This window comes from Aythya marila (assembly GCF_965140915.1).
Source record: "Aythya marila genome assembly, chromosome: 5".
Taxonomy (NCBI): domain Eukaryota; kingdom Metazoa; phylum Chordata; class Aves; order Anseriformes; family Anatidae; genus Aythya; species Aythya marila.
The window spans coordinates 21322366-21607835 of NC_139046.1; the positions used below are offsets into that span (position 1 = coordinate 21322366).

The window sequence follows — 285470 nt, forward strand, 5'->3', positions numbered from 1 at the left end:
GATTCCTTATAAGGCTCAGTAATTCTATGCCTTTGTTCCAAAAGAGAAATCATGGATAACCACATGGTCCAATTTTGTAAATTAGAATCTAGCACTAGACTTAAAATTAACAACTTGGGGCCTAACCACGAGGCCAAATTAATGGTCAAATTACTTTTTAAATCTATTCTGAGTTCATTGCCTGGGTGCAGTTACAGATATGTGTGTGCTATCTAGGACAGTGATGAATAGTGACTAAATGTACCCCATGAATTCAGTTCTGAATACTCATTTCTAATTAAATACTTTGTTCTGTCAGCAAGTTCCGGGAAGTGATTTGTGTACTTCAGAATCGCTAAAATGTGTTATTATGACTCTGTATCAAGTATTTTTTTCCCCTAGAGTACTGTTTTCTATGATCTTTGGAGATAAAGCTGCATCTCCAGTGACTTAAACAAAAAGGTGGACGTTGTTGTGACGACCATTACCAATAACCTGAAAGAAGGCCTTCTAGGTAAGACTCTTACCTGGAAAAGTCTGATATCCTGGTTTTCAGAATAAACACTTCCTTCTCTCAAAAAGCAACTAGTGTGCTGGCAGAGAGAAGAATGAGAGCGGTATCTTTGAGGGGTGGGGAGGGGAAGGTGTGGTAAGTAATTGAAAAGGAAAAACTGAAATCACGAGAGGGTCCATAACCATTTTTCAGAGGAAGATCTGAGAAAAGGACAACTCCAAACAACTTTTTCATGGAAAACGTAAAAGAAAAGAATACAGAGACTGTAGTAGTGAGGCAGCCCAGATATAGGCTTCTCAGACTTGTCAGCCCAAGGAAACAGCTGGAGGGCTTGCTCCCTCTGCTGGAGCATCCTAACGGACCCACAAGAAATTTGCTAGTTTGACCCACTTTTAAAGTCCACAGCAAATCTCTCTGACCAGGAAATAAAGATTTTACGAATATGGTCTCATTAATGCAGGGTTGATTACCACTTCTGACTTAACATCACAAGGATTTTTTTTTTTTTTTTTTTTAGCAATGTACTGAATATGCAGGTGAAGGCAGAGGGAGAGAGCTATTTCATTGTTCTGTTTTTGAAAAGAAACAAGGCAGACAGGTTGAAACCCATAATTTTTAAATCATAATATATCAGTCCGGTCAAACTGGACTTTGGGGGGCAAAATAGGGAAAGCAAGAAGACTTCTTCCAGCTTCTGTAATGCAGAAGAACAACTGCTGTCATATGACCTTTGCTCTAGGATGGATTACTTGCTGTCATTCCTGTAGCCACATATAGACAAAGCCACATCCCTTTTTGAACTGTATGTTGTTAAGTACACTCTGATCTTCGATACTTTGGCTTATGAATAAATATCAGGTGAATACATGAATACAATACAATGAATAAATATTCAGGTGAATACAATGCCATCACTTAGTTATTCAGTGTTCATGTTGGATAATATCAGTCTAGTAGCATGATGCATAACAACATCAACAAACTGTGACTCAGACACTCACTGACACAGCTCAACCTTTGCTTGCAATAGTTTGTGGCCGATGCACCTCTCTCTCTTGGAGAATTAGGTCTACTTTTGGACTCAAAAGACATCACACATGACTTCAGACAAATTATGGGATCTTGTACTGGCTTTCTACCTGCTAACTGAGACTCGAGATGTCTTACTCCTTCATGCCTTTTTATAAACTTAAGTTACGAAGCTTTGGTATGGAATCCACTTCCTCCTGTACATGTATCTGACACAAATGCCTCCAATTTAAGCATAATACTAAAATAGTAGAATAGTTAACTACTCAACTAGATATTAATTCGTGGATTTTGTGGCCTCTCCAGTTTAAATCAACTTATTTTCCAGTTCTCCCATCATTTCAGTGAACAACCTGGTGATCAAGTTAGAAGTTCAATGGAGGAAATGGAAACCAAGTTCTGCAGCAGTGACAAAGAGGAAGCTTTCAAAAGAGAACTGCCATACTGCATAGGAGAAATCGACTTCACCGCTTCTGGGAAGAAACGTGGAAAGGTACAGCAATGAATACTTTTAACCTTTTATCACTGTTGCCGTTGTTCAGCTGTTACTTGCTTAGCATTAAAGGTAGAGATTATAATAGTGAGGATCAACATATCACAGGGCTAGGCACCACACTGAAACCAAAGTAGGGACCATACCTTCATGAATACTAGCAAAATTCAAGATGAGACCTATTAACAAAGAGAACTCAAACACTTGATTCACACAGACCTTCTACAGGTACAGTTGCTCACACCTTTTTTCCTTTAAAAAATAAAATAAAACCTCACACCCAGCTTCCTTCATTTTGCATCATTTCCCTGTTTTAAACACTTTCTGCCAAGTAATCAATCACTGTGGATTTCAACTTTTAAAACATATTGTTGAGCGATTTTAAAACTCTCAAAGTTCTTTCCTTCTGTTCTGCTAATATATATAGAACAGGAAGAAGCAATAGATTTGTGTAGCACAATAAGAATGTAAAAGATCACAGCAAGGAATGGGCTGCCTACATGAAATCAGGCAAATATTTCAGCTAGTTCAGAAAAAAGTAGTGCCTAAAGAGATTTCTTGGCTTTGCTAAACTGCTGAGGAACTGAGGCAGTTAAAGAAGAGTAGCAACATTAAAGGAGAGAATGATAATATCAGTCTTTAATGCAGAATGAAGCCATGGAATTGACCTGATTAACGAGATGAAAATTTTGCAGAAACCTGCTAAATTAATCCTGGAACTTAGTTTTCTTATCAGGTCTCACTCAAATAATTTGTTCCCAAGGAGTACTAATAAACATTTAATTGTTATGATACATTTACCTCTGCATTCACCATGAAAAATACTGTATCCTACTGTACTATTATTATTCAGTATTTTTTGTTTTGTTTATTGAAGTTTATTAAGGTCCCATGTACTATTCATCCTGGAATTATATTTGAAGTTATGCTCAACAAATGGAAGCTACCTGCTCCCAATTTGGTCGTCTCTTTAGTAGGGGAAGAAGAAAATTTCCAGATGAAGCCTTGGCTACGAGACACCTTAAAAAAAGGACTCATAAAAGCAGCTCAAAGCACAGGTTAGTGCTTTGGGCATTAAAGGAGAAATTTACATTGCTATATTCTCACACCTAATGATCTTTTAGCATCAATGGTCCCACTCACGTGATTATTTTAGAAGTTTGAGGCTTTGCCGAATGCAGCCTACAACTTGCATTTAAATAGCTTTTATTTATATATGTTGTTATAATAAGTTATTGTATTACAAATAGCAAAAATAAGCTATTTCAAACCAAATTACTCCAGGCAATCATTTCTTAAGTGTAAAATTACCTGAGGTTATTCTCTCAAAGACGACAATAGAAAGATTGCAGAGATAGGACCAAATATGTTGTCCAACTTTTAAATTGTAACAAAACAACTCTTAACATAGCTTAATTTGGTCAAAAGTAACTCTTTTTCTCTCCATTCTTACTTTTTAGTTAACAAAATCCTGTTACAATTGTTTATGGTTTTTGAATATTTGTTTTCTGCAAATGTAAGAAATGTACTTTATTATTGAAACAGAAGACTTAACATTTAGAGTCAAGTTTAAACAAAAGGGCCTTGCTAATGCTTAACATTAATGTCTAACATAGCAGAAAATAAGTCAGCTCACCTTCTCCCTGGCTGTATACATGAATTACAAGAGTAGGGAAATGCATTTAAAAACAAACAAACAAACAAAAATCAGGTCTGGAAATCTGAAAAGAAGTGGCTAATATTTAAGATGATACATCTTCTTTTATCTTTGTGAAAATAGCTGCAAAATAAAGTGAAAATATCAGTTCACCTCTCCCTATCTGGTCCTCATTTCAAGCCAACAACTTCCTCCTCTCCATCCCTTTGCCCCTTCCTCATGCAGACCTGGCTAGTGTAGTGATGTTGCTGATCATATTTAGACAGTAGACATTTACTCCTGTCTGGAAACAGCACTGTAGATAAGCATATTTACATTAGAGTAAAGATGGCTGGCAGGATATGTAAAGCACACCTGCTTGGGCACAATTTCCTCTTTCCCTTGTTAAAGCCTTACATTTTGTGTATGTCTTTCAATTCTAAAAATTACAGTCTATCAAGATCTGTTTGCAGCTTATCCAATTATCTAAACAAAACTTAAATCTAGTACTTCCCATAATGTTACTTGACACACAAACCTGTCCAATTACAAAGAAATTGTCTAACAATTAAAATATTTTCAGATGCCTGGATTTTTACCAGTGCTTTACGTGTTGGAATAACAAGACACTTAGTGCAAGCAGTCCGAGATCACGCACTGGCTAGTGCTTCATCCAAAGTAAGAGTGATTGCCATAGGAATAACTTCCCTCGGAAAAATTCAGCACAGAGAAATTCTGGAGAACGCAAAGGTATTTTTCCTTTTATTCTACTTGTGGGACAGGATCGTTCAGAAGTGAACTTCACATTTACAAAATTTGGAAGTAGTAGGCAGCAAAACATCGTGCTGTCTTAAAAGTGGGATTCAAAGGGTGTTTTAGGGAAAGACCTTAGCAATGAGCAGAAAGAATCGTTAGACCCCACTGCTTCCATGCCCCGTGCATTAAACTTGGCAGCAAATCTGCAAATATCCACCAGGTGGCAGGATTGGCCATTAGCTCAGTAGCTGGTAATAGGGTGAACCTGAGGAACAGCACACATCATAGGATGCCTTAAAGCTTTTTTTCTCCTTGTTCATCTACGGCAGAATTCCAAGCTATTTCAGAAATCCTGTAAAAACTGCATATCCTAGTATGAAACCGAGTCGTAATTATTTCAAGTTCTCCTGAACAGTCACTGAACTGGTGTCTAATACACAAAACCTTCGCTACATGCTGGGCCAAAAGTGCTAGCCATACAAGACTTTGTTTAGTTGGTGAGAGTTCTGGGGACTTCAGAATTCAGATCAAAGCAATTGAAGTTTGTGAGGGGAAAAAAAAAAAAAAAAAGTACATGCAAAACAACAATAAAATACACACTAACAAAAAAAAAAAAAGTAAAAAAAAAAAAAATCAGAAGAGTTGTTGCAAATGCCAAGTTGATACTGAATTGACTTGGAGGTGGAAAAGGGAATTAATGACATTCTTGTCACTGCACTGTCTGTCCTAAGCAGACTATTGTAACAGTAAAATGGGTGTATAGTAGTGACAATAACACTTTCTGTGTTATTTTACTTTCCTACAGAAGCTGAGAAGCAGGTAACAAACACAGCCCTTTGAACTTGCACCTAGTTCTCTCAGATAAGCTGGCAAGTACCAGCTATCAGCAGGGAGGCTGCCAGACTGTATTTGCATTTTATTGTCATTGGTTTTCTCTCTTTTCCATCCCTTTTGCCAAGGACAGGTATCAATGTGCTCTGTCAGATGAGGCTCTCCAGCTGGAAGACTTTAACCTATTTGTGTGGCTCAGAGGAAAGAATCTCATTAGGGAATTTTGTTCCTTTGGCAACAGCAAACTAGTTGCTTCACCTCCCTCCCAATCTAAGTGATCAAAACACACCTGGATCTTTCCCAAACAGTAGCTACAAAATAAGTGCACCATTCTTTTTACTGCGTTAGATTTTCTCCCTATTGACTAAAGCTCAAATTCTTTGTCAAAGAGTAGGTGGAGAGCACTCTTGACCCTCTGACTTCTGGCACTGCTTCTACCCAAGAACACCCTAGATCTTAGAAACTTTAGGACAAAAAAGGGCTATAGACAGGGATATTGACCTAAACCCAGTTCTTCTTATAGTTGACACTAACACAAACAGCTTGTTGTATAAAATAGAGCTAAGAATTCACAGTAGCAAGGAAAAAAACAAGCCCTCATACCAGTTGGTCCCTCCATCATTTCTGTGTTACTGGCACGTATTAAACATCCTTGAACAATTGCTTCCACATTTTCAGTGAATACATAGGAAAATACCTGTGAGATTTTTTTTTAAGTTGATTGTTGTGTATCGGGGTCCCAATCTAAGGCTAAATCTCTCTGGCAAGTAGGCTTAATGTTACACGGCAGCAGAATATAGGCACATCCTCCATCTAAACAAAACATGAAAGCAAGTAACTGCTTCAAGGTAACCTTCAGCAATGAGACAGGAGCAGAAGGGAGGCAAGAGAAATTTGTGGCACTAGCTGTTTGTAAAGGACATGCAAATTTACTACTTCCCCCGCCCCCCCCGAACAGCCTCTGACATTTCTACTCTTCCCAGAGCTGCTGAGAGGGCAAGAATCTCTACCTGTACCTGTGTGCTCTGTCACATTTTTAGAATGCAGCTTCCACGTTAAGAATAACCATGAGACCTCACATAACCATGTTAATTAAACCAAGCTGTGTTTAAATCAATATGGATGTATAGCAGGCTGACTTATCTACTGGTCTAAGCATGGTGAAAACATTACTGAAATGAACAGGTTTGCCCTTGTCTAAAATCTGGCACAAACATCTGAGACATTAAGGCATCACTCACAGTTATCTAGTCTCATGGCCCCAAACATTTGTGCAAGCACTTGCAGCACCTCTGCACGAATGCCTGTGTTCTAGAGATGATTCCTAATGTCAGTATATTTTGCAGAGCCTGAGAGGGAAACTTCAGGGACTTCAGCTTTCAGGCTATCACATCTAGCACCTTTCAGAAGAAACAAATACTCCTTCCTTTTCATAGAGGCTATTCAAGTGTCTGAAAAGTGGTGCTCTATGTCATGGCACAGATAACATGAAAAAGGGAGATGAAGCACATAGAAATGCAGACTGTGCTTGTAGAAAAATGCTCACATCTCTCCTATCTCTAGGATGAAAGCCTTGTACATTACCAATCAGATGATAATGTCCAAGGCCCACTGTATTCACTGGACCACAACCATTCCCATTTTATTTTGGTGGATCACGTAACACCAGAGGATCCAGACAGAACGACTGAACTACGGCTCACCTTGGAAAAGCACATTTCAGAACAGCGCACTGGGTATGGTGGTAAGTAGACTATACAAACATCCTATAGCTTGAATACTAGCGACATTACAGGGATACATGTGGGTCCCTTGCCTTATCAAAGGCAACTCCAGTTCTCAGTTTACCATCTACATAGGCAAGATCAAGTAAACACAGTTGTCATTGTGTAAGAGGCAGAACTAAGCTGACTTAAGTTGAAAAAAATGCTCTTTGAACCAAAAATCCTGACATTTATTGCATCTCCTTAAACATAGCTCAAAGCTGACCTTCAAAGCATCTCTCAAATTGCCTCGAAACACAACAGATGGAAAATAAATCCAGGCTTAAGTGCCCTAACCAGTGGCTCTAAGAGATGGATGTTCATTGTTGTATACTTTTATCCCCTCTCACACTGAGTCTTGAATTGCTCCCACTCTGGAAGAAAAGACTTGCCAAAGCCTTCTGAAAATTTTTAAGCTATATTTGTTTCAGGATAACATTTTATCCTGGGTGAACAGCATAGCATCTAATACCTCTCTAAACCAACGTGAGCTTTGTTTATAATGATAACTGAGCATGGGGTAGGCCTCCTGTTGCGATTTATGGAAATAATTCAGTTGTAGTCCTAATACAATTACTTTCACCTTTCCTTTGTTTCTGTAATACCTGCAGTGCTAGCACAGCTAAAACACAGGAGAAAGAGCTCACTTATTCACATTTTCATGCATCACTGGAGTATTCTATTACATAGCCTATAGTATAGGCACAGATATATCTGAGAGCAGGAATGCACCCAAACAGTGCTTATCTTGTGACTCAGTTGGGAAAGACCACAGGTGGACTCTAATGGTAGGCAGAGGTTGCAGTGCTGACAATTGGAAAATAGCCTCTTTCTGCTTGCAAACCAATCTGATCAAACAAATCTCAGAGGAACAATTTTCTGTCCAAAAATGCAGATTCATCTGACAAATATTTCACTGGAGCATACTGAGTTCAGTGAGATCTTCTATAAAGAAAGCAAGTGTCGTTCATTTAAGTTCAGCAAACCCATTTAACCTTACTGAACTAAAACACTTCAATAAGGTCATGCAGAATTTCCCTATTAAAATATCTACAAATCATACAAAAAAAAAAATTTGGTATTTTGAATATTCTTTGCAAATAAGGACTTCCCACCTTCCCCAATATAACATTAGAATTTCCCACCACCACACACAGAAGTGTAAATTTCATCCAAATCTATGCTAAATGAAGAAGATTCAAAACCACAAATGTTTTCCAAGTATTCTGTAGTCATAGGGGTCAGTTTTCAAACTAGAATAGCACCTTAAAGAGGTATAGCACTACTATGCCATTCACTAAAACAAGTCAAGTTACCTGCCAATCATGGCTAAACTACAGCTCAGTTCTCCTTTATCTCTGTAGTCATCCCACAACAGATGCAAGATGTAGTAGAGACTGGGAGACCTACAAAGGAAAACACTAAAAAACTATTTGAACCAAATACCTTTTTATCTTCCAACTATAAGAGGCATTAATCTCATGACGCTGCTGTTCTGATAGAGCTCTCTTAGGCCAATCTGCAGTCATCTTCAGAATTCAGAGTTCAGTGTTTACAGTATAAACCATTTAGAAATAAGTGGATATCTGTGGGAGAATGGATGAACAGGGATGCCTTCACCATTTCTTCCCCTGCAGCCATAAAAGAAGTTAAATATTGCATAGGCGTTTCTTTTAAATATAGCACTACTCTAAAAATAAAAGATTATAATATTGATAGTGACCACATTAGACTGTACTGAATGATGTTTAGGCTCTTTAATCAGAGTGATAAAGAGTATATAGGGTAAACAAACATCTTAAATCAACAGTGCTGTGATGTACAGAAGTGCCAATATCCACATTTTGCAGCTGAGGCACACAGAGGTGTGAAGAGACCGAACTACTTGCCAGGAATCACATGAACGTTTATGGTAAATGTGCCTCGGTCCTGAATCTTAGACTAAGGCCCTGTCTGTTGGGCCATAGGGTTATTTTCTTCCTTTGCCACTTACTTCTGCAGTTGCCTGCAGTTTCAAGTTTTGCTAGGTACTGAAACAGGACATAATAGAAGTACTTTTAAAGTGAACAGCAGAAAAGCAATAGTTCTTGTGATAGCTGTTAACACTTGTTTGTTTTTGTTTTCTTCTTTAAACCATCTATTTCACAGGAACAGGTAGCATTGAGATTCCTGTGCTTTGCTTACTGGTAAATGGAGGACCAAGCACACTTGAGGTAATAAGCCATTTGTAATTCAAGAAAAAAAAAAAAAAAAAAAAAAAAAGTAATAAATACTAAATAATTACTGGAAAAATGGTTGGATGAGAAATACATGTATTGGCACTTTACATGAAGTCAAGATTTAGATCTATACATCACTTAAGAACTGAATTCCATTAATGTTAAAATTAACCATATTTGTTTGGAAGAAATATTTCATTTTGAAAAGGTGCTGGCAAATCAGTAAGGCTTCTACTGCCAGCTAGTACAGTGCAAAGAAAAAAATTCAAAACCAGAACAAAACCTCAGAAGTCAGCTTCAAATTTAGTAGAGTAGAAATACTGTGCTATTACTTGAGATGACATACGAAAGGATTAATCATTCAGCAAGAGAGAGAACTGTCACAGAGCTCCAAGGAAACGCAAGGCCAGGTTTTCTAGATATTCCACTTTCAAATGATAGTGTCCTACTTCCCCTGAGCAAAAATACCTTGTATAATAGAAGACTGGAGAGTTGCCTGCTAATGTTCCCATATCCTGTTTAGTGAAGAATCAGTTATGAATTTTTTTGAGCACTTCCACAACTTCCAGAACATGTTGACTAGGAGATCTATAATATCTATTTTACTTTTTCTGATATTTTATTTTAGTACTTTGTAGCAGTCAATATCAGCATGGCTTTTTTTTTTTTTTTGATAATACTCTCAGCTGAAGACAAATACCCTACTGTACCTTTCAGGAGATAAAATTTTCAGAATGTATAGCTAGGTTTAGCAGCCAGAAAAGCCTGCTGAGAATTCCTGTATAGCACTCCTCTTGCACTTGACCATGCTGAACTACAAACAGCTACAGGGAAAGAGTGGAGAGAGGGGAGGGGAAAAACAAGAAACAGACAACCAGTCATGAACAAAGATGTTTTATGCATTGCCTGTCCAAATCTGGATGCTTAGCTACTCAGCACGTGCCATGGAAAGCACTATAATCAGGGACTTATAACACGGAAAATCTGCCACAAAGTCAAAAAAATCCCAATAGTCCAGAGGAATCTGGACTGACTCCAGAACGAATAGGTACATATTTATTTCTAGTTTGCAAGGAATCTTTCTTCTTTGAGTAACATTTTCTTTGCATGTATGAATTCTAAAAATGTACTTTTTAAACTACAGAGGATTTGCATCGGTTTGGAAAATTCTGCTCCCTGGCTTATCTTAGCAGGGTCTGGAGGTACAGCTGACATCTTAGCTGCATTCATGAATGAGCCACAGCTTATTGTGCCAGAAGCTGTTGAAAAGCAATTTAAGGAGAAATTCCCTGCAGAAAGCTTCTTGTGGAAGGACATTCTCCAGTGGACAGCAACAGTGAGCTCATGTTTGATAATTGCATGCAGTGTTTGATAATTACATGCATCATGTTCACAAGCTCTCTTCTACCATTCCTAGCTTCAGTACTCCATTCAGTGCAGTTTGAAAATGTACTCCCCCAAAGTTTTGGATACTCCATTGCTCTCTTGCTAATGCCATATACCTCTCTAACACTAAAATCAAGGTGTCAGTTGATCATACAAGCTACTTTGTCCTAGTGATTCAGCTGACGACCAAAGTCTCTGTTCTTTCTCAGTTATTTCCTCAAGTAACAACCAGCACCCAAGAATCCCAGAGTCCTTCTGGAGGACATGAAGCATTATTTATCCTCCACAGCTGTGGAGCTTGTGCAGCTGTGAAAGAAGCAACCTAATTCATGATCTACAGCTGTTAAGTGGAAAACCTAATTGTGGGCATGCATGAATAAATTAACAAGAACAAAGAGTGTTTAGAAGTTACCCTATATATTGTTGGTTATTTGTATTCTTCTTAAAAAAGACAGACAAAACAGATCCATAGATTGTCTTTATTCTTTGTCTTGAGGCACACTCACTAGACTTAAACCACTATGGCTAAATGTTTAAGAAACAAAAAAACACTTTGACATTGTCTTCATGTGAAGATTGAAGAACAATGTATGCCTCTGAGACAAATGGAGGCATTTGCCACACAACCTCACCCACTACTTATTCTTTGCAGTCCTCACTGTAATCCTTAGCTTTGAAGGTCCACATGCTACTTCCATTAGGGAGAACTTTGTCAGATCACTAAGAAAAGGAGATGGAAGGGCATCAATGACTCAAAGAAGCTTTAGAGACCATACTTTGAAATAAACAACTCTGAGAGGAGAATTTGAATGTCAGAGCAGAAAAAGGTAAAGCAGAATTAGTGATCACAGCATGACTATGAATCAAATAGGAATGGGAGTTAAAGATCTTCTAGTTAAAGCAATGCCCTGATTCTCAGGGTCTCCAAGTTCTATTCCTCCTATCGTGCTATGCAATGCTGGGGAAGACAATAACTCCTTCCTTGCCTCAGGACCTATTTATATGGAAAGCTAATAATGTTCATCTTCTTGCCAAACCTCAGTTTTGCATTTAGAATGCATGTTCTTTGGGAAAAGCTGTACATGTGGTCTACACTGGGCTCTTAGACATTAGTGTTTAGACAGTGGTTTAAATGATTTCTGTTTCAACTCCCAATAGATTCAGAACATTATTTCACACCAACATCTTCTAACTCTGCACAACTTTGAGCAAGACGATTCAGAACTAGACACAGTCATTTTAAAAGCTTTAGTAAAAGGTAAGAACAATAATTGTAATACTTTGTTATTTGACCTCACTCTGCCATAAATATATTTTATTCTTGTCCAGAGCAAGTTCAGTTGGCTGTTCCATAAGATTTCATTTCTAATGAAGAGTTGTTCTGCTTGCTTATTGACAAAGTAACTGGCAGCTTTTGAATCTAGCATTAAACTAGTGTTTGCTTTTTAATCTCATGCTATTGTATAGTATTATTTTAATTAGTCCTTTATTTCACAGCTTGCTTCTCTTAGTCGTAGAGGCAGTAGAAGAACTGATATATACTGTAACAGTTATTCCATTTACAAACCATTAACAAAAAAAAAAAAACAACACACACAACAGAAAACACAATCAGACCTGAACTACCTTAGTTCCAGATCAACCAAGTACAACCAAGTTGTTCTATAAAAAACCTTCACTGTCTGTTCTGAAATACATTACTTGCTCTGCCAGCCCTTTTAATTTGTGTTAGACTAGCCTAACTTTAGCATTAGGGAAAAAGAAATTCTATTCCTCATGTGCTAATTAAAACAAGACAAAAACAAGAGCCTCACCCTCCCCACTTTCTGCAGATCAGGGTCTTTCTTAAAATACTAATTTAATTTGATGTTTTAAGAGAATTTAGCCACTAAAATATTCAAAAAATGAGGTTTTAGATTAATATTTCTTAAATGAGGAGAAAAAACACCTGTGAACGGTTCCTGGTTTAGTGACCTACAAATCTGTGATAACTGAATAATAGCTAACTTTGCCAATCAAATTACCAATACTATATTGAATTAAATGTAACTAGTGTAAAGTACTGAATTTCTTTGCCTTTCTTATTTGTTCCAGCCTGTAAAAGCCACAGTCAGGAGGCCCAGGAATATTTGGATGAACTGAAGTTGGCAGTGGCCTGGAACAGAGTGGACATAGCTAAAAGTGAAATATTCAACGGTGATGTGGAATGGAAGGTACAAGGTTTTATTGCATTAGAGGCCCATCGGCGTGTAACCTAAAGGGTGTGGGATACAAACATACTGACAAGAAAGGCCTCAGTTTTCAGCAATACCTGCATTCCTCACTAAGAGATCAGGCAGCCATAGCAGCCTTGTTTAAGATATCTTTCTGGTTCCCGTCCTGCACCCCAGATGATAATGGGGGAAGACAGGTGAATAATTTAGTGGTCACGTTCTTTTTCTTGAGCCTTTGGGGGGCAAGAACCCTTACCCCCACACCTCTTTCTGTACAGACCTTTAAGCACGCAAACCACTGTTTCTAACTGCTACATAAATACCCAGTGCAGTGGGTACCTGAACATCATCACAAGTCCTACAGCTTGCTAGTTGTGCTAGTGTTTTAATATTAATGTTTACATAGACATTTTCTACATAGTTCTATCCCTCTTTCTCATCATACCCACAGATGACCTGTTGTAAGGCAAAATGTACATGTCCTAACAGTAAATTTTACCTCCCTTCCTTATTCATCCGTGAATATCTCTAAAACCACTATTTTTCTTCCTTTTTTACCCCCCATTCCTTGTCCTTCAATCAATCTAGTCCTGTGACCTGGAGGAAGTGATGATGGATGCTCTGATCAATGACAAACCAGAATTCGTCAAGTTATTTATTGACAATGGGGCCAACATATCTGAATTCCTGACATACAGTCGTCTGCAGAGACTCTACTGTTCCATTTCTCAGAAGTGTCTCCTCTACAAACTTCTACTGAAGAAACATGAGGAAAGCAAAGTGACCTTGGCAGGGCTCACAGGTCAGCAGCAGCAGGAGTCCTACCCACTCTTCACTCTCAATGAAGTTTCTAGAGTTCTCAAGGATTTTCTCCATGATGCATGCAAAGGTTTCTATCAAGATCTCAGACATGGAGGCAAGAAGAGATCTGTGAGTTACAACTTTCCTTCATAAATCTGATCCTCTGCAATTTAGAATTTGAAAAGTTTTGGCTATTTCTTGGCTTCAGGGATGGGACAAGGAAGGAAATGGAAGAAAACGTTGGTTTCTCTCTTTTTTTTTTTTTTTTTTTTTTTTAGCTCATTAATCTTACAGCTAAAAATTAGTCACTTTTTTTTCATTTTGAATGAAACTCAGAAATACCAAAGTTCTTGCAAAGCACTGGAAATCATGCATCGAAATTGATTTCCAGAGAAGCACAGGGAAACTCGGTAAAGATCAGAGTTCTAGAGTAATATAGTAATTAAAACTTTCGATATTTGCAAAGTTCTAGTTTAATCTCAGAACTCTTTAAACTCCAAAATAAATTGTCATTTGAGACATAACTTCAATCATTTTTGCTTTATTAAAGCTTACCTGAATTAATCAGTAGTACAAAAAACTATCCAAGTTTGAATCTAGGCAGGTTTTCCCTGTGCACAAGAACAGAATACGGGGTAACATCTTACAGAAATAAAAGTTTGCCACTGCAGTCTCACTTACTTTTGCAGAATTTGACAGTAACTGACCTAAAACCAACTGATGCAAATAAGACCCAAGTCAGATACAAGATCACACTGCCCCCCTTAAAAGCTTCTTTCCATGGTTGTGAGCAGCAGCCCGATCCCAATAACATTGGCAATGCTAAGAGTATCCCTGTAGGGGCATACCAGTGTGTTCCTACTCAGTTGTTCTAGATTTCAAAGCAATTTAGTATACTAAATAACTCCCTACAAACAAACAAAAAAAAAAAGAGGAGGGGGGAACCAAACCATTAATATAAATTTGAACAGAATGCCATAGTTTAAGTGATTTCAAAAATATCCTTGCATAAAGTTGTTTTAGAAAAAACCCACACACCACTCTGGCTGCTTCTAATTAATGCGATTGATATATAGACATTTTTAAAATATACTTTAAATTCAGGACTTGACCTAAGTTGCCATACTTTCTCTGGAGAGTTTTTTTTTTTAATCAAGCATTAAAGGAAAAAGCACCATTCTACTTAAAATACTCCCTGCATGAGGAAGAGGTTTCTCAAAGGAAAGACTAAAAAGAGAGCTCTATTCTTGTCATGTACAGGGCCTTGGTGTGATTTATTCCTGTTCCCTTTTCTCTGAAACCACATCCTCTGTGGCAGTTGAGCAGAATCTGATATAACCATAGGCCAGCTCAGATTAGTTAATCACAGGTCTGTCTTGTATGATATTACACACCAGAGGTGAAACCCTGGCCTTAATAAAGTCAATGAGAGCTTTGCCATCGACTTCAGTGGAGTCATGGTTTCATCCAGAACATTCTCACACATATTGAGTTATATCAGGGACACAAGGGTCCTTTGATTCAGTACAGAATGAACTAATTACCTCAGACCCACAGGAGAAAAAAAAAAAAAAAAAAAAGAAAAATCAAAAGACTATGAAGTGGCTGGCAAGGCCAGGGGCTGCTTAGATCATGCCATTTGCATGGAATGAAATTGCAAAGCAGGTTTTAATTTCTGAAAACCGTATTTCAGGATAAAACAAACACAAGGCAATTACCTGGGCCCTTGGACATGAACCAGAAAAGTAAAAATCCTTGGAGGGATTTGTTTGTATGGGCAGTACTTCAAAACCGGCACAAGATGGCAAACTATTTCTGGGCTATGGTAAGCATCAAGCTATAGCTCCTTCAGGTGAGGTATTGTCATATTTCATGTATATGAGATGGTTTTTTGCTCTGCCTTGCAGCTCAGATGATAGATAGGTTTGCTTCTGAAATACTGGATGCACATTTATAGCACCTTTCATCTCAGTGTGTCTCATGCCAGCAGGGGCCAGGGGGCCTGACAGAGGTAGTACAGAACAGCAGCAGGTGTAAATCAGTGCAGCCTGAAACTGCTGATTAACTTCAGCTGCAGAGCTGACCCTTGTCTTCCTTGCTGCTGATGACTCACCACCCAGTCTCAGATTTTGTTCCTTCTACAACAGGTCAATTGTTTGCGCTTTAGCAGGAGGACAGTGCGATTGAGCATCTTCAGCTTATTTGCTGGATACATAGGGAACAACAGCATCACAGTCCCAGGGACTGAGCTTCAAACCGGCATAATTGGCTCCTGTTTTGCACCCTTCCACAGCTGAGGCCATCTCACACATCTGCAGTACCACAGTTTCTGTTTCTTCCCCCTCCTGCTCCAGAGGCCAGACACAGCTCCATCTGCAAGCATCCAGCTAGCTGCATCTGGCCCAAAGGGGTCATGTGAAGGGAGATAAACTGCAGCACAGCTCTTCAACCAGTGAGTGTGTGCATGCAGACACATCTGCACCTTGAAGGACCTTGTATTTGTGGAGCCCTGTTACCAGAAAGCACATTTCTCTGCTGTGTGTTACTGTTGTGTCTCTACCAGCTGTGCTCCCTCCTTTCCCATATGTCCTTATGCAGGGTCTCAGCACAGCCATGTTCTAGGAAACTGAGCAGCATGAGAGTGTTTTGTTCTATTTCCATAACCCATTCTTCTCTTCTAGGTCCTCAACTGCTACCCCAAATCAGGCCCCCTAAGGTCAAACATACCCAGGTGTCACCAGCCTCATAAGGCACAAAAACTACTAACGCATGGTTATTGACTCTCAAATATCAAAACTGCTATTTCTGTAGACAGTTTAAACTTTCAAGTCTGTCTTTTAGGGAAGGCTCTTCCAAGGGAAGACATGCATGAATTTGCTATTCATTAGTGAAGCATCCCCAATTGAGCATTTCAGACCGGTAATACCTTTCCATTTTACAGGGTCAGGAGGGTGTAGCTTCAGCTCTGGCAGCCTGTAAGATCCTTAGGGAGATGTCCCACCTGGAGACAAAGACAGAAGTAGCACGTATAATGAAAGAAGCAAAGTATGAGCAGCTCGCTGTTGGTAAGTAAAGGCAGCTATTTAACAGCATCAACAGTTTCCAGAGGCCACTCTGGAAGACAAGCAAGTAGGGGGTAAAAAACCAGCAACAAATAACACACACACCAAAACCCTCAAGAAGTTGTAAAAAGCCAACTGTCATGAGTAATTTAACAGACTTGCAACACAGCCAGTCCCAAGCGTTCAAATACCACAGGAGGAGGACTAAAACTCCAAATTCTCATTCTGGAAAAATCAGTGTTCTAAGGCTGACCCCTGGGATGCATGGAAGAAGTTTCTTCCTTGCTGCATATTGGTATTTTAAGTGTTTGACCTTACTACAAGGTGTATTACAATGACAGGCAAGATAGAATAACCAGAACACTTCCAGGCTCATAGCAGTCTCGTTGCCCTGCAACATCAACCTCACTCTGTACGGGCCACGTAATAGAGCACCAACTTTGAAGGGATATCTTCTCTGCTAAAAATAATTTGAGATTACCTCACCCAAAAGTGGGCTAACTGAACTGCCAAAGTCCGAGCAAGGTTCAGGTTGGCTTAAGAGCAGACAAGCCGCCCCACCCTACAGCAGCCAGCATTCAGGCATCCACAACGCTGGAATGCCAAGCCCTCTCTCCTCAGCTTGGTTTAAAAACAGATATTTGCAGATGAGATTCTCTGCTGTTCTGACATCACTCCAATTTGTACCTGAAGGTAATGCTGCTGTGAACAGAGGGCTTTAGAATACAGTTCATGTAAAAATCCAGAAACTCTTTGCCCTTCGAACTAGTACATCACGCTCCCGAAGCCTCATGCAGACACTGATACATTATTTATACACAGACCACATTTCATGCTCCTTTTACAGGGCCATTACTATTTTAAAAACTACAGCACTCATATAATCACAGGAGTCCAACAATTTAGTCATGGAATTAGAGGGCCTAATCCAATACACAGCAGTCTGTTCCTTGGCTTTCGTAAACATGAGATCAGGTCCTCAATTTCCGTTTCTGGCCCAGATAATACTGTCAATATTATGCAGAGCAAACCTTCTTTAAGAATGATAAATACCATACTAACTGCAAAAGAAGTCTGCATATCAGCGTATTTTAAGTGAACTCGATCCTTTCCCCAGCCCTTGCAGTGTAACAACAAGGTGTAGGCTAGCCTAGGAAAGGTGCTGAGATAATCAAGTGAATTAGAATGAGAGACAAAAAGTCAGATTTTGTCTAACGAGAAAACCTTGACTTTCTGTACTATTTATCTGAGTTTCTGAGCTCCAGAACAAGCTTCTCTTGAAATAGATCTATGCCACAACACACTATCAAGTCTAATACTATTTTATGTCAAATATCCATGTCTCAAACAAAGCATTCATTGGCTATGAGTCAAACCTGAGCTACTCCTTTTGTTTAGTCTATTCAGGGGAAAGGGAGTAGTGTAGCAACTCATCCTTCAAAGTGTAGGAGGATCTCCTCTGGGATTTGCTTTGGCTCGGTGCTGCCTAAAGCTCCACACAAGGCAGCTACAGATGAGCGATTATAAGACACATCGATGTTTCTAAGACATGTCTGTGGAACTGAGAAGAAAATACATTTCCATAGGAGATCAAAAAACAAAAACAGAGCACCCCAGAGCTGAGAAGGAAGTATGCAGATGGAAAGAAGCGAGGAAGTTCTGAGATTTACTTCATACCATCCTGGAAACAGTGGGAATTTTAAAATTACAATTCCAGTAGTTTTTTTCCCCACCAAAGCAAATCCATTACATCTGGCCTCTTCAGAGTTATTCTTGTGTCCAGGATTGTTCCTCTCTCCCACCCACCTCACCTTAGCTCTTGGGCTTTTTAACTATTGCAGCCTTGCAGAACTCTTTAGTGCAACAGACACATCTGGCAGATGTTGCACCTTCCATATATCACCCTCTTGCCTCACATTCATTTTTTGTTTTTAAATGACGAGATCTGTTTGTCTACATTTCCTTCATCTGGCAGAACTGTTCAGTGAATGCTACCGCAACAGTGAGGAGAGAGCATTTGCTCTGTTGGTAAGAAAAAATCAGTACTGGAGCAAAACTACCTGCCTTCAACTGGCTACAGAAGCAGATGCAAAGTCTTTCTTTGCACATGATGGTGTCCAGGTAAGTCCTACAGACACTTCCCCTACCACCAGGGCCTTTAAGCATGATGTTGGACACAAAAGAGGATAGTACAACAACCAAATGGCCCCATGAAACATGTTCAGATCAGAGACATTCTTTGGAGAGGGAACTCTTCACTCTCCCTGGCACTGGATGAAGAGGATGTCATGCTGTATATCTGGCAAAGCAATGCTCTTGTCCCTTTTATCCAGTTAGCCTCCAGACCAATGCACTGAAGACGATGTTTAGCCCTCATTCATCTGGTGCTTTTTCCTCCATTGCTCAGAGAAAACCATCAGGAAAGTACTTAAAATCTGCCTGAGGCACAATGAAGCTGCTCAAGGATATGAGGTAGCTCCTTAACAGAACTTGTTCAGATTCAGAGAAGCTCACTGATAAAAGTTAAATCAAATTACTGTTCAGTTTCACCCCCACAACCTGAGTTCTATCCACATACACTAAACTAAATTAAGAGTGATGGTGCTTTTAGCTCCCAGTGGCTGACTTTCACTTCCTCAGCAGTACAGATGTTCTTTTATTCCACTTGAATTACAGTTCTTTCCACTGTTCTCTCATAACTCTTGGCATACTAAAAAACTGCAGAAGGACATGCAAAGTGTCCATATGCTTTGAAGGTGTGCCTGCTCTTAAGGTCTTCAGAGCATTGACTAACCTTTACTTGTCTTAGGAGCCACAGAACGTAGATGCACTTACATTTTTATGATGCCAAAGCCATCTCTTGTTTTCTTGAATTTCAGGCCTTCCTGACAAAAATATGGTGGGGTGACATGTCTACAAGCACACAGATCCTGAAATTAATCTGTGGATTCTGGTGTCCTTTCCTAATCTACACAAATTTAATAGCATTCAGGTAAAAACAAGTATTTGAATGCAAGAGAAAAGTAAAGGAAGTCATGAAAAAAAATCCAAACTGAAAATTTCTTATGAATAAATACAGTAATATCGCCTCAGAAGGTTAACAAAAGGAGTGCACCACTCTTGACCAAATTAGTTTGCTATGGGACTGAGTGATTTGTATGTACTGGGCTAGTGCTTTGTTTATTCTAATACATCAAAAGCCAATATCAATTTCACCTAGATCACTTTTTGTACAGTCCACAGAAAAGCCTGTTGGGATTCTGTCAGCTCCACTTGAATGTTCAGCATATACAGTAACGTGTAGCATATAGAGGATATCTCCAGATATAGCACCATCTATTTCTAGATGTGAGGATGCCTGGTTCAAACCTCAGTATCTTAGCAGTAAAAACAACCATCACAAAGCAGAAATAGCAGCCACAAGCCTTGGGAACCAAAAGTCAAGCTTAAAACCACAGGACTCATATGAAACCAATTAAGACTTTCTAATTTAACATCTTGGGAGATCTTTGTAGTATTCTGCAGGCACAGCTTTGGAGTTCATAGTTTTGAGCTTTTTGTCACAACGAAGAGGCTAGGATCTTAGGCTTTCTTCAAAGAAAAAATAAAATCACCAAAGGAAACCAAGCAAAACAGAAAAGAAGAAAAAAAGCAGCCATGATGTTCAGACACAGTCATAAGAATCTAAGAACTGAAACTGTGGGAAAACCTCCAAGTATTGTGAGAATCAGAGATAGAAATCTATAGAATTCTATAGAATGACCTGCTATTAAGAAATACATATGCTTAACTGTTAAACTACTTATACAGAAAGAGGAAAGCTTGTTTGCCATTCCTGACCTAAGACTTCCATTCTGCTAGTGTCTCTAAAGATTTTTTTTTTTTTTTTCCTATGAATAGTGGTTATCAGCTTCACAAATCCAAGTAATTTAATGTGAAACATTGGCCAAGTTTTCATAGAAGGGCTTAAATTATAGAATGGCTAGGGTTGGAAGGAACCTTGAAAATCACCTAGTTCTAAACCCCCTGCCACAGTTAGGGATGCCACCCACTAGATCAGGCTGCCCAACAATTCTTATTCAAAGGAAGCCTTTCCAAATTTGTTCTGTTGAGGACATTTCTCCTTTCCCTGGAAATGCAAGAGTTGACATGCATACCCCAAAGCTTCCTGGCATTTCCTGTCTTAAGTGCTAGTGAGAGCATCCAGGAATGGAGCATGGGGGTACTGTCTTCTAGGACTGATTGAGGTGTCTATTTCTGCTCAAATTCTTTCCTAATTATTTTGAGGAAACTGAGCATCTCGCTCCATTTGTTTTGGAACACGTGTTGATTATCATTTCTCCTTTGAATCTTGTGGCTGACTTCAGCTTTCAAATACAAAGAAATTGCAGAGCTAAGGTTTATGCATATCTAATAGCTTTTCTGCAGAGCAAGTCCCAAATAAGTATATGCAAACAGTTCTGTAGGAATGCCAGTTTGGTAGCGAAGAATTGCTAACCACTGTCTTTTAACTAATGAGTTTATTTCCTTACAGTGAGGAAAAACAGTCAAAGAAAGAACCAGAGCCACCTAGAGAGCTGGACAGTTCAGATACAGAAAGGCCTTTGTTTCTTTCTAAGGAAGAATATAGGTAAGTTTAAAACCATCGGTTAACACAATTTTTATGACTACAAAGAACAGGACACTTCTTGTGATTAGTGACCAGCTAATGATCCTAAGGAGCAGCTGAACGGCCAGGAAAGTCATTATTCCTCAAAAAGTGCTGCTCCCTCTGATTGCTGTTGTTGTTACTCTGTAAAAGGAATACAGAATATAAACGGGGATATAGCACCATATCCCCGAGACAACTTTACACCTCATGAGCAGGCCATTTTTACAGAACAAAGTATCTGGTCAATACCTGGGGAGTCAGAAGGCATTTCCTGAGATTCCCTTCAGCCAGCAATAGCTGAAGTACATCAGATTTAGGAACTACAATCCCCATTAAGACTACTGAATTCAGCAGAACAAAGGTTCTCAGCTAACTCTTGCGTAACTCTAATGCATCACTGCATACTTTCCTACAAAGGCAGCAACAGAAATACTTGCAAACAGCGGTACCTGGGAATTTACGTAGCCAGCTTCCCGCTATACTAGTCCTCTTCATTTATATTTAAAGAAAAAACAAAACTGGCCCTGAGGAACCTGAACTACAAAAACGGACTTATGTTCTAGAGAAAGCATTACAGAAATGGGGAACTAAGCACAAAGATTTTGGCAGTTGGTCATGGGCTCTCATACAGCCACAATTTAGAACTTCTGATCCCCACCCTATCCTTCAACCGCACACTCCTTAGCAAAACCTGTAAGGCCATAAAGACTTAAGTCAGGACAGGAAAACTTTTGATTAATACACAGTTCACTTAATAGCTAACAGAAGCTAAATATCTGCTTGTATTTAACACATGCTTTTCAATTGTTTGAAGAGAGCTTCAGAAATATGTGGACATTGTTACCAATGAAACACAGTCCACAGTATGTAGTGCTGGACCAAGTCAGAATTAGCCTCTGTTTTTAGCTCTGGCATTTAATTGCTGGTATATTGAAGAAAACCATGACTTTTTGCTCCCTCTCTAACCTGCAAAATAGGTGTAAAAATGTCTGCCTCTTGAGGACTATTTGTAAGTAATGTCATAAAGTCCTTTCATATCCTGAGTGAGGCATGGTTTATGACTCTTGGTCATTATGTTGTGTGTTCCAATTGCTATTATCTTAGAGATTTAATTTAACAAAGGGACTCTCTCCCTCCCAGAGTTGTTTCAGCATCTGAGCATCTTACAGTAAAGCTGCAATTATCTGTTTATGATATTAGCCTGTTACCATGGGAATGTCTCTTACAAGCAAGAGGTAGGTGTCCTGGTTTCAGTTAGCACATCCTTTGTTAGGAATCATTCCTCTCAGAATCAGAAAACTAAAGGATCCAATAATATCATTAACTTACAGAGGTGAGCAATTTATATGGAAACAAAACCTCATGCTAAGATCAGATCAGATTGCTACCAAACACAAGGAACTTGCATTTTCTGCACAGGATAATTTCCATTGCCAGTAGATAACACTTCATATTTGAAAACACTGCAAAAACAACAGTAGATACATAGGTCAAATTTCCCTTTGGTTACCAAAATACACGTGCAACTCCAGAAGAGTCAAAGCCTACCTGTATGAATAATTTATGAGCTCAGCTTTTTTTTTTTTTTTTTTTTTTTTTTTTACTGAAAGGCTTCTTTGGTGATCCTTTTGCAATTTGATTTAATCATTGGGGCAAGATGCCAGTGTGCACAGTTACGTAAACTGCAGTATTCCTTCAGTAGCTCTCGTAGACTCCATCAAGGGTAGTCAAGAAACACATTTAGCGTGATTCAGCACTTTTGAGTCTAGGTCCAAAAGAATAATCATCTCAAGTAGCCACAGCAATGACAACTGCTGCATGTGACCGTTACAAAAAACTTCTAGGACCAAAATAAGATCTAACTTGCAAACTTACACTAGCTATTTGCTTTTCTTACCTATCGTTTTGGATGATGAAGACCAACTAGCAAAATTCTCCTTCTTCCTGAGAATTTGCATGATGTTCATACTACATGTAGTATGAACACATTGAAGTTGCAAATCTCATGCAACAAAACTGAAATAACAAGGATACACATTTAAGCCTGATGCATCTTTGTTTTTCAAAGCCTTCTCTTTGATTTCTGCTATGGTAACATGATTGCTCTGATTTCCACAGCTTTCCTCCTTCCTCTACCAGCATCTGCCTGTTACTGTCTTAAAAGAAGCTTTATATAGAATAATACTGAGCCTATTCCCATGAACTTATTTTAGGAAATTGTCACCAAGCCTATATTCTTTTTGTTTTGCAGAGGAAATGGTAAATTAGAAAAGCAGAACCCTTCTGAAAACACAGCGTGGGCAACATTCTTGTTTACTCGGTGGAAAAAATTCTGGAGTGCCCCTGTAACTGTATTTATGGGAAATGTTATAATGTATTTTGCTTTCCTGTTTCTGTTTACTTATGTCCTTTTACTGGATTTTAAACCACCTCCACCTGAGGGTCCATCTGTTAAAGAAATTATACTTTACTTCTGGGTTTTTACCCTGGTCTTAGAAGAAATCCGACAGGTCAGTAACATTCAACATCACAGCAGCAATGCAATAAACCTTGAGATAATATTTTGAATAGATTTACAAACCGCATGAACTGTGCAAACTTGAAGATTTCAACTCTCATGTGCAGGTTTGCACAGAAAAGAAATACAAATCTTACCTTATTCAAAACACTCCACCTCTCCCTCCCAAAGCACCCTTTCCCTGCACCTTATAAGCCTGTAGCTCCACCTTTGTTTTTCTAGCTTGCTCCAGCTGTAGCCAATAGCCAAGTGGGCTGCTAAGACTCAGGCGTCCTTCACTTTATGAAGTATCTGTCTGGTTTTACTCCCCAGAACTAGGACTTCCCACCACAGTTAACATAAATTGGAAGTTACAGGCTGCACTTGGAAGTGCAGCAGATACATCGACAACGTAATCAAAGATTTCTACCCTGCTGGGGACTGTTTAAAAAAAAAAAAAAAAAAAAAAAAAAAAAAATTTAATGAATTCAGATTACTTCTGTTTGTTTGAAAATATTTATACATTCAAAACATTAGCAGATCTTTTTTTGTTTTGCTTTTCCTGTTTAAGAAAACATAGAGACTTCACTAATCTCCTAATTATTGTTCTTGGAATATCTTCAGTTCAACAACTGAAATAATGCATGCTAGCATGTTGCCAACTGTGGGTGCATAAAACTGTCCTCTTCAGACTAAAACCAGATATAAACACTTATTCTGAAAGAACAAATAGACGCTTGTTGTTTAAGCGATGGGGATGGTGAAGGAGATCCCAGTTTGTTACAAGTTTTTTGAAATTATTCGGAAAGGGCATAAACAGAAAAGCACAGGGAGAATATTTGGATCAAAGAATATTTCATTATAAACCTGTAAGTAGAGTGCTAGGCTGAAAGCCAATTAAGACAGCTCTTTGCCTAGATAATCAAATGTGCACTCACAATTACAGTGTACAAATGCCAGATCTGTACATGCTGTTTAAATAGCTGTATCTAGAAATTGAACATTGACCACAAATCTGTTACATTCTTTAAGTCTGAATGCTCACATCTTGAATCAGACCCTATTAAAATATCACAAGATTAATGTTGTACTTTTCTTTTCTGTGTGTGTTTTAAGACAGTAAACTGAGCTTATGTTTTCAAGCTTTTTTTTTTTTTTTTTTTTTCTTTATCCTATTACGCTAGGAAATTTTTGCTTTTTGCAATGAAAGACAAAAGGGAAACAGGAACAATGTTAAAACTCACAATGAAATAGCGAAACTTTAAACAGATCTGTGCTGATGGTCATTTCTCTTTTTCAGAGTTTCTTTACAGATGAAGACACAAATTTAATGAAGAAATTCAAACTGTATCTAGAGGATAACTGGAATAAATGTGATATGGTGACCATCTTCCTTTTCATAATTGGGGTAACCTGCAGGTATATACATCTGTTTTATGTGATGTGGTCAGCTTCAGGAGCTTGGGCTGCGTGTGCCAGTTGACAGGAGAGTCTCACATGCATGTGAGGTCAGGGTATGATATTTACAAATTTTGAAAAAAGTTTCTGCAATAAAAGCCTCTACATTTCTGTTGACGATGTTGCTGCAGAGACCACAAAAGACATATTGCTATTTTCAAACACTTGTACAGAGAAGCTCTCCTTCCCATTTTTTTGCATTTGCCTTTAGTCACTTTAATCACTTTTTTGCTATGTTTGTTTTGTTTTAATGTCTCATTTCAGCTGAGACAGAGAAGTTGGTGTCTCTGCATCTTTGGGTTACTTCTCACCAATGTACAGATGTTACATTACATTTTTCTTACAGCTGTAATGACTGACATACGCAACCACAACCCTGAAGCACTTGCCTTTTCCTAACTAGACTATGCCTGGAAACCAAGTGTAACATTTGAGAAAAGACTTCTCAGCAGTTCTTGCTAAGATCTGGTATTTTGTTTCATTTGTTCTTCAGGATGCTGAATTCTACTTTTCAAGCTGGCCGCACAATACTTGCCATTGATTTTATGGTGTTTACCCTTAGACTTATACACATTTTTGCAATTCACAAACAGCTTGGACCAAAAATCATAATTGTGGAAAGAATGGTAAGTGTGCAGCCTCTCTCAGATAAATACTTGTACTGTGTAAACATGGAGAACAGGAAATCTCCTTACAGAGGAAATCAGTTTATAATGTGTCTTTATGTTTTTAAGACCTTTCATTTTGCGTATATTGCCTTATTTATCAAGAAAATTAGATGTAGTGAGTTTCAAACAGATCCATCCAAAGAGCTCTGTAGTGTATTAAGTTAGCCTCAATTTACTAATCCTTGTACTTTAGCTAATCACTTACCCTTTGGTCTGGCAAATCAGGGGTAGTGTCTGTGTCTTACACACTGCTATTACTCCTATTTCATAAACTGTGCATTTGGAGCAAAGACCTCAGACAGACAACAGGCCATTTACAGAAGGGCAGGGCATCTACTGAATGGCCCTGCTGTGCTTTGGGAAATAGTTTACATTATTTGCAAGAAGTGTGAAAAGAAATCTGAGAAAATTGATAGTTGCAAGTTTCCCACGGGAGTTGTTCTTACTTGTACTTTGTAACTCTAAGCTACAATGAAAACAGCACCTTGTAAGCATATGTTGGAAGATGCTGATGAAAGATTTTTATTTATTACCACTCTCCTGCAGGAAATGAGACATTAGGACTATATTTACTGTGCTTGGGTATAGGTTGGAACTTTGAAACAGCTTTTTATTTAGGCATGTTAATCCTCTAGGCCAATTAGCGCAAGGTAACTGATTAATAGGAGTTCATCTAATTGTAAATGCTATCATAGATTCTACAAATATTTGACTTGTGACTCAAAGCAGAGCTCAGTAAAAGCTCTACAGTCTAAACAAGCCTATACATTGAATAAACGTAACTACCAAGCTATTTAGATCTGTCTACAAATGCAGTAACTGAAACTCTAACATGACATTTGCTTTGAGTAGCAAAAGGGTAAATGGCAAATAAATATTTGTTCTTGCACATTATCTAGTTTACAGCATTAGCAGACTTCTACTGTAAGAGAACCAGGCAGATCTACAGCTCCCAACCCTTCCTGGCAGCGTACCAAACTAAACCAGGGCCCAGAACAAATATGGTGATATGTCTACTATGTTAGCATCTGAAGTCATATGAGATAATACATGGATTAAGAAGATGCAAATAAGAACATAAACAGTAGCCTAGACAAAACTGTAAAATGGGACCTTTCATCTTCCCCTCATCCAAGCCAACACAATACTTTAGCTTCAGTAGTTCAGTGTTGAGCCTTACATCAAGGGAAAGAACAATGAAACTGACTTCAGTAAACAGCATCTTATTGAAAGGTTCATCAGGTGGGTTTAAGCAAGATCATTTCCCTTAAATAGGGAAGTAAACCAAGACTGTGTCTTACCATCTTCCTTCTTTTTAACCTTGATACAGAATTGCTGAGATAAGTCTCGTCGCTGTTAAAATGGCAGTCCAATGACAGTTTATGAGGACACAGACTGCAGTCAGGAAAAAATATTTCCAGACATACTGTTGCTTTCTGTTAACTGTGACACTACTGCAGTCCTGCAGTACTGACAAACTTGAAATCATCCAGAAAACAAAATAGATGGATGAAAGTCAGAGAGACATGAACTATGTCTTGCCTGCCTTAGATACTATAATTCTTAATGGAACTTGTAGTAACCTCCTGGAGGTCTGAAATGCCTATGCTTTTAGGTAACTGTGCAATCCTATTATCTAATTGAAATGAATCTACAGTCCCTAATGAACTCTGTCAGATTAGATGGGAAGAGGATGAAGTGTTCCTCTTCCACCAGGGAAAAATTACTGCATTTGAAATCCATATTCGATTTTTAAAAGTAAGTGTTTTTGGATTCAATTACTTCTGCTTCTGTAGAGAAATACAATGTTTAAAAGCAGGAAGCCTTGAAAAGAATCTCTCAAATGCATTACTTAACTTGAAAACCCAAGACAGGAGCTACCTGATCCTTGCAGTCTTCAATGTCTGCCCTATCCATGGTTCAGAATTCATTAATGAGTGCTGTCATCCACGATTGACTGCTGCTGCAGACTTCTTGTAATTCACAGCTAAACAGTCAATGGTACTGTGAGATCTCATAGAAAATCTGCATTTAAAACAGATTACTTTAAAAGATAAAATGTTTCATTTTTAAACAGTAATCAATTGAAAAGCAAGGTTTTAATTTAAAATGTGCCCTTATCTAAACTAGCTAACAAAAATGCTGGTTATGGACCAGGAGCAATGTGGTAACAGCAAGGTCAAGAGAGAAATCCTGTGCATGAAACTGTATTCCACCTCCTTTAACCTAAACAAGCTTGTAAAGAAACAATTACTTGAACGGTTTTCATACCAAGCTACTGTTCTTTGATTATGCTATCAGTCATTTGTCCTCCTTTTCTCCCTCCCCTTTTCTCTTTTAGATGAAGGATGTTTTCTTCTTTCTGTTTTTCTTGAGTGTATGGCTCATTGCCTATGGTGTGACAACTCAAGCTCTGCTTCATCCTGATGACAACCGAGTGGAGTGGATATTCAGAAGAGTGCTTTATCGTCCCTACCTTCAGATATTTGGCCAGATTCCACTGGACGAAATAGACAGTGAGAAAACTTCCCCCCTAACTTTACCATTTTTGAGTGCACACTTCCCTAGCCAAAGCTTTTACGTCACTATGATATAAATAGTGCATTTGCAAATGGAGATAATGTACAGTGTGAAATTATATTAGAACATGAGAATTGGCCCTGTTTAGAGAAGCTGTCTACAATATTCGCACAAGGATTTGCAGTTGAAAAAGGTTGGCATACCTTCTTTCACTTCAATCCATTTCTGCTCAGCTTAACCTAGATCCAGATAACCCTTGTGTAAACTGTAATAACAACATCTCCATATATTCTGGCACTTGTTTAATATGACAGTTTTACAGCAGTACTGCTCTGTCCATAAGCAAACACTTGTGTTTTAGAATAAATATTCCTCTGGAGCATTTATTTACTCTGGAGTTAAAGTTGCCCCAATCAAATAAAGCTAGTAATTGTATTTGTGCTACATTTCAAACAAAACAACATAAAAATACTCAGAATACATGGAAATGTTTGGACATAAAGGTTTACAGGCAATATTTCTGATAGAGAAGCAGGTAAAATACAGAATAGGTCATCTTCCAAAGAAGTCTGATGTAGTGTCACAGAATTTAGCCAGAATAACAGTTCTGAATGTTAGTGACAGTACTGAAATGGGAGTTACACTTGAAGTAATATAGATGAAACCAAAAAATCCCATAGGCAGCAAACTAGAAAGTATTCTTTCATATTCATCCTGCTTAATAAGAAAAGGCATATGCCTTAGAAAACTGAAGTCTGAATGAGGCAAGAGAGCAGGGGTATGATTCATCTCACTTAGCTTTAAATGCCTACAGTTTAAGCATCCACAGCACAAGTCACTCTTACTCCCACTAAAGTAACTGGAAAGAAAAAATATTTCTGGAATAGGATTAATCTCATTTGAAAATAGGTCAGATAAAATATCCCCTAGAAGTGTCTGTTTCTCCCCATTGGGAGTCCAAAAGGTGTCTTCATATACATAAATAACAGATGACAGGGAAAAAAATATTACACGGACAAATTCCAGAAAGGAATCACTTGTACTGGGATGTTCTTGACCTTACTCAGTATCTTTATAAAACATACGGAGAAGGAAATGGTTAATGAAGGCAGCAATATTTTCTGATGAAACAAAGTTACTGGGTAGTAAAGACTAAAGCTGACACCTAAGAGTTGCAGAAGACCCTCCTGAGAGATGAAGCATCAATTGAAATTCAGTGTAGATAAATATAAGGTAATGTGCCTGGTGACAGCTGTAGTGACTTTTCAGATAACTCTTTGCATTAACAAATAAGATCACAGCATTACCTGTGACTGTGGGGAAAGGCATTATTGGTGAAAAACTGGAGAACAAACAAGTAAGTATGGCTACTTTAAATCTGTAGATTTAATTCATTACATGGTAGAACTTCCTGAAAAACAAAACCAAACCAAAAAAAAACCAAACACCTATAATTCTTAAGCCCAGTGTAAGAAGACTTAGATGAATGATATGAATATAACCAATATAGAGAAGTTATCTTTTCCTCCGTAAGTTTTAAATGATTTCAAATGAAACAAGCAAACGGAGATTTTTTTTTTTTTTTACATACATAACTGTCAGCCATTTAATTGCTGTATGATGCTTCGAATGCTAAAACTGTGCATAGACTGAGAAGCCAGTTGGAGAAATTAATCAGTTTTTATTTGCCTTGAAATTGCTATAAAATTCAGTGTTTTAAACTTCAGGAATAATTTGTATTCCTGCCCTTTTCTGTTGAACATAAGAAATTTTCCTCACCAAAACGCAAAACTTTTGTCTCCGCTCTAAGAAATACGTGTGGCAGGATTTGTCACAACTATATTTCTCTACCTCTCTTTGCAGCATCACGAGTGTTTCCCCGGAACTGTACACTTAATCCACTGCAGATTCTGCAGGACAACTCACCATCATGTCCTAACAACTACGCCAACTGGCTTGTCATACTTCTGCTGGTCATCTTCCTATTGGTCACAAATGTTCTCCTTATGAACCTCCTGATTGCTATGTTCAGGTAAGAGTGATTTCAGCAGGTTTCAGACAGAGATGGCAAAAGTTCAACCGAATGCCAGAGTTTACTACATTGCTGTTGGCTAGTCATTTTGGAATACACTAACAGTTTTCCTAATATTATTTGGGGGTTGATAGGTAGACTTTTATGATCATATAGTTGTCATTATCTTTACTCTAGCCACATTAAAGACAAGAAGAAGCATCTTTTACTGTAAAAAAATCAATTAAACGTGCATAGAAGGGTCTGGATCCCTGGCTGTGCTGCAGGAGAAGTCCACAGGTGCAAAACAGCTGTAAACTTGGCAGAATTAACAGTGGATAATCTGCACAAAGGGGAAACACTTAATGTCAACATGATTAATGATGATTGATTTGGTTGAAGAACTGACATGGCACGTTTGCCAATCTTGATGGAGTGAATTAGAATTACCTTTCTTTAAAAAAGAAAAAAAAAAACACTAGTATTTCTTTAACATTTGAAGACTGCAACTGCTATTATTTTAATATCTAAAAAACTGCACAATCTTTAGTTTAAATTAAAACTACTTGCTGACCTTCCTGTTCCTTTTATTAAAGAAAACTTGGGGCTGTATTTTGTATTTGTAATGATAAGCTTGTTGAGATAAAAACTGTAATTTTTTCTTTACAGTTACACTTTTCAAGTTGTTCAAGGCAATGCAGACATCTTTTGGAAGCTTCAGCGCTACAATCTGATTGTTGAATATCATGGACGGCCTGCCTTAGCACCACCATTTATCATTATTAACCACATAACTCTGGTTCTCAGAATAATCTTCAACAAAAAGGAACATAAAAAAGAACATCTGGGTAAGTAGCTAACAAATGTCTATCAACTGGAGACCCTGATGCTCTTTCAAAGGTATGCTGCATAAGCCAAACAGAGAAGCAAGTAAGATTTTCATAAGCTGAGAGCCATAATTGATTATCTTTAACAAAAAGTGCCAGGAGAATACACATGACAAATTAATGTTTATAACGTAGCCTGTGCTATAAAGTTTCCCACAATGTCTTTCTCTGTGCAACATAGTTATGATACAGAACTGGTTGAAGGGATTTGATTTCTGAAGAAAAAACAATGTATAGTTTGAATAAATTATAACCATTTATTTTATCTGCTCTTAAATTTTAGTAATTAAAAATGGACAACCCTAAAAGTGCGTATGAAGTCTGAAATCTGCTGGGTTCAGTAGAATTTCCCAATGCACAGATTAGAGAGAAAGAATACATTTAGAGAAATGATCATCCCCTTAAAAGTTGTCATTAAAAAGGAGGATGAAATTTAATTAATAACAGAAGGCATTTAGAAGCTTCCTATAGTGACTGCAAACTTGGTATATCTAGTTTAATGGTGTCTGATAACAAGCCTATTTCCTCCTCATGCAGACTGATAATGGGCTTTGGAGCAGAGCTGCTGATGTTCAGAGCCCGTAGACTAAGCTTCCTGTCACACACACACACCTTCTGGCTATCAAGGCACATGCACTGCTGAAGCTTCTTCCCCTCCAAGAAAGCAAGTACCTGCCTGATCAGGGTCTAACCTTGGTAGTATTTGGAGCAGGCAGCAAGTGTGCTCTTGTGCTCTTTTAACAGACTTTAGGAAGATACATAACTGGTATGTTCAAGTTACCACTGAAACTGAGCTCTTCTGTTGGCTGGGCCAGTTGGTTTGCTTTGTAAGATGACAACAACAGCCAACAGATCTACACTTTAAGGTGGAGGGATTTTTCACAGTTCTTTCCTATTTATAATTGTTCTAATAAAGAAGCTTAGATGATAAAGTGCATCTGAATGTAAAGCTTTGCTCATTAAACAGTTGGGGGCTACAGTATGTGAGAAGTCCAGTAATGTCCTAAAGGAGTTTAAATGGAATCACTGAAATTGGCCTGTGCTGTTCTTCAGAAAACTCAGGACCCTTATCCAGCTGCAAAAGGTCTATCACCTTCCATCACAACAAAAAAAAAAACGTAGAAAATACTTATTTTACAATAAATCTTCATAGCCTGTCACTCCTGCAATGGCAAAGCAATACTTGATTTTTCTTTAATTTAGCAGCCTTTCATTACATAAATTACTATAGGGAAAAAGGGAGCAAAATACAGTTCTTAATATCTTTTTTCCCCCCTATAGAAAGAGATCTTCCAGTTGGCCTAGATCAAAAAATCATAACATGGGAGCTGGTACAAAAAGAAAATTATCTTGTAAACCTTGAACAAGAAAGGAAAGAAAGCAATGAAGAAAGGCTGAAGGCCACATCTAACAAGTATGTTATTATGAACCATATTAAGTGAACCTTTCAGGTCTTCAAATTTGCATGAGATAAATATTCGGGTACTGTAACACTTATATGAGGAGACCAACTGGAATGCAGTTCTTCATTGCATGAAAAACATGACAAGGCAGCATCACTTCAATAATGAGACGAGTCTTTCACATTCTTGAAGTACGTACAATTACAGACCTGTAAACTCCAGGCAAACTTGCAGTCAAGCTCAAATGAAAATCATATTCATAAAGAAATGATGGAAGAACAGTTCCTTTACTGTACTGCAGAGCATGTACTTCCATCCCCTGTAGGAATACAGCAGTACTGGAAACAAAACATTGATCAAAATCCTGTGAAATTGTTGTTTCCAAAACAGAAAGAGGTTTAGACTTTTGAATGAAAGTTTAAAATCTCTGGAATTATCCCCAGCCTGCAAATACAGGAGAAGTACTATTTATGGCTTTATGACATAAGACTAATGTTTTGCACAAGAAATTCCTGGTATGAACTCTGGAATTAGATTTTATTAACTGGATCTCCATTTCAATATTTCTCTAGAATATCTTCCCAATACGAATATCACCTAAATTGGTTTAGTATTCTGATGAATTAAAATACAAAATTACTACTTGGAAGTTTACTCCTTTAAGTGAGACACAAGATAGATACATACAGGGAAAACTAAAACATCTAAGACAACACGAGAAGCCACACAGCAAAGCCTTCTTTGAATAAGCTTTTAACACCTGGTTCAGGTGTTTCCTCTTACAATAAATCTGATTTCAAATAGAGTCACAGTGGGTGTGAAAGTTGTTACAAAGTTCTGCTGTAACCTTCTTGTGCTGTGTTTTCTTTCTGTGCTTTGCCTTTCAAAACATTCATCTAATTCATAATAGCTGGACTCCAGACCAGCCTACTTGAGTATATTATTGGGAAATACTCTTCTCCCTCTACTCTAACAGACTCTAAATTCATAATAATTTAGATTATTTGGTTTTAACTTTATTCTCATACACAAGTCACTGACAAAATACAGGATTTTGGCCCTAAGAATAAGCAAGAGCTTAATTGCCCAGGTCAAACAATAAATAAGCATGTAATTGCTTCTAAACAAAGGACATGATTTCAGATATAGCACAGACTGAAAGAGGTTCAGATGACCACCACTAATCTCATTTCTCAGGTGTCAGCAAACTTACCTGAGTATTTGAAATCTTACAGAACCCTCCAAAAGCTATTCACTGAACTCTGCAGTAAACCAATTCCAAAATACATTAGATACACCCAGCAAAACAGCCTTCTCTCATAGACCTGAGTGCAACATGACTTGTTAAAGGGAAAATTTTAAATAGTAGTTAGGACAAAGCAGAGAGGGATTTAAGGAGTCTTTGGGGAACTGGATGCTAGGAATAAGAAACTGATGGGAGAAGAGGTAAATTATGTAGAAGATGTGTGAATAATTTGATTTGGAGGGACCATATTCAAGTTCTCTACATGGTTCCTTTGGACTGCGTGGAAAAAGGGATTTGAACATCAAATCAGTGTCTGAAAATGAAACCTTAAATACATCAAGTGGCTCATCAGCCCTGTGTTAATGGAATAAATATTATGGCATAAATTTTCATGCTAGAATCAGTTTACATTTGGCGTGGATGGACTAATAAAGGACTAGAAAGACAGAGCTGGACCTATGGCTCTTTACTGCAGTCCTTGATTTCCACATCAGAGGGGACTGAGCGGCTGCTTTAATCTGTATGAGTTTATGAGGAGCCCTTGGGCAGTATGCATGGGAGAGGTATGACTGAAATGCTGCTCTTTTCAGTAAATACTTACAGGAACCCTTGAAAAAGACAAAACTTTTAGGGGGCTCCAGGATATCCCAGCAGCACAGAACTGCAAGCAAGGGGTCAAAGACATAGTAAGTTACTCGTTTTTTGTGGTTTAGGATTTCATCTGAGGCCTCTCCTTTTCACTCAGCACATCATTTTTGTTTCCACAGGGTGGATAATTTATCTAAATACCTTAGTGGGTTGAAAGAACAAGAAAGGCGGCTTAAAGTTATAGAATCCCAGGTAAGTAATAGCTTTGTAGGCATTTACATGTATATCAGATTTAGGATTTCACTGTTTCTTTCATTTTTTGTGTGGCCATTTTTAATCACTGCTGGTAGTATTTGACGGTGGTTTGGTACCATGTTCAGGGATAAAAGGATGAAGAAATGGATCTGTATTATGACTTCATTTTCCTTATTGTTTTATCCATAATGATAACTACATAAAGAAACATTTCTAACCTCTCATAAAAAAGAAAAAGGGGAATACAGCATTTCCTGTTCTATTTTGCTAGTCTACTTGAGAAGTGTTCACTTCTTACCTTGAGGTTGCCCCTGGAGGCAACTGTTTGACTTACCCCCTCCATTCTTCTTTCATCCAACCTTTTCTTACTTTAAAAATGACAACTTAGAAAATTCCCATATGCTTTCTGATTTGACAGAGACTAATCTTCTTGGACATCAGTTTTTCTAATTTTGTTAGATACCACATATCAGCTTCTTAAAAGGAAGTGTCTGGCATAGAAATGTGCAATAAATAAATAATAGAAGGAAACCCTATCTTGAGCTTTTGATGACAGATCTGTGAAACATAAACAAACATTTGTTAAGCAGTATGAAAATGCTCACCATTGCCATGTGCTACACAGTAAAACTCTCATTGTTTTCTTTGTCCCTAGAATTCTTCAGTGTAATTTTGGCCTCACTGAAAGTTGTTTATCTCAATTGCAGTTTCCCTCCTTTTTCTTACCCATTCTATGGCTTCCTAAAAAAAAGTCACGCTATTCCATGAACAATGCTGAAACCAAATACAGGTTCAATGGGAACACACGAGAAATGCTTTAAAAAGGCTGTGCCAGATTGAGATAATGCAATATACTCACAAAAAAAGGAAGATATTTAATACTCATCTTCCTCCAAGTCAGTTCATCTAATTCTAAACAAACTAATAAAAAAGTCACATGTGGTATTTCTGATGTTGCTTCATGCTGCTGCCTACATTGTCTTTCCTGCAAATTTAAGATTGGGTAAGAATGGATAACTATGAAAATTAACTGATGTAGAAATCACTACCTATTTTATAGATATGCTACTGTACAGCTGTTATCTCTTCAATGGCAGATGCTTTAACCAAAAGCAACCTATTGTGCAACCAACCAGCTCCAGATTATACACGTAAGTATTGAAAATCACCATGGAAAAACTAATCAACACAACTAGACAATTTAGTTGTTTTTTTTTTTTTTTTTTTTTTTTTAAATAAAACTATTATTTAAAAATAAAAATGACAACAAAGGTAAGAACCACATAAGGAGTGCAAAGGAGTTGCAATATAAACAACAAACATTCTGAAGTATGAATATTTTGAAGAAATTACCTTTTGCAAAATATATTTAAAAGCTTTGGGGAATGGACCATCATTCACTGCAGGTTACCATGATCTCACCTAACTTTAAGGATGTAGAAAAGTATCTATTTGCCATTTGGTTTCTTGAAAGGACTGTGTCTTAGGGGTTTCTTGAGTCAATGAGATAGTATAACCAAAACATTTACTATGGATAACAATAATCATAAAATAGAAAAACCCCTTCAACTTTGTTTTAATCACTGCAATTCAGCTGCCTTCAGAGCTGCAGCTATTTCTGTCGGTCAAGAATATAGTCGCATGTCCTGGAGCTCCACTGTTTGGAGATTAAAACATTAGAATCAGAAACAGACTGTCTCAGCCACTGCAGGATAATAAATATTTTGGATATTTTTCTTAATTAGTAATAGGTAGATATTGAAATAGCTATCTATTGAACAAAAATAATATCAAAACCCCCTTAAACAGAACATACAGGTACTACGTGGGAAAAAAAGTAGCTGGAAGCCTAGTTAAGTCTTGGCATGACAAGACCTTAAAGCACTCTAGTAAATGGAGGTGTGTAATTTGGATCCCATCAATTTTCCTTGTCCATTTGTATTTACTTCAATGGGGGTTGAGGTGGGGAATGAGATCTGTCTGAGGTTCTTGTAGCAAACCACTGGCATAACAAACACAAATAGTTTGCAATTTACCCAGCTGCAGGAGGAATTATGAACATACTTAACCAGGTATGAAATTCAAGCTGTAAACTTAGACATAGCAAAGCCAGGCTGGAAAGGTATTTTATTTCATAATAACTCAGCATGCATAGCAAACTATTATATTCTGAAAGCAATGAAAGGAGTTACCAATTTTCCCTATACACTAAACAGTGAAGATCACTGATAAATGATCAAGTTTGATCCTAACTGCAGCTTTGTCCTACAACAGCTTGCAGTAACCAGCTTCTCAGACTAGAACTTCAAATTTGACTTGATTTCTCAAGTTTATAAAGCACTTCAATACGCTGCTTCATTATAAACTTTCCACTAAGACAAACTATCCTGTAGCATGTTCCCCAGATATTTTAATACTGTAACTGTATATCAATCTGAAACTTACATAGATGAAAAAAAACACCTGTTTTTATCATTTACTGAGCAAAGTACTACAACCTACAGTATGATCTTCCTGTGGATTATTTTCAACATTTACATTTTTGTAAGTAATCATTGCTATGCAACCCTTGTCCTAAAGCTTTTAACAAATATGTTTTTTCACAATCCTATTAGGTTTGATGAATGCCAACACTGAAGTGCCTTTGCCAGAAAGGGGTGAAGAAGAAGAGCATGCAGATCCGTCTGAGGCTGACATCATGTACATTGATAATTAAATTTTATTTTCAATTCTTTGAGTTAAACTTTTTCCACTACTGAATTGCTACAGAAATAAAATCCTAATTTCATGAAGGCCTAAGACCCAAATCTCAAAGCCTTTGATGGCATCTTCACACCTAATGTCAAACACTGCTAATGGTTAATACTGCTGAGGATTTCTTGGGCATTCTTCAACTTCTTGGCCTTCCTTCCCTCCTGATGTTTCTTGGTCATTTATCCAACACTCCCCTCCACAAATGGCACTACTTCCCCTCCAGGATGACCACCACCTTATTTTCTATATAGCCTGTGTTTTATTCTCTAAGTTGCATACCCTCAATCAAACTTTCATCACCGCCAATGTCTACACTTCTGTGTTCTTTTCAAGGGAGTTTCCCTTTTGAAAGGTAATCATTTCCTCGCTAAAACCCAACCCGCTTCCTGGGCCAAGAAAGCAAACTTGCATTTACAAGTTGCTTTTGAAAAAAGTTTCCACAGGAAAGAAAGGGCCTGGGATACTGAACTATTACAATGAATCCAGTTCCTAGAGTTCTTATCAGCCTCAAATGATTGTACTTACCATCTTCTCTTCCCAGTCTGGCTTCTGTGGGATGTTCCCTTTCCGACTTCTCCTTAAAGTGCTCCTCACTCATCTACAGAAACTCATTGCATGGTCCTCAAGTCTTCAGTGGCTTGCAGTCAGTTTCCAAAGACAAAACAGGTGACCCTCCCACCAGTCCCAAGCAGCCCCTGCTGCTTGATTTTTTTGTTTTAGTGTCAAACTCATCTTCTGTCATCTCACTGTATGAGACACCTTGCCCTTGCATCTACAGCCAAGCATTTTTCTGATTTTATTCTACATTTCTCTCTCAAAGCTTCGAAAAAAAAATAATAAAGCAAGAATTTTCAGAGAAACTAAGAATTTGGGCTGTTGGCCATTTTTTTGCATTACTTTAACTAGCATGTACCTTTTAAGCAGACAAACGTTAGCTGGCTTTATTTTAATTTTGTATGAAAAGCTACACAAATAAAATGGATCTCACTACTGTCCTGTAATGGGAGATTTCTTTGGACTAACATAAACATTGTTGGAAGGGGGAAGTAATAGGCTGTGGTCATAAGCTTCAGCTGCAGTGATAAGCTTCAGCTGAACTTCATTTCCTCATACCTATTGTAACACAGCTCTTATACAACATAAATAAATGCATGGAAACTCTCTCTACTGCCAGGTATCTCAATACAGAGGTGAGAAAAAAAATCTCAAATCTGATCAAAATGCCTTTCTATTTACAAAGACGCATGGTGGAAATTAATTGTTGTCTTCATAAAATAGAAATTTATCCAGCTTATTCAGCTGTGCCCCAGACCTTAGTGGTAACATTAACAGTGATGCAATTTTGGTACTATACTAAACGCTCATCACCCTAGGCAAATGAGAAGTTACAAAACCAGTGGGTGTGTACAGTGCTACATTTTTTGTTAGGAAATAATGCTCATTGTACAACATGCAGCACACCATACTCTTCACAGCAGCTTCCCTGCTACTGTTTTTATTGTGACCGGTACATTCATCATCCACTGGAAACCAGTTTCTGTCTGTTTGGAATTTTTGTTATGTCCCATTCACGTGCACTGGAATATCTGACTTATTTAACAATGAACCATTAATTAACATGCATCGAATTGGAGTCTCATGATCAAATACCATCTTTTAAAATTAAGAAGTGAATTGCAAAAGATGGCACGCTACTCATTTTACATTTTCTACTTCTGCTAATAAATAATGCATCTATTCAAACATAACCCCCAGAGGATTCAGGCCTACCAGTTACTGGCAAGGTGCTGACATCCCACCCAAGGGGAAGAAGTCTCCTCAACCATCCTTTGGAGTCTGAACAAGCGCAGTCTAGCAAGAAAAAAAAAATCACATATTCTGAAGTAGTCATCTTTCACTACAGTTATAAATATTAACATTGGGGCTAGTTAACTTAGAATGCTTGCAAAAGTCAGTCCAAAGTGAACTGAATTAGTTTCAAATAATAAAGCCTTTCAAAGCATTTAATCTTTCAGCCTTATTTACAGGAAAACAAACAAACAAACAAAAAAAACCTATCCACTTATTAACATTATATATGAAAAACTACTACACTTGACATTATGATCTGATTCATTCTATCAGGTGATTCTCTCTATACTCTAAAATCACCAAATTGTTGAAAAACTGAGCTTTAGAATCTAAAATTTAAGAAGATGAGGAAAAGTTTATGGAACGTTAAGTTTAGAGTAACTTTGTAGATTCTAGATTTTCTAAACAATTCTCAGATAAACACAGTATTTGTTAGAACTCCCCCATTTTCACTAGTATCACTATGTTTCAAAGAGATGCAGAAGCCAAGCTACAACCAAAAATTTATTGAATACCAAAGAATAAAAAAGTATCCAGTTCTGATACAAATACCCAATTCTCATCAAATCCACACAAAGAAGTGTGGAACCAGTGCCACCTGGAAAAAATAAACAGATATACAGGCCAAAAATCATCACACCACATCATACCACTAAGAGGAAAAGATGTTGCCTAACTAACAACTGAAGCTGTCCAAAGCGTGTCTTCACTGGGATGTTTCTAAGCTGTACCTGTCTGCAGGAGACATGGCAAGTTTTTTGTTGTTGTTTTCAATGTACCAATGCAATTAAATATTAAGACCACCTTAAAAATATTTTGTTTGCCAATTGTCACCTGGGCCTCCAAACTCACAAGTGGGCACATTGTGCTTTCACTCTCAATAGCAATGATGGGTATATTTTCTAAAAACTTTCCCTCTACAGCATAGACTGGGAGAAATCAAATCTAGTGGAAGACTGGGTTTTATTTTTGTTGTTTAAAGACCTCTACATGACCTTTGTTCCAGGATTCTACAGGATTTGGGAACAGCTTGAAATCTTGGGGGTAACTAAGATGCCTTGCAGCGTTTTAGCTAACAGTTCTTTCATGATAACTTCAGCTCCAGAGCAAACCCCAGGGAGCTGCTCAAGCAAATAAAGCACACTGCTGTTTCTGCTAGGGTGCAATGATCCTGTGCCCACAGACTTCTCACTAAAAAAAAGTCTGTAACACACTTTTGATAGCTTAATTTCTAACAATATAAAATGTCCTGGGTGGCTATAATACAAACTGTTAGACAAAACACCGTAACATGGGTCCCTGACCCAAACAAAAAGATATATCTTATATATACATGGGTAGGGAAGAAAAAACAACAAGCATATCCAAAGATGATACAACTTCTTGGATGTTTCCAATTTGTTCCATCATTCAGGACTCTTCCTCCTCCCCTTCATCATCTACTTTGGGTCGGAAATTTTTCCTATTCCTCTTCTTACTGCAATGGAATCCAACTTTTTCTACCAAAGGTTCTTCAGCTGCACCACTAAACCTTGCACTAAGCTTACCTTCTGTCTTCAGGTTCCCCACCATCAGGCACCCCTCCTCCTCTGCTGCCTTTCTACTTCCACCATCTAAGTGCCCCAGCTCAACCTTATCGTCGTCCCTCAAATCAGTCTTCAGAGACTTTCCTTTCAGATCTGGTTTTGTGTGTTTCTTATCTCCCTCCCCTGCTGCTACTTTCTTTTCTAGTCCATCAACACCCCTTTTTGCTGGTTTGGTGAATACAATCCTCCCAGCTCCACAGCTGGAGGGATCCTGATTGAAGTATGGGGTATAACTATCTTGGGTAGCTGAGCTTTGTTCCTCTCCTCTTTTCTTCAGACCCTTTAGAAATTCCATAGCCACTGTCCTGTTAGTCTTGTCACTAGACTCTGAAACTCCATCTAGACTGTATTTGGTCCAGCGCTCTGGGTGTGCCACGTAGTCAGGCACCGCTGGAGAGATTTTGGGAGCCTGCACTGGTCTAGCTGACTTTCCAGGGTTTTCTGGAACCACATTACTTGACACAGTAGTTGGAGGTAAAGGACGTTTAAACCTCCCGTCAACAACATTATCTTCAGACATTGAGGGCACAGACAATTTGGCCGCCTCTTCCAGGCAATCAAAAATGCTCTGGCTGCGGAGAGAGAACGTAGAACTCATGCCCCTCAGATGGAATGGCTGGACAGGAGATCTGTGACTGCTGTCTGAAGGGTCAGGGGCGTCCTCTGATCCATAATCCCCATCCTCTACAGGTGGCTCTTCTGGAGATACTGTATTGACTTCTGCTTCATCTAGCCCCAAATCATCGGAATCTGAATCGCTGAGCGACACTGTGTCAGAGGGCAGAGCTCCTTCGTAGTCAGTGGCCCCAGCCACTATGCCCAGGAAGGGTTCACCGGCATCTTGATCTCCCATCTTGGGGCTATCGCTCCACTGAGGGCTCTGATGGAATGTCTGCAAATATGGTCTGCCAAATGCCCAGCGACTTTAATGCCTAGAATACAAAGGAGCATGAAAACTCAACTGTGAAATGAGAATCATATGTATGACTATCATTCTAGGCAGTACAAAATAATTGTTTTTACAATATCGCAAGCAACTGTACTTCAGGAATTCCTAAGCAGTTTTGCTTGAAATAAAAACACTATTTATGGAATGAAGTACCTTAATATAAAGTTACACAAGAGTAGGTACAAGAATACAAAGTAAGCAAGAACAGCATTGCACACCATATTTCATTAAAGGTTACAGCAGGACCAGTTACTAAGAGATGTACATAAAGAGCAAATCTGATAACCCCGTAACAGTCTCACACATCCTCCATTGGACGAAAGTGACCTCTCTAAATCATACCCGGCATTTATCATTCTGCATAAATCCACAGAAACACCTCCTAATCTCTTACATTTTCTTTTAGCCACTGCAATCCTTTATTGCCAGTTTACCTCTTGCCCCAGTAATCATCATGTCCTGCTTATTATGAACAGCGCTACTGCTGACTGAGGTCCGTGGCAGAGAAGCCTGCAGAGCGTCACTACAGCTGTCAGTTTAAACCCATTGCTACAGTTTCGCGATGGCTTTCAACAAAGTACAAGCTCTGCTCCCTCTTTGGCTTTAAGCTCTCATGTTATTACTAGATTCCTGCAATCACATGGTAAACTAGTTTGAGAAATGAATCCCACCGGATTAAGAAAACTAATTGCAGATGCCATGCTTGCACTAGCACACTGGAAACAAGGGGACAGTGTAACATAGGGTCAGCAAGAGTTGGCTGTTCAGTCAATAAAAAGACACCAAGATCTGTAGCCTGAGTTCCAGTACAGGCTAAATCACTCTGCCACCTGCTCAAAGGAAACCCTGAAGAACCAGGAAGGCCGAAAATCACACCACCAATTGCTAAGCAATGAGAAACAGAGCTGGCAAACACACACCTCGGTTCAGCTCCAAGAAATGCGAATTATGGAAATAGTTCTCATACATTATTAGATTAAGCTGAGCTGCATAATTAAAGGTTCTTCTCGAACGATGCAGTAAACAGACCTAGGGTCACTCACTTTCTCTTGAGACTGGGCCAGCTTCCCCTCCTGAGGGTCAGTTAAAGCCACCAAAGATCTCAGCACTTCCATCCTAGAAAACAAACATTTCCATCAAGATTCTGGAAATGTAGCTTTAAAATGAGTTTTGAGAATAATTCCTTCTCCCTGAATCATCCAAAGCTGCAGAACCAAGTTCCAAATCCGACACAAACTCAAGCTAGCAGAAAAGCGTGCAAATATTCCTGGATTTTGGCAAAAGAGCAACACAACCTAATAAGGCAGGCAGTGCTCTATTTACTCAGGCTCCACGTGCATGTTGCCAAGCCTTCTTCTATTGAGCAAAAGAGAGGGTTTAAAAAAATAAAACTGGAATTTATGAGTGCAGCAAACAATCAGTAAATGAGCTGTGTTAGATAAAGCTGAGAAAATACCAAACTGCTAGTCACGCATTGCAGGCAATAAATACTGCAGGAAAAGTTACGAGGTACACCACGGGGATGTCTTCAAGGAAAGGCCACATTTGCAGTCAGGGATGGACTGGCACGAAGCGTTAAAACATGGAGAAAGGCCTAAAAAATTTGAGCGCCCGAGTGCTGTGGTCTGTGCGAGGCCTGCCTGTCTCTGCCAGAGGGACTGAAGGGACCAACGGCTGCTTTTGGGCACACGTCCCTCAGCGTAACCCCTACACGCGGAAGAGCCACCTGAAATCCCTTCATCCTCCCATTTGGTTTTGAATCAGGCAGAATAAGCAGCCAGGACCCCAAGGCGGCGTTAAGAAGTGTGAGTGGCGAACACGGCCGGCTCCAGGGGCAGCCCCCTCCCTCGGGCCGGCACCCCGCGAGGCGAGCAGCGCGCACACCCTGCACTCACAGGCTCGCTGCGGCGGTGCCACGGCAGCACGGCTCGGGCAGGACGGCGGCTCCCTGCCCGCCAAGCTCCCGGCCGGGCTCCGCCATCCCGGCCTGGCTGCGGGGGGCTGGAAGCTCGCCGCACCCACAGCGCCACACACCCGCCGCCGCCTCCTCCTCCTCCTCCTCCTCACAGCGCCGAGCCCTCTCCTCCAAGCCGCGGCCCCGGCCCTGGCGCGGGGCGCGCTGGGACATTGAGTCCTTTCGAGCCGCTGCAGCGCGGCAGCCCGCGGAGCCCAGACTACAAATCCCAGCAGGCAAAGCGGCGGGAAGCGGGCGGGAGCTTCCCCTCTCGCTCCTTTTGCCTCCTGGGAGTTGTAGTCTGCCGTGTTGTCCTGGCTGGGGCGACATTTTGTGAGGAAAAACTTCCCCGGCTCGCTCCGCCAGCGCCGCGGCACGGCAGAACTACAGCTCCCAGGGTGCACCGCGCCGGGCGCCGCCCGCCATTTTGTAGTCTGTGAGGAAATGGGGATCCGCTGGCGCCGCACGGGGCTGGCCGTGGGGCATCCCCCTGCCCCGTGGCCGCGGGGGCTGCGAAATGGCGGCTCTGGCCCCGCCGCCCTGCCGCATGGCCCGGGGGCTGCCGCGACAAAGTGTGGAAAAAGCACATCAAACAGAGCCTTTTTTCCTCATCAGAACACTAGGGCTTGGCAACTGTGTGGATTTCAGAGGAAGTGCAGGCTTTATTTTTTTTTTTATTATTATTTGTATTTTCTAACCAGAAAACCCCAAGTCACTAGGGGCGTAGAACCAGTGCTCAGCCAGAAACAAGTTTCCATTTTCTGTCCCAGAAAACATTTTTTTGTGTGTGCGTCGAGAAGTGGAATTCTGTCTGAAAATGTTTTATTGGTGTTGGCCCCAGCACTGCCTGATTTTTTTCCTCTTCGTTCAGCTAGAAGTTTACTTTTACAGTGGAAATATACTTCCCAAGTGGCTTTAATACTTAGCTTGTTTACCCTAAGCTGTGCGGCAGCGGCTTGCCGGCCTCATCCCCACCCGTTCCCTGGGCCCCAGTCTCATTCTAGATTGCATGTCCCTGGGACTTCATCATTAAATGGAATTAAATTAATGCCTGAATTAAATAATGACTGCAGAGGGGATGAGCTTCTGGAGCCTCTCACCCCGCTCTGAGAGACCAACATGCAAAGTTTTGATTTGCAATAAACAAAGCCCCTCATCTGTGCCATCATTTTGCAGAAGAAAAAAAAAAAAAATATATATATATATATATATATATATATGATTGTGCAACTTCACCTCACCTGATGTTGCTGTCCCCCTCCATGTTATCTGTACCTTGTTGCATCTCCAGTTTGTTTGCAGATAGATGTGCTAAAGGTGATGCTGTGTCTGTGTCTGAGACAAGCTCGCCAAATCCCTTTAAGAGGGGCCTCACTGTGAGTCATCCATAATATAAACTGCAGCCACTTCATTTGCATTGTCAAATTTAAAATATGTACTTTTGCCTTCTGGAGTGCTGCTAACTACAGTAATTTATGAAATGTAGGCTGCCTTTTGGAATACATTTGGCAGCAATAGCAAGGTTAGCACAAAATGTCTTGTGTCTGCCTGGAGCTGTACTGTTGTTTTAAAACAGCAGCTCTAGAGGTGTTTCCCCATTTGGTGAGCCTTTCCTTAAATGTATATACATACATAGTATAGGCACAGAGGGACAAATAGGTTCCTGGCTGGAGGGAAGATAAGAGGAAAACAGAGTCCTCTGGCAGGTGAGCAGGAACAGATACGAGGAGGGCACTAAGCAGGCACAGGAAGGCGTTGGACAGGAAAGCCAAGCATAAACCATGGATGAAGGCTACCACTTCTGTGTAATGTAGTCTGGGGTGTCGGGGTGCACCAACAGCAAGACTCTGAGTGTAATGAGGAATAGGCAAGAAAAAGATGTGCAGTAAGTGGTGTCATGCCCTGTTTTTGTAAGGGTGGAGACAAGCAATATATGACATGGATTTTTTATTTTTCTTTTCTCTTTTTTCTTTTTTTTTTTTTTTGGCCAGGATACTGTTGATGGCCAAGGTTACTTCAGAAGCTGTCTGTACCCTTTTTCTCCTTCCTGTCTTTGCAGAAGATGAGTATCAGACACTGCAAAGAGCCAGGGATGAGCTGCTTTTTTCTCTGCTGACTGAGAACAAGACAGTTTGCACCGGTGGTTATGCTGGTGTGGTGGGATTTTCGCTATTGCTTGGCGACAGCTGAAATAAAAATAACGAGTCAGACTCTGAAGATGAACAGATGGTAAAGCGTTTCGCCCTCGCCAGTGTGAACTAAGGTGGCTTGAAGAGGGGTGGGGAGGCTGGGATGGAGATCTGAGCAGCAGCATGGGCCATCATCCAAGCAACCACACCATCCAGTGCGTGGACTCCTCTGCAGAGATGGCCCCATGCCGCTGCAGGAAGCCAGCGCATCCCCCTGTGGGGGAGCTGTGTGTGAAAATGCAAACCATTTTCAGCCCCAGTGCTGGGAGCCTCATGCTCCTGTCTTGCAAATAAATCTGTCATTGGCCTCTATCTGGTAACTGTTTCTGCTGCTCACTGGCAGGCTCTGGCCCCAGCCCCTGCACTAAAGGCTTCTGCTGCTTCTGTGCATAGAGACTGGGGTGGGTGTCTGGCAGAGACTGCCTGCCCCTCTCCTTGGGGCTGTAGGAAACTGGCAGGTGATTCCCCAGCAGGCACCACAGGCCAGACAGAGTAATCAGATGCATTTTCTCCATCACATGCACGCAGAATGAGAGTGGAAGTCTGGTGTGGCCGTGCTCAGCTGATGCTGGAGTTCCTGAGGGGAAGTGGGGAAGGAAAGGAGCATTTTCCTGTAGGCAAAAATCAAAAGCAGGGTAGTGAACACCACTCTGTCAGGAGAATGCAGTTGCACCATGCCAGAATGGGTAAAAGCAGAGGGAAGGGAAGCCTATAAATAGCCTCAAAATGCGGTGGAGTGAGTGCTTGAGACTGCTTCTCTCTTTCATATAACTTTGCTTACCTCTTTTACCTTGCACTTTCCTTTGGTCCTGGCCCACCTGCAGGCAGTTTGGATTTAGTCCAGTGCTCTCTACCCATGTTGATGCTTTATTCCCCCTAAGATTACATAAAACCAATTCCTGTGGAAGGAGTTTTCTTAATGAGGGCAGGTCATGAAGGTCTGTATCAACCTGATTCTTCACAATAACAAAGTTATTGCCTACCTGTAGGGAGATTTGCAACTCTTTTCTGCTAGAGACACTACATGCATGAGCGGGAAGTGAAGTCCTGCAAAGTTAATGCTTTCTGCAATTATTTCAAATAAAAAAAAAAAAATGCAGTTGGGAGCCACTGTTCATTTTGATTTAGCTACAGAATATTTTTACTAAAAAGCCCTTCTCCTAAATCTTGAGTCTTTTTTCTATCATTTGCCACAGCATGCCTGATGCTACCAGCAGAAGAGCTGAAAGAGGTCATTTGTAGCAGCTGAGGGCCTTGAAGTAAACCTTTTGGAAAAAAACTCTTAAAACTCTAAAACTCCTCAGACCTTCTGTTAGAACATGGCCTGTAGGAACTCATTAACTGACACTGCATTGTAGCTGACACAGGGCTTTGCATTTAACCCCACTAAACCTTGCTGGAAGGATTCTTACCAGTTGACTTGCAGCCTGCAGGCAGGGTGTTGTACATGAACAGTCTCACTTGGCCTAACACCAACATCTTTTCAGAGCTTAGCAAAGCTGTGTTTGAACATGAGGGAATGCACTAGTGAAACAGGCCAAGAAACACACACAAAAAAAGGAAAAAAAAAAAAAAGTGTGATTAAACTCTAATTAGAAATGTTACTTGCAACCGCTGGCACTTGAGCTGGTTAATGTAAAGCCAGTGGAGAAACGCCAAGCAATCCACCTTTGCATGCCTGGTTGCAAAGTTACGTGCCCACTTTGTTGTATTTGCAAGTGTGAAAAGTGAAATGCGTTTTTATTAGCTGGATGGTGTTTTCTTTTTGCTTCAGTTCCCTGGACTCTCTGAAAGGAAAGCATCGGGCTGCTTGCGTCAGACAAGCTGCCAGAGGTTGGCTGAAATGTTTGCACCAAGAGTGCATCTTTATACATCCACCATCCTGCTGAGCTCATGCCCTATGCAGGATAGCACAATGATCTCCAGGCTGAAACCGAGGAGCGGTCAGACAAAAAAATACACAAATTAACACTGAACCTTTACTTTGGTTCAGTATATACAGGATTTGGGGATTCTAGCCTGTGCTTATCACTTAATCAAGCACTAGTCACGTAATTAATTATGTTCACCTCTCCCCTTCAGCACCTACAGATACGCAGCAAAGGCAACTGTGGTTCAGAGCAGGAATCTGAGCACAACAACTAGCACATCCTTCATCACTGAGCCAGGCAAGTGGAGCTGGCAGCTGGAGAACAGGGAGGGTGCTTTCCCCTGCAGCAACCTCTGCTGTAAACAGCTCTCCCATGAGAGAGCTGGCTGTTTTTTTTTTTTTTTTTTTTCTCCCCTGTGGGAGTATAGCAAAACATAGTTAGAGCTTAGACAACATCTAAGTACAGAATGGACATCGGCAATTTATACCTTTGCTGTTAGTCCCAGTTGTCTTAGTAGGAAACAATTAGGCACATTGCTACTTATAACACAAACAGCCCAGAATAGGCTTAGGAAATAGAGCTGGCCAAAGCAGAAACACTTCTAAAATCTCCCATGAGAAATACTCTAGATTTTTTTTTTTTTTCTAAACACCTAGGGGAGATGGGTGAAAGAGAAGAATTCCACAGGAAAAAGCCCAAATTGGTATAGCTTAGAAAAATTCACACTTTAATTTTTTTAATTTGCATAAATTCTTGTTTGAAAAAATAAAAATAAAATCCACGGTAGTATTCCTAGGAAGCTGAAGTTCTTGGCCCTTCAGTCAGCCCTTGTCCCTAAGTCCTTCAATCCTCTGGACAAGAAACATTTTTCCAAAAAAAGCCTAAGCCATGGCTGTTGGTGTAATATGAGAACAACTGGGCAGCAGGCTTTCCACCCACCCTTTCCCCTAGCAGTGGTTTATCTGTGCAGCCTCACATGCTCCTACGCAGGACTGCTGTTCTCCACTCACAACCTGTGTCTTCACTTAACAGCACCTTAAAAGGGCCTGGTTTGCCCATTTCCCTCTCAGCATCTCAGCACCACCAGCACATACAACTCATCTGGCTCTGAGCATGAGTGTTAATAGTCAAACCTGAGGTGCAAACAAGGTACAGCATTTAGCTGGGGAAGGTTTAAGATTCTAGCTATGCTTCCAGGCTGATGTCCCAAGGCACACAGCCTGGATGCCAAATATGTGCTGTGCTTTGCCAGTTTGTTTCCACTATTGCTTTTCTTACTGTTGAACACTATCCTGAGTCTGACAGTGACTCACATCAGCTTAATCTTAGCTCTGAAGAGGTAAGAATAATTTCATACCCATCTGGAGCAACAACACAGCTCCACAATCCAAACGTTCTAAGGCATGAAGCACAAAGCATCATATTCATGGGAAACCACCTAGAAGGTCAGCTAAGGACTGCATTCCCTAAAGCAGCCCGAATTCTGCTTTGACACAAGAGCGAGAAAACCCTGCTCCCTTGGAAGACACGTCAGAAATCTGTACGCGATGGAAAGAAACAAGATCTGACAACACATCATTAAAAATCGACTTACAAGGGAAGGTTTTGCTTTGTTTCTTTTTTTATTATTATTGTTTTTAAATCTTTTTTTTTCTTTCTTTCCAGAAGTCATTATGTCCGACTCCATTAACATTCAGGTAAACAAGTGAAAGAACAACAGATGGGGATGATCTCGTAGCACAGGCACAGCCGCCAGGAGCAGGGAGCAGGGCTTGCCTTCCTTCATGGCAGCTGAACATCGCTCTCCCTCCCTCTCTGCACAGGCAATGGCCAGGGGCCATTGGGGACAGCCATGCTTCAAACGCAGCGAGAAGTCCAAGACACAGCAAGAAGGAAAGGCGGGTGTGGGATCACAGCACTCGGCCTACTCCCTCACTCTCAGCAGGGCTCTCCCCTGATGGTGCAGAGGGGCAGGCGGCAGCAGCAGCGGTGGCCTTACCAGACCAGCCACAAAAACAGCCCAGCCCCTGGCTGGATGGCAGTTGAGGGCATTTTGGGCTATTTTCGGTCACTTTAAAAGCCCCATGGGCATGCCCAATACTGCCACCACAGCCCCTCCCCTGAATTTCAACACAGTCACCCCATTTTGCAATACGCATTAGCTCCCCCACAGCTGTGCCCCCTTCCATTGAGGGGGGCACAATTGCAGCAGCCACCGCTGCTGGCAAGCAACCTCTCTGCTGTCCCTCAGCACCATTCTGGATGCATCCCCAGCCTGCCACCCCCCTCGCCGAGGCTGGAAAAACCCATGCTGCTGAAGCCTGGTTCACAAAGCATCCTGGTGTCAAGGTTAACTGGTTGTAAAATTGCAGCGGTTCATCACACTATGCACACGATGAGAAATGTTTATTAAATCGATTTTTGTTTTGTTTCTTAAAAAAAAAAAAAAAAGGCAGAAAGAAGTTCAACACACTGCTTTGTGGCATGCTCCACAGTATGAAAAAATCCCAAGCATTCAGTTAAGCTGTCAGTGGCTCTGTTTGACCTTTCCATGTGGTCTTTGAACTTAGACCTGGATAGCTCACTCTGCTTCTCCCCACCTGCCTCTCTCCTCCCTGCTCAGGCTTGCAGCCATTTTTCTCAGCTGCCACTTGCTCCAGAAATATGCTTCCTCAGAGAGGGAAGGTTTGTATTTACAGCCCTCAATTTCATCTATCATCTGTTTGGGATTGACTATGCAGTCAAACATGGGGACCCTCAGCTGAATTCCACAGCAAGCATTACTGTCCCTGCAGAACTCCTTCAGATCTCCCCAGGACATTCCCAGCCCTGGTCACTTCCCTCCTGTCCAGCTCCAGTTCCTGCATCCACATAGACAGGAGGTGGCACAGGGCGCTCTCCTCTGAAAGGAGCCAAAGAGCAAATGGCAGCCAGCATGGCACATGGTCTGAGCAAACACCCTGTTCTTCTTCCTCCCACAGCCCTGGCTCCCTCTTCAAGCACCACTTTTCTCCCAGTTGATCCTGCACAGGACAACGCAGACCCCCAAAGCTACAACATCCAAGGACGTGCCCAACCTGCACTGAGTTCTCTGCAGGGAGGACCCAGTCCATCTTCAAACAGAGCTTCAGCTACTTACGCAGCATCAACTGAATACTGAACAATATCAAAAATATGGTATAAGGAAAGAAAACAGAATTGAAATGCTTAATGGCATATTTATACACATTTATCAACAGTCAACAAAAAAGGCGGCAAGTTACACATCCATTCTGTATGCTAACAATTCTGATGCACATATATGTAAACACACATGCTTGGTTGATGCATATACATATAGCCACGTAACAGAGTAGATGACCTGAAGGAGCTACGCTGGGGAGCAGGGGAAGGGATTACCTATTGCAAAACCAAGTCTCATTCTCCATGTGCACAAAGTGGACATTCAGGGCAGTGTTGCTTTTAAGGCTGTTTCTAAGGCTGATTTTTTTCTCCAACCCACTCAAACCAAAGATCTGTTGAAGCACTTCCTCCTCTTACCTAGCACAATTTCATATATATACCCCTATATAGACTTTTCAGAAGGCCCTATATACTAAAAGGTAGGGACAGGAAAGGGGTGAGTGGAAGGGGAGAAAAGCCTCTGCACAGATCAGCTCGCCTCAGTGCAGGAATCTCCTGTCCCCGTTTGGCAGGGGCCATGGCACCCACATGCCATGGACAAGGTGCTAGTTCATAATAGTTCCGGGTCTCTCTCCCTGTCTGATTTGGAGCTCTTAATTGCAACTTGAAGGTGAGGGGGAAAGTGAAATGCTTTAAGAAATGGAAATATTCCTGAAGTGAGGAAGGTGATCGTGGGTTTTTAACTCCTCTCCTCCCCTGCTTCAACGTGGCAAAGAGCTGAGAGATGCTAGCATTTCCAGCTCAAATGCCCCTACAGCTAAGGAAAAGGCTTTGCTTAAAAATATATATCTATAGAACTATACACATAGATCATCTTTTTAGAGACACTCTGATTTTTATTACACAGATCCTGGGTCACTCTTCCCCTCTGTGTACACAGTAACAGAGTGGCATACAACAGAGGCCACGCACGCATAATTGGCAATCAAAGCTTACCAGGGCACAAAAAAGTGTTTTAACTGGTGCAATCTTAAATCCTGAATTCCCTTGCTTTGATAAGCTCATCTCCTGCTGTTATTGTAACTGGAAATGGAAAGTCTTAAGAAATAAGTAATTATTTCGTTTTCAAAATCAAGTTACAAAATTTTCCCAGCAATATTACAGTGTGTGACGATATGCTATAAGCAAGGAAAATTTCACTGAATAGGAGAGTGATGTAAAGATGAAATTTAAATATGTACGTATACAGCTGGAAATCCCCCCAAAGTCATCCTGCAATATGTAAATGTAGGACTGTTAAGGTTAAGGACTTTTCTTCATCTTTTTTCTTTTTTTTTTCTTTCCCTAATATCACTTGTATCTAGGCATCAGCTTAACATTGGGAACTTTGTACAACACTAGTCTCTCCCAAAATATTATGTCTATAAAGAAACATTTAACAAAGTTAAAAAAAAAAAAAAAAAAAAAAGTGACTTAGCTTTCAGGTGATTGTGTTTGAAAAATTGTGACTAAAATTCACACCCCCAGCAACTGACCCTTAATGTCATGAATATTTGGAAATGAGCCAATTTATAAAGTTATAACCCCCAGGGGAAAAAAAAAAAAAAAAAAAAAAGCGCAAAACATCCGCACTCTTCAGAGAATGCAAAAAATTGTGACTTCTGTTACGAGTTTATCTAGTGTTGCAAACAGGTCCGATAGGAGCAATCCACCTCTATCTCCCCTGGGAAACATCACACCAAGACGATTAGGGCTGCTTCCTCTTCTCTCTCCCAGGCTTGGAAAAGCCAGGGAATCAGGGTGATGGTGGGAAAAGAGATCTTGCTTCATCAAGAAATCCTGCTTCATCATCAAATTATATATATATATATATAATAATATATATATGTATATTAAAAAAAAACAAAAAACAGTCCGTGCTGAAAAAGAGTAAAAACAAATGCAAAGATTTCTGAGAACAGGCTGCAGCCTTCCCCTCTGTACATCCTCCACCAACAATATTTCTGATTTTTTTGGGGTGGGGAAAGGGGAGGAAGGACTGGATCTCCTGCTACAGCAGCTTTCCCTATCACACAAAACTGATGTGTAACTAACTCAGCCACAAGGATATGGGAAAGTTTTATTTATTAAAAAAAAAAAAAAAAGTACTTCAAAAGAAAAATGATAAGTACTGTATGGTAATATTGGAAGTATTTATATACATAGGTTTCTTTGTCTTTTGTTGAAATGTCTCCTGGTCACTTGGTGGCACTTGGGGTCCCCTCCAGCGCCGTCCGCCCTGCTCCCCCCTTCCCCTCACCGGCTCTCACGTCTCAGTAGACGGAGTTGTTCCTTATGCCACAGCACAGCACCATGCTCAGGATCATTTCGAAGATCTGTCAGGAGACACAAGGCCACTGGTGAGGTGCTGACCTGTAAGACGTGGGAGCTCCCCCCCCTTCAAGCTAGGGATTAGGACAACCTCACAGCCTCCGGTCTTCCCCCAGCCTCCTCTCCACATAAACACTCTCATGCCAGAGATAAAAGCAGAGATGATACATAATTGCTGCTATTTTTTTTTTTTTTTTCAGGGATCAGGCCATTTTGACCTAAGATCACCGATACCAGTAAGTCCTGGATAGCAAATTTCCTTCCTGCTGCAATGCTTACCATGATCACGGCGACCACGATGGCTGCAATACCGATCAGGTACAGCTTCCCGGAGAAGAGCTCGTCAATCTTTTTGTGGCAGCTCGAGTTCTGAAGCAGAGAAACACTGTGGTCACAGACCTGCTTTCCTCCCACACCCCCTTGGGCATACAAAAAGGCAGGTCCAAGGTTCCTGCTTTCCCCCAGGTCCTACTCATGCTTCCAGGCTCATGCCATGCCTTGGCTCTAGGAATTCCCACTGGACATCAGCCCTCTGTAAGCCCCTCAAGCAGGAACAGCAAGGGGAGCATTGACACAAACCTCTGACAGCCCTCTACCTTTATCCCCAGATAAATGAAATCTCTGCCTGGTATCCAAATCCTGAATAAATCCCCAAAGTTCCCTGGCAGCCAAGCTCCCTCACAGAAGATGTGCCAGGGGAAGAGCAGCCAAGCCTACCTGAACCAAGATTTTCTGGAAGCCCTTCGGGCAGAGGTCCTCTCTCCACAGCGCAGAGATTGCTCCTATTGTAGTATCAGGACCACAGCATTCCAGCTACAAAGAGGAAAAAAAAAAACAACAACAACAAACCAAGAGGTTAGCAGACAGCACATGCTCTCTTGCAATGCTCTCCCTGCCATTAAACACTTCCAAAAGCCACCTAAAACTAAAGAGGCACCTTGGATGGGGAAAAAGAAGGGGAGGAGGAAGAAACAATTTTCTAATTTCATTTTTTTTCTTTACATGCAATGCAGCTGCTTCCAGCACTGATCCCAGACACATCAGGCCTGGTATCCTGGAGGAGAATGAACACGACTCCCTCCAGAGATTTGCCTCCTGCTGAGCAGAGATCTCTAATTATTCCTCAGAGCAGCATTTGTCTTCCACTGAGTTTTACTTAATCCGGAGTGCTAAGGTGGATCGAAAACAACTTCATTAGAGCTCAGCCCAGACTTCCTAGCACAGTGCTAAGGACAAAATATTTAAGAGGGTGGAACTCTTTTACCTGACCCCTAAGAAGAGCTACCTCTAGCAGGCTAAGACCTAAATGAAGCATTATATGCTTTAGACCTTGATTTTCCTATTCATTTTCCTGACCCCGCTTCCTTCTCCTTCCTCCCACATTCTCATTTCCTCTGGCTGCACAAAATTCCTATGTCAAGGAGAATTTTGGCACAGTGCTCAGAAGACAAGCAGCAAAAACTCAGCACTCAGTTCACTCCTAAGCATTACGTATTCAGCACTGCCTTCACTTCCCACCCCAGGACAACTTAATTCCTCTTCCTCTCTGGTGAGGAGCATCTGAAACACAGTGGCAGCCGCTCCTCACCGCTCACCCCATACAGAAGTTAACACCCCGACAAACCCCATGCAGAAGTTAACCACGTGCAATTCGAGGCACTGCAGACCCCATTCACCAGCTTGGGCTGAGCATGTGTGGCCCAACCTGAGCATGCAGCAAGACCTCTGACATTCTCACCGTTTCGTGAAAGGTCTTCACTACGGCCTTCGCGTTGCTCGCGTCTGAATCTGCCATGAGCGCCTGCTGGAACGCTTGGTCGTAGAACTGCTTCACATCTTTGGCTATCTAGGAAAGACCGCAAAAAGTCTCTTTCAGCCAGGGGAGCATAAGGAAACCCATCCAGCGGATGTGCCTGAACAGGGACGGTTCCCTCAAACGGCACTTGCAGGTAAACAAGAAGTTTTAAACAGGTTCAGACGCTGCTAATTCACCCAGGTGAGTGGAGAAAGGCTTGTCTTTCACGGGGCTCAAGTCCCTCCAGCCACAGCATCTTTCAAAAAGCAAACATTAAGAACCTCATTCACCAGCCAGCAGGTTCCACCCAAATTTGTTTCAGTGCTCTGCGAGCTCTCTGTAGCATGCAAAGACAGCCAAGCCACAGAGGTTGAACCACAAGCTCTGAGATAGTCTTCAAGCTGTGTGGATTGTTAACACTGCCAGGAACTCAGAAACGGCTTGTTCTTAACTACCAAAGGCATGGAAACCAAACAAGCAAAGGGTGGATATCAGTAGATATGGGCACCTCAACCTGTCTGGCTAAGAGGGGACAGGAATAATCTGGGAGAGACTACACACTAAAGCCTAGTTACGTGGCTCATTTGCAGCTGGAGGTTTTGATGCTCTTGGATGGGTGGCAAAGTCCTGCTGGGTCTCTACATGGAGCAGGACACCTCCATCCTGTAAATGAGAAGTCACATCCATACCCCAGCTCTGCCACCTGGCCTGGTAGACCACAGACACCCACAGGGAGTCGACGCTCCATGGTGAAAAAAAAACAAAAGCAACAACCAATGAAAAAAAAACAAAAACAAAAACAAACAAACAAAAAAACTAATTTTCAGAGAAACTGACCCTGTGGCTTCTCCTCTAACACTTTCCAATAATTTCGGAGGGAGATGAAAGGAGGACATGTGAAAGAAGCAAAGGAAAAATATGAACAAGTATGAAATGGAAAGCGCTTTCCAGAACATCTGCTCTTGGCAGTGCACACTGGATTAGCACACGAAAAACGAGACTGCAGCAAAAAGGAGCATGATTTCAATCAATTATCCCAGCATTTCTCCATGCTCAAAAAAGTTTGCTTTGGAGGGCAATACCCTGTGAACAAACCATTTGATTCTGGTAAAGGGGAAAAAAACCACAAAAACAAAAACAAAAGTACTTCTCGCCTTTCACTCTGTATCTAAAGCAGCTCTGACAAGGCGGGATCACGGAAAGAGTGCCTGCAATTTTGTGAAACAAAATCCTTTGCCTGCTCCATTGGGAGATGACTGTCCCCCCAGACTATTGGCCAGGGCTGTAAACCCAAGGGGGCTTCCCACCTTATCCACTGGGTGTCCCCTGAGAGTGACACAGTGTGGCTGGGAGCACCCAGCACTTCGCTCCCAGCCCCTGGTGCTCATGAGATGCCCTCAACCATGCTGGGGGAGTAGCAAGCCGCTTGCCTTGCTAGCAGTGATGTACAAACAGCCCATTCATCACAGCTGAAAATGCAGACAGAGCCAACTGATTGCTACCATTCATTTCGAAGTGCAAAATTAATTTTAGGTGGCTGAGGTCATTCCTTTCACATTGGCAAATCCTACACTTCTCTGCTTTATGCTCTTTATACCTTTATCCAGGTGCCTTCTCCCTGGCACGGAGAGCAACAGCCACAGGCTCCCTCCTTACCCAGCCTTCGTTTTTCTGTCATTTCAATCGCACATCTTGGGCTCCTCAGGATTCACAAACTAACATCTGCAAAGGTTAATTAGCTCGCCGAAGTTGCTAGGGAACAGCACCCTGCTTGCATAGTAATACAGTTAGCCACGGAAGAGTTTATGCTGGTGAAGTCATGCTCTCCTGTGAATCACTACAAGGGTGTTTCCATTCACAGCCGAGCTGGTCATCTGTGTCCTAAATGCAAGTGAAAGCTGAGCTGGCCACCACCTACTTCCACAGCTGCCTTACATTTCATTGTAAACACATTTGCTGCTTCACCACCAAGCCTAACATAGCTGTGAGCAGAAGTAAATCCCCTTCTCTCCCCAAACTTGCACTGACCAAGTGGTGGACACCCAGCCCACTGCTTGCCGCAGGATGGCCCTGGTTCCCACACACAGACAGCTTGGTGGTTTTTGGACCAAACCTTGCAAATGTGAGAGCGAACGTAGGGAAGGCAGCGGGAAGAGAGGTGCAAAGCTGCCGGTTTCAGCCCGTGTACTCAGTGACACCTCCTTCCCATACGGCCAGGTCTGTGCTTTGCTCCTTGGCACCTCAGGCGTGCAGGTGGCTTTTCCTCCTCGACTTCACACATAAATCCACTCCTGCTGCGGCTGGCAGCAAGGAGGAGACCTGAGCCAGATGGGGTTATTTTTATCCCAGACATCGCACCACATACCGCATGGGGCAGCCATTCCCATCAAGTTCTCACATTTAAAGGTTAGCAGCCGAGCCAAGAGTAGTTAAGTGACCTGCCCAGGTCACGTAGCAAACCCCAGCTCCTGGGACTCAGTCTGGGACTGTAAGAGCAGAAGGATCCCACTGTGCTCCCACCCCAGCCTCCCAGCCCCACACCACAAGTTTTAGGGTCGCCTTACTTGGTCTTTGTTGACAAATCCCCAAATTCCAGCCGCAACTTCACACGCAAACAGGATCACCAGGCAAGTGAAGAACTGTGGAGACAAATTGTGAGAGGGATGCTTAGTACACTTGGCTACAGGAAAAAGAAGTGATAAGGTAGGTAGGGGTGCGGAGCAGCACTTCTGATGGGGGAGATCAGAGCAAGGTCTCTCACACACACACGTTGCTCAAGCACATTTTCCTACAACTCATCACATGCCACCCTGTGCCCAAACTTCCTACTGGTACAGCCAAGAAGGGACAATCAGAGCCCTCTTCCACACAGGGACCTGCAGGCATGAGGATGCGTTGCACACCACCAGACAAATTGCCCCTCCTGATATGGCTGCAGGAATATCCAGCCTAGCTTCCTGCTCTGCCACAGATGCTCCCAGGACAAGGAGTTGCCAGCACAGGGTTAAAAGCACATTTTGGCTGCTGAGGAGCTGCAGGGTATGATTTATGGCCAGTTCTCTTGGCATTCTCCGCCCTGCAAGGCTACTGCAGTTTTTTGCATAAATACTAGCAGTGATGTTTTCCCACAGCCTCACCCTGTTAGCACAACCCCAACACTCCTCCTTCTCCCTGCCACCACTCCAAGCCTTCCTCCATCTTTCTGTTCATATCCCAGTAACGTGATGGGAGGTCCAATAGACTGGACATGGGATGCTGTAGAGACCATACATCATAGCCAAGTAGAAAGACACAGGCAGGTACATTCCACACAGCCCACATTACCTCTGCAACCACATCACACTCAGTGGCTTCTTCCTAAGAAAAGCCCCATGGAAATAAGTAAAAGAGGTGAAAGTAGCCAGGAGATGGCATAAAATCACAGTATGAGGTGGGAAACAGCCCCACATTCTGGGTAGTGCCTTTTTCAGACACATTCAGGACCTTTTCTTCCACAACAGGGCAAACAGGAGTTTCCAGAATGATGCTATAAGCCAGCCTTACTCTCAAGAAAAGCAAAGGGATATCTGCACAACAGGAACAGGACCTCTGACCTACCTGCAGGAAAGGACTTCAAACTTCTTTGCCCTAGAACAACCAACTCCTATTTAAACACTTATCTGTCACTGGTTTCCCAGGAACTCCCATGGTAGACTGGGACCCACATCACCCTAAACCACAAGCACAAGGCCACTGTAATTCTCTGGTTAAGCACTAGGGCTCACTCTTGCAGTGGTTACCCTCTAGTGAGGGTTGGCTTGTTCACCTCAGATTTGGAGATCCAGCTTTCTGCAGGTAAGTGCAGGTAAGCTTCTGCAAGCTAGCTGTAAAACGCTGAAGATGCAGCTTTACACCATGGAAACACGGAGCTGTTCTTGGGCAGGTGCGTGGAGGTGTTCCTGGTCACTCCTGGGGAGCACCCTAAGGATGCTGCCTAGAAATGTCCTTGGAGCCCGGAGGGAGCCTTAGCCAGCAGAAAGCATCATCAGGAGGCACCTCCAGCCTCCCCTTGGCAAGCCAAGGTGTGAGCAAAGACGGGCAGCACGCAGCAGGTAGAGCTGCTAACTGCAGCCAAAGCAGCCGGTTCCCCTGCCGAGCTGCAGGTACCTTGTACCATCACCATCTGCCCTCTTAATCCTCTTTCCAACTTCAAGAGGGAATGAGGGGTAATTCAGGGTCTGTAATAGCTCATGCCAAAAAAAAGAAAAACAACAATCCAAAGCTGTCAGACCTTGCTACAACTACCACTGTCAGATTTGCACACAGACTCCTTTTATTCCCGGCAGCAATGGTAATGCCTGCAAACTCTTGCCACAGCTCTCACCCAACGATGTTCCAAAGTGCTTTACTAAAGCTGACGAGAGCCCCCCTCCTTCTTGCCAATGTAGAAAAAGAAGGAACCAGAGGTGAGGCAATCTGCAGAGCAAGAAGCTTCAGTTCCCTCCGTCCCAATTGAGTCCACACCCACAGGTCACCGGATCACAGTCTTCCAGCTCAATGAAGCCAAGTGTTGGAAAGTCCCTCCAAATTTTATGTATTTTTTTAATCCCTTCAATTTATTATTTTTTTTTTGTGCAATTTCTTGCCTTCTCAAGCACAATGTGCCAAAAGCTCTGACATGCCTCAATAACAGCCCAAGAGCAGGTATGTACGTGCCAGCACTCTCTTCTTCTGCATACAATTCTGCTATGGGAGGGAGGAGAGGAAAAATCAAATTAAAAAAAAAAAAAAAAATATCACAGATATCACAGAAAGCCCTGAAACAGGGTTATCCCAAGGGCTGCAGAACGAGGACACCCACGTGGTGGCTCATGAACGGGGCCACTTACAGCCAGCTTCTCCCTGAGGCTGGCAGAGCCTGGTGATGGTTATGGAGCCTGGCATCTGGTTTAAACCCGAACCACGTGCAAGAACTTGCTACAAATAACTGGGTCTCCCTCACCCCCAAGGCCAAGGCTTTTGGTGTGCCTGCAGCTTGTGCAATTAAGCTCATCCCACGCCAGGAATCCCAAGCTGCTGCCTGCCATCAAGGATGCCTGTAGTGCTTCAGTAATGGTTTTCCCAAGATTTACCTCGACACCCTCACTAAGATATTGTGGGAAATCTTTGCTGTTTCCTAGCCCTAACAGGTAAAAATATTAGATGACTTCATACAAACGTTGAACTCCCCACAGGTGGCCCCAAACCCAAGAACAAAAGGGGAAGCTGTAGGGGATGTTAGGTAAGAAAAAGGTGGTTCAGTGGCCGCATGCCCTCATGGTGCTGAGCCCCTTACCGTTCCCAGAAGGCACTGAGACTCCTGGATAGCGCCGTAGCATCCCAGGAAGCCCACGAACATCATGACAGCACCGACTGCAATCAGGATGTAGATTCCTGCAAGGAAGAGTGAGAGGCAAAGACGTTACTGCAGAGCCTCCTGAAGATGCATCCCACCACTGGACCAGGCATGCTGGCTCCATAGCTAATTACAGGTGTGCATAATTAAGTCCTGAGAGCAACAGAGGTGGCTGACGTGGCAGCAGCAGAAAAAGCCACCGTGTCTCACCCTGCTTTCTGCTCTGCTACTCTTCTGCTGACAATGGGGTCCTCAGGTGTGAACCGAGATGGGCTGGTGGAAGTGGTCCACAGCTACCCGAGTTCAGACCCTATTTCAGGCCACTGTTATTGTTCCTCCCATTAAAATAAACATTATCAGCATCAGTAAGCTCATTTGGGGTGAATTTGCCCACAGGAGTTCCCTCTGTGCTAGCCAAGACCTCATGGCTGGTCCGGCACCAATGCAAATCACACAACTTAGACCAGTTGGGCCTCAAAGCGCTTGAAGGTAGTAATACTGAAACTTGAAAAAGCAGCCACCCCCAAAATCACAGGAAACACACAGAGCGCGATCAATGATAGGAAGAGGGTGTAGCAAGGAAGACAAAGGCATTACAGTGTCCTGAAAGCTGCATTATTGGAGTTCCCATGACACCCTATTTTAAATATTTAAGCAGAGGAGATAAAAAATGATTAGTTAACATATCTTTTTAAACAAACAATAAGGCATATGGCTTGTTTAGATTAAACATCAGACAAATATTTATCCTGCTAATGTTTCAGAGACAGACAAGCCACAAAACTAAGGGAAAAGTGCTGCTTAAGCATCCCAGTTAATATAATCTAGCCTTTGTTTGTCAAAGGTTCTTCCACAGAGATTTTTTTTTATTTCAACTTATTAAATTTGCACAGTCAAGTTGCTTCCCAACTAGCTCAAGGCTTGGAAACCAGGCAGGGAGAGTGAGAAAACAGAGGAACTAAAGTCCATTTTCACTCAGGAACCAAGCACTTAGCTGAGGTACAGAGCCACGCTTTCCTTCCCCAGCCAAGCAATGCTACCAGCTCGGTAACACTGTCTCCTTTTCCAAAAAACACAGCTTTCTCCTCATGTATCTTGTACATTTCGGGTATTTTTAGTTAACTAACATTCTCAAGTATTGTGGGTCTACTATTTTGTAAGTGAATTCCACTTTCTGTAACAAAGTGGCTTGACGTGTGCAAAAAATAATCAAAGAAATACTTCAACATCAGGCAAGACCTCAGTCATTTTTAATCCAAAGTGAGAAAAAAAAACCAATCTGAATAAGAAGGTATTTTATATTTATGCTTATGAATGTATAAGCATCTCAAAGCTAACAGCAATATAGCAAATCTTCCCAGTGCTTGAGAGAGACATCCCTTCAATGAAGTGTTTTATTTTGCTAGGAGTCTAAACATGTTTATAGTTATTAATCAGCCAGTCAGCTCTTAGGATCAGAACTAAAGTACAAACAAGATCAAAACTGCTTTTTATGTGCCCATGGTGCCCAAGGTTTTTCTTATCTTTGTAGCTTTTAAGCAATCATCTGATAATTTATGTGTAAAGTTTAAAGGGCACGCATGACACAACCAAATTCTGTGAGAGCAGAGCTAAACCTTCCTCTAAAAACCCGATACACGATAATAACCCCGACATGTTTAACTCTCCTTAATGGATATTGCAAGCTCAGGAAAGGTCAACTTCATCTCCCAAGCCTTCCCTTTTTAAAACAAAAGCCACCCCACTTGGCAAGGGAAGCACCACCAGCACAACTTGACTGCCAGGACCCTTCTGTCCCAGGCGAGGGGACAGAGCGGGACAGAGCCCAGCGCTTGCACAATGCCCCTGGCTATATTTAGTGGGAGGCAGGAGGGAGGAAGCCAGATGCAAGGGAAGCACAGCACAATGGGGTGAGCTGACCCAGCAGGATGTCCCTCTTCACAAAACCTGACGGCGCTCACTGCCGGTGACACTGACATCCTCACAGCGAGCTGCTGCTTACTGCGAGCAAAAGGGGAAAAAGGCATGAGTGGCACCTCCTGATGCTTATCAAGGGGTCTTTGGTGGCATCTGGCATCAACAAAACCCAGCCAACAGGCGGGGGGCCTTGCCTGAAGCTGACCAAGCAGGGATGGGACAACAGCTCCTTGCTTGAAGGCATGAGGAGAGGGAAAAATGACCAAGACAAACCCCCAGGGAGAGTTTTTTGGAAAGGCCAGGCCAGCAGCTAAAGCTGTGGGGTTCCACCTGCCTGAGGTGGAACAAAGCAGTTTTCTCCCAAGTGGGCAGCAGGCTAGGGTGCACATGGGACAAGTGTGCCCCGCAGGGGCTGGGGGTGATGGGAAGGCATTAATGCATCCTGGGAAGTGAAGGCCGGCTGCTGGACACCTGCCAAGCACGAGAGTGCCTGATGGAGGTTTTCAGAAGCAACGAAAGTGCTGTTTCGAGAAGAACAATGTGTGATCAGTGGTCTCTCAGAAATAAAGAAAAAAAAAAAAGCTGGCTTACTATCACTGCAATATGCTACTGCCTTCACCCCTTCAACTTGTGCAAGTGATGTTGAGGCTTTAGGTTTCCAACCCAAACGGCATCAACCTTTTCCATCTTACAGCCCTGGGTGGCTCCATGGAAGAGTCTTCATCACAAGTCTCTGGCAAAATCAATTTTGCTCATTCCTGAGTGCAGCGGCTTCTGAATTCTCCTCCCATGAGGTCAGCACAGAGCAGACAAAGCTGGGCCGTGGGCAAGGGGACACGTCACCTCAGCCACCACTGGTGCTGCCCACCCTGGCTTCAGACAGATGCAGCACAGCTGGAGCCTGAGATGCTGCAGGGAACCCAACGGCCAGTGCACACCCATGGGCATACGAGACACCAGCTCCTTCCAGTGCTTCATTTAAAGGTCATGATGGACAACTACCGGACCACCAGCCCCATGTCCCACACACTGCTTCCTGACCAGCACCCAGAGGATGTGTCTGGTTTCTGGGATGAAGGCCAGTTTCAGTGTGGGGCACAAATAAATGGCCCTTATGGCGCCCCCTTTTCTCACTGACAAACAGATGCTATGAGGAGGCAATGCAGTGGGACTCTGCTCTGGGGCTTATTCAAAACCAAGCACAAAATACACAAATAACAGTGTTGTACAATGAACATTTTCATGCTGCATGGGAAAAAACAACAACAACAACAAATGCAACCAAAACACCCAAACACATGCTTCGGGCCACGAGTGTTTTCCCACACCCATCCCTCCCCTTGAAGGACAAGGGCCGGTGCCCCGTCTCTCCCTCCAGCCTGGATGGAGGGAGTCACCAGGCAGTGGGACCACTCTCTGACAGAAAGCCCGGTACAACCAGGCCCTTTCCCAGAAAGCAACCTGACACGTCCTTGCTTTCGTTCCTGGCAGCCCGTGGTGATGATGGACAGCGCAGTTTGGGTGTCTGTGAGCAAGACACTTGTCATGCCCACCCTGAATGGGGCGTTGTCCTCTGTAATGCCAGGCCAGACTTTCCCAGCCTGAGCCTCCTCGCTGCTGTGGTGTCAGAGACAGAATTAACTCCTGCGAGTCTGTCCTGGATGGAAACGTTTAACGCCTCGGCCAGAAGCAGCACCCGAGCCTCTGCTGGCACAACTGTGACTGAGCAAAGCTCCATCTGCCTTTCACATCTTGCTTGTGCATTTGTATGGCAGCTTCCACAGGGTTTTTAAAACAAGAAAGGCTGTTTATCATAAACAAAGGATAAAAGCAGAGAGGTATAAAATACAAAACGCCTGCAACAATCCTGTCCCCTCTGAGTGAAGCACGATAGACCCTGGGAACTCCAGAGAACCACTTGGAGGTGTTCATGGTCCCACAGTCCTGAGCATTCCTACAGCATCACTTGAACCCCAAGGCACCACTCTCAGCAGGAAGCTGCCACACACAAACCAGGGCCTCGAGTCCCCCGTTATCTCCCTGTGAGAGGAAAACTGGAAAGCTTCACGAAACGGGGCCACCCAGACTCAGTTTCACCTCGGCACCACCAAGAGATTTAGGGTCCCATCTTAATTCAAAGCAGCAGCACCACAACCACGATATGACCTCTTCACTCCAGAGCATCAGAACATAAAACACCAAAAAAGCTGCAGCAGCAGAGTAAAACTCATCCAGCACATGCTGCTTTGGGTGGTGGGGACTCCTCAAGCTTTAGCACCTGAACCTCAGACACAGGGGACTGAGCCACCGAGCACTTTTCTCTGGATGGCGCTGGGTGGAGAAAAAAGCAATTAAGAGGCCAGCTTAGGTCCTATCTTGTGGAGATGATGCCTCCAGGCCAGGTAGAAAGCAGCATGCTTGGTGCTCGGAGCAGGGATGGGAGAGAAAAAGGCAGTGTTAAACGTCGCTGCTTGCCCCAGCATTAAAGCCACATTGCTGGTGCCCACAGGGTTGTAAAACTCATGTCCTGTCCCTTCTGGGAAGTTAAAAAAAAAATGAATAGAAAAAACAGAGAAGAAATAATAATAAAAACAAATAAAAGGAGGAAGAAGCACAGCAAAATTCCTCTGAAGTGAGGAGGGTCAGCACAAGCCAGCTCTCCCCTTGCGCAAGAAGCTGTGTGGCTCCAGGCAGGGGCATTCCCAAACAACATCCTCTCTCCCACCTACCCCCCCCCCATTTCCCTCCTCTCTCTTGCCAGCTTTAACTCATTAAGCTAATGGAAGCCAGTCTCTTCCCCCACAGGTCACCATGGCAATGTTTCCAAAAGAAAAACAAACAAAAAAGAAAAATCCCCAGCATCACACCACTCTTCCTGGGAAACCCTCACGGTCCCCCAAGCCTTGCAAGCCCCCTCCAGGGATGCACTTTGAGAAGGGGGCAAGAGAGCAGAGGCATTCCTCCTGCATAGAGCTGCAGGGCCAGGGCTCCAAAAGCCTTAGTGGGGAGGGAAAAAGAGATTTTTGTCTTCAGACTCCGACAGATCGGCTTCTGGGAGGGGACTCCGTGAACGCAAGGGCTTTGCGAACCTGCCAGGGAGAAAGGGAGTACTGCAGTGGGGTCTGGTCGGGTCATTCTGAATGTGGCACCGTCATTTGGAGGTGGGAAGGAGACTCCTTCCTACCCTGCAGCACCAATCCTGGAAGAACACCATCTCCAGAGCCAAAAAATCCTGGCTGTAGCCTGCTTCCTTTCAGCCTGAGGGCAGGGAGTGGGAAGTCCCTCCACAACCTGGTGGAAAAGGGATGGCTGCACGGGGCAGCCTGTGAGGGTGGGTCTCCTGCACATTTTTGTCCGACTGCCCATGGAATTGGCCCAGCAGATCCTCCCAGCCCTGGAGGCTCACCCCTATCTCATGGTGCCAGCAGGACCAACAGCGCTTTCCTGAAAACAGGGCGAAAGAACGGAAAAGCAAAGGGTTTGATGGTGACAACTGGGAAGCTCTTTCCTTCCCCTCTGCTCCCTCTCCTAAGAAAAACGCTGCTGCTCCATGGCTGCTAATGCCTTCCAGATGGAGCACCACTGTTGCAAAGCATGGAAAGCTCTCCGGGGGCTGCGTGGCGCGCATGCGGAGACAAAAGGACATACATGCTGCCCTTGTGGGGAAGAGCAACGCGGGACGGAAGCAAAGGTAATGCCTTCATTGTAAAAACAGAGGGAAAGAGCGGAGAAAACCCAAACCAACACCCACATGTGTGCACACCCATACCCTAAGTGATCCCACAGAGGCAGAAGTGCCACAGTCAGATTTCTTCTGCTCTGCCTACATGGGAAATGTTGGATGGAGATTTCAGTTTCCAAACACTGGCACACGTGAGAGCTGGCAGGAGGCTTTTGGCACTACTATGGCCCATGGTAACAGCACCGAAGGCCCAGAGCTATCCTATGCTGCCCCAAACTAGACCACCTCTGGACATCTGCTGGAGGATGTCCTGTGGACATCGTATGCCTAAACATGTGGCAGCTTTTCACAGGAAAACTCATTTAAGCAGCTCTGGAAAGCAAGACAGTATGGCTGACACAGGTCCCCATGGCACAGCCAATGGAAGGGGACAAGGGAGGGGGATCACTACTTGTGGATCTGAAGGACTGAGGGGTTTCTGAGCTTCACCTGTCTTTGGTGCACCCCGGTGATATAACAGGGATCCCTTCTGAGCAGGAACCAAAGCTCTTTCCTTTACAGACTCTGCTCAGGACCAACCATGGAAACAACCGATGGCTGGAGCAACCTTAACTCTCCCACCATCACCACAGGGGACAACGCTGCCAGCCTCAAGGACTCAGTGACATCTAAGTTTGCTCACCTAAATCCTTCTGTGCTTCTGGACAACCCCTCCTGCATTTCTGCTCTTTATTTTGGCGTTCTCAGAAAGCTGAGGAGCACCAATAGGCTGCATATGAGAGAAAACAAGGTTGCCCGTCTGAACCTAACCCAAATAGGTGATGACACAAGTTGTTTTGCAGTTGGGTAGGTCTGAACCCAAAATAACTCACTGTCACCAATTTTAAGTAAAGACTTACAAAGCCAGCAGGGAAGCGGCCTTAAGTCATAATCAACTTTAGCTTGCAGAGTAAATGATCCTCAGGAGCTGGTCCCAATGAAGGGACACAGGGAAATATAAGTGGCTTTTTTAATAGAAACTGAATTCCGTGCTAAAAATACAGAAACAGTGTTATAATTACTGTCAGATAAATGTTATAAGCCATATACTTAACAGGAAGTATTGACAAAGTGTTTTGCACTAAAACTACTACTTTAAAAAGAATTCCTTCGATATTGAAGAAGTTGATTAAAGAAAAATGTGATTAAAGGAAAATCTAGAACCAGCAAACTTCAGTCTTCTTTTCTTTAGGGGATTAAATAATTAAATTGTCCTTAGCCGTAAATAGGCTCATTTCCAAGAGACAAAAAAATGCATGTACTTCTACTGGAGAAAACCAAACAACCACATACATGTTATTTTTGCAACCGCCCATTTTGCTTGCTGTGCTTGGTTTCCACTTCCGAGCACGCACGCCTGGCCACTGCTCACACTTCCATCAGAAAACCACTGACACACTGGGCCTTGAAGAAGAGCACAAGGACCTAAAATAGGACTCTTGGGATCTTATAGCCCTTCCACAAGCAGTTTAGCCAAAGGACTGCTGTTGAGTTTAACCCCCTGCTGTAGTACGTTGGTGCCAACTTTAGTGTTTCTGGAGGGATGGGGATGAAGATGGGAATTCCTCTGCAACAAATACCCATCTCTGAAGCTCTGAAAATGGCTGCTTTTTGCCCAATTACCCCTGAAAAGGGTAATTAAGAAAAAAGCCACTCTTATGGGCAGAAAGACGGCACCCCGCTGATCGCTTTGCCAATGCTGTTTGGATGACATAGCACTGCTCAGCATGTGTCAGGGTGCTCTGCGCTGCTGGCCATATCTGGAATCCATGGTTAGGAGCATCCTTGTATGCCATAGGGACACCAGGGAACACCAGGGAAGCTCAGATATGTGACCTGATCCCTTCCTGCATGCTGCTAAATATGCTTTAATGCGAGCATCAGACCCCCGGAGGCCTGCACAACCCCCTGAAGGTACTTGCAAAAAGCAATGCTGTGGACGAGGTGCCCATTAAAGCTCGCCAGTGGTGGGGATCACACCCTGATGACTTCAAGGGCAGACGTGCAGCTGCTTGGGAGCCAGACCCGGAATTGCCACCTTAATCAGCCTGGCTGCTAGGGGAAAAAAGCCCCAAACATAACAAAATAATTCATCGCCTTTCAACTTTCTACTGAGGCAGTGATACCCAGCAGGATGGTGGAGAAAGGGAGTGATAGCAACAGCCTCCAGATCCAAATTTAATCTGTTATTGTGTGCCTGTCCAAATCCTCACACCCCTCCCAAAGAGTGACGGTGCCGCTGTGCTCTGGGGACGAGACGCAAGCCAGCCAAGGAGTTCCTAACAAAAAGTTAAAAGCTGGGGGAAAAACTACAGCAGAAGCAAAACCGACCCTCTTCCCACCCCCGAAGCTACATGGAAAATCGCACCCCAAATCTGGATGTTTTGGCACTCTTCCTTGCAGCTTGGCCCCACTCCCAGGGATAAGATAATCAAAGCACCGGGTCGTGTTGCTCCATTGCTTGCTATTAGCAGCTGGACGCAGATTTCCTATTTTGGGTCGGCGAGACAATCTGGCGGTGGGGGCTCTCATAGCTCATTGCATCACACTTTTAAAAATAAAAATAATAAAAAATAACAGGACTTCAGGCAGTGGGTGAATAGATACCTAAGAAATAGTTAACCAGTTGTCAGCATCCAACTCATCCATGCTGCTAGCTACCTTGAATGATGGTTTCTGACCTGGTATCAACATGTCTCACAGCCTCCATACGCTTAGAAGCAGCAATATACCATGGCTGAGAGGCAGGATGGGCTTGGTATTTACAACTACAACCAAATTGAAGAGGAGGACGAGCAGGAAGCACCGAAGCAGTTAACGTGCTGTTTGCTGTGGCATGAGCTCCCCTGGCCAAATGGGGAATGCCACGAGCAGAAGCTGCAACAAGTGCTCAGGATCAGATGTCTCGAGAGCAATCCCCGGAAAAAGCCCCGCAAGCTCTGCAGTGGGGGCTGGGGAGCTGGAGGAGAAGAGGTGGCTGTGGTGGAAACCTGGGTTATTTCTGGGCAGAGGTGAAGGTCTGCAGCAGGCTGTAGGCAGATAAACATCGCACTTTGTCCCCCAGCAGCTGCCTCACTCCCCATATCCCCTTCCTCCTACCTCCCCATCGCTGTCCAATCCTGCATGCAATATTTTTTCTCTCCCCCAACACACACATGGGAGAAGCAGTCTTTACAAACCAGCTTTAACTGTTGTTTTTTTTTTTTTTGGGGTGGGGGTGGAAGGGAAACAGAGGAAAAACCAGGAGCCAGCAAAGTGCCACTTCCCCCCTCCCTAAGTACAAAACCCCACTGTGCACGTTTGCCTCCTCCAAGGGTTTTATTGCTTCCCCCGTCCCACAGCACAGCCTGGCTGGTGTTGAAAGCCTCCCGACAGATCCTGGGATGCGCCAGGCACCAAGAAGCAGTTTGCAAGGGGAAAAAAAAACAGCTCCGGAGGCCAGCCCTGGGCTTAAGAGAGAGGTTCCCAAAGCAGGAACATTGTGTGCATGTGGACGTTGGACAGCAGAGAGAAAGAGGAGGGCGTGCACTGCTTTGCAGGGAGTGTCAGTTGTCCGGGGTTGGGGGGGAGAGGAAAAGAAAGGAAAAAAAGGAATCCCAGACTTCAGGCTCAAGAGGGCTGGCTAGAAGAGGCAGCAGCTGAAAGAAATGCTCTGCTATTATTACTGCATGGAAATTACAGCCACCAGAAGGAATCCGGGCAGAGCTGTTGCTGAATGTAACTTAAAGACAGACAGCCTTGGGGCTGGGATGTCCACTGCACCAGGAAGCCAGCGAGGTGGTGGGACTCACCCTGTTCCTGCAGTGTTTTCCTCATTACCATCTAAATATCAATGGCCAAAGGATGAAAACGAAACAAAAAAGGGTTGAAAAGCAAAGGATGCTCCCAGGTTTTGGAAGGAATGTGTTTTGGGACATATCAGTTTGGCCTCAGAAGGAAGGAGATGTTTGGACCAGTTCCTGGAAAGGAAGGAGTTTAACATTTTTTTCTTTCTCTCCCTCTCTCTCTCTCTCTCTCTCTCTTTTTCTTTTTTTTTTTTAAAAAAAAGTTTAATATACACAAAGGGGAAATGCTCTGAATACAGCTCTGGGTATAAGGCAGGAGGGAGCAGGCAACTGCCGTGCAAAACTCACTGCTGCTTACAGCAGGAGCAGCTGCTGGGAAAAAGGGCTCAGGCATGCTGCTTGATGGGCAAGGAGAGCAAACTGCAGAGAAACCCTTCCAGGAAGGTAACTCCAGCTACAGGCAAGACAAGGACATAGGTTAGGTGGGTCCAGCTCTGCATGTTTCCTACACCTATATCCTCCGAGCTAGAAGGGGTTCTGTCCACCTGACTGACCCCACCAGCATGCTTTGGTGCTCCTAAATATGCAAAAAACAAAACAAAACAAAAAAACTTTTTAAAATGGATCTCTCAGCAGATAACTGGTCTTTCAGGCACAAGGGAATATCACTGCGCAGGATGGATGCTTCCCTCAACCCCATGGAAAAGCGCAGCATTGGGACCAATTTTCATTTGTGGAAAGGGGAAGACTCAAACCTCCTCCTTTCCATGGCATACAGGTATGTGCTCTCTGTGCCTCTTATCCAAGGAATTCAGGAGGGACTGGCCCTCACCCCTTCCTGGCTGTTCATACCCTGAGTCCTGCCCCACAGCCTGCAAAAGCTGCTCTCCCTCACCCACCACCGATCACTGCAAAATAGGGCAAAATATGGTTTCTGTCTTCCCGCAAGCCAGCATGCTGTCAAATGAATAAAGATCACGCTCAACCATACCCAGACATTCCACCTTCCCCTCCTGGAGAACATGAGTCATGAGCTCTCCGAGTTTTCCTTTCCGCTGCCAGCCACTCCTTCAGCGATTTCACATCCCGCTGGGAGAGGAAAGGAGACTTGCTTCCAAGAAGCCTCCCTGATCCCCAGTCACGCATCCTTTCCCCAGGAGAGACCAACAAAAGGCGCTACCCAGCAATGAAAGAAAGGTCCCTCTGCACTTTTAGCTGCCGTAACTTTGGGTTACACCGTTCAGGCATGGCTGGCATTTAATCAAGGCCCTTGGCCCACACAGTAGGGGAATATCAGGTAGTTTTAGTTCTGCTTTCTGCTACTCACCGACATAGAAGGTGTTGGGGGCCTGCTTGTCCCCCAGTTGCAGGTAGAGGATGCTGGTGGTCTGCGTGTCATGGCGAAGCCACAGGGCCACTCCCAGGATGATCCCTCCGGCCAGCTGGGGAGAAAGCAGAGGAAGCATGCGTTACCCACAGCCAAACCTCTCACACAGGAGCAGGGCCACTTGCTTTGTGGCTTTCTGCAAATTCTTCTTTGAGATGAAAAGGTTTTACAGTGAGAACAAGCAGTCACTGAACAGCCTCCCTGGGGATGTAGTGGCTTCTCCAGAGTTTGAGACTCCTGAGGTTTGGCTAGACACAGGGACTGTGCCCTGCTTTACAGTGAAAGGTTGTACCAGATGATCTCCGAGGTCCCTTCCCACCTGGGCTTTTCTATGAGAAGAATTTCTACGTTTTTCTATCCTCCTTGTCCCATCTCCACAGCACTTTGAGCCGTACACACCGTGATTCACACACCCTGCACAGCGTTAGGAGCAGCCCTCATCCCCAGCAGGTGCACGGTGCCTCCAGCTCCTGCCCATGGTTTCCTTCCCAGAGCTGTTTTATCTCGGCTACCATAGAAGGCTCAGTCTCACCTCAGAAGGACAAGGTGTGCAACCCAGGGGATTTTCAACAGAAATCAGGATCAGCCCTCATTACCCCTTGCTCCCAACAAGCTGTTACCACCTGATTTCATTTATCTGCGATGAACACACAGGGTTGTGGGTTTCGTTTAAAAGCAAAACCAATACAACCAGCTATACCCGCAGGGATTTATAAACCAGTCCATCAAACTTGATGACAGACAGGGAAATGCCCGTCCTCAGCAGCATTTGGCAAAGGGACTTGTTCCTTTCCCCAGAGAGCTGGGGAAAAAAATAAAATTTGTACATTATGTTCAGGTAATGGAAAATGTTATGAAAGGCTTCCTTAGCATTTTCTCTTCTAGGGGAGGGGGCAGGTAATGGAAATGGGGGACAGGAGCAGGCTTCCAGCAGGACTAACTGTGTTATCCCTGACATCCCTTTTATATAAAACCATCAAAGAGAGGGGGAAAGAATAAAAACACAGGTTAAAAAAAAAGTGACTGAAATTCTTAAGGCTAAGAATTTCTGGAAGTGTCTGCTTAACTGCCCATGTGAGTATCCTAAATCCTTCAAGCCATTTGAAGATAACTACTGAAAAGTACAGAAGCAGTTACAAAAGTTTTTTGTAAAAGAGTCTGAGCAGGGTCAGGTGTGAGCATGAAGGTCAGATTAAAAAAATAAATAAAACAAAAAAATGAATAGATTTTGTTGAGCAAGAGTGCAAAGTCTCCAGCTGTGCAAGCCCAAGCAAACACATGTGGACTGGGATTTCCAAAAAAGGCTCCCTGTGTTTGCCTCGCTCTGCTCCTCCTGAGGTCAGTGTGCGTTTTTCTTCCTTGCTAACTTCTGCAAACCCCAGCCAGGAGTTTTTTTGTTTTGTTTTGTTTTAATCTTTTATTGGGGTGCCATGGGAGCTCAGGCAAGTGCACACCATCAGTGCAAAATGCCCAGGGCAAGCTGACCGTGCAGCTCCCAAAGAAAATAAAAATCCCCATGAACCCTACCTGGCAATTTGGGAGGTTGAGGAGGAGAGGTTCTGCCAGCCCTTCCCTCCTTTTGCCTGCAAAATAATCACCCTTAATGCTCCTGCCCCAGCGACTGAAATAATCACTCTTAATGCTCCTGCCCCAGCGACTGGTGCAACCTCCCTGCTGCTCTCACACTCGGGACAGCCCACGGTTCTCCCAGCCCTTGCAACAGAAAAAAAGCCATGAAAGCCAGCCAGCGCTCCAGCTCAGCTCCAAATAAGGCAGAAAGTTCCCAAAATCCAGCCTGGCACTGCTTGTATATTGTTTAAGAACATAACGGAGCCCATGTCTGCTTCTCCTCTGGGGAGATGCGGAAGGTCCCCAAACTCATCAGTACTCCCCTTAAGGGTCTCGCTGTGGCTCCTAGGGGAAAAGAGATCCCAAAGAAAGATCTGGGATTCTTGTGGGGGCGAGGAGAGGTGAAGAAAAGATCGCAGCCATCTGTGGTGTTTTGGTTTGTTTTCATTCCAAAAAATAAACAAAAAACCCAAACCACCAAAAAGTGATAGGCTCGTGATAAGCCCAGTGCCATGCAGCATCCCTCCGCTCATCTGGGGAAGGGTCTCGCTGTAATGCCGCGGTGTTTTTGGGAATCAGCACCACCAAGTGTGCACACTTGGACAGCAGCACGTCAGCTGTGAAACGGCACCCGGCCCCTCACCGACATGTCCACCCAGTCCCCTGAACGCAGAGAGAAACTTGGCCATGCTGGGAATTTGGCAGGGAAGGAAACAAGATTGGGGGGGAAGGAGCGCAAGGAAAGGAAAAAAAATAAAATCACTGGATTGCCATAGAAACCCTGGCTTCCAGCAGAATAACTTTTTTTTTTTTTTTTCAATTAAAGAGAACAACCCAGAAAGAAAAGCTGTTTTAGCTTTTTTTTTTTTTTTTTTTTTTTTTTTTTAAACAGAGCACCAAGGACCTTCGGCTGGAAGTTTCAATCCAACAGCAGCTGCGTTTCTTAAGAGCAAACGACATTCACTTACTAATGAAAACAGGATTTAGGCTACGCTGAGTAACTTTTTCCATGAAAACCATATATCCTTCCACCACCAGGCAGCACAGAATGTAACGAAGGCATTTTCCAAAGGAAAGAAAACAAGGAGAAAGCCTCGTCCCTTTGTCACAGTAACCCTGCCTTCTGCTTTTGTACCGAATTAGCATCTAGGGGCTACAGTTTCTCTGGGCACTTTTCTGGTCTCCAAGTTGCATATCCTTATTTTCTAAATGTCCTATTTTTCCTCTAGGCACCTAGCACCCTGTGCAGGTTACTGAATTTCTCTTTGCTTGCCCAGCTCTTCAGAGCGTGAGGTCTCAGAGGCTTGTTGCAGACGCATCTCACAGTCCTCAGTTTACATTTTTGGGGACTGCTTCCATGAGAGCAACAGTAAAAGCTGCAATTTCGGCAACATCCATGCTGCATTATTCTCAGACATGCTTCCCACAACACCACCCCTCCAGCCTGCAATTCCCCTAACATGGACAGAGGGTCTGCCTCCTCCCTGTACTTGCCCTTCCCTCCACCTTTATTTAAAAATAATAATAAAAATTAAATTCCCATGGGCATATCCCTAAAATCCCCAAAGAAAACAAGCCCCAAGGGCAAATGACACTTTCTCCACCTCCCCTGCCCCTTTGCAAACCCACAGCAAGCTGACCCTGGGATTCACACCCCAAAGGGCACAGCGTGCCAGAAGAGGTGGTACAGCAGTCTCTGCTGTTTCCTACTTGCTGTTCTTTTCCAGCTTCACGAGATTTATTGCTTCTTCCCCAGACAGCCAGGCTTTTCCAGCTGGATCCTGCCTGCCCAGGGCGTGTGCAAGACTTGCCGGCAGCCAGCACAGGATGGCGGGGAGGAAAGCAGACCCCCGAGAGGTGCAATCCATGGGATGGGGCATCACCGGTAGAGCACCACAATAAGGATGCAACACCACGTGCAGTGATAACCCCTCTTTCACAGCCCGGTCACGCCTCCTCTAGAAATTCCCATGATTTAGGGGTGCAAGGAGTATCCCTTTTCTCCCCTTGAACATGGGGTACTCCGTAGCTGAGATGACCCCGCTTCTGCCCGCTGCCCCCCAGACACTCGCATACACCAGGATGTGCATCACCCCCCAGTCCTTTCCGCTGCCGCCACCGCCCCTTTTCCTTCTGCTCCCTTCCCTCCACCTCCCTCCAAAACAGGCTTCCTGGCAGGGAGGAGGAAGAGGAGGAGGAAGCAGCGCTGGCTGCAGCTATAGTGCGCCTTGACCGAAGCACAGCAGACATCCTGCAGCCAAACCCCGAGGAAGAGAAGGGAAGTCCAGGTGCCGACAGTTTCACAATGCTGTATTTTTAGCAGCACGGCTTCCCGTGGACGCGGTGGTCCTCCCGCTGGGACGCCACTTTCCTCACCCCTCCGTCGCCGCCAGCATCAGGGCAGACTGCAAAAACGCAACCAAAGGAGATGCTGCCTCCGTTCCTCTTGCACAGCCCAGGCAGGCTGCATATTGCTTGTGGACAGACTCAGCACAGTGACCCCAAACCATCACCCAGAGTGAAGAAACAAAGCACTGACATCACCAACACCGACACTGTTTTGGGGTGTTTTAAGACTTGGGTCAAAGATTAGATGTTAAGTTTTCTTGCTCGTAGCAGCTTCCCTGAACTACTGAGCACTGGCACCATGCGGCTCCTCTCCAACACAAGCTGCGAAGTGGCTGAGATGATGCAAAACCAGAGATCCCTCCTCTTTGGGGTGCTGGGAATTGGGGCACAGAAAGATGAAGCAGCTCACCATAGCTGAAGTGTCTCATCACACAAGCAACCAGGAATTAATTGCTAAATTGAGGTTGAATGTTTTGCTCCCAGCTCTTATTGGGCTCTAGATGGAAAAGCAGATATCATATTATCCAGTATGTGCAGCGTAAATAACAAAGAATCATTTTGTAGATGGATCTTCATAAGATCCATCCAGTGTGAGCGGAAGCAAAAAGTAAAGGAGACAGAGGTTCATAAATTAATGCAACTCCATCTCTGGAAGAGGCAATCCACATGCTCACACAGCCTGCCAAGGCGTGCACTAGGACCTTGCAGGTTTTGCAGCAATACCTAGACGGAGCTGCGGCCCAGAGCAGAGCACGCTTGCAGCAGGGCATACGCGTAGACGCAGGCTGCAGACAGGCACTGCCAAGCTGGCATACCTGCCCTGCACCTCGCTCCCTGCAGAGCAGAAGCCAAATTTCTCAGCTAAGGTGAAGAGATTCACCCATGGAAGTGCTTAAGGAGCTCGGGGCTCGATATCCCCTGTGCTAAGAGCTGAATGCCAAAAGCTAAGGGCAGCCTGCAGGAACGTGGGTTTGATGCTGTCATGGTCCTCACACTGAGATAGCAGAACCTCATGCTGAAAGTTCCTTAAAATTTTAAGGAGACGAGCGCTGTGGATGTTCCCCATGTTCATCACGTCGAGTTGCATTGAGCTCTGCTCGGTGACGTGGAGGATGCGGTGACCATGGGATGAGCAGGAGCACCAACCCATCAGACTCATACAAAGATTTGGGGGGGATGAAAGCAGGGTAAGTGACTTAAATCAGACAAATTCGGGTGCAGTTGGACTGAAGATGGTCACAAAACATAAAAACTTGATTGTTGAACTTGACACAGGCACTCACAAGCCACAACAACACTTTTCTTGGAAAGCGCAGACGAGACCTTTCTGCCGTCTTCTGCAACTGTGATGTTTGATGACAGGCAAAGATCAGGCCACACGGTTGAAAACACGTAGGTAAAGCCTGTCCAGAAACGGAGGCAAAAAAGCCCCATTTTCTTCACACAGGGGGAGGAAGGCACTACTGCGCCCATGCTCCACTTTGAGAGTGGCTCAGCCATGGCCACCTTCCAGCAGCAGCTATTAATACAGCCACAGAGCTGGGCTAAATTCTCCACTGGTGCCTATAGTTACCAACCCAACAAAACTGCATGGCTCCTCCAAACAAGCTGGAAGAAACAATCCCGGAGTAGAGGCAGGCAGGGTGCCAAATAAAGACTGAGGAGGAGGAAGAGGAGGAAGAAGAGAGTGGGAACCTGGTGCCCAACACACCAGCAGGGTGCTTAGACCGTGGGATGCTCTTTAACCACCTCAGCCAGAAGCAGCCCTACACATTGGCATCTACCAGCAAGGGTTAATTGCCCCACTGGAAAACAATTTCAGATACTGCTTTAAAATTTATTTGGCCACACGCAAAAGTGTTTAACTACAAGAGTAATACAACTGCTTTCTCTTTTTAATAACAGTGAAAGGTGCTTGCACAGCGCCTTTCATCATAGGATCAAAGTGTTTCTGAAGGCGCTGTGCATGCCTTCATGCTCTTGCACAGGTGAGCGTTAGGTGGCTGGCAGAAGAACCACCCCAGGAAGCCAGAATAACCCCCCTCACTCAGCTGCCAGAGATGCTCCCTCCTGGTGATTTCAGTGCAGCTCATGCAGCAAAGTCAGGTATTTTTGATGATGAAGCATCGGTCTCTTTGAAAGACCCGGTTAAATAAGCTTCATCACGCGGATACTTAAGGTTTTGCAAGTGATGGTAGGGCTGCGTTCACTTGATAGCGAGCCCAGAAACACATTGCAGGGAGTCACCAGGAGGAAAGCCTGGATCCAGGTCCTGAGCCTCTCCACACACTAAGAAAACATTTCCTTGCTCTACAAAGAGAGGCATTAAATAGCCATGTTCCAAGGCACGTGGAGATACGCTGGCTTGGGCTGTGCGTTGCCCAACCCCACCAAACCCAAGTCACTGCAAGGAGATGCTGGAAAAGTGCTGTGGCCTTGGCATTCGCAATGCTGTGTGCAATTCCCTGGGAGACCAAGAATCAAAACAAAAACCCCCGCTCCACACTGGAAAAGCCTGTGACACACTATGACTAATACAACTGAAGCAGTTTCCAGCACAGGCATGCATGTGGGGCTGCAACCTAAACAGAAGTCGAGCTGTTGTTACGAATCCGCCGAGTTACTTCTGAGCAGTGCTTCGGAGCGCTGCACATCACACTAACCACCAGCTCTTCCTCCTCGTTTCCGTCACCTCATTTAAACTCGTGGCAGCAGCACCCACCGCCCTCCTCGGCACACCCAGGTGGCGAGGTCACCCCTGGGGGCAGAACTGTCACACCGGGACCGCAACCGCCACCCAGAGAGGAGGAAGCGTGGGCTCACTGCCTTCCCCTGACGCCAAAGCCAGACACCTTTGTGCACGCCGTGCAGACTCCAGAAGATGAACAACAGATTTTTCCGGAGTTGCACAAGATGAGAAAATATCAGTTCCTCCATCCCTTCTCACAATACGCTCCCCTGAGATCCTCCCTCTCAGGACGGTGGTTTTTCACTTTCGTGTTCCCTCTGCTCTTCTCTTTCACACCCTACCCATACCACAGACAACACAAGCAAGAGCAAATAGTTGTGCATTGCCTGGTAAATGGCATTAGGAGTGAGCTCTTTTAATTAGACACCTCCATGGCAGAGCAGCCAGCACTGCTCCGGACCTGGAAGGCTGCCACTGACTGAGTTAGCTAATGGGATGGGCGAGCCTTCTCGGAGCAAGCCAATTTCTCCTTGGTTATGTTTAATTACATTTTAAAATAGCCATCCGGCTTCCTTCAGCCTCTCTGGGGATGCTTCGCCACAGTGGTCAGTCCAGCCAGATTCTGTGGGCTTCGACTCACTTCGGTGGGCGGCCGAAGCCCAGCCGCCTGTGTGGCTGCTGCCAAGAGTGCGGTGGAGAAAGGGCTCTGCCCCACCGCACGCCCTGCTCCTGCCAGCTCCAGGCTGAAGAACGAGCCAGGACCGCCTGGTCCACCAGCAAAACCCCAAGACCTGTGTTTGGCAGCTTGCTCCCAAGCCACCCCCTGGAAACCGTTGTCCCTCAAAGTATCCCTAACCCAGTGCTTATATCAGCCGTGCAAGGAAAACCAGAAGCACAGTTCAAGGTTTTTGTTTTGTTTTTTTTTCCTGAAACCAAGGTTTCAGGGCAAGTTTGCAGTGCACAAAAGCTTTTCCTTTATCAGCTCTGTGTTTTGCTAACTGGGTGAGGCACCCCAGGTGCTGCCCTTGGCCTCCTCCACAGCTTCAGTCCAAGCAATGTTGCCACGAAGGACGCGGGCACCAAGCTCCACTGGGAACCTGGCCACAGGCCCAAAGTGCTCTACCAAAGAGCTGGAGGTGCAGTGGGGCTTCTGAAAGCTTTACAGAGCTTTGGGCACCCTACCAAGCCTCACATCTTCCAATGGTACACGTGGTCCTTGGGAGTTACCACGGCACAGCCACTCGCCCCTTCCAGCAGACAACCAAGCCCAGCCTGGCTGCTTCTTCCCAACACACACACAAGGGAAAAACAACACAAAAAAAAAAAGAGAAAAATCCCAGGCAGGCAGGCTGCCGAGATGCCCCAAGGATCTGGCGCTGGGGCAGCCTTTTCCTTTTGCTTTTCAACACAGCGGCTTTGTTCAGCCACCCCCCGCCCCTCGCCCCATGCTGCCAGGGGGTGTTGGTTTATTTACACTCCAGCAAGACAACAGGGCCACTTCAGTAAGTTATCGGAGTTTCTTTCTCATTTGTTAACACAGCGATGGTTTAGAATTGCTTCCTTCCTTCCGAAGCCAGCTGCCTTTCGGCGAAGCCCCTGTGTCTGCCAAACTTCTGGCTCTGCCTCGCGCTTGTTTTCGCCAGCAGCGCCCGACCTCGATTCAGCGCTGAGCAAACGATAAGCAAACGAGCGCGAGGAGCCCAGCAGCCCTTGCATACCAAGCAGCTTGCACGAAATCCCATGTCTCACACCTCCCTTCGACTTAGGGCTTACCCCAGGACTGGGATACCCGCACAGCCACCCTGCAGGGAGCCCAAGCACCCTGCACAAAGGGATGTCGATGCCGCTCCCGACCTTACAATGCCAGCTCTTGTAGGGTCTTGGTGCCACGGTGGTGACCAAAGCATCCACCCCCCCAGGTAGGGTGCAAGGTGCTACCCCGTGAATTCTGCTTAAAGAAAACCAGAAGGATCTGCAAGCCATCAGACCTGTTGTTCACCCACTGTTGTGCCTGGCAGCGAGCATCGTTAATGCTAACGAAGCCCAGGCTCACCATCTGCACAGGAGGCAGCCTGAGGGAGCCAGCTGCTGGCAAGTGAGTGCTGGGGCAGCATTTCGGGTAGCCGGCAGGTCAAAGCAGAAGCCATAAGGGGGAAGGAAAACAGGAAGGAAGCAAAATGCTGGTTTAATAAAAGGTAAGTTATTCAGTAAACCACATGCGAAGGCCTCCTGCACCCTTCATGCCCCCCAAAAGACCCTTCCTCCCTCGCATCCACACTTGAGCAGCAAGAATGGCAGGAAATGAGGTGCAGAAGGGATGGAAAAGCCCCCGGATAAGCGCCATAAGGCGGGAGGAACGACATAGGCAGGCATTTCGGGGAGGGGGCCACCAGGCTCCATCGTGCGGGAAGAGGAAGAGGTTAAAAGCAGACAGGTCCCACAGGCATCCTGCAGCTGGCAGAGCATCGGGTACCAATTAACACTGCTGCCGTCACTGCTCCCCTCAGTCAGTGCTACCCTGGGAGAAAGGCGAAGCAGAGCCTGAATTCGGACCGGATTTGAGATGCGGCAGAAAATCCAGAGCCTGCTAACCCAGAATTGGTAAAGACTGTGCAGAAACCCACCGACAGTGACCTTCCTCCCGCGCGGGAGGCCCCGCTGCCACCACTGTGCCCAGGTCCAGCCACCCCTGGGGACGAATTATTCCCCAGGAAACTTTTCCAGGGAAGCAAGGCTCCCCACCATGGGAAACAGCTGCGGACCCAAATAACTTCCCGGGAGGCAGTGCCCAGCTCCAACCCAACGCAGGGCATCGAGGGGCAGCAGCAGCCCCAGCCACCCCTATTTTTAAGCCCCTTCTCCCCTCCAGCACCTCCAGGGCAGGGGGCTCGCCCCATCCACCCCTGGGCGGTGGAAGGGAACCCCACGGCAACAACAGGGGGTCTGGGGGGGGGAATGCCCCCCAGCCTCGTGCTGAGAAGGGTGCATATAAATATATAAACATATACATCCATGAATGCCATATGAGTGCAGAGATGTAGGTATATATATAAAAAAAAAGGCCGTCTAGGTGTATATGTAGATGCATGAAAATAAATAAATATATCTAGATGTGTTTGCACGCATTAAAAAAAAAAAATAAGCAAAGGATAAACGTGCCCCCCCCCCCCCCCCCACTTCTCCCACCCCCCAAAAAAAACCCCAACGCCACGCAGGTCTTCGCACGGGGGGAGGGAGGAATGGAAAAAACCCGGCTAAGAGCAGCCGAGCCGAGCCGCGCCGCGCCGCAGCCCCCTCGGCAGCCGCCCCCTCCTCCCCCGCGGTGGGGCTCACCCAGAAGATGAAGTTGAAGACGAAGAGGAGGTATTTGATGCACTTGGTGCAGCCTTCTACTCCCATGGTGGCTCCTGCGGCGGCGGCTCGCTCTCTGCGGCCGGGCTGGGGCTGGGGCGGCGGCGCGGCGGGGAGAGCCCACCCCCGGACCGCCCCCTGCCTTCCTCCTCCTGCTCCTCCTCCTCATCCTTCTCCCCCCCTTAGCAGGGGGACCGCCTCTCGCTTCCCCCTCCTCATTTTTTTCCCCCCCCTAATGGTTTCAGCTTTTTTTTTTTTTTTTTTTTTTCCCCAACGCTTTTTCTTTTTTCCTTTTTATTTTTTTTTTCATCCCCTCTGCATTAAAACTCATCTTCCCAAGCCTTGCGTGAAAAAATTGCCCCCAGTTCATTACCCAACTGATGCTGCTGATCAGTTGCTGATCTGCTCAGGCACTGACTGTCCGGGGGGGGGGGGGGGGGGGGGGCCAGGGCTCGCCACCCAAGGCATTTGGGGCACACATTGGCATTTCAGTTCTGCCCATGCATCAGCATTGCAGAGAACAGCTTTCGAGCCTAAAACCTGCAGCCTGTCCTGCCTGTTGGTGGGGCCTGAGCACACCTTCTCAGCAGGAGTTTGACCCAATAGCTAAGCACACGTTTCCTACACATGCATGCTGAAAATTAAATCAGTTTGTTCCAAAACTGTCCTATTTCCCCAGTGGATGATTTGCCTAGGACATTCTTCTGAACCCTTCTGAACCCCTCCAGACCAGCTACGGCACTTCGTGGAGGTGGGGACTGGGGGTGAGCAGAAGCTGGCCCAGTTCCCTCATTACTGATGCTGAATATGTCCCTGGTTGTGGGCTTGACATGGACATATAAACCTTTTGTCTCTCAATGTCTCTCAACCCTATTCACTCATGCAGCCTAACCAACGAAGCCAGAGGCTCACAAGGCATGTAGCTGCTAGCCCAAGTTATCAGAATGATCCCTAATCCCGTGCAGCTCCTGCCCGTTGATCCAAAGGATAACATCAGGATCCCAAAGTCTCTCCCTCGCTGCAGCACAGGACCCCAACACACCTTTTTTCTGCCAAAACTGTGAATGTTCCCCTAAACAAATGTGCAGTTTGTGGCAGGGAGAGGAAGGAACCAGCTGCAGACCGATAAGGCCTTTGGTGGCAGCACACTGAGCTCTGGAGGTTATAAGGCCAAAAAGGATGCTCAAATCACATCTGGGTGCTGGAGAGCTGGTGGCCTGAGCTGCAATCACTGCCACAAAGTTGGCATTGAAGCTTCCTTCAGGGAGCTTGGGTTTCCTGGAGGGCATGGGGGTGTCACTGTTGCTTTTTTCTTGCTTTCTTCCTTTTATTTTTTTCATATGGAAAGTGGCAAACGATGAACAAAACTTCTCATGCACTCCAGAAACTGTATTAATGAACAATCCAGATCAGAGCTAAGGCAGTCCTGTTTCTGGGATGTTTGTATGCCTGAGCCATCTGCTTCCCCTGGCTCAGGCTGGAGGCTCACAGCCCCCATCTCCTACATTGCCCAGCTCTGGGCTGACACCCACTGTATCCAAGCCTGGCTGCCCCAGCAAAGTCCCCGCAAAGTCCCCTCCACAACTCCCCAGTGGGAAAGAATTTCAACCTTTGTCCACGTATTCCTTTGCAGAGCGTTTCCCCAGCTTATATGTCGATTCAGATGTTGCATATTCCTCATGCCATACTGCTGTCCCGACAGACCTTAGAGGACCAGAAACGTGTTTCCAAGTTTCCCAGCAGCATTACCAGCTCTTTGTGAAGAGGCTGTTGTGGAAGTAAAACTAACTTGCACAGTAAGAGTGCACGGGTCACGTGCGGGTAAGGAGTGCAGGTGCTGTGGGTCAGGCAGGGGATTTCCCTCTCTTGGAGGAAGGGTTAAAGTCAGGTTTTCTGCAGGGCACTATGCTAACACAGATTTGTTTACCCAAAAGGCAACCCTGTGAAGGAGTTACCTAACTTACAAAGACTGCAGAAAGCTTAAAATCAGGGCCTAAAAAGAGGTGAAGAAGAAGTAAAACAGGCTTGAAAGTCCAAAAAACCCCGCCCCTTCCCCCAAGAGCGGACATTTAAATGTGCTTTCACAATTGTGGTTTGGAGTAGAGTAAAGCAGTAGAGGCCAGAGATGGTCACAGTGTTCATCCTCCATCTGCTGGGCTTTTTTTTTTTTCTCCCCCCTTCTCTTTTTGACACTGTTTCTAAAAGTCAGTGTCAATTTTGTGGATTTTAGCACAGCCAACACCCATGGAGTGACTCACGGGGGCCCATTAAAGCAATGCCATGGCTGAGCTGCCTCCCAGCCCTTACCACAAGGATGCCAGAAGCCCTGTCCCTGTGTATCCCAGCCAGCTTCTCCAGGGGAGATGCCTAGCAGCTCTTTGAGCACCTCTGTGTTAGAAAAAACCCTGGTTGTGCTTTCCAAACAGCAGTGGTAGCCTTTGGCTAAAAGAAGAGTGATGGTGAAGGTGCTCGGGCATCACCTCCCCACTTTGTACACATGGCTAGAAAACCGGTTATGAGGGTGTGAAATAATTAACATCAATGCTGGCTCTACAAACACACACTGAGGACCTGTCCAGGGCTAGCAGGAGATGTGGGGGAGAAGATGGGAGTCCCTCATCCTCCGGGGACCACGGGGCCTCCAGCCACACAGTGTGCTGTGCTGGTGGATGAGCTCTTGATGTAAGTACCTGGCAGTCCCTTTGCCCTCCTCCAGCACAAAGATGATGGAAAAAGGTCTGGCTATACACCATGAAGATAAAATACATGCTTTTTTATGAGGTATCCTGGTTAGCTGTTAATCACTGCCTCTTATTTTCTGTGCCAAGTATGAAAGAAATAGCCCACATTTCAACTTTACCTGCCGCATTGGAAAAACAAACAAACAAAAACAACCACACAGCAGCATCACCAAAAATCTTTAAGTAGAGATGCATGCAAAGGAATTGTACAGCACAAAAATTCACCCTGCAGGAGGCTAATAGTCCCACGTAACATGTGGGACTGATGGTAACATCAGGATGACTTCCTAGGCAGCCAACAGTTCTGTTTTTCCAAGGTGCTGAGAGCAAGTGGCCTTGCCTGCAGTGACAGGGAGCTCTGTCATCTCAGGGAGTTCCCCTCTAGTGACATTTAGCTGCAGGTCATTATCCAGTTTCTAGATAGTGGGAGATCATGTGGGGAAACAGCAGAGCTCGCCCTGGAGGTGAAAGCAAAGAGCAAGGGAGATGACTTGCTTCCTTTTTTTTTTTTTTTTTTTTTTTTATCTGCTTTCCCAGCCAAGGAGCAGAAGGTCAAGTGTGCACAGCACCAGGGATGCAGCCAGCACTTACATTTTCAGCAGAAAAAATAAATAACGTCAAGAATCTCACCCACGCAGCTAAAGAGTCATCTCCAGGAAATCTTTTTGGGGATATCCTGGTGCCTGCTCATCTCAAGGCAAACTGGAAAATTCCTGATCTGCAAATTCAGCTCAAGCCCCACTGCAGCAGGAGGGGGGTTGTGTTTTGGGCAGGGGACGAGGCAAGCAGAAACCTGTAGCTGTGCCTGAAGTTTCTGTTTCTAATAAACTCAACAACCAGTTCCAGTCCATGCAGCCTGTCTCTCTGCCATCTTTAAATATTTACATTAACATGTCTGTGGCAATGGCCAGGTTATACAAAGAGGAGGAGGTGCTGGGGAAGCTCCTGGTGCTGCCAGCTGCCAGGGCTGGTTCTGATGCAAGTGGAGGAGCTGCTTCCAGAAGGCACCAGTGGTGAACAAGAGAAAGCAAACCCAAGCAGGTTTCTCAATCCAGCACAGACATTTCCTCTTCTTTCCCAGCACGTCTGAGAGGGCTGAGCTGGGCTTTGCTGTGAGACACGATGCAGGAAAGCGAGAGCCCAGCCCAGCAGCACAGCTCAGGGAGCTGCTGTTGTGTCATCAATGTATAATTCATTAGCAGGTGACTAAAGGCTGGAATAGCTTGTTGCTGATATAACGCGGCTAAAAAGAAAATTAATGTGTCTGCCAGCAAGCTGGTACGCTTCAGGGTTAAACAACAGCAGCGTTTAGTGATGCTAAGGAGAGCAAGGGGGGGGATTTGCCTTAGAAGGATGCACACAAACTAAGGGAAGGCTACAGCTGGAGCTTGGGCAGAGCCCTCTTGCTAAATAAGTTAGCAGAAATAGAGATGCTTAGAACCACTGTTTTGCCTTGGCAGGAGATGGCTTCCTTACCACACGAACTGCAGAGAAGTCCACCCAGGTTAAGGCTTCAGAAGGATTTGCTCAGTAGTATAGCTTGCTCTGGGTACGAATCAGGGTTGTACAACAAAAGGAAAGTTTCATTTCAGTGCAAACTGATGCTGTCACTAGGGCAGCTCATATATATAGAGGCCAGGCTGTCATTGTCCAGCTGACAATAGTAGAACTAATTGCTGGAGCATAATTGGCAATTAATTGAAGCACAATTCAACAGTTAACTTTGTACCTCTGTTCTTCTGTTAACTTTATTATTTGTTTGTTTATTTATGTATTCATTTTGCATCACCTATGCCTAGATAACCAGGGATTTCTCTCCTATTGCAGTCCGAGCATTGAGGTGTGTACCACAACCAGGTTCCCCTCATGCCAGCCCCGGGAAAGCTCACGGGGCCTCTGCAGGTGTTTTGGTTGCAGGGTTTGTGTCCCTGCTGTTCAGCTCCATGTTTTATCCTGACAAAACCACTCTCTCACTCTGCTCAGCACTGAGTAAATCTCTGCAGCACTTACAAATTGCTTCCTGGGGTTTTGCTTTCATTGTGCAAGAGCTGTAATTTTGCCCATAGCAAGCAGCAAATTCAGGACTTGTAAGTGCAAGCACACTGACTGCAGGGCAGGGAATATTTTTTTTTTTTTTTTTTTTTTCTTCTCTTGCTGTTGGTGCAGCTATTAAAAAGCCCTTGACACCTGCCCTCCTCACAGCTTCCACCGAGGCATTCCTGGATGGTGCCATTTTTCCAGTTATGAACAAAATGATAACGCTGCACTTCCGTGCAGTAAGTTTTGATCACAGTTTCTAAAAACAAAGAGTTGAAGGTTATCTGCCTTCCTGCTCCTTGGTCTCCCTTCCTATCCCTCATCCCATGCTAGGGATGTCCAAGTGAGTACTTCTACCCCTGGGACAAGAAATAGTACACTTGCAGCCTGTGTCTTGTTGGGCAGAACCAACCGCTCTCTGGGCACTTAACTTCCCTTGTGCGATGGCTCGGTGCTTGTCATGTTCTCCTCCCTGCTGCCACCATGGCAGAAGTCATTACAGAGTTGTGGAAGCAGCGGCAATGTTCATTCACACCTCCAGGCAAGTGCTGGCCACTTGCTGCTCCTCCAGATGAAGTTTTGGGGAAGGGGATACTGCAGCCTTTCAGGCTTCTTTATCATGTGCGCGCTCCTTCCGTCCATAACCACCCCTTCACGTTACAAATGGGCCTGGGATGGGCTGTTAGTGGTAACGGTGGTAAAGTTTTAACAGAGATCTTTCCTACTAGGCTTTAGAGTTGATGAGGTAGCCTCTCCTGGTAAAACTGCGTTATTTGCTCACTCTCCTGTGGTGTTTGTTTTTTTTTTTTCGTTTGTTTTGTACTTCATCAGCTGTCCAGCCAGCAGAGAGCAGTGGACAAGGCCTGCCTACATGGAATTAAAAAGAGAAGCAAAGCCCAAAATAAAACCAAGAACCTTTCTGCCAGGTGGCAAGGGAAACCTTAGCAAGTTCTTTTATAGAAATACCTTGCTCTTTCCTTGTTGCTTCAATGTGTCCTTAGGCTTTTTTCCTTACCCATGCTTGCATTACTCCAGAGGTGGCTGAGGGTCAGATGAGGGTGGTGACAAACACCAGAGGATGGGTGGCTCTGCCAGGCAGGTTCCTTGTGGAGGAACACATGGTCATCTCCATCTTCAGTGCTAAGGCAAGTGCCAGCTGCACAGGGAATATCTCCCCCCAGCACTGAATGACTTACTGACGACAGCCTATTATACAACCGAGCGCAACGGCAGGCTTCGTGCCGAAAAACAGAAGGAATGACAGCCTTTTGCAAGAATTTCCTTTTTATTGAAGCAAGCAGGAGTCACGTGAGCTGCCAGCTGGCCTGAGGAATGACAACAGCAGTAACCTGGACAATAAGAGCCAGAGCTCACAATGGAGATTGTCTCTCTCTGGAGAGTGATGCACATCAGAAAACATATTGTATGCACACACGCATGTATCTGAATCGCTTCCCAGTGCTAGCAAGTGGCTATGTTTACATGTGCAGCTAGTAGGCGAAGCATATTACTTCTAAATCCCTGCTAGATGAAGGTGTGTTAGTGACTGTCAGGAGATAGCTGGTGATACTTTGGATCACTTTTAACTTGATCCTGCTTCCAAAGTCAGCAGTGAAGCTCCGCTCACAGAGGATGGGGATTAGGAGTGACAGCTCTCCTCCCTCAATGCCTTTCCTTCCACTGCAAGATATTTGCAACCATGCTAGAAGGCTAACCAGGCAAGGGAAGATGCTGTAGGCTGTACTGCTGTTTTCACGTGTAGCAGTCCTGAATATCAGCATGGGGCTTTCCTCTTTTATCTCACTGAGATTACCTCATTTTATTCAATCAAGACAATCCCAATTGCCACTTACACTTTTTTTTGTGGCTAAAACCCACAATGAAGGAGAGGGCTGAAAGCTGGTGTTGGTTCAAACAGACATTTTCCATAGCCACAGTTTGCAGCAGATTTTCCAGCTAAATCTATTGCAGTGATGGTTTTCATCTCAGAAGCAGCTCTGTCTCCTTGCAATGAGGGCAAAGCACACCGGGGAGCCATCATTTTAGCAAGGCTGAGAAGCTGAGATCTTCAGGTGGTTGAGGCTTTTCAAATTTCTGCTTATTGTTGATAAGGAGATGTAAAGAGGAAGTGGACATTGTCTTGTTTGACCTGGCTGAGGATCAGTCCATTTCTCTCAGATTTAAACACGAGCCCTGTATATATTTAATATCAAAGCCTCTTTGTATTTCACAGCAGCGTGGTAGGTCAGTGAAGCTAGAGAAACACAAAGTTAAGGCAGTGTGGTTGAATGTGCCGGTATGAAATCAGTGCGGTACCTAGGAGGCTGACCAAATCCTAACAATTTTAAAAATGATGCATATCACATCAAAAAGGGGAGTAACAGAGCGATGTGTCCTTATTCTGTCTGGTTGTTTCAAAACACAGGCACTACTTTTTTCTTTTTTTTTTTTCTCCCTGATTTCCACCACAAGCTCCAACAATACTTTATAGGGAAAGAAAGAATTAATGGTGGTTGGATACCTACATACTCCAGGGATAACTCAAAACTTGCCCTAAGTCAATAATTAGCAGTGTTCCAGTTAGGAGAGCACATTTCCCTTCAGCAGTGCCACACTCTGTGTCCATGTATTTGCTGATAGTGAACCAGTCCCAGGCTACGGTCCAAAGCTATCACCCTAGAAATGTCACATCTTTTGGGGTCACCCAGAACAGTGCAAGAAAAGTTTGGTTTAGCACTGTGATTCTGGCTGGGATTTCCTTTCTGGATGTATCCAAAGGGGCTGTGTGTGTCCTGCTTGTGGAGCTATACCCTGCACTGCACCTGGTGAGGCGATCTGCATCTCCAAGCCCAGGTGCACCTTGGTCCTCATCCATTTTCGGTAAAGCTGCCCTTCCACTGAGCATCACCCGGGCTGACCAGCTCAAGAGTGCGCAAGGGTGAGTGATGCAGGAGGGGAAAATGTGCAACATGAGCAGTGGTGACACCCATCCCTCCACCTGTCCCCACACAGTGCCTTCCCAGGTGATTTTGGGGAGGTCTTCAGGTGTCTTCCTGCACCAAGCTCGCTCTACCTCGTAGGGAAGCCCAGGAGAGGAGTTTCTACCTTGCCCGCAGGATGTATTTGCCTTTCCGGTCCAGGTTGTTGCTGAAGTGGATGTAGAACCAGAGGAATGAAGTCAGAACCATCCCGTAAACCTAAAAGGAAATAAATGAAATGGGCAAACAGTTAAATACTGAACTAATGATGATGCTCCCTCTGCATGAATAAGCGATCATAAGAGTTGCCTGCTAGTCTGCTTGGCACTTCTGAACTTGTTATGTATGAAAATATCAAATTTTTCTTGAAGGAGCTGTTTTCCACTAAAATGGTGAACACCAATTCCAACACAAGATAGGGGGAAAAAAAACATGCGGTTAAAGCATCTGATTGGAATTAGCACAGCATGGCTCAAACTCTGTCCTAAAAATATCCAAAAGTGAGAAGAAGCCAGGAAATTCAGACTTCAAACTCCTGCCACAAAACATTCCTCCACGCAAACATACATCTCTCATAATAGCCTTTTGTATAAATAACAGAGAAAAAAAACTTCATGCCTTGGTTGGAGTAAAAAAAAATAATAAAATCAACAAAAAACAAAAGGCCACCACGTGCACACTGCGAGGACAATATGCTTCCTTTGTACTGCAGCTTTCTGATGGGTCCATCACCCTGTGCAGTGGTGGTTGGTCACGTATCAAGATTTACACAGGCAGCTTATCAAAGGTGAGGATGCTGGGGGAAGCATTATGAGGGCTGCAAAGCCCTCTGAAAGCTTGCCTTATTGTGCAAGCTGAGCGCAGCTTGATGGGGCACATCTGTGCACGTCGTGGTGCTGGCCAGAGGGACGGGGACACAAGAGCAGCTGTACCAGCCACCAGGTTTTCCTTTGCATCCTGCCATCACAATAGCCAACCTTGCAGCGAGACTTCCTCTAATGTATGCTTCAAAGACTTTTGCCTTATCTGGCTATAGCATCAAGTTACAGGGAAAAAATATAGAAGTGTTCCTACTTTTGTCTGGGTAGAGCTGAAGTGAAATTTCTTCTACAGCCAATGAAAATTAGGAAATGACACCAAATACCCATATGTGGCTTTGCATTAGACATCAGCTATGTGTCCCAAAGATTTTCTGAGCAAGAGCTCAGCTGCACTAAGATCCAATGAAGCTTTAATGCTACAATTCTGTCTGCAAGTACGTAATTCCATCTAAGTAGAAATATACCTGTGTCATTGCCTGATGGCTTTCTGCATTTACTCTGAGCAGTACAAAAAAATCTTTGTTCCTCTGGCTTTTCTTGAGATAGGGAAAAATCTTCTAACCCATATTGTGCTGAGGTGGACACAAGCACTGAAACAATCCCTAAATACACACTGGTTGGGAAAAATTGCCCTGTCTGGGGAGTAGTGTGGAGATATCAGAGCAGACCAAACCTAATTTCATGGTTAAGAAACAAGGCTTGTAACTCTTTTCTGGCATGTTTCACTACACGTGCAAGGCCTCGTACAGGGGTAATTACAGTGGGTGGACCTAGGAGCAGGCCTGTTTTAATTAGGGGCTCTCTACAGCTCTCAACACACTGTCCCCACACAACCACTGAGCACCCTCACCACCTTCTGCAGTAGGAGCATGTCCTTTTCTGCAGCATTTCAGGTTTTCCTTCACCAGAGAGGCACCGAGCTGCCTGGCAGATGGAGCTTTGTGGGCCTCCTACCCCACCTTCAAGACCTGCGCCAGGTGACAGCTCCTCTAGCTTGCAGGGGAGGACACACCGAAACATCTGCAAGGATAAAATGCAGAAACCTCTCCCCATTCCTTGCTGACATGATGAGTTTGGGGCAGAAAAACTAATAACCAAGACTATTTATTTCCTAATTTCCAAGGCGAAGTCCACTACCACTTGTTTCCCTGCTACTGATCTCCAAAAATCATCCCAAATCCTAGCATCCTGGGGCTAATTCAGAATGTGATTCGCCTGCCTCTTGGGGCCAGACACAAGAAGGAATATGCGCAGTTACCGTGAAGCAGATGGTGGTGCCCAGCAGCATGGAGACAAGGTCCATGTGCTTCTTCAGGAAGCCCTGGATCTCTTGTAGACAGTCCTGGGAAGAGAGAGACACCCCTTGCAGCACAGCAGGAGCTTGGGAGGCGTCTATCCCCCTAATAGCAATTGCTGTGACCCCAGGTAGAAAGAGAGGGATCACAGAATATTTGAGTTGGAAGGGACCCACAAGAATCATCGGGTCCAACTCCCAGGTCCTCAGAGGACCACCAGGGATGCAACACTGCACTGCAAGATAAACACATGCAATATATTTTCCATCACTAAAATGTGCCTATGATTTTCTTACCATGATTTGGAGCGTAGAGGATGTGTGCATGCACAGGTAAGTGTGGTCATACACAAATGTTCCCCACCCCAATGGAAAATGGATGGAGTGAAGTGAAAAGATGGAAAAGCAGAGTTTGCCATAAAGCTGCTTGTGTTCCCCAAAGGTACTAGCAAACAGCTCCATACTGCAAGGTGTCACCAGCATTAATATATTTGAGTGGTAAGCATGCCCGCAACCTCACTGAAATTCAGTGGGTGCTAGCCAAGAGAGCCATTTCAGAAATGCAAAAGCCTGCCCTTGATTAAGCGATTTGCAGAGCGAGGTAGAAGTGCTCACAGCCCCACAATGTCAGTGCCAGAGCAAATGCACTGCAGCTACCAAATGCTGCAGGTCCCCAACTGCAAGTCACATCCTCACATCCTCCTCTCTGCTAAATGCAAACCATTAGCAGAGGCGAACTAATGCCCATGCATGGTGCCCAGGTCTGCTTTCATCTTTCTTCCTCTCCTCCGAGCTGCTGCCCACCCCCACTTTGAGATTGTTTTTTCCAGGAGGTGGCTGGAAACCAGAGGTTGAGGCGTGCTTCTGCATCACAGGGTTGCGTTAGCCTCTTACGTAACACGGATGTTTCTTCATAGCTGTAGCAACGTGGTTTTGTTTTACCTAAGGACAATGTATGGTATGATGCTTGCAGCTTCAGCTACGCCAGCTGATTTGGCTACTCCCATAGAAAAAAGCATACAAGAGAGCTTGGAATATGAAGATTGCATTACACCTTCACAGCATACACAGTCCAATACTGGTGGCTTCTCCGTCACTTCACTGGAATGCTGGACAGGAGAGAAATCCAGTCTACACAGTGCAGCTGCTGCTGGACAACATTATCCTACTTTATGCATTCCTCCTTTTAAGTTTTAATACCTGACTAATGCCCACAGAAGAGGGAAATAGAGTCATCATGTGCACCTTCAGCATTTGCTGTTAGCAGAACACTTTTTAGGTCTCAGAAGCTAGCACCACACAGACAAGCCCAATAGCTTTTTGAGGTCAGACACATGCCTGTGGTATCACATCATCTCCACACAGGTAGAAGATGCAGAGAAGGCTGAAGAGAAGCAACAGGCTGCAAGAACAAGTGTTTTGGAGGCTTTCTTGGGCTGCAAAGCAAACTGCCCCTAGAGACACCTTCCTGTTTCTGGTTAAAACAAAGAAACAAAGAACAACCTAACCTACAGCAACCAAACCACAAAAAGGTCAAAACTCTGGCTTAAGCATTAAAAAACAGTAAGATTTTAAGCAGTCCATGAGTAGTAGCACAGTGGGAGAGTGGAAGAAGCTTTGTGATTACCTGTCCGGCAGCCTGTGCCTGGCTGGGAGGACACGTATTGTGCTCAACAGCAGCCGTGTCCCCGAATGGGGAGTGTTTCCCACAGCACAGGAACTGGAAGAGAGGAACAGGGTTTCATGGAAGGAAAGGAACAAAGCAGGTAGGCATGCAATCGGTAATTTCTGCAATGGAAGTTAAACTCAGGAAAAAATAAATCAATGAGGACTGTTTTTCCATCAATTAAAGTGGCTAAATTAAGCAGGGGATGAAGTTGGGTGGTTCTCCTTGCCAAAGGTGGGTTTGGACATGCTGCTCCACAACCCTGCAGCAAGCACTGATGTTCCTGGTCACAGCTCCAAGGGCCACGACTGTTATGGTACTGAGAAACATTTGCCCTTTTCTGTGTCTTGAGATGCCTGGATGAAAGCAGCTTTGGAAAGTGCTTGTTACAACAAATTACAAAACCAGAAAAACAGAGGGAGCTGCATGGGAGAAGCCTGGAAACAAGTGAGCAGACCTGACCTTCCCACCCAGCCCCGCTGCAGGCCACGATCTCACTGCCCAAGCAGGTCCAGCTGCAGGAGGAGATGCATAGCAAAGGGCCGGCTGAGACAGGCAATATGTACCAGCTATGGCACAAAAACTTTGAAGATTTTGTACCAGAGAGATGCTCAAGTAGGTGGCCCTTGGATAATCCAGGTGGGAAGGGAAAGACTTCACAGCTGACTGGAGCCTCTGCTTCCCAAGATAAAAGTTTTACAGCATTTGTGAAGCATAGCCAGGCACTAGCCACAGCCTGCTGAAACCAATGGGAAGATGCTCCAGGACAAGGCTGTCTGCAGAGGCTGGAAGATAACTTACTGCTTCATGGATGGCATTCAGCTCGTGCCTCCTGAAGCTGGAGACGTTCCTCCTCACCTCCTCGTACACAAGGTCGTACATGTCCATCATGCTGTCTTCCACCTGCGATAGAAGCAGACGTATGTAAAGGTCTCTCCCAGGCATATTGCTAGATGAGTTGTGCAGCTACTGAACCACTGCCACACAGCAGCAGCTGCTGTATGACCCACCATGCACCAAGGGGCACCCACGACATGGTGAGTCCCACCATGAGCTGTGATTCTGTAAGTGTACCACTTTCTGCTACACGCCACTTCAAGGTCTCACCTGCTGATGGCTGGAGCTTCTGGCCAGTTTGGGAGTTGGTGTCAAAGAGGAACATGGGTGCCTCTGACCTACATGCCTCCAAGTCCCCCCATGTCCTGCCAGGCAGGGATGACACCACCTCCTTGTTCTGACAAGGGACTGCGAGGACAAGTATTGCCACCCTGAGATGCTCAAATACAAAGGCAAGAGCTCGTTAGATGGATAGTGTCATCCCAGTGACAGAGGATTTCCTCTGAACTGAGGCAGAAGAAGTAACGGGGTGACTCAGCGGTGAATCAGATCCTAAATATTTACTAAAAGTGTGAGAACTCGCAGCTTGACAAATCCCAGCCCACTCCTGCTGCTCGGGTTTCAATGGAAAAATATGACAATTACATTTAGTGCCTGGAGTAAAAAAAAAAAAAAAAAAAAAAAAAAAAAAAAAAAAAAAAAGCAAAAAAACCAACAACACAACAGAACACCTATTTCTTCCATTCATTTCCTCATCCATGTTAATTTGAATGGGTCTGAAGGCAATGCTTGGCTTTCAGAGCAGAAAGGCAATCTGCGAGACAGACAGAGTGGAGTGGGTGGCTGCATGGGGAGGAACGAGGGCTCTTGGAGCAAAGCCACCACTCAGAGAGGCTTTTAAGTTAAGTTTTAAGGGGCTGCACTAGAAATTACTCTAGGGAAAAAAATTACAGCACCATGCGCCAGCCTCCGAACATCTTGGGAGTGAAAGCAGGGCTGTTTGAGGTGGTTTATAGCCATTACTGCAATATCATTCTGTCCCACCTGGTTGTCCAAAAGGCGATGACTGACAAGGAAAGGGAGAGAGGGAGGCTGAGGAGATTACCTCCATCAGACTCAGCTCCATGTCACCAGGGATAAATTTAAGCACCATGTCTTTAGGAGATATTCCAAAGCTATCAAGAGGAATAGCAGTGGGGAGGGTTGGAGGTTTCTAAGGGTGATCACACACCTGCATGTCCACCAGAGCTGGCAGGTGATGAGCCATAATCCCACCACCAGACCAGGGGTTGCTCAACCTGCAGCAAAGCTTCCATCCATCAGGATGCTTCTCTGCATGTCAGAGGGCAACCAGACAGTGAGGCAGGAGCAATCCAGTAGCTTTAATTAGAGCTCCAGCGATGGGCAGGGCACAGAGATGCCGAGCCAAGGTGCATCAGACCTTAATGTCAAGGTCCATACCACTGAGCTGTACCACACAGGTGAGGAGGAAGGGCAGGCACCGGAGTAAAATGAGATTACTGGTGGATGTGTGCACCATCCTGCTTCTGAGCAAATCTTAAACCCCAATAAAAAGCAAAACATCTAAACTTGTCTAAGTTCTGGTGGGCCATGAAGCAGCTTTCCAGCAGCAGCAATTAAATAAATGGATTCAGTAAAAAAGTTTCCATTTCCATTGAAGAACTGGATTGAGAATAATGAAAAAGAATAATATTTCAGCCTCCTCTTGTGGCCTTGTGTTGCTGAGGAAGGAACAGGAGCAGAGCAGCCTGCTTCTTAACCCACAAAGTTATCAGCTGCTTATGAATATCCCAGCTCCCATCTAGGTTGCAGGAATACAACTACTCTGTGTTATAACTACATACACACAGATCAAGGGAAGTTAACAGTGCTACATATGCAATTTTGCCTTTTCATATTTACTATTACCCCCAGATGCTAAGGTTCCCCTTAAGAGGCCTACATTTGGATTTTATGCACTTTTTTTTTTTTTCTTTCCCCAAGAGGGTTCAAGTGACTTGATAGCACGGGTTCAAACAATCACAAGATTATGCTCCTGCTTACCCTAAAGGGTCTCTGAAACAGCAAAGCAAACAGCGTTTGAAAGCAATCCATAAGTTTAACGTCAAAAGTTTGCTGAGACCTGAGCCAGGAAATGTTGGGACATGTAATTTTAAGCCCCCTGCCTTGGCTGGGCATATTCCCCAAAACCTCAAAAAAGTACTCCTTTGGCTGCAGCGAGCATTGGGCCAGATCTGGCCACTTTATAACTGTACTCAAACCACAGGTAAGATGAGACTTCACCCAGTGATATTTCATCTGCAAAGACCACTGCAGACTCCAGGCCCTCATTACTGCTAATAGTAACAGGAGAGCAAGGGAGGGACTCTTTGTTAGGGAGTGTAGTGATAGGTCAAGGGGGAATGGCTTTCAACTAAAAAAGAGTAGATTTGGGTTAGATATAAAGAAGAAATTATTTACTCAGGGTGGTGAGGCCCTGGTGCAGGCTGCCAAGAGAAGCTGTGAAGGCCCCATCCCTAAAGGTGCCCAAGGCCAGGCTAGATGGGGCTGAGGACACACTGGGCTGGTGGGAGATGTCCTGCCCATGGCAGGGTGTTAGAATTAGATGATTTTTAAGGTCCCTTCCAAGACAAACTGTTCTGTGATAGTACACACTCACTGCTGTAAATAGCATTTGCTCTCCCCTGCAGTATCTGTGCAGTGAGCGGTGCAGCTGTGCACAGTACTTCACAGAAAGCAATCTGACAGAAGTCATTCCCAAAAAGAGACTTCTTATTTTAGGTGCCCCACGATGATGCCAAGCGTTTTCGCCACAGCTGTTTGAAGGAAGGGGGGCAATGGGAGAGGATTGAAGGAACAAGATTCCCATAAAAAAAACACTATGGCAGAAAACTATTCCTACCCTAAGAAACAACAAGGGAGGAATTCGCCAGCAGACACTTCTCACAGTTGTCTCGACTACAGCAGTGCTGCTGCTGATGAGGGAAGCGTACTCTCCAGACACATTAAGACTACTGGAGACTTAAATTACACAGTATTTCTGAGCTCACTTAGGAGCTGAATTCTTAGTTATTTACTGAATTTTCGTTTTCCCAAGCAGCCTCCAAGAAGTTAAAGCACAAAGGATTAAATGGAAAATGTTTCATAGCAATAATTTCCTTTTAAGACGTGTGTCTAGGCAAGCCTGAGAGTACAATTTGCTGATTAGTTGTTCTCAGCACTTCTATCTAGCAATTACATCTAGCGTTTATATCCAGCATTTATATCCAGCTATTATCTGAACACACTATTCAGATCATAGTAAGGGAACATCAAAGTACAAAGCTTTTTTTTTTTTTTTTTTTTTTAAAAGTGATTTGACTGGAGTTCCTCCATATCATCTTCCTGATTTTTGCTAGAATCATTTGATTCTGGAGGGGAAAGTTGCTGTCTTCTAGCAACATAGAAATTTGTTTGCAAAGATTACTGCAGAGAGCTTTCCAGTTTAAATATTTCAGTGGTGGATGTAAAGTCCTAAATCTCCGTGTATCAGTGGCTGTTCCTACTCTGCAGGAAACTGTGCCATGGAGCATATGAGGGGGCTGGTTTGACAAGAGACAGCAAAAGGTTGTACTTATGAGCCATCATCCTAGCAACTTTTCTGCCTGAGATGGGGTTACATTTGTGCTCAGAGCTGCAGCCAAGCTCTGAAGCACCAGCCATGCATGGCAGCATATACTAAGGCCAAAAGGGCATGCAGCCTCATGCATGCCTAATGATGTAAAAAATAATTAAAAACCAAAAGCACGAGAGAGTCACCAGATGGTTTCATGACCTAGCCTTTTTTTTGCAACATGGCTTATTTTGTTCATGAGGCGCAAATTCATCCCTAAAGTTTCCTGGGAGCTGGGACATAGCACAGTGAAGAGCTTGACTACTTCTTTGCTGTGTACCAAATTGCCATCCTCAATAGATTCCCATCACACATTCCAATGAAGGGCAACTTTCAGTCTATCACCTCAGAATAACTGCTTTTTTTTTTTCCCTGTTTCTTGCACCAGGTGTTGGAGGAAAAAAATAGTAATCAGGGTGCTTTTTCTCCCATTTAAGCAACCGGATGCTTGTTAAGTTTGAGTGGTTATGCTGATACTGTCAGTAACACGTTAAGAAAGCCACAGCTGTGCCTCATCCCTTAAGTCAGGCAGCAGTTAGCATGTGATGGATGAGTGGATAGATGCAGCTGCAGAAGAGGAAATCTGTCTGGGCTTCTCCTTGTGAGGTCTTATGCCCCCACTACACGTTAGTACCACGATGGCCACATGGATTTTCCTGTTCCCAGTGACATGCTGCTGATTTTTTGCATGGTTCAAAACTAGTTAGCTTGCCCACTGAGGCCTGTTGCTGGAGGGGTATTTCTGGGCAAAGGTCTCCCTTGCAAGGAGAATGTACCTCCAGTGCTTGTCAGTAAGAAAAAACAACAGGGAAAGCTGAAAATGGAGCATCAGCTGGGCTTTGGCTTGACAAAAACCTCCAGGTTAAGTGGTATGGAGGTTGCACCTTACAGTAATTCTTCTCCTGGAAGAAGCTTGGCAAAATGTAGTAGCTCTATATTAGTGAAATAATTGCTGTCTCTCATTTCTGTCTGCATTCCTTAATGAAACATTTAGGGGTGATAGAGATGAGTTAGTGGATACAACAAATGGAAAAACACCACTGAGATTGATGTGGGTGACTCCAAGTGATTTAATAGAATAGTACTTTTCACTTAAAGTAAAAGAAAGAAGGAATTTTGAGATTGTTCATCATCCTCTAAATCCTTTATGCCCACCAAGAAGAAGAATTTATGATTGCAAGAAGGCATTTACTCTGTTGAAACCACTTCTGTTCTTGCCTTTGGCTATTAGAAACTAAAATAAATTTCACTTGTTTCCTCCAAGAGAGAAATTCATGATTTTGCCTCGTTATTCACCAAAAGAGATTTTTTTTTACCCTGTAACTGTACTTGGAACAGATACGTGTGACAAGGAGATCAGTATTCAGATCTGATTCCTTTGCAAGCAAGAGATGTCAATGAACGCCCCTCTACATATACACTTCTCTAACAGCATGTCAGCTCCCTTCCTCTGCTTCAGGCTTCGTCAAGTCAGTCAATCCCAGATGCAGAAATCCTGCCAGCACTGCAAACCAGAGCAGCCTTGCAGCCCCTGCCTCCAAAACCTGCATAAGGTTCTGCATCAGGTGCTGCTCCCCTCTTATGTCAGCAATCACTGGAGACCACTGATGCAAAGAGAGCAGGGTGATCCAAGTGAGACTTTCAGCCAAGTCATTTTCATGTTTTCTTTTGATATATACATATATAATTTTGTATTGTTGTAAATGTGTTATTATTTTTTAAATAACTCATTGATTTTCCTTTTCTTGCAGGTTTTGGGACAGGAACAGGCAGCCCCTGTCTTTTGGTGCATCACTGAGGGTTATGCAAACAGAGAAGGGAGCAAAAGCCATCGTGAAATAACAAAGCAGGAGAAGCAAAGCCTTACAAAGCTATTTCTCTCCAATTCCGGCGCTGCCTCCTGTTTTGAATCAGTTGCACAAGGAGATGATGAAAGTGCTGACCTGTTTCACTGCTTCCCTCCCGCCTCAGTGCTGCCTTCCCGAAAGACAGATGCAGACAATGCTTCTCCAGGGGCACAAACCAGCTTTGAACAGCATGGCTGGCCAAAGTGCTCTGGCAGCTGCCAGCTCCCATTACGAGTGACTCACACCTTCCCACAGCTCTGCTCGCTAAATGGAGGAACGCTGCCTGAGTTAGCTGAGCACCAAACCACAAGCCAGATCTCCCTGCTTGTCATTGAGAACAGCAGATCACATATATGCCTTTATATACACACACACACATTTCCTTCTCCTTTCAGCTGCTGTCTTACAAACCTCCTCCTCCTTTCTCACCCCCACAGCCCAAACCAGCAGCAGAAGTCCAGCAGGATGAACAGGGCACATAGCATCCAGCCAGTGTGCAAGGGAACACCACAGCATCTGTGCTTCTCATGAGCCCAGGAGCATTGGTTTGTGTCTGTGGCAGGGTACCAGATACTTCACAGAAAAGTCCAAAAAATAAAAATAATAAAAAAACAGTCAGGTAGTTAATAAACACCAAAAGTTTTTTTTTTCCCTTAAACCCTCCAGATCTAAGGCTGTACCTCCAATGAGTAACACCAGCCTCAGTGTGTCAAGGTCCTCTTGTTTCCTTGATTTTGTATATTTGTAGAGCAAAAGAAGTATTTCAGTCCACATTTTATAACAGAACTGCAAAACCAGTGTACTGCCAAGGGCCCACACCGCTTCTTTGTGCTCCCACAGTTCAGATGCTACACCCAACCATCGATGAACCTCCCAAAACTATCATCATACCATCTCTTGCCCGTAGCATGTGAAACCAGTGCCAGTCAAGACTGCTTTCCCACTAAAAGTATAGACAAATGCTTTTTTAAAAATTAATTTTACCATTAAAATGTTGTATCAGCACTAGATCCAATCCCCTATGGCCACGTGAAGGTTGGACGTGCCACTTTGTGCTGGGATGCTGAGGACCATCCGAGCACCCTCAGGCACTGTGGCTGATGCTGCTGGAAACAGCATCCCCGGCTCTACCACGGGAAGCAGCAGCAATGGGGCCACACGGGTTCAGAGCTGGGGCAGCGATAAATTATAAAAAGCAAGAGGGTGAATGCCTGAGCGTCGCGTCAGACAAAGGACAGCACTGTCTCGCCGGAGGAGTGGGGCATTTGTACATGACGGGAATGCAAATGCTGGGAAAGATTCATGATATTTAAAAAGGGGGGAGGGTTTTCCCCTATTTATTTTCTTATTCCAATTTTGCATGCTTCAGAGACAGGGGAAAAACTCATGCTTATGTTAAAACAATTGTGCCTGGCAATATGAATAACATCAGGAGCAAGGAAGACATCTGATTGTTCACATTGTTTTAACAGCAAAATCCCTGCTTTTGGCAAAGGCTCTTGAAAGGCCCCTGTGAACAGCTGCAATCCTGTCCCAGCCCCGCTGCTTCAGAAAGGAATCTGCCTGTGTGCTTTGGTTCTAGCTTCAGAAAGCACCTGAACACACCTCCAGCTGGTGTTTAAGACCAACTGAAATCATGGACTTAATCTTGCATTAAAGCATTTACTTAGGGTGAGACCATCACCCTGGACCAGACCCTGTAGGAATTTGCCCCAACATAAACTGCTACAAATGACAGAAACAAACAAAAAAACATACTTTGCTTGCCACCAGAAGAACCTCTACAACCCTGTTTAAGGAATTACTGGGAAGCATTTCATAACTTCTTGCATAACTGCAGAAACGACACGGATGTGCAAGGACAAGGCAAACTCTCTGAGTACGTGCAGTCCAGCACAACCCAAAAGAGGCTGACACCTTTCTAAGCACATGGATGGAAAGCTGCTGGGGAAACCTCCTTCTGAAATCACCCAGCAACTTGAAAATTAAGAGATTGCCTCATAATTACAGCCAGTTCAAAGTCAAGCAACCTTTTGACCAAAAATTACTCAAGAAATTGGGTCTTCACACCAGAAGTGGGGACAGATACACACCAATGCAGGAGGCACAAAGCAGCTGCTCATATTGTCATCTTCTGGCCACTCCACCCTCAGGACAGGATGCTGTGAGATGTTTTGGATACATCTGCATTTTTTTTCCCCTGGTATCTTTTGTGGCAAATGGAACAGCTCCTCCAGTCCAAACAAGAAGCCTGGCACAACCATATGCACCAGTGCTTAGTTTCAAAATTTCCCCCAAGTCAGGAAATTGTAAATGTATTTGGCTTTAAGCTAACATTTACCTAACAAAAAAACCCTGTAATTAGAAGCTCTTCTGCTGCAGAACTCCTTTTGAGCTGCAGTGATTTTATTTCTGCTGATTCACCCTCCCAACCCCAACGGGCTCATGGGGCTCCTGGGAGCACGTACTAAGCTGCTGCAGAGAAAGGGAAAACCAGAACGTGACATGACGTTGAAGCTCCTCTGGCCTTTTCTGCAGCAAAGCACAGAACTAAGCCTCAAACCCATTCTGTATTGGTTAGCAAGAACATCAAAAGTCCTCCTTGTCTATTACAGCAGGGGCTGGGTAAGGCCATGTGCTGCAGACAAAGTCAGATGCACGTTCAACGCTCTGGTTTTGGACAGACTGTGTTTTGGGAGCTTCTTCATTCATAACTCCACCACCACCCTTGCTACTCCTCATGAGCTGGGCCAGAGCAGGGACACTGTCTTCCTTTCTTAAGCAGTCACTGTTGCCTGCTAATGACTGCTGATCCCTGTTGATCTCATAGGAACTAAGCTGTGTTGTACACATCAGAGAGACAGGTATAGGATCCAAGATGTTATTCTGATTTATTTGTTCTTCCCCATTTCATTCACCATTTTGTGGCCAAACCTACCAGGCAGGCATACATCAGAAAAGGGAACCTTATTTCTCAACAGTAATTCCTATAATTTAATGCAGGCAGATGAATGTGTAGCACCCTCAGAAGACAGCCCAAAGCCCAAAACCCAGTTATTGGCCACGTAGACAGGCCAATGGAGCAAGGGCTAACTACATTGCTGAACAAAGGATTCAAGTTTTTGTGGCAAGGCACAATAAATCCCGGATTTGTTATTTTTGCACAGCTGGGATAAGCTGTTTTACAAATAAAAACTGGTGACACTGAGTCTGTCTGGAAAGTAGGTAACTTGAAATTAAAAAGCCATGACAGATGTCTGAAATAATTCAATTAGGAGGGATAGAAACCCTGAAAAGCAGAAGAGAATGGGAAATGAGAAAGATTCACATTTTGTTTACAGTGGCGAGGTCTGAGAACAGTGAATATTTACAAATGAATTGTCTTTTTCTCATGTCCTGCACAGCTTCTCTGCAAGAAGTACTGTAAACAGGTCTCTCAAGAGTCAAAGGCAAAAAGGACATCTTGCTTTTATCATGTTCAAACAACACTTCTATCTACTGCCTTTTGAAAATAACCATCAAAACCCTTTTTCAGCTGAAGATTGGGCTTTTCCATTCTAGCTGGATGATTTTCAGTAAGAGGGTTCTGTTCTATAAAGGATTTTTATTTAATTTTATTTATTTTTTAGATCAATTGGAACAAAATACTGAGAGTATCTGCTGTGGATCAGGGGATAAGAAACTTCCCAGCTCCTACTTGCAGAAGGAGGGAAGGGCTCATCCCAACAGACTTACAAGATACTGGTGAATTTGACTGATTTCTCCCCATATTACTGCTATTTCTGAAAACACAAACATGCAGGAGGCTGTGTGAGGGCCTCTGGTTTAGTTTTTCTCTTTACTTTGAGAAAATCAGACAAGCAAACTGTTCTATAATGAAACTTCTCAAGCCTTTTGAATCCCCCACCCCACTCAGCAGTCCGTACCACTGCACTGTCTGTCCTGGGGAGGCAGTCACATCTGGCCTTTCTTCTTCACTGGTGAGACAAGTTATCTTTCAAGCAAAGCCAAATTTCCATGTGTTTTGTAAGCGACGTTCCTATAATTAAATCTTTCCTCATTTTTAGTCCCTGCTTTTCTTTGCATTTTAGCAAGAAGAGAAACCCAAGGGGATCCCCAATGGTATTTTATTTTTTCTGTTGTCAGAAATATTGCTGTTTTTCCATATCTGAAAAGTAAACATTTTGAAACAAAAACAAAAAACATTTTGTCTTGTGAAAACTATTTCTGTTTTGCTTAAAACAAACAATAAAAAATGAGTACTAAAGCTAACCATAACACATGGGTGCATTTATGGGCAGGGCACTCAAAGCAAAAAACAGGATAATGATTTGAAGTAAAAACAGATGTAGCGATTAAATCATTTACAGAGAAAGTCTTTAAATATGTTCAGCTAAGTGTTTTGTTGATTGGTATCATTCTTTAAATATACTCAGCTAAATATTTTGTTAAATGGCACATACCCTTATTCATTCAATATACAACTTTTTCTTGTGGTCTTTTCACAGCCTATTTCACATTTTTGGAGCAAGAATATCTAAACAGCCTGTTCACATAATGCAATTTCCAAAGACCACCCAGACACACTTTCTGGTGCCACTTCTTTGGTAACAACGCTTCTGTTTAAAGCTCTCATTAGAAACCTGTGCAGAAGAAGGAGATTCCCTGCTTGAGGTCTCCCTTTTGTATTGATTGCAAATTATTATTTCCATATTTAAATGCTAGTGTGAAAATGACATATTTTCATAGCTTTGCCTGAAACCAAGGAAAATTTATACAGAAGCTGTAAGAAGACTCTTTGCTATGGATGTCTCAGCTCTGATGGACACTGCTTTAGCCAGGTAAGGGTGGGACCTTTGTGCACAGGTGGTGCTGCAATAGAGATGAACACTGCTGCTATGCCATCAGTGTTCACCTGACGTTTTCAAAGCAGCTGGACAAATTCATGGAGGAAAAAAAAAAATCCAGAGGACATCACACACAAAAGAACCAGCAGCTCATCTCTAAGTGACAGGCTGTAGGCAGCTGGAAAGCATTGCTCCACACATGCTGGGTTTTTGTGTTCCTGCCTTTCTGAGATCTGGTGCCTTTGGTCTGACCCTTATTGCAGAGGATCTTCAGCTCCTGGTCAGCTGTGGGCAAGCTTTCTAGAGGCAGGAGCTTATCCCTTACTGCTTCCCCATTGCCCTTTGGTCTTACAGCCCCACAGGGACAGGATTTTAACCTCCCCACAGGACACCAAACCATTACAACATGGAGCTTCTACGAGCTGTGTTCTGTGGGTCGAGTGTGAGCACAAAGAGGTGCAATTGCAGCAGCCCGAGCACAGACTGAATCTCTGGGGTTTTGGTGGAACCATGCTCCACAAAAAATTTCAATCCCAGATCTCTCTCTCTTTTTTTTTTTTGAGCATGGGTGGAATTAAGACCAAGAAGCAGCAAATTCACCTGAATAGGAAGAGGAGTAAACGTGTAAAGCAGATGAAAAGAAATGATATCAGCTCAGGAAAGAATTAAAAGTCCAGCCTTCCTGAAGTACTAAGCCCCATCCTGCTGTCACATACCTTACATCTCCCCATCACCCTTCATCTGCAGCACCATCCAGCTCTCCAGCAGCGAGCTCTGGAGTAACAATTCAGAGACCTGAAAATCAAGCCTCCTGCAGTCTTCTCCTCCAGACCATGCATCCCAGCATGACGTCAACCCCAAATGCTGTTTTTCACACTAGCTATTTCACTGTGCCACTGCTGCTGGTTAACAGGCACAATTCCTGGGTGTTTCTCATAGATCTCAACAGAGACAGAGACAAACCAAGCAGCCACAACCTTTGAACTGAGGCTCCCAGGTGAAGTTACCAGGAATTAGAGCTGGCTGGAGACTGCCCGATATTTGAGACAAAAAAAAAAAAAAAAGAAAAAAAGAAAACTTTCCAAAAGCCAAACACCTTATTTTTCAAAAAAAGAAACATCCAAAGCTATTTAAAACAAGATATATATTTCAATTTACCTTCAAGAGAAAACATTTGTCCTGTCTAAGAATTTCTGGGGCCAGCACCCCACAATCCCTTCTCTCCCTTTAAATAACCTATTTCTTGCAGAGGAGGGATGTAACACAACATACATCCTATAGACCTTGATGAGGATGGCTTAATTACCACCAGCTGTCCCTTTTAAAAGGAGAAATTGGTACAAAACCTGCATCTGATGAGAGGCTGCTGGTATTTCCTAGCAGAGGAAGCTTACCTCTGTGCTGCGCGCATATCTCCAGCAGGCAGCTGGTATCAGCCCGCAGAAGGCCAGAGTGAAGCAGAAAAACCCCTGAGGATAAAGAGAAAATTATTATCAGTTACGCTATGGGGAGAAGACATCCATGTGAAAACATGCTAGGAACATATTTAATGTGCTTGTTCAAGCAAGTTTGGTTAAAATTAGAGCTAAGCATTGCTTTCTCTTGGTATGCTTCATAACTTGTAAGAAATTGGATGCGCAATAGCATGATTCTCCATCAGGAACCCTCTGATTACAACGTGGCCATTTGAAGGGGTTGACCAAAAAAAATCACTCTGCTTCCTGTGGAGCAGCTAACCTAATATGCCCAAATTCTTCTTATAAATAAATAAATAAATAATGTTTACATGCTCCCCTTATGAAGCAAGAGCATGCACAAAAATAGCACCTCTCTCGAGGGATCCAATCCCCCATGTCTGAAAGTCAGTTGTGGGTTTCAAGGAGGGGAAAACTCTAAAGTCTATAAATGAATAGTCCATAAAGAAGTGGGATGGAGAACAACCAGTGTTGGGAAAGGAGCTGAACTTTCCCTTGGCCCACATCTCAGCACTGTCAGCTATGTCGGAGCTGCATGGCCACGTTGACCTGCTTAGACAAAAGGAAGACAGAAATACAACCAAGGCCAGCAAATGACCCTGGGGAGTCCAAACAATGACAGCAATGACACAGGAGGCAGCTTGATTTTTGTCTTCTTCCCCAGGCTCACAGAGCTGGAAGTCAGACGTGCTGTCTCTTTATTTGAAGAAATTCAGTCCAAAACAAAAAGCCAATCCTGATGTAAACATCAGTACCTGTTGTGACAGCTGGACCAAAGGATCTTGTTCACATTAAAAAGAAAAAAAAAGTGCCTATAAAACGTTTGAAGGCCAAATGGATTCATCAAATATGAATCCACAGCTTAGTCTGAGAATGGCAAGTGATGATGAATAAGCAGCAGTTGTAAATTATTGCCCTTACAAGCTTTTCCATGAAACAGTCCCTCTTCCAAAAAGGAGTTATGCGTCAGGAGAAAACTACCCATCTGACTACAGCTTATTTTGTTTTCTCTCTCTCTTTTTTTTTTTTTTTCCCATCTGAATACTTCAATAATATGACCTAGTTTAAATCACTTAAAGATTAAATATTTCATGAAATTTTACCAAATGCAAGCTTAAGGGAAGGAAAAAGAGTAACTTTTGCTTAAGAAGTATGGCTTTTTTTTTAAAAAAAAAAAAAAAAAAAAAAAAAAAAAAAAAAAAAGCTTTTAGAAAAAGAAAGCCTCCATATACTATAAGAAAGGAAAATGTGTTACTTCAAATCCTGGAAATGTATAAGAACATGCCAGCAGAATGACTTTTCAGATTGTTCCACAATGGAACCAGCCCTGGCATTTTGCTGCCTCTTTACACCACCCTCAGACAAACAGCATAGCAGAGTCAATGTTTTCATCCAATTTAGGACCAAAATCAGGCTTGAAAAAAAAAAAAAAAAAAAAAAGAAAAGAAAAGAAAATTAAGGTAGATGAAAAACCAACACTGGCAGCAATGGGAAAGCTCTCCCATAATCAAGAGGACCTGCTGTGAACCTGTGAAGTGAGAACCCCAGCATGCAAGTGGCATCACCTGGATTTCTCCCCTTTTACTCTCCCATCCTTCCCACACTTACGACATCCCTCTGGGGCCAGAAAAAACAGCAGTATCAAATCCGCTTGCTCATCTTCCCTTCCTCAGTTCCAGCCCACAGTCCTTCAGCATCAGCTCTCCCTTTACTTCTGCCTAGCGTCTCTGGGAATAGAGACGCAGCCCCTTGGGGACCTCCAGCCGGTGCAAAGCAATTACACGGCTCCCAGAGCATCTTATAAATGAATCATAGGCTGCTGTCTCCTTTTCCTGGCCAAAAGCACTTTTAGAAGTGCAATTTTCTGATTATATTAGAAGATATTTGGAGGAAAAAGAAAATAAAAATGAAAAGGCAACATGCAGCTTGCACATGATGTGTGGAGGGGCTCCCTGGAGGAGGACAGCCCCACTGTCACCCTCCGCCATCAGTCCCTCTTTTATGAATGACCTTATTCCCGTCCTCGCTGCAAGGAACAATTCAGCCCCTAGAGACTCAGCAGCATCTGCAGAAATGGTGTGCCATCTCTCGGTGGGCGTAACTTTTAATTCACCCTTCTCATGCTTACCCTTTGGGTAAAGCAGTCCCTGAGCATCAGCATCCTCCCTGTGCCACGCAGTTAGCAGCATCCCCAGCAGCACCTTGCTGATGCTTCGGGAGAGCAAAGGGAAAGTTACTGGGGCTGAGGGAGGGATGCTCTGGCCCCAGGCGGGCTGGGCAGCTCTGCCAAGCCACCCCCCAGCCAGGGAAGGAGCAGATCTGTGACCTCCCCTGCTCTGGCTGCTTTTTGGTGCTGCTGTGAGAGCTTCCCCCTGCAATAACTCACAGCCCAGGGACAGGGAAGGGGATAGATAATTTCAGATTGCATCCATCAGATTGCAGCCCTCCCTCCCTCCCCCAGTTCACCTAACAGCACGTGGCGTGCTTGCCTTTCCATTTAAGCCTTGCCTGCAATCTCTGTCTGCAGGAGGAACCCTTCCTCAGCTCCAGCTGAGCGCAGCATCAATGCCTGCTCCTGGGGAGTGCTGTCACACAGATGTGTTACAGCACTATGAAGAGACAAATTCACAGCAAAACCGAGATGCTGAAGTGTGCTGCTGGGTTATCAAGGACCCTTAAAGCACTTGCCTGCAATTACACACCTGGGGGCAGTAAAGCAAACAGCCTGTGCTGTGTGCTGGCCCTGCTGGCACATCACTCAGTGAGAAGCTGGGTTACACTGGGCATCCACCGAGCCTTTTCCACCACAGAAATTGCTTGAAACAGTTGATCCATCCCAAACACTTATTTTGAGTAATTTTTAGGCTGGAAAGTTCAAGTGTGAGAGTTTCAGGTGGGATATTCTGGTTGTTCTCTGCCGCCCCCCACCCCCCTCTCTCCTTGTCTGACCAGCTACCATCACACGGTGCCTTAAATGCTGTCAGAGCCAGTTCCTTTTGTACAAGAAGTGCTAGCAAAATTGCAGTTTTCCTTCCTTTTCCTCCCCTTCAATAGAAGTATGGCCTTCAGAGGCCATGAGAGCTGCAGGATGTTTACATTCAGGGCTGCCTGCCTGGTGCACTGCATATCACCAAGAAGCAGGACTGCAGCTGGAGGAGAGTCAATAAACCAGTCACTGCTCCCCCATTGAAGAGGAGCTCTGGGAATAACAGTCCAGGATTTTTGAAAGTAATATTTTATCTCTAAGATCTCAGTTGTTCTCCAGGAACCAGCTTCCCTGCAAGCACTGGTGGGTGTGCAGAGGTTTCTGCCTGTGCTGGTGCCGCTGCTGCAGCTATGACATGAGCTGCTGATTCAACTCATTCTGGTTTCTAACCACCCTGCACCCATCGTTGTCATTAGGACAAAAAGGACTGAAGCCCCTCTTCTGCATATGCAGCCCTCCTGAAGGAGGAGACTGTTCAGAGCCCCAAAGGTCTGACTTGTGCTACTCCTGCCCGTGGTCACATCCGACCTCAGAGGCTGGCTCTCTGCCTTCATCTCCAGCTTTCACATCCAAGATCAAATGTGGGTAGGGACTGGTGGGGAAACCAGCTGCAGGATAATCCCTGCTGCAAGATATCAACAGCTTTAAAGGGCTGTATGCCAACTTAGAGGTCTAGGAAAAGGTCCCCTATAGAAACCCTGCGATGCAAGTTGTTACCATGCTGGTGAGCTGTTTGTGCAAGGAGGAGCGGTGCAGGAGGTGCTTCAGAGCTCTGCAGGGAGGACAAGTGCACCTTTCCAGCCCTGTCCCAAAGCCAGGAGAAATCCCAGAGGATAAACTGGCCGCCCTGGGCTCCTCGACTGTTCCTAGGGCTCTCGGCTGCTACCCAGACACGGCTGTGCCTTGCCCAGCGCCAGCTCCCCGGCCCCCCCCAGCGGCCAAAAGGGGCCTGGAGCCGGCAGGAGCCGAAGTGAAGGTGCTGGGGCAAAGCCAGCAGGAGCCTGGAGAAAGCACGTAAATACCAGCCTCGTGGGAAGCGTGTCACCCCAGCCCCTAGGCACCGATGAGCCAAAATGGGAGCTTTTCTCCCCAGAACTTAACGAAATCGCATGGCTTCCTGCAAAGCATACAGTCCAGGCTCAAACACTGCTCAAAAAGTGCATCATAACTGCAATTGCTTTGGAAAACAAAACAAAACAAAACAAGAAAACCCCACCACCATCACCAAAAAGCCAACAACAAGGTGCATAAAGATGCAATCCTCAGCTGGAGGAGCCCCACGGGGTCAGGCCAGGCTGTGCATTATAAAAAACATCCCCTTGCAGCACAGTGTGGTGTAATGGGATGTCCTACCCCTACGTGCATGCAGCAGGTTGAAGGTGTGAGTGCCTGCACGCCACCCGCTCCCAGCCGGCCCCTCGGGAGGGATACGCACCGTCGCTGTGAGGCACTGTGACTCCCGTACCGTGGCGGCCGAGCTCAGCAGGGCTGCGAGGATCAGGGTCATGCTAAGGCAGATGCCAACGTAGAAAGCTGGAAGGAAGCCAGACATGGGATCTGCGGTCAGACACCAAGACTTCGAGGGGACTAATGGCAAAATGCTTTTGCTCGGGGAGAGGACAAAAACTGCATTTTGGGGAGGTGGTGTAAGAAGACCACTTTGCAGAACTCGAATGCTTTATAACTTACTCATCATTTCCCAGTTGCTTTGCTCATCTTGCAGGCCTCTGAGCAGCAACCCCAGCTCCAGCAGAGCCAGGCACCCTGGGAGGATGCCCATAAGCTGACAATTACTTCAGCCCTCTGATAAAGATGCCCCCAAACTGGGGATGCTGAAGAGCAGCAGATGCTCCGCGGCTGCTATCAGGGCTCGGCGTACCGCTAATCTCCTGCACCACTCGCCCGCTGGTTTCCTCCCGGCCAAGGCAGGGCCACAGCCGGTACCCGAGTGCTTTGCAGCCCTGGCTCAGGGCTAAGCGTGAAGTATCAGGCTGTTCTCATCTCTTTGCTCTGGTCTTGTATCCAAGACTCAGTTTGTATTTCTCCTTCATTTAGTCTTTCCCTATGACCTTTGTACCTTCCAGGGCCCAAATTAAACCAGGGGAAAAGAAATGAAAACATTTTTCCCCCAAGAAAAGCTTTTTCCACTCATTTCTCCTCTCCCATTCTCCTCCCAGCATCATTTTTAACCATATTCAGCCTCAATCCCTGTAGCAGCCCCTCTCCCCATGCTCCCGTGGCACCTCCAGTCCCACCACACCTTTAGGTCCACCTACATCTGGCTGAGCTGCCCCTGGGCTTGCTCTGCAGCACAGGGGAAAGATGGAAAGATGCAGTGTGGGTCCAAAAACAGTGGGAAAAACAGTGCCTGCAGGACTCCTTTAGCCCTAGAGCATCCTCCAGGCCCCAGATCCTGCCTTCCCCAGAGGTCTCGCTGGGGCGTAACCGTGACGTACCTGTGTGGTGGATGACCCGGTAGGAGTTGCTCTCGGGGGAGATGTTGCTGATGACGGTGAAGCGCAGCCCGTAGTGGGTGACTGTGCTCAGCGTGGCGATGGACAGCCCCAGCAGCTGCAAAGGAAGGTTTGGAGGAAGGGATTTACACAGTGGCAGGTCCTGCTAAGTGCACACAATGTGTCTGGATGCTCCTGAGTTCTATCCACAGGCAGACAGCCTCGACATCCAAACAGCCATGAAGGACAACACTGAACAGACCCCAAAATGCACACAGCAGGACAAATCCTAGACACATACATACTAAAATGATACTATAGTTTCAGAAGCTAAGTTCCTCCAAACCATAGCATTTTCTGCTTACAAATAACCTAATTTACAGCACCTATGATTTCCTCATGCTGTGCGTTATTGCGTATCTCGATCCACGCCCAGCAAAATGCTTAGTGCAACACCAGCTAGCTCAGATTTCTGAGAAACACCAGCCCAAGGAATCCTCCAACACAGCAGTAACGTGATTCTAGCCACCCATGGCAGCTGCGTGGTAGCATCTCCTCTGAACGTGTTTGGTAGCAGTCCTCCTTTGACACCTTAGGTCATTTGGAAGAACAAGCAATGTACAGCCACAAGTCCCAAAAAGATGAAATTTTGACAAACTTGGAATTTCAGGCGTGGACTGAAATAAGGTATTGCCCTTTAATTACACTCTTTCCAAGCCACCAACACTTTTTGAACTACCTACAGAACCTAATTCTGTTTTCTTCTGAAGCTTGAAAATGTCCATGAGGTGAAAATGCAGTGAGCCTTTACAACTCAGAAGCATCCAATAGAAGCATTCCCAAGTGTCCATGGCTTCCCATCAGCTCTAACGGTGGTGTGTTTTCCCCTGAACTCCTTGTGACGTCAAGAAGTGCTTCTTGAATTTGCTTCAAAAAGCTGTTAAAAAGGATCCCTAGAATTGTGTTTTCTTTGTGGGGCAGGTCTGTGGGTCCACGGAGGGAACACCATCACACATGCTTCCACCAAAGCCCTGCAGTTGCACATCCTCACCCATCCCATCTCCTGGTGACCACCTCCCAGAAACGAGTGAAATTACACCAGGACTCTCTTTTAAACCCCAAAAGAGAGGAGCAAACATCTTTATTTTTTGCTGAAAGCCACCCATGCTGCTTTCCTTTCCTCTTCCAGTTGTGAAGCAGCTGCGGCAGCCTGAGAAACCAGAAGTCTATCAGCTGCGGGGCGGTGATGCTGGTGGCCCACGATAACTGTGCAGGGCGCAATGATAACTCAGGCAGTTTGCTTTGCTTGCCCCTCCACACCCAAAAAACAGAACGTGGGAAAAGCTGACCCTTTCCGAGCAGGGCTGGTGAAAGCAGTTGTTCTCCTCACCCCAATTTTTCAGAGATCCCATCCTCTGCCCCCAAAGTTGCTTGCTTACCATGATGCAGAGGCTGGTGGCCATCAGCTGGCACTTGGCGGTCCTCATCCCACACCTCGGCCCCATGGCTGCTTGTCCCCAGGGAGAGCTGGCTGTTGGTCCCTCCAGCTCTTGATAAAGCCACCGAAGGGAGGCACGGCCACAGTGGAGCCTCTTGGGAAGTGTAGTCCCCACCTCTTCTTTCTCCCCTGTTAAAACCTGCCCAGAGCAAACTGCTGGCAGCCCACAAATGCAGCCACGCAGCTAGGTGGGAAGCGAGGAAAAGCAGGCAGAAAAATGGCTTGCCATGCAGCTCAGAGTCAAGTTCTTAGAGGGAAGAAAAAAAAAAAAAAAAAAAAAAAAAAAAAAAGCATTAATTATTTCTTGGGAAAAAGGTTAGGGAAATGTTATTTGCAGATATGTAGATACAACCCCTGCTTCAAAAGCACCCCACCACCCTGTGCATGCACATTTTGGCTCTCCTCCCCTGCACTGCAGCCCCATGGTCTCACAGCTACAGACCCTCAGGCCCAGGTGACTTCTGGTCTTGTGCAGCATGAAAATCACCCAACTGATCTTTGTTTCCCCTTAACTTGCCTTTCTGCAGTCCTGGAGCAGTGGCATGGCATCACAGGGAACAGCTCTTACAGGTGACAGGCTTGCAGAGTGTTTTTTTTCCCCCTATGAAAACAGGGGACATAAAAATACAGCACTGAAGGTGACAATAGCAGCTTCACAGATGCCTTCCAGAAGAGGCTTGTGCTTCAAAACCGGCTGCCTGCTGGATGTATCTTTCCTGAAATTAAAATTGAGAAGAAGCCTCAAGAACAACCTGCCTAAAGGGAGACTCTGTGACTGAGTGCTTTAATAATCCTTGGCTCCAGAGCTAGACCGTGGAGCAGTGACGGGAAATAGCCACGGTCCTCCCATGAGGCAAAGAAGGGGAAAAAAGATAAAACCATCCCACATCAGTGGCTACCGTAAAATGACAGAGAAGTAAGAGGGGAGGGGAAAAAGGAAGGAAGATGCACTTTGCAGAACAGAGATGCAAGACAAAGCACATTGCACAAAGCCATGTGCACAGGAAAAAAGCATGCCATGCTTTTCTTACTCCTTTTCTGCCCGGGAAAGGAAGAGCTTTCTTGCAAAACATCTTGGTTGCACCCCCAGAGACACCAACGAGAGCTGCCAGAGCAGTTCCCAGAAAGATGGGTCCCCTGTGGCTGGCGGGTCCCTGCCCTGCTGGGTTTCTCATCCTAAAGCCCCGTTCCTTCGTCACCCGCAGCGCCAGACTGTGGAGAGCCCCGTGCACAGGCGGATCCCACGCTAGAGGTCCCCACAGCCCCGCAAAAAACCTGCCCGGAGCCCCGGGGGCTTTGTGGAGCAGCTCTGCCGGGCTGCCGGCCAGCCCTGAGGGCTCGGGGGGCCTGGGCGCAGCACCCGCAGGGGCTTCAAAGGCAGCAGCACCATCACCGCCCTCGGAGCTCGCTACACAACACACAGATCCTCACCTACACCCCTCTCGAGGTGCTGCTCTTCTCTCCCCAGAGGATGCTCTGCCTTGTTTCATCTCCAGCCCTAAAACCCAAGCTTGTTTCCTGCCTTGCCAAGCTGGCAGGGCTGGAGCTTTAACCACCCGGTCTAAGCAGACCTTTTACCTGGTTTGGTTGCAGATACCTGTTCCCGGTACCTCGGTGGGATTTTTGGCTGTTTCTACCACATGTGCTGGCCATCAGTGTGGCCCTTCCTGTAGCCCTCCCACCTTGCTGCCAGTTTTTCTCAGCTGCTCTCCTTTGCCAGAGCACAGCTTATTGCTCCCAGCTCGCTGCGAAAACCACAGGTGACCACAGCTCCAGTCTGTGGCTTCCTCCCTTATCTCTGGTTATCAGCCAGAGCACAGGAAGGGGGGAGCGAGGCTCAACATACCCTCAGGGGGTTCCAGGTGCCTTCTTCCTTGGTCCTCGTGGCAGGCTGCAAGCTTCAGATCGATGGGCTGCAAAACCAAGCACGGGTATCCCCATCTGCAGTGGTGGAGGAAGTACACAGCACCTCAGCCAGAAGGAAAGGACTGATGTAAAAAAGAGAAAAAAAAAAAAAAAAGGAACAAACTGAGAGTGTGTTTTTGCTGAGCTGAAAAACCTCCAGCCCACTTCTGAGTTGGAGGGAAATGCTGCCCATGCTGTCAGATGTGAGCCCTGAAGGAGCTGCGAGATTTGCTGTGGGACTGAACAGAAGTTTAGGAGAAGAGGCTGGGTTTGTATGGGCGCTTTCTTGCCTTGCACTTTTCTAGGTCTCTCACTGTCAGTGTAGCCATCAGCAGTGCAACAGCATCACTGCAGCACGAGTCATTCACAGCAGAGCCCAGCAGCAGGCAAAGAAAAACCTCCTGCAAAACAGCAGGTGGGAATGGCTCCAAACGTGGCAGGTTCACAGGTGCCCATAGCACGGCTGCACTCGTGAGCACGTGTGCAGATAAAACGTGCCAGCATGAAGGCTCCCTGCACCAAAGCGTGCCCTGGCTGTGTGAACCCCGGGATGCAAAGCCTGCCTTCCCCCAGGCACCACAAGGACACTTCGTGCAGCCTGCTTAGCATTCCTACGGCACATGGGCACCAGCAAGCTGAAACCTCAACTTTTAAGCCCACAGCTGTCTCTTTTTGAGGAGGGAAGGAGAGGGAGGGCGCTGGGTTTTGCCAAGGTTAGAATTCAGCGTGGGACCGTGCTGTGAGCGGAAGCAAGGCTTGGCTTGGGAGAAAACAAACCAGCAAGAAAAAGTGTAAACTGAAGGCAGGCAGTTCCCAGACCAAACTCAACTTTCATTCTATCCCCTCCCAAAACTGAAACAACCACATTCATGGCTCTAAAGCCCACCGCCATTCTCAAACTCAAGTCTTTTTGCTTTCCCACGTAGCGTTCACATTGCAACCTGGGGCTGCTCGGGAGCCAGCTGTGCCAGCGATACATCCAAGCAGCAGCTCCAGCCCTGCTCCAGCAAAAACAGTGCAAGAAGAGCCCAGGTGGCATGCACCTGCTTGCCGAGGATGCTCGGCCACCCCCTGCCACTTATTGCTCACATTTTTCCCTGTCCAGCCATGTCGTGATGGGCCTCTGTCACTTTTTGATGAGGTGCAGAAGTGGAGGCAAAATCAAGTGCAGCAGCTCCATGTGACGGAGGGCTCCCTGCGGGGGTGAGCCCAGCGCGTGCTCTGCTGTGCTCCCAGGTGCCTTTTTGTGTTACCAAGAATAATAAAAGGAATCCCTGTAGTTATTTCTGTACCATGAAAATCCAGTTATTACTCTTGAGCATTGCAGAAAGTTTTCTCTTGAACAGCTCATAAGAAAGCAGCTTCCTCTTTCCTGAGAGCAAGGCTTGCACCAGCAGTGACTTTTTGAGCACCTGCTACTAAAAGACCAGCAACGCTGCCCTGCTGCAGCAGTGCCCTCTCTGCCCAGCCCAATCCCCAGCGAGTGCCACACAAACCCCGGGGCAAGCAGAGCTTGCACAGACAGAAACCAAGCACCAGCCTGGAGCAAACCCTGCAAACACTGCACGCCGCTTCATTTACCCCTGCAAGCAGCTCCCCTGGACCTCCCGCAGCAAAACGCACCCCACGCTGTGAGCAGACCCTGCTGCACCTACCTGGGGGGAGGCAGGTCTGCATGGGTGGGGGCATCGCCTGCTGCCCAGGTCCCGCTCCTCACCCAGAAATGCAAGGTGGGGCTGAGAGCAGCAGGGTTTAACTCTGCATCTCTCACTTTGGCTTAGTTTGCATTTTTATTTATTTATTTTTTTTTTTAGCCGAGCTCACACACCGCATTTCCCTATCACCCCCTTGACCCCCGGGGTTGCCCCTTAACCCTAAACCCTCCAGCACCCGCAACCCCTTCGCACTCATTTTTTGGGGAGAGGGGGCGCAGAGACCCGGCAGAGCCCCTCCCCGCCGTGCCCCCAAGCAGCCCCACACCTCCCCTTCACCCCCCAAAAAAGCCAAAAAAAAAAAAAACACTCAACCCAACCCAACTCAACCCAACCCACCACCCGGGGGCGCGGCGCACGGGCGGGGTTTGGGGCTGGGGATGGAGCCGGGGGGGGGACGGGACGGGACGGGACGGGACGGGACGGCACCGGGGGCCGGCGGCGCCACGCGCCGGGCGCGCGCGGAGGAGGCGGGGAGGGGGGGCGGCACGGGGGCGCGCGTGGCGGGGCGCGTGCGGCCGGCGGGGGCTCGCGAGCGGCGGCGTTGATAAGCACCGGGCGGCGCCGCGCCCGCCGCACAGCCGCGGAGCCGGCAGCGGGAAGGAGGCTTGGGGAGGGGGGGAGGCGGGCAACACGGCGCTGCCCCCGCCGCAATTCCCCCCTCGGTCGGGGCTGCTCCTGGCCCTGCTTTTTTTTTTTTTTATTTTATTTATTTTTTTTTATTTTTTTATTTGCAGTTTTTTTGTTGCGTTTTTATTTGTATTTTTACGCGCGTGGCCGTTTGCATTTTTCTCGCGTTTTTGCTCGCATTTTTACTCTCGTTTTTCTTGCATTTTTACTGGCGGGTTTTCTTGCGTTTTACCCGAGTTTTGCTTGCATTTTATTTGCATTTCTCCTCGCATTTTACCTGTGTTTTGGTTGTACTTTATTTACATTTTACCCGCATTTTATTTCCATTTTTTTTTCTTGCATTTTCCCCGCATTTTGCTTGCGTTTTCTTTGCATTCTACCTGCATTTTCCCCACACTTCGCTACACTTTTCCTTGCATTTCGCTCCACTTTCCTCTCCCCCAATTTGCATTCCCCTCGATTCACTTTTCCTCTCAACTCCAACCTCCCCCCCCAGCAACTTTCTCCCCCTTTCCGCCGCCGTGGCCTCACGGCGATGAACAGCGGGGCTCTGCCTCCGCTCCCCCCTCACCCCTCCGCCCCCCGGGGCCGCCGGCGGCCCCCATCCCCGGAGCTGCTGCGCTGCAAGCGCCGCTTGGCTTTCGCCTCCCTCCCGGGCACCGGGGGGGCCGCGGCGGCCGTGGCTCGCCGCAACGAACGGGAGCGCAACCGGGTGCGCTTGGTCAACCTGGGCTTCGCCGCCCTCCGCCAGCACGTCCCCCACGGGGCCGCCAGCAAGAAGATGAGCAAGGTGGAGACCCTGCGCTCCGCCGTCGAGTACATCCGTGCCTTGCAGCGGCTCCTGGACGAGCACGACGCCGCTGCCGCTTTCCCCGACGGCCGCCCGCCCCGTCCGGGGCGGGCGACCGTCGGGGAAAGCGGTGGCGGCAGCGGTGGTTACTCCTCCGCCTCCCCTTGCTCCTCCGAGGAGAGTGGTTACGATGGGGAGCTCAGCCCCGAGGAGCGGGAGCTGTTGGATTTCACCAGCTGGCTCGGGAGCTACTGAGCTGCCGGGAGGTGAGCACGCTTTGGGGGGCTGCTTTTCTGGTGGGGTGGGGGGGCTGCTGCTTCTTCATTCATGCTTAGCAACGCTCCAGGGATCAACATGGGGTTTGCGATCTCTTTACAGATATACCTCAGGGCCCTCCGTCTTCCGTAGCAGCCAGCATCACATCACCACCCCCCTAAAAAACCACCTCTTTCCCCCAAATCCTCTCACCCAGCCGTGGTGGGACCCTGCTGGCTGTGTTCCTCGCCGGGCTCCGAGGCTCCCCCAGCTGAAGTGCAATGATGCTCACGACCCCGCTCCGGGGCAGCCCGATGGAAAAAGGTGCTCACCTGCTTTCTCCAGAGAAAGATGCCTGAGCAACTGGTGGAGTGGCAAAAAGCAAGAAAAACAAACTTACTTGATGCTTCCTTGTTTCTGGAGGGGGAGGGAATTTTTTTTATAGTGTCAGATTCTGTTTTATATGCAACTTGAACTGCCTATGGGAACAGTGGTGTATGAAGACTTATTTTTGTACAAGAAACCTTAGGGAAAAGGGTTGAGGAGACAGTTCTATTTTTAGCAACTCCTATTCCCTTGTTCTTGAACACTGCCAGCTAGAATGTTTTGGCAACATACATGATTTAGATAAAAGGTGTTTTTTTTTTTTTTTCTCCTCCAAACACTAGTAAAATACTGTAAAGTTACCTTGTGTCCTACAACGGTGTCTGAGATTGCCTGGTGTGAAGGTTCACTTCTCTGAAACTGAAGTTTTTAAAAAAATGTATTGAAGGCATTTTTGTATGCACTTGCTAGGATTTCTTAAGTTGTACATATGCAGTTTTTAAAAAGAGTATCCTATTTTATGTAAATTGACTTTATAAATAAAACCTATTTATAAACAGTTCCTGGGCTGCAAGATGCATGTACTTGCCAGATGTGCCTCAGGCCAGGGGATGAACAGACAGACAGCTCCCTGGGCCACATTTCACATGCAGCAGGGAATTTGGTCAACATTGAGCACAATTGTATTTACTGCTGCAGATTTTGCAGAGACGAGGTACAGGGGAGAAGCAGGTGTGCATCAAGGTGGCTTTGGGACTTCTAGCTCCTCTCCTGGGCAGGCAGGGCTGGAGACCTGCTGAAGACCTGCATCAGTGGAGGCAAGCCAGAGGTAAAAAGGTTGCTGTGAACCAAAATGTAGCAGTGATGGCATGGTAACCTGTGACAAGGGGCTGTTTATGAACACCAGTAGTTGAACAGAGCAAAGTGGGCTGGCTTGCAGAATTTGCTGAGCAAAGCCAGCAGAATGGGTTATTAAATTTAACCTACTGTGCAGGGACTTGGTGTGTAACCTCCCCACTGCTTAAGTAATGGGAAGGTAACATTTCCCCTGGCCCTGAAGTTTTGAGGGTTACTGTCACTCAGCAGCCCCAAATCCAGCAGTTACAGTGGGTGCTTTGTAATCCAGATCTAAGATCTATACATGTATCCCACATAATTCCATCTCGAGCAAAAAAAAAAAAAAATCATGCCCTAACAGCAAGGTAGCATTTTGGAGCCTGCAGGCAAAGAGTCACACAGAGGACTGGCTATTGCACTTCATGTTCATTCCCTAATCAGGTTTCCTCCAAGAAGCCATCCCTTGGAAAGGCCCTGGGACCTGAAGTGCTCAATAAATTGCTTCCAGAGGTTCTGCCCCATGCGGCCCTGGGTTTAAGTGATGTGCTCCACTTGGAGCACATCATAGGGCCGGTGGGTGACAAGGGACCTTCCCCTGGTGTTGGAAGAAGAGCTCCATCCTTACAGAGCAGCTCTCAAAATTCAGTCAGACATTGAGTCATTCAGGCTGGAAGACACCAAGGTCACCAAGTCCAGCCATCAAACCACTTGTTGATCACCACATACTTTATTCTTAGCCTAAAAGAGCTTAACGTGATTTTAGGAAGCAGGACTTTATTCTTAGCCTGCATGTGATTTAGGAAGCAGGACTGCTGCCTTTACCTTCACAGGTGTCCAACTATGGCAGAAGGCATCTGTTCAGACAATTTTACTATGGCTTGGCAGGGTGTTTGTTTTCCTTCGTTAGGAGCACTGATCACTTTAGTATTTCCAAAAGCAATATTTGGCTCTGAGTCAAGTCACTCCCAGCATCATTATAGGTTCATCAGATCACCCAAGATACTTTTGCAGCAACATTAAAGCTGTATCAACTGTAACAGTATTGGCAAGAAATGGGCTGTGGACAGTTTTCACTTAAGCACTATTAATATTAGGAGAAAAAAAAAAACTGAGCTCAGTCAGCATGAAAATGCCTTAACACTATCACCCAGCATTTCAGTACAAATCAAATAGAGGGAAATCAGGAATGTGCAGGAATATTCACTTGGGGTGAATAACAAGGTGGTCATGAGTCTTTTCAATGCTTGAGGGGAAGGAAAAGGGCAATGGGAGAAGGGTCTGTCCCTATTTTGGAAGCAGGAGATGGACATAGGGACTTCTGGCCTCAGTCATGGTGACCACAACTTACTACCAAGTTCTCAGATCAAGCTGAGAAGAAGGCTGCACCAGAAAGCAGGATATTGAATCATTCTGCCCTTTTAAAAAGCATTATGGAGGATGCAGGATGGGGTCTCCAAGAGCTGTGGAGACAGCAGGTACTTTCAGCCAGCTCTGCTCACTCTTGTCTTCACCTGCAGCCACCTGGACCAAGCTGAGATTTCTGACCCCAAAGACACACTCCCAAGCCTCTGCTCCATATACACAAAGTGCTGCCAGAGTAAAGACTTGGCGATTTAGCCCTCTGACCACAAAAGTCACCTCCGTACCACAGGGGGATCTCAGGTGCCCAGGCTTGCTGCTTTCAGCCAGGGCTGCCAGGGAGCAGGACAAAGCAGTTCCCCAAAACTCCAGGGGCAAGGATGGAGAATGTCTCCAAAGACCACATAATTTCTCTTCAGTCATGTAACCAGGAATTTTGTGCCTGAAAGGGAAACTCCAGGGAAGACCCAAACCCAGCCCTAAGCTACAGAGCTGCAGGAGAGTCAGAAGAAATATGCTGATGAACCCTGGTAATTAAGGAAAAACAGGCCATCCAGCACTTCCAACACCACAAACACACCTAATGAAGCAGAAACAAGTTGCAGGACAGTATCAGGATTATCAGCCCCTTCCCCAGGCTGAAATAACCCTTCAATTTTTCATCACCTGCCCTTCCTTTGGCATTTTGAATTGCTCAGGCTGAAGCCTTCCTCATTACCCACAACACATGAAGCCCAGCACATGTTAAAGTAGTTCCTTGCAATGAACCACACTATTTTGAGGCTTGTGTTTAAATGATGCTGCCCTCACGGGCAGCCTAAGGTCCACCTCCATGGTCACCCTTCTTCCAGAAGTCTTTGTGTGCTATTTAAAATGAGTAATTTCTTAGGAAAGGGCTACATGAGCTGTTTAAAGCCTTGTGCACAGGAAGTGCTGGGGGGGGCCATGAGGGTGCCCCCATGCAGCAGGACAACCCAACCTTGGAGAAGGACCAGCAATGCCTTCCCATGGTCTTATGACCTTGTGGTATCCCCAGCAAATGCCAGGGCTACCACAGCTCCTCCTGGGAACAGGGACCAACAGTTGGGCTCAAATCATAGTGATTTTTTCATTAGCGCCTTGTGAAGACCTTGCTGCAGAGCAAATCCTAGCACAGCAGGCAGCAAGACAAGCTTCTGAATATCACTGCTACCTCTCCCCTCCTGTCTGCAGGGAGCAGACTCCAGAAAAATGCTATCTTTTCAGCCTTTGGTCTGTGTCCCAAAGCTTTTAGGCTTGCCACAGTTTGCGGGCCAACGGTGGTGTGCTAGGACTTGCCCTGAGGTCATTTCAGTCTTTTCATGCAGGGCACAGGATAGCCAGGTATCAGTAAGTATATTTCAGTCACTTATCTGGATTGGATGGGGGCCAGGAGGCTGGCAGGGTGCCAGAGGAAGAGAAAGGCAGCCCCTCCAACAGTCAGCAGCAGGCAGAGCTGGCCTGGCTTCACCCACCTTGGGCATCAGCCAGGAGGGCTCAGTTTTCTTCCTCGAAGCTACCACCAGGGCAGTAGCAGCCTGAAGTGTATCTGGGAGTGATGGGACTAACGATATGAACACAGCAGCAGCTGTCGTCACAAGCTGATATTGGGCCCTTATGGAAAACACAGCCCCTCAGAGGCTATCAGGCAGGATAATAAATGGTGAGCTCTGGGGACACCATGAACCCGTGGCTCCTTCTGAGCAGCTGACGTGAGCACAGGAGCTCTGCTGGGTGCTGTCAGAGCATCCCCTGGGACACCTCTCCACAGCTCACCTCAAGTAGCCCCCTGGAGCTGGCTCCTCAAGGAAGTGAGCTGCTGCTCCAGCACCTGCATCAGAGGACACACACTCTTACTCAGTCCCTAATACATCCAAGTAACTTCTTCCATCCATTATTTTCATGTAGCCAAGAAGGTTGAAGTCTGCACTGAGATGCAAGCACAAGAACAGAAACCCAGTGCTGCCTAGGCACTTTCTAGACTACTCTGCTCCTGCTGTAGCTATCATCAAGAGGTGGGGACTAGAAGGACAGTGTCATCAGCTCAGCAAGGGAAAACAAGGAAAAGCCAGCACCAGGGTCCGGCATTGCTGCTCTGTTTTAAATAGAGATTCTCATCCAGTCCTGAGAGCCTGCAACCTGGAGATCATTGATCAGGTGTTCAATTTCTGCAGGGTGCTGTGTGCCCCCTCCCTTCTGTAGCCACCTCTTGTCCCAGGGCACCGCCACCAATGCCGTGACCCACACAAGTCTTAGCATGGCTGGGCTGCAGGTGAGGGCTGTTTGACCCTCAGCCCTATAAATGCTTCTTTTTGTGGGTAGACATTAGTAGGATCAGAGGCATAAACAGCAGAAAAGGAGAAGCTTCTGGTAACATGCTTTTTTGGCTGCAGAAACCAGGGAAGTTCTTTAAGCTTTGGCCTGTGTGCACCTACCTTGCTGCTGGAGAAGTCTCACTTCTCTTCCTCCTTCATCTCCTTTCATCTCCTGGCCTCAGCCCCACCACTTCAAACCTACAGCACAATAGCTACCCAGTCTCCAGACCCAGTAAATTGTGCTTGCTTTTTAAGTTGTTTGGTTTCTTACTTTTTACAAAGGGGAAGAAAAACCAACACAGAGCAGCAGATAGCCCCAAGGGGAATTCTCCGTTAAAGCCACTGCCAAAAGAATGACCAATTTGTAAGTGAGATGTTGACACTTTTATAACACTGCAAATATCTTTCTATAGAGTAAAGCACTTGACTTTTTTTTTTCTATAGTTTAAAAAAAAGTGATTTTTGTCAGGATATTAAATACTAGGAGGAAGTGTTGCAATACCCCAACACATTTTCCCTTTCTCTTCATTTCCCAGATTCATACACACAATTCTTCCAGGACTTCACAAAGGAGCCCCAGTCCCCTTCGCAGAACTACGCACGCAAAGAACAGGTGAAAACAGGTGAAACCCACTGAACAAATACAAACCCAGGCAGAAAAATGAGCAAATACAGCCCTTTTCTTACCAGCAGAGCCCACACAGAGACCTCTCTGCAGCACCCATCATCAACCTAGCCCTGCCAAGGGCTTCCTTATATTTAATGGGAGCCAACTGGTAGGAATGGAAACATCCGCTTCCCTTGGTGAAGCACCTGTGTGCAATTGATGGGACTCTGCACCGGTCCCTGTCCCTGCTTCTGGCCCAGGAGACACCTGGCACCAGAGCAGAGTGGGCAATGGAGAGGGTGAGAAGTGCTTCAAGCAACTTGGAATTTTCAGAACACGTTACATTTAGGTCCGATATGAATGGAGGTGAGGAGGGGTGCACCCTAACATTGCTCTGCAGCATCTCTTCACCTGATTCCCCCCCAAAACCCTCTCCTGCATCCCAGCTGCTGTCCCACACGTTGCCTCCCCATGTGCTGTGTGGATCTAGGACAGCACTGAGATAGTTTATACCCTTCAGTCTTTGGTCTTGCTGCAGGACAGCCAGTAGACAGGGGTGAGAGCAGAGAGGCTTTTGAAGTGGGGAGACCACAAAGCTCATTTAGGATGCATACACCACCAAAAAAACCCCAACCACCAGACACTAATAACTTCAAACCAGTGCTGACTGGAGTTGAAAACAGCGATGTACTGGCAGAAAAAAATAGTGCCTAAGCCAAGTTCAGACGTGGTGTAAGCTGAATTTGACTCTGTTTATGATGCTGAAGAGAACTAATGGTTGCCGGCAGGCAAGTCTTGTCATTAAAGAGAATCACACCTCTAGTTAAAGGGACCAAATCTTCTCAGCACTCTTTCAGGTCCAGCAGAAATCATGACAAACAACCTCTGTGCTGCAAAGACAGATGGAGAAAGCAAGGCTGGTGTCCATGTATTGCACATTCCAGGGCTGGCTGGGCTGAGCTCTGTGGACAGGATCTGTGGTGGCATCTGGGGTGCTAGGAGAGGAGATGGACTTGGTGTGGCAGACTGCCCACAAGTTGTTTGCTTTTGGTGCCTTTGGGAGATAGGAGCAGGGATCAGTCCTCACAAATGTGCTGAACACCCCCCTGCTGCCTTCTCAGCCTGACTTCTCACCACTCTCTGTCTTCATTCAGTGAAGCATCATCCGCACTGCATCCTTCTGTCAGTAGCATTGCTGTGTGCCTTGCAACAACCAGTAATGCACTTCCAGATGAAGCGCTACAGAAGTTATTAGTCTGCCACAGCTGATTAAGTTATTTATTGAAAATTAAACTAAGTGGGGAATTTGTTGCTGCTCTCTTTCCTCTGATATTTTATAATTAATTGTTTGACTGGAGACTTTTTTTTTTTTTTTTTTAATGTGTGTGTGTGGGTGATATAAATCCAGACTAAGAAATATTTTTTTTTTTTTTAAGTGCAGAACTAAAAAATTATCCCTTTAGGGAGTTTTTCAAGTGGATCAACTTGTAATTCCAAAGTGTTCAACATGTTATTGAAAGCTCCAAAGTTCTGCATGGTTGCAATGTCCAGCAGTCAGTGGTCTGAAGTAGATGCTCTGCTTTGGGTCAACTTATTTTAAAATTTCAGTGTGTGGGAAATTTTGAAACATCACCATTTGTCTCCTTACCCCCAACAATCATAGAATGGTTTGAACTGGAAGGGACTTTAAATATCTAATTCCAGCCCACTGCCATGAGTAAGGACACCATCCACCAGACCAGGTTGCCCAAAGCCCCATCCAGCCTGGCCTTGAGCACTTTAAGGGATGGAAACTTTTTTTTCTTGGTTCCCTTGAGCAGATGCTTGATGTCTCTGTGCCTGTTCTGCATCAGGTATGACTGCATAACTGCATCCTTGTACTCCTCCAGCCCAGCAAGATGAGATGACCACTTCAGCTGATGAGGTACTCATCAGCTAATTGCTTTGGCTCACCATTGCAGCTGCCCCTTCAAGGTGCCAGGGTCAGACCCACTCTCCATCTGATCCCTGAATTATGTCATCATAAGTACAGCGATGACATTTGGGGATGCATGGGGATGCTTATCCCCAAACTACTCCAGCCACGAGGGTAGCTTGAGTGCTCCAGGTTTATACTCCTAAAAGAGTGCAGAGGGATGGGATTCACCTGGTGTTAACAGCCATAAGCATCCCCTTGCCCACTCTGAGGGCCATTTTTCTCTGCTACTGCCTTCAGCCTTCCCCCCTCCTGCCTTTAAATTAAGGTCACATCATATACCATCCCACTTCCTTTCTTGGAGAAAGGGAAATAAATTGGAAGCAGAGATCGGGGGAGTGAAGGAAAGAATGAAAATGGAAAAAAGGGAAGAAAGTGAGAGGCAAGGAGGGTGGGGACAAGGGCTCCCAGCCACAGTGCATTGTGCTGGGCTCCATCCATCTAAATAAATAGACCATCCTGACTTGTGTCCCAGCTGGGAGAGGTTTTGTTGTCTTTCGAGTTTTGGTGTTGTCCCCTCCCCTCTTCCCTCTGTCCCTTCTTTCATTCAAACCACATCAAAGTGCCCCCGTGTCTCCCTGGGCCTTTCCGCTCCCTCCCTAGAGGCACAACGTCCCCTTTTGTGACCACCACCGAGGCGACCTTTCCTTCCTCCTTCCTCTCATTTATCCCCATGTCCCAGTGTAAATAAACCCAACGGGGAATGGGGTGAGGGGGGAGAGAGTGCCCATGGGGAAGGGGCAGCTTTGGGCCAGAAGTGCCCTCTTGCCCACCCCTGCCCTAGAGGTGCAGCAGTGACACTGGGAACATGAGCACAGGGACATTATCAGAGGGTGGCATGTGCTCAGGGGTAGATTAACCTGCCCAACGTCCCACAGCAAGCCAGGGGAGGCAGGATGCAGAGAGATTTTACAGATTTGACCCCAAAAGAGAGCATAGCTGCTTTTCCACCCTGTACAAATGCCAGTAGCAGCTGTCCCTGCAGAGGATGCAGAGGCAGGTATGGGGCTGGAGTGGCAGAGGGCACCTGTGCATGGGCACATGGACCTGTGAGGAGCAAACACCCAGCCATAGCCTGCACTGGGGATGTTTTCTGGTGGAGAAATCCCCTCCGACACCTGCACCCTGAAGTTTTTACAATAGGTATTTTCTTTCAAAAAAATTTGGAGCATTTCTTTGGAACAATCTTCCCACAGCTGCAAATAGCACAGCAGCTCCAGCTCTGATGGCATCGTCCTTACTGTCCTGCATGATGTTTTTCACTCCTTTGTAACAGAGCGGCCAGAGAAGAATTAAAAACCAACATGGGCTGGGAGGGAAGGTCCTCACTGCCTTTACCCCAAGCCCCACGTGTGTCCCTGAGCAATCCAAAAAGCATGGGGGCATGATACAGTCCTTAAACAGTGAAATCCCCATGAAAGCCCTCACTCCCTGTGCTTGATGTACCGGGTTGTTCAAAACAGGGGAGACCTCTCCACCCCAAAGTCCTTGTCTCCCCGTGTTTCAAATCCTATTTTGGCTGCCCAAGGTGATACAGTCAGATCCTAAATTAGCCTCTTATAATCTAAATTGAATTTAGACCCAGAAAATCCCCTGCTTTCAGATGTTTCTGGTTACACAATAACCCTGGCTCTCCTTCTCAGAGGAGTGAAATGGCAGGATTTTGAAATTCCTTGTTGGTTCATGTTTGCATATAAATGCTGATTTTATCTTTTCTGTACACAAAGTAAACACAAAGCTGTTTTACAATAATGTTGCCGTTGAAACATGCACCCAGGATGGCAAAACAACCCCGGCTTAGAGATGTTTCCAGGCCCAAGGACCATGCCTCCAACAAAAAGAAGCCGCCTGCTCTGAGATGCCCAGCCCACCTTTGTCCCTGTTGATTTAGTTCAAGATGCAGATTTCATCAGGCAGCAATAATATTCAGAAGGAAAAATATATTAATATTCAGAAGGAAAAATGGGGCAGTGATGGTAAAAGATGTCAGTTCACCCAGGCCAGTGAGTGGAAGCACAGGTTGAAGCAGAAGCTTTCCATAGACCCCCATGAGACACCATTCTGTAAGGGCCCAGCCACATAGAAATTTGGCAATGATGGCAGTCATTTTAACAGAGACTTATATCTCTTATCTTTATTAATAATAATAATAATAATAATGTATTTATTTAATGCTGTTCTACATAGGGAATGTAATTCAGGTTGAAAAAGGGGCTTAAAATAAGGCAGATATTGATGATTAACTCATAAACTCTCTGGGGGAGAACTCTTCTGTTAAAAGTTCCTCGTTGGGAAAGAACTCAACGCTGTCCTGGACAGGAGCAAACAGAAGAGAAGTCTTGCTGGGCTGAGGTAACTGACATACATAAATTAATTCAGAATAATTCCTGAATTATACAGCCCTACACAGAGATCAGAGGTGGTCATTTGGAAACAAAATGACTGTGTTCACAAGCCTTGGCTACTGAAAAAGATAACATAAAATCAAAGTAAAATGTATTTTCTGATCATCTTTTCCCCCCTAAGCAGAAATCCCATCTCAAAGCCAACCACCCCTGGTGAAAGAGGCCTTCCTGGGTGCGACAAGAGATGATAAAAATCCAGCACAAACATCTCCCTTTGGCCATCTAGGAGTGTGGTGTCTACTTCAAGTTAGTCATTTAACTAGTCATCAGCTTTAATAGCCCATGAAGACAGAGGTGGTCATTCTACCTGCTCTAGGATGACTATTTCACATGGGATCAGCTGCCCCTGGGTGATGCCCGTCCCTCCTGACGGCTGTAGGTGGGTCCGTGGTGAGCAGATGCATCAGTTGTAGCCAGTTGTAGGTGGTCAGAGGTAGATGAGTTGCCTTCTGCCCTATATACCTGAGCGCTCATGGAGGCTGAAGCACTTCCCCTCCCAAAGAAGCCAACTCTGAAATAACACGTATTCAGCCCAAAGTTCACTGAAGTCCAGGCTGACACAGCTTTCAGTGGTCTTTGCATCAAGCCTGTAGAAATGCATGAGGCAGTATCAGAAATGGACCCTACTTCTTTGCTGGCTGTCAATGTACCTGATCTACAGCACAGATTAAATCAAAAAACCCCACAACTTCACCCACTGGCCATGCAGCCTGTATCTTTAAATGGCACTAAATGCATCCAGTGAGAGCTGGCTGGGATCTTTTTCATGTCCAAGCAGCCATATCCAAGGATCCAAATCATCCTGTGTTTGACACTGCAGGAGCAAAACCTGAAAATGTAGCCATCTCCTGAGGCCACGAGCTGCTCTTCAGCCTGTGTTGGAAGCAAAGGCATCATAACAAGCCTACTGGCATGGTCATCCGCGCAAAGCTGATATGTCTGTAGTGGAAAGCATGGCTTGCTCCTGTACCACAGCAGGTTAAATCGCAGCACAGCAAGCTCTGCTGCAAGTCCTTACTGTCATTTGCATCCAGGTAGTTAACACCGATGCAAATTTTATTACTGCAGGCAGAGCCTGACCAGAAGTCTGAGCAGCAGCTAGGACCAGAATGAAAGAAAAAGTGTATGAAGTTGTCAGGAATGAAAGAAAAAGCACATGCTGGTACCCAGCCTGTAAATGCACAAGGTCCTCAACTGATCTCACTTTTGTGGCTTTTAATGCCTTTGTTGTTCCTATAAAAATCTCAGTGGATTTCAGTCCATAAAGAGGATGGAAAATCTGTTAATTGCCTTACGGCTGTGAGACAAACCCACCCCTACCTCAGCCCGGGCCCTCCCAGGATCCCAAATCCTGGTTCCCTGCTGGAAGCCAGGGGGATTTCCAAGGGCTGGAGAGACCTGCTCCTTTCTGTCTCCGTTGCTGCAAGGTGCCATACACTTGTTCACCTACAAAACCACCCCGTGATACCCATTCTCCCCAGGCTCTCGGTGCTTCCAGCAGCACTGGCTGGGTGTCACCGTTCCGGTCCTGGCACCCTCTCCCTGTCCCCACAGCTCCCGCGTCCCCTCCAGCCTGGCTGGGCAGTGATTAATGGTGCCCATCAATCAGCCGCTGCTGTGACGAGCGGTTTGTGATTAACCTTGGGGAACCTTGTCCCCCTGGCCACCCTTCCCCCTCCGGAGCCCCCCACTGAGGTTATCTGCAAAATGAAGCAGGATGCATGCAGTGGCCCTGGAGAACAGGTCTCCTGTTCTTTTCGTATGGAAATGGGGAGGTCTCCATTGCTCCTTTGAAGTTTGTCCTGTGGGGGTAAAAAAAAAAAAAAGAGAACAAAAAACAATCCCACAATGTTTTCCTTCAATAATGCAGAAAGGAACCAGGTTTGGGACAGTCTGAGTTAGTGGAAAGTTTTCATTTGGGAAGAGAAAACATCAAACCTTGGGGCAATTAGCAGAGAGGACAGAGCTTCTTTTGATCTCACACTGGCTGTGCTTGTGTTTGGGTAGTATCAGGACACCCTGGCTGCGCTGCACCAACAGGGCACGAAACAGAGTCCTTGCTTTCCACAAGTGATGGCAGTGATTTCTTAATTTGGTACGGTGTCATTTAATGGCTTGAGGCTGGCTGGATTATATTTGGGGATGACGGCTGAACCCAGATTGAAGTCCTTGCAAACATCAGTATCCAAGCAGGGTGGTAGGGACATGTGTCTACACCAGGGTCTGTCTTGGTGTGAGAGGAACACACAAAAAAACCACAATTACACAACGCAGTAAAAGTCAGGTCAAGCCCCTTATTGCATTCAGCCTACTCAAGACCTGCATTGTTTAAAGCCAAGGGCAGGAGCAGATGCCAAACACAGGTCAAGCTCCAGAGCCTTCCTGACAGGGGGGAAATGCTGAGGATAATTGGTGTGTGGTGTTGTCTCCATCCAGAAGGGAAGCTCTGGTCTGGAGTGACTAAGCTCTGGCAGGTGGGAAGCACTTCTCTTTCCCCCCTCCAACTGTCCTTAGCACTGACTTATTTGCTTATAATCACCAAGAGGGTTTGTCGATAAGAAGAAAATCCCTAAGTGCTCCCATTCGAGACCTGTGGGGTTTTATTTGGTCTTGTCCCTCGTTGATAAGCATGCAAATCAACAAACAGACTGCAATTAATATCCAAATCCCTTTCAAGAGACACGCTCAAGCATTTCTGAACTGGGCTGTACCAAATATTTGTCTCTTATTTGAATGGACATGTTGAGCAGTTGGAGCTGTGCTGTCCACATATAAACAGAGGCAGTTGCTCCTGCACGGAGCCCATGAGCTTGGATCATGCCTGGAGCAAAGCCCTGGCTGGCCAGGTTGGGTGTTTTGGGCTGAGACCTGCTCTGAGACCTCCAGCTTACCTTGCAGTGGGATGACCCTAGGGGATGGGCACACATGCAGACCACCATGGGCTGGTATTTTCAATTACTGGAGCTTAATCATTTGGGAGAGACCCCCGGGAACACAAGCACCTCGACTGGCTGGTCAGGCACAGATCCCACCAAAACACTGGAAAAGTAAGGCCGAGCTTCACTGCTGCACCCGTGGAGGTGGGGTGAGGTGGGGAGGGAGCCCAGCTATTAAGATCTCCCTTCAAATGTTATTAAATAATATTTTGCTGCTGCAGCATGACAGGTGTGGAGGCGCAGGCAGGTAAACACAGCCCGGAGCGGGGCAGCCCGCCAAGTCTGTTTCCTTACATAAATCTCTCCACTTCAAGGTATGCAATTAATCCCGGCTCCAGCCTCTGTTCACCACAGACCTTCTTTGTACACATGATGCATTAATCACCAGAAAGGACTTTTGCACCTCTGCTATCATTCCTGCTCTGCAGGCTGGCGCAGAGGGCTTAAAGGACCAGCAGAAAACCCGGGACGCGGTGGCGGAGGTGTGTTGGCGGTAGCATCTGAGACCAGGCGTGAGGATGAGCGTACACAGGTGTGCGTGCATGCACAAGTGTGTGCACACACCTCAGCCACACCACGGCATGCTGCAGCCCATCCGAGGCTGATTCTCCCAGCAGATCCCCTGTTCCATGCTCCCTGGAAAGAGCGGGCGTTAATAAGTAACAGCTCCCCACCCTGAGTTTCACAGGGGTGATTACAAGGAGTTCTCATTAAAACAAACCCACCAGGAGGACGGCAGATCCCCGGCAGGAAGCCTGCAAGAGCCTGCATGCGTGTTTGCAGCCCTGGTGTACCCGCGTGAGCCGCAGCCCTATCTCCTGCATCTCAATGGAAGGAGAGGGCACGGCCGGCACAGCCCTGCCCGCCCCATGCAGGTCCCCAGCACCCCCTTCCTGGCCCCGTTTCGGCAAGCCCAAACCCTTTGTGCTGGCCATGCCCGACCCAGGCTGGGATCTGCTGGGAAGTCCCTCCATGGCCCCCCCAGGGTCTGGCTTGGACCTACAGCCCACCTGGCCAGGTGGTTCAGGCCATGTCTAGGTGCTATGAGCCCTCTGTTTTCCCATATATTCCCCATTTTGCCTTCCACAAAGCCCACTACAAGTGATTTACCTACTTTTTAGCTTTGGCAGTAACTGGACCCTGGGAATTATGCATTTGCCCAAAGCCTAATGCACACTCTGACCCCTGTGGTCCATATGCCTGCATTAAAGCCCCACAGGGGAGCAGGACGTTTCTTGGAGGTGCAAAGCATTAGGGTGACACTGTCCCCACTCACCTGCTTGTCCTCACCTCTGAGCATGGCCATTCTTCTGCTCTCCTCCACCTCATCTCTTCTCCTCCAGTTACTTTTGGAAGGTGCCCAGGACCTTGAATTTACCTGGCTTTGCTATTGGGATGTATAGCCCTAAAAGTCTTTACTGTGAAGGTAAGGACTTCAGCGTGGATCGGGTCAATGGGGAGGGATTTGATGGGAAAGCAGAGGAAAATGGGAGCAGATGGCTTGCGTGTGCCTGGAGCGCTCCTATCTCCAAGGCCTCATAAAGATTACGGATGCTCTTCTTCAAAGCAGTGGAGGTCAGAGTGTGGGGAAGGCGAACGCCCACCCTGCTCCTGCCCGGGATGCTTTTCATCCCCATCTGCTTGCAGGAGGTCAAGGGCTGAGCCTTCAGTCCCCTGATAATGAGATGTGAGCAAGGCTGGGGCTCGCTGTGTGCTTCCAACCGCCTGATTTGGCTTGGCTGATGGCCACTCAGCATTGGGCATGGCCAATGAAATGTCCCTGGTGGGGAATCCATCCATGTGGGGTGGCTGGGTGGTGGGAGGGGGGAGTGACCATGACGGGATGGGGGCTCCTTACCTGCCTGGTGGGCACTGACACCCTGTTCAGGTCCTGCAGGCTGCTCAGTGCCACCCAAACCTGGCAGTGGCTTTGGAGTAAGGTCTTCATGCCTAATACTGGTGTATCTGTTTTTATAGCTGCAAGGCTTTTAGACATTGCCAGCTGATACCTGATTTATACTTGGGATTCTTCGCAGCCCTCAGGGGTCCCCTCTCTACTCCCAACCCTGCCCAAGCTCAGGCTGCAATTCCCTCTTGCAGCACTGGGCTCCTGAGGTGAATCACATAGGGTGTAAAAATGTGTGTTCATTGCTTCAGGACACTGCTAGCATTTCTCCAAGCCATTCATTATTTTTGAGCCTCTTTCTGCTTGCCCCAAAGCTTTGCACTTTTTTGTTCCTCTAGCTCCAGCGTTTGTCACTGGCTTCAGCCTCATTCCATTCCCAGCAAGGCAAAGAGAGCTACTGGGCTTCTTCAGCTGTTATTTCTGTTTCTGTAGCCTTTGTCTTAGATGAGAGGCAGTCTGCAAACTGCTGGTTCAAAGTCATTTGGTCAGAGCTTGAGCAAAAAAGAGACCTTCCCGTCTGCGCAGGGGAGACGTGTCCATGGAGGTCAAGGTGGGGCGTGAAGGCAGAGCACTGACAAAGTAGCCACTCACCCCAAGATAAAGCCGCTGAAGACCAATGTTAATTAAACAAGGAGAACGTTTTTGTTTCAGCATGTTTATTAATTATTATTATGACTAGGCACCGTTTACACTGCTGTAATGCCTACAGGTCTGAATTAGCAGCGCAGAGTCGTTGTGCTGCATGGTGAGCGAGCGCACGCACGGGCAGAGCTCACCCACCAAAACACAGCGTGGTTAGCACTGCTTTTCATCCCTCAGCCCGACAAAGCACCCGCAAGCTGCTCCTTCAGCCCTGGGGTGCACCCCACCAGGCAGGTTTCGAGCAGCAGGGAACAGAGTTGTGCCCCTACATCCCAACCTGAGGACCATGTTGGACCACTTCTGCCATGGGGCCACCAGCTGACTCCTGTACCTACACCTACAGAGCTCAAATCAGGTTCAGAAAGGATGCTGGTTTACCTCGTCACCTTATTTTATTTTATTTTATTTTATTTTTGCCTAAGGCAGTAGTAGCTAAGGGTTTCACTCCTCAAAGCAAAGTCCCCTCCCTTCTGGCTGTGTTTCACAGGATTGTGATATACAGGCCATGTAGAAGGAGCAGTAGGAAAATATTAGGAAAAAGAAAAAAAAAAAAAGAAGGGAACAACAAACAGTCATGACCTGAATGACTCTGTGACCTTCTAGACACATTGCAAAGCTTGGGAGCCATCTGTCTTCCACCCAGAGCTCCTTCTGCAAGAGGGGGCTCTCTCTAATTTCCTGGGCATCACTAATTAAAGAAGAGGGGGTTCCTCCAGTCCATCACTGCTGCAGAGGAAGGCAAACCCTTGCCTGGCACCCTGTGCAGGGACACCCAAGTCCTGTTGCCAATGCTGCTGTCCTCTCTGGGGGGTTGTCTAGAAGCTCCCCTGCTTCACCTTCTCTCTCCTCCAGCCCTTGAGCACCTCTGTCCCCTGTGGTTCCTCTGCTCCCTTCAGCTGAGGCTTCAGGTCAGAGCTGTGAGGAAACCATCATCGGCCTACACACTGAATCCCTCCAGAAGAAAGAAGGATCCGGAAACCCTCTGGCAACCAGTGTAGTGAGGCCACCCTGAAAAATCATTCTTAAAAATAGGAATTTTCCTGTTTTTTTTTTTTTTTGTTTTTTTTTTGTTTTTTTTTTTTTTGGTGTTTTGTTTTAAATTTGAAGCTGGAAAGAATGGTGGTGACCCTCCTTAGACTGTGCCATGGTTTTCTGATGGCCTCCCAGCAATGGGGATGTTCCTGGGGAAGGAAAGAAGAGGATGCCATGTGTAATATCAGCCAGCATCCCCACACCCCTGGAGCATGGTGTTTGTTTCTCTGTGCTCATTCACGGCCCATCACAGTGCCCCAGGTTCCCTGAGGGGACAGAGCCTGCCCCAGCAAAGTGGGTACCCAGAGCAGTGAGTGATGCTGGGGACCCCAGCAGCAAGCAGAGCACGAGCAGACAGGCACAGACACATGCCCTATGCACCCTTTCGCCTCCCTTTGCCACAACAACAAAGAATTAGCCCTTTCTTTTGAAGTTTATCTCCTCCAGCCCCAAATAACCCCCTGTCCCCCTGCCTGAGCTTTCCAAGCTTGGCTCCTTGGCCAGCTTGCCCTGCTCTGCGAGCCGGAGGATCCCTCCTGCTGCTTCCCTTGTGCTGCCATCAGGTCCAACCTGTTCGATTTGCGCTGCCCTGGGCGCTGTGGGTCCCAGCTTTCTCTTTCTGCTTCATTTAATTTGAACACCCGCACCTCTCCCTGCTCTCCTCCCTGCTCACTTGGAGCCCCAGGCACTTTGCTGTGCAAGGCGCAAGGCAGGGCATCGCTTACACACCTGGAATATGTTGCAACAAGCCCAGCAGCCTCTTACAAGGAAGTCTTGGGCCCAGACGATGAGCTAGAAAGTCCTTTGCAAGGCCGCCTTTCTAGGGGAAAAAATATATATATATATATTTCAATTGTTCCTGGAGGGATTGGTTTGCTGCCCCACTTTGTTCTTCTTTTTGGGGGGTGGGAGTTTAGCATTCCCCTGTGCATGCACGTGGATGGCTAGCCAGGCGTGCATGTACACAAACAATATACACAGGGGGAAGGATTAGCTAAAACTGCTTGCCTTTTTTTTTTTTTCCTTTCTTTTTCTCTTTTTTTCCTCCTGATTTCAAAAGAAGGCCTCTGTTGAAATACTTCAGTCACTTGCATGGTGGTGGGGAGCACTGAAACGGGATCTTGCTGGCATGGAGGAGCTGCAGGAGGGTTCCTCAAACATGTAGCTGCGACTTCTATATGCAAAACTGCAACTGCACACCCTACCCATATGTAATGCACCTTCCCCGGCATTGCCATCCTCTTCCCAAAGGCAGGGTGAGCCTGCAGGAGTGAGACTGAGCAGGGGATGGGCAGGCACTGATGGCTGTGGCAAGAGGAGGGATGCTGCATGTCCTGGGCTGTGGCATGGCATGGGCAATGCAGCCTGACAAGCAGATCACCCATGGATGCTTTTGGGGGTCTGCAGAGGCAGCAGGCTGCAGGGGGTGGCTTGCAGCATTTGTGCCAAGGCACAGCTCTGCTGTGATGGTGGGGAATGAGCTGCTGGAGATATCGGATTGATTCAGCAGGGGAAAAAGGCTGCCAAAGCACACAGAGCTGGACCTATGCTCTCGAGTAGGACCAACGACAGCAGAGACAACAACATGATGATAGATGATAGAAAGCCTTTGGGCCTCTCATTTCTCGGTGAAGATTTAAACCCCTGTCCTTCTGCTGAAGAGCCAGCTGGAAACATTACACCATTTAGTGTAAATCGCTTCTCCGCTGCCACTGCACCCAGCTGCACGGCCTGAGTGGTGGCTATACACTGCAAAGCACATAAGCATCTCATTCGGTGCAGGGCTTTCTCTGCATGGTTTCTCAGTGCCTCAGCAATTTATTCTGCTCTGTGCTGTTTCTCCCTACTGATCAATTTGAACATCCGTTTCTTTGCTTGTTTTACAGGCACAGAACTACTTGGCCAAGACACGCTGCAGCAGCGCTCCGTCCCGAGCATCCCCTCCTTGTTTACCAGCTCGCAGCAGCTCAGAGGATCAAGAGTTCAGAGCAGCACTCTGAAGGTGAAGCCGAGCGGATGCAGATGCCGTTCAAGGTTGCTTCTCCCCTCCAAGTGGGTGGCAGCGGTGCTTGCTCAGCACTTTGTGACAGGCTCATCCAGAGGGAGAGCTGCTGGAAACTCCTCTCTGCACTGCAAGGGAGAGCAGGGGCTGCTGCCAAGCCAGGAGCTGGCAGAGCCATCCCCAGCACATGGGCTGACATTTGGGCTGGGCTGAACTCAGGGGGAATCTTAATTTATTTTTCACTGCAGATTTCAGCGTGGCTGATCTTTTATTTCCCCTTTAAAACAAAATAAGAGGGTGCACTTTTGCCTTCTATCTCAATCTTTTGCAACCTTCCAACACTGCCTCAAACCTGTTTCGTCTGCTTTCTGTTTTGAAACAGCGAGAAGATGACCATAAAGCTCACTATAATCTGTCTCACCTGGGTGACTCATGCAGAAATGCCACCAGCCTGTGGCGGTGGCCCCGCGGTCCCCAGGGATGACTCAGAGCGAGTACGGGAGCATCCGCATGAGAGCCTGGTGGGAGCCGCGGGTAGGAAAGTGCACGGAAGCAAGCAGCTTTGTAGGTCAGTAAGAGCTTTTGGTGCAGAGTTGAGACCATTTTTTGGTAAAGCCATGTTGGTGCCTCCTGGGGCAGAGAGGTGGGAGAGAAGGGGAGGATGATGCTGGTGCGAGGCAGGGTGGAGGAAGGGGAGAGGAGGAAAAGATGCTTTTCATATGAATGTTGCCTTTCAGATGGAAATGGCAGGGTCAGCAGCAGCAGCCCTTGGACAATGGCCCAGTTCACTCTGCTCCCCACTAGCCACAAAGTGATGTGGGGATGATGGCCGAGGAGCATCATCCATGCTCCGAGCCTGGGCTGAGCCTGTCGGGGCTCCCCGCCGGTGTATAGGCTGCTTGCCGAGGGCCCACAGGGCACAAAAACCGGCTGGAAGAATGCTAACATGATGAGGGGGAGGGAGAAAGAGGGAAAAAGGAGAAGGAGAGAGAGAAAAGCCAAAAGATTTCAACACAAATAATCTTCAAGGAGTGTTCTGTAAACAAAAAGGAGGGCATCGCGCCAGGAGCACCTGCCTCTCCGCATTGACATTAATTGTTTGGGGAAGGAGAAAAAAATACATTTCTCTTGCCGCACGTGCATGCAGGGAGAGGTGGCTGTGCTCTTCCCCAGGCCCTTTCCAGAGGAGGCAGGAGAGGAGGTGATGCTGGATGCAGGATCGTGCCCGTGGGTGCTGCAGCAAAGGCAGCCCTGGAAGCCAAACCCAGTGGCATCTACTTCGCCTTCCCCCTGATCGCTTCCTCGAGGATGCACATTCTTTCTAAATCTCTTGGCAGTTGCAAGCTCTCAGCATTTTGCATCACTCTTCGATCCCACTATTGTTTTTTCTCCACGTACCGTGGGCAATCCCTGGTCAGACGCTGCCAGGCTCCTGACCTTGTGGCTCTCCTGAGCTGCCGAGTCCCTCGGGTGCAAGTTTCTTCCTGTTCTTGGGGTGGGTACGGAGGAGCTGGAAGGCTCCTGCACCCACACGAGCAGTGGAGGAGGATTAGGCTGTGCACGAACAAGTCCCTAATCATCCGGTTTGGCAATTTCCTGCAAGCCACCTCACCCCTCCCGGGGGCACCACTCACCCATGCAAAGTGCCTGGCACCTCCAGTGACCACTGCAGGCTTTGCCAGTGCGGACAAAGTGCGAGGCTCTCTCTGTGCCTGCTCTTTGGCCATCCCCGTGAGTGCCAGCTCACCCTTAGCCGGGTGGAGATGCACTGCTTGTTTGGCCAAAAAGGCCTCGAGGCTGTGACATAAAGAAAGGAGCTTCAGAACATTGTGGTGGGGAGAGACAGAGAGGGACAGCAGGACTTTGGTAGCTGTAATTGGCATTATCTGTGACGCACTGCTTTGGGAGGGCTGGAAGCATCAACATTTCTTCACTCGCAGGTTTAGAGGCTGAAGGCCCCAGTTCCACACAGCATCCCCAAGCAGAAACCATCTGCGTCCCCTTCTGGCTTTATCATCAAGATAAAGTGGCTGTGGGAAGCCATGACTGAGTGCTGGGACCTCAGGGGGTGAGCACAGGACTGAGCTGAAGCCACCTGGGCTCCTGCAGCAGGAGATGAGCTCCTTCCACATGGGCAGGACCACAAAGCTGGTGTTTTATAAAGGGACACGGGGCTAAATGCTTACCTGGTGCTGGGAGCATGACTGAGGTGGGCAGAGCTCCCTCCTGGGGCACCTCTGGTCTTCCTGGTGACATGGATAAAGCTCACCTGAGGCACACAGCAAGCCTGAACAAAGCCATCAAGAAATCTGCTGGTGCTGATGGGTTTGTTAGCTGGTGCAAATGGTAACGGGTTTCATCTGAACACCGTGGGGCTGATTACAACTTGCTAGAGAGCTTTCCTGGGGATCATGTTCGAAGATCTTCCTACAGATACAGCTAATATCAGCAGAGGGCTGGCACCTAGTGCCTGTGTGCTGTTCTGGGCTGTGTGACCGAATTTTGCAGTCACTGCTCAAGCGCCATGCAATGGCACATCGTTACCTCCGCATTTGCTCATCCCATAAACGCAGAAGGATGTGCAGCCTGTGTCGCTGGAGGCAACTAACGGGCCAAAAATCTTGTTTTGCCAACACAACCTGAAACGCTACTGTTAAAAGCCCTCTGGTGTGGAGCAGTCCTTGCTTTGCTTCCTCCGGGGAGGGAAGTCTGTGGTGGCATCGCCCACCTTAAACCTGGGTTATGTGGGTGCAGCAGAGCTCAGGGAGTAACACAGAGCTCCACTGCAGACTGGTGAGCACGGGGGATGTCCAGACCCATCCTTTTGCAGCCCGTGATGCCGCCTTCCCCCCAGCCCGCCCGCTCCCAGTTTAACCATTAACAGGCTGGCTGGCCCAGTGCAGACAATGGTCTGTTTGTTTAGCGCCGAGGGCTGGAAGGGAGCTCGTATCGGGGGCCTGGCAGATTTATCAAAGCGGAGTGATTAGCTCTATTAGAGAAGGGATTTGTGTCAACAAAAAGACAGGTGCAAAGAGACTATTCCAGCTGGCAAAGGCTTCACAGAGCTTTAAGCATTTCAGTGGCAATAAAACTTCTTCCAGGAAGCAGAGTCGGATGGGAGAGACCATGTGTGTTGCTGACTTCTTGGACTGGCCCTCCCAGCATCTTGTCCTCACTGTCTCCATGGGGGATGTAGCCTTTAGGGTCCCCATGTCCCTTGTTTCTTCTGTGAGGTTGGAAGTGTTTCCCAGCTTTGGATGCCCCATCCCAAGCCAGAGGAGGGTGGGATGAAAACCAAGCATGGGGTGGCATGAGCTCCTCCTTGGGGACATGCCACTTGCAGCCCCTTGAGCCACACCATGGGCTGTAAATGCTCAGACCTTGATCTCTCTTGCGAGCTTTCTGTGGAAACAGAAATGGAGAGCCCTACTGACAGCTCAAATAATGTCAGCTACTCATTCTTAATACCTTCTCTTCTGCACTTGCAATTTCGCTGTAATAACTGCTCTGAAATTATTATTCAGTTTAGGCTGCATGGAGAGCAGGAGGAGCACATTCTTACCCCTGGTTCCAGGGTGGACAAATCTCACTCATAAGAAACGCTTTCAATGACCAGAACACAAAGTACTTCCAGGACAGCAATTCTGAGCATTTCTGAGAACCAGCTGGAATTTTGATTGTGAAAAGTTTATTGGGGGGCAAATCAAAGAAACGGGAGAAACCTGAGCATGGATTGGGTTACTACTTCTCTGACATGAGATCCTGGCTAACCTGATATGGGAATGATTCATAGAAGAGAAATTTGCTACCCTTCCTCAGAAGTCCACCAACATGAAACCATTATTTTATTTTTTTTCTTCTGTAATAATATTTTTCCTACACTAACAGATATATTTTCTGCTTCTCACGTTGCCTACATCCTTATAGGATCTCTTCAGAGGAGCTGTACTGATGCTGTAACATTTTACTGAGTGTAACATGGATGAAAATGTTTCTTCGGGCACATTATGCTGGCTAATAGTGTGTTAGCAATGCTGACTGAGGGCTGGATTTGCTAGCTGATTCAAGTCCATATGGCAACTGAGCACCTACTGAGCTTTTCAGAAACCTACTAGATGATAATCTACATTTTTAGGCATTGACTTGTTCGTGACTTTAAGCACCTGAGTCCTCACTTCAGCCCTTAAACCTCTTCTTCTGAGTGCTCCAAATGCTTCTGAAACTTTGGTGTGTGTGTGTGTAAGTATAAAGCTGTATTAAAAGTGCATTCAAGTCCTCCCAGCAGGATAGCTTCAGAAAGATCCCTGTATTTGCTTTGGGGCTCAGTGGAGGATCCAGCCCTAAGGGTAGCTCCCGAGATCTCTTGCACACAGGTCCCTGATGGAGCAGAAGCCTGCAGACAAAAAGCACCTCCTGCCACACCGATTTGCTGCAAGACCTTTGGGGCTTCATTCCACCTTCCCTTGCCTTGGCTCTTTCTGTTCCCCAGTGGGACTGGTAGGATTGTTCTCCTTAGGACACGTACCTGGAGAGCCGTGAGGAGCTCAAGAGCTGCTGCTCCGCTTGCAGCCGGCCACGCTTTTTCACAGCTGCATTCTTTGGCTGGTTGGAGGGAGTGTTTATCACTGAGGGCAGCTATAAAATAAAGGCCTGGGGCTACGTTTTCAAAACAGGTGCCTCAAACGTGGTCACAAAATATGCACGTCCCAGCAGGGAGCTGTGCAACAAGAACTGGGCACTGTGCCTGCACTGTTTGCATTGCCTGAGCAATACATGTTTTGGAGCTGTGATTGCCCAAAGTCTGGTGCTGGAGGAACCCAAAGGATTCAGATTTAAGGGTTTCCATCCGCACCCTGAGTTATGGGTGCAGATGGAAAGCTGGGAGGATGGAAACCTGTGTGGATGGAAACTCAGGGGAGGCACCCTGAGCCCCACTCTGATCAGCCATGGGAGAGCTTCTCCCTCCCCTTCAACATTTTCCCATTTGTGCATGAGCTTCTCAGTTTCCCTCCTTGTTTCCTTCATGGTGAGGATTTTTTGGGACCTGCTAACACCTTGCTCCGCTCTATTTCTCTGTCTAGAGGATACATGGAGCTAACAGATGTGGGGGGATATCAGAAGTTTGGGCAGTGAGAGCAGAGCTGGTGTCAAAACAGAGCAGGGCTAAAGAGAAGAGCCGTGGTATTCATGCAGTGTGCCTGATTTCTCATGCTCAGTGCTTTCCACACAGCAAAGGAGACTCTCTCCTGCTTATAGATTCTTGCCAAAGTCTTTCCTGTGTTTTTCTTTTACTGGTATCACATAATTTGCACTGACAATGAGGAGGGTCAGTTCCACTTTATCTTGGCATCGTAGAGCTGTTCAAAACAGAAAGCTCAGAGGCTCTGCTCTTGCATCAGCCTTCAAGGAACAGAGCACATTTCACCCCATCAGTGCAAAAGCATCAGTTCTCCTCTGTGTCCAAACGGCAGCATAGAGCCATCAGCATGACAGAGGTATCTGAGGGCTCTCCATTTATGTCTCTTCCCTAGGGGTTAAATAACGGAGATAGGCAGGAATGGAAAGAACACCAGGCTTGTGAAAATTCATGCAATTATTTCGTGGCAGGTCATCACTGCCATTTTGCTTTTGGGTCAGGAGGATGTACAAATGCTGGTGCCTGGGCAGGGATCCTGAGAGCATGGGCTGCTGCCTGCCTTGCACCAAGGAGCCTGAGCACTGCACACCATGGTAAAGAAATGGCATGAACTGCAAAACTGTGATTTCCCCTGGTCTGCGCTCTTGCTTTGCTAAAGGGGTCTTTTGCTGCACCAGTCAAAAACCTTACTTTGCACAAAGCCAGGAAGTGAACAGAAGGGCAAGGCAAATGAGATGTCCTCACTCCTGCTTATCAACAGAGAGGCTCACATCCAGTCTGCCACCTAATCAAATCCATGCAAATGCTGAGCATCAGCTGCGTCCAACAGTGGCTGCTCCACACAAAGGCAAGGCGCTGTTCCTGGAATGTGCAATGGCACCTTTACCTTGTAACATATGGATCACCCACCATCACCCCTGAGAACTGCAACATGTGTGCAAAATTGTGTTTTACATTGCTCAGATGTCCCAAATGGCAGCACTTTGGTGAAAGGACAGTGGACTCTTGGCTGCAGGAGGTGACTGAAGCTGGTGCAGCTTTGGGAGGACCTTTCTGAGCTGAGAAGCAGCAGATGCAAATGGCTCCATCCAGCCTGGGCTAGGCATCCAGTAACATGGCGTGCAGGTTGCCATCGGTCATGGCGTATTCCCACAGTGCATCTCACACTGCTACCTGTCTCCTCGTTTCCCCATTTTTGGGAGCTTGTGGGTGCAGGTGGTGGGACTAGGGACCACACCAGTCTGTCTCTGCAGTCAGAGGGCTCCCAGACCGGCACACCGTTGGTCTAGGGCAGACACCTATAGATACCTAATTTCTAGGCACCATATTTGTATTTTAGCCCTCCTTTGGCAGAGACTGAGCCTCATACACCTTCTGTGTTTGAAAGCCATCCTGGTGTTTCCCAGCAACACCAAAAGGTGGCAAAACCCACGCAGCCCTGCACACCTCTCCTGAGGAGTGTATCTGTTCCATGGGTACTTGTGTGGAGAGGTACAAGTACTTCCAATTTTCTAAGTGCTCTTAAGAGCTGGTTATATCTTGCAGACACCTGCAGAAGTCCCTGGGAGGATGGAAAAGGAGGTTACACCTGAACCGCTGCTAATTTGCTCTTGACCCCTTCAGGGGCCATGCAAAGACCTGTTTAAGCCGTGAGGGTTAGGGAGAAGGATTTTAAAAATAAGGTTTGAGTGTGTGGAGAGAGGTAGAAGTTATGAAGGTGAAAAAGGGTTGCTTCACCATTTTTTATGTGCTGTCCTATGAGTCTGGGTTCGCTGTTTGGATGAACAGGTAGAGGATAAGTCTAAATGATTGTAATGAATACTGCTGGTCTTGATAAAACCCTCACTCGAGCTTGCTGGGTTGTGAATCTCAGACTATCAGTAGGTCATGCCTTGCAGTCCTCCCCCTTGCCTAGGCTTTCATTTTTCTTGTCTTACTTATCATGGATCTTCAAGGAGATTTGCTTTACTCCTGTGTATCAGCAGCCAGCCTACAGAGAAAGGAATGAGGTGGAAGAGGAGCACTGAAGCCTGGTGAACCAAGATGCAATGGTTGGATGAGTTTCTAGGCAGGTAGGGGATTATAGCTGACCCCAGAGAGGTCATTTCTCTTCTCTGGGTCTCTCTCTACTGTATGAACCTAACACAATACTCAGCTTTGAAATCTGTGGCTTGGAGAACCGCTACAAAGAATTACTAGAGAGATGTCAGATATTTCAGTGATACCACTGGTTTGCAGGGTGATGATATTTAAGCTCTGGAGAGGCAATACTTCTCATGCCAAAGTGCAGCACTGAGCTGCCAGTTCAGCAGAGCATAGCTGTTCAGAGAGGGCATATTCCTGAATTTCTCTTCTATGCCATGAAATCGAAATCCTACTCATTGCTCTGTGCAGGTGGCAGGCTGGAGAGCAAAACCTAATAGGCACAAGCACAAGCACTCATCCAGCTCCCTGGTGCTCAGCACCCCAGCAACCCCCAGAGGCCCTGCCACCTCCATCCCTCCGTGGGTGGATGCAAGCCCTTCTCATCTACACCACGAGCTGGCGTACCACTCTTTTTGATTATTTAATTTTGTTTCATCCTGAGCAGCTCCCTGTTGTTTGGTGGCATCTGCAGTGAACTCTGTCTTGGGGAGCCCCTGGGGGTCCCTGCCTGGCGAGGGCTGTGCTGGGGGACCTTCCCTTGCTGCTGGTGGAGCATTCCTCATCCACCTTCCTGTAGACACCCGCACGCCTTTTGTTACCTGCCAGGCAAGCGGAGGAACAGGATTGCTCAATGAACATATATGTACCTTGGCAGGCCACCAGCTCCAGCCACTGGCTCCACCCTGCCTTTCCTTCCCCGTAGCCATATCGCTTCCCCCCTCCTCCTTTGACATGCCATTCCTCCTCGCTATCTAGGCTAATCTTCATCAGTCATTGCCCCGATGCTCTCCTGCTCCGACACGCTTGGAGTTTCAGTACAATTCCTGCGGCAGGTCGTGTCACGTCCTCTCACGCCGGCTGCTTTACGTGGATCCCTGCCGAGGCACTGCACAGCCTTGAGCAAGACTTCTTCTGCTCGCAGTAATTTAGGGCGGCTTTATTGCTGGATGTTCATCTCCCCAGGAGGAGGAGCCGGGGCTCTCGGTTTGCTTTGGAGAGCTGGCTAAAGCGCAGCGCCGGGTAGAAACCAGCCAGCATGTTACAGCTTGAGCTCCCGCCTGCGTGATTTAGGCTCTGAGGGATGCAGAGCTGTTATTTCTGGAATGTCAGAGAGTTTCACTTTGAGGTGTGTTTTTGTTTGTTTTCTGGAAGGGCCCAAGCTGGTGCTGTGCTTATGGCCAGCGTGGCATGTCCCCCTGAGCACAGTGGGGGTCTGTGCCATGCTCACTGCCACAGCCGGGCTGCACTGGGGCGTACAGCACTTCTCCCACCAGCCCTTGTCTGTGGGGGCAACGACTGTGGCTCTAGTGAGGGAAGGAGCCAGTCCACGCAATGCTTTCCCCCCTGCACTTTCTATCCTGTCCTACCCTGCTATCTCCTCCCCACCTCAGCCTGGTCCTTGGCCCCTTCAGGCCATGCCAGCCCCTCTCCCCATCCATCCCTTGTGCTGGCTGTTTCCATACATCCTTCCCTGGTTGTCTTCTGTCCTTGCTGGACTGTGCTTAATCATTAGGTGACACCTTCCCTTGTAACCTCACAATTCAGTTGTGAAACAAGCATGTCATGTAGAGAGGTGCTACTTGGTTTTTTGGTAAGACATCTGTGAAGACCACCCTGCCTGCTGAAGCCATGCCCCTGGTGGATGGGTGTTTTGTGGCGCACTGACCAGTGCATTGCCCAGAGATGTTCATGACAGGGAAAATCTTTGTCTTGATTGCATGGGCAAAAGCAGAAGGAGAAGTCCCGGAGCCTGTATGAGAGAAGCCACCTGAGTCTGGAGGACGCAGAGGTAAAACATCTCTTGGTATGAGCACGGGGAGCAAATCAGGAGGCTCACTGAAAGAGAACCAGCGTGCCTGGCTCTGTGATTGCCCTGGCTGCTCAGTTAACATGCAAAGGAGATCGTGCCGCCTTTGTGTTTACATCTGGTATCACTTCCCCGGGCGAGCCACGGGGCTGGGCAGTGCACGGTGTCACGGGCTGTAATCTGTGGTCTTTGTGCTTTGTTGTAAGTGGTAATGCAAGCTGATATTTCGGAGCGCTTTGAATGCTAAGAACGTGTTTGCATGTTATCTTTTGCCCTAGGTAATTGCAAAGGGCCCGACAGATGAGACATGGTGAGAGAAAGCTCCCTGGAGAGAGGAAGTACTGCACAGAGAGGGGGACAGCTGTGGAGATGAAGATCTATCCTTACCCTTCAGTAAGTTCCCAAAGGAGTTTTGGACCCAACCTAGGAAATAAAATCAAACAAGGACGTGAATAAAACACTCTATAACAGCTTCACTTAACATTTCCAGGCATTTCTCAGTGATGTCACTGCTTTTGGGTAGCAAATAAATTCCTATAGACACCAGAACTCCTCTTTGGTTAAGGACATTGATTTTCCTAAATCTGTGCTGTGATGACCTTTAAGCTCATTAGGGTCATATCTTACCTATGACACTCAAAACTCCAACCCCAGACTGAAGCACTGAGGCATCTCGTCTGCTCCATCAGAGGTTGGAAGGAGCAGAGCGAGGAGGGAGGTGATGCCCATCCACCATGAGCAGTCATTTTGTGCCTACATCCCCACATCCCCCCTATTTCCAGCCCTGGAAATGGCAGTTACCATTTTTGTACTTAACAATAAATAAGGAACAAGGAAGTTCTGAACCCAGGCATGTAAAAATGCTTGGCCAAAAAGCAGAAAACAGAGTGAAATGAGTTCGAGGAACTAATTTCCTTTCACGGTGACAGTTTTATCCCCTCCTGAAAAGAAAAAGGCAAGAGTGAAACATGCCTAATGTAACCACTAAACCACTAAAAAGGCCAAGAAAAATTGGTTGCTTAACATCTGGTCTTCAAATAAAGGTGGAACAGAGCCGTACTTGTTGCAGGCTCGTTCCCCTATCTTTACTCACGATGACTAAGATGTTTATCATCCACCAACCCCAGAGCAAATTATTGCTCTGCATGAGCAAAGATGACCCTAAATCTGGTGGCACGCTGCGGTGGTCTCCTTAGACTTGCTGCCCCAAATCCAGCCTGGTGTATTGCTTAGCACTGTTTCTGGAAGTGTTTTTGGACCCTTATCCAGCTTGGGGTTCCCTTGGATGCCCACCTGCCATCCTGACTACAAGGAGCCTGGCAAGTCCTGGTCCTCGCCTGACGCCCCAAAATTTTGGCCGAGCCCAAGCCAGGGAGAGCCTGACTCTCACCCTGGTCCCTCTGCTCCATGCGATGATGGGGAGGAGGAGGGCATTAGGCAAATATCCCCAACTTCTTAAGATTCCTGCTTAATGAGCACATTTGCTCAGTGCAGCAGTTTCCCTCCATATCAGTAATCTTATCAGGCTGAGCCTGCCTCTGCCACCTGCAAGCAGAGATATCACGGAGGGGGGGGGCCATAAACCAGTTTGTTTTAAGTTCATATGCGCTAAAGTCAAGAACGAGTTTCAAAGTGAACTTATCTTTTTATTTTTGTCATAAAAAAAAAGGAAAGAAAGAAAGAAAAAGGGATAAAACACGAGCCGGCTCGCTTTATGATCGCCTGATTGCAGATGTTTCCTGTCGGGTGGCTGGGCTGCTCGGCTTTCTGTTTGCAACTACCGAAAGGCGAAAGCACTTGGCACCGTTTTTGGGCACGTGTCGTGCAACTGTTGAGCCACCGAGTCTTGCATGCCGCCTGCCCAGGAGGTGCCAAGTCATACAGCTTCACCTCCCTGCGTGCGTGTCTGCCTGCCGAAGGACCTTCCTACCTGTACCCCGGCTGAAATAATGCTTCCAAAAGGAGCTGGGATGAGGAGGTGAAAACAAGGTGTGACAACTTCGTGCTGCCACTTCAAATGTTGTTACTTTTTTTTTTTTTTTTTTTTAATATCTTCTGGCTAACTGCTCAGATGTCTTATTCACCCCAGGTTTGGGCTGGATCTTGGGCACGGAACAGGCAGAGGATTGCTTGAGAGCCAATGCACCTCTCCAAGAGACAGTGCTGCCCCGCTCCTGCCTGCATTTGTCTCTGCCTGGCACAAGATTTATTGCATCCAGGAGCAAAACACTGAGTTGGCATCATTAAAGTACAGAACAAACCATAAACCACTTATTTCTATAAATACATCACAAATATGTAGGGCCTCGGGTTATGTCAAAGAAATCTTGGCCAACTCTTTCATGCTTTAAACACATGAAAATTCTGGTTTTTAAGAAAGTTTTGAATCATCCTATTTAGAGAACACCATACACGTTTTTATTTCAAATGATAAGTCACATCAACCCTCCAAATAGAAACCCCAGAGAAGACACATGCTGGATGCAGCACAGGTGACAAGAAACATGCAATTCCTCTCTTTTTCAACTTCTTATCTAGTGGCTACATCACATCCATGTGCAAGGATTTCCCAGCCAAGTACCGGAGGTGCAGAGCAGCCAGATGAGGCAAGGGGGAGGATTTTTGGTACCAAGGGTACAGCGCAGCTGTGTGGCTCATCATGTGCCAGCACAGAAGTGGCTGATGTGGATCAAGAGAGGTGCGAATCTGATTTTGGAGATATGGAGGGAGCTTTTTCATCTCAGGGAGGGATCACCTGTGAGCAGCCTTCTCCCAGAGACTCAGATCTGGGAGAAAAACTCTTAGGATGCTCACTGATGAATGAATCACTGTGTTGTACTCCCTGATCCCAGACCCAGTCCCACCAACACCCAGGCAAAGCCTCACGCTGCTATTTTTTGAAGGAAAAAAAAAAAAGCTGAGACAGAAAAATGTGAGGCTCTAAGGGTTGTTTTTTCTTCTCCTTCTCCCTCACTGAGCCATAAAGATGCAGGGTAGCTGGAGGCTGAGCTTACTCAGGATCTGTCAGCTCCCCAGCCCTGCCCTGCGCTTTAAACAGGACAAACAGGTTATGACATTAAAGTTTCCAAACCTGGGGGTGCTCCTTACCCAGGAGAGGTTAACACAGGGGCACTTTGGGCCCCTGGAGAAGGGGAGGGGATGCTTGCAGGCTGAATGTTGCTGGGTGCAAGTGGGTTTTGGTTTTATTGCTCATAAGAGGGCTCCCGGCAAGCCCTGGGGCTACAGGAGGAGTGGGTCTGCTGTTACCAAATCCTTGTTGTTTTAGGAGGTTTAGGACATTGCTATGGGCTTTGGGGAAGGAGAACACTTTGCTTGTGAGATATGAACTGAGCCACAGATCAGGCAACGTACCTAAAAGCTGCTGTAATGGGAAGGACCTCTTTGGGGTCCTGAACACCCTCTAAGAGATGCCCTTGGGAAGAGCAGTGTCCAGGCAGCCAGCTGGTGTTAGCAAGCAGCTTGGAAACTGCATCTGCTTCCTGGGGCTGAGAGAGAGGGGAACAAAGCTTTTTGGGACAAGAGCAAACACTTGGCGCGTGCATTTTACAAGCTACAGAGTTTCCTTAAAACCAATAGGAGAACTCCCATGGGATTTATTGTGCCACTTTACAAGGGAACAGGATGTTTCCACTGCTTTATGGTGCAAAGGTGCACGGCATCAGAAAAGACACTGGTGTAGAACAGGTGCATCGTCCTGGGGCCGTTTGGTGCTCGGGGCAAGGGGTGTGGAGGAGGAAAGCCCTAAGGTCTGCAGTCTGCCATGGTGCCCTTTGAGATAGAGGGTTGGTCCCACTCTCCAAATACAGGCTGTCCCCAAATGCTCTCCTGATATTCCTGCCCCATAGCTGTGATTTGTCCCTCCCTTTGCTCCAGCTCCCCCCTGCTGCCTGTATCCCCCCTGGGTGAGCTGTGCCCTGGATGGGGGCAGGCGGGCTGACGTCCCCCCAAGCGTCATGAGGGTGACACTGTGACATTTCCCCTTTGCCTGCTGTCTCCACGTATCACTTCTCAGCAGAGCCAAGGAGCTGCCAAGACCCCCTGCTACCCCCGCTGTATCAGAGGGTGCGGTGCCCAGCAGGGTGAATGGAGAATAGGGGCAGATGGGGGAATGGAGATGACAGTGCTTGGGAACACCCCCATCTGCAAGCAAATCAGGCTTTGCTCCCTGTCATCCTGCAAATTCATGGATCTACATTAAAATAAATAAATAAAATAAATAATTTCTTCCAGCTTATGAGGCCCTCCAGTGCCAAGCTGTCGTTTTGCTCTTTTAATTGTATGTATGCTGCTCTACAGGCAAGTCTGCGAGCTGCTTGCAAGCTCTCTGGATCCTTAACCATTGGGAGGCTGGAAAACGTGCTGAAGGGCTTTTCTTTCTATAGGACAGATTCTTCCCTTCTTTCCTCTCTGTTTCAGAGGCTGCGGGAGCTGGAGCCACAGCTGCTGTTCAGCTGCAGCCAGATCTGTGATGGAGCAGGGAGAGCATTTGGAGAAGGAAGGCAGCCCTCAAGGACCGTCCTTGCAGCTCCTGATTTAGCTCAGATTTAGGGCTCAGGGAAGTAAAAGCTAAAGAACCTTAAATCTTTGCTGTTCTAGCAGGTTGCCAGACAGAAGGGTGAAGTCGTGCCATGGAAGAGAAAGCTAAAATAGATTCAGGGACACACATTTTCTGTCCAGAGGGAAGCAGGTACCAGAAGCCCAAAGAAGAAGCATCCAGCCCCCAGCTTCCCTCTGCTCTTTCAGCTGGGTCTGACCTTGTGTAATCCCTCTCTTATCAGCAGAAATTCCTGAAGCCCAGAGGTCTGTGGGGTGACCTGGGAGCACAAGTCCTTCCCAGCAAGCCTAAGGGCAAGGAGAAGATGCTTTTACCTACAACATCTGCTTGAGTGATCTCCAGAAGTGGTACTTAGCTGCCCTGGCACATCTGCAAAAGCCAGCAAAATCCTACCAAAGAGACATTTCCAGCAGCAATGACACTAGCAGTGTGTGTTGGGCAGGAAAATACCTCCTGTGCTTTTTGCATCAAGTCATATACAGAGACAAAATGGAGCACATGCCACCTGCCTACCTGCTTTAAGTGTGGGCAGGTGGTGGGGATGAGCAGCTTGCTCCAGTACATGCAGAGATGCTGAGGAAGAGATGCTGCAGGGATCCAGGATGAGTTTGCAGGGTTGGCTGTTAGACTCAAGGTGGACAAGAATATTTAGTTTGAAACTTTTATCTTCCAGAAAACAAGGGTTATTTATACAAAAATGGCTACTGCCCAGGCCAGTTGTACCCCATGCATGGAATAGGCAGGATATAGGAATGCTCATCAGCCCTTCAAAAGAATCTGTTACATGAATTCCTCCCTGTGCTATCACTCATCCCTACCCCTCACTTTCCTCTCGCATTCAGGATAGACTCAGATATAACATCATGCTTTCTTACCCATCAGGCAGCATTTGTCCCTCCACACAACCTTCCTCCTCCCTTTCTTTTCTCGCACAGTCAGATTAACACCAGGCCCACACAGCTGGGAGCCTAGCACAGGATTTGTGCAGTGCGGGGTGCACACATTCCCTTCTGCCTGTCCATGGACCTTGGTGCCCCATTCCCAGCCTTGTTCTCTGTGGGGCAGTCGCAACGGGCTGGGAGCATCCAGAGAGAAAGGCAATGCCAGGCACAGCTCATGGCAGGCACTCATTTTCTAGGTGCCCCTGGGGGATGTTCTCCTGCTGTTGGTCATGCATAGGCCAACCAGCCTCACCTGGGCAGCAATCACTGGCACATGTAGAAACAGCCTAATTCAGGGGCTTGTCTGGGGCTGATTGCCACAAGCTGGGGATTGCTGTCAGCCCCCGGAGACTGCTAGGACTTTGGGTCATACATCACAAGTCTATTAGGAGTCCATATTCATCCACTGGGTTATTTTCCCCAGGGAAAATAATTCAGTGAGTGCAAAGCATGCGCTAGGGGACTTGCATTGTGTGAATCCGCAGGAAAAAAAGCACTGTCTTTAACCCTTGCAGAAAGCCATTAGGTGATTTGGGTGCAGGCTGGGGTGAGCACAGCATCCATAGGTGACAGCAAGGACAACTGCAGCCATGCTTCAGCCTCCTAACAGGGACACCCAGCTACCATCACTGGCTTTGTCCTAACTCTGCACGGAGCATCATTTTGGGAAGCAAGGCTCCTCTTTTGCTTGTCATTAGCAAGGTGCAGGGGGCAGCTGAGGAGCCCGTCTATCCGGGCTCCCTCTCCTCCCTGGAGAGCTGCTCCTTCCTCCTGGCCCCGTGAGGCAGGCGGGATGCCAAGAGGAGCATTTCAGCAGCAGGAGGAGCATTTCAGCGAACGGGTGACTCCGGCAGTAGCAGGACGGCCCCGCAGCGCCGCCCGCTGCTCCGCTCCCGCAGCGCTGTGCACCCGGGGAAAAGCATCTCGGGGCCAGGCACCACCCGAGCCACCGCTCTCCTTCAGGCTTAAACCATCAAATATCTCCGGCCAGAGAGGCTGCCGTCCTCCTTTTCACCGAGGATGCTTTGCTTTGGGCTAGCTCTGCAGGGTTGTTATGCTGCAGCTAACTTTTCATTGCATGTTAACTCCTCATCTCCCCAAACAGAAAAACTTTCAGCTTGTCATTTGCAGCTCCTTAAATTAAGACAATATTATATGACAGGAGTTCGCCATGTGACAGCTACATCTGTCCCAGACCAGCTCACATGTGCTGCTGCCTGTAAAGTGTTGGTGCAACAGAGGCATACCCTTGCCTGGGGGCATGAAGCCTGTCCTTTTCCCATAAAGAAATCACATCTGCTTATTTTCCTGCACCTCCCAATTCCAGCAGCCTGAAGTGGCACCAAAAATCTATACCGCTTCAACATGACACGCATGGCCCAGGAAAGGGCTAATAGGAGAGGCAGACCACTTGAGAGGCCGATCGATATGCCCACCTGCTTTTGATGACAGGTGGCTGGCAGAGCAAAGCGCTGTCTAAACCCTCAATTACCCTTCCCTCGCATCTCTCTGCCTCCTGACAGTCGCTGTGGTCAAGCCCTCTTCACGCCTTGGAGTGGACCAGGTATCTAATAAAATCCTGTAAAATGCCAGCACATCCCCAAGCCACTTCAGAAAGTCTCTAGTTAGTGCTGAAAAGGAACGTGATGAAGGGAAACTGCACCCAGTTATGAGGAAAAGAGGGAAAATAGAGAAAAAGGGAAGATGTAGTTTTGGAAAATATATTAAGAGGAAAAGGAGGTTTAAGACCTTTTAAAAAATTTCAAGTGAAACCTTTGACCACACATTTTCACAGCAGCCAGGTACTTTTTCAAAAGTTACACAAGCATCCAGATGTTCAAAAAAATCACCTGCTTAATACAGAGAAGTGTCCAAGCAGGGGCTTTTTTGGGTGGTCTGAGTTCTGAGCATGGAGAAAGGCAGCACGTGGGGCTTTGGAGCTGTTCCCTGTCCCTGTCGTGACATATCCCAGGGCTGCAGGTGGGGCTGGTGGAGAGGCAGGCGGCCAGCCGCAGAGATTACCAGCAGCCACCCTGAGGCGACGCACAATCCAAATGAAATGGGAAAAACAAGGGAGAGAGAGGACAAAAGAGCATGTTGTCAAGAGCAGATGAGGGACAGGAGGCTTCTGAGGGCTGGTGCTCGGCGTCCAGCTGGAGTCAGCGCACTCATCTTCCTGGAAATTCGGCAGGGGAATGAGATTTCAGGCTCCCTCGTGCCCATCTCCACCCATTAAACAAATGAGTGTTTACTGAAAGGAGGAGAGCTGTTCCAAGCCCTTTCTTGTTTCAGGAAACCTCTTCTTCCTTATGGACTTCTTCTGGTCCAAGTGATTGGCAGCAGGGGGAGAGGAGCCAACCTGAGAGCTGCTGAGGTTTTGCAATCCTCCTTGGACATCCACCTCAATGTAGGGCTTGCTCATGGGAACAACTCCACTTTTCTGCCTTCCACTTCAACCCCTGGCTGACCACCAGCATCCCGTGCTTGGGCAGAGGGAAGCCTTCAGAGAGGTCAGAAAGTGTAGGAGACTTGCAAAATCAGGCGCTTTCAGGACAAAATCCTTCTGTGGACAGTGAGTCACGGTGGAGAAGGGAGCTGAGGGGATGGTTTGGATATTTATTTTCTTCCTAGAGACATCTCTGATTACAGTTCTTCAAGACTCAAGAGAGCTTTGACATCACTGACGAAAAGGCAGGATGGAGTTGGCAATGGGGCTTTAAATCTGCTTTGCATACAGAGTAGGCACAGTTAGTTTCTAGACCAGCTTTACATCCTGTTTTGAGGCAACCTGGCCCTCAGAAGGAGGTTTCAGGTTCAGAACTGCCTTGCACACATCTCCTGGGCACCACTGTGCAAGGAAACACGAGAATGTTGCTTCTTTCAGCCATGCATGTGGGGACATGGGCAGAAATAAAACACTTCCAGCGGCTCCCGGGCTGTGACTCGGTGCAGGGCTCAGCCTGCAGCCCTGAGTCACCCCGTGTCACTGCCAGCGGAGGTGACAGGTCACCCGGCACGTCACAAGCAGCTGCCAGGCACTCAGCCCCCTGCAACCCTGCCACTGCTCCATCTCCGTGGCTCATGGCTGCCCTGAGGACACTGGGGACCTGAGCAGGAGATGGGAGGATGAGCTGCTTGTCTGCCCCCCAAAATGGGGTGTTTTGGGGTGCCTTGAGACACAGACACCTCCAGTGGTGCTTGGAGGAAAGTCCCACCTGAGCGAGGAGCTTTGCAGCTGATGTGGGTATAACACCAGTGGATTGTGGCAAGTAAAAGAAGGCAGTGAGGCATCGTATTATTGACAAGAGCACAAAGTGGTCTTTATATAAAAGTTGCCCTAGGAAACTGAAAAGTGCATTGACTGGTTGGAGAATGGGAGACACTTCTTTTTCTTTTTTTCTCTTCTTTATGTTTTTCAGTTTTTCAGGTGGGATGTGCAAGAGGATCTTTTTGCAAAAGCTTATTATTATTATTATTATTATTATTATTTCCATTTTTTTTCCTTTCGATTGACAAGCCCAGAATGGCAGAATGGTTGCTGTAGGAAAAGTTCTCCGGGTGGAGCTCAAGCAGAGCAGACTTCTTGGGGCTGGGTCCAACCAGGTCCATCAGCAGCTCCAGGGCTCCACAGAAAGCTGCTTTCCTGCTGGTTGTCCAGCAGTATGTACTGGTGCATAGGGTGATTACTCCCCAGGGGCAGGACTTTGCATTTTCACTTGCTGAGCTTTGTGAGGTTCCCACCTGCCCACCTCTCCGGCCTGTTGAGGTCCCTCTGAAGGCCACCATGGCCACGTGTCACCCCAGTGTTCCTGTTTGGGACCACAGATATGAATATTCCAGAAGAAAACCAGTGGGAATAACATAAAAGGTGTCTTCCATCTTGGAGGTGAAGATGGAGACCAGACTGCCTGCCCATCCAAGGTCTGGAGTGGCCCTGCATCTCCCTGCCCTGGATGAGGTCCTTGAGGGTTGCCATGAGGTGTGGGACACGAGCTGATGACACTGACCCAAAACGGGCAGTGGGGCTGCACCAGCCCCCACCTTTGGCTCATCTAAGAGCAGGGCTGTGGTCTGAGCATCGCCGGCTCTGATCAAACAGGGGCTTAGCAGAGACCTTCTCCACTCATGGTTGGGGCTGAAAAGCAGAGCTGCGTCACGGGGAACAACAGGCAACTGTCTCCACTACCAGCGTGTGCTGCTTATCGGCAGGGCAGCCAGAGGGCTCCATTTAGGGCCGTGTTTGCTTTGCTCGACTGCGGTGCTGCGATAGGGGCTGCAGTGAGACACAGCCGCTGCCAACGTCAGTGCTTCGGCTGCCTGCTCCCATCCCAAACCTCCGCCGGGTCCAGCCCAAAGCCACGTGCCTGCCTTCTCCAGGCTTTCCTCTGTCTGCCCTGCTTATATTTGCCCAGTTCACCCCGATCTGAACCTATCTGAAAGTCCCCTTCCTGCCTTCCTGATCCCTCTGTCTCTTTGAAAAGCAAAAGGGAATGCTCAGGTTTTGCTTAGTCACTTCCAAAATGCCCAGCGCTAGGGTGGGGATCTGGGACTGCATCCCGGCCCCCTTCGGCTCCCCCCATCCCATCCCTGCAGTGCTGTCCCTTGCCAGCCAGGTAGTTTTTGAATGGATGGAGAGTCTTGGTCACCTTCCCACAGAGCAGCAAAATCTGAAATAGAGACAGCAGCTAGACACAAATGATAAACACACAGGAAGAAGAAATGCCTCAAGGATGCTCAGGTCCCGGAACAGTACATGAACAGAGGATATAACCTAGGCAGCATTTACCTGGAAGATGGATGGAAATGGTGCATTTTGAAGGTTCTTCAGCTCAAGAAATGCTCACAACCTCAAATGTTCAAAGTTTTTTTGCATTGGCAACTTTTTATACTTTTCCTAGCTCTCTGCCTGAGTCTGTTAGCACTGCTTTCCCTTGAAGGTTTCTTTTCCTCCTCGGTCTGTGCTTTTCCTTTTCTCTTTCCAAGGGCACATCCTTCAGCTTTCTGTACCTCTTTCTGCTCTGGTTTTCTTATCTGTCCATACCTTCCCTTTCATTTCTCCCAGCTAGTGAGAATTTGAAGGCATTTGGAGGCAGGGTGAGAGGGACATTTGCCAGGTTTTTCGGAGCAGTCTTGAGGACCTCATTACAGATTTGTTTAGCATGTTCTCTCCCTACGCTGCTGCACTTGGGGCTCAGGCATCAAAAAGTGCCCAAAGCTTTCTATAGGGTTCATTTATGCAGATATTGCTCAGCATCCCTACAAAATAAAATCCCTTTTAGTATACAAAAAAATACCACAAGATGGATTACCTGAAGTTTCAGAGGGGATAAGCCTGGCACAGTTGTGCTGAAGGCAATGGGATAAGTCTTTTTACACCCAGAACTAGTAAAGTTCCTAGTATAATAAAATCGTGCTGAAGAAATATTTGCAAAAGACAACAAACCAGAGAACAATTTATTTATTTGTGTATCACAGGAACTTTCTTTCATCCCAGTCATGACAAAGGAGTGACTTGGAAAGCAGGGATTTGCTTATAGTCCTGAAGAGCACTGGATCTGTATCAGCCAAGCAAACCATAGGAAAGTGTTAAACTAACCTTCTGCCATCCCATTATCAAAAAGAAAAGAATAAAAAAGGAGATAATCCTTGTTTAAATATCACAAGCAGCAGCTGAGTCAGTGGGAGCTTTAGACTGGAAATGTCAGGGAGGAATTTAGATTTTCAGAGCAGTTGCTGCTCTGCAATTATCATAAGTCACTTACAAGGACCCCTTGTCTCCCGTTGCCCTCAACCACACATCTGCAGGGAGGGGGAGCAGAGACAAAACACATGGCCCTACCAGGGACTGATAAGGGAAACTGAGCGCGATCCCACTAAAGGCACAAGGCAAATCCCTCCAGGCTATGGCCAGGCTTCTCTGACTGCAGGTCGGACGTAGGCGGGCAAAGGCAAACCGATGGGAGAGGCAGGCAGCAATATGAGAAAGAGGAGATTGCTGGAGAAAATTGCATGTGAGCTTACCCCCAAAAGGCGTTTATTTGATTCTGGAGTTGTTTTGGGGGTAAGAATGAGGAGGAGACAGAAAAATGGAGATCTGGGGGTTTTCTACCCTCATATTCTTTCTATGGTTCCTTTCCTCTTTTAAAAGCAAGCCTTGTTGCAGTCTAGCACGTCCCTGACGTAAATTAAATAAGTGAAAGTACTATTAACTCTCCTGAGACAGGCACTGCCCCTACCAGCCTGGGAAAGGGGAGAGGATGAGCACTTAAAACACGTAATTTCCACCACATTTCGTGATGCAGAAACACGCATTTTCCCATCTGGTACACGTGAGAAGGCTAAAGACTTCCTCTGCAGGGATGGTGGTTTTCTTTTTTTTTTTTTTTAACCTGTCTTTTCTCACTACAAATGTCAGGTTTCCAAGGCCAGGTCTTTGCTAGGTGCAGGGTAGAAGGACCTCAGCCATTTTGTTCTGTGAGGAGATAACAGGGGTCTACCATGCTACCATCTCTGATGGACACGATCTTCAGGTGAATATCCCATTCTGGTTAGGAAACTTCAAGCAAAGGGGCACAAAGCTTCCCTCATGGGTTTGCTCACCCTCACTGTTAAAAACTTGCCTCCTACTGCTACCTTGAACTTGTCTTCTTTGTCTAACTTCCAGCTACTGATCCTTATATTTTCTTCATTAGATTAAAGTATCCGTATTTGTAGAGGACTGTTCTAGAAGTGGGAGAACAGGAAATATATTGTAGACCCTGCTTTTCCATCGTGTCATCCCAGTAGCTTAACGGTAGAATTACTCAAGTCAGGCATATTGTACCAGTACAGATCTCTGATTCTTTTCTTTCTTTACTTTCCATGACTATGGATCAATAAAACGCTGTTGATACACTTTGAAGATCCAGAAGACAAGCAGAGGGCTTTGATGAGTCATCCTCTTAAGCCTGCTGGGAAACATGAACCTTGCCATGGGTAATGCATTTGAATTCCTCCTCTGAAAAGAAAAGGGAAATATTTTCCCATGTATTTACTTGACAGCTACCTGTTAGGAATAACAGATAAGATCCCAAGCAGATGTGAATCAATAGGAAAGCATTGACTTCACTGCGAAATGCTGGCGCCAATTTCCAATGCAGAACTGGTTGCATCTACATAATAGATCTCATCCATTTGAGGCTGAATGCAAAACGCCGTTCTGCCTATAAACAGAACTATGAATAAACATTTGTATGAAGTCAATACGGTGACATTTTCATAGGTCTGAGACCCTTTGTGTGACTCCTAATGCTAAAATCACATCAGACCTTTTGTCTGACAGGCAGATGGTTTTTATCCTCCAGTGCCCGAGGAGAGAAGGAGTAAGAAGTCGGCAATTTTGTGTGCACGTGGAAGTAGCATGGGCTGCATTGCACTGCTCCACCTGGCCGAGCCAGAACTGCTGCTATGGAAGACAAGAAAGGGGCTAAAAGGACTAGGGGAAGGAGGAGTATCTATGCCAAAGTGACACGTTCATGAAACAGGAAAGTGCTAGGCAAACACTGATGAAAAACCCTGGGCTTCTTCCAGTATAATTTCCCTCCCCCCACAGCTAGAGCAATGAGGAGTGAGCAACTGGGAATGATCCTAGAGCAAATGTGGGGTGCAGAGCCACCCCAGCCATGCTGTGCACCCCTGCGGTGCAGGTCCTACTTGTCAGGGGGACCATTTGCAATGGCTCAAAGTCTCTTTTGTTCCCACACCATCAATTTTGGTGCTGCTAGGACCACACCAACACACTGTGAAACATCCCCAGCCCCTTGGAAAGGGTTATGGGAACTTGCTTTGGATCCCTCACTGCTGCTTCCCTTTCACTGATTTGAGGATGCCACGAGTGAGATAAATTATGTCTTACTGCATGGCATGGGTGGATGAGCATGAGGGGCATGCCCTCACCTTTCTCTTTTCATCTAGAGAAAGAGTTGCAGGATCCGGGTCACTGCAGACCTCTTAGTGCGGGGACTTCAAAGGACTTGGAAAAAAAAAAGAAAGCAGTAACACCAATCCCTTTTCCACATGTACTGAACAAGGCAAAGACCGATAGAAAATCAGACTACAGACAAGAGGAGGCATTTCTCAGGTTTCTGAAAGCAAGCTAAATTCCCCACTGCCCTAGAACCTCTTTTGGCCATGAAGGCATCACAGAGGATGACTTTCCTTTGGCATTACTCTCCAAGGTGAGGCCAGGAGATGAAGGTTCCCAAGAGTGACAGAGAGGCATGGATCTGCCTTCAGGTGGAGGGCACAGCTCTGAAAAATCAGAATGCTTTGGAAAATATGTAGTGCGAAGCCAAAGGAGAAGGGTTGTGGTTGGAAACAGGAGAGGATCAGACAGCCACGATGGAAAGCAAGCAAGGTGAACACCTTAGAACCAGCCACACAGACCCATAGCCCTACCTCCCCTTGTTTTAGGGCTCACCCGTCTGAAAGGAGGCTAGAACCAAATACTTCAGTCAATTTCTACATCTACTGGCAACTATTAACTGTTTATTCGCAGTAGTGCTGAAAAGAGTGGTATCTACGGCAATTACCAGCCTGAAGTCTGAAGGCAGGAGGTGAAGGCAGAGTTAAAAGACTTGCCCAAGGCCATACAGCAAGCAGTCAGAAGCATGCTCCCGGTTTTCTGTGCTGGTTGGTGGCAATAGAATTAGCGCCGGACATTTGATTTTTTTTTTTTTTTTTCTTTTCATAATGTTTCTGATGTTCTAGGGCAGTTGTTTACTTGTACATTTATTTTTTTTTTCCAGAAAAGCAAATTCACTGTCAGAATCGATGCTCAAATAATTCTGTGCCAGATCTCCACACAATAATTACTGTTTTTGGGGGGCTTTTTTCCCCCCCTCTGTTTGGGAGCTCCCAGACCACTCTTCAATCTTTCCTCTCAAAAGGGCTGCCCTTCTTTTTTTTTTTTTTTATTATTATTTTATTTTTTAAATGAAAGCTGACTCCAGGAGCTGGGAATAAAATACTGGGTATCACAGACATAAATTAAAATCACAAAGACTGGCAATCCAGGAGAAGACTTGCTGCAATACACGTAGGAAGCTACTTCTCCGCACAAAGGTGAAATTCCCTGTTGACCCTGTTAAAGAAGTTGTCTATGAGTTGAAATATAGTGGGCCAGAGGTGTCAGCAATTAGTTTTCCAACCACACAAGATGGCACGCTCCAAGAGATGGTGCTTTTTATTCCGCCACCTGCTCCTGACTGTCTGCTTGCTGCCCACATTTCCAAAGAGAAAATTGCTCCTAAGTGCTTCCCCATTGATCTGAGACAAGATGGTTATTTTGGATTCTGCAGTGGCGGGTGAATCATCAATACAAGGTTTCTGAATTTACACTTGCATGTTCCCGATCCATTTCCTGAAGCAGCAATGGAGATTGCTGCTGTTTATATTCCTAAAACTCAGGGTAAATTCCCTGTTCCTGGGGAGAGGGAGATGCCAAGTCAAGCAGCTTGAATTCTCTCTGAAAACCTATTCCCCCAAAATTCACTATTTTGCCTGAAATCACATTGTTTTCTCTGAAAAGTTGATTGCTGTAAAATTTTCCTGGAATTGCAATTTCATTTTTGACCAATGAGAGAAGAATCGATGGGTTTAGAGGCAAGATTTGAGCAGAATGAGCACAAATTTTGACTCTGGATGTGGAGTTGTGAGACCAGCCAACCCTATGCTCTGAAACCAAGGGCGAGGGGGCATTTTTGGTGCCTTATAGGAATATTCTCAGATTTATCTGAAAACTGAGAAGGCCTTCTGACATGTGAAATCATGGACACAGAGGTTTGCACTTAGCTGCTAAAGGTGTTGGCTGTAATCCTTAAGTCATTGGATTTGCACCCATGGGGAAGAACTATCCTTTGACACAACCCTTTAAAAATGCACTGATAAATAACCACAGCATAAAGGCACTAGATGAGGTTGCACAGACCTACTCCATCTCCTATAGAAACCTCTGGGTTTTGCCACTTTTTTTTTTTTTTTCATGTTGGCGGTGTTGTTTTTTTTTCTTTTGGTTTTGTTTTTCATTTTGCCCAGGGATTCACCCAGTGGTTAGAAGAACAATCCCGGCAACGGGGCTCTTCATCTCTCAGGGGTCACCTCTGTGACTTGGGGAACAGAGGACCCCACACCTGACCCATTCATCAGAGCACATCTGAAGTTGCTAAGCCTCCCCTGATCCAGCAGTGCCTTTCTCCCAGCGTTGCAGCAACCATCTCAGAGCCCTTACTGAGGAGTTACACAGCTCTGCTCCTTGCAGCCCCCCTTCCCTTGGGCTCATCTGTTGTGACAGAGCACAAGCACAAAAGTCAGCGTCTTCTAGATAATAAAAGACTGCAAAGTTAAGAGAGAGATGTGGATTTTAATTACTTTTTTTTTTTTTTTTTTTTCTCCTGTTGCTGCCCCAGTCCTAGGGAGGCTGCAATGACGTGGAGGTCTAGGGTGTCATTATGGGTTATTAAACTCCTTTGAGGCACTCAGAGATGTTGAATGAAGAGGAGGAAAAAAAAAAACTCTTGATGGAGCTGGCTAACTGTAATTGCTTTATGTGGCAGACTGTAATTATTCAGGCTAAGGAAGGGAAGAGGGAAAGAGTGCGGGCGGGTGGGAGAAAGAGCAATAGGGGGACCTGGCCACCCCACACGGCCATCAGGGCTGTCCTCGGTTGTGATGGGAGGACATCAGCTTGCCCTCCCATGGGCAGACACGGTCCCTTTCTTTGGCCCTCAGAGGGCCACTTCTGCAGCTCAGACCCTGTCCTTGCAGCTCCCTAGGCCACCAGAGAGCCCCCCCCAGCAGGCTGGGCGGTCATTGCCTTTTGCTGCTGCTTCCCCATGGGACTCGTACCAAGACCTGTTGCATTACACACTGTTTTATGATTACACACAGCTACAGGCTGATGTGCAGAGCTCTTAAAGGAGTAAAGGAGTAGGACTTCACTTTGTCTCTGTGCAGCCTCTGTGCTGGAAAATGTTTCCAAACAATGTGGGGCTCTTGTCACCAGACAGAGAAGGGGAGACAGCTTAGCAGGATTTACGGAAGAGTCGCATGCCTAATTTATCATCCCTGTAAAGAAGAGGGATTAAAAATCAAGGGCTTTGGGATGAACTAAGTAGAAGAACTGATGGGTTTAGATAGAGTGCTGGATTTTACAAGGAGAGAAACAATACGTAATGAAACAAAAGGAAACCAGAAAATATATTCAAAGCAATCCTGTCTATTTGTACATTAGTCTTGAAAACTTCCCTGATATTATCAGCTCTTTTTAAAGCCCCTGTTTGTCAGAAGAGCCCTTGTATGTGATCTCCGAGTAGCAGCCTGCAGGAAGGCTGACTGACTTGCTCTGTTCCCATATTTGTTAAAATACTTCACCAATTTTCTCAATTCTTCACATGAACTGACATTTTAAGGCTATCCTTTCAGCAGCTTGATTACAAATTTGAATAAGTGGGACTTGCTTTGATGGCTGATTTTAGGTTTATCATCCTTGGCAAATGCTATTCTAAAAAGACCTTTAAGCTAAGTCCGTTATCAACAATTAAAATTCTATCAAAATGTCTGCTCTTTCTGATTTTAAGGTAAGAAAACAGTATGAAGGAAATATTTTGAAACGTGTATTTTCCTGAAATTGAACTGAAAACCAAGAACGAAAAAATACTGAAATTCTGAATTCTGTGTGTTGTTTTAAAGCAACGTGCAAGTTAAAAGAGTTTATCCAGACAAAAATATTCAAATACAATTATTGTAACTCTCTCCTACCCAAGTCCCGTTTTCTTTCCTAAACAGGTTGGCCCAATCTTAGAAAGGCTTTTTACTGTAAAATTTTCATACTGTAAAGGTGGCAAAGTCTGTGAATAGTTTTAATCATATTTCTTCAGTACTTAGCCTAACTATGGCTTTCCTTAGTATCTTTGCAACTTCATCCCAAGCCATTTAACACCCTGATGGCATGAAATGGCCTGGGGTTGCTGTAAATCTGCGTAAGACAACTTCTCCAGCAAAGCAAACAGGCAGTGGCTGGAAAAGGCATCATCCTTGCTTTCTTTATATGCTTCCTTGCCGGGGAGTAGAGTATGTACAAACTAATGGAGTTCCAGAATCCACAGTGGGTGCTCTTTATTCATGTATAACATGAAAGTTATATCATTCTTACTTTTGCAGCCTCTGCTAGAATTGATTCTTCTTACTGACAGCCTACATAGTTTACTGATATGGTCTGGGTTTGCTTTTAAGTCATGTATGTTCATATGAGACCTACCAAGGTATATGAGGAAGCACTAACAGCAGGGTGTCCCTGCTGGGGGAGAGGAGCCCAAAGGATGCTCAACTCCTTCCTCTGGTTCCCACTGTAACCAGCAGCAGTGTCCCTCAGCACCCGCAACCAGACAAGCTGCTCGACCCAAGTCAGAATTAATTTTGGCTCAGAACTGGGCCAAATTTTTAGCTGCTGCCAATTGCTCACTTGGGCTTCAGCATCTACCACCCTCCAGGCTCTGTGGGCTTCCCCAGTTGCCTTGGTGGGGCTGATTGCGCCGCCTGCACCCTGGTGTTCACAGGAGGTGGCACAAACCCAGCTTCCACACCAACAAAGTCAGCAGGTGCCCTCAGCAGACAACTTCCGAGGCATGCTCGCCACCAAGCATTCAGGGAAACCCAACCGGTTTCCCTACCACAGGGGCTTTGGACAGCCTGTCCCCAGCACTGTGGTGGCTCACACAGAGCAGGACAACATTTCTTTGTTGCCAGAGAGCTGCTGTGGATCCCACGGGGGGAAAGGGGCCCTCCTGCACTCAGCAGAACAAGACCCTCAGGGTCCTGAAGTGCCACCCATTGCCATAGTCCCAGAGGTCCTCAGCCATTTGGGTATTTGGCCTCTGGAGAATTACAGCAAAAGAAGCAAGAAGCAAAGCCATCGGGAAGGTAGGGTTGACAGGTGTTTGTTTTTTTTTTTTTCCAAGCTTTTCAAGCTTTTTTTTTTCACAAGCAAACAAGGAGAAAATAAAAGGCTACATCTCTTCGTTCCTTTTATTTTGTCCTTTCATGGATCAAAATCTTCTCACACAACACCCAAGCTGGGGAAGTAAATCTGCAGGAGTGAAATGCGGCGTGAGAATGAACTCCACCAGAAGAAAGGGAAGTGGGGGGACAGAAAACTGAGCGGAAATCTTTGGGCACAGTGAAACAAGTGTGGGGGAGCAGCAGGTCTGTGAAGGCAGGGTGTCTGCAATCTTTGTGGCGATTAGATTTAATGGGACAGAAACGTTTCTCTCCTTCACGTCCCCTCCTCCTCTCAGCCCGAGGGGGAGAAAGGAGGGAGGTGGTGATGGGGGGGGGGGGGCTGACGAGGGGGGGAAGATTTGAAAGAGTCTTTGACGTCAGCCTTGCCCTATAAAAAGCTGGCAAGGAGCTGAAAAGCAGAGAGCAGAGCTCGTGGCAGAGCGAAGATGCCAACCCCCAACATCTCCACCTCTGCAGCCAAAGGCTTCCGCAGGGCGGTGTCGGAGCTGGACTCCAAGCAAGCTGAGGCCATCATGGTAAGACAACCCTACCCCACTTCTTTTCTCCCCCCCCCCCACCCCAAACAGCGCAGCCTCTCCTGTAGCTGTAGGCAGTGGCAGGCAGGGATAGAGAGGCCAACGCTGTCAGCAGGTGCTTACCCCAGCCCTGGCTCTAGGCTGGCAGAAGAAAATTACTAACACACTCCTCTCTACACATTGGTATGTGTGAAATGCAAAGATTTAGGGGGATGAAAGCTCAATCGAACATACTTTCACCCCCTTGCAACCAAAAGCAACTTAAAAAACCTCTAGACCTAAGGCAGAAGTAACAAAGTATCGCCAGCGCAATGCAATTTTGAAAACTTTGATGCTCTTGCTGATTGCAAGGCAATAAATTGCAGTGATTTCACCTGTTATAGCTTAATGAAAAAAGAGTGTCTTTTATTTTGGACTACCTGCAAGGCACAGGCAATTTGCTCCATTTGTTTGCAGTTGCTCTGTCCCGATACTCCCTTCCCCTGTTTCTATTCCTGCCGCTCCCTGGATTGATTTAGGGCCCTGGTTTTACCTCAGGGAATACTTCTGCACACACCAAAGCTACAGGTGTAAGAAGAGGAAAACATCCCACTGAGCTGCCACTTACCTTTAGAAAAAAAAATTCTGGCGAATCCCTTGGACAGGACGTAGGGACAATCCCCACCTAACCCAAATGGCTGGGACCCCAGGGAAAGGGTGGAGACCGGTGGCATGGGGCAGCCCTACAGGTCAGGGACATGGCCAGGCTGTGGGTGGCCCTTAATGGCACAGGGAGGGGATGCCCCTGGGATGTGTGCTGGGAGGAAACGCGGCAGAGACAGCATTTTAGAGCATGTGGCATGTTAGAAGGAAAGGAAACATTTAGCAAGCAAAGAGGTAAGCTTGCTTTCTCTAACGGATGAAAATTAGGGAAGGCTTCTATTTTGTACAGCCATTTTCACCCTGGCAAAATAAACTCTTGCACGGTTCTTTGAAAATGGGGAATTTCCAGGCTGCTTTGTCAAATACATTGGCTGCTGCCTGGTTATTGGGCAGGCTGGGCAGCTGCCATGTGTTCGGTGGGAAGCAGGGCACTGAGCGAGGGGCTGCAGGAATCTGGGTTCACGGGCAGGAGCGCTGCCGCCTGGATGAGTGCCTCCTCCAGCCCAGAGCAGACATAAGACCTCAGCCCACCTCTGCATCTCTTCTTTGAATAGAGATTCTCAGAACAACAGAAACAAATTAAAAACAACCCTAGCCTAGCATAGGAGATCACCACAATCCTATGGTTTATTCTGCTAGTTTGTACCAAGCGAGGGGCATGGCTCTGCACTTCTACATGACAGCACATGTCCTCGGCCCTCATGGTATCCTCAGGCCATCGGCCACCCAGCCCCTGCCTGCCAGCTCCAGCAGATGTGTCCCCTCTGAGCTTTGCAATCCCAGGACTCTTCCTCACCAGGTGTTTCACACATTAGCTGTGCCAGGCAGAGATAAAACTCGCCCTGTAGAACATCTTTCTATTATATATTTAGATTTTCTGCTGCTAGTAAGTTTTTACAATACACCTTGTAGCTCTAGCAAGGTTTTGGTTGCAGAGTGTTCAAACAGATGGCAGCTGGATGCCAAAGTGCAGGAAAGATTGCCCAGGATTGTTGCAAATAACAAGCCCAAAAGCTTTAATTCAGAGCACTGTATTTTTAACAGCGCTTCTCAGGCTTGGCACTCAGAGCAGCAGCAATTTCAAAGGAAAAACTAAGTACTTGTTTGTGCAAAGTGAATGGCCACATCAGACTCAAGTCCCAGATAGGTAAATGTTTTACAAAAATAAAATTAAACTTCTTATTGTAGCTGGACAGGTACACTCCATGGGGAAATATGGAAATACTGCCAAAGAATGGAAGGCATTTATCATGACAGATCAGTTTGGTCAGCTTATATGCAAAAATGATGCCTAAATGCCCTCCCAAAAGGAGATATTTCCCTGATGAGCACAAACGTGAGAAGCAGTGGAAATGGTGTTGAGAGGGAAAGCGCACAGGCAAGCAGCAGGCAGACAGCCCCCCCCCCGCTGTTCTTCTCCCTAACAAAATCCAGCCTTGGCCTTTTATTTTTTTTTCACCCCTTTTCAAACTTCCCCACTCAAAACATGTTGGTGTGGAGCTAAGCATCTCCTAGGACCCCTCGACAGAGATTGAACCCCCTGCTCCTGCGTGCCAGTGACACAGGTTCTCACACCAAACCTCCTTCCAGTGCCTTTTTTTAAGCTGATTTACATCCTAAACGGGGGGGTGGGGGGGGTGGGGGGGGTCTGGCTCCTCCCCTCCTCTGCCCCACTCCACCCCAGAGGAAAAATCCTATTGCACCTTGGGACACAATGCAATAAAACTCCTGTAGCTAAAGCGCTTTGGATGGCTGCAGAACGCAGATCCTGTGGCTAGCACAAGACTGTTTGCCCTGCTTATTGCGGGCACCTGAAAGCAAACAGCAGCTTAGCTTTAAACGTGGTAGCAATATAAAACACACGCTTAAAGCTGAGCACGTTTGCAAGCTCTTAAAAGTTACAGCCCAGGATATTTATTAGATCTCTTCTCTCTTTGGACACGAATACCACCAATTTAGACAAGTGGCAATATGTACTTATTTGTTAGACATTTCTCTGTGCTGCAAGGAATAAAGTGGTTGAGGATCAGCAAATATTATTCCAGAGGGGCGTATTTATTAAAAAATAAAAAGGACTGGGGAGAAGTGCATGGGCTGATGCCTAGAGGTGCTGTGTTTTCCAGTCTGCATTTCAAATGTCGGGGAAGCCCTGAAGCCAGATTTGTGTCAGCTTAAAGCACCTAAGAAGGCTTTCAGAGAAAACATCGTGGTGGGCTTTGAAAATTAGAAAGAAAACTGGCTTAGCGTTTAAGCAGGCTATGCTTTTCAAAGGAAGACCTCAAAAACTTCACAAGATAGGAAAGGCATTCCTTGTTTAGCAGCAGCTATTTTCCAAATACTTTCAGTAGAAAATGGCTGTGGGATGCGTCTCAGTGCAGCTGGGGGTGTATGGGCAGCAAGGGCCTGGTTTCCAGCAATGGCACAGTTGTGGGCTTCAGCTGTCCTTCAGTGTTTTTTTTCAGATGTCTTCATGTTTATCTAACACCTCTCCCCTTCACTTCATCAGACACTTGAAAAGCATGCAAAATTGTTTCTGATTTTTAGTTTTTGAAAAATATTGAAAGCTTTTGCTAGGGAAGTTGAGGAGAAAAGCCCACTTTAGTCATACCACAAGCATATTTTGCACAGATTTTCCCCAAAGCTCTACATTCCTGAGTTCACTCCTAATGCCTCAGTCCTCCTCCTCAACCCTTCCTCTGCAAAGCTGGGCAAGTCAGCACAACCTTCCCCATCTTCCCCTATTCAGACACCTTGCTCACACCTCACCCAGCTACTGGGGTCACCTCTGATCCCCCCTAGCTCTATTACAAGTGTTATTTTTTCCTGGTCTGCCTCCAGTCTCCACGGTTCATTGGTAGACGTCAAAGCCTCATCGAGGATGCCAGGAAGGAAAGAGAGGCTGCAGCCGCAGCCACTGATGCTGCAGAGTCCACAGAGACCATTGTCTTTGAGGAGAAGGATGGGAGAGCCATGCTGAACCTCTTCTTCATGCTCAAGGGATCCAAAACATCACCACTGTCCCGAGCACTCAAGGTGTTTGAGGTGAGTCCCTAACTGGTTTCTCTGGCCTCAAGGAACACACTATACTTTTCATGGTGGTTCTGTGAGAAATAACACTTGAGTCTATCAAAGACAACTCAGACTGTGTCTGACTACTGCAAGTTATAAGTTAATTGTCTGCATCATCTCCCCACAGTCATGCTTCACTCATGCCCTAGCATGCTCGCACTAGGAATGAGCCCTACCTCTGCACTTTAGTGCTTTTATAACACTCTGGGCTGGATTTTGCTTAATTACTGGAGTCAGCCACACAACTTGACACCCACAATCCACACCCACATTGCTTGTAGCATACTGACAGCCCCCTCTACTGCTCAGCACTTCAGCTTCATGCACAGTGCTGATTCCACATTCAAAATGTGCTGTGTGCCCTGCATGATTACAGAGTAGGTCCCCCTTCCACAGTACTGATCAGCATCTGGGTCAAGGCTTTGTTAGTCTCTGATTTGTGTGTTAAAGGTTGGTTCCCCCCCCCAGAGGTGCATCTTGTAAATGGCTTTAATATCAAGGGAAACTCTTAACTCTTTGAGCTTTTTTTTTCCCCACCCCTAGCCAGCAATATAATCTTCTGTTATCTAGTATCTCAGTGCCATGAATGGAAAGACTGAGATAAGCCCTGGCTATTTGAACAGCAACTAAAATGTGACAACTTGCGTTTATATAGTGCATTATCATCCAGAAAAGTTCAAAAGTGTGTTGCAAACTTAGGGTTTGAGCTATGTTTTATGTATGCTAGTTTAATCTCATTAACTTCAGCAGTAAGGAGAGGACAATTTGTTCCTATTAATCAGTCACGTGGGTTGTAAGGGACCTTCAGGAGTCCCCGGTCCAAACTTCTGCTCAGAGCATGTCTGGTTGCAGCTCAGGGCCATGTTTGTTGCATTGAGTATCACCAAAGCAGAAATTCCGTAGCATCTTTGGACTCTTGTGTGCTGTTTGTTGCCCCCCCCCCGCAATGAATTTACTTTCAGTTTGTGCCCCTCGCCTCTTGTCCTCCTGTCATGTACTTTTAAAATGACCCTGGCTCTGTCTTCTTCACACTCTCCCACCAGGTACTAGCACACAGCAATCTCTCCCCTGCACCTTCACTTCTTAAGCCTGAGCGAATTCAATTCCCTTCCTCTTTCTTCATATAACACTGTGCTCCAGCCACCTGTACACCTCAGCATCCCTCCACTATATCTGTAAGAGCACATCAATGCCTTTCTTCTACAAGACACAGTACTCTAGATATGGTGTCCCTCATCCCAGAGGAAGAGGAGGAATCACTTCCCTAGACCTGTTTTCTACAGTCTTGTTACTATACTTTAGTACATGGCTGGCCTTGGTCATCACAAAGGCATGGTGCTAGCTCATATATTGATATACATTACTATAAAACACCTTCTCCCTCACAAAATGCAACCATTTCTGGCATAAAACCAGATCATAAGCAATACCATATAGCCGACCACTATGCAACACAAAAATTATATCTGGAGGTTACACATTTCCCTGTAATCAGAGGATATTCTGGTTATAGAACATGCAGCACTACCTCTGATGTTCTTGTGAAAAGTGCTTCAGATCTTCAACAATTACAAAGCATCTTACATCTTCTCTACGAAGACTGTTTCGAGAAAAGTTTTCTGCACAACATAAGATTCTTGTCTTAAGACCAAAATAACCTGTAGCATGTGCCTATGAGAAAAAAAAATCTTGGTATTGCCATGGCTGGGTCTCCTTCCTAAGAGAAGTTCACAGCTGCCAGAGAAGGCATGAAAGATCGATCAGTGTAATATCTCAAATGTAACATCGCTTAGAGGGTATGAAACATAGAAGTATAGGTTCTCATAGTTGGTAGATTTTATGTTAGTGCATCTATAATTTAAACAAATTTTAAACATAAAGCAAGAAGTAGGGGCAGTTTATGTCCAAATATCATTTCTTTCTCGTGCAAATTACTTGCTGCATAAAGATCTCTCCTGGTAAAAAAGCTCTTTGAGCTTGTCACAGAGACAGCTTTAAAGATAATAAAAAGTCAAGCATGTCAAGCCACAACGGAGAAAGATTCATTTCCCAGATGCCTCTGGCAATGCAGGTACAAGATATGAAAGCAGACGGGCATAATGACATTTGCCTCATCATGAACCAGGCTGCAGGGAAGCTGGTTTCACTCTGCTGTATGTGTTACATGCAGCCAAAGCATAGGTAATGCAATCACAGCTGTCAGATTAATGCAAAGGTATTGATTGTTGAGGGGACAATGTAATAGTGTAGTTGGTAGATACATTCAAAAACACAATCCTAAATTTAATTTACCTGTGGCATTACATCTGTTCCTTCTCATCTTTCTGCCTCTGATTAACAAAAGAAATTGTGTCCTTTCTTCTACCACAGATCTCCCAGAGACATTGGAAAGGTTGGGTCATTGCAGGGACTTGGGCTTATACTAACAGTTTTCACAGAACTGAAGATATCAAAAAACAAACAAACAAACAACTACCAGGGCCCTTTGGAAGACTATAAACTATTTTGTCTCATTCCTTGGGTGAATTCAGTTCTGATAGAGCCCCACATTAACATTGAGTCTGGACAGAGCTCGGCATATAGCTGGATGTAGGCAGAACAAATGTTTTTCAAACTCTTCCTATGCTCCTCAAGATCCCTTACAAAATATACGAAGAGAACAAATCAGTTTCTCTTACCCTTTTGATCATTTCAGCATTGCAATATGAGTTTCACAGGGGTCTTCATATCAACAACTATCAGTAAAAGTGAGGCCAGACTCTTCTGATGTGGGGCATTAAGCAGCAATGAGATAGTCAAACATTTGTGATGTAGGCACGGGGCCCTCCACCATGGGCTGGCCCAGGCAGCTGCGGTTCAGCACCATGGCCAGCACCCCAAGCCAGCCTGAGCCCGCCCCTCCTACATCAGCACCCCCAAATTTAGGAGATTGAAGGAAAAGTGGATCATAGGAATTAGCTTTTTGCTCTGTCGATTAACTTCTTGATCTAATTTCCTCTGCCACTGTGAAAGTTTTCTATTGGTAAATCACTGACCAGCCCAACTGATTGTCCAGAAACAAAAAACATGAAATTAATAGATAAGTGTTTACCTCAGTTAAAAAAAATAAAAAGGACAGTGGGAACCTCCCCACAAACACACATACGTATCTTTGGAGAGTACCAGTAGGTGTTTCACGTGTTACAGACTTGTTTAATGCTTTTCTCTTTCTCCCTGTTCTACAAGACTTTTGAAGCTAAAATTCACCACCTGGAGACAAGACTGAGCCGAAAGTCCCGTGAAGGGACCGCTGAACTGGAGTATTTTGTGCGCTGTGAAGTCCACAGCTCTGACCTCAATACTTTCATTAGCTCCATCAAGAGGGTAGCAGAAGATGTGAGGACCACTAAGGAAGACAAGTGTAAGAAACTTACAAAATATTCAATATTAATATTTGATATATAAAAGGAAGACTGCCTCAAGGGTCACCTCCTTGCACACTTCTTCATTGAGTCTCACATCCATCTTTCATTTCCAGTCAGTTTTTCCTCCTTCTCTTTCCCCACAGTTCACTGGTTTCCCAGAAAGATCTGTGAATTGGACAAGTGTCACCATCTGGTCACTAAATTTGACCCTGACTTGGACCTGGATCACCCGGTGAGTTAGTCTGCATGGGCACATCTTTGCATTTGAATCCTGAGACATCCCTCAGAAGGAAGGGGCTGGAAAACAACCATTGATGCAGCTGGCTGGGGAGCTGTAGTGCAACCACCACCACGAGAGAAGTTGCTCCAGCCAGTGATGAATGCTATTGAGTTAGAAATTTAGTAATTGATTAAAAATCATGTTCCTATTTGTCATCCCAGGGCTACTCTGACCAAGTATACCGCCAGAGGAGGAAATCAATAGCAGAAATCGCTTTTCACTATAAGCAGTAAGTCTTTCCTAGCATCCATATAGAAATTACACCATGACAATGCAGCCTATTGGGAACTCATTATGCTATTTGCATGAGACTTCTGGTTTTGTCCTCCGTTCAGCCTTGCCAGCTCCTTGTGTGCATTTTTCTCCATGTATTCCAGTTCCTTCCTAATTTAAAAATGTGTACAGTCATTAATTCATATATTAATAAAGTCAGAATACACCTCCTGCATAACAGAAGCTGCTCATAATTCCATCAGATCTCTAACTTTGTTTTGAAATGTAACATCTCTTTCAGAATATCTAGTCTCAACTTCAAAGTTTCACATTCTGAAAAATATACCACATGCCTAGAAAATCTGTTACAATGGTTCATTATCCTGGCTATGAAATAAGTTTAACACTTAATATTTTAAGTGCAAAATGATCTTTGGTAGCTTTAGCTTTCACCTAGTTCTTTCTACATACTACCTAGTGGTCTTTCATCTGCTAGATGGAATTCTGCTATCAGATTTATTTTTTATTTTTTGCTGTAGGGCATTTATAGAATCTTAAGAGGTTCACCTCTTAACTGCCTCTGATAAATTAAGTACATTCCAGTAATGATCTCATCATTGTCTTATATAGAATTGAGACCATCTCTTGTACTCCTACTTAATACTCTTGTTCTGATGTATGCAGTGATAGCTCACAATATCTCTGCTACAACATCAGTCAGCTCTAATATTAAGTTGGGTTTGTAAAGTATCCCCTAGATCCTATTCAGTAATGCTGACTTCCACTGTAACGTCCCACATTTTTTAAGACTTAAAATGTAGATTCCTGTCGAGAGCCATGCTGAAAGCAGGCTATGGAAATTATCTGGGTCACCTTCTTTCAGCTACCTATGCAACTGATGCGATCCCAGCACAGCTTACTGCTCTTTTGTTTCATGTTCATTGCAAAATTGAAGTCCAGAGTACACGCATTGGTGTTTTTGTCCCATACTAATACTAAATGCATGGAAAGTCACTGTGCCAGCAATGATGTCCTGAGGGGCCCAAGAAAAATTTTCTCCTAAGATAATGTGAACAAACATTTAAGATGCCTTCTCTTGAATCTCATCTGCAGGTTAGTATTCATAGTCTGCTGTGTAACATCCCTTCAGGCTGTGAATGGAACAGGAACTACTTTATCTCTGTCATATGTGAATATATCATATGTTTAAATACAAAACAGAAGGATTTAGGAAACACAATTGTCAATTATGAAGCAGAAAAGGCAAGTGTCAGTCTTCAGTTCCCATTTACAATATTGCTAAGAATCATTTTTCTCACTGCCTTTAATGTCACTGACAATACATTTTTCTGCAGTTCAAATACATTTAGTTTTCCTTATTATCTGCTTTTATTTCCCACCCACTGATTCATTCCCCCAGCCATCAGCTCTCTGTAGCTCAGGCGCACAAAATTAATTTCTTACAAAAGGCTTCCCATTTTTCTAGTAAAAAAAACATTTGGGCTGGAAAATACTATGTCAGCTAAGCTTTTGCTCATCCCTTGTTTGTTTATAACCTCCAGTTGGACTAATGCTTTTCTGTCTGTGTATTTGTTACACCTGCACAAATGACCCATTACCCGAGGCTTGTCATTCCTGTCACTTCATTTGGTTTACAGAAGATTGATCAACATCATACAGAGCTTCTCCAAGGGGCTTCCTTCTCAATAGGGAGAGCAGCCTGCCTCATGCCCTGCTGCTGTCAGTAATGGTGTGCTTGCCTTGCAGCGGGGACCCAATCCCTCAAGTGGAGTACACAGCGGAGGAGATCAGTACCTGGTGAGCATTGGTTTAACCCACAGCCTTCAGTGGCTTCAGCACCAGAGGCTAGGAATTGAAACCTAAATTGTTCCGGTGTGATATTTTGAAAGAAGTAGCAGGAGCACAGTTATCCTACTTAATGATTTGTTATAAAAGATATTAACATGTTGCAAGTTTTTTTTTTTTTTTTTTTTTTTTTTTAAATGGATGGTAGGGACTGCATGCAGGAGAGCAAGCTGTCTCTAAAATAGTGATGGTCTGTCTCCTCCTCTCCTGGGGCTGTACCAAAACCACATTCACTCCACAAACTGCAAGAGTTTCTTCCAGAAGAGCTTACTCAGAGAGGCAGTTCAATCAATTTGGAGTCCTGCTGGGTACTCTGACTCCCATATATTGTCTGTCTTTGTAGTGCAGCTTCAGAAACTTAGAGGGAATATATTAATTGCAATTAGTACCTTGTATATGGTCTTCTGACCTTCAAGGTCAGAAGTAGGTCTGTGCAGACATGACTACTGACCTTGCAGACTCATTTGAATGTGTGTAAACATTCATGCAACCCTATAGACAAAGAGACAGACTTAGCAGTGCAGAAAATAAAGGCAAGAAATCTAGAGGCATGAGCACTTGGTAGCATATAAGCAGAGGACACGAGTGGCCAAGCCACTGAATGTGTCATCTTTCATCCTGAAGGAAGGAGGTGTACAGCACTCTGAAGAGCCTGTATCCAACCCATGCCTGCAAGGAGTACCTCGAAGCTTTTAATCTACTGGAGAAATTCTGTGGCTACAATGAGAACAACATCCCCCAGCTGGAGGACGTCTCACGTTTCCTGAAAGGTGGGTATGAGCCTGGGATGGAGAAGAGGAAAGCCCAGGGGACCCAGCTCTGGGTCTGCCAGGGGTGCAGCAAAGATGGGGAAATTAAACATGGAGGAAAGCATGAGCTGAGATGTGGGAGAAGAGCTGGTGAAGGTTTGTGCATGTCCCAGAGGACAGGGTTAGACCCCAAGAGGTGGTGGCTGCAGCTAAATCTGATGGGCTACACTTGAAGGCCAAGCCCTTCAATGACCCCTAATGAGCAGAAGTTGCTGCTCAGTAGGAGCACAAACATCATTCTGGGCAATAAAGGAGCCCGTTAGTTCCCAGCACTGAAGATTTTGCTTTCAGTGCTGGAAACACTGGACACCAGCACAGCCCATGAACTGTACCCCCACCACAAGGGCCACATGCACTGTTTCAGAGAGGACTGGCTTCCAGCTCCGGCCCGTAGCTGGCCTGCTGTCTGCACGGGACTTCCTCGCCAGCCTGGCCTTCCGTGTGTTCCAGTGCACGCAGTACATCCGCCACGCATCCTCACCCATGCACTCCCCCGAGCCGTGAGTACTCCAGCAATGAACATTTCACCTTTCCCTAATGGGCAAGCTATCCTATCTGCTGCTGACCATGTTTTCCTCCTTTCCCCTGGCAATGGCAGGGACTGCTGTCACGAGCTGCTGGGGCACGTCCCGATGCTGGCCGACAAGACATTTGCCCAGTTCTCTCAGGTAAGGTGGCCATCTGCTTCTTCACCCTGAGAACACCAAGCTCTAGGTGGGACACCAGACTGACCTCGGTGTTGTGCTTCTGGCAAAGAGGTCCAAAGATGTTGCCTGGAGGAGAGCTGCTCCTCTCCAGACTTCACCTGGGCTTTTGCTGCACCAGTAGCTGGACACATTTAACCTGAACATGAGCCCACAGGAGATGCATGGCAGTTCAGGGAACTGATATCTGCTGTCTCAAGGCAATAAAGACTGAGCAACCTGTAAGAGTCTCACTCATGCCCTTTTGGTAGCCATCAAGGAAAAGGTGGGTTTGAGGAAAAGAGGGCAAGGAGAGGTTCACTGGTGGTAAAGGAAGGGAATCCCAAGAACAGTGGGTGGAGGTACTTGCCTGGAGGTGCAGTGGGGTAGCTGGACAATGCTCAGGGCAGGAGGCACTGGGCAGGGGAAGGAAGAGGCCACAAAAGAATGTGAGAAAGCAGCATTTCAAGCAAATGGTTCCAGCAGAAACACTGGAAAATGTGAACAAATCCCCTGGCATCAGCTGCAGAGCAGGCTATGAAACAGACAGGAATTCCCAATAACACCACCCTACTGCTGCAAATCTATCCTGAGGTCTACCCCTTCCCTTGTCTTTCCAGGACATTGGGCTTGCATCTCTGGGAGCAACTGATGAAGAAATTGAGAAACTGGCAACTGTAAGTCTTTTTCTCAGCACCATGGAGGCCCCAACCTCCACCAGCATGTCTGTGTTACTGGGGGGACTGGCACAGCGTAGTGTGACCACATTTGCTGGCTTAGGGTCCCAAACCCTCTTTCATGATGACCACACAGAGCAGAGATCAGTTAAATAGCAGAGCTCATTTGCACATTAACCCAATTTTCACAGGCACCAGAGTATCATCAGGCATCATATTTCTAATGACAGCACTGCTGGGACCCTTTGGGATGGGATTAAATTACATCCACTTCCTCTGTCTCTGCCTCAGCAAGGTGACCTGTCCTGCTCCAAGGGCATCATGCAATGCCCAGGCATGACAGGACCAGCCTGGGGACACCATGTCTGTCCTGCCATGGCAGCAGTTTCACTTAGCACTCTGGCAGGGATTGGTGCAAGGTATGGTGGCAGGATATTACCCTCTATGTTTGGTGGCCACGTCAGGCACGTATTCCTTCAGACATCCCCAAACCCTTGCTGCAATGCAAGGACTCAGAAGGGATAGGGAGATGAAGAGGAAGAACTGTGTTGCCCATGTGTTTTTCTTTTCCTTTCAGCTTTACTGGTTCACAGTGGAGTTTGGGCTCTGCAGACAGAATGGGATAGTCAAAGCCTATGGGGCCGGGCTCCTGTCATCTTATGGGGAGCTCATAGTAAGTCTCCACACAAGTTACCTCTCTGCTCCAGACCCTATATTGCAATCACTTTCCTCCTCTGCACAGCTGCAGTGACTTTATCTGATCTATTCTCCACCTCTAGCATGCATGTCCTCCCCAGTTCCCCTCTTTTCACACTGGCATTTCCTGCCTGTCTCCATAGCACTCCTTGTCAGACGAACCAGAGGTGCGGGACTTCGACCCCGATGCTGCTGCTGTTCAACCCTACCAGGACCAGAACTACCAGCCTGTGTACTTCGTGTCTGAGAGCTTCAGTGATGCCAAAAACAAACTGAGGTAGGACTGGGCACTGAGAGAGACCCGAACAGGGATACAAACCTAGAATATCAAAACAGGGCTTGGCACCTCAGCTACTTTCAGTTCAAGGTCTCAGAAGCACTCTATAAAGTTAGTTTTTTTTTTTTTTTTTTTTTTTTTAAATTTAGGCCTAAATAGGCATTCACACATTTTTCACCTGTAGTAATTTGCCATGGGGCCCAGCTGTGGTATGATTTGCCCAAGTGTTGGTCTTGAGGGCTCAGATGTGAAGGAATGTGTCAGAGGGGGAAGCACTCATGGAGATGGGACTGAGGGAGTGAAAGAAAGGACAAACCTAACTCCCTAGTTCTCATAGAAAGGAGTTAAAGACCATCTCCAGTTCCCAGGAAGGCCAAGCAACATAAGAGTGGCAGGTCCAGAAATCAGAGACACAAAACACCCCCAGGACCTCCCCTGCTTCCTTGCTTCAGGAAGGCTAGGTCAGGTACCAGCCAGCCACACAGGAGCATCCCACCAGCATGTGTCCCTATGAAACACACATGTTGGGTCATGTAAAAATTTTAGCATAGATGTGAAAAGCTGCTCAAAACAGTGCTGGTCTCTGAGTTTAGGAGGCAGAGAAGTGTTTCTTTCTGAGCAGCCACAGGACAGCTTACACATCTGTCATTTAACCAGCAAAAATCCCAGACATCATTAATAGCTTTAGTTACATGGAATGGACAGTTTTATCCACAGGTGGAAAGGAAGCTTTTGCTTCCTCATCTGGTTAATGTGTTAGCAGACCCCACACAGTACCCCACTAGTGTAATATGGTTTCCCTGTCACAAGTGACTGCAAACAGGATGGAGGCTGCAGGGGCAGTTTTACACACAGATGTCAGATCAAAATAACATTTTCTCAGCCATCACCAGAATCACCTACAGGAGGAAAGCTCAGCCCTGCCACATTGAGCTGTCAGAGGAAGCTTCTGTCTATACTGTTTTGCCTTAGCTTAGGGAGGGCATAGGTTGAGACTAAGCACCACGTAACATGCATGACTTTGCAGGTCCTGTAAATGGGGTAGTTTACATAAATAATGTGGCAGGGACTGCTGTATTTCAACTTCTGCTTTTATGACACTCACTTGCACCACTCATGTAACCCAGAGTCCAGCTGCTCAAAAGCAAGCACCTGGGGAGCCCATCCTCTCACACACACTAGGCTGCTTTAAAAAAAAAAAAAAACACACCAAACTGTTGGCTCATGAGTCATTTCCTTTCATTTAAAAGGGAAAAATACACCACTTCATCAAGATTAAGCTATAAGGTTTTGGCAGTGACAGGCACTTTAAACAATCCTCTTTACAGACCACACAGATGTTATCCTATGAGGTGAAAATATTAAAATGCTCATATTATTTGCATTACTGGCAGCTGCCACTATGGGATTGACTAACAACACTACCCCTCAAGAAAAGCTCTTTTCCCAGAGTTTTCCAGGGTGGACATGCACCCACAGCACCCTTCCAGAGGCACACACAGAGACCTGAGCACTTCACCAAGGTGTCAAGCAAAAACACTTGTGTTAGAAGGCAAGTTTCTAACCATCAGCAGAGGAAGGGTGTGGGAAGTCCAAGCAGTTGTGCTAAGGGGCAGCACTGCAGGTGATAGCATTAATAAGCTGGGTGAGATAAGCCCCATTTTCAGGAAGCAGACTAAATGGGTTTGCAGAAAGCCCTTCCACTTGCACTCATTTCCCCTTTCTGCAGCACAGCAGCACCCCCTCAAGCACCGGCCTGCAAGCTTTGGCTATGTGACCCCCAGTCTGCTCCTGAGACAGTGGTGTTTTCACCCTAAATCCCAGTAATGCATGGTTAGTCTTCCCCACAGCACACACAACAATGGGAGAAAGCAAGGCATTTCTTTCGTTGTGCAGACCCACAGCAGCCACAAGAGGGTACCCTAAGCTAAGCAATTCAGGAGCAAAAGGGTGAAGCCTCAGCCAGGAGCATGCCTGCCCCAACATGCCTCCCCATATCTTCCCAGGCCTTTTCAGCACAAGATTTTAGCCACAAGCACCCACATTTAAATGCCCAACTCAATGTTAAGGGTTAAATAAAAACACAAACCTACCTTGTCAAGAATACACATGCTAGCCTCTGAGCTGACCACGATTTCTTTTCACCATCAGCTTCACAGTCACTGGGCCACGTGCTTCTTTTAAAAAGGTGGCAAGGTCTTGCTCTGCAGGTGCATCAGGCAAAGTCAAACTTGTCATTGAGGTTCAGGCTCCAGTTGACCTTCGGTGCAAAACAGTGCAACTTTGATCAGCTGCACAGCTTGGGTGATGCCATTCCCATCCCCTAGCTCAGGTCTGAGCTGCTCCTGTCAGTCCCACCCTTAGCACGGCCTGCGGCCAGTCATCCCCTCCACACGCAGAGACTAGCAAATTAGCTAATGTCAGAAAGGATTTAGGAATCTAATACTATAATACCACACGTTTTCTCTACAATTAGCTTCTAAATCTCCTTGGCATTTTTGAAAAAGAAAAGGGCAATTAAAGTAGAAAGTGCCTGGAGATAGCCACAGAGGAATAAGTGCAGTGCACCCTTCAGCTTGATGCAGGCCCACGCTTTCCACCCCAGGAAATCCACAAACTCAGCACCCCCCCTTGCTGAACCGGATTGATTTCAGCTATCCCTACAGCCCTGTGAAGCTGGAAAGATGGGAAACCAAAGATTTCCTGTTAAGCTAGATATTCTGCCTAAGGGAGGCATTAACCTGTTGTTGTCTGGATGAACAGCGATGGGGAGGAGGAAAAGGAGGGTAGGAGCCAGGCTCCAAGACTCGTTTCTTGTGTCGAGCCCTCTGCACCCTTTCTTTCCTTGCAGGAGCTATGCGGCACACATCAAGCGGCCCTTCTCAGTGAAATACGAGCCCTACACCCACAGCATTGAGCTCCTGGACAGCCCCCAGACCATCCGCCACTCCCTGGAAAGTGTAAGGGATGAGCTGCACTCGCTGATTAATGCACTCAATGTCATCAGTTAATACCAGAACTGGGCTACTCCCTGCCCCTCTTCCCTCACAGCCCCAAAATGCCCTCACCTAACTTCCAGCCCATTACTTCTACCTGTTTTCTCCACACATTTGCACTGCTGCCTGTCACCACGCTACCCCAAGAGTTTGCCTCCTCGGTATGCAGGGCCAAGCTTAAAGGAGGGCAGAGGGATGGACCCAAAGCCTGCTGGCTTCTGGGGCAGCTTTTTTAGGGACTGCTGGGAAAAGCTTGGCACAGACCAAGCTACAAAGCTGAAGTCAGAACTTGTGCAAGGAAGAGGAAGAAAGCTGCTTTGTTAAAAGTTAGCTTTATTAAAGAAGTAAGAGAAAAAAATCTATTTTTTTGCAGTTTGAGAGAATAGACTAACCTGCTTTATGAGCTCCAAAGCAACCCCATAAGGGACCACTGGTCTCCACCACCTCCTGCCTCTTGCAGCCCTCGGTATTTGGGAAACACTGTGCCACTAAAAGGTTTTCTGCCTCAACCATCTCCATGAAATTTAGAGTCTGGTCTTCTAGCCTCCCCTCAGCTGCTTGCACAGAGGCTGCAGTGAGCACTGGAGCCTCCTTGAACCTCACCAGTGACCCAAGCCAGGAGCTACCTGCCTGGCACAGAGCAGCCCCAGCCTACCTGCATCCTCCCCAGCACAAACACCCTGAGCAGGGCCTCCAAGCCCTCTTTTAAAAGCTCCCACACCTGGGACCATGGCAGTCCCCTTTGCCATCAGGGTTGGGCTCTGCAGCTTCAATTGACTCTTAATGCCTTCCACTTCTCACCTTGAGAGGCCCACCTGGGCTGCAATTTCCCTGATGAAGGGACCAGCAAGGGGGACACAGAGATCACAGCCAGCCATCCAGCAGCCCAGCTGCCATGGCTCACAGCAGATAGCAGTCACAGCTGTTGGTGTTCAGGCATGCTGGTGGCCTTGAGCAGCCTTAGTGTCTTGAGTTTATCAGTTCTTGCACTCGTGTCCCTTGGGAGAATTTCACACGCTTTCACTTTGCCAGTATTACACAAACATAGCATCACCTTCTTCTTAGATATCCTAATATCTCTGTCACCTGATGTCATTCAGGTGCACAACCAACTTTACTGTTTGTCATTTCTGAGGAAGGTGACATGGCCAGGATGCTCAAATCCAGTTTTGTCTGGCTTTCAATCCTGATATAAACGGCTTGATTTGACCCAAAGTTCTCAGTTTTACTCCCCCTACTTTTGCCCTTCTTATCTTCTTGCAAGCTGTCTCATAATCAAGTGGTTTGCTCAGAAGTGTGGCCCAAGGTTATACATCTGTGCAGTATCAGAGCTGGGCTTGGGATGCGCAGAGACAGCTAAACAGCTGGGGGGACAGTGGAGGGGGGAATTACTTGTAGTTGTTCATATAGTCAGTTGTTACATTTCTGTATGGACTTTTAGAATCCTTATCCACTTGGATTTTTATCTTTTTTTTTTTTTTTTTTTTTTCTTCCCCCGGAAAGAATCTTAAGGTTTAGTGGTTAGGTTTTAAACAGGTATCCTTCAATACTTAAATAACATTACCCATCAGTATTTACCTCTACTGTAGCTGTCATAATAGCTTACAATTCATTACGCTTTATCCTATTTCAGGCCTTCATTTACATATGTTTGACCCTCAGTTCTCTCTAATTTTAACTACTTAGCTGCTGACAGCACATTATTAGTCTCCCACCTGCTTCAAACCTTCCTTTCTGTTTTCCCTCCTGTATGAAGCCCTCCTAATTTCCTCCAGCACTCACACACTTGCTTAAAAGAGCATTACAGAAATTGGCAGCTTGGCACTAGGTCTAGCTGCTTCTCCTCAAGTTGTTCCTCCTCTGAGGATTGTCCCGTAAATTAATAAAACTACTGAGTTCATTCAGTTATTGTAATTTTAGAACATTTTTCCAAAGCTTCAGCTATGATTTCCCAATCTGTGTGGATTCAGATCTTGAGCTGTAACTCTCAAGGTTCCCTTAAGATCTGTAACAATTTTTAGTTTGGGTTCTTAAGTTATTACTATTGCATTAAGCAGCTGCAGCAAGCTAAGCGAGGCTAAGGCAGGCTAGGTCACAGGTTAGCTATAATGCCATGAAAAAGATGCTCGTCTGGCCTCCAAACCTGTAAAGGTCTAAGGGTGGTCGCCTCTGATTCTACAATGCACTTTACAATCATTATCTGCCTTGTTAAATGTCTCTAATTAATGCAGTGTATAAAAAGAACAAAGCTGTTAATATGGAGTGAGGAGCCAAGTTAAAAATTCTTTCAAACTGCCGGAGACCTCAACTCCTCCGCCTTGCTTCAGAGTTTGCATCACTGCACTGTGACTCTCTCAGCTGCTGCTTTCTCGTGGGGCTGTAGTAAAATCTGTTGCCCTACAAAAATAGAAAATAAGCAAAGCTTGAAGCATAAACCAGCAAGTAGTATGCAGGCACATAAACAGATCTGCTGTGGTCGCGCGCGTGAGCACAAGCGAATGGCACCCCCTTCTTTCTGAGAGCTGGGATGATGCTGGGCATGCTGAGCAGGCTGGGCACTGGGCAGTTTTCTGTGTCTGTGCTCTTGGCACATTTGTGACTGATTCCAGAATGATTTGGCCACTTTGCGAGACATCTGAGAAACTTGAGCCCATTTGTATTTACCATTGCCCTTATCTATTTAATATCTTAGAGGATTTATCCTATTAGTAACATAATAAGTCCCCTTCCATTTTGTCTCTAAGCGTGTTCTTTTATATCCAATTTTGGATACATTACTTGGCCCCTTACTTTGTAATCTATCTATGAATTTTATTCTTCTTTCTTATTTTCCAATGTTGCCTCTCAGCCTTGATTTCTTTCTCATCTTGCCCTAATGTTTTTGAGTCTTGGACACAGTTCACCAAGAAATAGGCTAGGCAAACAAAATATGGGAGTGTTGTAAACCAATCCCTCATATGTCACTGCTTCTGTTCTACTAATATCAAGGGTAATTTTTCAGCCCATCATTTTGGACATCGTCCTACAATTATCTTTAGTCTATTTTTAATAGTCTGACTCATTCTTTCTATCAGTCTGGAGGATTGCAGGTGGTAGGGTATATGCAATCTTTGCTTAATCCCCAGGTTACTCATTAGGACTCGAGTTGCTTCACTTACAACCCCCCCCCTCCTTCATCTCATCCTATCTTAGCTGCTGTTCCATACCTATGGACAATCTTCAGCAGGATTTTTACAGTTACAGTGGCTGTATTCCTTTTTGTGGGAAAAGCCCAAATCCATTCTGAAAATATATTAATGGTGACAAAGAGATATTGATACCCTCCTTTAATTTGATAGCTTAACTGCATGATCCATTTGTAGTATTTGCTAACATCTTTGTTTAGCTAATGCAGTAGAGTTGGTAGCTTTCTTTTACTAGTTCACTATTAATATCATTGCACACCTTACGCAGTTTTTACTTATGTCCTCCATCTCTTGCTTTGTTTGGGGCCAAATAAGAATTCCTTGTACTCTTTTTAGAATACCCTGTACTCTTTATATAAATTATGACAGTCTAAGATGATTTGCTGTCATTCAGCTGGCCACAGTAGCCATCCCTTTTTGTCTTCTATATGGTTCCTGGTTGGGGCTGCAGTAAACAAACTTGAAATCAATTTATCTGCTTGCTCATTAAATTATTTCTCAGCACTCATTTCAGTCTTCTTATGTGCTTTAACATTCTTTATGTATATTTGATTCCCACTCCCTTTAGGCTCGTAAAATAAACCTCCAGTTTTCTATGTGGGTGTCCCACTATCTGCTTGCCATCACCCTATCAGGCATCCAGGATCTTATGCCATTATCAACATGGTAGATATCTGTAGAGACATACTGGATTTATGTCTTTTACTGATTTTGATGACAGCCTGTGCTTTTGCTCCTTGGCATGATCCTTGCTCTAGTTTCCCTATTATTTGTTCCTTCATTCCACTAGTAGCAGTATCCTGAATTATTTTTCCTCCTTGTTCAACCTTAGAACTCCTAAGAATGTACAATACCGTTGGTTTATTACTGGTTTCCTTTCAAAGGACAGTCACATTTTAATCCATTTCTTCTCTTTGTGGTTAAGAACAGAGCATGCAACTAAACTGTTGATGATGAAAGGTTTGAGGACCATCACAGCCCAGACCAGGCTTGCGCATGGCCAGGGAAATTTTGGTACCCATAGGCTATTGGTACCCATTTTCCTTCACTATTTTTTTGTGATAGTACTGCTCCCACAGAATCAGCTCATGTTGAAATTCTTATTAGGAATGACTTTCCTTCTGCCAGGTGTCTAATGCAGGAGATTTTCAAGCAGCTTCTTTTACTTCATGTAAAATGTCGTGATCCTTGCTTCAGCTCCATTCCTGATTCTTCTACTGTAATTTTCATGATGTTTTGATAGTACTAGCAAAGTTATGGGTAAGGCGCCACAAAAAATTAAATCCTCCCAGCACTTTTAGGAGTTGGGACTGAGTAATGGGAGTCTTTGTTTCACAGAAAGTCTAAGCTTCCTAGCATTGATCTTTTGTTTTACCACTCCTAATTCCCCAGCAGTTACCCTGAGATTGCATTAATTGTGCCATGTTCAAATTGATTTTAAATCCCGTTTGGTCTATTAATTTTAAAACTCAGATGCTTCTTTCTTGTACCTCTTCTTCTGTAGCTGCACTCCTTAGAATATCATGCAGATAAGATAATTTCTTTTCTGTGTCCTCTGGAGGCCATCATTGAAATGCTTTCCTAACACAAGCATTTGCAGCAGGGCAGGTGCTCAGCCCTGTGGGGTGCAAGTAAAAGTATATTGTTTGTTTCTTAATGTGAAAGCAACTCTATAAATTGGTTCTTCCCCTGCATTTTGCCATATGGGAGTTAGCTGTGAATTGCAGGGGTGCATTTTTGCTGCTAGTTCTCCTAATTCATCCCCTGTCCAAGGAGCCTGACTCAACATTGTGGCTGCCAGGGGTGATGGAGAGACCTGTGCTCTGCTGGGGTGGGCACATGATCTCAGGTCATGCTGATATTCCAGCAACTTCCTATCAGTTCATTAAAGGCTCTCCATCTTCCCCAGCTTATGGATTAATGTTAATGCTGCTGCTTGCACCGCTGTCCTACCTGTCTGCTGGGCAAGTTAGTTAAAAGCGCTTATCAAGGTGCCCAGTGCATGATGAGTGAAGGTTGGTTGAATACATGCTCTTATCAGCCAACCTCTTCATTCCTATTGAATTCAAAATTTGAAGCAGTTTCTCTAAGTGCTACAGCTGGGCTTTCTTTTAGTGGCTTAATATCTGCAGCTACCTGCCTTGGAGTCTCTCCTGTCGTTGTAGTAGCTACAGCAGCTGGTTCTGTTGCACCTGCCTGTCCCAGGATGGCAGTCGAAGTTGTTGTGGGATATGCTGTTATTCTCAACTTCTTCTATTTCTTTTCCCATTTGTTTGCATCATCCCTGAAATCATCTTCCTCTGATGGTTCCCAGTCTAGTTCTCTCCATCACTTCCTGCAGATACAGCAGTTATTTTTAATTTTTGCATCCCAATCTGCTCTTACGAGTGTCTAATTTTAGCTTTGCATTTACTATGATCAGGTCCCTTTTGAGCTCTCCTTTGCTCCAGGGTGAATCACGGTACTATATATGTTAATCCATCCACTTCTGCAGTTTCTCTTTTTTTTTTTTTTTTCTAAATTCATCTGCTTCTCTAATTGCCATTGCATCTCCTTATTGCCTTCTTGGGCCACTAGATGGTATTCCTTTTCTAAAGACAAAGTTATTATAAGTTACTTGATAGACCCTTTTAAAAGCATGGTTTCCACGCTGGAGCAGTTGATATTTTGGTGTTGCCTTGGCTCAGCCATCTCAGATTATTGTTACTGCTTCCCATAACAGCCCCACTAACAGGGACGGCATATCCTTGAGTCTTGCTCCCTGCTCTCCCATATCAGGGAACATTTGGCTTGTATCACCCATTGGCTTCCTGTGGGTTGGAGCGGCACCAGGAGAGGCACCCACAGCCCATGCTGTAATCTCTGATATTGTTGGGATTTCCTGTAGCCTTCCGCTATTCCCAGTTTTAGTTTTTTCCCTGGGTCCTGGTAGATTTTTCCCGAGCTTTCAATTTCATCTTAAGGTATCCCTTACGTATTGTTCACAAGGCTGGCTGGGTTTAGAGAGTTGCCTTGGGAGCATTAAGCAAGGCCACTCCAAAGACAAGATTTTGGTGAGGACATATGTGTCCCCCATTCACATACTCCACCAAAATATGCTGTGAATTCCCTTTTCCTGACAGTGGAGCAGATGTGCAGGATTATGCGGCTGCTTAGAGCCAAACACGAGTCCTTTGGGTTGGGTCATGGGAGCCTTCATGCTATTCCCCCTGGCCTCACCAAAAGTGGCTGTGAGCTCTATGAAAAAGTGACCAGGAGAAAGCTGAGGGGAAGGTAGATGGAGCATGGGCTGGGCAGGCAAGGGAGGAAGACAGGGCAAAAGCCTTCCTCTGAGCCAGGCCCCAGCATACCCTCCCAGTGTGTCCCAGTGCGTCCCAGTGCCTTGCTGAGCGATCTCTGCTGTTGTCACTGCTGCTGCTGTGGATGGATCTGTCTTTCTGTCTCTCTGCATAAAGAAATATGACACAGATTTATTTTTCATTTTGGAATCGTGCTGCTGCTGACATGATATTAAGAATAAAGAATATATTTCTGGTCTAGCATCCTGAGTTTGGCTCTTGTGTCCTTCTGCTTCCCAGCTCCAGGTCTGCCATCCTGCCTGCAGGCAGGGTATGAAATACAGCCTGGGGCCCACTGGGGCTGGAGGGCTGTAACTTGCTCTCATGTAGAATGTGAACTCAGAGGTGGAAAATGATCCCTTGTTTGTGGACGAGCTGATCTAAGCCTTTCTTTGCCAGGATATTACTAATTGCACAATTATGCACAGAACAGTAGTTGGGAGGTCTTTTCTTAAATAGTAACACAACAGGGGTCTTGCCTTCACTACGTGCTTTCTCTCCCAGCGTTTCCCACTATTTCTGTTTAGTTCCAGTAATGTGAATAGTGAAGTATTTATTTCAACACTGGGAAGATGCCTTTAGTGAAGGTAGCAAATGGGTTTTCTGCCTATGCCAGAGTCCGCTCTGTGCAGCCCACTGAATGCAACCCTCTTTGAAATTTCTGTTGGACAAGGGGGACCCCAGCTCCAGGAGATTATAGAGGAAGATGCAGAGTTACAGGCAACTACTGCTTTTTGTGCCTCACTGCAAAAAGTCACTCGAGGAAAAGAACTGGGTAAAACTGAAGGTAATCCACTGTGATCACAAAATACATAACTGATTTCCCCTCTGGTAGCAGGGATCCTCATGTTTTCCCCAGGCATAAAACAGTCTAGATTGCAAGTGACTGGGCTAAGCAACCTTCATCCTAAATGTATTGAACACCTTCCTAAAAGCCATTACGGATGGCTCCTGCTTACTTAGGCATGGGAACTATTTAGATGGCTGTTTTCTGCATCCACATGGGAGCAGTGGATGGGACACAGGGCACTCAAGGACCAGAATGGCCCCCGGAGTCCACAAGAGATGCCCAAGACCACATAAACATTTCCTACTCCAGAGTAATCCCTATGTTTAAGGAAACAAATTCCATACAGTGCTACCAGCTTGGCTTTTACAGGAAAACCAGGCTCTTTCTCTGTTAAATCCCTTCCAGAATAGGTGATAGAGGTGGATTAATGCACTGCTGACACGGGTCTGGACCATGCATCCAGGCACCCCAGCACCGTCTGAGGGGGAGTTCCCTCATTTAAGACTTGTGAGGATGCCCTGTATCTTCATAGCGCTCATTAAAGTGTTACAGCTGTAATGAATTCATCTTCATTACACGCCTGGGAGGTAGAGGAGTGCTCTTGTCCCTGTAAAAGGCTGACAGATAAAAGGAGGCAGAGAATCAGAGAGACTCAGACCAGGCACAGAGCCTGAAAAGTAATTACATGCCTAAACAGCTTTGGGAAGAAGCGTCTAAGTGGCAGATCTGGGGCTTGAACCTCTATCAGCCCTCTCAGGACCCAATCTTTCTTCTTGTGCTGTGATGCTACGGCTCAGAAGAACTCAATTATTTACAGTTCCTGTAGTGGCAGGTATACACGCATGTCCCCATCCCCCGGAGATGGGAATTGATTTGGATAAGACTGTGGCTGACCTGAGCTGTCATTTGTACTCCTAATACAGCTCAAATCAATTATTTTTCCCTGGAGATTGGGCAAGGTACTGCACTTTCCACTGTAAAAAATTCATTTTAATTTTTTCTACACTTTTAATTACATATATATACATTTTTTTTTTTTTTTTTTTTTTTGGGGGGGGGGGAGGGGGGAAGGAGGAGGAATGCAGTTTTCTGGAGGAAAGCCAATCTTTTGACACTTTCACAGCATGACCAAAATCAGAAATGGCATGGCCAAAATCAGAAAGGATCAGAAATATCTTGAAAACTGCCTGGGAGATGTTTTGGACTGAATCTCACTGAACGGAGAGCCTTACAAAGCTAAATTCTAAAGTCTAAATTTCAAGCACACAGACCCCATATCCACAATACATCCCCCTGCTCTATCACACACTCCTACAGGTGATGCTCTTAGGATGGAGCAACTGCTTCTGGAGCTCATTTAAAACACAGGTGTGAATTCGATGTCAGCCACGGGGATGCAAGACTGGACATGCTTAGAGGTGAGCTCCTGCCCCTGATGCAGACATGGTCCATCCTCATTGATTTTCCCGAAGAGATAATGAAGCAAAATCCATTTTTCACTCCTGGCATTAGTTCTACTGGGTGTCTTTGTGATTATTTTCTCTGTCAGCTCTCTGGGCACAGCAGGGTGAATTGATCTACAAAATATTTGTAGGGACGGTGAAGGATTAAGTATCTCACACAGATAGCTCAGTGCAACAGTTGTTAGTCGGGACTTTAGAGAGAAAAACAGGGTGGGGAGAGGGAGTTGTTCATTTTCCTTCCACTAAGGTCAGCCTTAAATAACTCTCCCACCTCCCTCTGAGGCCGAGACAAGATAATAAGGACAAAAATGTCAGAGCAAAGCACGGGGGCCCCTCTATTTACAGCAAAGGCCAAATCGCTAACGAACAGATCGGAGCTTGCTTTCCAAACACCGATAAGCGGCATCTTTGAATTAACGGCCCCAGTTCCTCTGCTGCCGTAAATCAGCATGACCCTGGCTGCCCGCAGGGCTCCCCGCAGGAGGAGGGGGCTGCTCGCCCCTCCCGGCCCTGGAGATCCATGTGCCTGTCTCCAACCCTCCCCTTCCCCAGCCCCGTAACACTAACAAGCCTTATCAGTAGGATTTACACCTCCTTGTCTAGGAACCCCTAGGCAAACCCGCGGACCGGTTACCGGTGTGCCTCCAAATCCTGAAAGTAGCTTTAAGTGCTCCAAATGATCCACTTAGCCAGGGATAATTAATAGCATCAGAGCCGGGAGCCCCAAAGCGGGAGTGAGGGGAAAGGAGGAAGTTTGTTCCAGAAAATGGGGTTTCAAAGCTTCCTACTGAAACCCAGCAAAAAATGCTGTGCAAGAATGAGCACGCTGTCCCTAAACATCCTCTTACAGTGTCACTTACAGACCTCAATTTTATAATGAGGGACACCATGGCAGATATCCACGGTGCACCCACAGCTGCAGAAATGAGCGGTGGCAGAAAACACAGACATACCTGACATAGTAATTTATTTTCAGTCTGTGGGACCACTTTACAGCAGGGGACAAATCCAAAACCATCCCTTCATTTTTTTTTTTCTTTCCTCTTTTACCACCTTGCTGTGTTGGCTGGTTATAGCACCCATCACTCTCTGCCATGTCTGCTGCTCTCTGGTGGCCTGCCCACGCTTTCCAGCAAGGTGGCCAAGGATCAGCTTTCCTCCTTCTCTGTTTTATCCAAGGCTTCTCCAGGTTGTCCATGTCTTTGCTTTCCAAATGTTGCCTATTGCTGCCTGTTGTTCATGCCCTGGTGATGGCACCACGAGACTTTTCTGCCTACAGCTGTGGACACTGGAGAAAATTCCCTGATGGACTCCATGGGCCCTCTCATGGTCATCTCCTGAGGACAATGTCAAAATCCTTTTTGGCTGCTCTCACAGACTTCCCCAACTCTGATCCACGAAGAAGGACAGATGTGGTGATGGTGCTGCAAATGTGTATTTTTGAATTGGTGCTGATCAGGCTGTTTATCCAGCCCTTCTCAGCTCTGTGGAACTTATTTGCTGCTTTTGCTCTGCATTACTTGTCCTCTAGCAGGGTGTCATCACCTCTTCTAATGTTTCTCTATCTACACCAAGGATTACTTTTGGGCCATTAATAGCCACAGATTTCATCTCATCCTCATTGATAAACAAACCAATTTGTTCTGCTAATAGCTGTGTCTAGGAACTATTAGCAGCTCTTAGGAACTATTTCCACCTCTACCTTCTCAAAAAGTCTGTGTTGGTAATATTTTAACAGGGTTAAAAGGAGCGTACCTGTGTTTTCGATCTCTATATATAACCTTGCATTTGCTCTTCCCAAAATGGATTGGGAAGATTCTGGGAGCTTTACACTAAAGGTCATTAAATTCAGTCTGCTTTGCTCAGATGGCTGTGCTTGTGGGAGGTTTGGGTTTGCAGAGGCCAAGGGGGCTTGGCGAGGTGCAGCCAAACCAATTTGCCTGGGTGGGGGTCCCAGGCTGGCCTAAAGTCAGGGTTTCACTGCTGAGAGGTGCATAGTGGGGTGGTCAGAAGTGCTGAGTTGTAGGAAGCTGACCTCAAAGCCACAGCACAGATGGGAAACTTCTGTCTCCTAATGAAAGCTGCTGGTACTTCAGAGAGGCTCCCTGGAGCATCTTCTACCAGCAAGATGCATCTCCAGAGGTGAGGATGTACTCACAACCCTCTCCGAGTTCTTCTGCAGCCCCTTGGCTGTTAAAGGTTAACCCAAAGATGATGGATGCCAACGGGACAAGCGTGGTTGGTTACACTGAGCTTTGCGTTACACCCTCCATTTCATGAATCAACCCTTTGTGCTCTAAGCTGTGAGATAACGTCCCTGGCCTGGAAGAACCTGGAAAATTGTGAAACCTGCAGTCTGGTAGGAGCATCTCCCTTGGGCCCCATGGCCGGAGGGGAGATGGGGACAGCTTGTGAGACCTGCGCCCTTATGGCTACCCAGATTAGTTTATAGAAGGAGCTGGGATTACTTTTATCCCAGTGAGCAGCCCCCTTGTCCGCTTGCACAACATCCCTTTTAAAGCAAGGGCATCTCTCATTGTGTGGCTCCAGATAAGCCTCACCCTTTGCTATAGCAGCCCCTTCTCCCCCCCGAGCCCACAGAGGCTGCCCCACCTGCAAGATGGGGCCACCACATATCTGCAGGCATCACAGGATTTGGTTGCAAGCATTCACATGATTAAGCACCCTCCTCGGTGCCAGGTTCCTCTCCCTGCCCTTCGCTTCCTTTTCCTTCATCTTACAGATGGGGACTGCAAAGGAGCCACCAACAAGGACAAGGCAAAGCCGCCCAGGAGTGGTGACCAGTGTTTTGGGGACCCCAGCTCCTTGCTGAGCACTTGTCCACCTCCAAAGCTGACCTTTGCTTTCAGTAAAGCTTGCACAAACTTGTAATCGTTAACCAGTTCCCCCATAATGGGCTTGTTATTTCTGCAGGACAGGGTTCGAAAATGTGAGACATCTACAGTAGTAAAGATTTTATTGTGCTGGCAGCAGACTGTAAAACTTGATTACATGACACCAGGGATTGCCTAAACCTGGTTCCCACTGATGCAACTGCCTGAGGTTGGGGGGATGTGAGCAAGAGAGGTGGCTTCAAGTCACGTCCAGCAGTGGTTTAGCACGAAGGGCAGGAACCAGGAGCAACCCACTTCCACCTAGAGGCTCCCACCCTTCAGCCAAGTGAGCCCAGTGTGGAGCTAAGGAGCTGGGGCTGAGCGGGGGTCATCCATCCAGATGGATATTTGTCCCATCTCTGCTTTACCATGTGGAAGTCACGGGGAAGTCCAGTCTGGGAGGAGTGTGCTGAGATTTTGCTGTAGAAAAAGATTTTCTGTTGAGAAAAGGGCTCGTTTGCTGCCCCCCTCTCTCAATTGGCTGCTGACATGGGATTTTCCCACCCTAAGACAAAACTTTCCACAGTTTATATCTATTTCATATCTGTTTATATCACTGCTAGCATTTTTCATATTCCAAAGGCCCATTTATGGTATTAAAAAAAAAAAAAAAGGCTTTCCAATAAATAATCAAAGTTATCATATTTTAGTAGGGAAAAAAAATCCTAGTAGGAAATTTCTGCAGAAAAATTGAATCTTGAGCCAATGCAGTATCTTCTTTCCTTCCAATAAATCTTGTGGCCTAATTTTGCACACACACCACAGCAAGCCAAGAGTGATTTCTGAACTCTCAGGTATCACCAGCCCTTCCCCTGTTTGAGCATGCTGTAAAATTGGGCTGAGCTTTTTGAAGCTGCCTTCAGGATTTGGTTGGCCAAGTGTAGGAAGAACGACAATAATTTGGCCCTCCCAGCACAAAAGAGACTAGTTTTCTTTTACGTCAACAGGGTAAGCCCTGCCCCAGGGAAGCCCAACAGGAAAGCTACCTACAAGGCAGAAGATAGTGGATAAAGGAGCCTCCTTACAAACTCCCACCATCAATAAAATAAATACAAGTTAGGATGAGCTCAGGTAGCATTTAAAAGCACAAGAAGGAAAACCCTAAATTACAAATCTCAGTGTGTGATTAACCTGGGGAATCCCTTGCTCCAGGGCCTTTCCAAGGCAGCCATTGGGCTGAGGTGTCTTCAGAAATGGGCCTTGCAGCAAGCTGTGAACACAGAAAAATGACTGCTAAAGGGACTTGTAGGGTAACTTTGCAAATTGCCCCTTAGTGGGATGCTGGGTGGAGGCTCAGTGCTCTGGAGGCAAGGTGATAAAATGTCAGGTTTTATCCTATGGAGCCACTAATTCTTCATCTTTTCCTAGTAGAGAGAAGGTCTGAGTACTCCTATCTCCCTGAAACCCGAGACCCTCTTCAGGGATAGAGCACTAGGTCATTCAAGTACATCAAATATTTTTTTTTTGAGGGGAAGGGAGACAGAGATAGTGTTACACATCATGCAGAGATGCTATTAACTGTAGTTGAGCATCACAACTTGGATTTATTAGCATGAGGATGAAAGACCCACATGGCAGGGGATGTAACCGATAACCTTGTCTCGCATCCATTTGAGCAAATGAGTCCCCTTTATATGTGCTCACCGGAGATTTAGCACTTCTCACCAGCCTTTTTGCAGTCACAGTCATTTTAGCAAACATATGATACTTCACTCTCAAAGCCATGACGGGGTCCACCTCCTATGTGCAGGTGGAAGTCATTGGGAGGAATGACTTTGGCAACACAAGAAATTGGGGGTCTGGCTCAAATCTCATGCTATCTGCTGATTTGGGTGAAATTCCTTCTGATTTATACTGCGTGCAGAGGATCAGGAATATTCTAAGCAGGCAACAGAGTTCAGGCAGCTGGTGTCTGAGCTGGGACACACTGAAATTGTGAAGGATCACACATCTCAGCTGTGTCAGGCTCTCCGCTAGATCGGTGGGCACTACCTAAGTACTATACCAGTCAGATCTGCTTTGTTGTTTTCTTCATACTCACCACATCATCACCAGAAATGCAGAGGAAAAGAGTGGCCCCTTCCCACAACCCACCTCTGGAATTTGGGAATCACATCCTTCAGGACTGGAGACATGACAAACCAGTGGCTTCACTCCACTGGAGCCCTTTTTCGGTCTACTATTAGGAGACACCCTACGCTGGTTAATGCACAAGTCATTTTTCCAAGCTCTCCCTCTCAATGATGAATTCTGACCATGTAATGTATTTTTCTAACTTAATTTCTGAAGCAAAAGTGAAGTGACAGAGAGTTTATGAGGTCATGGCCATAAGAATTTTTCTCCCTGTGAAGGACCAGACAGAGTGGAGATGACCAGCTATCTCCCAGTTTCTGTTAACCACCTCCAATTTCCCCTACAGGATATTGAATTTCAATAGCCCACCACAGCAAGTGCACTCAGAAAATATATCAGTATCGCAGGCCCAGCTCAGATGAGCCAGCTTTGACTTGCATGAATATGAGAAAACGGGGCACGCTGCAGTGCTCACACTAAACATGGTGGCTGCTCTGGCTGCCCTCAACTGTGGAGCACAACATTTCAAGTAGTCTGATTTAGGCCCACCAGCTGAGCTAAAACAAATATCCACCATCTCCTGCGAAAAGCAGGTGTTGGTCCTCCCCCAGCCCAAGCGGAGGACGCGTGTCTCTTGCCATGAGCCTCAGACAGCCTTCGTGTAATAATGTGTTTTCCTTCCTCTGGCACCTGACCGCAGCATGGTCACACTGACAACTCGTTCCCATTGCTGCATACTTTCCAAGGGGATATTAATCAAACATATTAACCTGTTTGCCTTTAATTTTACATTTCAGAAACAGCTGTTGGCCACCCCAATGCCAGCAGTGCCTATTGCCAGCATTAGTGTCATTAGTAATCATTGCAGCTGTAATAGCGCCATTATCTCCTGCTAAAAGGGTCGCTGATGGCTGAGGACAGAGCTTCAGGGAAACAAAAACAGGTCAGCTGAAATGAGATGGAAACTGCAAACTGTTGCTTCTGTCTTAACTTACCTAAAGACCTGTTGATGCCATATTGAGGGAAATTAATGTGCACAAGCAGCAAACATTTTGGCTGGAGCGTCACTGAGAAGGTGGGGCTTGTACTAGCCCCTGTGTCACTTGGGCTGATGTAAAGCATATAAATATGGGAAAGAATGGGGAAATTACCACCAAACGGTCTTCATCTCCAGGAGCAAACTTCTCTCCATCGCTTGCTGCCTCGTCTTTAGGTAAGTCTGATTGCCTCCTGTCTAGCGTCTAGCTGGGTGTGCATCTGCCTTCTTTAGTGGATGTAGCAGCCAGTGACAAGTGCTGGCTTGCTAGTTCAGGAAAATGAGGTCTCCTCAGATCCGTGAACAAGTTGTGCTGTTTTTGGGACAGCATAAAGAACAGCTCCTTCTGACTTGGCAGAGTGGGTTTCTCCTCTGAAAGTGTCTGCTGATCTCTGCTCTCCTGAGTAGGTGCAACACAGGGCTTGGCAAGATGACTCTTCCCAAACAAATGCCCCTACTCCGGGCTGAACTCTTTTTTTCCAGATCTCTTCTGTCCAAGATTGGTGCTTGCACTGCAGCCTCAGAGCCTGTGTACTCAGGCACTGGCTAGAAAAAGCCCATGTATTTTAACCCTACACATTTAAATGCCCATGAAGGCTGTGTTATGAAAGGCCACCCCATACATGGGTGTTGGGGTCTAGTTTGGCTCCTCTCTAGGAGGAGACAGCAAGGAGGTCAGGAATGGTGAGAGCAGGTGGCTGGAGATGGACTTCTACTTGTAATCAGCATTTACTCTGACTTCCTGAGCCTGATGCATAAAGCTCTCCTTCCCTCTTTAGGAGGTCCAAAGGAGCTAAAGGGCATAAGAAAGTTGATGACAACTTATTTCTCCCTTGTAGCCCACCCTGTGTCTGCTCTGCTTCTTACCCCTAGGCCTCATCCTCCTCACCATGGCTCTCTGGATCCGGTCACTGCCTCTCCTGGCCCTTCTCGCTCTTTCTGGCCCTGGGATCAGCCACGCAGCTGCCAACCAGCACCTCTGTGGCTCCCACTTGGTTGAGGCTCTCTACCTGGTGTGTGGGGAGCGGGGTTTCTTCTACTCCCCCAAAACCCGGCGGGACGTTGAGCAGCCTCTAGGTAAGTCAGATTGACCATGACTGTGTCCGTATGCTATGTGATACAGAAGGCAGACACCTATCTTTGACGGTGACACCAGGAATGTCCTTGATGGGGAATGCCAGGAATACCTCTGACATACCAGCAGCGTCGTATTGCCAATGAAAAGATCTTCAGGTTAAAAAGGCAGGTGGCAGGGCAGGCAGGGGAAGAGGATTTATGAGGCAGAAGGAATTGTCAGTCAAAGCTCAAACTTTTCTGCTTCTCTTTTGGAAGAGAGAGGCTGAGAACAGCAACATCCCAATCCGTGTAGGGCATTACACTGGCCTGGGAGTGACCGTGGAAAATAAAGGCAGAAGGAACCCAAGGAGCCTCCTTCTGCACCAAGACAGGGGCACTTGTCTCCACCCTATTCATGAGCCACTCTTGTTGAGTATTGTCATAAAAACCTCCTGCCTTCTGAAACTGTCCATTCCTATGCTTAATTGATTTTCTTCTTGAATGTTGCTTCCTAATATCTAACCTGAATGTCCCTTGCTGTCAATTATTTCTTGTCTTCTGCATAGCAGACACAGGGAAGAATACTAATTTCTTCCTTATGGGTGCTTTTCAAACTATTTAAAGATTATTTCCATGTCTAGTTTTAACCTGCTCTTTGACACTCCCAGACTGCCTTCCCAGGGCATATATTCTAGAACTCTGTCATGAAAATTGTTCTGCATTTGGTCCATAACCTTACTTAATGGTGATGTCTGGAGAAGCACAGAGGACCCCAGGTGAGGCTTGGTCAGAGCCAAGCAGAGTGAGCAAGCGGACAGAATGATATTGCATGTTTTCCACACCACATTCCTACACAGGGTTTGTCTTTTCCAAAGCAGCAACATGCTGGTGATCGATAGAGACTAGTCCCCCTTGGCCACCAGTCATATGGATCTTCAGCCCTGAAGGACCACTACCTGGTGGTCCACCATGGCCTACTCCTCATCCTGGGTGTGCAACGCAGCCTTCCTGCCTTCCTCTAGCATCTTCCCCGTTTCTTGCTGAGCAGCATCCCATCTTTTCAGAGGGTTTCTATAGTTTCCAAGGTAATTTTGAGTACTAATCTTGCCCTTCAACAGGCTTGCAGCCCCCCACCGCTTTATATTGTTTCTTATTTCACGGTGGTAAATGGATTAGCCAGAGCAGGTTGTGATGGAGCCAGTGTCCATCTTTACCTTATTTTGTACAGCAGATTAAGAAGACAAAAAGCTGACATTCTGCAGCCCCCACAGAAATGCGGTAGGTTGGTTTCCTCGCTTTGCCTTTTGTTTCAGCAGAGCAGTTGTTCTGTAAATCGGTAACACAGGAAACACTTTTATCAGCTCAGAGCTACTGAGCTCCCTGCTACCTGCCCTGCCCCCAGACGAGCTGGGCTCATTCCTACCCAGGCAGGCGTTTCTGATCTGGCTCTGGAAGCTACCAGCCTCCAATGAGCTCTGCAAACTCCTAAACTTGTCTCAAACACTTTGTCTGAACTTTTTGCTTCAGGGAAACAGCCTGTCCTGTGCTTCTCATGTTCACTTGTGATCCAGCCTGAGCGTCAGAGGAGCTGCAAGCAGAGAGCAAATGACTCCTATCAGCAGCTAAACTGCAAAATTGGAAACAGATTGCAAAAGAGAGGCAGGGCACTGAAAAACACAACTCCTCTGCTCTCTGTCTGCTGCTAATCCCTTTCCTGAGCTGCCACCGAGGAATGGTGTGGGGAGCAGTGTGCCATGCAGGGACCTGCTGGAAGTGCTGCCTCTACCCAGCGTTGTGGCCACTGAGAGGTGCAGGTGTGGGGCTTCAGAGGTGGAAGCTGGGAGTGGGAGCACTGCACAGGGAGCACGGCCCTTCTCATGGCTGGGAAGTACAGCTGCTTCTCCCAGGGCAGACATCTCCACCACTTGCATGTACCTGCCACCACCAGCCCTGTCCCGTAGCCAGCCAGCTGTTGTAAAGGCTGCTTTCAGAAGATGAAAATCAGAAGACACAGAGCAACACAACCTGGGTTTATTCAGTTAAGCACAATGGCAAGATGTGCAAAGTCTCAGGCAGGTGGGATGAGGCACTCCGGAGAGCTGCCCTTGAACATGCTGTTGGTACCTAGAAGGGGCCAGGACCTATTATCCTGCAGCTGTAGTGTGAGAAGATGGGTACTGAAGACCATCATGACTGGGTCAGAAGTTAGCCAGTTCTGTAAATATTGCATGGAGAATTTCATCACGCCCAACCTGTCTGAAAGTATCTGAGGAGTTCCTACCTCTTTTTCTACAACTTTTGCCTGAGCCACCACCTCTTTGTCACATGAGCTGGTTGTGTTCACAGTCTGCTTGTAGCTGGCTTGAAGGATGAAGACAGATAAATCACAAAACATTGACTAGCTATTTCCTCTTCTACTTAATGCTGGACTAAATCTTTTCTAAGTTTTCCCTTTAGCAAGCTAGCATAATGATTTCTTGTTACTCTTGTGCCTCGTTCATTGTATCACGCTTTCGGGGCTTGGGGATTTTGTGTCTCGAGCTATACTTTCATGCTGCCCTAGAAACCACATCGTAGTCTCGCTTTCCAGGCACTTTCTTCTGGTTGTTAGGGGCTTTTTTCTTCCTAGAGGAAAAATCACTGTTTTATTTGCCATTTTCTGTATTTTCACTGGACTCCTGGACAGCTCTGCCCACAGGTTTTCAGGTTTGTCACTTGGAGTAGACCAACCATCAGCTTATTTACTAGCTGCTCACCACAGAGAGTGTGCAGGATTTTTCCTCCTCTCCACACACTTGCCTCAGTAGAGACCCTGTACCCCTGGGTCTGTCACAGCACTGATACCCACTCCATTTGGTTCCTTTTGTGCACCATGGGGTTACTGTGGGAGAGGAAACTTGGAGCCTGAAGGTGTTCTGAGCGCATCAGCTTGGGGAAAAGCTTGCAACTGCCTCCCCACTTCCCAGCCAGCTCTCCGCTTACAAGTTTGGTGTCTGAAAAAGGGGTTTCCATGGGGCTCAACAGCCGGGGCTGACATATGATGAATACTGTATGGCTTATATTTTTCTCCCCTGGCAGTGAACGGTCCCCTGCATGGTGAGGTGGGAGAGCTGCCGTTCCAGCATGAGGAATACCAGAAAGTCAAGCGAGGCATCGTTGAGCAATGCTGTGAAAACCCGTGCTCCCTCTACCAACTGGAAAACTACTGCAACTAGCTGAGAGGCTGGCAGAGACATGCACTTACACTATTGCACCTTCAAAGCAACTGAATAAACCTTGTGGATCTGTTGTGTCAGTTTGTGTGTCCATGGGCTGCGCTGTGTGTCCATAGTCGGTGTGCCCGTGGTTGGTGCATCTGTGGTTTGTGTGTCCATGATTCCTGTGTCACTGGTTCACATGTCCATGTCCTGGGGAGGGGCCCAACCATTTACTTTCAGGGTTGGTGGTCTGTGCTTGGAAAAGGCAGTTTTAAAAAGTCCCAGAGCCAGCCATCACTTAACACTCGGCTTCTGCCACCCAGATGAAGGGGCTGGGAGGGAGGCAAGGGGGCTACGCAGCCAAGGGGGTACACAGAGCACCCACCCTCGGTGCATGGGCGGACAAAGAGGAAGGGGCAGAAAGCCTTGAATAAGACTTTTCTTTCTAGGGAAACATTACTGGGTAATTTGCGTGGAAACATCACACTGGTCAGCTTCCTGCAGTTCAGAGTCCAAATATAGAGAGGCAGCCGGGAGACTGAACTTCCTCAGCTGTGTAACGGAAAGAGTCCCGATTAAGTAAAGAATTAAGTCACCTATTAACTGTACCCAGAAAAATCATGGCAAAGTGCCACAACCAATTTAGAAAGTGTGTCCCATTCTCCATGCTGTTTGTCAGAGGCACAGGCAGAATTTTTACTGTGGGACGTGCTTGTTATTCACAAGTATTTGACAAATCAGATGCAGAAAACAGATTTTACCCAAGAAGAGTTTCCCTGAGCTGTCTGCCACCAGCGCAGCATCCATCACTGTTGATGCTCGGGGCTGTGCTTTGAGTGTACCGGTCCTGGACCAGATGCTTGCCCTTCCTGACTGCCTTCTGCTCTCCCTTGCTGCCAACAATCGCTTCACACCATGATTTTCATTTCTCATTTAATAAGATATTTGCAGCAGCCCTGAAATTTGCCAGAACCAAAGCACCTCCAGGCAGTCAGAGCAGCAGCTTTATTGAGATGCTAACACATGCTGCTGGGCCAGTGCCTTTCTCTCCTGTTTTTGCACCCACAATCCCAAATTTTTGCACATCCATCCCAATGAGAAGTCACCTTGAGCCCATAGTCAGGGAAGAGGAGATGTGGCTGGGTCCACTTGCACGGTGTGAGGGGAAAGCACATCCAGGAGAAGCAGATCCAAGATCTTCCTCATGAGGCATTGCTCCCCACCACAGCTGAAAACCCAAGGCTTGGTGAAGCCACCTGGACTTGTCCTGCATCACCTAGGACCAAGATTTTTGACTCAGCAGCCAGGGTCTGTAGAAGACGGGTAAGCAGATAGGTTCTTCTACAATGAGGCTGAGACTTGCTAGCACAAATACTTGGCTGGACAAGACAAAAAGAGAGGCTTCCTTTCTACCAACACTTTACATTTCAGATGGTAGCTGTCTATGCAGGAGGCTCAGACCCCAGAGCCTGGGGCCTCCAACTGCCTGCAGACACAGTGCTTGGAAGCTCAGAAACCTACACTGGCTACAGACAGCCAGAAAACCTGCCAAGAATCACCACAACTTATCCATTTTAGTGAAATATTTGTCTCTACAAACTGCTGATAATTTGAGACACATCTAAGATAGGTAGTGGGGACCCTGACTGTAGCATGAACCTATGCTCTACACACTTGAAAAAAAAAAAAAAAAAACACAAACAAAACAAAACAAAACAGGTGCAGGAAACTTGAAGCACCCTTTTTACCAAATGGTTCTGCTAAGCCGAAAGTATCTTCCCCTAGAAAGAAATTGCAAAAGGATGAGCTTCGGATGCTGCCGCAGGGGCCCCAGTAGTGATGCTCCATCAAGGACAGCTGGTTGGAGATGCACAGCTCATTCCCTGCCCTCTGCCATTGTTTGGTTTGCTTGCTTGTTTGTTTGCTTTTTTTCTGAATGCTCTCAATTAGGACTGGTTGGGAAACTGCAAATGCCACGTTTTTCACTGGAAAATGTTGATTCATCAACATCAGCACTTCCCGCAGGACTGGACCAGTTTTAGCAAGGCTGGATTAGACGGGAGGAAGGGTGGTTTGGGCACCAAGCCGGACCGTGGGAGGTGCAGGTGCCCTCTCTGCTGGCATCACTGCGGGGATTTCATCCTCCATGCCCGATTGCCCAAGACCATGCACTAAACCACCAGGCTGTGGGCTACCCTGGGGTGGACTCTTCTCCTTCCACTGAAAAATTGCTGGAGGTTTGAGCAAATGTAGAGTGGGAATTGTTTCGAAATATGAAGATGGGGTAGGACCAGCTGAAAGACGCTGCCTGATGTTTTCTCAGCAGTTTGGATGTTGGGTGGGATTGGGGTTGGACACACTGAGTGCCCACCTGCTGATCCCTCTGTGATGGCAGCCAGTGGCCCTTCCCCACTGTTCCCCAACCTTTGTGCATCCTGGGAGGAGGAGACAGCAGGTCCCTTGCTCCCTTCATCCCCAAAGCAAGAGCTGTCCTGTGTGTGATGTATGGTGGGAGGCACAGGAGAAATACTGCACCGATTTAAAAACCAGAGAAGATCACAAATAAAAAATCTTTCTTAGCACAGCTTGCTTTCAAGAACTGAAAATAACATAAAGGTCTTGGACAGGGCCAGTTCTTTGCTTTTTAAGAGTGGCAGAGAGGTGAAGGTCAAAGGAGAACAAAGGTGTTTTTTCCCCTATTTTTCTGCCACACCGGGGAAGGAAGCCTGAAGGCAACCCTAGGTGACATCCTACACTGGAGCACACAGCTTGAAAACATGATGCTGCCGGCTGGCTTGGGCTGCTGAGAACCCTTCACCCCCAAAACTGAGGATGGGCAGCAGTGTGGGGTGCCCTTCACTGCAGGATTTCTTTATAAAGCCCCTCTCTGCTAGGAAGGAGGCAATTCCCTGCTCACAGACGTGCTGGGGAGATGCCAGATCTGAATTCCTGAAGGAGAAGTGACTCAGGGACAGGGAATGCCGCTTCCATTGACCTCCCTCCCTGCTCCTCCCGCCGGGGCTTTGCATTGTGATCTTTGGGAAGCGAACACATCCAAGCCCCGTTTATTCTGACTCAGCAGTTGCTTTGAAGTGATTTATTTTTATTTATTTATTTTTTTATTTTGCGTTAGTGGTGGGGCATCATGCCCGGCTAAAATATCTTGGCTCCTCTGCTTCTTGCAACAAACTTCCAGAGGTCTCATGCTAGTGGTGGAGGGCAATTTGAAGAGAATGCAAATAAAGGCTTCGCTTCATTCATGCTGGTTGAATAGAGAATTGAAAGCTGAGCCGCAGAGGGGATTGCAAGACAAATTCTTTGGGCTGCGGTGTTGTTAACGCTGCCCAGAAAAGAAAGGCCTGGAGTTGCCCCCTTTTCCTGAACCCTTCCTGACATGGGCTCTGGTTTCAAGGAAAGGGGAGCGATTCCTGTGGAAATGGGAATGGATCCGGGCAGAGTGTGGGTGTATGGTGGCTGGGGGCAGTGCCAGGGTGGCTGGCAGCACCCTTTGGGTGGCAGGCTGGGCTGCGCTGCTCCAGCTTATCTGGAGAGGAAGGCAAGGCTGCCACTTTCCCGGAGCTAATCTGGCTGTATTATTTCCTTTTCCGGGATAGAAGAACATTCTTTATCACCTTGCAAACTCACAAATTCATTTAGTGTAAGAAATAGCTAAATTATACTTAAATTCTCTCTGATTTAGCTTGACCTCACCAAAGACACCCATTCTGGCCAAAGAAAAACACCTCTCCTTCTCCTTTCACACCCCGCAGGAAGAAAGCTTTAGGTCAGCTATAAATTGATCTGGAAAGCCGCTGCCAGCTCATTGTCTCTGGGTGAATGATTCCTAAGGAAGGCAGCCAGTATTTTCCGAGCCTGATGCCAGGCTGGGTCCCACATCCCCCCCCCAAACCCCTTGGGCAGCACGGGTGGGAGCAGACCCGGGACAATAACGGGAAGCTAAGCAAGCCCATAGGAGCGCACAAGGAAATGATCTGGGCCTTAATCCTTTCCCTCCATCCCTAGCCAGCTTCAGCGAGGTGGACAGGGCTCCCCTGAGCTCCTTTCTTTGCCTGAAAAAACAGGCCAAAATATGACTTTATTTAACTTATTTTTATGCGTGGAAAATGCCAGGATTTCCAGGATGTGCCTGGTTGCTCTCACTAAAATTTCCCATGAAATATTTTCCCATTTTGGAAGAAAATGGGTAACGGAAACAAATTTGGCTTTTGATTTCCAGGTTGTTGTCGTTTGGCCTTTTAATGGTGGATTTCTTTTTGGGGGGGAGGCTATTTTACAGAACTGCCAACTTCTGAAATGTAACTTTTTGTCGGAAAACAGCACGGCTTCCTCTTTTCTAATCAGAAAACGGAAAATCAAATATAAATGACACCACCCGCCCCATGTTGACGATAAACCATTCTGTGGAAGTTTCAATGGAAAAATTTCTACCCTTTTTGCCCTTTTTTCCACTAATCGGAAAGCTCATCCGCTTTGGAGGTTGCAGATGTGTCTGCAGGCAGGATTTGCACACCCAACCTTACAGCTTTTCCTACTTGGCATTGATTGTTGGGTGAGATTTTTAAAAATTATCTCTGATAAATGCTCTGATAAATTATCTCTTGGCTCCTGGGCTTCTGCTAATTTCAGTGGTGAGTTAAATCACAGTGAAGCAGCTCAGGGGTTGACCCACTCCTAATAAAATCACCTGTGTTGTGAAAACTGCAGTCAAATTGCTTTTTTTTGGTCACTTTTTAAATGTCTGCAAGCTAAGAGTGGGCATGCATTTCCAAATGATGATGCTTTGCTTTGAAATAAAAAATTCAGACCCCAAAAAGAAAAATGAGAAATAAGAGGGAAGCACTTCTCCAGCATCTCCTCTGCTTCTGTGAGATCCCTGACCTCACCACGGGGACACCGAGTGACACTGAGTGCTGATGTCATGCCCAATTTTTCCTCATGCTTTTAACTGCAGACCCTCCTGATATCATTCTTGAGATGCTTCCCCTTAATCCTCACCCCGTGCAGAGATGCTCGGGGTCATTGCTCTGGCTGTGCATCCCATTTAAGAACGGAGGACTGGGAGCGACTTTCAAGCCATTTACATTGGCCCTGGCTAACCTTGCATCACTGCACCTTCTTCATCTCCAAAAAGGCTATTTGTATCCCAATTTCTCTGTAAAGCGGCTTTGGTCTCTGGAGCCTTTCCCGAGGAATTCATCTGTCCTCTTGGACTTCACAGTCCTCACGACCTGGAAAAGATCCTGAGGTTTCACATATCTGTCCAGAGAGCAGCAATTACCCGTGGCTTTGTCACCAAAATAGGGCACCACAAAAATGCTGGGAATCTGTTAAAGCAGGATCCCTGCCATGGTTTTCCCTCCTCCTGCAGTCCCCGAGGCTGCCAGGGGATGAAGCACAGGGCAGCCCACATCTGGAGCCTGCATCCCTGCCTGGGACACGGCAAGCAGCCACGGGCACCAGGGACACCCACAAATTATGGGGTGAAAGAATAAATACAGACGATGCAAGGTGTTGGAGAAAAACCTGCTGGGGCTCAGTATGTGATGTTGAAGCAAGAAGTTGCATCAAGGCCATCACCCCATGGACTGCTCCTGGTGGGGATGCTGGCACCGATGTGGCCTGGCTGATGGCACCGTGGTCTACTAGCCCTTGCAGGCACCTTGAGTCCTGATGAGTTGGGTTGCTGCTGCTCTTGCTCTGGTCTCTATGTAAAGTTGTTTTTTTCTTCACTAGAGAGGAAGTTCAGGTTTATAAGCAAAATCCATCAGCTCTGCTCCAGCATAAACCCATATTTTGGTGAAACACCAAGCGAGGATGGCCCTGAAGCCAAGGTGCTCCCTGCTGCACATTTTCCAGTGTGCACTTCCAGTGTGCACTTCCCAGCACCCTAACTGCTGGCTCACTTGCCACCCTGCGGTGCAAGAAATCATATGCTCTGGGGAATTTTTTCCTGCCTGGTATTTCCTTGGATGCTGCACATATCTATGGAGTGTTTTGGGTTGGATAGGCATGTGGTTCTGGGCCAGGTATCCCCTTTTGTGCATACCTAAGCCTAGGTCCACAATAACAGCAGCCCCGAATAAAACCCTGGGTGTTTCCACCTCACCCTGGCACTGAAGGACTTCCAGAGCATAGATATATATCTTGAATATGAATACTAACATGTCAAACAAAGCTGGGCCATCTCCCCACACCATACTACTGCTCACAAGGTGCCTGAATCCTGGGACCTTGAAAGGATGAAGAAGGGAAGGTGACCACCAGCACCCATCCTGCAAGCATTGTGCTATTTTGGTTCTCTGTCTTGCAGATATTTGGGGTTATACACTTTGTATTTGGAAATCATGTCAGGGAGCTTCAGTTCAGGCTGGGTCTAGGTTGGACCTTTTGCTGATGCTGTCCTGCCCCACCAGCAGGGACAGTGTCCTGGTTTCAGTGCCACGACAGACAGTGGCACTGGTGTCCCCACTGCAGCCTGTCCCCTAAGACGCACCTGCCCTGGGGAGGGTTTGCTCTCCCCCTGTGTCTTTCCAGTGCGAATGAGCCCTAGCGAGTGATTATGAAATGATATTTTAGCCAGCAGAGGGAGTGCTCAGAGTTTCAGACTGGGACAGCTTGGGAAGCACCAGGAAAATACATAAACCCCAGACCTGAGCAATAGGAGCTGAAACAAAGGTTGTCCCTCGGTCTGGGCTGGTGATGCTCAGCTGTGGGAGGTTGGGGCACGGATCTGCCACAAACATTCCTTGAGACCTCAGGTACAGGGGTGAACATCCCCCAAGGCATCAGGTGAAATCTCCTCCGTTAATTCAGGTCCGTGTTTGGTCTTTTACAACTGCCCACCAGTGTCTTAAGGCAGAGCTTCATTTGAATTTAGGCCAAACAGAGCAACATGTAGCCAATTTGTCTGACTCGAGAGAATTTAAAGACTTAAGAGCTGGCTGGATCTGTAACAGTCTCTCATTTTAGGAAAAGGGTCTAAGCTATTCTCCATGAAGTGCCTCAGTGGTGGGGGGACCTCTCCGCTCATGTACAATAATAGAATTATAATGAGTTACCCAAATGCACATTGGCAAAGGCTCGTGCCCAGTCCTCTCCTAACTGCACGGATCCCCCAGGTTTTTAAACAAAGGCTCCTCAAACACAAATGAGCAATTTGGAAACTTGTCGCTGCACTGACCGGGAGCTAGAGAGCTGTGTAACAAAGCCAGGTGTCTGTGGGATTGAGTTAGGGCAAGCCCATGAGGGGATCCTGCTGGGGATTAGATAAATATGTCACGGAACCTCCTGCGGAGTGAGGCTCCGCAGGGAGAGCGGAGCGCTGGGCATTTGGGGGATCTCCCCCCCCGGGTCTGTAGGGCATCTTCCTGCCAACACCACGCTTGTTCCAGTTACAGTGAGCACAGCCTCGGGTGGATTAACACCCCTTGCAAAGCCTGATAAAAGACAATGGGCCACATTTTCAACGCTAAGCACATCAAGGATGAAAGGGAGCTCAAGGAAGGAGCAGGAAGGAGCAGAGGGAATGACCTGACCTGCCTGAAACCTGCCTTTCTACGGGGAGCAAGGAAGCTCGCTGCACTTATCCAGAAAACAAACAAACAAACAAAAAAAAGGTTCAGAGAGACTTGGTCAAAACCAAAGTGGTGGACATGGGAAGGGTTCTTGTGATGCACAGTCACATGTGTTACAGGAGCTGGAAGGTGATATTAGTCCCACTTGGGCAGGATTGTTTCTATGGGGTGAGAGGAACCTACCCAGTGGGGCGGTTCGTCTGTCCACACAGAAGGTTTGCACCTCTTGCATCGAGAGCTGTGGGGAGCAGCAGCCCGCCTGTGCTGAGGGTGACTCCTCCAAAGCACGGGGCTGTCTTGCCCGCAGCCTGGCAGGCCTTCAGAGAGTCTGGGAAAAAAGAAATTGGTGCAAAAGGGCTCAGGCAGGGACTTATTTGGGCTATTTGTTATGGGTGTCTCCAAAGCAGCAAGCAAGATGCCAGCAAGTCAGGATTTGAGATTTAGTCATGGATTTAGACAGCTGCTCATTTGGATATGAGCAGCTCTCTAAAGCTTCCATCAGTTGTAGCCTGTACTGACCTCTGCATGTGCATGACACCTTTCTGCAAACTGGCTGTATGAAGAACACCTGAGGGCCAGGTGCGATGACTGGGGCAGGTCCAGGAGAAGACTTCCACCTCTGTGGCAGTGGGTGCTCTGGGGTGACACCCCTCCCTCTGCTGTGTAAAAAACCTGCCTCACAAACCATTCACCTGATGGCTCCTCTCTCTCCCTTGGGCAGCCTGGGGGAGATGTGGACACCAGGGTTCACACCACGCACTGACAGATGTTGTGAGGGAGCCCTCTCAGTACAACAGCTCTGGCTCTGGCTCCAGAGCCCTCCTTCCCCTCTCTGCCACGATCTGGGCTTGCACGCCTCAGTCTCTGCCCCGGCAAAGTCGCAAACTGCAGCAGGGTGGTTGCAGAGCGCAGAAGCAGCATGGGGGAAGTGGTTTTGGGGACAGCAGCTCCTACTGAAAAACAAGGCTGCGGCTGGGAGGCCGCTTCCCCACAGCCTGTGCTTGTGATAAAGCCAAAGGCAGGTATTTTTTTGGGTGTCTTGGAGCTCTCTCTTGCATGGAGATGACAACACTTGTTTTTTCTTGTCCAGAAATCCCACCTCCTGCCTCCCTTCTCAGGGATGGCCAGGTTTGGGGTGCAGGGATGCTGCAGCCTGCATGGTCCTCCTGCTGTACTTGGGAACTAGAAATGTTCTTGTGCCTTGCAGGTAGTTTTTAAGGGCAGGAACCACCACCTAAACCCTGCTAAGTTGGTGGAAACTGCTTCCCTGCCACAGCCTGCTGCAGTGTCTTCATCCACATCATACCAATCACTGATGCTCAAGGTTTCCCCTTTTCTCTGTTTTCCCTCCTGAGACCAGAACCTAGCAGAATCACACCCAGACAAGTTTAATTTTAAAATTACTTCATTTAAAAGCCAAGCACCAATATCCCAAGCCAGTTGTTTAGATTAAATGAAAGCTTTTGAGAAAAAATAAAAATAAAATCCATCTGACATATTCCACCCCCCTTCCCCAGGAGATCACTCCTATCTGGGTACGGAAGAGCATCCCGAAGGTGGGAGCAAAGGCTTCAAGTGAGTCATCTCCTACTTTGTACACCCCGACGGTGCTGTTGCTGCTTTCATGTGGGTCTCTGGGAACGGTGAGGGTGGTGGCGGGTGGGAGAAAGTGGCTGTAAACCAGGCATCGTACACCAGAGCGGGGTTTGTGCCCCCAGTGGCATTGAGGTGTGCAGGGGATCCTCTGGGAATACTGCCCTCCCCAGCAGGGCTCTAGTCTGGGGCAGGACCTGGGATGGGGGCTCAGCAGGAATTGGGATGGGAGCTCTTAAAACACCCTGGTGACTCAGGCAAATCTTCCTCTGATGATGAAACTCAGGGTTGTAAGTTAATTCCCCTAAAAGGGGCTTTTAGGGGATGCATGCTATTCATTGCTAGATTTTTCTCTCTCCTTATATCACACACAGAGACAATGGAATTCGGTCTATCTCTGGAAAACATCTTTTTTTTTTTTTTTCTTTTTTCTTTCTTTCCTTTGGATTAGATTAGTTCAGAAGAGGTTGTTCCAGTCTGGCACCTCTTGTGGTTACAGTGCTTGTTTTGACTAAAAAACACCCGTGTGATCTGTACATATTTGAAATGGTTGCCTTTAATGCAGAAGGAAAAAAAAATCTAAGCAATTCAATTCTGGGCCAAAAAAATAAAAAATCTTCTCCTTCTTGAAGATCTACCTGATGGACTTGGATGGCTCAGCACGAAACCCACCTGGAAAAAATAAAGAGAGAGGAAGATTTGCAACAGGGATGCAATTGCCATGCCTGTAATTACACTTGTTAATCTCTGATCATGTTCAGGTATTTGCGGTGCTCACCACAGCCACCTCCCATAGCTAGGGATGCCCTAAGCTGGAGCCTGTGAGAATCAGGGGCATTATTGCCATTGGTTTTCATATTGTCTCACTAAATGTTTGTGTAAGCGTTGTGACTATTTTCTGGCTAACACAAGAGGTCTGAGGACTTGCTTCCTCCATCCTGGTCATGTATGGTTCCCGACCCTAATTTTGGCATCTGTCAAGTGGGGCTGAAGGCAGGGCTGGAAGGAAAAGCTCGAGAGTTGGCGGATAAAAAGAGCAAACAGGACGCCCTTCAGCACGCCCCTCATCACATTCAGCTCAAACAAAGGCAGAGGGACCGGGCAGGGTGTGGGGACATGCACAGCACACAATGTCACAGGGGTGGGTGAACCCCCTGGAGGTGGATGAACCTCCTACAGACAGGTAAACCAGCTTCAGCTCTTGCAGACTGAAGCATCAAGGGGGGTTCTTGTAGGGTTAAGCGACATTTAGCCCTGCAGCCTCTACCTTGCAGATCCGCAGCATGTCCCAGCCCTGGAGGGACACGTCTGCAAGAGGATGGGCTGAGGGCTCCCTGCCTCAGGTGTGCCAACGTCTCTGTAGGGTGCGAAATACCTGGGAACCCTCCAGCCACTCCCAGAGTGAGCTCATCCCTTCGTCCCTATCAGGGAAACTGACCGAGTTCCTCATCCTTTATTGTGCTTATTCCTCTAATGAGGCAGTAACAGCGAGCTGCTGATTGTGTTACATGGAGCAGAGAACATCCAAGAGCTGGTGAAGTACACCGTGATCCCACTGCCCTCCAGCAAGCATCAGCTAGCAGGCAGCCTGGCCCCCAGCAGCAAATGCATTTATCTTCTTCATGTGCCCCCCCGAGGCTCCCAGGATGGCTCAGGATGGACGAGGGGAACCACGGTCAAAGGAGGACAAACAGCAGCCCAGCAGCAGTGCCTGGGAAAAGACCAGCCTCTTTGCCAACACCTGCCTTTGGCAAGCAACACTTTTTCCAACTGATTCATCCAACAGGTTTTTACAAAGAACTGATAGGAAAGGTCGTGGAAAAAAAAATCTTTTCTGGAAGTGTTCTCAGTCATTGCCTTTTTTTCCATTTGTAAAAATTTCCAGATTAAAACCTTAACTTTTTTTTTTTTTTTTTTTTTTTTTCAGCTAAAACCAGCTTTGATTGAACACACCACCAATGGCTGCTCAGCTCTCAGGGCCGCTGGGCAGGACACAACTCTGTGCATTTTACGGCCAGGGCACTGGTGCCCTGAAGAGGAGGACTTGGTTCCCCATAGCGCTGCATCTCCTGGGCTTTCCCAGGACAAAACTGGCCCCAGCTGGAAGCCCAGCGGGACCGGAGGTGGCTCACGGCGTGTATATACATATGGGGCTCATGCGGGGAAAGGCTCGTGGGGGGTCTCCCTTGGATGTAGCCGTATCTCGCACCGCAGCTTTCTTTAAACTGTGGGGAAGTTGGATTAGGTGAGGAATTCCACAATTTCTTAGCTTTTCAAATAACATGTCTGCGATATCACCCAGCCTGACCCACGCTCCCACCTGCCTCGGGAGCTCTGTTAACCCTTTGCCTTCGCAGAGGGCTGGGAACGTGTTGGCCACACACACTCTCTCTGCTGGGGGTGGGGTTGGCACCTTCAATGCTGAAGGCAAGCAAAGCCCACCCTGTCCAGAGCCTGCACCTCCATAAACACACAGGGAACATAAACTTCTTTAGACCTTTCCCAGCCCTCTCCTGGGAAGCTGGCTCGTGCCCCACAGCAGGTATGGAGGCATTCGGGATCATGCCTGTGTTTTCACAGAATCACATAATCACAGAATCATCTAGGTTGGAAGAGACCTCCAAGATCACCTAGTCCAACCTCTGACCTAGCCCTAACAAATTCTCCACTACACCATATCACTAAGTGCTTTGCATTACTCCTCTTTGGATCTTCCAGATGCTGAAGCACACTAGGACCGATATATCCCAGTAGGAGTTATCTCCAGCTGATGAAGAGATGGGGACATGGAGAGACCCTGTGAGTCACCCCAAGTGGCATCACCACAGTGGGGCCAGAAATAGGGGTGGCATTTGAGTCACCTGCCATTTGGCTCTACCTACTTAGCCTAGCACGCTCTACCCCCTCAGCCCAAAAATACATGTGTGCATACGCACGTGCTATGTAAGCCCACTGTGTGCTCTTTGTAAAAGCTATATGTATGGTTTTGGGGGGGAGGTTACTCCCCTAGTAATTAGCAATTAGCTGAGGTAAGCACACTGCGAGGTCTCCTGCTCCAGGAGCACTGGCACTTCCACAAAGCCCTCACTTTTCTGTCCACAGACCTTTCCTTCTTGCTGGAGCCCAACCACAAAAGAGCTTCCCCCCATCCCGTGGGATCACACCATACCTATTTGCCCCATGATGCTCCTTGGAGATCCCAACCCCATCTATGAACAAGCCCTTGGAGGTTACATAGCCACTAGCAGACCACAGCAGTGAGGCTTTTGGGAACGCGTGGTTCCAACTGCTGTCATGTGCCCAAAGCTCCCCCCACCTCTCCCCAAACCATCCCCACTCACTTCCAAGCTTCAGGGGCACACCACCATCCTTTAACTCACCATCCCAAGGGGAGAGCCTCCTGCCAGGCCGTTCTGATGGCTCCGGCACTGCCACCTTTCCCTGTGCCCCAGGCCCATGCTGACTGGGACCTCATCGCAGCATCCCCACCGCGGCCGCCCCTGCTCTGCTGGTGCCGTACCGCACTATCGCCGTGCCGGGTGTATTTTTCAGCAGCGGAGTGTATAAACATTTCCAGCCAAGTGCACTTAGCGTAAATTTGTTTGCCAAGTGCTATTGCCTCCCCTCTTGGGTTAGGATTATGGGAGAGTGTTTTGGTTAAACCGGAAAACAAATCATCTGCCCTGCTCAGCGCTCACCTCTCGCCTCCCCGCAAGGGTGTCCATCACCCGCGGTGTGGGCAACATGGTCTGGATGGGGTGGGAGCAGGGTGCCCCCATGTCACTGGCCGTGGGGACCTTATTGCAAACTCCCATGCAACTGCTGTGAGCTGTGAGCATCAGCAGGGGCAGTTCCAGCCCCTAAGGGAGAGAGGGAAAGGGAAGCAAAGGTATTCTTGCCCCCATCTGATGGATAGGGATGCAAAATGATGGGAAGTGAAATGACTTGCCCATAGTGGTGGCAGAGGGAGGCTGCACTTGGGGTATGGGAACCATATACAATCCCCTTGCTACTCCTTCTCCCTGAATCCACAGCCACCTGCCCATGGGAGCCTGACCCCAGGGATGTCCTTCTGGGGTCTTCACTGCCCCTCCAACCTATTTCTCTACGCAAAAAGCCCCTGGGCCTGAAGCAGTGATGGGGTGGCCCCAGCTGGGGCTAGTGGACATGGAGGTCCCTGAAATGGGAAACTCAGGCCCTGGGATGCTCCCACCCCATGCTTTGCCCCAAGACAATGAGAGCTGCAAACAAAGACCTGCACCGAATCACAGCAGCAATGCAAAGGGAAAAAAAAAAAAAAAAAAAAAAAGGAAAAAAAACAGAGGAAGAAACGCCTGAAAGATACATAGCTGGGATTCCTGAACCCCTCAGAGGTATTCGGGCTTAGCCAACAGGCTGTTTTTTTTTTCTTTTTCTTTTTTTCCAAGGCCATTAATTACACAACAGAGACGTATCTGCACTGCTCCACCTCTCCGCAGTCAATGAGGGCCCCGCATCTGTTCCCTAAAATCCTAAAATGTGCCACCATCTGCACCCAGTGCCATCGCCTGCATTGCGCCTGGAAAAATAGCCCGCTGGAGGGTAATGTTCCCCGCCTGGTTTTCTGGGGAGCATTGAAGGGGAAGCCAAAGCATGTGCCTCTAAAGCAGGTCTGAAATACGGGAGCTTCACCGGCAGGGAAGGCAGGAGGACGTAGCCGAGATGAAAGTCTTCAGGGAGGCCGAGGGGAAGCTCTCTGAGGAGCTGCACCAAGGCACAATTGGTGCAAGGACAGCATATGGACTTGCTCTGCAGACAGACCCAGGAGGAAATACATAATTCCCCGTGTTTGCACAGTGCTATGGAGAGCCAGCTTCATCCCCTGGCGCTGGGAAGAGCTAATCGTACCTGCTGGAGCTTCTATTGGTCCTTCAGGGGCTTGGACTTCTTCCTCCCTATGACATTCCAGTGAGCATTTCCATGGAAATGGTTTGAAAAAAAAATAAGGAAAACAGGAAATTGTGATGTGCTTAGCTGTTAATATAGGCACAGACCCATCTTCCTTCTCTGCTACTGTATTTGTTGCACATTTTTGACGTGAATAATCAGACAAAACTTGGAGCCTTCCAGACTCCCACTGCAAAGAAATGCTAGGGAGAGGGCAAGCATTTTTTCTTATCTACCCTATCCCACCCTTCTCAAACATCCCTTTTGGGAAGTCTTTAGCCACGCCAGCATCCTCTTTGGCAACCAGGGAAGACCAAGAGATGTTCGGCCTTCCCCAGCTGGTGGAGAGAAAGGAGACACTTCTCTCCCTCCCTGGGATGCTCTGACCCTCTGCTGCACCCAGCCCCCACCCTCCTGGCTTTGGCCGAGCTGCAGACAGCGTGTTGAGTTTTAAAAGATGCTACAGGAATACCAAGCTTGTCCAGTCTGCCAAAAATGCAAGTTTGTCCTCTGTATAAATTGGATGAAAACACCTGTGCCTTTAACCGCTGTCACAAATTCCTCTGGCACGGTGCAATAATTTACCTCTGAAGAACTCCAGTTTTGCAGTGCTCAGCACTGTCTGGGTCCTTAGCTTGCATCTGCCAACTTCTCTCCTGAGCACCCGAGTCCAACGAATGCTTCAGGGCATCGGCAGACCAGGGCAGGAGTTGCTACAAGAGCCTCCCTTTCACCCTGCTCATGCCAAAAAGAGGTCCTGTGCTGATGCCTAGACCACCCCTCTTTCCCCCTACCCACCCAGCCACCCTGCAGCAGACACCAGGAGCCCTGAGAAGACCTGCCTTGCCTCCGCTCTTGTTTGTTCCTCGCTGACCGAGGGCCCCAGGTGAATTATTTCTCCCACTCCCAGTTCTTTGACTTCAATTTCGTGCGGGGACCTTACATATATCACATCCTCTGTCGCCAATGAATCTCTCCTGTTCAAACAGTTCAGTGTGCCCCGGGATCAATATATTTTAGCAGCGTGCAAGGACACTGTGTTATTGCCAATTTCCTGGGTTGTACAGAACAAAAGGTATCACTTTCTTAAAGCCGCTGAAAAATGCTCTGGGCCAACTAAGATTACTTCTCTGCCATTAAACAGCTGCATTCAGGACTCTTCCTGTTCACTGTCTCTCCTCACTAGTGATGACATTTTCACCCAGCCTTCAAGGACAGGAGATCCCAACCCATGGGCCATCCTCACCCTTCCTCGCCCTCATCGTGGATGTCCTGACCTGTGTTTCCCTGCTCCGACATGTTGGGCACGTCAGTAACACAGTCCAATTTCTCCTGGTTGTCCTCACCAGTGACAAATGAAAACGTAAGGTGCTTTACAAATTGGGGTGTCTTTGTGAAGCTGTAGGCAGGGAGCATGAACCGTGCAACCCAAATGACGAGAAATCCCCTTCCTGCTCATCCTTTCATTTGTAGGATAATTGGGAAATAAACCAAATGAGCATCACAGGGAGCCTCGGCTGAGCTGGGATTAGGTGACCTCTCCCCTCTGTGGATTATGGGTGGAGAGGGAGAGAAAATCCATGCAAATGTCCTCTCCCCTGAAGGTGTCTGCATGGCTCGGCTCCCCAGCAGCATCACTGGTGCCCACCCTGGCCCATGACCACTGCATTTCCACAGCTGCTTGCATTCCTCTGCCCTCGCTGTGGCTCATGTCTCTGCCCACAAGGTCCAGGCTGGCCAGAGCTGGCCCTTCCTTCCCCCTTTCCCCGGAAAGTTCTGCCACGTGTCGGTGGCCATCCAGGAGCCGCTTTGACCACCCCTGCTGGGTAGTGCTGTCAGGGAGCTTTGCAGGCCCCAGCAGCAGAGCTTCTCCCTGCAAACCCTGAGCATCCCCTGGACATCCCAAAAGGTTCAGGAGTTGCGTTGGTGCAGCCCTGCACAGTTCCCAAGCCACGATGCTTCCTGGTGTGCAGGGCTGCAAGCAGAGCTGCTCCGAGCCCATTTGCTCCAGCAGCCCTCCTCTCCCTCTCTTTCTGCCTCCCCAGCCTCAGGTTCAGCCATGCCCTTGGCTCCCCAGGTCCTCCTCCAGCTCTCCATTGCAGGCCCTTGTTGCAGGCGATGCCAGGGGCTGGAGTTTGGGGTGGAGGCAGCTATTGTTCCAGCTATCTGCAGTGCAATGTTCCTTATGACTGTATTAAATGAAGGGCGGAGGTCACACAGCCCTAGTTTAAATTAGGTTTAAGCTGACCTTTAACAATATTACACTCGTGGATCCTCTCATAACTCACGGAATAAACTCCCAGAGGGTTTTACCACCTCCCTCCTTTCTTCCTACTGTAAGGATGCCCGAGGCTTAATGCGCTTCTCTCCAATTTCGCTTTGATTTCTAATCCTATCCCCTTCTCCCCCTTCACCCCCCCAAATACAGATATATTCACTCCTTTAAAGGTGGGGGGAAAGAACCTGTTCCTTTTCTCTTCTGGGAGACAGCTCTTTCTTTTGTGTCTCTTTCTTCCCTACCCCGCCCCCCTCCTCTTTCTTGACACAATGCACTATTTATTTGCACTGAAGGATAACTAAGAAGCAATTAAAAGATCAAAAGGCACAAGCACAAGTAGACCCAACTTGGCAACTTGTGGGGTGTATTTTGCTGCTGTCGCCGAAGCTGCACCAAAATGCTGGCTTGTTTTTTCCCCCAGCCAGAGGGACACCTCTCTTATTGGGTCGCCTCTTCCTCAGAGCAGAATTTTTTATGATCGCTATTTTTCACCCCCATTGTTTGCTATTGCAGTTGTTTACTGGAAAATCACTTGTTTTTCTCAGGGAGATTAACCCCCTCCAAGCTTTCTTTTGTCTCCTCTCAGGAGGTCCTTGTGCTGAGCTGGGGGAAGGGAAGGGAGCTGGCTCCTCCAGCTATTACCCGCAGCCTGCTTACAGCCCTGCTCACCCCCCTGTTCACTGGGTCCTTTCCTTTGATGGGGTTCTGCCTGCGGTGGGGAGAGGTGCTTGATCTGCCTTAAGGAGACCAGCTCTGATGAGCAGTTCATGCTGGACAGAAGGCGAGACCCCATGATATGGATTTTCTAAGTCCTGGGCATCTTGGAGAAACTCCTAAAGCCAGTGGAGATGCCTCGCCATGGAGAAACATGAAGCTCCGGGATCTGCCAGTGGGGCTCCTCAAGTGCTCACTTTCTTTGACAGCCAGGCCACTTTACATACTTAGCTATGGATGCAGGAGCTGAGATTTGATGCCTATGTTTGAGTATGATGGGCAAACCGATGCTTTCTCAGCATCACATCCCTCCCCCAGGTGTGCCGGTGTTTGCTGCCCCAACCCCAGGTCACCTGCTGGGTGTGCTACGCAGTGACACAGCCCAGGGGACAGCCCAGAGATAAGCAGGATGCTGGGCAGGGCAGGACCTCCAAAGCCCAGTAGGAAAGGAGCAGTCCTGCTCACACCTCACATTTTCTTTGGCATGTTTATGGCAATTCCAGACGTCCCGAGAGGCACCAAGACCCCATTCTTGAAAGAAACAAGTGCAAACTTGAAAAAAATTAAAAAAAGAGTTTCCTTAGTGCACGTCAGAGTGAGGGCTGCTGAGCCCTTGCCCTACCACGCCAACATCACTTGAGATGCAACAACCTGCGGCGCAATTTTGGGCAGCTCTGCCCCTCTCGGCGCCACGGCGGGTGCATGCCTTGCAGTGCAACTTGAGCTGTGCATCCCTGCAAGCGGACGCCCACCCGGGCAGCAGCGAGGATGCGGGCAGCGGGTGCTGCCTTTGGTGCTGGTGGAAAGCAAGGAAGGGTCCTTTCAGCCCACCTCTGAGGCAGCCGCTTCCACAGCAGGGCAGGTTTTTGGGAGAAGGGGAGTTTTGCTGGGCGCAGCACGGCGTGACTGCCATGCAGCACCAGCGGAGCGGCGATTGCAACGGGCGCGCGTTCGGATCGCGCACCGCTTCACAGTGAAGCCTGGGAAAAATCTCCTTGGCTTAAAGGCAACAGCTTGCACAAGCTCAAGAGGAGCGGGGGCAACCCAGCGAGCAGCTACCGATTTCGGGAGGTGCCCTTCAGGGTGCAAAACCTGAGCACCCGTGCCCCGCGGAGCGGGACCATCCATGTTGTCCCCAGGGATGCACACAGGCAGAGCGGGGAGCTCACATCTGATGATGCGGGCATAATGTAATGCGGGGTATGGCCACGGTGTAAGCCTGGGGGTGGCCGTGCTGCCAGCACCCCCATATGTCTGCACCTTCACTGGGGAGCCCTCAGGAGAGGTTTTGGGGTCCGGCGCAGGGCGGGAGGGGTGGCATGGCCACCTGCGCTCTGTGCGCACCTGGAGTGAGACCCAAAAGCAGGGCTGGAGCTGCAAATCCTGCTGCTCCCTCTGCTCCCCCCTCCCACCCCGGGAATTTCGGCTCTCTGGAGGGCAGAAGGGGCGCGCAGGGGGTGCCCCAGCACCTCGGGCAGGGGCTGGCGGCGCAGGCCCCCATCTCCTCCCTTCACCTGCGGGGGGAGGCGGAGGATGCACGCAGCCCCCGGATCCCCCCAGGCCGGGGGCCGGCCGGGGTGGGCTAAAGCCCCCTCCCGGGCGGGGAAAGCCTGCGGCTGGAACTTCCCGTCGCTCCCCGAGCTGGACTTCGCAGGGTTACGAAGAAGGGAGGGAGAAAGAGGGAGGGATCGCTCTGCAACATTATTGGCTGCGTGGCCGGGCTGGTGTTCGCTGGGGAAGTCAGAGCATGCCCATTGGGGGGGTATAAAAGGGGGGCAGCCGGAGCGCCTTGCCTGTCTCCTCGCTCGTGGGGCAGCCAGCCGGGAGCAGCGGGCAGCCAGGCAGCCGGCCCCTCCGCCCCGGCCAGGGGGACGCAGTCAGTAAACACCACCACAACAAAAAGTGAGAGCCACCCAAGGGGCAGCCAAAGCAGAAGGAGAGAAAGAGGAGGAGGAAAAAAAGGCAAAAAAAAAAAAAGGGGGGGGGAACAAGGAGAAAAAATAACAAAAGAAAAAAAGGAAAAAGAAAAAGAAAAAAAAAAAAAAGAAAAGGAAAAAAAGGAAAAAATAGAGAGGAGAAGGAAGGAAAGCGCTCGCTCGCTCTCTAGAATAACAAAATACCTAATCGTAACAAAATAACATCCTTCAGACAAATTCAAGCAGGGACTTGACATACCAAAAAGGCAAAGCGAGGAGAGCAAGCCAGGGCGCGGGGAAGGCGAGCCAAAGCCGCGATCGCTGCCAGGGCCGGACAGCAGCATGGCAAGCGCCGGGGCACACACGGATGAGCGCTGCCGGCAGCCTGCCTTCCTCCCCGGCCCGCCGCCGCCAGAAGTTGAGAGTAGCAGCGGCAGCGCCAAGGTAAGCGCCGCTCCGAGCCGTGCCACGCCGCGCCCAGCCGTGCCACGCCGCGCGATGCTTGTGCCGCGGGATGCTTGTGCCGCGCCGCGCCGAGCCGAGCCGAGCCGTGCCGGCTCCGCTGCTCGCCCTCCCCACGCGTGTCACTAGAGGGACCCCGAGAGCCGGCCCAGCCCGGGCTGCCCGCGGCCAACTTGCGGGCTGTGCGCTGCGGGGGGTGCGGTGCGGTGCGGGGACCCCCCGGGCACCCCCAAGGTACCCGCGCGCCTTGTGGCGATGGGCGTTTTTCCGCCCGTTTTTTTTTTTTTTTAAATTAATTATTTATTTTTTATTTGCTTTAAAAAATACGTTGTTATTATTTTTGCGTGGGTGGGGGGCGCGCAGCGCTGCCCGCATCCCCCTGCGGGGCTCCTGCGCGCCCCTTGCGCGGGGCGTGCGCGGAGAGGACGCGGAGAGGGCGGGGGGGGGGGGGAAGCGGCGTGGAGGGGGCGTGGGGCGGTCCCGGGTGGGCTGGGGGGGCCGGGGGCAGCACGGCGCGTGTGCGGGCAGCCGCGATCGTGCGTGGGCCGGGCTGGCCCCGGCGGCGGGGCCGGGGCTATGCGAGGTCACGGCGGCCCCTGGCTGCCCGGCGCGCTGCGCTCCGCGCCCGGGCTTTGGGAGCGGGGACCCGGCGGGGAGCAGCGTGGAGCTGCTGGGCTCTCATCCGAAAAAACACCGCGGCGCGTTGGGTCCCGGAGGGATAAAAATACAGAGAGGGAAAAACAAGAGAGCGAAGCCAAAATGGAGTGAGAGTTAATGGTTGGCACCGAGCCTTCGACTTTGTGTGATATTTTTTTTTTTTTTTGCTTCCTTCCCAATTGCTTTTCCCTACAGTAATTGTTTTAAGAGAGCAACTTGGAAGGGTTTTAGCACTCTGTTGAGCAGTGGGGAATTGGGGCACATGAGGAAACTCAGACTTAGCGTAACTGTACCAGCAGATGTGGCTGCCTTGCCTCCAGCCAGCGGTGCTTCAGCAGTGCTTCTGGCACGCCGGGGCTCACGCCGGCACCGTGGGGCCACCCTGTGTGAAAATCAGGTTGGTGGGGGACGTTTCAAGCAGATACCTCAGGAAAAGGTCTGCTTTAACCCTCAGGTTGAGGCTTCCTATGTGAAGCCTGCAGTTTTCGTCCCAATGCCAGGGTGTGCTTGGGAGGGCCCGGTTTTCTTTGTTTTTATTTATTGTCAGGTTGTGTGTGTGTGGCTTCTTTCACTTAGCAGGGTTCAGTGCGTTGGGTTTATTCCTCCTCCTGGCTTGATTTACAGTGGAGTTGAGGAGCCTGGGTCGTGGGTTCTGTAGGGGTGACTTTGTGCTAAGGACATCTGGAGGAATAAAACTGACTGACACTCCCGATTTGAGCTCCGCTGAACTGTTTTGGACCCAACTTGACAATTTCGGTGGGGGTGAGCGGGTCAGAGCTGTAAATCTTGCTCCACGTTGTCGACACCCACACGAGTTCACTCAGCCTTTCAAAGGGGCTATCCCAGCTCCTGTGAAAATTCATTAAGGGATAAAAGATTTGACACCGCAGGTCCCCTCCCACCGCTGCATGAAACCGGAGAGCCAAAATGCGTCTGCGTGTGTGTCCCGGCGCTGCTCCTGACAGGTGATCCTTTTTGCAGCCTGCCTGCAGGGCTGCTGCTTTGACCAAGCAACCCAGAGGTGTCGGTGCGTGTCTCACCATTGATTCCTACAGGCTTTGGAGCGATCCCTACTTGCCTCAAGGAGCAAAGCACTTCTGTACGTCTTTTCTTTTTTTAAATAAAGCAAACACAGCAGGTGAGGTCTTATTTTTAGAGGGACGGAGGAGCTGGTGCTCTTCCAGAATTGCATACGAGCACTGGAAGTGGCCCACCCTCTCCCGCTCGTGTCCTGGGACTGACCTCTCAGCTCCGTTTTCGGGCTGGCTTTGCTTTTTGAGGCTGCTGTGTCCAAGGGGGTGAAGAGATGCAAAAGGAGGGGGTCAGGGGACACCAGGGGAGGAAATCTCCACTGGGGCTGCAGCCTGGCATCGGCAGGGTTAACACGGCTCTGCCAAGACATAAAGCAAGCTGAATGTGTTGTGGGAATATCACTTGTCAGTAAACTCCAGTCACCACAATTTCTGATTTAACAGCTTAACTTGCTGTTAACTTTCCCTGCTACGCTCCAGGTTTCGGCCGTGGAGGCAGAAAGGCGAGAGGAACAATAAAGAAAGGAGTTAAGTGAGGCTACTAAATCGGACTTAAATCCCTTCCCTGGGTCCTGCCAGCTGTCTTTAGAAGAGTTAAGCAAGATTGCATTTCCTTTTTTTTTTTTTTTTTTTTTTTTTTTCCTTGCTGTAAATCAACCGTTTCTGGGCCGCCTACCAAAATTTGTGCAATACTCCCCGGTGGGGTGAGTAAATGGGACTGAATACCCCATTCACCTTTCTGAGCTTGGTTTTTCTGCAGCTCCGGGAGCCCTCGCTGCAGCGCCGCGGGGTGCGGGATGGGAGGGAGGAAAGGTGACCCCCGGCACGGGGCTGCTGATGGGGACGAGCGGCGAAGACAAAAAAGCGAGGGCTAAAAATAGAAGCGACACTGCCAACCTCAGCCATATAAGTGTCACGCGAGCCAGGTGCCAAGAATCAGAAGGGTTGTTTTTTTTTTTTATTGCTGTCAAGCCCGGTGATCGGAGCTGAGCAGCGAAACCCCTGGTCCCAGGTGGATTTTATCTGCCTCGATGGTCAAAAGTTTTGCAGTTTGAAACCTGCTTCCTCCAAGATGAGGATCCGATGTCACATCCTTTCTCCTTTAGACAAAAGTGGAGGCTCTTCTACAGCCAGGAGCCTCCAGGGATAAAGATTTGGGCAGGGAACATGTGGCCAGGGTGGCAGGAGGATGCAGGGTGCCCCCGACAGAGGTATGGCATGTGGCGGCTGCTCTCCATCGGGTACCACTGGGCACCCCCCCCCCGCAACTCCTCCATCCAGGGCGGGATTTTGGCTGCCAAAGGCGCCTGCCAAGGGCTGTCTGTGCATCCCTCTCCACTCTCAGGAGGAATAACACAGCAATACACTTCGTCTCGCAGTCGTTGGCAACGTCTGTGTGCTCCCCATGCACATGGGTGCACTGATTTCGGGATGCAAGGGATGCCTTGGCTCCAGCCCCGGTGCTGGGACGTGGATGCTCTCCCTGTGAGCGGGTGCTGCTCGCTGCACGAGCACTGGGCATCTCCTGCAGCAGCAATACACCAATCTGCCTGCTTTTTCAGCAGGGTGATGGAGGCTGGGCTGCAAAAATGTAGATTTCCTCCCCACCCCCCCATCCCAGCACACAGCACTCATTTGGGCTGACAACTTTCTTGCCCTTTTAGACACTGCACTGCTCCACAAAGAGTGAGATTTGTAATTTATTTATTTATTTATTTTTCTGTCCAAATCCAAATTTTGCAGACTGGGCCATCTGTCAATTCCCTCCTACGTTGTTCTGTTCATATTAAATTGTAATGAAGGCCAGACTGAAGGAGGAATTAGGTCAGACAGGAGGTTCAGTATCCGTTTTTTGGGAGATGTTGCCCAAGAGAGGCACCGTGGTTTGGTTGGCTCTGCACAAGCCTGGATGCAAGGGATGCCTGAGCCTTCCTCTGAGATTTGGCAGCCGGGCCTTTTTAGCACATTGTGGCCTCTTGGCCTCTGAATCCCCAGCAGCTGGACAGAAATCGCCTCTCCAGCTGATCATGCAGCAAATCCTTAAAAAATCCTCCAGGCAGCTTTGCGCGGGAGGGCGGCTCCGCTCCGCTGCAGACCTGCCTTCGGGCTTGCTCCCATCATGCTGGTGCTGGTCCAAGGGGACTTTCTCCATTGGCGTGCCACCACCAGTGACCTGGCTGTCACTGGGCTGCGGAGAGGTGCTCGGGGTTCCCCGAGTGCACGGAGCATCCTTCACGTAGCAGCCCCATGGCGAGGGAGCACCTCCACCCACCCAGGGCAGTTTTCTGGTCCCACACATGCTGGTGTGGAGAAGGGAAGGAGAAGGAGCCTTGCATCTGCACAGGAGATGATTTTCTAATTTTTCCTTGTTTTCTGCCCTGGTTCAAACTGCACCCTGAGATGTTTGACCTCTCCCAATGCACGCGCCTGGGGGTGGCAGTCAGTATGACCAATTCAGGCCTGTTTTACAAGGATGAAACTCTGGTGGACATGGCATCTCTCCTAGTCCTTTAGGAAAACACTGTCACCACATTGTTCCTGTTACCTGTTGCATGAGGGAGGCTCTGAAGTACAAATGAAGGCTCTGAGGGCTTCAACGCACGATGCTGGGAAGGGATTAAGCCATGGTAACTGAAGCCACATGCAGTGTTGGGTACCCGATGATTGAACTGGGAGGGAAGAACTTACAGGGTTGTGCTGGGTTTCTTCAGAGGGGTGTCAGCATTTGGACCATCCTCATGGCTTTGGCCCACATGGCTTCAGGAGTGTTTCCCACTCAGTATTTTGGGCTTGGACTCCCTAAAAGAGCTTGTACCGGGAGGCAGGCAAGGCTTGCACCTGCAGCTCAGCTTTTGCAGTAGCCAGTGCTTTGCAAAAGAGAAGTAGTGCTTGTTTGTTTGTTTGTTTGTTTGTTTGTTTTTTTTTCTTTCTTTCTTTCCCTGCAGACCATATCAGATCTTCCCAACACCAAATAGTGCATCTATAGCACGATGCTGCTGCGCCTTAAGCAGCACAGGTGATGCTGTGGTGATGATCTCTGCTGCTTGGAAGAGCTCACAACTCGTGAGCACGGCAGCTTTCCAGCACTACTGGTGCACCGTGTCCGTAGAAATTGGTGATAAGGGTGGCTTTGTTGCTGGCAGGACCGTAGTGGGGCCCCTGGGGACCTGGGCTAATTTCCTAGCTGCGCTGCAGACTTCCCCTGTGACCTTGGGCGAGTCATTTAATCTATCCCGGGCTTCGGCTCCATCTCCGAGCATCCCACGGGGGTGAGGTAATATTCATTAACTGATATTATTCTCGAGTTGCTCAGATGCTATGGTGATGAAAGCTGGAGGTGAAACCCAGTGCCTCGGCTGAGTGTTAGCAGGGAGAGGGGCTGCTCTGCTGGAGATTTAGCACTCGCCCGTGGGGGCTGCTGTTTTGACACAATTCCCCCCTTCATTTTGAGCTGAGCTCTTGGCCACCACCGTTGCTTGTAGCCATGCAGCGATGCTCGTCGCTGAGGGACAACACAGGGATGTTGCATCACTCAGTGGGGCAACAGCATCCCTGTGCTGATACCCCTGTGGTCCCCAGCTGCGTCTCCCTGGGGACCGCTGTGCTCCCAAGGGATGTCTCTCTGGTCCCGGCCCTGCCGGGCAAACACGGATTGTGCAATCAGCCCCCTGATTGCCTTAGCAGTGCCTTTTGGATGCCTGGGGCGAAGGCCACTACTCCCCGGCAGAAGCCAGCTTTCCTCAAAAGCGGGAGGAAAGTTCATTCGCTCCGCCTTTGGGAAAGCGCGCTTTTGGGTAGGGCACGGAAAGCTTTCATCGAAAGCAAAAACAAGCCACCTCCTGGCAATCACTTGAATGATTTTCCATTTATAAGGGAAGAAAAATAGGTAATTGGGGGTGTGGTGGTGGTGGTGGTGAAAGAAGGGGAGTCTCTGGCACCACGCTAACACTGTGCCTCCATCCCCAGGTGCAGAGGATGTGCGCGGCCCGGCAGCTGCTGCTGCTGCTGCTGGCCTTCCTGGCCTACGCGTTGGATTCGGCCGCGGCGTACGGCACGGCGGAGACCCTCTGCGGCGGGGAGCTGGTGGACACGCTGCAGTTCGTCTGCGGGGACAGGGGCTTCTACTTCAGTAAGTGCCATGTACTCATGCGGGATGCTCGGTCCCTACACCGCGCGGTGCCGGGACATCCACGCCAGGTGCAGAATGTGCTGGGGGAGGTGGGGTGGGATGGAAAGGACGGGTTCTCCACCCTGCTGCTTTTCCTAATGGCATTATGCATGGCAAGGAGAGGAGTGAGACAAGCAACAAGCTCAGATGATGCTGAGCACTGTTTTAGCGGACTTGGTCCCATGGGGAAGCGGGGTGCTGAAGTCAGATATTGCCGGGGAGCAGCAATAGGTGGTTGGTTTGCTGTTGATGCAGGCAAGTCATCAAAGTAATGAAGGTTTCTGCTGAGCTTGGGCTCTGGGTTCTTTTAAAACCCAAGCAGGCTGTATCCACAGCTTCTGGTTGCTCCCTGAATACTCCTGGTGGCCTCCTGGCTACCCACCAATGACAGTGATGGCGCACCCTTTTCCAGCACAGCTAGTGCCAAAAAATGTGGTGTTGATGTCATCTGTAGAGTGCAGGGACTTTGAGGACAGTTGCCTGGAGCACGCTTTCCCTCGTGGTGTTTTGGGGGTCTGGACCATTCACATGGGCAGCACAAGAGCTCAGCTGGTGAGCGGAGAGGAGGAGGAGTAAGGCAGTAGCGTTGGATGCTCAGCGGTACGTGAGCAGGGGAGGGTGCCGTCAGCGTGATGATGGCATTATAGCGGCCCTGAGAGTGAAGACCCCATGTCCTGCAGCCTGCTGGGGACTGAACCCTGTAACAAACTACAGGAGAGATGTGAAGGCAAGCAGCAGGGAAAGGATGCACGTAGCAGCTACAAGGGGCACCGTGTGCTTGGCAGTCTTTGCCTCTGCTCTGGTTGGGGGAAAATGAATTAAAGCAATGTGCAAGGTCACTCTTGAGTAATGTGGCGAGTTGCTTTTTGGAACAGTGGTGCTGAAAGCCCCCCTCCCTCTCCTCCCAGTCTGGCTTTTGCAGGGAAAGGGGTGCTGCATGGTCAGGAGAAGATCCTGGGTGCTAGTGCCCAACCAGGCTGGGCTGAGCCTGGCTGAGGTCCACCCCATCCAGAGGCTGGGCAGGGGGCTGCCAGGTCCAGCTGCCACCAGGGCTCAGCCCGTGTGATGTCCTAAGGGTGGTGGCACTGCAGGTGGCTTTGCCACTAGCCAGTTCCCCTAGGAGATGGCTTTGGGCAGGTGGCGATGCTTTTTGGGACGCTGTTCCTTTCTCTCTGAGTTCAGCTGAGGGGTCTGCACCATAACTGCCCTTCCTCTCATCTCACCCTCCACATTTTCTCAAACCACTGAGCCCACACCAGAGCTCAGCTTGGGCAAGGGACACGGGCTTCTCCTTCCCATCTGTGGCAAGTTCCTCTCCTGCTCTCACACCTCTTCCTCTCTCTCCCTATACAGAGGAGCATCCGTCTCCCTCCCCGTGTTTCTCTTCCCTCCTCCCCCTCTCTGGGGATGAAATGGAATGGGGCTTTTGTTTTACAGACAAATTGACCTCCTTTCACCTCGAATAACCCGGCCTCCCAGTCCAAATAAAAACACTTTTGAAGGCAGACAAGTAGCTTTGTGCCAAATGGCCAGTCTGGTGCTTGCAAGAGGATTCTCACTCTTTTTTATTTTTATTTTTTACCTGTCCCCTCCCTTCTGGTTGAATATTTCTGGAGAGCTCAAGTGCTGAGGGATGAAGGGAACCCCACCAGTCCCATATTTTAACCTCTGCAGCCTCTGGCCAGTCAGCACTGAACACACATTTGGGTACCAGCTCTACTTGACGAGGGCATGGGCATTCCCAGTACACTTCTTTCTTCCCTCTAACTCTATCAGTTGATCCAGTAAAGAGAGCAATTCTTCTGCCTACATTAGTCTTCATTCCTAGATCCTCATGGCTAACACTGTTGGCCCGTGTAGGCTCTATAGGGCATGCTTATGTTGCATGATCATGGTTTATGTCCTGAAACTGGCTCTGGGATTGTCCTGAGCACTTCTCAGCCTGCTGTTGGTGTCAGAAGTACAGCCTGATGAGCAACCTGTGCTAACAGCATGGTTCATACGGGAGGTAGATGGCTTTGATGGCCTCATCCCACAGATATGGGTGACCCCACATGCTGGAAAGGGCTTGCTTCAAACAGGCGCCTGGTAATCTTGGGGAAAAAAAAAAAAAAGAAATGGCATGAAAATCCACCAGTTTTTCTGCTGTGGTGGTGATTTTAGCTAAGGTGTGCCTTCCCTGCTCTGAGCTGCAGCAGTCTGCATCCAGCTCCAGCACATCAGCGGTGTTTCACACCCCTGGTGTCCCATGGTGGGGACATAGGCAGCCTGGACCCAGGAGGGTGCACCCCAAGGACCATGATGTCCGCCTGTCCATTGGCATGGAGAGGTGCCCCTGGAAGTATCGTGATGGCAGATGCTTGGGACTGAGGATGTTGAAGCTGCTTCCCAAATCCCCTAACTCGGGTACTTCATTGTCTTTATTTGGCATCCCACTACCAGGCTTTTACCATTTCCACTCCTTTTTTTTTTTTTTTTTTTTTTTGAGGGATGTAGCAAAAATCTGGAGATACATTGCTTTACTTGATCTGCTTGTGAAAGGGACAACACTTTGCATGGCGCACCCTTGGGGACGAGTGCCACTGGTCCCATGGCAAGCACTTGGCATATTCCTGGTGCACCTGAGACCTGCAGCAGTGATGCCACCAAGAGCTGGGGCTGCAAAGGAGCAGCTCCAATGGGGGCTGGAGCCTGCAGCTGCAGCCACTGCCTTGCTCTCCTCTTTCTGCTGCGATCCCCTTCCATGACTGAAGGCTTTTGGGGCCAGCACGCAGGTGTCGGCAAGGTGATGCCATCCCACAGCATGGCCTCAAGGAGGGAAAAAAAAAATTATAAAAAAAGAGAGGAAAAATAGAAAAAGGTCAAGAGGAAGCCCTGGTGGTGAATTTGCTGTCACGCACCGCCGGCGGGGAGGGGAGAAGGGGCTGCGGGGGGAGAAGCGTCTGACTTCTCTGTAAACAACAGCTCCTGTTTCCTCCTTTCCAACAGCTGATAAGAATTTAGCTCTTTGCGGCCGCTTGTGCTGACGGGGCACATTCTTGTGCGCCGCTGCTCCTGCGAATAATACTAGGAAAAAGCAGGGGGGAAAACGCGGTGCCGGGGCTGGGGGAGGGCCAGGCTGGGGGCACTGGGACGGGGCTGGAGCTGCACAAAGGCCCCCTTGTTGCTCCCGACATTCCTGCGTCAGGGGCGCGGGGACTGTTTGCACCCAAAGTCCCCTTCCACTCGGCTTGCCGCCTGATGGACCGGAGGAGAGGGGAGCCGAGGGTGGGGAGGCGCCTCGGTGCAGTGATGCCGGGGAAGGGACCCTCCTGTCCCCACCCCGGGTGCCATCACCTCTGAGCTGCAGGTACGCGGCTACCGCCCCCGCGCAGTCCCGGGAATGCCATCAGGATGCTTGGCAATCCCTGTCGGGATGGCCAGCAATTGCCGTCGGGATAGCACAATGCCACCCGGCACCAGCCCGCAGAGGCTTTTGGTGGAGCACGGGTTGGGGAAAAAGGGAGAATGGCCATTTTTCGAGTCCCCCGAGAAGGCTGGGAGGTAGCACGTTTCCTTGGGAGAAGGTGGCAATCGTTGAAATGGGAAGTGGAAGGGGAGTGTGGGAGGAGAAGTGCTTCACCTCCTGCTTTGCTATGTACCTGGCTTTGGTGGTGACGTTAAAGTGAGATGCCACCGATGGGTGAACGCCAGGAAAATCAACCTTTAGTCCATGCGTAAATCATGGTTCGGAACAAACCCTTTTCCTAATCCAGGTCAGCGGCCATATCACTGTTAACTAGAAATTTCCTGGCATCTTTTCCCCTGGTTGTTATCTCCAGGTGCTTTCTGGGGCTAAATCCCAGCTTGTTGTTTGCCAGCTTTTGTTGTTCTTGTTGTTTTCCCTGCAGCAGCACTCCCCTAGAGGATGGGGATGGCATTTGGTGCTGTGGGCATGGACAATTATGTAATGGGAGATCTGCCCCCCCAGCCCCTCGCCGCAATGCTGGCGGCAAGCAAGGGAAACAGCATGTAGGGACTTTATGCAACACATGAAGGGCAGTGCTTGAGGGCTGGGGATGTGTCCATAAGGTGGGCAAAGCAAGGGGCATGGATAGCTGAGGGCTGTCTCTCCCAAAAAGTACCCTTTATGGTGGGGTGGTTGCATGGGTTTAGATGCTTTGGTCCATATGTATATGTGCTTAAATATATATTGCATATATATATTGTGTATACATACAAAGAATATATGCATGTGGCCCTCTTCTCCATTGGGTATCACCACCTGGATTGCCTGCACCAAGGTCACTTATACGGCAGCAGGCAACCAACTCATCCACCTGCCTATACAAGGAGGGCTCAATCCAGCATACTTGTGGCCACGAGCATTTTAAAGACAGAAAAACAAACCCCTGGCAGTGCTCCCTTCACTGAGCCTTGGCTGAGACTGAGCTATCCTTCTCACCTTCCCATATAGCTGGCTAAGGGTCATCTCTGAATTTTTCCCAGAGAAAAAGAAAAAAAAATAAATAGGAGGGGGGTGATGCAAGGGGGAAGAATGTGGAAAATGAAGCGTTTGAGCTGCCTCCCGAAGGCGGGCTGCATGTTATGAGTCAGCTGTCCCATCGCGGTGCACCCGATGCCGTGCTTGCTCTCATGACCTCAGAGCACGGTGGTGATGCTCCAGCGTTGAGCAAAGGGCTCACTGCAAACGGGGCGAGTTTGACAGCTAGCAGGTGCTGTGCTGCCAGGGGCTTTGCTATTGCAGGGTGTGTGTTGAGGTTGGGTCACGGCATTTTGCATGCCAGCGTTGTGCACGCAGCACTGCACTGCACAACCGTGCCTGCATTGTGTATTTGGGGTTGCTTTGCACGTGCGGGGCTGCATTGGATATGCATGGCTGCATTGCAACGTGGAGGGCTGCATTGCACATGCAGAAAGCTGCTGGGCTTTGCATGTTGTCCTGGGGCACTTTGGGTGGGCACACAGGTGCAGTACCGCTTGGGGAAATCAGCCAGGGCCGTAAGATCTAAACAGGATAAATATTTGAGCTCCTGCTTCATCTGGAGCGTGTGGGGGGGACCATGGGTCATGCATGGGGCCAAAGCAGCGTCTCCCCAGCTGGATCCCATCTGCAAACCTCACGAGTACTGCTCTGCCTGTGTGGGCTGTGCTCCCCTCTACCTGAGCCCCTCACCTTGGCACTCTGTACATGAAAACACAGAGAAAACCCTCTAGTTTGGGGCCACTATACATTTAGGAAGTTGCAATTCCTGAGCAAATTTGTTTTGTGTCTGAAATCCAGATTTGCCTCTCTGTTCTATTTCAAGAGGGGGAGGCACAAAGCAAAACCGGTGTGAGCCTTCTCCCCGGAGTGGTTTGGCTGTAATTAAACACCGGAGTGAGATGCTCTCAGTTGTTGCCGCGCTGGACACTGGCGTTCGCATCCTTCTGCTGGGAGAAATGGGAGAGGAACCGTTATTAAAAGATTAAGTTTAATAGCTATTCTTGGCGTGCCGTTGTGAGCCTGTATTCTTTCTGCAGCTGTCTCCGAGCTGTCCCATCTGGTAAAATTTAGCCGCGTTGGTTCGCTTCACCTGCCCGAGCGTCAACACGGCAGAGGGAGGCTGGCAGCCACAGCGCCGCGCTGCTTCTTTCTAATAAAATGCGCTTGCCAGGATCAACATCGCAGACGTTCGTGGTAATCGGTGCGGCGTCTGCATCCGGACTGCCGTCCGCGCCGAGCTCGCTAAGGAGCAATAGGAAGGGAATAAATTACAGCAATAGAAAGTGCCCTTAATTAGCATCGTGTGCACACGGGGAGCCCCGTCGGCATTGAGAGCATTTGTCTGGGGAAGGCTTCATGTGAAACTCAGGCGTTTTGTAGGCACGCGTTGAAGGGAGATGAGTGTTTTAGGGGAAATGCTGCTGGTTTGGAAGCATGTGTGCAGCAACTGTGGGGTGATGAAGCTGGTGGATGTGCTGGTGGGGGTCACCAGTCTGGTCACAGCTGGAGGGATGCCTCCAAGGCGGAGGTTAGCGGGTGACAACGTCTGGTCTGTATTGACGGCTAATGCTGAGGCCTCTGCCCTTGCAGGTAGGCCAGTGGGACGAAATAACAGGAGGATCAACCGCGGCATCGTGGAGGAGTGCTGCTTTCGGAGCTGCGACCTGGCTCTGCTGGAAACCTACTGCGCCAAGTCCGTCAAGTCTGAGCGCGACCTCTCCGCCACCTCCCTCGTGGGCCTCCCGGCACTCAACAAGGTAGGGATGGCCCCGCGTTTGGCAGCTCTCTAAAACAAGAAGGAGAGGAAAAGATAGGAAGGCCTTGGAGGGGAGAGGACAATTGCTGGCTCTAAGATCCACTGCTTCTGCAGCCAAGGCAGCGTGCAGAGCCTTGAAGAGTTTATGGCCATGGGGGAGTCAAATAAGTTACAGAAAAAAAAACTTTTAATCACAGGTTGGTTTGTGTTGGAAGGGAACCCTGAGGAACATATAGTCCAGCCCCCCAGCCATGGGCAGGGACATCTTTCACTAGATCACACTGCCCAAAGCCCCATGCAACCCAGCTTTGAACACCTCCGGGGATGGGGCATCCACAGCTTCTCTGGGCAACCTGTGCCAGTGCCTCACCACCCTTGTGAAGAAATTCTTCCTTATATCCAATCTTTTCTGGTCTGAAACAATTGCCCCTTCTGTCCCCACACGCCCTGCTAAAATCTTTCTCCAGATTCAATATATATTGACAGGCTGCAGCAAGGAACCCCTAGAGCACTCTCCAGGCTGAACAGCCCCAATGCTCTCAGTCTTTCCTCACAGGAGAGGTTCTCCAGCCCCTGATCATTCTCACGGCCCTCCTCCAGACCTACTCTAGCAGGCCCTAGTCCGTCTTGTGCTGTGAGCCCCAGAAAACGAGTAATGTGAGGTGGGGCAGACAGAGCTCCTGGGCAGGGTCGGCTGTGTTCCTCACACTGACGCTGACGTTGCTCTTCCCCTCTACAGGAGAGCTTCCAGAAGCCCTCACACGCCAAGTACTCCAAGTACGACGTGTGGCAGAAGAAGAGCTCCCAGCGGCTGCAGCGGGAGGTGCCCGGCATCCTGCGCGCCCGCCGGTACCGGTGGCAGGCCGAGGGGCTGCAAGCGGCTGAAGAAGCCAGGGCGCTGCATCGCCCCCTCATCTCCTTGCCGAGCCAGCGGCCCCCAGCGCCGCGAGCATCCCCCGAAGCCACCGGCCCCCAGGAATGAACCATGACTGGCCGGCTCCATTTGTGATCTCCCGGGGAGAGACTGGCGAGACCCGGCCCCCCCCAAGCCCCTCCGTCCCCGAGCCGAGGAGCGGGGCGGCGGGGCGCCATCACGCCGCTCCGGCCCCAACCAAACAACTGACACAAGCAAGGAGGGGATGGCGGCGGCGGCGGTGGCCGTGCGCGGCGTCCTCCTTTCGGGGTTGGGGGGAGGGTTGTTTCGTTTCCCAGGCCTGTCTCGTTTCCCCCGCGCACCCAGTATTTTTCAAGCCTTGTACTTGCAAAGGGACAGTTGGGCACTTGAACTTTTTTTGCTGCCGGGCACTGCGTGACATCCCCGGTGCCAACACCAGAAGACAAAAGAAAGAGCAAGAGGGAAAAAGGATATGAAGTTAAATTTTTTTTTATTTTTTATTTTTTCTCAAGAAGAGGAGTCCATTCCGTGTCTTTCTTGACAATAAAGTGAAAAACAAAAACAAATGGGGAGAAATGTTGAGGGATATAACTTTTTTGCCTCATTCCCACCCCACTTTTTTTTTTTCCTTTTATTTTGATTTTGTTGGTAACTTTTTGTAATTTTTATAACTTTCTTTTGCACCTTTAAAAAGAAAACGTAACTGAGACGAAGTTCCGAGGAGACCCATCTGCATTTTTTGTGTGTGTGCTTAATTACAAGATTCCAAATCGACTTGCACCTTTTTGAAATCATCGCTGACGGGAGAAAGAGAGGAAGAGGAGAGAGAGAGAGAGAGAAAGAGAGAGAAGAAAAAGGAAAGGGGAGAAAAAAAAAAGAAAAAAGTGAGCTGATGCTCACTTTAAATGGAGGAGGCGTCTGCATTGCACATTTGCCACGGATTTAGTTGATTTATATATATAATATATTATATAACTTTTTTGGCAAAAAAGCACTATTTTTATGGGACATTTTGTGTAGTATCTGAAGAGGGATTGTAATGTTTAAAATGTGTTATGGTGCTAAAGTAAGTTGGAAGGGAAAAAACCCAGAAATAGCAAGGGAGGGTGGGGAGGGAAGGACAAGATAGCGAATACTGAACTTGAAATTTTAGCTTTTCGTTTTAGGAAAAGTGTGATAAATGTGTTTCTTTTCTCTTCTGAAATATAGCTTGGTCATGACCATATGAGCTAGTTGGCTGTCACTCATGTACACAGATGCACGCACACACAGAAATACATCTACACGCATCCTTTATTTTTTTTTTTTGTAGAAAACAAAACAAAACACAACACAACGATTTAGTCTAAAAGGGAACTGTTCTAGAGACTAACTGCTTTGAATGGTGAAGGTATTGCCAGGTTACAACTCCAGGCCCTGCTTCCGCGCGGAGCTCGGCTCCTCCATCCTCCTGACCCTGGCGGCTTGCTCGCACGAGCCGAGGCCCTGCCGAAGCACCAGCCCCACCATCTCCTTTTCCTCCTCTTGCCCTTTGCGTCCTTCTTGCAGAACACCCCTGCCATCCTCCTCTTGCCCCAATGAGCCGGGGCCATGGAGGATGGCAGCTGGGACTGATGGGGATCACCCCAATGCAGGGCAGGCGTCCCCCCCGGTGCGGTGACCTCCACCTGCCGGGTGGCTGGGATGGGTTGACGGGGGGGAGGAGAAGCAACTCTCTGGCTTTGAGGCTCAGGATTCGATGAGCAGATGGGTTGGAGAAGTGGGCAGAGGGCTGTAAAATAGGTTGGTTTTTAAAATAATATATATTATCTGTCTAGGAACCGTAAAGAGGGGGGAAACAATTACATCTCCCTGTGATATACTCTCACTTGCTAATAAAATGGGGACACTCTGTTAACCAGTTCTGTACTTGCTTTGTCTTATATATCCATACATTTAAAACATAAAAAAAAAAAGACTACTTGAATTGTATTCTATCTCGTGGTTTTGAGGGGAGGGCTAGGGGGAGTCTTGAGAGGGGGAGGATTTTAATGTATAATCCTTTTGTTTGTTATTACCTTGCAATGTTGAGCCATGAAGCCTTTGTTTAAAAAAATGGCACTGCAATACACGACAAAGAAAATCCTTTATTTATTTTATTAAATATATATGGAAAAGAATGAAAATTGGTCCAAATTAAAGGGGGGGGGCAGGGTGGGGAAGGGAAGCGGGTGGGATGGGGAAGGCAGAATAAAAACAGAGCAATTGCAAATAATTGATTTTTTTTTCCTTTTCATGTGTCTTTTTTTAAAAGAAACCTAGTTTTTATTTTTTAAAAAGAGAAGTAAAAGCTTTCCTGGATGCTTTGTACCAAAAAAAGAAAAATGAAAAAAAAAAAAAAAAAAGAAAATCTGTTAAGCAAATAAATATCCATCCAGAATACGGAGCCTGACTTTTTCCTTTATTTTGGTTTATTTTTGCTCTTGGGGTTGGAGTTGGGTGTGGAGAAGGCCACACCAAGCGACAAGGGACCTTCATCACAAGATGTTTCTAGATTCAGATTTCCTGTTTTCTCCGCTTTCTCAAGGCAAATATCACCTCTCAGTTTTTAGCTGTCCTGCTCAGCTGCTTTTCATCACTTAAAACCATCATGCACCAGTGCAAACAGGAGGTAAAATGCCATGATATCCACCTTGGTAGTAATTCCCACTGATGTAGAGCTATGTCTGGGCAAAGTAGTGCCAAGGCATCCTCCAAATCCTCAAATTCAGCCAGATGTCATGCCGTCTGTGCAGTCCCACAGACACAGCCAAAATCCCAGTCCTTTTGTGGGACCTGGCTGCATCCAAGCCCCCCCTCCCTCCCCCCACCCCCCCGCCTCCCCGCAGACAATTTGGGCTGGAAAAGCTTTACCACCTTGAAAACAGAGTCAAAGATTCAGGCACTTGAAAACGAGTATATTAAACCAGTAAGCCAAACAGCAGTTTTTTTCTCAGAAAGCTTTTGGATTTTTTATTTTATTTTTATGGTTAGTCAAGAAGGTTTTCGCACAGATGCAGGGCTGGCTGCTTCCTTTGGGCATTCAGAGATGATTTTAAAAAGAGGTGAAACCTCAGTGACATCTCTTGCCTGCTTCTTCCAGGGAGCAAAGCAAAGAGGCTGGGAGCACCGTAAGGATGCCGGTACAATTTCCAAGCACCACATTGATGTTGCTGGAAGTGGCCTCAGCTCTGAGCAAAGCACTCAAAGTCCTCTCTGTTGGGCAAAATAAATTATGGACTTTGGTGCTTGCATAGGTGTGCTGAGTTCTCTTCCTTCTAGGGTGCTGACATGCTTGACACCTTCTGTATCCCCACATTTGCAGTGGGATCATTGCATCGGTGGGACAAAAATGCAGAACCATGGTGGGGCTTAGGTAACGAGGCCAGGGATGCTGGCAAGAGAAGCATGAGCACATTGTGCCCCTGCACAGGAGAAAGTGGCTCATTTTTACCTTTCCTCTCGACCTCATCCTGCCATGGGACCAGAGCAGAATGGTGATTTGGGGGCCATTTGTTGGATAACCATGAAGTTGTTCAAAATGTGCCCTCTTTGGCTCAGTGAGGAGCTGACTGGCTTGCAAGGAGAGATCCAAGCAGCCACAGGGAGCTCTGAGCCTTATCCTGGACAGCAAGGACCCTTGAGATTGGGTGAGATGGGACCTTCGCTTCAGCTCAAGTTCCTCCTGTTGCTATTGTGGGTCAGCAGATAAATCACAGGCACAGCTTGGAAATCCCTGGGGAGGAACAGCTTGGTGTGGGTCCGGACACCCAGCGAACCTCCATGTCTATCCCAGCTGGTCCAGCAACCTCCTGCTCTGCTGGCACATGAGAAGACGAGGGGCAAAGGAAAACCCCAGCAGAAAAGTCTGAAATGTTGTTGAGTGCCCCAGGGAGGACTGGGAAAGTCACCCTCTTGGTTTCAGGGTTAGCAGGTAGCTCTGCAGGAGGCAACACTTCACAGGGCATTTTTCCAGTGGGATACGTGGTGAGATAAGGGGAAAGAGGGAGTGTGTAGCTTGCTGTAGCGAGGTGGTCACAGCCTTTGCAAGGTACATAAATCACTGTCTTGGCTTTATCTGAATATGAGTAGATACAGGGAGAAAAAAACAAACACACACATACAAAACACCAACCAACACATACTGTTTATTGTTATTGTTTCAATCCAGAAGGAGCTGAGCTGTTTGCCTAGCATTCAATGAGTAGTACTAGTACCATCGGGACAGACTCAGCCTCCAAGCTGCTTTCTTCACCTCCATATCCCCTAAAAATTTCATCCATTTCACTCTTTGGCTCTCAAAAGCTCATTGTTTGTTTGTTTTTTTTTGGTGATGTACCTAGCTGCACTAAATGAAGGAAAGAACTGTGTTTGTTTGTTTGAAATAGTTTTCTTGTATGTTACTATTCACTGATGTTTTATATGGCTGTGGGGAAGCCTGGGCAAGGCATTGATGCATCACGAATTATTTCACTTGTCTGCACTCAGCAATAGGCAAGGCTCAGGCTGCCTGAATTCTGCACCTATTGTACTTCCCACTTGTAATGCATTATCAATAAAGCAAATCAGTTACAATAAGATACTGGCACCTGGTATCTTTTTCTCCCTCTTGCCTTGTTTCTGTGCTCCCAGGTGTGCTCACTCTGAGGAATGTACTTGCTCATTAAGATCAGGTCAGCCTTTGCAGGGAGCCCTGTGAGAGCCTTTTTCCCTGCCTTGTATCTGCCAAGAGCAAACCTCTCCTGGGTTTCAGAGCCTTGTATTTCCCCAGGCACGGTGAGGACCTCTGGGTGGCAAACTCAAACCCAGCTTTGCTTTCTTTGAGCACTGCTCATTGACCCTGCTAAAGAAGCTCACAGATTTCTTTGACATTTCAGCTTATTGTCCATGAACACAAAGTTTTTGTTTTTCTGGAAACATAAACCAATAAGAGAGCAAATTATTTCCTGTTTCAGGGGAGGAACAAAGTGGGATGGTAGAACTGGCAAGAAGGCATGAACTCAGTGGCCATATTTTTGGCTTGTCACGGTTTGGTCTATGAAGCAGCTACTCAGCCTGCAAGAATGAAGCGAGGGAAGCAGATTCACAGTGAGGCATGCCTGGAAACATACCCGTCTCCTTAAGCAGACCCAGAAACCATGATGCACAATGTATGTACATTTTGGGTACACTTGTCTTAAGCTCCATGACAGGAGCATAGGCACCTGTGGGGGTACACCCCAGCTTCTAAGCCAGAGTATCTCCCCATCATCCCTCCCTAAATATTTCTGGAATAGGAATTTTTGACACTCGATTATCCCGTCCCAAGCCAGAAGGGCACACTGATAATGGCAATCTTTGTTTTCTTCACAGCTGGGGCAGAGCCGCAAAGGGAGGGAGGCGATTAGGAGAATATTAAGACTTCATCTTCCAAGACGTTGTTGCTTCTGTTCCTCCTCCCTCTCCCCTCCGTTCCCCATGCTTAGCAGAGAAAGCGGCAGGAGTATTATTTCTCAAGGCCTACAATGACGTCAATACACGGGGTATTTATTTATGAAATTGAATCTAACAGTGGGGGAGAGAGGAGCAGAGGAAGATGGACGCGCAGGGCCAGCAGCTGCCAAGTTATAACAGAGCTGCAGCCTCCCAGTATTTTCCTATCCTCTTTCTGGGGGAGGGATGAGGTGCCCACAGCTCTGGAGGCCCAGGAAAAGCAAGGGGAAAAAAACAAAACAATAAAAAAAAACAAACCAGGAAAGGCCGACTTAGCAGGAAAGGTGCAGTAAGAGGATGGCCTAAAGGAGGTAAATAGCCCCCTTCTGGTGCTGGTGTATTCTGCTTTAGTCCTTCCCCAGGGAGGGCAGTGCTTCAGGCACTGGCCTCCAGGCAGGCCCTGACCAGGTTTGAGCAACCCTTTCCTCTCAACTTGTTTGATCTTTACAGAGGAAAATCAGGGAGGGTTGAAATGCTGGCCCAAGAGCTATATTCTCCTTTTGATGCCCCTTCTTCATTCACTATTTCAGGCCTAGGCAGCAAAAACCCCAATGAGCATCAGGAGAAGATGCCTTTGGGCATCTCCTTTGCACAGGTGGAAGCTTGGCCAACAGGGCCCAGGTTTTGGTTTCCTCGGTGTGGTTCATCCCAAAAAGAGGGGAAGAGGCAGACTCAATGCCATCCTCTGCATGCAGGTGGTCCCTTGCTGGCTTTGGAAGAAACGCTCACAGATAGAAGTAGGGGAGGATGGCTTTTGCCTTTCCCAGCAGCATAGACTAGGGTTGGGAAATGAGGAGAGGGAAAGGCAAGCACACAAATACAAGCATGGAAATCAAAATGTGCTAAAGGAGCACCGCAGATCTCCAGGTCTGTTGTCAAAGCCCTGGGTTTCCTGGAATTCCCCTCCCGACTTCCTATAGCCACGCATGGGGAGGAGGCGATGCCCTGGCAAGCTGCCCCCTGCGAAGGCTTTGCTCAGCTCTGCTGCTGCTTGCCGTGCCCTTGCAGATGGCATCAAGGTGTCAGCCAGTCCGGAGCTTATTGTTTATCCAAAATAAGGCAAGACGGACATGTTCTGGGGATCTGTTTACAAGTCAGGCTATCTCCAGTTATATAATGACACAAGCCTCGCTGCCAGCAAATTGTTGCTGCGAGCCGGGAAAGACAATTAGATCGCCTCTCCGGGCGGCGAGCGCGGACAATGCAGGCTTTGTGCCACCCGGCCACCAGCCCCGGCATCCGCGGCATGTCTTCGGAGGAAGAGGTGGCCACGGGGAGGTGGCGCGGGAGGGCTCGGGGGCGCCAGGGCCGGAGCCGGTCTGCGAACGCCTTCCTGTCCGGGCAGCGAGGGGCTGACGGTAAATCGGTCGTCGCGACGCGGGGCGAAAGCAGCTCTGACCCCTCGGCTGCAAAATGGGATGGGGAAGTTTTCGGTGTCCGGCTTCCTGTGCTTCCTCCTGGTGTGCTGATGGGTTTGGGCACTTGCTGAGGCTCCTGGCGCTGCTTGCGGAGTCAGTGGAAAAAATGTGGTAGCTGGAGATGGGAAATACCAAAGCCGCTCAGAAATGCACTCACTTACAAGGGAAAGGTGGTTTCCGGGTGAACTTGTATTCCTGTCATCCGTGGACATTCAGGACTGCTGCAATGAAACCTGCAAGGAATGATAGCTGAGATAGTTTCTGACCTCTCAGAAATGGGCCACAACTCGTTTCTAGCAGAGGTCTGGACACGGCCCTGGGCAACCTGACATCGTCAACAGCCTTAGATTAATTCAGTGAAATTGCTCATTGCATCAAGAAGAAGCTAGGGAAAGAAAAACACTCATAAGAGAACACTGTCTGCATGATAAATAAAGGTACATGTAGCTACATTTGCAGGGAAGTGCCAATAAACATGACTAAATCCTTGTGCTTCGAGGAGCTGAGGGCTGGTGGCCTGGGGGCAGAGGACACTTCTGCTGGCAGCTTGCTAGGACCTGTGCTGAGCCCTTTCACTCCATCCTCTGCAGTGCTGCCCACTGGCTTCATGGGAAGCAGAGTGTTTAATTAAATATGCTCCTGCTCTGAACCATTTGGGAGGTTCCTGATCTCCTGGACAAATGTAGATTGATTTTCTGCTGAGAGCATAGTCACCCTGGCTGCAAAAGCTATGTGTGAAACCATGCTGCAGGTAACTAGATGCATCGTCTGTTTGCAGAGCTTGCTCGGGGCTAATGAAGCACACCTGATGTGCGTGCCCATTGCACAGTTTCTTGGACCTGTTTCTTGGACCTCCAGTCCATCCATGTGGCAGGCAGAAGTTACCGATCGCAGTGGCAACCAACAACCTGCCTGAGACACAATGCTCGTCTCGGCTCAGCCCAGAGAAATAGTTCCTTCTGGAAGTGAGTCATGTTTCTTCGTCTTTCGAGCCACTTCAAGCAATTTATCTTGCAGACTTTCTGGCTACATTTATATAAAATGCATCCTTCCTTTCTTTCTATTCCTGGTTGCATGCATGGGGTTATTTTAGATGGTCTGTGCAGAGGTCACAGTGACACTGACACAGCACGGTGAGCATGCTAGGCTTTTGGTAGGTGCTCTGCAAGACTTAGGCAGGTGGCAGCTCCTGGTTTCCCTGGGTACTTGCAACGGATTTACATGTCAGCACAACAAGAAATCAGGCTAAGCTGCTGCTTGCTGCCAGAAACTCCATGAGTTAGCCTACAAAGAGCAGGTTGTAGACATGAATAACCTCACAAGACCTCTGGAAGTGAAGGGAGTATGGGTTACTGGCAAAGTTAGGGAGGTGTAAGGGAGGATGGGAAAGCGAAGAGGCTTCCAGGAATGGCGTGTGCACGAGTACGGCATGGTTAGGAACTGTTCCTCCCTGAGCTCTGAGTGCAGGCTATTATTTATATCCCCATAGCTCTGCCAAGGCTCGATGCCTGGAGCGTTGGAGCTGGAACTCCAGCTCTGAGCAAGCTGGAGGCTTTCATTCATGCCTAGGAGATGCAATGAGACCCTTCGGATTCTGAGGGCAAGCAAGGCCAAGCACAAAAATAGTGCAAGGCCTTCACAAGATCCACCTTATGGCTTGGTTTCCATGCCAAGTAACACAGGTATCTTCAGGGTGGAGAAGAAATGACTGGGAGGTGGATGAGAGGCCTGTGAGCAGCGTGGGAGCAGGGATGGGACAGCCTTTGCAGTCTCGTCCTGTGCAAGAACAGGCAGAGCTACCTGAAGCCAGCTACCTGAGAAACCAACAAAGGGAGATGGCTCTCCATGCACCAGGTAGCAGGTCTGGGGACCTTCTTACCAAAGGGTGTTGTGGATAGAAGTTTACATGGATTCAAGGAGAGTTCACGGAAAAGGAATCCACTGAGAGTTACTAAATACATAGAAACCATATCTGGCTCAGGAAGTTCCTGAGCTGAAAATAGTTGGAGGCTGGGGAAGTATTGTATATGTTTGCCCTTGTTCTTACTTCTCCCTAGGCTTCCACTCATGGGCTCTGATGGAGGCCGGATATTAGGTTGGATAGACCTTTGGTCTGACCTTGCATGGCTGTTTTTATGTCCTTATGTACCTTCAGACTCATGAGGGATGGCTTTATCCTGTTCTTGCATGACCACCTCCAAAAGGTCATCCTCACCCACCATATTCACTGCAGCTCAGGCACCGAGCCCACTCTTATTCAGGTCACAGTTGACTGAGATGCTGACTGGTGGCAGATAAAATCTGCTGGACAGTTTAAGATTTGCAATGCCTGCTTTATGCATCATTCCCAATTAGTCCATCACTGTACAGGTCTGATGTTACCAAGTGTTTGGCAACAAGATTGCTTTCGAACATTGCCACCCCTCTTACATTCTTGCTGTCCCATTTGTTCCCACTCCAGCAGACAATGCTGAAACTGCTCTAGACCCAGATGTTTGCATTAAGTTATAATTCTGCTCTAGTCATCGGTTCGCCCACTTCCACTTGGTTTCTGAATCCCTATTGCCACCTGTGCAAGAAAATCCTGAAGCTACCAAGACAGCAGGTAGCTCAGATGAACTGCTTTGGCTTCCCAGCAAACACAAGCACTTGGGACTTTATTCATCTTACTTGGAATGTGTTTTAAAGGGTTTATTTGTAGCGATAACAGTTAGTGCCTTTCTCAGCCTTCTCTTCCCTAGTATTTGAAAGATGAGTCTCCGAATAACAACTGAGCAGCCTTGTTAGCCTTCCCTTCGCATCTTTCCAGCTGGTCCTTTGATATCTCCTGTCCTGGGTCTCTCACTCTGACTTTGAGAAACTGCTGAGAACCAAGAGCTATCAGGATGCCAGTGATTCCTGAAAGTTAGGAAAAAGAAAAAAAAAAAAGTAAAAAAAAAAAAAAAGTAAAAAAAAAAAAAAAAACTTGTCTGGAAAAAAAAAAAAAAAGGAAAAAAAGGAAAGATGTATGCCCTGAGCTCCTTCATCCTGTTCTGTCCTCCAGCTAGAGGGCAAAGCATGCATGGTTACACCAAGAGCTACCTTCTGAAATATTCATCAGTTGAAGATTTTGGGTACTTCACAGCAAGCCATCTCTCACGGAACAAAACACCTAGCTCTGTCAATGTTCAAAGCTCTCTGGGGTTGGCGACCTTGGATTATCAGCCTGTTTGCAGTACCAGAGGCATTACTTGGTGCGGGACGCTTGCCCTTGCTTTGCTATCCCTTTTGTCACACCAACAGTGGGTCCCACTGAGGAAACTGCAAAATGAACCAAGCGCCACCCAAAGACCTCCAGAAGTGGACTGCTGTCGCGACGGGTGGAGTGGGATTTTTGCCTCCACTGACATTCACATTGTTGATGCTCTTTTTTTACTTTTTGTCACTGCTCACATAACCGTAGAAGCTATTCTTAGCTGCAGGGAGCCTAATCTTTAAGAAAATAATAATAAAAAAAGAAATAGCCCTCTGTGAGCCATTTTCACAACAATAACTTGTGGCAGGGAGGAAAAAAGGTTGGCCAAAATATGTAGCCCTCTTCACCAAATAAGGGCCCTTGTCAAGGCAGCCCTGAGTGCTGCAAGGTTTAGGAAGTACAGGGAGGGCTTTGGAGTGCAAGAATGAATCAGCACGGCCATCACGTCACACCCACATGAATAATACCTCTCACTTCCCTTGAATTGTACATTGTGATAAAGACCTAGCTGCCTTTTTCAGTATTCCAGTGTCTGCTTGAAGAGTCAGATATGGAATTAGGTTTCCTGTACCTTAATAGATTAATTTAGTTTGATCTCAAAATGAGGGCACGTGTACTGTCAGGAGCCAAGAAGCCTGAAATGACATATGTTTCCTTTTGTTTTCTCCCTTCTTTTGTGCTTGGCTAGTCTAAATGTCAATTAAAATTGATTTTCACCAAATTTTACTACTGATCTGTCTTCTTTTGGGAAGGTAAATTATGCTAAGTGAAGGATGCCTACCACTCTTGCATTTCAGCAAGGTTGGATCCTGCAAAGTTGTGCACATTAGCTTCAAGTTTAACACTACAAGCAACCCTGCTGGTTTTGCTCCACATAGCACAGCGAGTGCATGCAAAACCTGGGGTCTTGGGACCCCTTGGAGGTGTTTCTGTGGCATTGGAGAAATGTTATCTCCTTTTTTATTCTTGAAGTGTTTTAATTGCTGTGCTTGTCCAGAATTCATCAGATCTCCTGACTGATTTCTGGCTATCAGAAGGAGAACACTGGCTCATGGTATTCATCCAGTGTGCCTCATAGTAGGCAGGATGCAAACTCTACACCTTATCTGCTGGTGGATATTACAGCAGAGAGCATGGGTGACAACAGACAAATAGAACCAGGGACAAAACCGTACTTCCAGTAGGGAATGCACACACATTGCAAAATCATCACATTGAAATGTTTTGTTTTCCTTCAGAGACCCATAACACGCTTCCCTCTCACACAAAGGACATGGATAGGAATTTCCATGGTGACTGTGAAGACAGCATCCTTATCTCAGGGTAACTCGAGATAAAACATGCGGAAAAGTCTGTGACCTGCTGAAGGCTGCTAAGCGGCTCGGACAGTCCTGCCCGAACTTTCTCAAACTTTGAAGCCCTGTGCTGTTAAAAGAAGCCTTTGCATTTTTACCACTAGATTAGCACTCCCCCTGTAGTGCTACAGATACAGGACTGCTGTGCCCAGTTCAAAATGAAAACCCAATACTGCTCGTTTCACTCAGAGGATGCCAACTAGAGTTTTTAGGACAAGATATAATGAGAGAAAGGGGGAAGAAAGGTAACAGAGGCACTGAGGGCAAAGGAAAAGGATCGTGTCAAGATCTTCTTCAGGTCTGGATGCCTTACTGTCTTTCTATTTTAAAACGATCAGTCCTAGACAATTTCAAGTCAAAATTGGTACAAAACTGATTCATGGACAAGAGACTATGCCATAAGGTCCTCCTGGATTTTCCATACTTAAAGGATATAGAAAGTAATATCTGTGATATTCTGATGATTCCCTCAAATACCAGAAGGAGTCACAGGGCTTGTTGCCAATTTTTCTGCTACCTCCTTTTTCACCTGTAAATCCTTACCACATTTAGCAACTTGGTGGTATGTTTGGGAGCTGACAGAATGCTCTTTTCTTGCCAAGTAGAGTCCTGTAATTTTGCAAATTAAACACAGACCTTGTTCATCCTGCCGGCTCTATGTTTTGGGAGGTGGCACTGGGTAACCCATCAGGCCTTATGGCACAGGTTTTCCTGCATGGTCTCTCAGATTGCAGTCATAAAACCCTTCCATTCATGCTCATATTATGTGTAGTGGCACAAGTCACCTCATGCCACAGGTAAGGGCTACACAAGCAAATGGTACAGCACCCACTGAGGAAGCATCCTGAAGCTTCTCAGGGCCATGCCGTATATTTATGTACTGGCATTATCTCCCAAGAGCCTCAAAACTCAAAACTGGCTTTCAATAAAATGTGATTCCTCGCTGCTATGAAATGCACCGCTACGCTGTATCAACTAGTCCTAACAAAAGATAAAACGTCCTAGCTCTTGGGCTGCCTGTGGCTTGCACTGGCCTTGGTTAAATCCCCTGGTTTCCTTGCCTGTGACCAATGCATGTTTGTGGTCTTCTGCAGGTAGAGGTGCTAAGCCCCTGGGGCAAGGGTCCTGCACCTCTGGGACCCCTGCCTGGTGCCACGCTCCTCACCACCACCTCCTCCTCCTCCTCCCCGCCGGCTGGAAGGAGCCGAGCATTTCCAGCTCTCTTGTCCTTCTTCCTTCTTAAAGTGGAATTCGAAGCAACTATATCAAGTCAACAGTCTGGGACAAAGACAATAATAATAAAAAAAAGCACATCAGGAACACCCTGGAATTTCCTAGTGATTGCTGATAGCAGATGAAAGCCGCTGAAGAACAGCGTCAATGATTACGATGATTAATGTTTCTTTCCATGTGAATACTACTGAAGGAGGAGAGCTCGTGTGCCTTGAGAGAGCAACATTCCTTTGTCTTGCTCATCAGCCCTTCTCACAGACCTTTTCCTTTTCTTACATCCAAAAATGGCTCATAAGAAAATAAGTCCTCCCAGCCTCACAGCTTGTGTCGCTATTCTAAGCCTGTCCTCTGAAGGCTGGTCAAAGTTAAACCGACAATTTTTCAGGTATCTTCCCTCCCCTTTATTCCCCCCCCTACCTCTAAGGGGACCCCATTTTAATTTTTATTTAGGAAAAGACAGCTGCTTCCTGTTTGTATCATTAATTTATTTTGTTTCCTGAAGGGAAGCTTCGGTGAAAAGAATCAGTGGATAGCTGGAACGTCTCGCAAAATATCACTGGCTGCACGGGCCAAGGTTAAATACAATAGCTAGGTTTATTTTTAAATGATTATTATTTTTCTAAGTTCATGCCAAAGCAGAGACTAAAATTCTAGCATGCGTAACTAAGCTTTTACAGTAAATTCTGCCTTTCATACATAACTCCCCAGAAGGGAGATGAGCATTCTTAGTTACAACAAAAGCTCAAATACTAATTTCCCTCCAACTATTATGAAAACCAAGGCCTGAGGGAGATAAGGTGCGGTTCCCTTTCTATGATTTCTCAAAACCTCACACTCTGGTAAATTCGGTGTGCTAAAATCATGCCTAACCATCACGCCAGCCTTCTGCAATGAGCTGACTGGCGCAGTGGATGAGGGGAGAGCAGTGGATGTTGTTTATGCCAGTTTTAACAAAACAAGGCTTTCAACACTGTCTCCCATAGCATCCTCATAGAGGAACTGATGAAATATAGATGACATAAATGAACAGTGAGGTGGCTTGAAAGCTGGCTGAACTACTGAGCTCAAATGGTTGTGATCAGTAGCACGAAGCCAATCTGGAGATCACTCACTGGTGGTGCACCCAGAGGTTGATACTGGGGCCAGAACTGTTTGATATCTTCATTAATAACCTGGATAATGGAACTGAGGACACACTTAGCAAATTCACTGGTGAACAGCACTTGGAGAAATGGTTAATAGAGCAGATGGCTGTGGTGGTGCCATTCAGAGGGAACTTGGCAGGCTGGACGGATGGGTCAAGAGGAACCCCACAAAGTTCAAAGGGAACCACAACGCCCTTCGCCTGGCTGGGAATAACCCCAGGCACCAGTACAAGCTTGAGGCCAACTGGCTGACTGGAGTGAAGCTCTAATAGCTCAGATGGACCTCGCTGTCCTGGTGGACAACGAGCTGACTGTGAAGCAGTAACGTGTATTTCTGGCAAAGAAGACCAAGTGCCTGGGCTGCATTAGGAAGAGCATTAAGAGCAGGTAGAAGGAGGTGATCCTTCCCCTTTCCTTGGCCCAGAGAGCTGGGTCCATATTTGGGTGTCCCAATGAAAAACACAGATGTGCTGGAATGACCCAGAAAGATGATTAAGAGATTGCAATATCTGTCATATGAAGAGGGGCTGAGAGAGCTGAGACTGTTCAACCTGGAGAAGAAAAGGCTCAGGGATGGTCTTACCCCTATGCATAAATAAATACCTTACTGGAGGAAGAAAAGATGGAGTCAGACTCCTCCCAGTGATGCTCAGTGGCAGGATGAGAGGTGGTGACACAACTGGAAAGAAAGGAGCTTCCATTTAAATATTAAAAACATCTATTTGTGCTGTTAGGGTGGTTGAACCCCGACACAGGTTGCACAGAGAGGTGCTGAGTCTCCATTCCTGAGATACTCAAAACCCAACAGGATGGGGTCCTGCACGACCTGATCCAGCTGATCCTGCTTGAATGGGGCTGTAGGAACATAAGGTCTCATGAGGTGTCTTCCAACCTGAGCTACTCTGAACCCAAGGCTGTGACAAGAGGCCCAGGAACAAATGAGGTTCCAGAGCTCCTCCAGTCTGGTCTGAGGCACAAGTCCCAGGGCCGATGCCAACAATGACTACACAAGGAGCTGTGAGCCCCACCTCTCGCAGAGGTCTGTTACAGCACTTGAAAGCTGCTACCACAGGCTGTTCCCAAGCCACTCAGACCCCAAATCAGCTTCTCACCATTTTGGCAGTCTGGTCCTTTCCATTCACTTCAGCAGAGAGGCGCCCACTGGCCTTGCAGCCTCACTGCCGTCCAGTGTTCCCACGGCGAGGAGTTACTTGGCACCAGCCCTGCTGACCTTTTCACGAGACCAAAGATTACAGGAGGTTTTATTTATTGCACATGAAGTAACCCCTCGTCCCCCACCCCGTTTTTCCTGGTTTCCTTTCTTATGTTTGGTTCTCTCCTTCTCTAGGAACTTTCACATGCCAAGTTGCTTTGATGGAAACCACTACTTGAGAAAGAGAAATTGCACAAGCCCTTTCTTCTACTCCCTCTTCCTATACTGTGTATAGGTTAAAATTGAATAATGAGCTTTTTTTTTTTTCTTTCTTTTTTTTTTCTTCTCTTTCTTATAAAGAGTATTTAAGGCTGCAAAGTCACCTGCGAGGGGTTGGATATGCTAAGATATGCTCCAAAGAATGGAGTAGAAGCTAAACAATAAAATGGGCAAGGTTTTAAATGTAGGAAAAGCTACGCATTATTCCTTACCCTTTCATTGACTGAAATGACTGAAATTTTTCAGCACCTCTCCCTTGGAAAATAAGTTCTTGAATTGAACACTTAGCCTGCAAAAGCTGAAAACTACTGAAAAGCAATCTTTTTTTTTTTTTTTTAAATACCTTATAACCTTTGTTCTAAGCTGACATTGCTGACAGCAAGCTGGTGCAGGATTTTCAACAGAAAATCACTGCTGCAAACACACTTGTGTTAAAGACAGGTAGGGCGAGCAATGGTCTTGGGGCCTGAGAAAGCATGTTGTCCTGTGCCTTGGAAATGTGGTACCCCTCGGCTCCATGTGATGAGCAGAATGAATGAGCAAGCACTGCAACCACATGCAGAATTAATAATTCCGCCGCATCCCGGGAAATGCTATTTTTTCCCCAGGAAAGAAATAATATTACAATGTGCACTAATGAGCAGGCAAAGAACCGCCATTTGAAATGGGGATTGAATTTGAGGTTCGCCCCCCGGGGCTAAGTGCAACCAGCTGAGATGGTTTCGCAGCTCGCGTCCCGCCGGTTAACACATGCACCGCTGCTCAGCCACTTCCCACCAGCGCACGAGTCCGAGGCTGGGCTCCCGCTGCACAGCCACGGCTGCGTGAGGCACAGCCCTTGAATTATAAAAGACTTGAACTTCCTTTTCATCCAGGAGATGGGTGGGAGGCTTTTGATGGTACCATTTCCTGCCGGAGGGACAGAATTGGGAAGAAAAATAAAACTTTAACCTCTTCACTCAACTATGGAGGACATAGTCTCACCATTGGGCAAGGTTTATTCTGCTGGGAAGCTTGGGCTATTCCCATCCTGGGTATAGCACAAGGTCAACAGCAGCAGTCTCCAGGAATATTAATCTTTCACCCCTCAGACCGTGCCATGGGTAATTAATCACTTGATTGCATAACTTCTTGTAAGACAGGAAAAATAAGCTGCCTTTGCCAGCTTTTTGGACAAGTTATTTCGCATACATTTGAACTTTCTTCCAGTACTTGTTGGGTTTTGATTGCAATGAATGAATCGCATCCAAACCCTTTCCCAGCCGTGGAGGAGCCAGACAGCAAGGAGGCGCGCAACGTCCCAGGGTGACGCCGGGGAGAGGGACACCCCCGCGGTTCTGGGGGGATCCCTCCAAGCTCCCAGCAGGTGAGGAGGCCCAGCATTCAACCGAGCAGCTCGGCCTGGGGGGAATAACAGAGCACAGCGCTTACCCTGCCTTTTACATCTGCATGTAATTGAAAGCAGGATCTGGCCAAGCTGCTGTTAACTCCGGAGAGCTGGAACTCGCTTAGGAGTGGAGAAATCCTGGAGTTTAATCCTAGAAAGTGAAGTTTTGTTGTGCTGCGATCACCTGGGACATACCGCTGCGATGGGCCCAGCTGTGGGAGACCTTCAGGCGCGGGAGCTCACGGAAAGCTGCGAGGGGTGTTGAGCCAAGTAAATTGCTGGAGGGGCTGAGCATCAGCTAAAGCCATCTCCCCCTCCATGCTGTGGGACACGTTCTCTATTTCTTTATTAAAGAGGGATGAAAAAGCATGGTTTTCTTTAAAAACGTTATATGGCATACCATGTAATGAAATGGGAAACAAGGTGCCCAGAATCTTCCTCGCTCCTCAGCCCACATGGACACCAGCCAACCCATTTCCAACCCTGTGTCTCTGACCTCAGGCAGAGGAGGAGGCATCCCTGTGGTCCCCGATGCTGGTGAGCCCTGTGGCAGCCCCAGGCTAAGAGTCTTTAGGCTCTTTGGATTGCCCCAGATAAATATTTGGTGAAGCTTCACCCTCTCCTTGCATCGGCTCAGATCTCCCAAAGTGGGTCAGCCTGAGGCTGGTGGTGATGCAAAGGGACTAAACCCTCAAAAGAAGTCTGAGTTAGGGCAGTGCTCTCCCAGGTCCTAAAGTGGAGGGCCCTTAGTGATGCATGGAGACAGGGAAGCTGGAAAAAAGAAAAAAAGTGGCCACAAGAATCAGAACTGGTGAGTGCTGATGGATGAAAGCACTATTCTTTAACAGCTCTTGGAAAAGCAGTCAGGAAGCTTGGTTTGAAAGCATTCCTATGAAGATCACTTTATCCTTTGGCACTACATAGTCCTTTGGTAAAAACAGAGAAATGTTTCCCTGTTTTAAGTGTTTTGAGATCCTTGCAGGGAAGATGCTAGCAAAGCAGATGGTGTAGCCCTGTGTGTTATTAAGTGTTTCTGCATGTTACAGTGTTAGGAGTGACACACGGGGAATCAACACAGTGAAATGTAGTTTTCCAAAACCACATTGACTGAGCAGGGACAAGAGAGCAGAGTGGAAATCCCATGAACATATGGTCACACCCGCTGCTTTATATGGGTTTTGCTTGTTTCTCTTCTGCTTGACCCGAGGCTCCTTGGTGCTCCCCCAGCATCCCCATCCCTCTCTGGAAGGAAGGAGGCACTGAGCAGCTCCTCACCTGCCCAGGGTGTTGGAGACCACCAAGAAACAGCCTATACCTTTTCAGCTGGATGCTTTGGCTTGTGCTTTGTGGAGTAAAAGCATCCATCAAGCGTGCTATGATGAGAGCTCTGACGTCTTCCCGGCTGTACATGCTAACATGTGCTCCTTGCCATGCAATGTGTGGCCACAGGCGGCTCACGCTCCATCTGGCCATAGTTAAAGGGCTATCAAGAGCAGGTCATCCAGATGAATTTCCTCCAAATCTGGTATTGCACCAATGTAATGACATGACGCTGCTGAAATACAGGCAAATTAAAAACAAGGCCAGACACAGCTATTCCCCAGGTACTGTTCACATGAATAAACAAGATAAAGTCTGGGAAGAAAAGCGCAGGAAATGGTTCTATTTATGGCTTGATCACACATCTTCCAAAAGCAAGCGAGCCAGCTGGACAACTTACTATCTTCAACCACTCTCCTGCTGCAGGATGCTGCCCCTCCAGATTGGTTGGCAACGAACTGAAAGTAGCTGAGAAAGCAACCGCCCAGGCAGTTCAGACAGCAGAGCAAAAAAGATAACAACTTCCAATGGGTGATGGTGAGATACAGGTAAGGGCAGACTGGAGGGGCTGGTGTCTTCAGCTGAAGGGCAAATAACAGCAGGCAAGGGGACAGTTTGGAGGAAGCAGCAAGGGAACCAGTAGGAACCAGTTCACCCAAATATCTTGCAGCTCGTGGACCATGAAGTTTTCCAGCTTCCATCTGTGGAATCCCTGTTGCCAGCTCAGCTTCCTGGAAGGAGAATCTGCTTAAACCAAAGTTTAGATAGTCCCATGAGAGGCAATGCAGAACCAGCTTAGGTCAGAAGTTAGGAGGCTCAAAGCAGCTGTAAAACTTCTCAAGAAATACTTCTGGTCTGCCTGGTCAGTTCAAGAAAGATTTATATGTCCTCGTCCTCACTTCTTCCTCTTGCTTCACATGTAATGGAGAAAAAGGGAAGAGAAGCAGCAGAGTCTAACATGTTGGGGCATCCCCTTACCATGACCCGCTGTGGCAAGTTTGGGACAATCTGCCAGAGATGGGTGCAAGTCAATCAAGCTACTTTAAAAACAGTCTCATTTTTAGTAGAGCGAATTAGGAGACGGGCATTTCAGTTCACACAGTTAGAACATTTGAACTTGGAGCATTAAAGCTGAGTGAGCCAATGACTGTGTTTTCTTGAACAAAATTCAAATAGGCACCCGATGATGCAGTTGCTGGTCCCTGATGAGTGACCCTTATCTTGACTCTTGTGCACTGATGGACAAGGGTGGTTTTCAGCAAGGTGTCCACCATCATCACATTCCTTTGTCTCTTCTCCAAGAGGCTGAAAGTCAAAGCTCCATGATCTGGGTTTGAATGAATTGCCTTGCTAAGATCAGAAACTGCTAACTTTTTCCCCTAAGTGACTGCAAATCAAACATTCCATTGTGATAACATAAAGGTTAAATCACCCTGGATTTTGCACACATTTGTAAGAGTGTGAGGATGTGCAAGTGTGGGCAGGAATTGTTGAGGACAGCATAAGTAGGAAAGCTTCAGGTTGCATAATGTCTGGAGTCTGCAAGCTAATATGGGAGACTGCTGATGCCTCATGCATTACAAATTTTCCTGAGAAACTTTGTAAAGCATTGGTGCGGTCAAGGAAGATTTTGCTTATCCTATTTACAGAGCTGTATAACCAAGGAGGCAACTAAACCAGCGGCTTTGGTGGGACACCCGCTGCACATAACAGTGTCCCAGAAATAAAAATGTCTCTGCAGCCCCTTTTGGAAATGAGATGAGAGACCCATGAATGCAATGTAATGCTCGCTTGTGGCTGATGATGAAGATGTAAAGTTGACTTTGTCTCCTCTCCAAGATGGTTGCAAGGAAACTCCAAAGTCTGTTAATTATAAATTTCTAAGTACCTGTCAAATATTTTAATTGCTACCTGTTTAGAAAAAATATCTCAAGTTTATTTCCAACTCAGACAACATGAATTTGGATATCTGCTATGAAGATAATATTTTAGTTAGGTCTTCAGATTTTATTTATTTTCTACTCTTGTTTGCTTTGTGTAAGTTTCTAACATGGTACTTTTTCTATTCTTCCTAGAATTTTCCTTCTCTTGAAGATTTTGATATAGAAACTAGGAAGGATATGAAGAATCATCTACTACCTGGTAGTACTAGATTGCATGGCATCATAATGGATTTGCACTTCAGTGGAGAAGGGCACTCTACAATTTCAAGAAAGTGAATGTGTCCATCAAGCCAACATGAACATCATTTAAAAGAGTAAAATAAATAGTTCCTTGAGCAAGGCTTTCAAGGTGTACCAGAAAAGTGGTGTTTTGGTCATAATTCTCATTGCTAGTTTCCATTCCTAAAGCAAAACCTACTACTAGCAAAGGAATTCATGAAGGGAGAAGAGGATTTCCAGGAATACATGCATCTTTCCTGGGACACCTAACAGTTATCTTAGCTCCTCTATATTCTAGGCCAGACAGTTGAAAATAACATGAAACAAACCCTGAAGGAGCTTTGCTCAAAACAAGCCAGTTGCTGTGAAGCCTTGAATGCATTGGGCTGGATGGGCAAGCTGTGAATTTGGCTGCAGAAGTTGAGTAACCAAGAAGAACCAATATTGTGGTTGGGAAAATTTCCGATTGCTGGCTTGTTTGGAAGCACTAGACATCCAGAGTTTCTGCCAGGTGCCATCAACCCTCTCACCCACCACACCCCAGACTACACCGGCTTTCAACTGGAGGCCCAGGGCTTTGGCTATTTGTATGACAAAGTTGGTCATAAAATTGTTGCAACGCCAATCAAGGGGAGTCTTGGAGCTAACCCTAACCTTGGCACCACCACGCTCCTGCCATAATATCTCCCACCGCTCCAGGGTGCGGTGCCTCTGCTTCCACTCCTTGCGTGCCAGGAAAAGTGGAGGCATGAGTAAAAATAGGCATTAAACACAGGACAGCTGTTGCCATTGCGTGATAGCAAGCTCACCTCTCTGCTGCTGAAGAGATGGCACACAGAGGGGACATGGCTTGTCTTGTAGCCTTTCTTTGTAGGCTGGGTGTACTTTCATTGGAGTGATACACACCGTTTTCCAAAAAAGTTTTTGTTTGCAAAAATGCTTCTGGATCCTGTGCAACTCTTCCTGTCAACCCAAGGGCTTATGAACATGCTCACGTTGCCGTTCATGCCATCTTGCAGTCAATGCAGCTCCCATAGCACCGAGGGGAACTTGGTGTGCTAGCTTTCACACCCCAAACCCAACCTGAGTGGTCTGTATGACAGCAGCTCATCTTCGGCTCAAATGATCATGGGGTTGTCCTTCTCCATCAGTCAATGTCATCTTCTAGCCATCAGAGCACAATCACATCTGCAAACACACATGGGAAAAGAAGTTTTCAATGCTTTTTGGCTCCCACAAGAAGCTGAAAATTGACCAGCAAAAGAGGAAAACTCCATTTGGTCATTAATTTTTATTTTATTTTTGAACTTTTTGCAAACCATGTGTTAAAAATGCTTTCCTGCCCAAGGAGACTTCATGCGAGGGAAAAGTAAAGCTAAGTTACAACTTCCTAAAAATAGGACTTAGCGTTTTATAATTCCTTCCCTCCCCCCATGGCTGTGCAGAGCCACCCCACCCACATGAAGTGCTGTCTGACTCACTCCTCTGTCTCGCTTGGAGAGAAAGGCTTTCCACCGACAGGGGCACCTGGTCAAGAACATGACATTCAGGGTGGTGTTGCCTCTTTACATGTTGAACCATTTTACGTAGCTTTACATCTATGACTACAGGGACCTTCGCATAGACATAAGCATTACCAGTGGAGGAGACATGCTGTCATATCCTTGCTGTAAGGAGAGAGATCAGGTCTTCTGGAAAATTAGCCTTCTTTGGCCAAGCTGACTCAATGGCTTGGACAATAAGACATCTCTTCTGTATCAGTTCATTTGCAGTGCTGTGTTCCTCAGGCAGCATTACCCTCTGCTATTCTGGGAACACACATTTGACCTCTGTTACATGGGTTTATTGTCAACATGTGTCCACTGGGAGCCTCAGCAACTTCTCCCATTGTCTATTGTCTTATAAACAGGCTTATAAAAGCACTACAGGAAAGCCAATAACACACCAAAGTGGAAATTGCTGGTAACTCAAAGGCTTTACTTTCAACTTCTGAGACACAGTAGAAGAGGTGAGGCGCAGGGAAGGGACGCAGCCTGCTCTCCTCCGTGTCCTGAAGCCTCAAAACCTAGCTGTGTTGGGATGTAGCGTGGCCCCACAGCTTTAAGCTTGCTAGATGCATCATGAGAAGGAGCCTGATGGATGAACTGGGGTTACTGGTCTCCAACGGCTTCAAGGGGAAAATAATAAAAAGAAGAGAGAAAAGCTGGTGGCAAAGAAACTTTGCCGGCTGATCCTAAAGTGAAGTGCAATTTTTTCTTTACCAAAACTCCCTGTTTGTGGCTGGGCTATTGTGGTAAGCTCAGAAAATATGCCTTTTTACAGTTAACAGCACTGAAGTGGCTCCTCTTAAGGCAAGAATGACACAAACCCATGGGAGCATCTTCACCCACGGGAAGGCCGGCAGCATCCTTAGGAAATATCCCCATGAGACCAGTTTAGTCATCCTCGGTTTCATAACGTTCAGTGTCCAAACTGGGATGTGCAGAGGCAGAATCCCCTCTGGTTTAGGGACGGTCCCACTGCTCCCCTTGTGCTGCTGTGGCCAGGCAAACAGGGGGCATTTTGGAAGAGTCATGTTTCTTCCCCATGGAGAGTGGGGCGGCTCCCACAACCCAAGCAAAAGGCAAGGATGGTCCAGCATCTAACACCAATGGTTTCTCTTGGGCAACCAGGCCTGGCAGAGGGGGTAGGAGCAGAGAAAATGGGACAACAGAGACCTACATCAGTGCTGCTACCAGAGACATGCTGTTCCCTTTGGTGGCAAGGGCAGGGAAAGGGGACGCTGCATCCCTCAACAGCCATCAGTAGGTTCCAGAGCTAACAGGATCCCAGCTGGTAGGCTATACTGTGCTGCCAACTGGTAGTGTTCAGTCAGAATGAGGAGAAGCTGTCAGCATGGCTAAGTCCAAACAAGCTTGAATGTAGCAAGATTAAAAAAATTAATTGCAGGAGGCAAACAGAGGAGGGATGCAAAAGAGACACTGGGCTCTGCTGGCCATCTTGGCCACATCTCTCCCCATATCCCACGGAGGATGGTGAGGTCAGGGAAGACTTTTGAGCTTCTCCCTATATTTTAAATGTTCTCCTGCCCTCGGTGCAACTTTTCCCTTCCTCAGTGGCACCCCCCAGCGCTGCAGTAAGCATCCTCACTGGATGGGGTCCTGAGCTGCACTCAGCACTTCAATTTCCCCAGGAAAGCAAAGGCTCCCATCCCAACAGGGACCATTTAAAAGTTGATCAAGAGGCTGCAAAAGTTGTATTTCTTTGCTCTCTGAAGGGAAAGATGCCTTAGCTGGATGAGAAAGAAAACACCCAACAGCAGCAGCACCAAGAAAACAAACCAACCCCAGCGTTTGTTTACAAGAGCACATTCATTGGTGTCTGGAGGGATGACTTAGTCTGAAATAAAAAGGGGTGGCAGCAGGTGAGCTGTGCTGATACACAAGTCTACCTTCTGCTGGTGGGTGACCCCAGGGGTGGCTTTCCTCCCTTCATGGGCATCTTCACATTCTGCAGCCTGGTTCAGCGAACAAAGGGAGCTGGAAAAAGCACCATGGCACTTGGTAGGATGGGTAGGTACAGCATACCTACAAGGAAGACTACAGCATAAAAGCATTTGCAGGCACCTGAGGTCTCAGAAATGGCATTAGTAATTGACTGTCCATCCCAGCATATAGAAAATCTCTCAAGTGCTGCTCACCCTGCAGATGGACAATTGCTTCTGCATTCAGAACATCTTCAAAAGACTATGATTAACACCCAGGCACCTTCTAAAGTCCCTCTTTTAGCCACTATTAATATTTGAATTTGGGTGTTATGAATTGCCCATTCTTTACCCATCAAAATATTATGTTTCTTCACAAAAATGGAGTCGAATTCCTTAAAGTGGGCATTACCACATTAAGGCCAATGCCCTGAGCAGTGAAGAGAGTCACCATTAAAGCTGTGAAGCTCTAATGCTGAAAAAAAAATCCAAGGGAGGGATCAACTCTAGAGAAATCATCAATTTCGCGTCTTAATGCACCTACAAAGAGAGAGGACTTCACTTTCTCCCTAAGCCCAGACAGCGTGGGGCACACCTTGCTGGTGCAGCTTCTCCAGAAAAATGTCTTCTTCACATCCAACTCACCAGGAGCTGTGTCTGTGCTGAGACAAGGTGAGGAGAAGGGACATGGGCATTGGGAAGGTAGGTACTGCCTGGCTTTGGGACTGCCCCCATCTTCATAAGCACCCTTTCACCCTCCCTTAAGTGGGTATCCAGCTTTGGTCCTACAACTGCCTTGTTCAGCTGATCCTCTCTCAGCTCTGATTTCATTTCTTCAAGCTGCATTACTATTCAAACAAGGAAGTAAAGCAGCTGTTTGGACCCTAAAACTTAAAAACCTCAAGAGTCACAAATCTTCCATTTATGCCTTTCTTATGTGGTCCAGACACATTTTTCAGGCTTGTAGCATCGTCTGAGCCCTGTTTTCCTTTATTTTGCCTCTGAAATTGGCAGCAAAGTCTGTTTGCACTATGTAACCAAAAGGTATATTTGTCGCTGCAGCAGTACATCTCGCATGGAAAATGGTTTCTCTCATTTCTTCCCCCTGTAATTCTTGGAGTGGCTTGGCATTGCCGGGGACAGGTGCTTAAGAAATGCTGATATATGGCAATTCCACATTACTGCGTGAAGCTGAAACTTGTTTGCATACTAATATAACAGAGGACTACTACTGTGCTTCAACTAAATCTTGGATTTATTAACATCATGCAGGCTGGGACTGTGAATGGCTGGCAAACCTGCACGCTCAAGCATCTGTAGAAAGACACTATGAATTAAAAACCCTTATTCCATTAAGAAATGGTTTCAGAAATCCAGAGTGCAGGGGGAGAGCGCTGGTTGGCTATTGGTGACGTCAGACGCATGTCAATAATATTACTTAATGGGTTTTCCTTCTCTTTATTCATAAGTTCCATTCCATGCAGCTATTGCCCCGAAGGGTAATTATTACACTTTTTGGGTGGTTTTGCTCTTTTGGCCTTTGGACCCATGCCTCAGAAAACCACCCAGGGTATCCAATCTCATAGAAAGGCTTTGTGGCCAGTTGTGTTTTCTGGAGTAAGGGCTTTTTTTTTTTTTTTTTTTTTTTTTCTAACTTAACTAAGCCACGTAAACGTTTCAAAATATCTTTGGTTTCCATCGGTCCTAAGACGTCATTGCCCACCCGAAGGGACAGCTACGCCCCACATCTCTGGCAGCACCGGGAGGACGCTCATTTTTCTTGGAGGGAAACAACACAAACGAGATCATCTTTTAGGCAAAAGGACATTTTGGAGAAATTGCTTTACTTAACATTGCATATTTACTCAGTTCTCGCATCTTCAACCATATGGTGCCGTTAGGAGCTTCAGATTGTCCCTGGTGCTGATATATACCTATTTTAATACATTTCAGTATTCATTTATTTATTTTACTTATTTTTTTTTCTGAAGCTGAATGACAAGACTCTACACGTGCAATTTCGGTTTGCTTCAGATTTGAAGTTGATTTTTATGCCATATTATAACCATATTTATTTAGGTTCCCACATTCTGTCAAAGTCTGTTTACACAAAGAACATTTGTTTTCACTACTGCTTGCGAGGAATGAATATAATAAGTGCCAAGGGATTTTGAGAAGTTGAGAGAATTAGTATTTGGAAACAATACATTCGGCTATTTCTTAGGGGAAGATTCATGGAGCACAGACACATTCTCCACTAAATCTATCAGGATGAAGTAGTTCTCATGGAGACAAAGCATATTCAGTCTCTTCTCAAGTTTCAAACATTTTATAAAATCAAGAGAATTTCTGGAAACAACAACAGCACTTCTTTCTCAGAGAAAAATGGATAAAGTAGGTTAAGACAATTTTCCTTGTTGAAATCAAAATCCGAAGCCTGGCACTGAAAGCCAGAGTCTGCTTGCTGCTGTGCAGCATCCCTTCCCCTTGCACTGCATTGCCATGATGTGTGCTGAAGCCAGAGTTATGAGCAAATTACTTGTCAGAGGCTGTTTGCTGTAGTTTTAATGCATTCCCATAAATTTCAGCACATACTAGACCTGGCAATTCTGATTTTAAGACTATCATAAAGCATATTTTAGCTCATTGAATGCTGCTCACAGCTCTGAATATGTAGGGATTTGCCTCAACGCTTCTGTCTTGAAGGCTGACGTAATTTAATATCAGGAGTAATTCCAAAGCTTTGGTTTTGCAAATAAAGAAAGGTAAAAAAATAAAACAAAATCTACCTATACCTTATATCGTGGTATTATTTAGAAAATGAATAGATCAGCTTCTTGTAAGGAAATACTCGTGTCATTTGCTATAGAGGTACAGTTTGAGTAATGCTCCTCCAAAATCAACATTAGCATTACTAGTTGCAAGGTCGACACATCATCAAAATTCATGCTATTTGGTTTTAGGTATTGTAATACCCTTTACATTTCAAATATTCCTCAGAGATTTTCTCTGCTATCTGGAAAATAATGAAGTACGTAATGGGTTATTCCCTTCTTGACAGTGTCCTAACAAGCTAGAAACATGCAGCTATTTCCATAGAAGCATAATTAAAATAAAATAAAAATATAAGCTCTTTTCACCAACTCTTCGATGGTGGATTTATTTTGATGTAAATGCACAGTTGAATTATTATATTTAAGGTGTGAGTGACTACAGGAAAACACTCGTGTATTCTGTGATCTGTATTAATGTCTTCTAACATTTCTGCAGCACACAGTGGCACATTTGTGTGCTTTCTGATCTTGGTTGTTTTAATTTTGAAAGTCCCTAAGCACCAACCAAACACAAAGTGTTTCTAGAGGTTTGTTGCTGGAAGCTAAGCTAGAATACATTTGCAATCCATTTTGCTTCTCTGCCTTCCATTAAACCTGGCCATCCTTAACAAGCCAACATTTTTTTTTTTTTTTTCCTGCAGAAACTACCTGAAGCTTTGTGGCAATTACCATCACCTTTACTCATCAGTGAAAGGTTAATTCCCCATTTATTCCAAAGCACAAATCTCCAACTTCCTGGTTGTGGTATTGCCTCAACTCACCACCACCATCACTACCAAGGTCACCAGCTGCATACAGAGAAGAGTTCAGCAATGAAAACCACCAAGATTTTCAGTGTGAATGGCTGGATGTGGCTGGCCAAAAGACCACAGGTACTGCACCTTGTGTAAGCAGTTCCTAATCCATGTACACTAATTCCTACCACCTCATGCAGTGCTGGATTTCCCACCAAAAGTGCTTTTTGCATTGCATTGACCTTTAAACACAAGAGGTTGCAGGAAACAGGCAATGTCTCCCTATAAAGGCGTCTGCAAATGACTAAATGATTTTTACGTTGCCATTTTATGAAATTTCTGCCCCTGCCCTCCAGCACTGGGGAGACGTGCGGGAAAAAAAAAATAAAAAATAAAAAATAAAAAATAAAAAATACACCAGCTCCTCCCTTTCTTTGCCACAGATCATCTTCCAGGAAGGCTCCCTTGCATGTCAAAACTTAGGGCACATAAGGTCCTCTCAGGACCCTTGCACTCAGTTCAGAAGAAGATGTTTTATTTTTCCCCTGGAACAATGTGTTCCTGCAATAAAGCAGCCTTTGATTCACAGCCTTGCTTGGTCGGAGAAGCACTGTTACTCATCCCTTGTGTGTCAGGGAGGCCAGCTTTTCCCATAGCAGCCCCAAACACCTGTAATTACCATCACTTATCACCCACGGAAAAAACAAAGCCCTTTCCGCTCAGTAGCCTGCAGGAAAATAGGAACTGTCAGGCATTTTGTGACAATGAGAGACTTCAGTGGCCCAGACAAAGTTATTAGAGAGAGGACCATGTCCCGTGTCAGCTCAGCATCGCCCGCAATATTCTGCCACCATTTCTGCAGCTCCTCCCTGCACTCCAGCTCAGGACTTGGCCTTTCTCCTAATCCCACTTGTTTGGGCAATAAACCAGTGACAGTGCACACCTAACTCATTTCTAATGTACAAAGAACACATGCATTTTAAAGGTTTCCTCCTTCAGTTGCATGGTAAGATGCGAGAAGAGGCTTGCTAACAGCTTGACCAAGGTGTCTTGTGGAGCTTGGAGATGAGCTCGCTCCATCACTGCTGCTTTTTGTGCTCATCTCACCCTGACAAACTCTTGCTCCACAGTTTATTTGCTGGAAACCAGCTCCCAAGGGCCGTGGGCAGGTGTCTCTGATGTTTTCCTCCTCCACACTTGCAACACAAGACACATGAGGTAGGAAGCCTTTACAGTACAGATGATGCACAGAAAAATAATGCAACTTGCCTGATGTGTCAACTGCATTGAAACTTATCTGAAAGCGCTCATGACCGCGTGGAAAGCAAGCTAAGAGCCTGGTCACTTAAGCCAAGTCACACAACATATTTGTCCCATGACTAGATTGACATGAGCCCAATTCAGGGCTGTTTTTCCAGGCCACAAGCTGGTGCAAAGCAAATTTAATTGTTCTAGGGACATTCTCCTGCATTTGTTTAGGGTTTGTCATTTCCACGGGGTTCTCGTTAATAAACAAGTAAGCAGGAATACTCACATAATGTGAACAGCCAGAGGGCATTTGCTGGAAAATCTGAAAACCAAATTGTTTGATGTCTTTCTATGGATCAAGCAACCAGCCCGTTTGCTCTATGTTGCTGCTCAGGTTTGCTGGGCTATCGCGCCAATTTGCAGAGGACAAACAAGGATGGAGCCGCAACCTGTGTGTGCTGCGTGGCTTTTTGTGACCCCTGCTCCAGGGATTGCATTTTGGGAGGTTTTAGTAGGAAAACAGCCTGGCAAGGCTGCCACCATTGCTGTCGCAGCCCCCTCTCAGCTGCTGGTTCTGCATCCTAGCCAGGGAGCAGGAGCAGCCTGAGGAGCTCTGTTGGGGGAAAGCACAGCACCAAGCTAAAATAAGAAAGCTAGTCTCGGTGAGGAGGGAAGAGAGGCAGACTCCTCTAGGTAATAATTCTCAGCATGGCCTAGAATAAGCTAAATCGGGGCGGTCAGGAGCATCCCCAGAGGTCTGTGCTGCCTCGCTCTGCCGGCATGCAGAGGCAGGAGCAGCAGCCGAAAGCTTTTACAGCCAGGCAGACCCAGCCTTCACTTTGGTACATGCCCTGCACTGCCTTCCCCAGTAATAAAAGGGGAAGAAATTTGGGAATTCCCCTGATGGTGCACACTCCAACCATACGCATCAGTCCCAAAATGTGGCAGGGATGCACTGAGTTTTCTTTCTCTGCAGGAGTCCGTTCCCAGTTGCAATCACTTTGGTTATTTAGAATTTAAAGAATAAAATAAAATAAAATAAAATAAAATAAAATAAAATAAAATAAAATAAAATAAAATAAAATAAAATATAAAATAGTGCAGGAGCTGGTGAGAAGCAGCCCAAGGACTAAGGATGGTGAGAGCAAGGCCCCCCATGATGGTGCTATTCCTCGAAATTGGAGGCAGCCACACCTCTTCCCGCATGCGGCCAGGGCCAGGGCGGGCAGCGCGCAGCTTCCCCGGCTTCCTGTTATTAGAAAACCCCAGGATGCTGCAGCAAGAGGAGGTCTTATTAGAGAGAAGTTGGGAGAAAAGAAAATAAAGAGAAAAAAAAAAAGCAAAAAAAAAAAGCATGTAAAAGGCTTTTTGTGTTGCAATTTTGCTGGTTCTCTGGAAATCCAGGGCTACCTGTCAGCTCTGGTGCCTCAGACCTGTGGGTAGGGCTACGGGGCAACCCATGCTGGGGTTGTCATGTTGAATACAGCACACAGATGTTGGGGAGCCAATCTGGAATTAGGAATTTTGCATTTTCATCCTTTTTCCCTTTTCTCTCTCCCTGGATTTGGAGCAGACTCAAACAGCCAACGGATGGGGACAGGGATGGGCACGCAATGGCCTGGCACTGCATTGCTGAGGTTGTTGCTGTGCTTAAAGGTTCATCCCTAAATAAACCAAGGGGGAAAAGTGGTGCTGATGAGATGGTTTGGCTGGGCATCGGGGGCAGAATGACAGTGTAAAACATGATTGCACGCATCACCTGCCCTGCAGTGGGCTGGTGACCACCCAACTCATCTCACTTGTGGGCTCGCCCGGATGGGTGCCCAAGGAGGCTGGGTGGTGGGAAGGGAGGGAGCGAAATATCTGACTGCACAAACCCATCAGAAATTTGAAAGAATAACAGGAAACCCAGCCACTAATTTTCCGTCTCGCTTGTTTTCGGGTAGGCACACACCCTGTGGAGTCAGGAGCCGGGGAGCCCCACAGAGGCGGGGAGGGGTGTGAGATAACTGCGAGTTGCAAAAATTATATTATTATTATTATTGTTGCTATTATTGCTATTATTACTATTATCTTTAAATAATGATGATGATGTTGAAGAAGGGGCCACCCTGGTGTCGGTGGAAGCCCCGACGCTTTTTGCTGCGAGGCAAACAACAGTGGTGATGCTGAGAGCCCCCGCAGCCGCTGTGGGAGGGGGGACCCCAACCCCATTTCACCCCCCCCGGGATGGGGCCAGGGGAGGCAGACAAGCCCCAGGGGCCCCGCCACGCTTGCTCGCTCGCTCTCCGAGTGTCTGCTGTGCCCGCTCCTCCCTGCGGCCGCGCATTATCATCATTTATTCATTCCGTGACCTTGAAATCCCTCTCCCTTACCAGCAAAACAACGAATCCCCATCAGAAGGGTGGGCTTGACAAAAGAGAGGGGGAAGAAAAAAAAAAAAATAAAATAAAAATCGTGCAACCTCCCATGTTGCTTGTATTAGGTCAGATGGGAGAACTTATTTAATTAGTGACTTTTATAGGGCTTTATTTTTCGATGCCCAGTGGAGTAGTTAAGATTGGTAATAAGAAAGAAGTCTGGTCCCGCGCCAGCCCTCCTAAGACAATGGTGCGGGGAGGAAAGAGCCGAGCAATATATTTGAATGTTTTCAATGCCTTGGGTTTTCTTTCTTTTTTTTTTTTTTTTAACTTTATTTTTCAGTGCCATATTCTAAAACCATTTGAAGGGTGTACACAGAGGGGAGGGGAAGGAAATTGTTCGGGGCGGCCCGAGGGGAGGCTAACAATGAATAATGGAACGGCGAAGCGGGGAAACTGCAGCTTTCTTGCTCTCTCCCATTTCTCCACGGCCAGAGAAGTTTCCCCCAAATAAGACCTGCTCCAGCACAGGAATAGGATGTCTGGGGGATGGCCAAGTGCCAGGTTCTTGGGGTAGATGATGGTGGCTTGCTCAGGTGCACAATGAGGATGGATAACTGGGGGTTTGGACTTTTCAGCTCGACCAGTGAATTGGGTGCAGGGGAACCTTCCCTGATGGCCCTGGACCACGCATCCCGCTCCCGAGCAGCTCGGGGCTGCTCTCCTGGGATGACATACAGTGCACATAGAGCATAAAGCAAACCAGATGCTTCATTAGACATTGCACAGCTGTGGGGTTCTGCTCTCCTCGGGTCCACGAGTTGTGCTACCCGCTTGCTGTCCATTGATAGGGAAACTCCGATGCCAAAGGTCTTTGATGCCAAGCGTTTGAAAGATGTCCACAGGCCACCAGCTAAGACAGTAGCCTCACCAGTGGCCAAAAAGCCCCATGCAGCCTGATTGCTCAGTAGCCAAACTTTACTACTTGGGAGGGGAGTCAGCCTGTTTCCTGACAGCAAGAAGAATAATGTAACATCGTTCAATAAATTCCTAGCAGAAGCAAAAAAAAAAAAAAAAAAAGGAAAAAAAAGCAGAAAAGCAAAAAGCCCCGTTGAGCTTTGTCCTTTGCAAAATGAAAAATATGGTTGTTTTGCTCCACTGGAGGAAAAGCAGAATCAGCTTTAAAATCGACGTCGGAGCTGGCCAGGTGCCACAGCCCTTTTGGCTTCAGCTTCCTTCCAATCGCAGTCTCCCTGCCAATTCGGAGCGCGCAGGACACGGCTACACACCTGATGATACTCTGAGTAATGGCCTTGGCTTGCGGCTATCTGCTCCATGCAGCAGGGAAGTGGGAGGGTGTTCATTTATCAAAGGCGCTCATCCGAGCAGTTGTGGCCTGCCTGGCACGGGGGCTGCTGCTGCTTCATGTGGGAGGGGATGAATCTGTCGGAGCCTGGGGGATGCGCGGTGGCCCCCGGGGCTTGGCAGGTGACTGGTGCCAGAAGACACCCCCGGGGGTCAGGGCTCTGCCTTGTCCTGCTCATGCACAGTCTCAAGAGATGCCAGAAGGGCTCCTGCACTGCAGGAGAAACTCTAGGAGCATGGCCTGGTGTCTACATTTATTTGTACCAGGGCACTGACAAGAAGAAGCCTTGGGTCACAATATTTAGTTCCTTGCTATTCCTGCCTTGGCATCAACAAGAGACCCGGATCTCTGCAAGGGCATCGTTAAGATAGGAAAGACAATTAGAAGTTAGAAGGGGAAGGACATGCCATAAAAGCTGTTACCAACCCTTCCCTTCATTCCCTCCACATTTTTCACAGGGAAAAAAGTTTCCTCTGCAAAAAGCGATTTGGAAAATTTCCACCTGTTCTACTGGCTGCATCCATGAGAGTATTTCTGCCTCTGGCAATAGCTTCTGCTTGAGGCTTGCTGCGCCGATGAGACATACGGCTCCGACGTATGGCTCCGGTATCTTTCTTGGGCAAGGGCTGGTGTGAGCAATACAGCAGGAGGTGCTACAAATAGGCAGAAAGTTTTGCAAAAACATAGAGTGGGAAGACTGTGCTGTTGCAGCTGAAACCTGTGCACGCTACATCTAACGCAAACAGTCCCCTGCTTCCCAAATCGCACAAAGCCGGCAGCTAAAATAACCACTTTTTGACCTTTCTGACTTCTCCCATCTCCATGCCAGTCCCCTTTTGCCTGCCCCAGCCACCTGCCTTTCTCGTTAGTGATAATCAGCAGCAATAAATAGGTGGTAGTTTGGTGTTGTGGAAGCCACCTGAGATGTTTCAGGCCACACCAGCCTGGTGACTTCAGACAAGCCATTGGTAAAGTCACCTTGCCACCCAGCCTGGAATCTGGCCACGCTGGAGACAAGCCACCTCCTGGCAGTGGCATCTGAATTAAGAAAAAAAAGGGAGAAAAAAACAGAGTAATCATAGCTGGGACCACAGATGGAGAAGCTGAGCCCGGTGAGGGGCCTGGCGCACCCCAGCTCCAGGCGAGCTCTCTGCAGAGGCACCTTTAAGGCTCTGGGCCTCGCGTGCTTTAGTCACGTTTTAAAAATAGGACGGAAGGCTTCTACTCCGCTTAGGTATTTTGGAAAATTTTACTCAGCCTTTCTGCAGCTCCTGTCAATCCTTCTCAGCACGGTGCTGAGACGCACCCGTGGCATGGACACAAATAGCACGTGTCCCTGGGCCCTCACAGCCGCGTCCAGAGACACCTCGATGGGCTTCCCTGGCTGCATCTCTAACCTCTGTTACAGGAACACAACGAGGGTAAGGCTTGGGGAGGTATAAATCTGCAAACCAGCCCAAACTGACCCAGCGCTCTGCTCATCTGATGAGGTGGAATAGGGGTCCTGGCCCAGCAGGATGCACCTTCAGCCCCGGGGTCACCGCAGGAACCCTTTGTCACGAGGGCTGTGGTGGTACACGGCCATGAACAACCTCAGCAACCCCACATGTGGCTTTCAGTCCAAGCACATCCAAGTGCTTCAGCTCCTGACCCTTGTTCCAGCCATGAATGCTGTCAGTAGGCCAGGTCACGTCGTGTCACCTCCCATGTCACAGGGATGCCTGGATGCCACAGAGCCTGTGGCAGGGGAGAGGAACCAGAGACAAAAGTATTCTGAAGCTGGTGGATTGAGCAGCCTGATGAAGAGGCAGGACACTTATGGGATCTTTTTCCCTAATAAAACAATTCCTATTACATGTCCTGAGATGACAACCACGCAGACTTCCCAAGCTTTCTCTTCCATTTATGGTTTACCTGCAAACCAAGAGCAGGAGGGGCTCTTGAGCAAACACAAGCCCCATTCTCCATCCACGGGGAATTTTACCTTGCTATAAACTCCTGCACCCACTGTCTCTGACTAAGTATCTGCCTTCAGGCAGCCAAATGTAAGATGGCAGATAAGAAAGAAAAGGAGAATGATTTTGAGACTTGAGTCATCATCTCTGATCTGGGGCTTCAACTCCCTTTGACAGATCTGTTAATGGCAGGAATTTAAGAAAGCTGTGTATGTTTTCTTTCTGTGTACGTTTTCATTGCTGGGGTGACTACGCTGGGACAATCCATGGTGCAGCCCTCACCTGCTGGCTAGCAGGACGCTTTGGTAGGACATGGAGGCACACTGCATGTCCGAAGCTTCCCATAATAGCACTTTTGCCTCAAGTAGAGGCAGGATGGGCTGCTTAACACTGCTGGGAGCCCCCCCAGCCTGCCCTGCAGACAGGTCTCTGACAGCCCATCTGCTTGATTTCTCTGATATCTTGATTTCAGCAGTTTGATTTCTCTGACTGCATTTCCACGTCCCTCTTCATCATTACCACAGCATCTGTCCCAGCACTGCAAGCTGCTGGGAGTTAGTGGGGGGAAGGATGTTTCCTACTTGGGCTTTTTCAGATCAGAAAGCTCTGCAAAGTTCAGCTCAGACAGTCCTATCCAGATTGTAGGGACTGTTTGTTCCCAGTTTTGGCAGGGTTGTGAATGATGCATGAGTAACAGCATCCCTTAATTAGTGTAATATGCTGTACCAGGTTAGAAAGCACTCTCTGCTTTTGTTTTTCCTTGGTGTATGTGTGTGTATTTCTCTTTAAAGGAGAAGGGAATGAATAGAAAACATTGCAGTTGTGTTTTTGTTGGTTGGGGCACTGATAAACCCTGTTCTGATCGGGCTGGTTATGAATCACCGGAGAGCCATATCCACACCAAACAGCGCGGTGGCCAACCTGATGTCTGCTTGGCAGTTTTGCTGAGCATAAGCTCCTTAATTACTGTTTTTGCTGCCTGAATCTTGGTGGAATAAAGAGAGAAAAAAAAAACACCCTTTGTTTCCTTTGAATTTCAGAGGCTGGATGTATCGGCACGCATACATGTGCACACGCACCTGCGTGTGCATGCATGCACCAACAGACACGTGGTCTGCTTCGACTTTGGGGAGCGAGGAGGAAGCTCCATCACCAGCTTTATTTCCCTTTGTTTTTCTGCCTCCCTTTCTTCCCTCCCCTGGCTGTTGTTCTTTGGGGTGTTTGCAACGTGCCCATCACATCCCGGCTGTCAGGAATGATGTTTTCATTGTTGTGACCACAAAGGACACCGCCTGCCCTCCCACCCTTCCTCCCATGGCATTTTTCCCCCAGCACTGCTTCTGCATACCCAGGAGCTGTGATTCCAGCCCTCAGGCAATGCCTCCACCCTGGTTTAGGGGGCAGGGGGATGGGGGGTTGGGGGAAAACCGACTCTTCCCTTCTCTTCCTTTCCCTTCCCATGGTTGCCTTTGGGAGCCAGTAGCACCCGTCCCTCACCCTTGTGCCACCAGCACCTGAGCATCCTCCTGCTCCTGCGCCAGGATGAGCACCGCTGCCCACCTGGGATGCTGGGGTCAGCCCCTTCTCTGACTCATGCTTCTTCCCCGATGTGATGACTCCAAGTCTCCCTCCTTTTTCCCCTTCCCTCCTTCCCAGCGGAAAGGTGCCCCGGCTCAGCATCACTGCTGCTTTTTCCCCCAGGGACCGTGGGGGACACCTCCCAAAACCTCTCCTCGCGTGGGGACGTCTCCGGCACCGGAGGCTGAGGAGCAGAGCAGCACCGGGGTCCCGGACCGGTGCGGAAAGAGAAAGCTCTCTCCCACTGGGTAACCCGGCAGCAACTGCTATTTCAGTAAACATATCATTTTGTGCTCAGTAAACACACATTCCAGAGGAATGCTCTCATTGTTTTTTTGCTCTGTAATGCATTAATGAAGAAATAAAGTTTAGGTTGTGTAATGGTGACAGCTTGAAGTCATTTTGCCTAGTGTTATTTCTCAGCGAAGGCTCAGCTCTCCCTGGAACGGGAGGAAGAAAAGAAGACCAGATTTCGCTTCGAACTCACCAACATGTGCAAAAAAAATCAAAACACGACAGCAATTAACTTCCCTCCACATGCCCCAATAAAACTACCTCTCTCGCTCGCTCTGAGCTTTGTCACGTATGGGGCTGTTTATGGAGGAGACAATACAAAGTGGGTTTATACAAGGCTCTTGTTTTAATTTTTGTTTTATGTCCACTGGAACCCTCAAGTAGTGAATTCATTTCCTGATATAGTAAACATTTCTGATGGCCAGGATTCTTTCTCTTTTCCCAAATGAACACAAACCCCTGGTCTAACTCACCAGCAGCGCAGTCTATACAAACAGACATATCAGCTACATTTTCAAAGAATGCATCTTAAGCACGCAGCTATGAAAATAAACAAACAGCAACGCTTTCACGACAGCCTGCCCGACCCCGCTGCAAGGAGGAAGCAGGGACACTCTTCTCCCTGAAATTTGCTCAACTCCTCAATGGCATGTGGAAAAACTATCAGCTTTTCACCATATTCCAGGAAAAAAAAATCCCATTCTTGCATTTGCACACCGATGGCTGCCTGCTCCCTGCTAACTAATCTACACATTCCCTCTGATTTGTGACCCTATTTGCACTATGCAAATGTCTTCTGACAGCTCTCTTTTCCTGTCATTAAAACAAACAATGGCCCCTGTAACCAAAAAGGAAATCAGTAACAGGCGAAAGCTGTTCTCTCTATTTCTTTTCTTTCTTTTTCTTTTTTTTTTTTTCCCTTTTTCTCCCCCCACCCCTTTTTTTTTTCTTTTCTATTTTTTTTTTCGTTTTTTTTTTTTTTTTTTTTCCTCCTCTGGTTCTGGGACTAACTGTTAGTAATTACCCTGAAATATTCACAAACTTTTTCCTCTCCCAAACAGTTTTACTCATCCTAGTGGCCAATGCAGCATTTCCAATAAAAAGCCTCTTCTAAAAGACTTAAAAATAGGGAAAAAATAATGTCCCTCTGCTCAACTAGGTAAAAAAACACCTTCTGCCTTTTCTTATATATATATATATATATACACGTATATATATACATATAGATTATATATATATATATATGTATATAATGACTGGTTTGGGGATCACTGGAATTAGTTCCTAGTCTGCCAGGAAGAATTTAAATATTTTGGAGAAATATTAAGGATTTAGAAGGTATTGGTGGCTTGGAGATGATGTGCGTAGGGAGGATGACAAACCTCTCTCCTCATCCATCCATTCTCCAGCGTTCATCCTGTCCTAATCTACACATCCAGCCAAAAAAGAGCATTGCTGGTGGCTGTGACATGCCCAGCAATGGTTGGGGGTACCTGGCTCCAACACCTGCTCTGCCTTTGGTTTCCCAGGGAAAAGGGTTGTTTTCAGAGACTTCAGGGTGCTTACCGCCTCCCGGGAGCTGCTTCTTTGTCCTTTAAATAATACAATATACATAATCATAAAGTGGGCCAGTTTTCCAGCCCATCACACAAGCTTTGTGCCTGTAGGGCTCAGCTGAAGCCAGTGGTGTTAATGTTGACATAAGACCATGATGACCAAGTGGGAAATTAGTCCCGTAACACTTGATTGTCTTTTACAAAAATTTACTAAACGGTCTTAATGGTTTTGTTTGTGGTACGTGTTGCTCACTCCTGATTGTACTTCTGCCAAGTTGTATTTTCAACTGTAAACACTGGCCTCACAGAAAATCTGAAGTAAAGCAAAACAGAAAAGATGTTCAAAATAACGTTACAACCTAATTTAATTTATCCCTTGGTAATTGCATTTGTAGGAAATGAACAACGCAAACAAAACAGAACCCAAGTCTTTCCAGCCATCCCAATTGCTTTCACATGCTGCTGCACCGGGTGCAGCCAGCACACGGTTAACTCTCCGGCTGCGTCAGGGGATGCGCAACCAGGGGTTAAAAGCCTTAGCGCAGGGACCCCCAAGGTGTGTGCTCACCTCCTGCACCCTGCCCCGGGTCCCTGCCCGTGGCTGCCACCTCCTGAAGGCGAGTCCATGGGTGCAACTCCCCAACAGGCAGCTATGTCATCATTCTGCCCTTCCACGCCATCCCCATCCCTCGTTCCTTCAGTACCAGTCTCTCTGCTTCACACGTTGGTCCTGAGGACGTGCAGCTGGACAACTACTCACCAAATGCCATGAGCCGTGCAGCTGGAATCCCCCCTCACCAAGACATTTCCACACTCGCTAATTTTAATCATATCTGAGAAAACCCTGGTGAGCTTCAGCCTCTGCTTGCAAGGTTTCAGGGACTTGATGAGGGGGGCTGACATTCAGCAAGTGCACGAACGGTTTCTGCAGCCATTTCTACGCCTTGGGGTTGCTTGTAAACCACACAGCCTGACTGCATTTCAAGTATTTGATATTTGCCTTTTTTTTTTAATTTGTTCTCTCTTGGTGATCTCAAGTGTGTGCCACTGTTTGCCTCTACCACGTGGCATTGCTTCTCCACTTTGATTCAAGCAGTCCCAGACCCACAATAAGCTCTTGGAGCCTTCATACAAACCCCTCTGTGCACACATGGACACAGATTTACACGAGCATTTATCAGATGGTTCATATTTGCACAAATATCTGCACCACATCCCCATCCCATGAATATTTCAGCAAATGTTGTTGTACCTGCCTGATCGCTGGCCAGCAGCAATCACTAGGAGAATCACTGCTGCTGCCAAAATAAACTCATGGTTTTTATTCGCGGGAGTACTTGTAAACAGCATTTTTCTAGTGTTCACCCAGTTCTAAGTGGAACTCCCTGTGTGATGAATGCTGTTTACAGTGCAGCTCTGTTTGTTGTGAAACGGGGAAAAAAGGCAGTTTCTTGCGCTTCCCTGCAGCACGCCAGTGCCGTGGAGGAAGGTACAGCCCCTCCTGCTGTCCTCTTGCACAAAAAGCCATGCCCCACGTCTTGCTCCACCTCGTGCTAAAAACCTACGCAGGTTTTCGTGCCCTCAGATCAGCAAATCGTACGAAAGGTGAATGGGGAAAGTCCTGATTTGGGTGGAGAAGCTTTGACACTTTCCCTACAAGTCTCCCCATGGCTTCACCACTCACAGAGCATTTAACAGAGAGCCATGATACGCTTTGCAAGGAACGACGAGCCACATGTGCTGGTGGATTCACAGGCAGGGAAAGCTCATTCCCCACGTAGGGGAAAAGCCAAGGGTTGAATAGGATCATGCAGGAATGCCAGCTCAATTAAGGCCAATGCCATTAGAAATCCAGAGCAATTCCCACAGTGCAAATGGCATCACTCCAGATTTGTGAGACCCGAACCTGTCTTTGCTCCCGTGTTTGCTCCCGTGTTTGATGCAGCCCCAGGGTTTGATTGCTCGCCCATCAACGCTTGTGGATTAACAGAGATTTGGGAGCCGCACGCTCCTGTTGCTCTGGGAGCCCTCTGGGCTCCAGGCTGGGAAGCTCTTTCTGGCTTTTGAGATGCTCTAACCCTCCTTTTCCATTTGAAGCATGTCCTCTCATCACCCTCACCTTTTTTCTTTTTTTTGATTCCCATATTACAAGGTGATTACTTTGCCTGCTACATTAACCATTCACCTGTTCCTGCAACTGAGGAATGGCTTAAACACTCTTTTGACACAATCCCTTGAAAATGGGTTGCTCTACTGCAGTCAATGAACATAGCGTGGGAAAAACACATTAATACTTCCAGCAGTGACACTGAGGATGGCTATAAATAACCCCCCTATTACAGTATTTATATATTATTACATCATATAGCCACTTAAAACCGAGAGCAATTGGAAGCATTGAATAATGTAAAGGCAATCGCCTCTACATTAGTTCCACTGTCATGGGCATTACGTGCTGCTTGGTGACATTGCCGTGCTCGTTCTGTCGAGCAGCGTTGCGTGACATTGGCGGTGGTGTCGGAGCATCAGTGGCCCCTCTGCAAACGGCACACAGCACTCCGCAGGGTGCGTGTAGCTCGGTGTTATATAATGAGGATGCTTCCCTGGAGGGTTTTGTCAGTGCGTGCTTTTTTCCTGGTGATTTCATTCGAATTAGGTGTCCATTTCCAGGTTTGCTTTAAAGCAGCTGTCTAGATGTGCCCACCACACCAGGTTTCAGCACCCTCATATGTGGAGAAGGGTTGTTTGCTGCGTGGTGGCCGACCAACACTCTTATGAATCATCTCATGGTGTCCTGGGTGGCTCCTGCCTGCTTCAGTGACTTCTCCAGCCAGAGACATGGCTGAGAAAGTCTGGAAAATGAGCTGCTCAGAGCTTGGCAAAGATGCATTTGAGTAGTGAGCCTCAAACTCATGGTTGCCTGAATCCGGTTCTGGGCCACAGGCAAGACTTCATCTTGAAACAAATCAGATTACTTAAAAACGCTATTAAACCATACAAAAGTGTCATAATTCATGTTGTTGTTGTTGTTGTTGTTGCGGCTCTTCCTTTTTTGGGGGAAAGGAGAGAGGAGAAAAGCAGTTGGAAAGATGCTTGGTGTGACCATGCCCAGACCATGGCTCGGTTTCTTGCTGACTACGGATTTCAATTTCCTCAGTTTTGATGAGCTTCCCTTGAAACGAGCCCAGCAAAACAAAAACCCTTTCTCTCCACTTGGATGTCTCACTACTGGTTTTCATGGCAGGGATGCCCATCTCAATTACACTGTGGTCAGCAGCGCTCAGTGCCTCATTGATCGTCACTTGTCAAACGAGCTCCTGTGTGGCATTTAGGACTGAGTCCGGAGGAGGATCTCCACCACAGTGGAGCTTGGAAGGGGCTGTTCCAAAAAGCAGTCATTGCAGATGTTGAGAAATCACTTCTCTGAACCTTGTCCTCACATGACATATGACCAATTTCTGCACAAAGATCTGCAGTCAACTTTTATTACAGCTCAGATTCAGCTGCTTCTTTGATTTATCGCAACAATGCACATTCAATATCTTTCTTCTGATCTGGAGGCCAGAAATATAACTCCACTCATATGTTTGTATTCTTAGGATCTGGGATTTCACAGATTCAGAAACTCATTCATAGATTCACAGAGTTTAAGGCCAGAAGGAACCATGAGAACATCTGGTATGACTTCCTATATTTCAAAGCCATTCAATTGCAGCCAGTTAGCCCAGTACTGAGCCCAGTAGTTTTGCTGCATCTTCCAGAAAAACATCCAGCTCCGGACATACCGAGATAAGGGGATATGAACATATCAAAAATTGGAGACTAACCACCTTACTTGATTTAGAAGCTCAAAGAAATTAAATGTGCCTTGTTTCTAATGCATTTTTGTTTGGCTTCCCATCTAGCAGTCAGTTCTTCATCTTCTCCCACTTTATAACTGATCAGCATTGCCTGGCAAGCTACAGTCCTCAAATTTTGCAGAGTTTTTGACTGTCATCTGGACAAAAGGTCAATCTGTCACAAGTATTTGTTAGTCAACTTTAGTCAACTAGTTTTTGCTATCATATTTTATTTTATTTTTATTTTATTTTATTTTATTTTATTTTATTTTATTTTATTTTATTTTATTTTATTTTATTTTATTTTATTTTATTTTATTTTATTTTATTTTATTTTATTTTATTTTATTTTATTTTATTTTATTGTTCCAGTGTTTGTGTTATTATTTCTTCCTAAATAACACAGAGAACATTCACTCTATATTAGAAAACAGAAATTTACCCTTAAGAAAATGTTGGTGTGAGAACTTGGAATATTTAAAAAAATATTTTTCAGAATACTTTCATTTTAAAAATGAACAGAAATCGAACTTGCTGATTGAATTTGCTGATGTGAAACACAAACTGACATTTCTTGCTGAAACAAGGGTAGTGACTCGCCTTGCCAAAGGGCTCACCCATCCCTCTGTACACGCGCACGGTATGGCATAACTCTCTCCCCATCCCATTCTGACATGCAGATGGAGCTAGATCTGTGTCTCACACCAAGAAGACATGTATGCTAACTTTGAAATTAGTTGTGCAATCTTATTCTGCATCTTTTCTGGTTTTCAGCAGCTATACCATTCTCTGGGACTCCTGATCCAAAAGGGCTTGATCATTGTCACCGTTTGTCCCTCTGGCTATGTGTGAAGGACAGACTTTTCTCACCATTAACAATTTACACCAGAAGCTTTTTTTTTTTTTTTTTTCCCAGTGTTATCCTTCCTTCTTTCTGAACGGGCCAGGCAGACATTTTAATGCCACATTAATGGCCTTCTGAAAGAGACTTGTTTCAATTTCATTTTTCTGAACTTTCTCCTCTCCAACTATTGGAATCTGTTGGGATTCGTTATTTTTAATGCGCTTAATAAGTAACAGCAGCAGAGCTGGGAAGAAGCAAACATTTCTCTCACATTGATTTCTCCATCTTTTACAGTATATGAAATCCAAGAAAAAATTTCCTCCATTTGTCCCTGAATACATGCCATGACTGCATGCCTCTGCCAGTAACCACCACCTCAAGGCACAGGTTTCTACCACCTCCGATGAAGGATGCTTTTGAGCTAGACCAGGTGTTAACATCTGAAGCATGTGTATTTATCACTGGTCTTTTGACATGCAGATAATCACTCCAAGTTCATCAGTAAAACTTATTATGTTAGCTTTGCAAAGAGTGGCTAGGTAGGCAGCCACCCACCTATACCTCCCATCTCCATTCACAGGCAGATGCTTTTTCATGACTGCCTCTTTCTGCATCCACGGATGGCAAGCAGTGCCAAGAAGAGTGATGTGAATAGGTGATGCGGGGCAGATGCACCCAGGAGGATTTGGCATTGCCAGGCTTATTTTGTACACACACTGGTGGCGATCAGAACTAGAGGGGAAGCCCCTGGGGTTCCCCATGTAACAGACGTCCACAGGCTGGCTTCTAATGGGATTTCCTCAAGATGGAAAGGAAAAGTGGCCAGTCTGAGATAGCAAGGGAGGGACTTTTGAGTCCTTCCCCACCAAGGAGCTTATGCTTATGTACAAGAGAGCACCCTTGTGCTGCAGAATTTCACTGACAAACTTGCATTGGGTTCCTCCGTTCAAATCCCCTTCTTTCTCCCAAGGAACAGAAGGTGTGGCTTCAAGCCTCTGGGGGCAAAGGAAGGACCTGAGTTGGCATCTCCTGGCTGATGCTGTTGGGCTCCCCGCTAAGAGGCCAGCCCGGGAAGCATCCACAGCTCTGCATCACTTGGCCTAGGCGAGCCAGCTGTATGGGGTGCTTACATCCAGATGTTCTCATTCGGCGAGCCAAGCTGCAATAATCTCCTCACTGTATCCTTGCAGAAATCATGGTCTGCTCCACACAGACCTATCAGCCTGAAAGCAGAGGTGGTGGAAATAATTTGCAGCTGCTGCTCGGGCGAGGGATGCAGCAGGTGCGCACTGGCAGGCAAAAACACAGGTAGCACCTAGCCGTGGTGCTGTAGCACTCATGGCTTTCATTTCATGCTCACACGCTTGCTGAAACGAGCTGTCTCCAGGCTCTGCTGTAGGTTCATGCCATGAACTGAGGGTACCCAAACCTAAGGCTATGAAAAACCAGGCTTTGCCTGAGCCCCTGCTTTTGCTGGTGGGAAGAGAGCACTCGGACAGAGGCAGCCTGCCTGTGAAACCGGACAGGACTTGAAGTCCAGGGCAAAGCCTGTCATTTCTGGAAAATTCTGACCTCCTTCTTGCTGGCTATTTCTGCAGATCCACCACTTATGAAATAGTTGCACGTCCCATGCTGTTAATATATGATCCCCACATGGCTCCTACCAGTTTTACAGGCAGGGAGCCGGTGTACAAAAGTGAAAGAGAAGAGCTGAGGGTTTCAGCCACAGGGGAAGCCTCTGGTGAAGGGAGGAATTTGTCTGCTTCCCCCAGGCCATGCTTGCTTTCTCTTCCAGTCTTGCAACAGCCATGGGGGAGGAATAGCCAAGAAGAACTGTGACCCACTGCTGCGGATCTAGGCTCAGAGGTCTCCAAATGTCGAAAGCATTCTGGTGTGGGTGTGCAGGCTCAACCTCCTCTTCAAAAAATAATAATTTTTAAAAAATGGATAAAAAACTGCTGTGAGGAAGCCAAAAGGGATTTTATTTTTCTTCTTGGCCCTCTTGCTACTTCTGTGGGAACCCAGCAGTATTGTTTCCAGAAGGCTCGGTCTCTGTCACCCAAGTCTTTGGCGTGTTTGGGGACACCCTTACTACTTCCCTTTCCTCCCCTGCAGAAGAGTCCAACGCAGCTTTGACCACAAAGCCCAGGAGGCCTTGGAGTTTGTCTGAAACAAAAGAAAAAGATTGCGAAAGGCGGTGGTGTCAAATAATGCTTCCATTTAGTAGGAATTTTGCTCCCCTTGCATTCCCAGGCAGCACCTGCTGTGTGAGGCTCTTGGCCAGCTCCTCTGAGCCTCTGTGGTAAAACAAACAAAAACAGCAGGGAAAAAAATTCCTCTTTATAACGCCTGTTATCCTCAGGCTACCTTCCAAGACTGCCTCGCCTCCCCATGTCGATGGTAACTCTCCAGGGAAACGCGATACGGCGGGGCCAGAAAGCCTTGTGCAAATGGGCGGTTGAGCAACGAAGGAAGAGACCCTGTCTTATCGAAAACAAGACTGTTTTCCTTCTCTTCCTTCACGTCTAAATGCAGAAAGGTCCTTATTGATGTCCCAGCCAGAGGAAAAAAAGGGGGAGGGGAGGAAGAAGGGGAGAAAAGAAAAAGTGACATGTTACTTGCATGGCAAAAGCAATTGGGAATTATCCTGCATTATGGGAAAACAAAAAAAAAAAAAAAAAAGGGTTGGGAAGGATGGGGATGGGCTGTCTGTCCAGAAGGCCTGGGGGAAGTGGTCTTTGGAGATGTGAATAATGTGCTGCTCAGCACTTGCATCGCAAATAGTTACACACTGTTCCTTCTTGTGAGCCTTGCTGTTTTGGGATGGTTTGGAAGGTATTTTGTGTTTTGGAGCCTGGTGTAATTGGCTGTGCTGGGGGTCATCCGTATTTAACTGGTGTCTGGCCAAAATGACCCGCCTGCCTGTTACCTGCTCAGCCCCCAGCACTGCAAAGCCAATGGGAGAGGGGCTGGTCTCTCATGGGAGATACTGACACCTCACATGCCGCCTCTGACCTCTGCCTGCTCTGCACATGCTCAGCTGAGGAAGAAAAAGCCATTCAGGACCTTGGTTTTGAGCCCACCTTTTGGCAACACGTTCCAGACAGCTGTCCTGAGGCCAAATGGCACAAGGGGTGGTACAGACACAGACCCCCAGGCTCTTCTGGTCACCCAGCTTAACCTTTATAGTACAGCCTGCTGAATAACTGCTGGCATCCAGAGCAGGTACAAGGAGCCTGTAATCCCTGCTCTATTCAAGCACATTGCCTTGATCTCACCACAGGCAGAGCCTCACATCAAACGTTCTCAGTGAGCCTTCAGGTCTATGCTTTGACCACATCTCCTTTCCTTTTTTCCATCTTATTTCATTCCTGATTGAGGGTGAAGAGAAGAAAAGCAAAGTTGCAGGAAGATGGAGGCACGTGCTGGGAAATCACAAGTTGTAGAAGTGATGGGAGCTGTACATGGGACTTTCCACTTCCTTTTCACCAGAGCTTTCCTGAGGTGTTGGCCAACACCTGTGCACAACCAGTCAGGGAGCTAGTTCAGGAGTCAGCTCAGCTCCTTACTTCCTCAGAAGCATTTTGGCTCTGCAGGCTACCTGTGTGTCTGCTGAGACGCCCCTGCACCTTTCAGGTGGAAGATGCTCTACAAAGGGCTCCTGCTCCTTCTGAGCAGCTGTGCCTGGTGTTCAATGTGCATATCCTCATTTTCCAATGTGCTACTAAAAACATCACAGAAGAAATTCAGGTGCCACCCAGAGACTCTCCACAGTCCAAGAGTGAGAATTGCTTCCCTGTCTGAGAGAGTCTGCCTTAGTAGAAGTGGAGATGCCTTTTCAAAACCAGCACTCACCTGCAGCCAGGAGTTTTAGGCTTGGTAAGGACACCACTGAGTGCCGGCGAGCTGCCCGTGTGAATCCCAACAGCCCTGTTTGACTGTAGCAATCCAGACGTTATTCCTGTGACACTTTGCTAGCACTGTCTGCTTACATCCCCTTGAAACTTTCCTGCCCTGTGAACACAATCCTAATGATTTTGGTGCACGTTGTGTTGATCGTCTATCACTTCATTTTCCTTAGCAGAAAGCTTAACACTAGTCTTAGCGCCGCAATTACTACGAGTGCCACTGCCGAAGAAAGTCCCAAGCCACCTGCCATAGTCCGCTCCTCATGCTTGCGGAAGCAAACCTACTAAGGCTATCCTAGCACATGTCCTACATGCAGGGACCTTCACTAAGCAAGCATTATCCGGTTGCAATTCCTTTTCCTGACCCCCTTCCTTCCCTCCACACCCCTAAACCCAGCCACGGCGCAGTCACTTTGCTCCGCAGCTCGGTAATTTCAGGCTAGAGTTAGCATTTAACCAGTCAGAATGGTGCAAGCCCGTATAATTACTGCTGGGATTGTGCTGTGTCGGCCCCGTGTAACGAACTCTCCTCAAATAACCCAGCTTGAATGTCAGAGCCCGTGCTGTATTGTGTTTCACATTCTGGCTGTGGGAGCCTTTCCCCAGCAGGAGTCAGGGTAACAAATCCCTTGCTCTCACAGGAGGGCCCCATAAAATGAATGGTGCTGGATCTCACGCTCCTGAGGAGGTCTCGCTTACTTCAGCCCTCACTGCTCGTAGCAGGAGTGACCATAGGGGATGGAAGGAGGGAAGGGTGGGCTGGCAAGCTTCTCCCCACCATCACCCCTGTGTTACAGCATCGGGATTCTGCTCTCCCCTTGAATCTATATTTTCATACAGATGTTTAACCAGAAAAAAAAAAAGAAAAAAAGAAAAAGAGAGGATAACCACTGAGGCTGAGCTTGCATTGAATGCATCTGATAGAAATTCTGCACGCGAACTCCCAGCTCAGCTGCGAGGAGCACCCATGTCAATATGTATGAGGGGCTGTACCAAATGAGACAGTTCCCCCGCACTCCACACGTGCTGGTGCCAAAAAAAAACCCATTCCCTCCTGGAGCAGCTGGCAGCATCCCCTCCACCAAGCCCTGCGGCCGCCTCTCCATCCGTGTCAGAAACCTGAACTCCCCCACTTCTCCTTGGGAGAGGGAGGCTGTTCCCTGAACTATCTCCCGTCTCTTGTTATCTTCCTTTCCTCGTCAGCCAGTGAACTGTGAAGCGGCAGCGGAGAGAAAAATGAACTCTGACCTCATTTTTCCCCCTTACAATTAGCTAGAACTGTGCTTTTTATTTTTATTTTTCTTTTCCCCTCCACACTTTCTAAATGATTAATAAGACAATTTGGTCCCTAGCTTCTGCAGTGAGGCGAGTGTGCTGACAAAGCACTGCGATGCCTCTTCCAGGTCACCCGGCAGCAGGCCATGTCTTTATGAAAACATAAAAATTGGAGGGACTTATTTGAGGAATTTGGAGACTGAGACGCAGGAATTTCGCCCTTCAGACCCTGGCAACTGCCTGTCTGCAGTGGTCTCTGAGCACCAGCGCCTGCCATGGAAAGGAGCAGCTGCTTAACAGCAACCTGTGAGCTTTGAAAAACAGTTTTTTTCTCTTACTTCATTGTATTTATTTTGAATACTCAGCCACTGCCCTTTACCTGCTTTGTGTGGTGTGCAGCAAGCTGGATCTGATGGCAAAAGACAGACCTCTAAGCACCCTCGATGGCAATGTACCAGGACTCGTCACTCCTGATTGCTCTTCCACCTCTGCTCATCCCTCTCTTGACTCTCCTAATCCCCTGTTAGGGTGGAAAGAAGGGAATTAAGGTCATGTGCAGTCTCTTCTCTTGGCTAGTTCTTTCAGTGTCTGTGCCTGCTTTGTGCCACCTGGTGCATGGGGAGAACGAAGAAGCCTGTGTGTGCTTTGCTGGGGTGGGGAGGACTGGTGCTGCTCCCACTGTATCACTGGGGCTGATGTGTAATATGTTCCTGCATCCTGGTGCCCTCACTGCATCACCATCTCGTCCAAGGGACAGCACTGGGGGGACTCACTGAGAGGAGAAGCCAGCACGGAGCCACCTACAGAGCCTCCGAGACAACGGCGAGCCTTTTATCCCATCCACGTGGTTACTTGGCTTTCAAAGCCTGGAAGAGGCTATGTGTGGGGGGCAAGGCTCTCCTGGCTTCACCCATGGAGTGTCAGCCCCGTAGGGTTTTGATGGGCTTGGTTTCATCCGCCCCCACCCGACCTGCAGGGGACAGGGGCCGCATGGCTCGCTTGGCCTCTCATGCCCGAGGAGGCCTCCCCTGCTCTGCGCGTCCTTCTGAGAGGAGCTGTTATCTGTCCAGATGTTCAGGAGGGGGAGGACTCCGTGAGGAGCCTCCTCCAATACCTCCAACAAGTTCTCCTTTCCCCGGCAGATGCTTCCCATTCCTCCCACCATGCAGATGGTGGTGCCCATGGGGCCGAGGGCCACAGCCTCGTGAATGGCCATGGCGAGGGGAAGGAGCTGCCGCCGCCGCCCCCCGAGCTGCATAGTGCTGGAGATGCCTTGCTATTCCGTGGATGCCACTCAATAATTAAAAGCTCACGTGCAGTTGTTTATTAAATGCTAGTTTTCAGTCACCGTGATGAATTTTTTACTGCAGTGCCTCCCAGGAGCGAGGCTGGTTGGGCTCCCGTCGTGCTCTGCAAGCCGCAAGCAGCCAGGGAGGCTGAATTCCTTTCTCTAGGAGTTGACAGTCCAAATAAACAAGGCAGACAAAGGAGAGGAGGGGAAACAGAAGCTCAGGGGAGGTGAAGTGAGTTGTCCAAGGTCATGCAGCAGGTCAGTGCCAAAGCTGGGAGCAGAACCCACACTGCCAGCTCCTGCTCTCAGGCCCTACCTCCCCAGGGAAGACTGGGCGAAAATAATTTATGAGACAAAGAGCTTCTATCACATTCCTCCTGGCACCATGAAGTTCTTCAGCTTGTGCAAATAAAACACAGCCAGATAAAGAGGCAACTGGGCACCAGTTGTATTTTGGTATGCTAGGTCTTTATTTCTCCATGTTAGTAATGTTAACTTTACTAATTCTTTAAGTAATTCTTTACCAGCTAAACCAACCCATCAGCTGGGCAGAGGTACCAGAGCGGAGAGAGAGCATTGCTTTGGGTCACTGATCTGGTGGGGTGCTGAGCATGGATGTTATCTGCTGCAAGTAAGGCACTACCCTCCAGCTCTCAGCCAGCGTGGCTTGGAGGTCACAGAATCGTAGGATGGTTTGGGTTGGAGGAGAGCTTAATAATTGTCTAATTCCAAGCCCCTGCTCATGGAGATGAACTCCCTCCTGCTGCTCGCTGGCACCAAGGCTATCGTGGAGGTGCTGAGAAGCAGCCTGGGCTGCTGTGAGGGGAGAGAGGGAAGAGTGCAGTGAGTCAAGTAACCAACCCTGCTCCATCATGCTTTCCCTTCAGAAAGACAGGAACAAGCTAGTAAGGCCCAAACGAGGAACTTCGTGTGAGTGCGACCAGGCATTGCACCATCTCGATCTGGTTTCAGAGCCTGGGGGAGGTGGCGATGCTGCTGCTTGCAGGGAAAAGGTCATTTTGGGACCTCCCTGTCTCCCCTGAGAAGTAGGAAACACCATCAAGGAAGCAAAGCAGCTTCCCAAGGGACTGGAGCAGAACTGTTATACGTGGTGCTCTCTCAGTACCAGTGGAGGCATTGTTGCTTTCATATTCCATAATTCACATTTCATTTCTTGCTAGGGAAATTGAGGATCCTGCTGTACACTGCAGCCACATGGGTGCACACACCTCACCATGAAAACAGTATCAGCGAGCACTCCCTTTACTCCTTCAGACCACAAGCTGTTAGCATAATCCTTACATGCTTTTTTTTTTTTTTTTTTTTTTTTTTAACTATCTTTTACTAGACAGTGGGTGGTTTGTTCTTACACTGCTGTGGTAGGGAGGGCTGGAAGCTGGATGAGGATTTCTGACGTGCACGTGAGGGGCCATCAAGTTCAGGGCCCAAGCCCCTGAACCCTTGCCTCGCCTGCGCAATGAGGCAATAACCTGGTTTCTTCCCGAAACCAGACCGCCCTCCTGTCCCCACACTGCCATCCTTCAGGGAGCACGTTTCTGAGAAGAGCTGCAGCATCATGCAAACACCTGTTTGGGAAGCTGGAGAAATGACTGTTCTTGGTTGCCTTTCTTTTTTTTTTTTTTTTTTTTTTTCCTCTTCTTTTCATTTTTTTTTTCAGTGGATTGGATGATCTTTCCTTAGCAGAAGTTAAACACAGGACTTTCCAGCTCCCCTTCTCCTTCTGCCCCCAGTTAATTTCCTTGCAGAGCAAGAAGGGCCCGATCTGCTTGATGGCAGGGCTAGGCACTGGGAGCCACTCAAGCCATCCTGTCTGGCCAAAATGTCACCAACTGCTGTTGTTAATTATCTGCAAAAGGTTCATTATCTCCCACGTAAGGTTTTATTGCTCAGCTGCTGTGAGGACATGTGCCACTCGTGCCCTGGGGTGGCCCTGATGTCCTCAGACCTCCCTCACCCCATCCAAGGCTCAGGAGGTTCTCAGAGCAAGACACGGAGCACAGCAGCATCTGCATGAACTTATGGTAGCAAAACGGGGGTGGAATAGGGAAGATAGCCCACAAGTCTCCATTTATGCTCTGTGGTAGGTCTTTGTGGAAGAGCACTTGTATCAGCTCCCAGCATACTGCCATGGGACTGCCTGACTGATAAAAGAGCAAGGAAGAAAAAAAAGGCAAGCAGAAAGTTAATTAAGTAGCACAGCAGTTTAGCAATGGATTCCCTGAAAGCCTAGGTGTTTTCCTGGAGGCTGGGCCATCAGGTGCCCCATCTACTGAGGGGCTGCAACAATACTGCCTGGCCACCGGGAAGGCTCAGACAGAGGCAGAGAAGTTGGCAGGAACCATTCATTTCATCCTATGACAGCCTTTGGAAGTCCAATATTTTCCCTCCCCCCAAAATGTGAACATGAAGCACAGATCCCAGCATCTTTCATGAACCAAGGAGCCAGAAAGAAAAAAATAATCCCATCCTAGCAAAAGCTCAGGTTTTGATAAATTGATTATTTGACCGTAAGAGAGAAAAACACATGAAAATTGGACTGGAAAATCCACACAGCTCTGTAAAGAGTCTTGAAGCACGTGGTAGCCCTCTGTGTTCTGAGGTCAGACCTGAGTGTACCTAAAGGTTTTTGGTCTAGTTCTGGATTAGCCCGTGAAGTTCCTGGGCCCTGTTAGCTCATCTCTGATGGCAGTGCCAAGAGCACTGTGATCGTGTGGTTAATGTGCAATGTGAACATTCAGCTATGTGGTGTAGACAAGCAATGGAGAGTACTGGGCCATAATCTTCTGTCAGCACAAACTGGACTGGTGCCACCCAAGTTGTCAGAGATGTTTTTGACTGATCACCTGTGAATAAGAGCTCCTGGCCCGGATGCCTGTTTGAACCTTGCCCAAGTGCTTCTTTGGCCTGGAAATGGCAAGAGTTAACCAGAATCGGAAAAACTGGTTTCAGCAGGGTCAGGCATACTGCAAGACAGCATTCCTCAGAGTATTTCGGTTCTTCTACCTCCAGTCAAATCCCAAAGAGGGCAGAGGAATGTGAAAGTTGAAAAAAATGTTGACTGAACTTTACAAACTCAACAGAAGGGTCAAGTGTAGTTTGGTTCAAGTCTCAAGTGAAGAATGGATATGGATCTTCACCTACTGGCGCAGGTTCACGCATCCCTGGTTCAAACACAACGTCATGACCATTGGCCAGGGGGATGGTGGGGCAGTGGACTGAACGTAATCCTCACTCAACATCTGACAGCAACAGGAAAAAATGCTTGGTTTAACAAATGTGTCCTTCTCAGCACTTTCAGTTCAATAAAGGGCTGAAAAAGGGCAAGAGATACCTTCCTGCAGGCCTGTGGCCAGGCAAAGCCCCCGTGATGCCAGCAGCATTGTGCATGGGTGCCCACGGGGCTGGTATGGCTGCACCTCCCCTCTGCTAGGAGAAGGACATGTGCCCAAGGCCAAAGGGCTACCCTGAGATTTGGGGAGCTCCAGAAGGTCTCCGTGGCCACCCAACAGCCGCATGCAGGGCACGTGTGGGGCATTTGAGAGCTTCAGCTCAATCCTCTGTGCTGCCACCAGTTTCTTGTGAGGTTTGGGGCAAGTCAGTAAGATGTCCTTTTTTAAGAAGTCCTCAGGAGACCATAGGGATAAATAAGAGGCTCTGAGATACCATGGAGGGCAGGGAAGGGTGCCACACAGGCATGAAGGATGGAAGTTATGCAAAGATTCATCATTCACCCATTTTGAGGCAAGGCTAAGGACTCTGCTCATTCCTGCACTTCCAAATTCATATAAAAGTCCCTTAGCAGGAAGGCCAGTGCCACTTAGAGGTTACCTGGAGTGCTGTTTTAAACGGGTGTCTGGAGGAATACAAGCAGGACTTTTGGGTTGTTTTCTCTCCCTTCTTCACTCACCCTCTCACTTTAGAGACTCTGAATTGGCTAGAAACAGCAAGCAAAGACAAAAAGAGAGCTTAACTATTAATAAGGGTGGACAATGGTTAGGGAGGTACCTAAGATCCCTGGTTATAACTAACCAGCCAGCATCTTATCTCTGTGTCATTGAGTTTGGGGTTGTTTTCTGGCAAGCTAGCCTTGGCTAAAGTCTTTTGGGGAGTTAATGAGCCAGGAGAGTCATCTCCTCTGTGGCCATATTTTTAGCCCACAGTTTGTGCAGTATTCATGGCATATGAGCGTCTTGTCTTTGGCTGCTTGGCCATGGCGACATGGGGAAGAAGACTGCCAGAAAGGCTGCTCACAACAAAACCATCCATGGGACTTCCTCCACTTCTCAAAGAAACCTATTCTGTAACATCCCAAGATCCACACAACGGCACACATTGGCACCAAAACCTGGCTTGTTCTTCAGCTGTCTGGTTAGGATCCTCAGAGGGCTATAAAAGAAATAAAAAAGGTGCTCTGATATGCCTCTTGTGTTTGAGATGCTAGTTGTCATACAGTAACAAAAGCAGGGAGAATGTCAGATTCATTGACCTAAAAAAGAAGAAAAGCCAGAATATCTAACACTTAGTAATAGCCAGGGATAAGGGTTGGGGCAGCAGCTGGGCAGCTCTTTTGGGGTTGTCACTAAAAATTGGCATTCGGAGGGTGGGTCAGAGTTTGTGGTCAGAGAAATGTCTTTAACCAGTTGGTATCTACTGCCTCTGTGCCCCTGGAGTAACATGCAGGTGGCTTTGAGCACTGACAAAAACAAGTTTTCACTCACATCAGCACTCCCAAGCTTGTGCAATGCTAAAAGAGGGAACCACAGGCCCATGAGCAAGGCCACCAGCTGAATCCTGACCTCAGCATCTTTTTGGTAGGTGACAGCTTAAAAGCAGGAAGGACAAGCAAAGGAGTATGAATGCACCAAGAGCCACCTGAATCCTCCCCTCAGATGCGAGCTGAATCCCATAATCAGCCGTTTCAGAAAGTCCAGCAAAGTTCAGAGCTCTGACACGGTCCGTATAGTCTGGAAACTTTTAAGTAAACATCCTGACTTCTGAATTGCATAGAAGACTGGAAGCAACCTTACTGCTTGCTCAGATACCATGTGAGACTTGCTGCATTGCCAGGTAGGGGAAAAATCCACCTTGGCTTAATCTATAAACAGTGTGCTACTTGGTAAAAGGCAGGAGGAATATGGGAATATGTATTTCAAAG

The 285470-nt window shown here is 46.9% G+C and overlaps 8 protein-coding genes across 10 annotated transcripts; 5 read left to right on the forward strand and 3 right to left on the reverse strand.

The window, feature by feature from the left end:
* Positions 1–1898: 1898 nt before the first annotated feature.
* On the forward strand, positions 1899–37582 carry TRPM5 (transient receptor potential cation channel subfamily M member 5; the record flags this gene model as incomplete). The annotated part of the gene is made up of 24 exons (XM_082762498.1): positions 1899–2015; positions 2893–3073; positions 4235–4401; positions 6802–6982; positions 9150–9214; positions 10365–10556; positions 11765–11864; positions 12701–12819; positions 13408–13749; positions 15314–15445; positions 16562–16685; positions 18658–18803; positions 19562–19674; positions 21217–21312; positions 23585–23843; positions 25131–25249; positions 25782–25914; positions 28298–28472; positions 30340–30508; positions 31157–31335; positions 32656–32788; positions 34791–34863; positions 35927–36017; positions 37482–37582. 24 exons carry the CDS (start codon positions 1899–1901, stop codon positions 37580–37582), a joined length of 3507 nt encoding a protein of 1168 aa, XP_082618624.1.
* A 2375-nt stretch (positions 37583–39957) lies between these two features.
* On the reverse strand, positions 39958–44073 carry TSSC4 (tumor suppressing subtransferable candidate 4). Of its 2 annotated transcripts, XM_082760513.1 has the most exons (3): positions 43902–44073; positions 43050–43122; positions 39958–41989 (listed from the first exon to the last, which is right to left on the reverse strand). In XM_082760513.1, the coding sequence occupies exon 3, from the start codon at positions 41908–41910 to the stop codon at positions 40882–40884; it is 1029 nt and encodes a 342-aa protein (XP_082616639.1). In that variant the 5' UTR covers positions 41911–41989; positions 43050–43122; positions 43902–44073; the 3' UTR covers positions 39958–40881. The 2 variants fall into 2 exon arrangements, with proteins under 2 accessions (XP_082616639.1, XP_082616638.1); XM_082760512.1 differs by lacking the exon at positions 43050–43122.
* A 9177-nt stretch (positions 44074–53250) lies between these two features.
* On the reverse strand, positions 53251–81564 carry CD81 (CD81 molecule). The gene is made up of 8 exons (XM_082761634.1): positions 81433–81564; positions 71433–71547; positions 60623–60720; positions 57873–57947; positions 55252–55359; positions 54231–54326; positions 53793–53882; positions 53251–53518 (listed from the first exon to the last, which is right to left on the reverse strand). The coding sequence occupies exons 1-8, from the start codon at positions 81496–81498 to the stop codon at positions 53456–53458; spliced, it is 711 nt and encodes a 236-aa protein (XP_082617760.1). The 5' UTR covers positions 81499–81564; the 3' UTR covers positions 53251–53455.
* A 6002-nt stretch (positions 81565–87566) lies between these two features.
* On the reverse strand, positions 87567–115639 carry TSPAN32 (tetraspanin 32). 2 transcript variants are annotated; one of them, XM_082761739.1, is made up of 11 exons: positions 115598–115639; positions 114450–114591; positions 113121–113204; positions 112545–112850; positions 111109–111223; positions 110088–110185; positions 105586–105660; positions 93789–93890; positions 92949–93041; positions 91286–91369; positions 87567–89425 (listed from the first exon to the last, which is right to left on the reverse strand). In XM_082761739.1, the coding sequence occupies exons 4-11, from the start codon at positions 112608–112610 to the stop codon at positions 89330–89332; spliced, it is 729 nt and encodes a 242-aa protein (XP_082617865.1). In that variant the 5' UTR covers positions 112611–112850; positions 113121–113204; positions 114450–114591; positions 115598–115639; the 3' UTR covers positions 87567–89329. The 2 variants fall into 2 exon arrangements, with proteins under 2 accessions (XP_082617865.1, XP_082617864.1); XM_082761738.1 differs by having other exon boundaries at positions 113121–113319.
* A 1295-nt stretch (positions 115640–116934) lies between these two features.
* Positions 116935–118707, forward strand: ASCL2 (achaete-scute family bHLH transcription factor 2). Its single transcript, XM_082762220.1, has 2 exons — positions 116935–117906; positions 118019–118707. Exon 1 carries the CDS (start codon positions 117386–117388, stop codon positions 117893–117895), a length of 510 nt encoding a protein of 169 aa, XP_082618346.1. The 5' UTR covers positions 116935–117385; the 3' UTR covers positions 117896–117906; positions 118019–118707.
* Positions 118708–164340: 45633 nt separating this feature from the next.
* TH (tyrosine hydroxylase) lies at positions 164341–180057 on the forward strand (the record flags this gene model as incomplete). Its single annotated transcript, XM_082761203.1, has 13 exons — positions 164341–164430; positions 167911–168114; positions 171367–171541; positions 171689–171777; positions 171987–172054; positions 173806–173856; positions 174529–174674; positions 175078–175213; positions 175312–175381; positions 176017–176073; positions 176651–176746; positions 176913–177046; positions 179898–180057. The coding sequence occupies 13 exons, from the start codon at positions 164341–164343 to the stop codon at positions 180055–180057; spliced, it is 1476 nt and encodes a 491-aa protein (XP_082617329.1).
* A 14831-nt stretch (positions 180058–194888) lies between these two features.
* Positions 194889–199165, forward strand: INS (insulin). The gene is made up of 3 exons (XM_082762729.1): positions 194889–194998; positions 195695–195898; positions 198956–199165. The coding sequence occupies exons 1-3, from the start codon at positions 194914–194916 to the stop codon at positions 199090–199092; spliced, it is 426 nt and encodes a 141-aa protein (XP_082618855.1). The 5' UTR covers positions 194889–194913; the 3' UTR covers positions 199093–199165.
* Positions 199166–217983: 18818 nt separating this feature from the next.
* On the forward strand, positions 217984–233700 carry IGF2 (insulin like growth factor 2). Its single transcript, XM_082761635.1, has 4 exons — positions 217984–218540; positions 224213–224375; positions 230491–230657; positions 231396–233700. The coding sequence occupies exons 1-4, from the start codon at positions 218439–218441 to the stop codon at positions 231636–231638; spliced, it is 675 nt and encodes a 224-aa protein (XP_082617761.1). The 5' UTR covers positions 217984–218438; the 3' UTR covers positions 231639–233700.
* Positions 233701–285470: the final 51770 nt, after the last annotated feature.

Excerpts from the sequence above, each read along its gene's own strand:
- TSSC4 (XM_082760512.1), bottom strand. The coding sequence starts at position 41,910 with ATGGGAGATCAAGATGCCGGTGAACCCTTCCTGGGCATAGTGGCTGGG.
- CD81 (XM_082761634.1), bottom strand. The coding sequence starts at position 81,498 with ATGGGAGTAGAAGGCTGCACCAAGTGCATCAAATACCTCCTCTTCGTC. Across the intron at positions 71,548-81,432 it reads TCTTCAACTTCATCTTCTGG|CTGGCCGGAGGGATCATCCT; the intron begins GTGAGCCCCACC and ends CTTTCTCCCCAG. Across the intron at positions 57,948-60,622 it reads CTCAGTGCCTTCTGGGAACG|TTCTTCACTTGCCTGGTGAT; the intron begins GTAAGGGGCTCA and ends TTGTCTCCACAG.
- TSPAN32 (XM_082761739.1), bottom strand. The coding sequence starts at position 112,610 with ATGGGGCCGAGGTGTGGGATGAGGACCGCCAAGTGCCAGCTGATGGCC. Across the intron at positions 105,661-110,087 it reads CACAGTGCCTCACAGCGACG|GGGTTTTTCTGCTTCACTCT; the intron begins GTGCGTATCCCT and ends CTTTATCCTCAG. Across the intron at positions 93,891-105,585 it reads GATATGCGCGCAGCACAGAG|GTGGAAGACAGCATGATGGA; the intron begins GTAAGCTTCCTC and ends CTTCTATCGCAG.
- ASCL2 (XM_082762220.1), top strand. The coding sequence starts at position 117,386 with ATGAACAGCGGGGCTCTGCCTCCGCTCCCCCCTCACCCCTCCGCCCCC.
- INS (XM_082762729.1), top strand. The coding sequence starts at position 194,914 with ATGGGAAAGAATGGGGAAATTACCACCAAACGGTCTTCATCTCCAGGA. Across the intron at positions 194,999-195,694 it reads GCTTGCTGCCTCGTCTTTAG|GCCTCATCCTCCTCACCATG; the intron begins GTAAGTCTGATT and ends TCTTACCCCTAG. Across the intron at positions 195,899-198,955 it reads GGACGTTGAGCAGCCTCTAG|TGAACGGTCCCCTGCATGGT; the intron begins GTAAGTCAGATT and ends CTCCCCTGGCAG.
- IGF2 (XM_082761635.1), top strand. The coding sequence starts at position 218,439 with ATGGCAAGCGCCGGGGCACACACGGATGAGCGCTGCCGGCAGCCTGCC. Across the intron at positions 218,541-224,212 it reads GTAGCAGCGGCAGCGCCAAG|GTGCAGAGGATGTGCGCGGC; the intron begins GTAAGCGCCGCT and ends CTCCATCCCCAG. Across the intron at positions 230,658-231,395 it reads GCCTCCCGGCACTCAACAAG|GAGAGCTTCCAGAAGCCCTC; the intron begins GTAGGGATGGCC and ends TCCCCTCTACAG.